This window comes from Medicago sativa, chromosome 6 (genome assembly GCF_051527215.1).
Source record: "Medicago sativa cultivar Bolivia chromosome 6, Bolivia_mono, whole genome shotgun sequence".
Classification (NCBI taxonomy): Eukaryota; Viridiplantae; Streptophyta; class Magnoliopsida; order Fabales; family Fabaceae; genus Medicago; species Medicago sativa.
In genome coordinates this window covers 84,170,741-84,419,276 of record NC_140754.1, presented here as the reverse complement: position 1 = coordinate 84,419,276, position 248,536 = coordinate 84,170,741, and the positions used below count along the sequence as shown (strand labels likewise).

The window sequence follows — 248,536 nt, the reverse complement described above, 5'->3', positions numbered from 1 at the left end:
TACAAGACTCACCTAATCTATACAATATATAAAGGAAACTACCCCTTTCAGCACACTTTTGGGTTGGAATTTTCTTTCCAAAAATACCCTTAATTTTAAATACAAGTAACACATGTAACAAATAGATAAGAATAAATTTAAATATTAAAACAAATGTAACAAACACGATATGAATATATGTATATCTGTTCTTTTTTCTTTATCATTTAAAAAATATAACAAACTAGATGAGTATATTTATACTTACTTTTCATTATCCCAATTATACCCTTAAACAGTTTTTTCTATAATAAAGATTGTTGGTCGTGTCATTAAAAAAAGCAACAAACATTTATATTTTTACTTTTAATCAAAACTAAAATTTCATTAAAAAAAATACCGTTCATAATATTCAAATGTTAACGCAATAAAAAGAGCAGTAAGACGGGCACGACGTGCCCGTCTTTTCGCTAGTTATATATAGTATGATAACATCTAAAGAGATCAACAACTACTTCAGTTGAAAACTATATAATTAATGAGAATATTAAGGATAATAAAGGAATAGTAGAAAAAATTTCCCCATGAAGAGAGAGAGAGAGAGAGAGAGAGAGAGGGAGAGAGAGAGAGAGAGAGAGAGAGAGAGGGAATTATTTTTCATGTGCAAAGAGATGTATATGTCATATACCATTAATTTTTAGAAACACTAATGGAAGCTCCAATTTCAATTTTTGTTTCAAGAAAATTTTGAGCAGTATAATTTCCATGTAAAAGTGAGAAATCATGTTTAACACTTTAATTGTGCATTCAAAACATTTGAACATAAGTCCAAATGAGCACTAAATATATACAAAAGAGTTGAGAATCTAAAATTAAGATCGTAATTGCTTGAAGATGATATGTATGAATCTATTGCCAATATGTGTTAGGATTCAAAAACCTATTATAATATTCTTTCATTATGGTTGGTTACAAAAACTCAGAAAAGTTGGTTTGTTACCAAAGTCTATCTATTAATTGAAAAAACACGAAGTCTAACCATTATATATGATTAAAAATATTAAAATTTTAAATTATGATTAAATCTATATATTAAAAAATTAAGATTATGACTAATTAATATTACGCTATATATAATTACATGTTAACTGTAGCAATTTTTAAAATAAATAATCATTGTAATTTTTCAATAAATATTTTATTGTAATTATATATGAAAATAAAAATAATTTAAGTTAATTTTCTGAAAATATATACGAAGTAGATTAATTTTCTCTCTATTCTTTGACACTTGAAAAAATAGCAACAAAGAAATGTTATTCATCCAAATTTATTCATGTTTTCTATGTATATTGAGAGTTACACATGCATATTCAAAACTCATTTTTTTAACTATTATCATTTGTTATAGCTGGTGCATTTTCCATATAAATTGTGTTCATTCATGAAATACACAATTTTATTATCATGTGTTATGCAAGATATTAAAATAATGTGTCATTAAAGATTTTTTTTTTTTTACCTCATTCAATATGTTATGGAAGATATTAAAATCATGCACAATGGAGGTACATTTTTAATATCAACTGTTATTGATGAACATGATTTTTGCGTTTTTACATCTCTGCACTACGAAAAGTTATCATCCATCATTCATAAACAACTTCTACAATAACACCATTAAAACAAATGTGAATGTTCTTAATATATGTGGTCATGTTTTAAGGTTGTCAGACTCTCGGGTCTAGTTAGACTCAAAAATGGTCTGTAAACTCGACTCGTAGACTCGCATAAGTATATGAAAACTTAAATTTGGCTTCAAAAATATTTAAGTGACACATAAATGACATATATATTTATTATAGAACACTAATTGACATAAAAATTAAAATTTCAAACTCCAAAAAAACATTTTAACAAAAAAAACACATATTAGAGAAGGTAAAGTAGCAAGGTAAGTTTGACCAAAAAAATAAAAGTAGCAAGGGTAAGTAGATAAGTCTTAGTTCCTTCCTAATTGGCCAGTACGCACACCAAATAATCATAAAATAGCTATGTAATGTCTTCAATCATCCAAAGCTCATGTGAAATCTTGTTCATCATCAACATCACCACCATTTTCATCATCATTAGTATCATGATCATCACTGTTACACCAAATCCTAGATAAAACACTTTATTCATCCGTAATCTAACTTGGATTGTTTTAACCTCCACCTAATTCAACATTTCCCCCACCATCACTTTGCACATCATTATTAATTGTAACACCCCGATTTTTAATATTATTTTACTAATATGCTTATTAAATAATATTAGCATTATTTTTAGTAGTAGTAGTGTTGTTTGTTTGACATTATTTTTTATTTTTATTTGAATTAAATCCGCTTTAACATGTTTGGGTGAGGTTGTTTAGTTAATTGGGATAGAGACATTGGATTAATAAGGGTAGCATATATAAACTAGAGCTTTAATTAATGGTAGTAGTTTAATTAAAAAAAAAGAGTGAGAGAAAATAATAGTTAGAAATAAAATAGAGTTTTTTTAGAGAGAATAAGAAATTAGAGTGCGAACGGGGGGATTAGTAAAATTGGGTAGAAAAGAGATGTAGTTAGTGAGATGAGTAGTGTTTTAATGATTTAAGTAGAGGGGAGTGTGAATAGCAAGACAATGTAGTTATAGAAATAATAGTAACAAATTCGAGAGGTGCAGATAGTAATTTGAAAAGATTAGTAACAAACATAGAGGACATATAGTAATCTAAAAAGATTGGTAACAAACTCAATTAGAGCTTATAAACAGAGAAGAGAATTAGAGAAGAAGGGTTACGGAGAAAGAGAGAAACAAACCGGCAAAAGAAAAACACTAGGGTTATGGAGAGAAGAAGCAAAGAGGAATAGCGAGAAGAACCTAGAGAGAGATTTCACCATAGAAAATCATCAATTTCGCAAAAATCGAGGTAAGGGGGTGTCTCTATTCACCAAAAGGGTGCATGATCATATTGTAGTGAAGAGTTTTGTTTTCCATTGTTTTTTTTTTTTGTTCATGATCTTTTAATGAATTAAATTTGTAATCTAGTTTATTGTTGTGATTATGGTATATTATTATCTCTGAATAGTATTAATTATCGATGCTAAAATTGCTAATTGATAATTGTTTATCGATACTAATTGAAATTATTTATCAATGTTAATTGGAATTATATTTTTTATTTAATTGATCATTGTTTATCGATGCTTATTTGTTTTCTCTAATTCGACGATGCCTTTACATTAATAGAATCATGTTCTGCATACACCCTACTTTGGATAGAAACTAATTTTCTACTTGTTAGCCTTTCATAATTATTGGTTCAGTGCCTTTGTTTCTAATTCTTTTTTTGGTTACAATGCTAATAAGAAGAAAACAAACAGGAAAAGGAAAAAAGGAAAGGGAGACTAAGGTCTCAAAAACAAAGTTCCTAGAGAGTCATTCCTTAACAAGGGACGAAGATCAACAGGAGGGTTCGGATGGAGCAGCGAGTTGTTATCGGAGCTAGCTCCTAGTTTGGTGAGAAAATCTGCACAATAATTCCCTTCACGGAGAGTGTGATTGTAACATCCCATTTTCCCAACGTAAAAATTTCATAATTAAAAATCAGAGTAATTTAACTTTAACGGAATGCTACACTTCTTAAAAATTCATAAACTGAATAAATAGCAATTTATTCTTCAAAATCATTTAACATAAGTAATTCAAAACTTCGCAGCGGAATTAGTTCATTCAACATAAAAAGTCTTTGGCACGCAGGCCTCATCTGAAAATCTCATAAGTCTTAGTTCAATATTTATTCATAAAGTTCATAAACAATACGTAAGGAATAGAAGTAAAGTCAAGTCCCATTCCGTTACGTATCAGAGCACCTAGACACACATGTGAGGAGTCCACTCACGACGCCTCTAATCTTGATTACCTGCAAGTTACCCATATGAAGAGCAACATTTTCAAGCAGAGGGGTGAGATTTCTCAAACAATAATATTAAGCATATAAATCATATAAAGTACATTCAACAACTTAAACATCTTATAATTCATTAATCATATCTAACAACTTAAACTTCCTTAACTAGTGTCATTAATCTTCTTATATTGGTCGTAAAACTATCTTAATACTAATCATAAACATCTTCATATATTATCAATTACTAATGTTAACATCATATAACATCAAATAATAGTCTCCAACAATCATCACATAGCATCAATATTAATCACAAACGTCACCACATTTCATCGAACATTATTTACAAGCATCAACACCTAATATCAAATATAATCATAAGCATCATCATGTAATTTCACATAAGTATTATTATCAAAACATAGCATTACCGAAAACAACTTCATAATCAAATTCGTAATCAACTTCATATATCAACATAATTATAACTCACGTAACATCTTATCATAAATCATTCGTCTTCATTCATCATAACACTTCATTAATAACTTATCAACTTGACATCTTAACAACTTGACAACTTGACATCTCAACATCTTAACAACTTCGACTCGACTATGCAACTTCTACTTCTCAAATCATCTTAAATCATCTTAGACATCTTCATTATGCATGTGGTACCACTAGGGCATTAAGCCCTCTTCTCTAAGGTCATAAAGGACCTGTTGGGCATTAAGCCCCCATCTCTAAGGTCATAAAGGACATGTCGGGCATTGAGCCCCCATCTCTAAGGTCATAAAGGACCTGTCGGGCATTAAGCCCCCATCTCTGACTATGCAACGACACAACTCTAATGCAACGACATAACTTTCGTACAACTTAGACAACTTCATGAACATCTATGACATCCTAACATCTTGACATCTTGACAACATAACATCTTAACAACTTGATGACTTCATAATGACTCGACGACTTAACAACTCTTATCATCTTAACGTCTTAACATCTTAACATCTTAGCATCTTGACAACATATGGATCACATAAATAATTCATGTCATATCATAATATAACAATATCAAATGATAATAAACAACATCTTAAAACATCATATTCATCAATCATAAACAACTTCATATAACATCGTATTTAAACATCAACAATAATTCACTATGTATCTTTGTAAAAACATAATAAATTATCCACAACATATTTTCATGTCAAACCAAAGCTACTGGAAAGATATCACAAATATCAACAACTTTCATGTTTACAACAAGGATCAATTCAAAACAGAAACATATGAACAAAACGCAAAAACATGAAACAGAGAATGTTGTCACCGTACAATTTCGCTAAGACCTCCCTGTAGTATTTTCATCATAACTCAAAGACCAAACATCATTTTCATGTCAAACCAAAGCCACTAGAAAGCTAACAAAATTATCTAAAACTTTTAGGGCTCGTTTGATGGTCAGAATAGGATAGAGGCAGGATATGATATAAAGCTGGATAGAGAAAGGATATGATAAGGACATGATAAACATTAATTCTATCATGTGTTTGATGCGCACATGATAACAAACATGATATCATTATAATTAAATGAAAAAATGCTCTCATAATTAATTAAATATTATAAAAATGGAATGTTATTAATTATAATAGAAAATATATGCTATCATTATTTTAAAAATGACAATATTTTAAAAATGGCAGAATATCAGGATAATAAATAAGGAATGATCTTCTAATCCCATCAGGATAATTTCTAACCCAGCCTATCCTCAGGATAGAAATTACAAAGGAAAGTCAGGATAGGATAGGAAAATGGTTTATTTTATCCTATCCCTTCGGGGCATCAAACATTAGATTTAAGCAGGATATGATTAATGTTTCATATCCTGTCTCCCTATCCTGACCATCAAACGCACCCTTATGTTTACTACTAAGACCAATTATGTACCGATCAATACCAGTTTTCATTTTAAATTCGAAAAAGTTGTGCTGAAAGTCCATAAAAATTCACTGTGACATACGTGCAGTAATTTGACCATAACTCAAGTTCTATAAATCATTTTGACGTGCGACCAACGACATTAGAAAGCTAACATCCATACCTACAACTTTCGTGTTTACACCTAAGACCAATTCCGCACCGATCAATATCAGTTTTAATATCAAAATTCGAGCAGAATGCAGATTTTCTTCAAGTTTCACCTAATCTCATGGTGTTAACCTCAAAACTGATTCTAATTATCATCCTAATGCTATCTATGGTTTGTACACAATTTCTACATCAATTCAACAAGTTTCCATCATCTAATCATCAAATCTCTCTCAAAACCCTAATTCTCAAATTCTCACAAACTCTCCCCAACTTGTTAGATGTAATCTAATGATTTAACAACTTAATATTAATGCAAGATAGTCTCACCCTCACCTTAGATTAATTCCTGAATCAGCAGCAGCGTTCTTCTTTCCTAAGGTCTTCTCCTCTTCTCTTGACTTTTCTCTTCTCTTCTCTTCTTTCTTGTTCTCCTCTTTTTCAAAAAGCGGTTTTTGGTAAACTCTTTCTAACCTAAGCTTCTCTATTTATAACTAGATTTGAGACCCGTGCGCCGCACGGGTCATATTGACTGTATAATACAATCTATATTGTATAAAGTTTATCATAAAAATAAAATAAAAAGTTGATGTTAAATAAGGTCTCCAATTTTATTTTTATTTTTAATTTACTTGATAAAAAGATCTCATTAATTTTGGTTAAATATAAAGGTCTCATATATGAAAACTTCTGTTGTCCTGAAAGTCCATTCCACGTCTGTCATTATACAATCAAACTTGTTATTATTTTAAAAAAAATAATAGACAACAAATAAATTCATTAAGTTAAGGCACAATAATGAGCCAAATGAGGTTTACATCATACCTCAAATATTTGCTCTGCGTATATTTACAACTTTGAATTACACAAAATACTTAAAGTACAACACCAATGTATCACAAACTATACATACATAATTAATAAACACTTATAGTATTCTTGTAAAAAAAAACACAATATTTATTTGTCGCTTGCACCATTGCATGATCTGCACTTTTTTCATTCCTCATTGAGTCATTCTCGTGCTACATTTATGCATAAACCAGTATACCCAACAACTAAATTATCTTCCTTCATACTTCTGTATTTATTTTAACTTCAACAGATAAGCAAAAACCTCCATACTTGTTTGCCAAATGCCTTGCAAAAACAGTCCTGAAACTCCAAAAATTAACATATCTTTCTCTCGAAATATAAACCTCCAAAGATTGCATTAGTGAACCTACACATATATGACAATCATGAGATATTATTGCATTAGTAAACCTCCAAAAATCATGAAATTCAATATACATGATGTGGATTAGTTATGCAAAAATGAAGTCTCTCAACACAAATGGGCAGAGAACAAAATCTGTAAGTTCTCATTGGTTATTACTAATCCCGGCGTAGATTGCACCAGAAAAAACATACTTTCTATCTCATGTTATTCAAACTCATTATCTAGAAGGTATTAAAAGAAAATAAGATATCATAAGTCTCCTTGAAATTCACGTCTAGTTATAAACTCACTACGAAGAAGGTAGAAAATGAAGGCATATTATACGCAAGCAGTGGTTAATTCAAAAAGAAGATAGCATAATCTATGAAACTTGAGTTCTTAAAAGGTCAAACACAAAAAAGGAGTACAGACTGGAAAAAAAAGATCAACAGTAGAAGAATCTGAGGACTGAGGACTTGCCATGCTCAGAGTAGAAGAATCTGAAGTCATCATTGTAGTAGGATGTGCGAACACTGCAAATTCAGAAACTGCAGGTGATGTTGATCAAATAAAGATCACTACATAGCCAAAGACCAAGGCTAAACTCATCATTATATGATACTACAAAATTCAATATAACTTACTCCAAATTCTTAAGTGTAAGATCAATTAGTTTTCTCTTTCTTCTATTTTTTTTCATGCTCCTTTAAGTTGTCTCTTTCAATTACATGTTTAATTACATATGCGTTCATGGTTATATATACATAACGTGAGCAACAACTTAAAAAATATTAAGTGGTCTTCAATTTGCTTAAAGGAGAGGTTATATGGAGATATCACAGTCTATATTGACTACCTTGCCAAAGACACTACATATATCTCTTGTTCCATTGTAGAGGTCAATGACATTGAAAGTTAATGTATTCTATATAACTGAAACAAACAAAGAATTAAAAATTATCCTTAAAAAGAGTTTAAAATTATGTTATTATTAATTTATGAAAGAAAATCCTCATAATCCTTTATCCTTTCTAATATTTGAGATACAACTTCCAGTGTATGAGGCTATATAATCTCAAACTCACTATTGCAATCTTATAAACTGTAAGGTTTACACAATGTATAATCTAGTAAACTGTATCGGCTCTACACCACATATAAGGTAGGAACTAAAGAAAAATTTGGCTATTGGAGGGTGCTTGGGTGTATAAAAAGAAAAATAATAATAAGAATCTTATGCATTGTGTAGTCCAAGAGTAAAAATATATAGAAGAACAATAAACAAAAATGAACTCCATGATTTCATATGAAAAACACTAAACCCAAGAATATGATTAAACCTTCTAAAATTCCCTAATTGGTTAATCCATCTTTGTTGTTAAAAAAGTGCCCTCTTAAATGCATAACCATAAATAAACAACATTTAGGCAGACCTCAAAGAACCTTAACAAATCTTCCTCAAAGACACAATGATTTATGACAGAAATACTTGAATACATACATAGATCCATACATACATACAATTAGTAAATGACATTTCCTTCATACCTAAATTTTTTTGCCGTAACTCATGTAGTATGTTACTTCAATATTCCAGGATTGTGTGAACTTGGGTAAATAGGTACATATCCGAAATGCCTACAACAAAAAATAATCAGAAAACTGCAAATTATATTGATTATATTGATTATATAGATTGATTATATTGATCTAAATTATATATATGATGTATTCAGCAACACAGAAGCTTCAAATTGATATACCAAGAATTGTGGCCAAAGCAACGTTTAGGAAAAATAACTCTTGAAAAGAACTCAATTGAAGGATTTGTGTACTATCGCTTTGATATTTCACCAGTTTGATTCATGAACCACAGAATATAAAAGAAAAAAGAATTAAAGCACAAACTTAAACATATTGGCATGGATATTTGACGTATAATAAATTGAAATTCAAACAAATATATGCTACTCATTCGATTATCATGTTCTCCACATCAGTTTTTTCTACATGAAATTGGAGACACTTCAGTAAAAAGCAAATAGAAAGAGAATGAAACTGAATATAAAATTGTTAAGACAACATCAATGACAAAATGAGGAACAGAGAGTAATAAGCTTTGGAAGAGTGATAAGCTTCCTCAACAACATAATAATTTGAAACTAAAATAAATTTTCTTCATCATATTTTTTAAAAGTCAATCAACGTCCATTCTTAGAACTTTTTACCTGCAAACTTTTATATGAACTTTAACCAGCACCAAATTAACAGTCGACCACTCCCCTAACTGTCCCCACACAAACAGCAGCAGCACCCACAGATAACAGCACATGACAGCAGCAGCTCGTGATTGTCCAAAAACAGCCTCTGCAGGTGCCAAAAAACGCAGACAGCAGCACAGGCCTGCACAAACAGCTCACAACAGCGGCACAACACGCCTCAAAACATCTCCTCGTCGAGCACCCAACCTTGTATTGTAAATTGAAGTAGAAATTTAAATACCATACAAATCAAACACAATGACAACAACAAAAATCTACCTAAATTTGATCAAAAGAAACAAATCTTTCCATTGGCTATTAAATACCAAAACAAAACCAGAGAATTAGTGAACCAAAACAGATAAGGCAACATTAGTCATTTGTGGATTCATCAATTATCTTCAGTTAAATATGGAGAAAGCAAGTTTGATATAACAAATTGCATTACTATAGTTGGATTCCTATAATGCATTACAACTCTCATCAAAAACTCATTTTAATACCAAGCTAGGTTGTGTTGTGTGCGTATATATGAAAGTTCAAGGCTTCAAACAATCATAAAAAACTGCATTTGGTTGTGGTGCACCTTCAGTCTTATCTATTTCTTTCTCAACAATCATTCTTCAGCCAAAATCAATGGCTTCCAATCAATATAACAGAACAACACTTCTTTGGAGATCTTGATCAACATATCAATTCACTTACCAATCAAATGTCCAAAAAACACAATAAGAGAAATACAAAATTTCAAGTTAAAGTATTTTCTCCAGGTTTTCAAGTAAACAAACCAAAAACATGTCTGTTTATATATTAAGAAACATAATTTCCTTCTAAAAAAATCACACAGAATCACATAGAATATTATATATGTCAATCCAAAAAGGCCCTGCGTTAAATTCAACAAACTTAAGTTCAACAAATCGAATAAAAAATAAACCATCTTCAAATCCTAACTCTGAAAAATTGGAAAGAGAATGGTTTTTTGTATTTTTTTTTCAGTTGGGCTTTTCATCAAACAGTTAGAATACATGTGAAAAATATACATGTAGCAGTCCAAGAAATCATGAATTCAAAAGGTTTATAGATACTAACATGAAAAAGTTACAGATATGGACAACATAAAGAAAAGATATGCGAGGATGTAACCTGCGGCGAAGGCGTGACGGTGAAGGCGGCGATGGTTGGCATGGGATGAGAGAGAAGTTCGGAGACAACAGAGCGGAGGCGATAGTCGATGAGGATCATGCGAGAGCTGTTGTTTTGTGCCCGATCGACGTCGTAGCTGTTGGAGAAGAATTTGCGCGGTGGTGATGAAGACGAGGAGGACGGATTTGATTGAATTGAGAAGTGTGGGGTTGAGACAGTGTTCATCGTTGCTGGTTAGTGTTAGGATGAAGATGTTCGAAGCAAATTTGTGCCGAAACGACGGTTGATGGCTATGTAGGTGATGGCGTGGCGGAAGAGAGATTCTAGGTGTGAAGAAATTTGAATAAGAAAGGTCGTGTTTAATAATTGAATTGAAAAAATCAAATTGCATAAATAATATACTCCCTCCGGTCTCAAATATAAGAAAATATTCCTTTTCTAGGTTCATTGAGTAGTTAATGTATCTGGTCTACATTGTAAAGCAGATACATTAATTATTCAATTAATCTTAAAAAGGAATCTTTTCTTATATTTGAGACCGGAGGGAGTAAATAATAGTAAGCCTAAAAAAATGGAAAGGCAGACTGAAAATGAAACTTCCAAGACAATTTGAAATTCAAATTCAACAATTAGTGGGAGGGAAATATTTGTAGGGTCAGCATTAATTGCATGAAATTAGAGGGAAAATATTAGGGTTAATGGTTGCATGACCTAATAAGCTTTTAGAGTAAGGGATATTAAAATATTCTTCCCAAATCTATTTAGGTCCAACAACTTATTCTTCTTTCTATTCTAACCTCCAATTTTACTCACACTAATAATCCTCATATTCTAATAAATAATATTTCTCTACTAAATATATAATAATACACCAAATAACAAATATATATCTATAACAATTAACAAATATATTATGCTAGTAAATGCCAACATATAACATAACAAAATATCGCTCAACAAAATATATTAACTAAATTATAAAAAGACATCTAATCTCAACAAATCATATATCCCTCATATACATCATATAAATATATAAATATAGTCTAAAACTAATTAAAATAATTAAATAAAAAGGAGGGCGTTACAGTGATGAAGTGAACAGTTAACCTGAGATAGCTTATCTTTAATGTCTTGAATGAGAACAACGTGGACGTGATACTTTGAAGAGTCGCCGTAAAGGAGATTGAGTGCAATGAGAGAGTCCGAATAACAAACCAAATCTTGAAGTCCCATGTCTTGAGCTACTGTAATTCTGTGAAGAATGGCAGTCAGTTCCGCTTCAAGGATGTCCGCTGAAGGAGGAAGGAAGCCCGAGAATCCCATCAGATAAAAGCCTGCGCTATTGCGGATTAACCCACCAAACCCTGTCCTAGCTGGGGTACCAATACAGCTGCCATCTATGTTAAGAATTGTGCAATCAAAGTTACTGTTATTCCATTTTATGTGTATGACAGCAGGAGCGGTTGTGACCGGTTTATAGAAACAGGATTTTATGTCCTCGACAACATTGTAGATGTGAGATATCAGCCTATAGAGAGGCATCTCTTCATCATTCAAACACATGATGTTACGATGCCTCCACACCCACCACAAACCAGCTGCATATAAGATTACGCGCAAGCTGTACATACCTTCCCTTAACCAGTCTTTCACACACGCAGCCGAGAAGAAAGAAAGATCTAAGAAGCCAAGCTTGTGCGAAATAATTGTGGAGAATTTGTAGTCCCGAAGGCAGTGGAAGACGGTTTCGTCAGAATCGCCGCAACGGGTGCAAGTAGGAGATGGTGTAACATTCTTGTGATGGAGCAGAGACAGAGTAGGAACTGAGTTTTGACAAGCCAACCATATTAAAAACTTGTATTTTTCTGGAATTTTCAGTTTCCAAATCCATGACCAGGAGAAGTTGTCGTCTTGTGCATCTTGAAGGGATAGCAGCCAATTATAACCACTTTTCGCAGAATAAATTCCATTTTTATTGTGGTGCCAAATGAAACCGTCATCAATTGCGGCGTTGAACCTGATGTGGCTATTGTTGATGAAGTCGGACATGGGAGGAGGAAGAGAGGTGTACAACGATTGAGTTCTCACACCATTTGCTGTTATAACTTCTTTCACGGTAAGATGAAGGTCATGGATATCTATGACTGGGACAAGAGATCCAAGGGGGCCAAATTCCGTCCAATGGCTGAACCAAAAGGAAGAAGATCCAGATCCTGCTCGCCACAAATAACCGTCAACAAGGAAATTTTTAGCTCGGACAATGGATGACCACGTTGGGGAGCTGCTGCTAGTGATGGAAGCTTGGATTAAATTTTGCCTAGCTGCATATTTGTTGGATAGCAGTTTAACCCATAGCTTGTTACTCTGCTGAAACAAATCCCAAACCAATTTTCCAAGAAGACAAGTATTAGCATCTCTAGCCGCACTAATACCTAAGCCTCCAAGATGTTTAGGCTTTGCACGAGCTCTTGTTTTGTTTGTTTCGTGAGTTGCTACAGTTCCACCACTTTCCTTGCAATTTTATTATAGTTCCTTTTGATAATTATATACCCAGGTTTGAATGGCTTAAATCTTATTCAATTCGAAATAATAATATAATAAAGGGTTATTATTATTTATTATTTAATTTTTGGTGTCATGATGAATTATTTGATGATGTGTATTGATGTGTTATTAAAGGATGTAATTGATGTGTTATTTGATGATGTGCTATATAAAGATGTGTTATCTAAAAATGTGTAGTTGTCAAGTCATATAAAGATGTGCATTGTTGAGTCATTACTTGATGTTCATGCATTCATAGTCGAGTCTATTTAATGATGTGATTTAACATACTTTGATGGTGTTGCACTCAAAGATGATGTTCTCTTTAAAATACTTTGATGGTGTTGTATTCAAAGACGGTGTTATTTTTAAAATACTTTGATGGTGTTGTATTCAAAGATGATGAGATAAAATTGGTGAGTAGGTTTGGTACCACATGCATATAAAGTCGAGTTAAGAACATTGCATACATAACTGCAAGTCTACTTGAAGATGTGTAATTAAAAGATGTGTGATTTAAAGACGTGTAATTATTTAAAGATGTGATATTCAATGATGTGCTTCTAAATGATCATGTGCGAATGATATGTATTTGCTAGATGTCTTTTTGATATTCTTAAGTGTTGTTGATGCTCACATGTTATTAGAAGATGTTGACTGATGTCCGTTGATTTTATTAAATGAAGGTATATATTTAAATGTGAATAGTATCTGATTGTGATATATACATGTCTAAATGTAATTGATGTGTTCTTTTATCTGAATCTAGACATGTGTTTATGCATTTCTTATGTTGAATATATTCTCACCCTCTAGTGGCGGGTTGGGCGCCTGCACCCTTGTGGTGTAGATTTGCACGAAGAAGATCTTAGTAGCAGTGAGTCTCGGAGGATGGCGTTGGGGCCTTCTCCTTTTTGTCTATCGCTTTTTGGGAGTTTTATTGCGTCGAAGCTCTGATCAGTAACACTAGGAACCGAGGATTCTTTTTATTTTAGACTCTATTTTAGAATTCTTTTGAATTTAGTTTTGGTGTTGAAATTGTGATGCGACATGTACTTTAAAGTTTTTGAAAACTATTCCGCTGCAATGTTTTTAATTTAAATGAAGTATTTTTGAATTGAAGAAGATTGTGACACCCTTGCATGATAGCAATTAGCATTTCACTAATATAAAGTCTATTCGAAATTTAAAACAATTAATTTAAATTTTGTCACTACAAAGTCTTATTAATTTTTTTTTCTATGTCATCTACAAATATAAAACAATTAAAATACAAATTCAACAAATTTCAAATTTAATGATGCAACAATAAAAGAAAATATGTAATAGAGAAAGATAGAAAAGTAGGCTAACGAAAGTTATATCGAGAATAAAGTACACTCAAGAAAGATACATGGGTCTTTATCTCCCACAAAAATCAATCAATAGTTCACACATACATGAAAAGTAAGAAAGAGAGAGACAAAATCTACGATGCAAAATAAAAAAATATCACTTAAGAGTTGCTTCCCAATACCAAAATTTATACTACAACCTATTAACCTCAATGCACAAAATCACATTTTTTTTTTGAAGAAGACAAAATCACATATTTATGCACACAATTATCTTGAGAAGAACAATAACACTCAATAAAAGTTGTAACTGATTAATTTATTAGTTAAGTTTTGCATTGATGAAAGGAGTGATTGAATAGTCATAATTTAAATGTTTTGACAAATGAATTATCATAGTTAAAAATTATGAGTTAAGGAATATGAAAAAACATTAGTTCAAAAATAGAGGTGAATTATCATTAGTTTAAAAATTGTCCTTGAGAGATGGTACTGGAAATTGGGTTGACGAGTCTGAGAGCTTGAAAGCTTTTGTTCGCCAGTTCTATATTGATCTTTTCACAGAAGATAAGGTTGACCGAGAACATGTTGTTGCTTGGAATACTTATCCAAATTCTCTTGAAAATCAACATGATCGTTTGAGCGCCCCTATCCAAATTTTAGAATGCAAGAAAGCTCTTTTTGAGATGGGTCCCCATAAAGCTCCTGGAGAAGATGGTTATCCTGCATTTTTTTTACAACAATGTTGGGAGACTGTGGCTAGTTCCCTTTTTGAGTATGTAAACCAGGTTTGGGTTAATCCTTCTCTTATCTCTTTTATTAATAGTACCTTGATTGTTATGATTCCTAAAATTGATAAACCTGAATTTGTTTCCCAATTTAGGCCTATTTCTCTTTGTAATGTGGTTTACAAAATTATATCTAAAGTTATTGTTAACAGGATTAAGCCTTGTTTGAATAGTATTATCTCCCCATATCAATCTAGTTTTATTCCCGGGTGTAGCATTCATCATAACATCATTGTGGCTCAAGAGATGGTCCACTCCATGGCTAGGATGAAAGGTAAGAAAATGTTTATGTCCATAAAGATTGACCTGGAGAAAGCTTATGATCAACTTAATTGGAACTTTATTGAGCAATGTTTGGAGGAGTGTAAGTTTCCGCCTAAGACTATTGAGGTTATTCACCATTGTATTTCGTCTTCATCCTACAAGATCATATGGAATGGAGAGAAGACAAATAGTTTTAACCCTTCAAGAGGAATTAGGCAAGGGGACCCTTTGTCTCCTTATTTATTTGTGATTTGTATGGAGAAACTTTCCCACATTATAGCTGACCAGGTAGAAGCAGAGTACTGGAAACCAATGCGTGCAGGCAGGTATGGTCCCCAAATTTCTCATCTTCTTTTTGCTGACGATCTTCTTCTTTTTGCAAAGGCTTCTATTGAGCAAGCTCACTGTGTTATGCACTGCCTTGATCTCTTCTGTCAAGCTTCAGGTCAAAAGATCAATAGTCAAAAAACTCAGATTTTTTTCTCTAAAAAAGTGGATAATCAGCTTCGTGATGATATCTTACTTCATACTGGTTTCTCCCATGTCAATAGTCTTGGTAGATACCTTGGGGCTAATTTGACTACTGGTAGATCCACTAGAGGGCATTTTAACCACATTGTCCAGAAAATCCAAAATAAGCTCAGTGGGTGGAAACAACAATGTTTGAGTCTTGCGGGGAGAATTACTCTCTCTAAGTCTGTTATTAGTTATATTCCGTATTATCACATGCAATACGCTAAGCTTCCCAAAACTATTTGTGATGAGATTGAGAAAATTCAACGTGGTTTCCTATGGGGGGACACAGATCAGGGTCGTAAAGTACATTTGGTGAATTGGGATGTGTGTTGCCAGCCTAAATGTGATGGTGGATTGGGGTTTAAGAGACCACATCGTATGAATGAGGCTTTCTTGATGAAGATGATATGGAATCTCATAAAAAATCCGGATGAGCTATGGTGCAGAGTTCTTATCAGCAAGTATGGTAGAAATAATGATTTTATGGTTTCCTGCAACTCACAACCTTATGATTCCCCCCTATGGAAAGCTTTGGTTGGAGTTTGGAATGATTTTCAACGCCATATTTTTTGGAAAATAGGGGATGGAAGACTTACAAATTTTTGGCTTGATAAGTGGGTCCCTAACAGGAGTGAGCTCCTCCCATCAACTTCCCAGAATTTCATTGATACTACCATTTCTGTGCGGGATGTTTTGAATGCCGAGGGGGATTGGAACCTAAATTTTTTGCATGATAATTTACCAACTAATATTGTGAATCAAGTGGTTGCTTTACCAACCCCAATTGATGCAGATGGGCCTGATGTTATGGGATGGGAAGGAACTAATACTCATCAGTTTACCATTCAAAGTGCTTATAGATTGCAACATGGAGATATTCATGCCTTGGAAGGAGATTGGAATTCTTTGTGGCAATGGAAAGGACCTCATCGTATTCAAACTTTTATTTGGCTTGCAGCTCATGAGCGCATCCTTACCAATTTTCGTAGAAGCAAGTGGGGAGTCGGCATATCTCCAATTTGTTCTAGATGTGGGACAGCAGATGAGACTACCATTCATGTGCTCCGGGATTGTGCCTATGCAACTAAGGTATGGCTCCGTCTAGTTCCATCTCATTTCATGACTGATTTCTTTACTTTTGATTGCAGGGACTGGATTTTCAACAACCTCGGCAAGCATGGCATATGTGCAACTAATAAGAACTGGAAGACAATTTTCATGACATCTTGTTGGTTCTTATGGACGTGGAGAAACAAAGCTATTTTTGAAAATGATTTTCACCTGCCAAACAACCATGTCATGATGATCCAAGACTTTACTAGACAGATAGACCTTTGTTCAACCCTTTCGCCTCATCGCAATCTTCATCGGAAAGAGACGAACTACGTGGGTTGGGATAAACCCCCTGAAGGTTGGATAAAACTCAACAGTGATGGTGCTTGCAAAGGTGGTGGAGAAAATTCAGGGTGTGGGGGCCTTTTTCGCAGCTCAGATGGAAGATGGTTAAAAGGCTACATTAAAAAGGTTGGAGTGTGTGACGCGCTTCATGCTGAATTGTGGGGCATGTACCTTGGTTTGGATATGGCTTGGCGAGAACAGATTCCACAGCTCATTGTGGAAAGCGACTCTAAAACTCTTATTGATATGGTTACTGGTAGTTGTAACTTTAGTGGAGTCATTCCCACGTTGGTGCGGCGTATTCGTAACCTTTTGGCTTTAGATTGGCATGTCCGGTTTCGTCATACTTGGAGGGAGGGTAATCGTTGTGCAGATTGGTTGGCGACCTTTAGCCTTTCTTCAGACTCTTTTGTTGTTACTCGATTGGAGTCTCCACCTAGTGAGCTCCATAGGTTTCTTTTTAATGATCTTTCTGGGACTTGTTTTCCTAGGCATGTTCAATTAGTTGTTTAGTTTTCTGCTGGGCCTTTGGCCCTCTTTTGTACCAAAAAAAAAAAAAGAGGTGATAAAATATATTTTTCATAAATAATCTATTTTGTAGGAGTGATCAAGTTGGAACAGAATATTAAGATCAACCAATGACATTTTGTAACAATTGAAGCCGAAAAAGAAAAGTGGAAGAATTTTTTTATTTATTTTTTTTTATAAAGAAGTGGAAGAAATATTATTCTCATTTTTATAAGTTACATACGTATTTGATTTTTTGTATGGACAGGCTTCTATAAAAAATATGCATGTGATTATATTTCATATTTTAATAAATTTGATCAATTACACTTTTTTGTTTTTATACTATATATTTTTATTTGTTCTATATTAGACTAATATTTATTGATCAATTTTATCCTTGAACTTTTACATGTTAAGGTATCTCATGTTTTTTAGTAGAAAAAAGACATCTAATTTTTCCGTACATTAGAGTATGCAATGCATCTTTTGGTCTTCAACTTTATAGAAGCTCATGAAAAGAAAAAAAAAAAAATTAAGCAATGGCACTGACTTTTCACTTGGAAAGATAGTGCAAGATTAATGTTAATACATGACAACTTTCTAAGGCACTAATAATAATAGAATAAGAAAGAGTGAATAGTTTTAATTCACACAACATTATTATTGGAGGATTAATGAGATATATCAAAGGGTGAAAAGTTATAAGTGAAGTGAGAAGATTTTCTAAGAATGACAATTTAGAATTAGAGAATGAGAAGCTTTTCTATAGTGCCACATCATCATAAAGATTGCATAAGAACAACTCAAATTTCCTTTATAAAGATATAATATAATATAATATACTCCCTTCGTCCTTTGCTTTTTTCACATTTCTTAAGAAAAGTTGTGAGTGTAATTATTATGTCTGTTTTGTGTGTCAATATTACCGCATTGTCCTTTGTTTGTATATGTATTAAATTTGACTTTTTAAGTTTCAAGATAAGTTAGTAGTATTAATTAGGGGCATGTTTAGGAAAATAATAATAAATGCATCTAGTAATTTGAAAAGGGGTTTAAATTTAGAGACAAAAATAAAGTCAAATGGGTGGTTACATATAGGGACGGAAGAAGTAGATAGATAGATAGATAGATAGAAGTATTGTGAAGTTTCATTAGATTTTTTTTTTTTGGTTGTGTATATTGTAGATTTTCTTGGTAGTTGAAGTTTCATTAGATGTCATGGTAAAAATATTTTAGACCGACGGTGCATGTCTATTAAAAGCTTTTTTAATTTAATACTACTATATACTAATTTTATTTACATGAAAAGCAAACGTAAGAAATTATAACACCAAACCCAATCCATAAAGAGGCCCATTATTACATTTTATCCGTTTTTTAATTTAACTATACTCAACTTACATAAATAAATAAATAAATAAAAATTTCACAATTAAAACCCTAGAACACCAAATCTCACTCCTGTAGCCGCTGTTGCGTTTCTCTTCAATCGAATCAACTTCGATTCTCACTCTATTCATCTCTCCGGTTATCTCCGCCGGATTTCCTCGCCGGCCGCCACAATCAGCTAGAAACTCCGTCCACAAGGTATTCCCTTTTTCTTCGATTTTTTTCTTAATTTTTGGATTTTTGGCATTGGAGAATTGTATCGCTGTAGAGATCCACTTCTTACCGCGATTGATGACATAAAGTATAGATTTTCACTGTGAATTTTGCAAAATTACCGTGATTTTTGTGAAATTCACCGCGAATTGAAACATGCATGATTATTTTGTGCCCTAATTTTATTTTTATGGAATCCTAAAATCTTATTTTTGGAATATTGGAAAGCCTTGTGGTTATTTGTGTGTTTGTGTGTTTATTAAGGTAATTAATTGTTATGGAACTAGACTAATTGTTTAATTATTATGTGTATGTGAAGTGATTACTTGCAAAGTGATTTTTTTTAAATTTTAATGGTTGTAATTTTTATAGCATGTTTTTGGAGTTTGACGAGGTGGTTTCAATTGAAATCTATGTTTTATTTTTTTCAATTGATTATGATATTTGACAAATGTTATTCTTCATGCAGTTGGTTATCAGGAACTCTCTTTTTTCGCCGTTTTTGTTTTCTTGATCAAGTGACGACAATGGAGGATGATTGGGGTAATTAGATTTTTCTCCGCCTTATTCTTTAATTTGGGACATGTGCCACTTTTGTTATGCAACACTTTTGTTATGTAACAGACCAGTCCAACCTATCAACCCGCTGTTACGGTTTTCTCACCCCCTCTTCACCAAGTACGCGAATACAATTTAGCGAGTTCTTCCTATCCTATATTAGGATTAGGAGCAAGGATATTTGGAGAAGAACTTGGTCATCTGGGATGTACCAAACTTTCCGAACTCTCCCTCCATACGGGAACTGTGGTACCTATACCAGATATTCAGGTTCAACTCCCACGGAAGGGAAACACTCGCTAAAATGTCCCTGCGGCAGAGGGTGCAAGAAAACCGAGAATAACATCTGGGTGGGGCTGGACTGTTGCATAAAAAGACAATGCTTATATCATAAGTGTTTATCATATATTAGGTATTGTTATTTCTATAACAAAAGATAATATAAAGTTAAGCATTTTCACAAGTTATCACGGAGTACTTGTGTAAATAAGCAGCTGAAAACATTTAATGGACATGTCATAAGCTGTTTCTATATACTCTCCCAAACAGTCTCACAAGTGCTTATGCTAGTATATAAAACCAAATAACCTGTCCCTGGATATGCAGTGTGTTCTTTTACTTTCAAACAGTTGATATGTGTTGGTCAGTTATATTCTTGTTTTACTTTACCACCTGACTCCAGATACCATATTTAATATTTTATCATGCTATTTTCACTGTCTTTATTCTAAATCCTTCCTCTTTACTGAGGATGTTTATGAATTATTATTGGATTTGTACGTGTATCACACCAATCAATAAAATAATAAAACGGTAACAGTTGCTGCTGATTGATTAAGCCTGAAAACTTATATAAAGTTATAATTTTTTTTAATTGACAGTTCACTAACATTTTGGTTCAATATGATTGTGTTTAGAATCATTGAAAATGTAATTGATTTGATTTAGAAGTATAGCAAGCAATATGAATATATCAATTTTGTAAATAAAATCAATTCCCTATTCCAATCACACTCTGTATGATTCTGACATACAAGTTGTATATAGTATATTTAATCTATAATTAAGTCTAAGCATACTACATTTCTTGTACTGTATTATTTATTGTTAATTTGAGAAATGCTTGTGTATTTGTTTCAGAGGAAGAGCAATTGGCACCCATTGATCTTAAGTTACATGAGCCACCTAAACTTAAATGGGAAGATGAAGACGTGGATGAAGATGATGTGAAGGACTCATGGGAAGAAGAAGACGAGCCCGCTCCTGTAAGGACAATCTGAAAAGATTTTCGATACTGCATTTTGTTTACATCTGTACTATTGTTTACGTTTATAGTTTTAAAATAAAAAATGGTGGACATAGCTCATTCATATTTAGTCAACGTCTTATTGTGTAATTAGCAAATTCTTTTTTTACTACCTTGATGCCAATGCAACCACAGTTGCTTTAAATCTTTTACATTATGTGCATCACAATGTGCTGAAATTGTTATAGTTCAATGGACATAATTTTTTATTTTCTTTAGACAAGATGTGGTGTGGGGATTTGTTTGAAATAAAAAATTAAAGTTTGTGCAAGTTACTTTACTCATACCTAACAATTACTAATTTAGTATAATTTAATGAGTTTCATGATGGCTTCTAATGCAATGATGCAGCATTTTGATTTAGAAAAAATGATGCAGCAATTCTTATAGTAATGTTCTTTAACTGTTTCCTTAGATACACCCTTAAAAAACTGTGTCCTTAAATACTTATTGCTTGTTTTATCGTGCTTGCATGTTATCATCAGGCACCTGCAGCACCTGCAGTAAAAACTACTGAGAAGGCTCCTAAAAAGCCTTCTGAAAAAGCTACTGAAAAGAAGGGAAAGAAAGTAGAACCAGAAAAAGAAAAGGAAGAACCACTGGATCCTCTGGCTGAAAAACTTCGCCAACAAAGGTATTGATTTGCATCTAATTCTTGTAGTCTGATCCTAATATTCCTTTTAGGATAACTTTTTATCAGTACATGTATCATTTATTATTACACACTGCACGCAACATTCTGTAGCCTTGCCATGGATGCCTGCCTGCTAAGAAAATATGATTATGAGCAATTGTTCATTATAAAAAGTCCTCCACAAACCCAAATCTTCTTCCTTGTTTGGTTGCTTTTATGCACTTCTTTTACGGAAACGTGGTTTTATTGTGGTAAAGTGGTCTGTGAATACATTGGGTGCTGTTTCAATGCAATTTCTCTTTTTTAGAGCCAGTTCTTCTTTGGCATCTACTGTGTACTTGTGCAGGCAATATAGTGCTTATTAATGTTTGCTATTACTAGCTATGTTAGTTACACGGTGAGTAGCTCTTTTTGGGTCTTAGAGGCTGTAAATCATAGGATTCAAACAGGGTACCTTTCTTTGACCAAAGTCTATTTAAGTACAGGTAAACTTAGCGTCACTGCAGTAGACCTTTGGCTTCCTTTCTATGATTAAAACGTCTAAACTTTAATGATTAGAAATTTCGATTCCTAAGTATATCTGTTCTCTATTTTTCATTGCAATAAACTTTATGTTTAAGTGATACCTTATGTAAAACTATCTTTTCCTTTTACTAAATTTGGCTGTCATAGTTTCTGAATGAGGACATCATATAAAAGGAACAGGTACCTAATTTAGACTTGAGAAAGTTCCTGATTTAATTTACTTCCTATGACAGACTAGTTGAAGAAGCAGATTATAAGGCCACTAAGGAATTGTTTGGTGGTGGTAACGATGAAAAGAACCTTGATACTTTTATACCGAAATCTGAGAGTGATTTCTTGGAGTATGCAGAGCTCATCTCACACAGGCTTCGTGCTTTTGAGGTCAAATACTTCTGTTTCTTACCCTTGCCTTTTAACTATTTGTAGAATGTGCATCCTAACTTTCTTCTTGATGAATGCAGAAAAGTTATCATTATATGGGTCTACTGAAGAATGTAATGAGAATATCGATGACTTCTCTAAAAGGAGCAGATGCCAAAGATATTGCGTCTTCTGTAACTGCCATTGCAAATGAAAAGATCAAAGCAGAGAAAGAAGCCAATGCTGGTAAAAAGAAGACAGGTAAGTTCAACTTAACATTAGAACCTTTCTATGTTGCTTTTATTATTCATGTTATCTTCTCCTCCTTTCCCATTGATTTCAATTTTTTGCCGTGTCTTTAGGTGGCAAGAAAAAGCAGCTTACTGTTGACAAACCTGATGAAGATTTTGTTGCTGCTGATCGATATGATGCTTTGGACGATTATGATTTTATGTGAATTTTTTTGGTTCAGTTCCATTCAGATTATTCAGTTAAGAGATTCAACTGTTTCTACATTGGATGTTGGGACAAGACCCTTCGGCATAAACCTGTTCAAAATTGAAGAGTTTTGCCCTGTATTTTGTCCAATAAGAGAGTGTGCATCAGTGTCTTTTCTTTTTCAGTTGTCAAATTTTGTCACCATTATACTTGGAAAGTTGGTCTTTCACTAGATGATTTATATAAGTTAAAAAGTTTGAAGATGAATGTGTATTAAACATTGAACATCGCTTTTACTTTGGGTACATTCATGTTGGACTGTAAGAATAGAATTTCCCTTTTTTGTTTTGTTGAGGATGGTTGTTTTATCCAACATTTATCACTCATTGGTTACGATCGATTAATGTGTTGTGGAAGATTAGCTAGACTTAGCAGAAGCTAGAGGATAATTTTGAAGACCAATTTTGAGGTAATTGGTATTAGGAATCTAATCCAAGTTGAAGTGTTTTGGTATGGATTTTCTTTAGCTTGAGTCTGAACATTTAACCAAATTTGAAGCAGTAATAGCTTGAAAATACACCACTTGCAGTAAATCTGATAAAATTATGTAATAACTTGGAAATAATACATCACTTGCAGTAAATGTGTGATAAAAGCTCAACTGTTGAATATAAATACGTGCTCTATGCCTTTGTCAGCACATTGGTTTTCTTTTCTAAGAGTATGCCGCAACTCCACACTCCAGTTCTTATTCATTTCCAACTTAATGTTGTATAAAACAGCAGAGAACTCATGACAATGATGAGCTCCTTTTTTTTTTTTTTTTTTTTTTTTTTGAATTTCCATCCTTTTTGATTAAACAAACGAAGGAGCCTGAACACGGCTTACAACAGAGTTACAAAAAGGAGAAGAGAACAGGTTTGGAGGGGCATTCCCCTCCTACAGACTTTGCCAAAGAGGCTAAGTTATGAGCTTCAACATTGAGCTCTCTACAGACATGAATAACCATTACAAATGGGATTTGTTCAATTAATTTCCAGCAATCAACTATAACAGGTTCTATGGAAGCAACTATGCTAACTTTGTTGACACAATTCACAACATTGAGGGCATCACTTGACAACACCAGGCTTTGAATGTGCAGCCCCACTGCCTCCTGCAGCGCCCATCTGACTCCCATCGCCTCTGCCAGACACGGTTCAACATCCACATCATCCAGCTTTCACTTGCTTAGGGTGGCATTGCCCAAACTGTCTTTCAAAATCAAACCCCAACCTGTCTGGCCATTCGGGAAGCAGCCAGCATCCACAAACATATGGTGACCTGCAGTCTGGACCGTGCTAGCATTACCCCCCCTTTGGCAGATTTGCTGGGGCCTTTGTTTAGCGTTGGCTGCGTTAAATTCCTGGACAAATTGGACAGCTGATTGCACTAAAATGACAGGTTCCGTGACAGCTCCTTTGAAGACAGCTTGATTCCTAGCATACCAAAGCTTCCAGACAATGATGAGCTCCTTAACTAAACCTTATAACTACCAGAGTCTGAATATCTGCTGTTATTTATGGGTCCATGCAAAATGACCAATAATTTGCATGAAGATTATACTATAGCCAATGTGACCATGAAACCAATGATCCAATACTCAATTCGATATTATGTAACCTACGTGTTTGATTTCAATATTTAAGAGTAGTGGTATTTTAACAAACCATTTGAGAAAACTTTTGTGAGTATGAGAGAGAAAATTGTCACAAAGTGGTTGGACACATACAGTGGCGGAGCCACGTACTGGTCAGCAGGTGCAACTGCATACCCTCAAAATTTCAAATTTATACCAATATTTCTACTTTTATTGATTTTGAGGGTAACAAACTAAAGTGCAGTATGTATTTCTTGCATACCCTCAAAGTAAGAGTGCACACAAAGTAGTGGGTGTGTTCTAGCAAATCCTTTTTTTTTTATCATTTAAAAAGTGTAACAAACTAAATGAATATATTTATACTTAATTTTTTTCATTATCTCAATTAGACCCTTAAACAACTTTTTCTATAATAAAGATTGTTGTTGGTGTCATTAAAAAAAAAGAATTTAGATTATATTTTTTTGTTATATTGTTGGTGTCATTGATTGTTATATTGTTGGTGTAATTTAAATTATATTTTTTTGTTATATTGTTGGTGTCATTGAAATAGATAATCATGATTATAGTTTGTTTTTTTGGTGGTGGCTGGGGTTTGAACCCCGGACCTTGCATATATTATGCATTGTTCCAACCAACTGAGCTTAGCTCACGAGGACCATGATTAGTTTGTTTGTTATAACTTGAAAGCAACAAACATTTATATTTTTTTTAAGGGAACAAACATTTATATTTTCAATTTTAATCAAAATTTCATAAAAAAACACCGTTCATAATTTTCAAACGTTAACGCAATAAAAAGAGCGGAAAGACGGGCACATGAGTGCCCGTCTTTTCGCTAGTATTAATAGTATACTTTGTTCACATTTTTTTTTACTGGAAATTATTTTTTTTGGGTCAAGTGACTGGAATTTATTATTTATTTTTATTTATTTTTTTGTAATATTTAATATTTATTTCTATTATTAATTTTTTTTATATTTAAAATTATATTTTAATATTTCTATCCATATAACACGTCACTAGTTTTCATATAATAATTCATGGTTAATACAAAATTACAGTCAAACTTTGTTTTTGAAAGGATGAAGTATTATTAAATTGTGATAATTATTTTCCTATTTTTTTCATTATAAAAAAGTATATATCATTAATTACGTCAAATATTTTTTTGGGTATAATGTTATTTTTATAAGTTAATAACTATTTCCATTCATTCAATTTGATACTACCAAAAAAAATTATAAACAAAGAAAAAAAGAAATATCAATAAAAAAAATGGGAAATAATTAAGTGCAAATTGTTTAGGAAGGGTACACCTAATCTTTGGGAAATACCACGTATGAAGAGCTTATCACCTTTCAAATTACAAAATTGTCTTTAAACTTATATCGTGTCAAATTTTTATTTGCTAACTACAATTACTCTTCATTTGCATTTGCTTTCATATGCACAAGGAAGTATAAAATCAACTTAAGAAAATCAAATCTATCCCATTGACCACAATGTCAGAAAATAAACACTCTCATGAAGAGTCTCTCAAAGAGAATGAGGTGACCAAGAAAGAGATAAACAACTTGCAGGAGCAACCCAAATATGAAGTTGGTAAGCGTTGTCTTATCTCAATAACGTAATTGTTGCTTCTTGTATTTTCTTATGCACTCTCATCATTTGTTTCATAAATAATTGTTTATATATATATATATATATATATATATATATATATATATATTATATTGCTTATTTGTTTGCATTAGGATCAGATCAAATGCACCCGTCTGATAATGAAGAAAGAGGTGAAGAAAAAGAATATGGGGAAGATGATGATGATGAGCAGGAAGAGGAAGCAGACGATGAAGCTGAAGAAAAAGAGAAAGCTCAAAAAGTAGAGTATGTCAATTCGATTTCTCATATATTCTCTCATATACTATATCATTTAGTATTTTATTCATCAATCATTTATCCCCCCCTTGAAAATTTTATGTGGATTTTAATTACTTCATCTAATTTTAAATATAAGCGACAAAAATACATATATTTAGTTTAAATTTGGATCAAATACATTGACATACTTAAGGTCTAATTAAGGATGTATGTGTATCTTTGTATGTTGGTTTCTCAAAGGCAGTTGAGAGTGTCACTACGGTTTTCACTTGGTCATGCTTAATTTTTTGGTTGTGCGAGGATTTTGTTTAATTAGATTATAATTACATCATAGCAAGGTCCAAGGCATCAACATGTATTTCTATGAATTATTTGCTACTCTTTCTCAATATATTCTTAGATAGGTGTTTAGTATGATTTTATCTTGGCTTAAATATCACTTGGTCCTTAACACATTTTTGAAGTTCAATTTGATATAATAAACATTAAAATCTTTAAAATCTTTCAGTTTGGTCCTTTAAGGGTTGTCGGCTAACACAAGTTATTCATTTATGCGAAAAATGACTTACTTCCTCCGGTCACATTTATAAGCAAATATTGTTTTTTCAAGTTCATTAAATAATTATGTATCCGGACTATAATATAGTTCAGATACTTCAATTATTTAATGAATCTGGGAAGGAAATAATTGTAAAATTACTAAATTTTGGTTTAATTTATTTTTCTTGCAATTATAATACAAAATCATTTATTAAATTATTGTAATCAATTTTGTTTGATACTTCATTTATGAATAATTGTTATCAATTCTAGTCTTGCAAATAGCAAAGTATGAAAAAAATTATCATGTAAAATTTGTATATATTTAGAGGCCTAAGGAAATGTCTTCAAGGCCTTTCCCGTGAACCGACCCTAATTAAACATATTTAGATATGTATACCATAGATACTCACTTCTAGCTCGGCAATATAAGTTGATGGTTACTCCCACCGTTCAGTAGCACAACCATTTACAAGTTTGAATCAAATCTATAACAACACGACAACAAACAACATTGGATATAATGAACAAGAATAGCCTTTTCGATATAAAAAACAACTAAAAAAGGAACATTACTTTGGTGAGGTCACACCATCCGACTATCATTGTCAGAAAGATTTTTGAGATTAGGACCCAACCCTTTAATTAACCATCGATTTTGATATCATTGTTGGCTAATGAGGGGAGAAATGGGGATCATCACATATGGTTAAGACCAACCATACAAGTAAGTTGGACACCATATCTTAACTCAAAACCTTAGGACATTGAGTTTATGCATATTCTCATTTATATGTTGTTCAAAATATACTTTTATATACAACTATCGTGTATTTACCTGGCGTTGCCTGGATTAGACATATAATTTAGGATGACCGAAATTCTTTATGCATGGCATTCTAAAATAAAATTCATCACAGATTGGTATAGAACGAATATCTTAATTGGTGCACACGAATAGAAATAAATAATTTATATTTTAAGTACCTATAAATCAATATATGCAGAGACAGATGAAATTGTCTGGATTCAGCAAAATTATTAACACATATATAATAAAATAAACATTTTTTAAGTACTATGACTTGCAGAAATCCATACCGTTATTAAATTAGTAAAATTACACAATTGTAATATTACTTAAATAAAAAATTGAGTAGATTACACTTCCCTCCCTTCTTAAGTTAAAATATACACTCTCCTCCCCTCTTATTTAAAACATATTAGAAAACTTTTCATTCCCTTCCCCTAAGAGAAGCTTGAATTACATTCTTCTCCCCTCTTATGTTAAAATATACACTTTACTCCTTCAATATATATATTTTATTTCTAATAATCTAGCAAATAAATAAAAATCTAACACACTTTGGAAAAAACTACTCATTATATTTTTAATTTATTTTTAATACTTATGTAGCATAAATATTCTCAACAAACTACTCATTATATTTTAAAATTTTCTAATCATCAATAGTATCAATCAATAGAGAAATTCACATATATTGTGTTTATCTTCTCCATTTTGGGTTATTGTTTTGTATATGGATTGAGTATGCTTTGTGCTGGGTCAATATCTAGTAATCTCTTTGCTGTTTCAAAAACAAAGAACCACCTCTCTAAAGTAGGCATGTTTACCTCCAATTTATTTATATTTTCAATTCACCTAATAAAAAAAGAGAGTATAGATCAAATATATACCTCATAAAGTTTTTTAAAAAAATTCTAGCATTTTTAGATTTTAGTTTAAAATGTCCAAACTTTCTACTGTTTCTGAATATGCATTTTTCCAGTTTTTGTATACTCTATCACATTTGTTATTATGCAAGTCTTCAATGTCCTTGTTAGCAATTTAAAGCAAATAGAAGTTTAAGAAAATGAAAAGTGAAAATATTTTCATAATGTAACGGATCCAACATTCTAACGTTTGTGAATTTCTCTATTGGTGCTTATTTGCAGATATGTGAGCAGAGATTTATCAAACATACATGAGGTTGAGTGCCCTATTTGCTTTGGTATGTAATTTTTAATTAATGCTAGATTTCCTTATTTGTTTCTGCAAATATGAGTAATTTTACTAAATAAAATTGTTCTAATGAGAAAATGTAACAATATATGATCAAATGAAATGGTCAAAATGTTGAACAAAACAATTTAATATTAATGTATGAGGAAACCTACGGTAATATTTAGAGTATATATATGAAATTGTGTTGTAATAATTACACATAACTTTGCATAAAGAGTAATAGATTTTTGTTATTGAATTGGTAAATTCCATTCATAAATAACTTATGTTTTAAGGCTAGCTTCATAATATATATCTTTGAGAAAGAAAGTCTTTCTTAGAAAAATGCTTTGTTTGTCAAAAAAAAAATGCATTATTTAAAATTAGAGGTACAGTAGGGTATTTAAAGGTGGAACTCGATAAACTCTAGATACACTTTTATTCACTTCCTAGTTAAATAATATATATAATTATACACATTTCTTGTTTTTATTCGTAAGATATCTCTAAATAATTCTATATTCATATAAATTTTAAATTGTTAATAATACTTCTCTGTCTTTTAATTTAAAATTTCCTTCTTCATGTGGGGCCCTGCTCTCATTTTGTGCAAATCTATCTTTAGTGTTAAGATTTTATCTTCATGTCTTATTTATAGGTACAAGTAGATAATCTAGTAGACACATTTCTAGTTGTTTCCTTAATGTTTTTAGTCCAATTTATAGATACAAGTAGATAATTTAGACACATTTCTAGTTGTTTCCTTAATTATTTTTTTAAGAAGCTAGATGTTTCCTAATAATACACACTTTTATATAGACTCCACACTTTTCTATAGTTAATTAAAGTACTTCTATATTTTTCATTATATGTGTAGGTATCATACGAAAAACAAAAACTATAATAGAATGCTTGCATCGTTTCTGCGGAGAGTGCATAGAGAAGTGCATCCGCTCTGGGTTTGTCCTTAAACTTCCACCATCTTTACTTATCAATAGTTTACATATTTTTAGTTTGAATTGTATTGATTATTTAGCTCTTATATGTTTTCTTGTAATTTATTGCAGTAAAAATGAATGTCCTATTTGCCGCACACATTGTCCTACCCAACTCTCACTGAGAGATGATCCACATTATGATGAATTGATTGCTTTGCTGTATCCAGATATTGACAAGTTTGAGGAAAAGGTAAGATATACACATTTATTTCGTTTTACATAACCAAAATATTATATCTTAATGAAAAACTAATCAATAAGGTTATGTTCGACATAGGAATTGGCTTTTCTTAAAGAAGAGTTTCCCCAGCTACCTATAGTTGAAAAACCAGAGGAAGTTGTTGATCGTGAAGAAGAAGAAGAAGAAGATTTTGTTGAAGAAGATTTTGTTGAAGAAGATTTTGTTGTTCGAACATTTGTGTTCGCTTTACCTGCTTTTCATCAAATGAATGATGAAAATGATTTTGCTGAAGAACCACTTGTTGATGATGATGATAATGTCGCTGAAGAACTTGTTGTTGAAGAGGAAGATAGTGATGATAATAGTAGCAACTCAACATAGTGCCCCAATGATATGAACCTTTAAGGAACACTCTATCCAACTTTCAAGAGATGGAAATTAGTTTTAAGAATAACTAATGAGATTTGGGTGCATGATGCCCACTTGGTTTGTTTTATTTGATTTAAATTACGACAAACTCAAGTTTATTTTTGTTGTGAGTATTTTGATTATGTATGGAGCATGGTATCCTCATTATTTATGTGTTTCCCAAACCAAGTTCCCCTTTGTTTGGTGTGTTTTTGTTGAAATAAAAGTGGATTGAATTTCATGCTTAAAGATGGATCCCAATAAAGCTTGTAAGGAAGGAAGACAAAATTAAACAATTTTTGGTTGTAAAACCTATACTAATGTTCAAGAAGTGCAGTTTGGAGACCACGATTTAAAAGATTATGCATTGATATGGTGAGATTGAATCATCAAAGAAAGAATAAGGTATGGAGAGCCATCCATTTAAACTTGGGAGAAAATAACAATAATGATGAGAAGGCATCATTATTCACATTCTTATCATCTTAGAGAACTCCACAAAAATAAAATTAAGAAATTAAAAGAAAGGGATAGGAAAGATGAATTAGATGAAAAAAAAAAAGAAAAGAATGAGGAATTGAAAGAAAAAGTGAAAAGAATGAACAATTAAGAGAAAAATAAAAGGAAAGTGAAGAAGAAGAAGAAGTTAGTAAATTTGTTAAACATGCAAATGGATAGTTACACGTAGACTTAATCTCATCTTCATAGAAACTTTTACTCTCACCATTTTCTATGTGAACGTTTTCATTCTTTGAAATCTTCTATACACAAGGATAAACTTTAATAAACTTGAAATAGAACACATATTTGTATCATTTTATTTTAAATAATATACAAAAATAACTTAAAACTTCTTCAAAAAACTTAAAACAAACACACTTCTTGCAATGATTTCAGTCGGTAACAACTTGTTCATTACTCAGTAGAAACTAAATTATGAATTAACTGCTTGTTTGTAAGATGTTATGAATTTGAACTAAAATAAATCCAACGATAAATATAAAATTTAGTACTTGTTTAACTTTTATAATTCTTGGTATAAGATGTTTTATTAATTAATATATTTTTTGTTTGAACCGATATATAACATAGAATTTAAAAGCGCATAAAACACTTAAGAATTTCTTACTAAGTTGATATCTTAGAAATTTTAAAGTCTTAAAAGTTTGTTTTGTTTTGTAATTGTTTACACCTCTGATTGTATATCAAGTGTAAGAAAACTCTTTAGTTTGTAAACTCTTAGAAGTCTCTTTCAGTTGTGATTGAGCATTTGCAAATCTCTTGCTTGTGTGCTTGATCATAGGAAGTTTCTTGATTGTGTCCTTGAGCATTTGTGATTATAGTGAAAATCTCTTGAAAGTGGAAGGGGACTGAACTACTCCTAGCTTGTATGAGCAACCAGTATAATAGACGTGTGTTTGCTTCTCTCTCTCTCTCTCTCTCTCTCTCTCTCTCTCTCTCTCTCTATGCTTGTTTTACACCATTGTTATCAGACTTTGAGTCAGACTGTGAACATCTTCAGACTTTGACCATTGCTAAAACACTTAGAAAAACTTAAAAAAAGCCAACATAATTCAACCCCTTCTTGTGTTTTTCTCACCTTAATAATCATCAAATGCGATCCAATTTCCCTTTGTCTTCTCCAAAACCCTAATCCCTAAATTGGTGTTTCCATCGAGCCATGTAGCCCACTATTATTTGGGTTGGACTCAATTTTTATATCCCATGAATAAAGTGGGCCGACCCTCTCTGGCCCATTTACATGAACTGGCCCACCGAGCCAAAGCGGACTGGGCTGTGTAACATCCCGCTTTTCGGCAATAAGAATATTACCAGTCGAACGTGCCAGAGGGTTAATGTTATGGAAAGTAAGTATGACGGGAAATGTTTATTACGTGATGTCAGCTAAATACGAGTTAAGTATCAGTGTCGGATTAAACATGTTTAAGATGAAGGGCATTTTAGTACTTTCACACAAGGGAGTATATAAGTGATTTTTGGGCAAAATCTTCATAATTTTGGGATGTTTCTCTCTCTAGGTTTTGGGAAAATTTCTCTCCTCCTTCTCTCTAGAACCCATCGCCTCTCTCCCTCTCAAATTTACAAACTCTCTCAAGGATCCTTTGGTTGGTGATGAAGCAAGCATCATGATCTTCTTCTTCTTCTTCTCCTTCAAGAAACAACTAGAAGCTTGGATTGATTGTTAAGCTAAGGATCATGGATGAAGCAAGAGTTAGGGTTTGATCTTTGGAAGCTTGGAACTTGAAGCAAATACAAGAATCTTGTTAGGTGAGTTCTTAGATAGCTTAATCACCTTTGGGTTGTGTGAAGCTCATGTAAGAGAACTTGTTATTGAAAGGTTAAACCCCTTGAGATCATTAACAAGGGAAAGGAATTTATTATTAATTGTTATTTATTTGTTTTGTAATATTATTAATTGTTATTTATTTGTTTTGCAATATTTAACATTTATATCCATATAACATGTCATCTGTTATACCCTAATTTTGGACCTAAAAATACCAGCTCCATTCATCTTTCCTGCATTTTAAGTCATTTGATATGTCTCTGATCAATTGCATCTTTCTCTGCATCTTATTTCAATATTATTTGCGAAATTCATGAAAAAAGGGTATTTTAGTCATTTCCTGTATCCAAACTCAGTTTAGTCCTTTAAAAAAGAAAAAAATTGTTGTTTGAGTCTGTTCAGTTGGTTTGAATAAGTCCTGCTCCAATTTCATGTCAAAATCCATTTCAAAAATTGCATTTGAAGTTATTTTGAGTCAGTTTAGCCCCTAGGGGCATTTTAGTCTTTTCATGTGTCAAAGCTCTGTTTAATTTCTAAAAATTGTCTCTGAGTCTTTTAATTTCATTTGTATAAACTCTTGCCTGGATTCTCTGTTAAAAACCCACTTTAAAATTGCATCTGAGTCATTTTGAGTCGTTTTAGTCCCTAGGGGCGTTTTAGTCATTTCACATGAAATTTTGGCAAAGAGAGGTTACTTTGAAGTACCTCATTTAAGTAATTGGTTCGTTTTAGTCCGTTTTATCATTTTTAATCGTTTCACTTTACGTTTTTTCCAATTTACCAATTTTATTCCAATTTTTATTTTCATTTTAGTCCCCAAACTTTTAGAAATTGCACTTTGGTCCTTTTGTGTCATTTTTTTTTCTTTTAAGGTTTTTATCTTTTAGTCCTTTAAGTCAACTCTCGTTTTAAAGTCCTTTTAGGTCAAACTTTTTTTTGAAGTCCTTTTTTGGGTCAATTGCAGTCCAGTCATCTAATTTCATCAAATTGCATATTAGTCCTTGTAATTTTTAATTTTTGCAGGAAGGTCCTTAGGCCAAGTTCAGTCCAAAACAGGTCCAAAATTCCAAGTCCAGAATCAGTTAAGGTCCAGAATATGTGGCAAACCCTTATTGGCTCACAAATACACTTGTCAAGTTATAAAAGGTCCCAATCATCACAATCCCATTCAGATTGCGCCAACACATCAAAAAAATCAGAAACAGATCATCATTTTCTCTCTCTATTCTGTTACGATCAAAAAGCCAGAAATAACAAGAACATGAAGAACACAGAAGAACATTCATAGAACCCTAACTTTCCCGGATCACAAATTGAACGAAATTGTAGAGAATTTCGTGAAGTTCTCAGAGATTCAGAACTGAATCTTCATCATCGAACTGAAAGCACTGCAATTCCAGCACGAATTCGTTACCAAATTAACAAATTCGTACGATCACAGCGAGAAGTGAGAAGAAGAGAGAATCGAAGCAAGTTCTGAACCAGTGAAGAAGAAAGGGAAGAGAATAACTGATTTATTTTCAGTTCAAGACTTACCAGAAGCTTGCGTGGATCTTTTTGTTCGAATCTCCGAATCAAAATCAGGTAAACATATAAAACCTTCTCGTTTTCCACCCTAAATCATCATCGAAGGCTTGAAATTGAAAATAAACGGTGAATCAAAGTGAAAACTTCGAACAGATTCGAAAAGTTTGAAACGAAACCCTAAAAATGTAAAATCACGAAAGTTCACCGTTTATTCTTCAAATCAGAGTTCAAATTCATCATCAGCATAGAAAATAGGTCAAGTTAGGGTTTAGTTCCAAGAAGATTAGAAATTTTTTTTGAAACCCTAGAACGTAAGATTCGAACGTAGATCTATTCGAATTTAAGCCTCGTTTCAAAAAACTAGTTCCAGAATCATAAAGAGGAGGCTCAGATGAACACAATGATGTAAAAAAGTTTCAGAAAACGTTCAGGTGTGGTGGCGCCGCCGGCGAACCACCACACCTCCGCCGTTGTGTTCATCGGAGAAGATGAAGAGAGAGATTGCAGAGCATCTCTCTCTAAAACGTTGTAGTGAGAGAAAGGGAAGAAGGAAATGAACTGGACCGGTTGTTTTGTGTTTATATAAACACATGAACCGGTCTGGTCCAGTTTGGTTCATTCCTTTTCTCAATCCACATCGTTGGATCTTTGGTTCGCCACGTGTATGATCCAGATGTCTTGCTTCCATGTGCCTGAACCACCTTATGGTGTGCTGCGTATTTGTGACCGTTTGATCTAGGGTTTGGGGATCTTGGATCAATCCAACGTGCCCGATACGTTTGGATAGTCCAGGATCCGTTTTCCCTTTGGGCCTGGGTCTTTATTTTCGTTTCCTTTGATTTGTTGCTATTTTGCATGCTGTTTCTTGCTATTTGCACCCTTACTTGTCCAAAACTCTTCATAAAAATTCCTAAAAAATCCCTATGAGTTTTTGATCTTTTTCTTGGTACTTTTGTGGTGTTGTGATGTGTTAAATCTTGATAAAAAAATATGTGTGGTATTTTCTTATTAATTGTTACTATTTTAGTTGGAATTTGTGAAGTTTTATATGTTCTCGAGCTATAAAAAACCCCTTTAAAAATTCTAGAGAAATTCATGTATGTTTCTTGTTATTTTTGTGATATTTCTATGCATTTTGTTCACTGAAAATTTTGTCAAAAAATATTAATACATTTTCTTGCATTATTTCTTGATTTTATGTGAAAAACCCTCAAAAATTGCTCAAATTCCATTCTATGCTCTTGATGACTATTTGGTGTACATGTTATATGATTCTATGAATTTTTAGCTACTGTTTGTACATAATTGTGGTGCTTGTGTGTGAGTCTTGGTTAGTTGCTTTGTTTTACAAGTTACATTTGGGCATAAATAATGCATATATGTCTAAATTCACCTTAAAAATGTCAAGCCCATCATATTGCCCTAATTCTCACTTTAAGACTTGATTCTAAACCTTTGGAAAATGTATGAGAATGTGAGGATTTTAGGCAATAGGATTCTTACATTTTGTGGGGGAATTTTAGTCATATTTTGCACTTGCTTTGGCTTTATTTTGTGTTAGTTTCCATACTTTTACCATAGTATCCCTTGCCTTATTTCCCTTTATATTATCATATGCTACTAACCATTTTCTTGTGTTTCATATTGAAGGTGAGAAAAACACAAGAAGGGGGGTTGAATTGTGTTTTAGAAAAATTCTTCGTTTCTCCTAAAAACTGAACACACTGATCAGAAGCTAAGCGAGACAGCTTCTGAAGTGATAATCAGAATCTAAATGCAGCGGAATAAAACAGAGAGAGAGAGAGAAGAAGAACGACACAAAGCAATTATACTGGTTCCTTCCACAATCCGGAAGTAGTCCAGTCCCCCTTGCACTTCCAAGGAGATTTCACTATGAGTAATATCTGATTACAAATGCTCAAGCACACAAGCAAGAGACTTCCAATGCTCAAGCACACAAGCAAGAGACTTCCTTTGCTCAAGAACACAGTCAAGAGACTTCCTGCTCAAGCACAACTGCAAGAGACTTCCTAACTAAACAAAATTACACAGAAAATTGTTTAAGGTTGAACACTTGATATACAATCAGAGGTGCTCACAATACAAATCAGATACAGACTCAATGGACTTAAGAATTTCTAAGATATGACTTTGAGACACAGAAATTCTAAGTGAATGCAGAACAATTTCAGCAGAGGTTTGGTACTTGTGAAAATCTTGTGAGTCTTTCGTTCAGCGTTCTTGCATTACCAATTCTCTAGGTCTTCACTCCTTTATATAGAGGTGTGAGAGAGACGTTGTGAAATTGCCAGCACACCAAAGAGTCGTTGTTGAAGCTTGATCTTTCACCAATAATCTTTTGCCTGATTTGGCTGTTGTCCTATGAAGAACAAATTTGAAATCCATTCCTTATCCAAAGGAACATCTATGCAGGCGAAACCGTATTCTGGAGCTGTTTTCTTGTCCTGTAGCGCGGACACAAAACAGAGTAGTGGAGAACGTGGTTGTACAATTCGTACAAAGTACAATGTCAACGCTTTCGTCCAAATTGCAAACACACGCCTTCAAACACCTTTGAAATGACCGTTGCAAACTCCACTAATCCTTTGTTTGTGTTTTCGAATCCAATAGACAGCTTTTGCATTGATAATTCTTCAATTCTTGATTCTTTGCAAATCCAGTTGATATTCAGCTTCTGGTGAAATGGCTTCTGATGAGGCAGCTTCTGATGATGCAGCTTCTGATGATATGACTTCTGCAGCTTCTGATGACGCAGCTTCTGATGATGTGGCTTCTGGACCTCTTGTCTTCAGAAGCACTATTCTTCAGGAGCAGCTTACTTCAGGAGCGCTATTTCTTCAGGAGCAGCTTGACTTCAGGAGCGCTTTTTCTCTTCAGTAGCAAGTTGCCTTCAGGAGCGTCCAAGCTTCAAATTTTTGTTGTTTCCATAGCTCTTTATTTGCTCATTCAGAACCAATGATGATGTAACTTTATAATTATGGTCCTGTACACTTGAACAAATATTAGCTAGTCCAATTTACAATTTTTAATACCTTGTTATCATCAAAACCCTTTAAGGTTCATTGTTAAACACATTTTGTTCCAACAATCTCCCCCTTTTTGATGATGACAAACAAAAGTATTTAAAATTGATCAATTGTTGTTAATCTAATTAACAAGTTAACTTTGGGGTTCTGAGGTTTGTAAGCTCAGAATCTGAGGTTTGTAAGCTCAAACTCCCCCTGAGTCTGATAGTCTTTAAGGTGAGGTTTGTAAGCTCCCCCTAAGTTCTATCCAGGTTAATTAAATTCATTTTTCGCGCAATAATATTATCAGAGCTTAAAAACAAAATTGAATCATTGAAAGAATTAACTTATAGATAAGAAGAATGGTTCAATTAATTTTACTTGAATTTTGATACTCCTTCGTTCGTTCATAGCTTATACCAATAAGGTAAAAAAAATGATAGAAGGTTTTCAAAAATTTCAAATGCCATTAATGGGGCTCAGAGCCTTTAAATACTTGTCACATATACTCCCCCTTTTGTCATTATCAAAAAAAAATAAAATAAATTTAAGCATAAAAGACAAAAAGATATGAGAAAAACTCAAACAGGAGAGAGTATAAAAGAAAGTGAACTAAATAAGTCAGAGCAAAATATATGAACATGCATATCAATTGTCAGAAGCAGCTAAACAGTCAGAATCAGTAAGCATTCAGAAGCAAGAGAAATAAGACAAGATGGTTTCAGAAGCAAGGACTAAGAAATTTTAAAACAGACAACAAACAAAGAAAAACACAAGGGTGTGCAACTAAGGGTTGGTTTGTTGTTGTTTCTTCATCTCTTCCATTTCTTCAATCTTCTTCTTCAACAGTTCTTCAAGTTGTTGTTGCCTCTGAAGAAGAGCTTGTTCCCTTTCTCTAGCTTCTTGCTGCTGCTGTGCCATCTGTTTCTTCAGAAGCTTACACAGCCTTGCTTCTCTGGTCAAGTAATCCGTTTCAAAGAAGAAAGGCTGGTTTGCCAGGAGCAGTGTAGAACTTCTTACTCTGAGACTCTGATTCAGATGCTCCATTAACTTCCTGACAGAGGCTTCCTTGCTTCTGATGCACTTAGCCCTTAAGCTTTCAATTAGCTCAGTTGCCCGGTTCTGAAGTGATGCCCAGGAGTCTTCATATGCACTTGTGAGATCAACTGTCCTTCGTTGATCCACAAGATTAAGCAATTGACTAAGGATTGTCAGAAGCTCAGAAGTAATATATCCAGATTCCAGGATGTTTGAGGGTGATTGTTCAAGGATTTCAAGATCAGAATCACTGATTTCCAAATCTTGAACAGGGTTAGGAACTGGAATGGTAAAGTGTGTTTGTGTGTTTGAAGATGAAGGCTGGTCAGAGGCAATGTGAGTGGTAGTGGTTGAGGCTTGAACATTGACTAGAGAGATGTCAACATCCATGGGAGTTGGTTGTGGGGAGTGTTCAATTTCAGTTGGTGGTTGTTGTGGTGAAGTTGATGTTTGAGTGTTGAGTTTGGGGTCAATGGTAGCTGTTGGTGATTGTGGGGGTGTTGTGGGTTTATGTGGTTCTGGTGTTTGTTGATGGGGGTTTTCTGAAACAACATTTTCAGAAGCAGCTGCTTCTGGAGTTGCTTCAGAGGCCTTTTCTGAGGTAAACTCAACATTTTCTGGAGGAATCATGTTGAGAGGTTGAATGTTAAGAGGTTGAGGGTTAAGGCGAAAGATAGTCTCAATGACTCTTTCTCTCTGCACAGCCATTTCAGCCAACTTCTCATTAATTATGTGACCAACTGGTTCATAAGTAGTTGACTGAGAGGGCTTTTTGTTGGTTTTGGTTGATGTTGGCTGGCTTTTTACTGGTTTTTGAAAGAGTTGGGCTAAGGGTATATCATCATCAGAATCATCAGAATCTGATAATGGTGAGGATGCGGAATCTGATGATATATTAATTACCTTCTCTGGTTCAGGATCAGAATCCTCTTTAACAGACTCACTGGTCATCAGCAACAGTTGCTTGGCTTCTGAAACTACAGACTCTTGTAGCTCAGCAGCAATCTCCATAGCTTTTCCAATAGCTTCTGACACACTAGTAGCAGCTTCAGTCTTCTTAGACACATGAGGGAAGTTTTTGGTTCTCCTTACTGCTTGCTTCCTTTTCTTCTTTGGTATTGCAGGTTGATCAAGAGTAATGCCAACATCCATGATCATCCTGGAATCCATGTTTTCAATAGCTTCTTCGATTGAAGGTATTGATGAACCACCAATCTTGAGCTTGTCAACAGCAACTTTCGCCTTTTTAGCAGATTGTTCCACCTCTAGATATTGCTCTGCAGTCATCTTTCTTTTTGACTTTCTGCCTCTGGCTCGTGGCAGAGCACCACCATACATTTCCTCTGGAATATCTTCCAATCTGATTCTCTGATTGGTTGCCTCAAAATGTTCCTTGATATAGTACATCTGCACTTCAATGGGATCTTTCTTGCAGATGGGTGGAAAGTCCTTCATAAGATCAGACTTAACAAGTGATTCACTCAAATCTGTATGAAGCTTGGTGACAGCAGGGATCAACTTCATATTCTTGAGGGTTTGTGCATTAATGAACTTTCCTGTTTTAGTATCAAGCAGCTCATCTGTGAAGGCTTCAGCACTGCTCAGCTTGTCCAAGACTCCTCCTTGATAGAATATTTCTGACAAGAGTCTTCCATAAGGTACCCAGGTTCTATTCTGCAGCTGACTCTGTTTCAGACACTCTATCAAGTATTTGAACATATATTTTGGCACGTTCACTTTCTCCTTCTTAATGAAGTGCTGAAGAAAGACCTTCTGTGCCAAATTGGGTTTCTCACTTCCACCACATGGGAGTAAGTCCTCATTCTGAATCTTCAGAAGCAGCTTCTTATCCATGCTTAGATCAGCATACTTTCCTGCTTGCGTTGAGTTGTACAGTGCCAAGTTTACTTTTTCCTTCCAGAGGCGTTCTTCAGCTGTATTTGAGAGATCAATTCCAGAGTATTTTCCAGAGGCCTCTCTACAGAGTACAGCTTCTATCTGCCATTCCGCAATTCTTACTGGAATACCACAAATACTTGACCTGATTTCAATGCCTGTAAATGGCTCAAGTCCCATCTCTTCTCTGGTCTTCCCTTCCAGTTCGGGATAAATCAACACCATTTGACTTTCTTCAGTTATAGACGCAGCTTTGTCATAAACCTTGGCCCTCACCCAGAAGTGTCTTACCAATGCTTCGTATGTTGGTCCATTCAACATCTTGAAGTAATGCATAAGTTCCTGCTCTTCATAGTAGCTTCTGATCCAACACTCATGGAAGGCGAGTGATTCAAAATCTACCGGATTTTCTATTTGAACTTGTAGTTCCCATTCTTCCAATTTCATGCTTCTTCCTTTGTAGTCATATTCAGGGATCATTCGTGAAGTAGATACGGAAACTTCTCGTTGCGAGCTTGATTTTGTTGATTGACGAAGATTTGAAGAAGATGAAGATTTTAGGGTTCTAAGGTTGAGAGAATGCGCTTACTTCGCAAGAGGTTTGAGAGCAAATGTGTTTGTTGTGAGTGAGTAGTGTGTGAATTGTCAAAGTGTTAAAAGTAAAACGATTGCAATTCAAAAGAGACAAACAAACATAACATTAATGACAAAATTGGGGGCGCGTGAAAAGTACTTTCAAAGCTATTAAATCATCATTGCCCTTTTAGTTATACACCAACACATACAGGCCACGTAAGAAGTTCACAGAGTAACTACCAAGTTAGTGGGCCAAAAGTTACTTTTTAAAAGGTAACTTCCAACGTTTCCACTAATTCAACTATTCAGAAGCAATAAATCCAGCTTCTGGACTTCAGATGCTGACGTCATCATCAGAAGCGAGTTCTCCTCAGAACCTCAATAAAGAGCTTCTGATGGACTACTGCTTCTGAACTAACTTCAGAACCTAAAATCCTATTCAGGAGCAAGCAAGCATTTAATCAGATACAAAGTGCATGTTCAAATTTTTCTTTATAAAATCAAATCTTTCAACAGTTAAAGGCTTAGTAAATATATCAGCCCATTGATTTTCAGTATCAATGAATTGTATATCTAAAATTCCTTTTTGAACATAATCTCTGATAAAATGGTGTTTGATTTCAATGTGCTTCGCTCTTGAATGCAAAATTGGATTTTTAGACAAACAAATAGCAGCAGTATTATCACAATAAATGGGAATACTGTTAGCAGTTATCTGATAATCTTCCAACTGATGTTTCATCCAAAGTAGTTGTGTACAACAACTTGCAGCTGAAATGTATTCTGCTTCTGCTGTAGACATAGCAATAGTTGTTTGTCTTTTGCTAGCCCAGGATATAAGATTATCACCCAGAAATTGACAATTGCCACTGGTTGACTTTCTTTCAATCCTATCACCAGCATAATCAGCATCACAGAATCCAATTAGCTTATAATCTAAGGATTTCCTATAAAGGAGTCCAAGATTGGTTGTTCCTTTCAAATACCTGAAGATTCTCTTGACAGCAGTCATATGAGATTCTCTAGGATCTGATTGGAATCTTGCACACAAGCATACACTGAATAAAATATCTGGCCTAGATGCAGTGAGGTATAACAAAGAACCAATCATACCTCTATACAGCTTCTGATCTACTTTAGTTCCTTCATCTTCTTTGCTCAGGTTGCACGTAGGATGCATTGGAGTGTTCATCACTTTACAATCTTCAAGTTTGAACTTCTTCAGAAGCTCCTTTGTGTACTTTGATTGATGAACATAGACTCCATCTTTGCATTGATTGATTTGAATGCCAAGGAAGAACTTCAGCTCTCCCATCATGCTCATTTCAAATTCATCCTGCATTAACTCAGAAAATTCCTTGCAAAGAGATGCATTAGTAGAACCAAATATTATATCATCAACATATATTTGCACAACAAGAGTATCTTTCCCAAGGGTCCTTCTGAAGAGTGTAGTGTCAACCTGTCCTCTCTTAAAATCATTTTTGATTAAGAAATTACTTAGTCTATCATACCAAGCTCTGGGAGCTTGTTTCAAGCCATATAGTGATTTCTTCAATTTAAAAACATGGTCAGGATATTTAATATCCTCAAATCCAGGAGGTTGCTTAACATACACTTCTTCTTCTATGACACCATTGAGAAATGCACTCTTGACATCCATCTGATATAATATTATGCCATGATTAACTGCATAGGAAAGAAGTAACCTGATTGCTTCCAATCTTGCAACTGGAGCAAACGTTTCAGTGTAATCAATGCCTTCTTGTTGACTATACCCTTGTGCAACAAGTCTGGCTTTGTTTCTTGTTACTTCACCTTGCTCATTCAGCTTGTTTCTGAATACCCATTTTGTTCCAATAATGTTCTTGTGCTGAGGTTTGGGTACCAGATCCCACACATCATTTCTTTGAAATTGATTCAACTCTTCTTGCATAGCTAGAATCCATCCATCATCTGAAAGTGCTTCATCAACTGTTGTAGGTTCAATCATTGAGATTAGTCCAATCATTGACTCTTCTTGTCTGAAATGTGATCTTGTTCTTCTTGGACTATCTTTGTTTCCAATGATTAGCTCTTCAGGATGTGAAGACTTGTGTTTGAATGTGTTTCTGGGAGGATCTTCTTGATGTGAGTCATCTTGTGCTTCATCAGAAGCAGCTTCATCTTGCGTTTCTGATGTGGGTTCAGCTTCTGGACTATCTTCAGATTCAGCTATCTGATCAGGTTCTGGAGTAGCTTCAGGAACCTGTATCTCTGCAAAACTTTCACCTTGCTTTGAAGTTTTATCTTCAAGCTCCTTGTCATCAAATTTAACGTGCATAGATTCTTCAACACAAAGTGTTTCTGAATTATACACTCTGTATGCCTTTGACCTTTCAGAGTAACCTAAAAAGATTCCTCTTTGGGCCTTGGCATCAAATTTCTTTAGGTAGAGCTTGTTGTTCAGAATGTAACATGTACATCCAAATTGATGAAAGTAAGAGATATTGGGTTTTCTTCCTTTAAAGAGTTCATATGCTGTTTTCTCCAAAATAGGTCTAATATAGATCCTGTTTTGAACATAGCATGCTGTATTCACTGCTTCTGCCCAAAAATGTTTTGGTAAATTGTTTTCATGAATCATGGTTCTGGCCATTTCTTGTAAAGTTCTATTCTTTCTCTCTACAACCCCATTTTGTTGTGGTGTTCTAGGAGAAGAGAATTCATGGAAAATTCCATGTTTTTCACAAAAAGCTTCAAATGGCTCATTTTCAAATTCTCCACCATGATCACTTCTGACTTTCAAAATTTTTGATTCTTTTTCAGATTGAATTTGAGTGCAGAAGCTACTGAATACATCACACGCAACATCTTTACTCTTTATGAATTTCACCCAAGTCCATCTGCTGTAATCATCAACAATGACTAATCCATATCTACTTCCATATAAGGATGCAGTACTTACTGGTCCAAATAAATCAATATGGAGTAATTCTAAAGGTCTTGAGGTTGAAACAATATCTTTTGTTTTAAAAGATGATTTCACAATTTTCCCTCTCTGACATGCACCACAGAGTGCATCTGAATAATAGTCAATGTCTGGTAGCCCTTTCACAAGTTGTAACTTACTAAGCTTAGAGATTAACCTCCAGTTAGCATGTCCCAACCTTCTGTGCCACATCCATTTCTTATCATTCACTGATAGTAGGCACATCACCTTCTGATCAGCCAGTTCAGAAAAATTGATTTTATAGACATTGTCAACTCTCTTTCCTTTGAACACAATGGATTTGTCTTCCTTGTTGATTACTGTACAGTTGGGTTTTTCAAAAAGCACATCATAACCATTATCACAAAATTGACTAATGCTCAAAATGTTATGTTCAAGACCATCTACAAACCATACATTATTAATTGAGGTAGAGGAGTTACCAATAGTTCCTGTACCTATGATCTTGCCTGACTGGTTGCCTCCAAATTTCACATTTCCTCCCTCTTTCATTGTTAGGCTGAGGAACATGGACTTGTCTCCTGTCATGTGTCTTGAGCAACCACTGTCTAGGTACCATGATCTTTGCTTTGGCACTGCTCTTAGACATACCTGCATCATTGACATTTTTAGATTTAGGTACCCATTGTTCTATGGGTCCTGGAAGGTTAGTACTTAAGGCTTTACTCTTCACTTCTTGTACCTTGTGCTGTGAGTTGGGTTGCTTCTGATTAACCATCACCTTAGGTTTTGGTACTTCAGAAGCAGTAACTGTCTTCTTCTGAAACTTAGACTTCAGAACCCCAGATTTTGGTTTCACCAGACTCTGAGGAATAGGTTCTGATCTTTTCAGGATCCTAACCTTTGAAGTTTTGGAATCAGATTTGATCATAGCCTTTGACTTAGAGTTCTTTGGCTTTGAAGTAATCTTAGCCTTAGAACTAGAAGCTTCAGGTTCTGATTGAACAACAGTTTCCAACTCAGCCCCTTCTGGTACAAAGAATGTTTTCAGACCTTCCTTGATGCATTCACAACAAGACTTTAGATTGGTTTTCTCCAGTTTCACTTCTGGAAAACCAATTCCTCTGCCATTGTTCTTGTAAATGCTATAAATCATAGAAGCCACTCTGCTTCTGTCAATGCCAGATATAATAAAATCTTCAAGAGCAATTTCATGGTTACTTAAAGGTTTTTCATTACACTTTTCTTGTAGCTTCTGACATAAGAACCTGAGCTGATCTTCATATGTTTTACACATGAAGTCAAAGCCCCTAAGTCCTTGTTCAGAAGCTTTCAGATCCAATAAAGTTGATTTTTGCTGTTGTACCAAATCAGCATATTTTTCTTTTAAATCCTTCAACTCATTGGTTCTTACTTCAAAATGTGTAAGAAGTTCTTTAAGTGACTCAACAAGTTCATCTCTGGGAATTTTGGAATATACCTCGTTTTCATCTTCTGAGTCTGAATCTGACCCAACTTCTGAAGTTGTTGTTGCTACCAACCCAACAGCTACCTTTGCATCTTCATCAGCTTCCTCTTTATCAGATCCAGATTCACTACCCAAATCATCCCAGGTTGCCATTAAACTCTGCTTAATCTGCTTCTTGAATTTGCTTGGTTTGAATGTAGACCTCTTTGACTTGTCCTTTGACTTTTCTCTTTGAAGATCAGGGCATTCAGCAATGAAGTGACCTGGCTTCTTACAGTTGAAGCATCCCTTCTGATCTTCTTTCCTTGAGCTTCTGGAGTTACCCCTTCTGGAGAGAAACTTTCTGTTCTTCTTGGCCAGATATTGAAGTCTGTTTGAGAGCATGGCCATTTCTGCAGCATCTGGTTCAGAGTCTGAACTTGACTGTTCTTCCTCTTCAGATTCAACCACTTTGAGAGCTTTTGATGACTTGCCTTTGGATGGAAGAGCTATTGATTTACTCTTCTTAGTAGACTCATGTTCATTAAGACTTAACTCATGAACTTTGAGAGAACTAACAAGATCTTCGACACTTAAAGTGTTTAAATCTTTAGCTTCCTCAATGGCAGTCACTTTTGGTCTCCATCTGGCAGGTAAGCTTCTGAGTATCTTGCTTACATGATCAGAAGCAACATAGCTCTTCTTTAGAATCTGTAGACCAGAAACTAAGGTTTGAAACCTTGAGTACATCTCCTCAATAGTTTCATCATCCTTCATTTTGAATAACTCATACTGATGTACAAGCAGGAGAGCCGTTGCTTCTTTGACCTTCTTGCTCCCTTCATAATTTGAACAGAGAGAAGCAAACATAGCTTTAGCAGTGGATTTGTCACTCATCTTCATGTATTCTGCTTTGGGTATGGCAGTGACAAGAGCTCCTCTGATAATATGATGCTTCTTGTAAAGTTTCCTCAGTTCTGGAGTATGTTTCTTTCTATCCACAGCAGCTCCTTCTTCATCAAGGACTAAATCACCAACACCATCTTCCAGAATATCCCATAATTCTTCATCTAGGCTCATGATGTAACTGTAAAAGTTGGTCTTCCACCAAGAGAACTCTTCAGCATCTCCATTGAACTTTGGAACTTTTGCAATACTGGTTTTCTTACTATCACTATAATCATGTGAGACATGTTTATAGCTAGTATCACCAGGACCAGTAGGAGTAGGAGTAGACATGTTTTTCTCAGATCTTTGACTGTTGCACGGTTAAGTGTTACACAACAGACCAAGGCTCTAGATACCAATTGAAGGTGAGAAAAACACAAGAAGGGGGGTTGAATTGTGTTTTAGAAAAATTCTTCGTTTCTCCTAAAAACTGAACACACTGATCAGAAGCTAAGCGAGACAGCATCTGAAGTGATAATCAGAATCTAAATGCAGCGGAATAAAACAGAGAGAGAGAGAAGAAGAACGACACAAAGCAATTATACTGGTTCCTTCCACAATCCGGAAGTAGTCCAGTCCCCCTTGCACTTCCAAGGAGATTTCACTATGAGTAATATCTGATTACAAATGCTCAAGCACACAAGCAAGAGACTTCCAATGCTCAAGCACACAAGCAAGAGACTTCCTTTGCTCAAGAACACAGTCAAGAGACTTCCTGCTCAAGCACAACTGCAAGAGACTTCCTAACTAAACAAAATTACACAGAAAATTGTTTAAGGTTGAACACTTGATATACAATCAGAGGTGCTCACAATACAAATCAGATACAGACTCAACGGACTTAAGAATTTCTAAGATATGACTTTGAGACACAGAAATTCTAAGTGAATGCAGAACAATTTCAGCAGAGGTTTGGTACTTGTGAAAATCTTGTGAGTCTTTCGTTCAGCGTTCTTGCATTACCAATTCTCTAGGTCTTCACTCCTTTATATAGAGGTGTGAGAGAGACGTTGTGAAATTGCCAGCACACCAAAGAGTCGTTGTTGAAGCTTGATCTTTCACCAATAATCTTTTGCCTGATTTGGCTGTTGTCCTATGAAGAACAAATTTGAAATCCATTCCTTATCCAAAGGAACATCTATGTAGGCGAAACCGTATTCTGGAGCTGTTTTCTTGTCCTGTAGCGCGGACACAAAACAGAGTAGTGGAGAACGTGGTTGTACAATTCGTACAAAGTACAATGTCAACGCTTTCGTCCAAATTGCAAACACACGCCTTCAAACACCTTTGAAATGACCGTTGCAAACTCCACTAATCCTTTGTTTGTGTTTTCGAATCCAATAGACAGCTTTTGCATTGATAATTCTTCAATTCTTGATTCTTTGCAAATCCAGTTGATATTCAGCTTCTGGTGAAATGACTTCTGATGAGGCAGCTTCTGATGATGCAGCTTCTGATGATATGACTTCTGCAGCTTCTGATGACGCAGCTTCTGATGATGTGGCTTCTGGACCTCTTGTCTTCAGAAGCACTATTCTTCAGGAGCAGCTTACTTCAGGAGCGCTATTTCTTCAGGAGCAGCTTGACTTCAGGAGCGCTTTTTCTCTTCAGTAGCAAGTTGCCTTCAGGAGCGTCCAAGCTTCAAATTTTTGTTGTTTCCATAGCTCTTTATTTGCTCATTCAGAACCAATGATGATGTAACTTTATAATTATGGTCCTGTACACTTGAACAAATATTAGCTAGTCCAATTTACAATTTTTAATACCTTGTTATCATCAAAACCCTTTAAGGTTCATTGTTAAACACATTTTGTTCCAACACATATCTCATACATTCCATAAGTATATTCCCTCATTCAACCTTAGCTCCATCTCTTGCACTTTAATTCCTATGCTAAGACTTAGAAATTTTGCAATTTCCTTTATGTCTAAATTCTTGCAAGACCATAGAATGTATCTAGGCCAATGATGTAAAGGACAATGGACTCTAATGATGTACACCGACACAAGCACCGACACATGCACACACATCACATAGATATCTTTAGATGTATGCTTAGGATATACATGTTTAGATGTATGTTTAGGATTGTATGTTTAGATGTATGCCTAGGATTTACACTTAGAAAAATCATTTTCCAAAAAAATATGAACCATATCACTCAAATCACTTTCTAAATAAACCTTGGGATCAAGATCCCATTGATTTTCCTTTCATTTTCTTAATAAGAATTTTAATGAATTTTAATCATACTTAGGCCTTTTTCCAAAATCACTAATCAAACCCCACTTTTTTCTTAAATCTCAATGCTCATGAAGCCTCTCAATCTCCATTTTTCAAAATTCCATTTTCAAACTTAAAATCAACCAACAAAAACAAAAACATTTTTGGAAGAGAACTACGGTGGATTTGATCCCTTAAAAGGGTACGTAGGCAAGGAATCAAAATTCCTTCAATTCAATTAAAATAAAAATTCAAACACTTCCTTCTCCCTCCAATTCTTCACTTAGAAAACTCTTAGGTTTAAATAAACGCTTTCAAGTAGCATTTAAAAATAAAGCGCACGCGTAGAAAATAAAGACGGTTCCTATAGGATACTATAGTCGTTATGGGTGCCTAACACCTTCCCATAGCGGAAACAACTCCCGGACCTCGATTCTCAAGGGTTTTGCTTATTTTTTCCCTTCCCAAGAAAAAATGAGATATCACCGGTTAAAAAGGTTCAAACGTAATCAATGTTTGACACCCGAAAACCAAGATAAAACATCATCAGTTTAATATTTTTTTTGGTAGTGGCCGAGGTTTGAACCTCGGACCTTTCATATTTTATGCATTGTCCCAACCAACTGAGCTACGCTCAAGAGGACAGTTTAATATAATAATTCATGGTTAATGCAAAATTACGGTCAAACTTTTTTTTTATTATATAAAATTGGAAGGATGGAGTATTAAATTGTGATAATTATTTTCCTATTTTTTTCATAATACATAGTTTGAAATTTACTAGTATTTATATATAAAAAAAATATATATCATTAATTAGGTCAAATATATTTTTTGGTATAATATTATTATTAGAAGTTAATAAATATTTCCATTCATTCAATTTGATACTACCAAAAAAAAAAATATAAACAAAAGAAGAAGAAGAAATATCAATAAATAAAATGGGAAATAATCAAGTGCAAATTGTTTAGGAAGGGTACACCTAGTCTTGGAGAAATAGCACGTATGAAGAGCTTATCACCTTTCAAATTACGAAATTGTCTTTAAACTTTTATCGTGTCAAATTTTTATTTGCTAACTACAATCACTCTTCATTTGCATTTGCTTTCATATGCACAAGGAAGTATAAAATCAACTTAAGAAAACCAAATATGAAATTGGTAAGCATTTTTTCTTCCTTCTTAATCTTATCTCAATAATATAATTGTTGCTTCTTGTATTTTCTTATGCACTCCCATCATTTGTTTCATAAATGATTGTTGTTTATTTATATATATTTATTATCTTGCTTATTTGTTTCAAGTAGAATCAGATCAAATGCATCCATCTGATAATGAAGAAGGAAATGAAGAAAAAGAAGAATGTGGTGAAGATGATGATGAAGAAGAACAGGAAGATGAAGCAGATGATGGAGCTGAAGAAAAAGAGAAAGCTGAAAAAGTAGAGTATGTCAATCCGATTTCTCATATATTCTCTCATATACTATATCATTTAGCGTTTTATTCTTCAATCATTTATTCCCCCTTGAAATTTTTATGTGGATTTTAATTACTTCATCTGATCTTAAATATAAGCAACAAAAATACATATATTTGGTTTAAATTTGGATCAAATACATTGTCATACTTAAGCAGCGGCGAAGCTCGCAGAAAATTTATGCAGGGGCCAACTATAAAGAAGAATTTTTTTTAACAAGCCAAAATGAATTATATTATGAACACGAGAGTGATTTAAATCGCACAAGGCGTGCAAAAAAGAGAACCACCCAAAGTATGTTACAAAGTCACCGGTGCCTAATCAGGGGAGCACTGCTAAAACAATAACAATGAAGAAAGATTTTTTTTTTAAAAAACAAACATATTAAATTGGGTTGCACGTAATGATGTCATTTAGAATGACGCTCATCACACTTCAACTATCATTGGGAGGACAACACTAGATGCATGGCAACAATGGCAATAGGTTCATAAACGGCATTCATCATCGGTTGTGCAACACGGGAAGAATAGAGTGCAAGGTAACAACTCAGTTTGGGAGAAACCGATCGAGACGTGGTTGAAGTGCAATGTGCACACCGCGTTCTATGACCGTAGCCGTATTACATCTTTTGCGTGTTGTGTTAGAGACTCCCTTGAGCATTTTATTCAGGCTCAAATGAAATGGCAGCGGGCAAAAAATTAAGGACTAAAATTAACAAATCTTAGGAACTTATCATATAAATCGCTATTTAGAAACGTTGGCCAAAATGCGTTTCAAGAACCCAATTTCATCCATAATTGTCTGTTTAATAATAGATTAATAATGTATTTTCAAATGTAAATAAATAAGTTATAAGTTATTTGCAAGAAACTCATTGTCCATTTAATTTGTCTATGACTATTGTCTTGATAATTTTTATTGTTGAAAAAATGTTTCTCTATTGTTGTTATTGAGACCAGAAGTATCAAAACAATACAAATAAATCTATCAATCATGTATATAGTAATTTTTTACTTTATTATTTATGTTAGTTTTTTGCAACTGAACTTGTTTGGGGTAGCTCAATGTTTATTATTTGAGGTAGCTGGATATAAATATATACCGACCAATTCAAGAATATATATTTTTTTGGGGTAGCCAAGGCTACCCCTCCCATATGAAGGGCTACGCCCCTGTACTTAAGATCTAATTAAGGATGTATGTGTATCTTTGTATGTTGGTTTCTCCGAGGCAGCTGGGAGTGTCACTATGGTTTTCACTTATGTGGTCTCATGCTTAATTTTTTTGGTTGTGCGTGGTTTTTGCTTAATTAGATTATAATTACATCATGGCAAGGTCCAAGGCATGAACATGTATTTCCATGAATTATTTGCAACTCTTTCTCGATATATTCTTAGATAGTTGTTTAGTATGATTTTATCTTGGCTTAAATATCACTTGGTCCTTAACACATTTTTAAAGTTCAATTTGATATAATAACATTAAAATCTTTAAAATGAGTAAGTCTGGTCCTTTAAGGGTTGTCTATTAACACAAGTTAGTCATTTCTGTAAAAAAAAAAATGACTTACTCCCTCCGGTCACATTTACAAGCAAATATTGTTTTTTCAAGTTCATTGAATAATTGATGTATTTGAACTATAATATGGTTCAGATACTTCAATTATTTAATAAATCTGAAAGAGGAATAATTGTTTATAAATGTGACTAGAGAGAGTAGTATATTAGTAAAATTACTAAATTTTGGTTTAATTTTTTTCTTGCAATTATAATACAAAATCTTTTATTAAATTAATGTAATCAATTTTGTTTGACACTTCATTTGTGAATAATTGTTATCAACTCTAGTCTTGCAAATAACAATGTATGAACTTTTTTTATCAAGTAAAATTTGTATATATTTAGAGGCCTAAGGCAATGTCTTCAAGGTGTCTTACCCATGAACCGAACCTAATTAAACATATTCAGATATATATACCATAGATACTCACTTCTAGCTCGGCAATTTAAGGTCTTGGTGACTCCCACCGTGGAGTAGCACAACCATTTACAAGTTTGAATCAAATCTTATAACAACACGACAACAAACAACATTGATAGAATGAACAAGAATAACCTTTTCAATATAAAACAAAATAAAAAAAGGAACATTACTTTGGTGAGGTCACACCATCCGACCATCATTGTCAGAAACACTTTTGAGATTAGGACCTAACCCCTTAATTAACCATCGATTTTGATATCATTGTTGGATCATGAGGGGAGCATTGGGGATCATCACATAGGGTCAAGACCAACCATACAAGTAAGTTGGATACCACATCTTAACTCAAAACATTAGGACGTTGAGTTTATGCATATTCTCATTTATATGTTGTTCAAAATTTACTTTTCAATACAACTATAGTGTATTTATTCGGCGTTGTTCGGGTTAGACATATAATTTAGGTTGACCAAAATTCTTCATGCATGACATTCCCAAATAAAATTCATCACGGATCGGTACAGAACAAATATCTTAATGGATGCACACGAACAGAAAAAGAAAAAAAAACCATATTTAAGTACCTATAAATCAATATATGCAGAGACGGATGAAATTGATTGGTTTCGGCAAAAATATTAATACATATATAATAAAATAACCATTTTTTAAGTACTCGAACTTGTAGAAATCCATACCTGTTATTAAATTAGTAAAATTATACAATTGTCGTCTTAAATAAAAAATTTCTTGTAGTGAAGTAAAATATAACTGGATTTCCTAATTAATGATTTTTGTTTGGTTAGTAATTTGTTGAAAGTTGGTTGTATAATAATTTTGTCTTATCAAAATCGATAGGATAAGTCTAAGAGGTGTGAGCCCAGTGGTAAAAGTTTGACTTTGTAACTTCAAGGGACATTGTCCAAATTTCATATGGAACACTTGCAAAATGATTATTAATGTCGCAATTAATAGTAATAAATTTAAGTAATAAATTATACATAAATTCAATTATTTTTATAATAATGTTTTTTGTATATAAAGTATGATTTTTTACGCCACATGTCGGTTCCACATTTATTCACAATATTTTTAATAATTTTATAAAACTAATATTTTATTTGGAGTAAATAACTCAACAAAATTCGTATTATTACTTTGATCTTATCAACTAAATATTTTATTTCAATTTTTAATTTATTTTTAATACTTATGTAGCATAAACATCTCAACAAACTACTCATTATATTTTAAATATTTCTACTCATCAATAGTATCAACCAATAGTCTATCTTTTATTCGTCATTTATGAAAGTTAATGAACAGAGAAAAAACTCGATTTTGTCTCATCTAATCATTTGACACCTCAAAATATTTTTACCATTTTTTATCTTTTGTAATAAAAAATATTACGTAAAAAAGAGAGAAAATAACTGTCAAAAGATTGAATTGTTTTTTCATTAAAAAAAGATTGAATTGTTTTTATAACAAAAAAATTTCTTTTATATAATTGTCAAAAGATTCTTTTTTTTAAATGTAAAAAAAAAATCTATAAATTCTTGAATATCATGTACTTTTTTGTTTAATACAATTATATATGTCGATGTGTCAAATGATTAGATGAGACAAAATCGAGTTTTTGTTGGTCAATAACTTTCATAAATGATGAATAAAAGATAGACTATTGATTGATACTATTGATGATTAGAAAATTTTAAAGATTAATGAGTAATTTGTTGAGATATTTATGCTACATAAGTTTTAAAAATAAATAAAAAATTGAAATAAAATAAATATTTAGTTGATAAGATCAAAGTAATATATGAAATTTGTTGAGATATTTACTCCAAATAAAATACTAGTTTTAGAAAATAAAAAAATAAAAAATATTGAAAATAAATGTGGAAGCGACATGTGACGTAAAAAATCTTACTTTACACACACACACCCGCACACACACACAGTATTGATTGATATGGAACTTCTAACTCACACTTGGCACAAATACATGTCACAGACTCACACACTTATATATTGTGTGTGTAGGCGGCACACATTATGATTCAGGAAATCCTTTTAAATTACAATTTTTACCACCCCCATTTTCACTCTAGAATGACTTTATTATATTTTCAAATATATATTAAAATGGTCGCAATATGTTTCAACTTTCAAGAGTTACTTCGATCTTAGTGTCTACACTATAACTCTACGAATACCTCTGAAGAGTGTAGCTCTTTTCTAAATTAAGAGGTCTTTTTGTTATCTTGTGTTTATCGATCTTCTCCATTTTGGGTTATTGTTTCATATATGGATTAAGTATGCTTTGTACTGGGTTAATATCTAGTAATCTCTTTGTTGTTTCAAAAACAAAGAACCACCTTTCTAAATAAAAAAAGAGAGTATAGATCAAATATATACTTCATAACTTTTTTTTAAAAATTCTAGCATTTTTAGATTTTAGTTTAAAATGTCCAAACAATATTTCTACTGTTTCTAAAAATGTATTTTTCCAGTTTTTGTATTCTCTCTATCACAATTGTTATTATGCAAGTCTTCAATGTCCTTGTTAGCAATTTAAAACGAATAGCAGTTTAAGAAAATGAAAAGTGGAAATATTTTCATAATGTAATGAATCCAACATTTTAACATTTGTGAATTCCTCTATTGGTTCTTATTTGCAGGTATGTGAGCATAGATTTGTCTAACTTACATGAGATTGAGTGCCCTATTTGCTTTGGTATGTAATTTACTCCCTCCGTCCCTTAATGTAACCCCCCTTTGCATTTTTCACATTTCTTAAGAAAAGTTGTCAGTGTAATTAATGTGTCTGTTTTGTGTATTAATATTACCAAATTGTCCTTTGTTTGTATGTGTATTTTATTTCACTATTCATATTTCAAGACAAGTTAGTAGTATTAATTAGGGGTATGTTTAGGAAAAAAAGTAATAAATGCATCTAGTAATTTGAAAAGGGGGTTACATTTAGGGACAAAAATAAAATCAAATGGGTGGTTACATTAAGGGACGGAGGGGGTATAAGGGAAATGTTAACTTGTGCCCTCAAGGCACAAGTTAATGAGTCAAATGTAGAAATTTTTTATTGGAATTCGTGTATTACATTTAATTTGTTGACTTTTAATTAGTTGAATGCACAAATATTAATGGAATATTTCTATTTTAAGGTTGCTTAATATGTGCCCTTAGGGCACAAGTTAACATGACCCAATTTATAATTAAGGCTAGATTTCCTTATTTATTACTACAAATATGGGTAATTTTACTAAAAAAAATTGTTCTAATATTAGTTTATGAGGAAATCTACGGTAATACTTAGATTATATATATGAAATTGTGTTGTAATAATTGCACATAACTTTGCATAAAGAGTAATACATTTTTTATTTATGGTATTGGTAAATTCTATTTATAAATAACGTATGTTGTAAGTCTAGCTTCATAATATTTATCTTTGTTTAAAATTAGAGATACAATAGGGTACTGAAAGGTGGAACTTGATAAACTCTAGATACACTTTTATTAACTTCCTATTTAATAATAGATATAATAATAAACAAATAGATATAATAATAAACATTTCTAGTTTTTATTCTTAAGATATCTCTAAATAATTCTATACTAATATATAAATTTTGAATTGTTAATAATATCTCTCTCTCTCTCTCTCTCTCTCTCTCTCTCTCTCAATTTAAAATTTCCTTCTTCATGTGGGGTCCTGCTCTCATTTTGTTCAAATCTATCTTTAGCGTTAAGATTTTATCTTCATGTCCTATTTATTGGTACAAATAGATAATCTAGACACATTTCTAGTTGTTTCCTTAATTATTTTTTTAAGAAGCAAGATGTTTCCTAATTAATACACACTTTTATATACACTCCACACTTTTCTATAGTTAATTAAAGTACTTCTATATTTTTCATTATTTGTGTAGGTATCATACGAAAAACAAAAACTATAAGAGAATGTCTGCATCGTTTCTGCGGAGATTGAATAGAGAAGTGCATTCGCTCTGGGTTTGTCCTTAAACTTCCACTATCTTTATTTATCAATATTACACACACACACACATATATATATATTTGGCTTTCGCACCAGTTTCCGACCCACCAAAAGTGGGCGACTAATTCGGCTCGTGTGTATAGACATGCGCACTGGCCAAGCGTTGTTCCCGCTGGGGAATCGAACCCGGTATTCCCCGGGTACGTCCTTGCAAGGAGATCCTTGCCCCTGGAGCCAAAGCAACTTGGTTATATTTCACTTATTTTTAGTTTGAATTGTATTGATTTCTTTAGTTGTTATATGTTTTCTTGTAATTTATTGCAGTAAAAATGAATGTCCTATTTGCCGCACACATTGTCCTACCCAACTCTCACTGAGAGATGATCCAAATTATGATGAATTGATTGCTTTGCTGTATCCAGATATTGACAAGTTTGAGGAAAAGGTAAGATATACACATTTATTTCATTTTACATAACCAAAATATTATATCTTAATGAAAAACTAATCAATAAGGTTATGTTCGACATAGGAATTGGCTTTGCTTAAAGAAGAGTTTCCCCAGCTACCTATAGTTGAAAAACCAGAGGAAGTTGTTGATCGTGAAGAAGAAGAAGAAGATTTTGTAGAAGAAGATTTTGTTGAAGAAGATTTTGTTGTTCGAACATTTGTGTTTGCTTTACCTGCTTTTCATCATATGAATGATGAAAATGATTTTGCTGAAGAACCACTTGTTGATGATGATGATAATGTCGCTGAAGAACTTGTTGTTGAAGAGGAAGATAGTGATGATAATAGTAGCAACTCAACATAGTGCCCCAATGATATGAACCTTTAAGGAACACTCTATCCAACTTTCAAGAGATGGAAATTAGTTTTAAGAATAACTAATGAGATTTGGGTGCATGATGCCCATTTGGTTTGTTTTATTTGATTTAAATTATGACAAACTCTTAAGTTTATTTTTGTTGTGAGTATTTTGATTATGTATGGAGCATGGGATCCTCATTATTTATGTGTTTCCCAAACCAAGTTCCCCTTTGTTTGGTGTGTTTTTGTTGAAATAAAAGTGGATTGAATTTCATGCTTAAAGATGGATCCCAATAAAGCTTGTAAGGAAGGAAGACAAAATTAAACAATTTTTGGTTGTAAAACCTATACTAATGTTCAAGAAGTGCAGTTTGGAGACCACGATTTAAAAGATTATGCATTGATATGGTGAGATTGAATCATCAAAGAAAGAATAAGGTATGGAGAGTCATCCATTGAAACTTGAAGGAAGATGTAAATAATGATGAGAAGACATTATTCACATTCTTATCATCTTAGATAACTCCACAAAAATAAAATTAAGAAATTAAAAGAAAGGGATAGGAAAGATGAATTAGATGAAAAAAAAAAAAAGAAAAGAATGAGGAATTGAGAGAAAAAGTGAAAAGAATGAACAATTAAGAGAAAAATAAAAGGAAAGTGAAGAAGAAGAAGAAGTTAGTAAATTTGTTAAACATAAAATTAAGAAATTAAAAGAAAGGGATAGGAAAGATGAATTAGATGAAAAAAAAAAAAGAAAAGAATGAGGAATTGAGAGAAAAAGTGAAAAGAATGAACAATTAAGAGAAAAATAAAAGGAAAGTGAAGAAGAAGAAGAAGTTAGTAAATTTGTTAAACATGCAAATGGATAGTTACACGTAGACTTAATCTCATCTTCATAGAAACTTTTACTCTCACCATTTTCTATGTGAACGTTTTCATTCTTTGAAATCTTCTATACACAAGGATAAACTTTAATAAACTTGAAATAGAACACATATTTGTATCATTTTATTTTAAATAATATACAAAAATAACTTAAAACTTCTTCAAAAAACTTAAAACTTCTTCAAAAAACTTAAAACAAACACACTTCTTGCAATGATTTCAGTCCGTAACAACTTGTTCATTACTCAGTAGAAACTAAATTATGAATTAACTGCTTGTTTGTAAGATGTTATGAATTTGAACTAAAATAAATCCAACGATAAATATAAAATTTAGTACTTGTTTAACTTTTATAATTCTTGGTATAAGATGTTTTATTAATTAATATATTTTTTGTTTGAACCGATATATAACATAGAATTTAAAAGCGCATAAAACACTTAAGAATTTCTTACTAAGTTGATATCTTAGAAATTTTAAAGTCTTAAAAGTTTGTTTTGTTTTGTAATTGTTTACACCTCTGATTGTATATCAAGTGTAAGAAAACTCTTTAATTTGTAAACTCTTAGAAGTCTCTTTCAGTTGTGATTGAGCATTTGCAAATCTCTTGCTTGTGTGCTTGATCATAGGAAGTTTCTTGATTGTGTCCTTGAGCATTTGTGATTATAGTGAAAATCTCTTGAAAGTGGAAGGGGACTGAACTACTCCTAGCTTGTATGAGCAACCAGTATAATAGACGTGTGTCTGCTTCTCTCTCTCTCTCTCTCTCTCTCTCTCTCTCTCTCTCTCTCTCTCTCTCTCTCTCTCTCTCTCTATGCTTGTTTTACACCATTGTTATCAGACTTTGAGTCAGACTGTGAACATCTTCAGACTTTGACCATTGCTAAAACACTTAGAAAAACTTAAAAAAAGCCAACATAATTCAACCCCTTCTTGTGTTTTTCTCACCTTAATAATCATCAAATGCGATCCAATTTCCCTTTGTCTTCTCCAAAACCCTAATCCCTAAATTTGTGTTTCCATCGAGCCATGTAGCCCACTATTATTTGGGTTGGACTCAATTTTTATATCCCATGAATAAAGTGGGCCGACCCTCTCTGGCCCATTTATATGAACTGGCCCACCGAGCCAAAGCGGACTGGGCTGTGTAACATCCCGCTTTTCGGCAATAAGAATATTACCAGTCGAACGTGCCAGAGGGTTAATGTTATGGAAAGTAAGTATGACGGGAAATGTTTATTACGTGATGTCAGCTAAATACGAGTTAAGTATCAGTGTCGGATTAAACATGTTTAAGATGAAGGGCATTTTAGTACTTTCACACAAGGGAGTATATAAGTGATTTTTGGACAAAATCTTCATAATTTTGGGATGTTTCTCTCTCTAGGTTTTGGGAAAATTTCTCTCCTCCTTCTCTCTAGAACCCATCGCCTCTCTCCCTCTCAAATTCACAAACTCTCTCAAGGATCCTTTGGTTGGTGATGAAGCAAGCATCATGATCTTCTTCTTCTTCTTCTCCTTCAAGAAACAACTAGAAGCTTGGATTGATTGTTAAGCTAAGGATCATGGATGAAGCAAGAGTTAGGGTTTGATCTTTGGAAGCTTGGAACTTGAAGCAAATACAAGAATCTTGTTAGGTGAGTTCTTAGATAGCTTAATCACCTTTGGGTTGTGTGAAGCTCATGTAAGAGAACTTGTTATTGAAAGGTTAAACCCCTCGAGATCATTAACAAGGGAAAGGAATTTATTATTAATTGTTATTTATTTGTTTTGTAATATTATTAATTGTTATTTATTTGTTTTGCAATATTTAACATTTATATCCATATAACATGTCATCTGTTATACCCTAATTTTGGACCTAAAAATACCAGCTCCATTCATCTTTCCTGCATTTTAAGTCATTTGATATGTCTCTGATCAATTGCATCTTTCTCTGCATCTTATTTCAATATTATTTGCGAAATTCATGAAAAAAGGGTATTTTAGTCATTTCCTGTATCCAAACTCAGTTTAGTCCTTTAAAAAAGAAAAAAATTGTTGTTTGAGTCTGTTCAGTTGGTTTGAATAAGTCCTACTCCAATTTCATGTCAAAATCCATTTCAAAAATTGCATTTGAAGTTATTTTGAGTCAGTTTAGCCCCTAGGGGCATTTTAGTCTTTTCATGTGTCAAAGCTCTGTTTAATTTCTAAAAATTGTCTCTGAGTCTTTTAATTTCATTTGTATAAACTCTTGCCTGGATTCTCTGTTAAAAACCCACTTTAAAATTGCATCTGAGTCATTTTGAGTCGTTTTAGTCCCTAGGGGCGTTTTAGTCATTTCACATGAAATTTTGGCAAAGAGAGGTTACTTTGAAGTACCTCATTTAAGTAATTGGTTCGTTTTAGTCCGTTTTGTCATTTTTAATCGTTTCACTTTACGTTTTTTCCAATTTACCAATTTTATTCCAATATTTATTTTCATTTTAGTCCCCAAACTTTTAGAAATTGCACTTTGGTCCTTTTGAGTCATTTTTTTTTTCTTTTAAGGTTTTTATCTTTTAGTCCTTTAAGTCAACTCTCGTTTTAAAGTCCTTTTAGGTCAAACTTTTTTTTGAAGTCCTTTTTTGGGTCAATTGCAGTCCAGTCATCTAATTTCATCAAATTGCAGATTAGTCCTTGTAATTTTTAATTTTTGCAGGAAGGTTCTTAGGCCAAGTTCAGTCCAAAACAGGTCCAAAATTCCAAGTCCAGAATCAGTTAAGGTCCAGAATACGTGGCAAACCCTTATTGGCTCACAAATACACTTGTCAAGCTATAAAAGGTCCCAATCATCACAATCCCATTCAGATTGCGCCAACACATCAAAAAAATCAGAAACAGATCATCATTTTCTCTCTCTATTCTGTTACGATCAAAAAGCCAGAAATAACAAGAACATGAAGAACACAGAAGAACATTCATAGAACCCTAACTTTCCCGGATCACAAATTGAACGAAATTGTAGAGAATTTCGTGAAGTTCTCAGAGATTCAGAACTGAATCTTCATCATCGAACTGAAATCACTGCAATTCCAGCACGAATTCGTTACGAAATTAACAAATTCGTACGATCACAGCGAGAAGTGAGAAGAAGAGAGAATCGAAGCAAGTTCTGAACCAGTGAAGAAGAAAGGGAAGAGAATAACTGATTTATTTTCAGTTCAAGACTTACCAGAAGCTTGCGTGGATCTTTTTGTTCGAATCTCCGAATCAAAATCAGGTAAACATATAAAACCTTCTCGTTTTCCACCCTAAATCATCATCGAAGGCTTGAAATTGAAAATAAACGGTGAATCAAAGTGAAAACTTCGAAAAGATTCGAAAAGTTTGAAACGAAACCCTAAAAATGTAAAATCACGAAAGTTCACCGTTTATTCTTCAAATCAGAGTTCAAATTCGTCATCAGCATAGAAAATAGGTCAAGTTAGGGTTTAGTTCCAAGAAGATTAGAAATTTTTTTTGAAACCCTAGAACGTAAGATTCGAACGTAGATCTATTCGAATTTAAGCCTCGTTTCAAAAAACTAGTTCCAGAATCATAAAGAGGAGGTTCAGATGAACACAATGATGTAAAAAAGTTTCAGAAAACGTTCAGGTGTGGTGGCGCCGCCGGCGAACCACCACACCTCCGCCGTTGTGTTCATCGGAGAAGATGAAGAGAGAGATTGCAGAGCATCTCTCTCTAAAACGTTGTAGTGAGAGAAAGGGAAGAAGGAAATGAACTGGACCGGTTGTTTTGTGTTTATATAAACACATGAACCGGTCTGGTTCAGTTTGGTTCATTCCTTTTCTCAATCCACATCGTTGGATCTTTGGTTCGCCACGTGTATGATCCAGATGTCTTGCTTCCATGTGCCTGAACCACCTTATGGTGTGCTGCGTATTTGTGACCGTTTGATCTAGGGTTTGGGGATCTTGGATCAATCCAACGTGCCCGATACGTTTGGATAGTCCAGGATCCGTTTTCCCTTTGGGCCTGGGTCTTTATTTTCGTTTCCTTTGATTTGTTGCTATTTTGCATGCTGTTTCTTGCTATTTGCACCCTTACTTGTCCAAAACTCTTCATAAAAATTCCTAAAAAATCCCTATGAGTTTTTGATCTTTTTCTTGGTACTTTTGTGGTGCTGTGATGTGTTAAATCTTGATAAAAAAATATGTGTGGTATTTTCTTATTAATTGTTACTATTTTAGTTGGAATTTGTGAAGTTTTATATGTTCTCGAGCTATAAAAAACCCCTTTAAAAATTCTAGAGAAATTCATGTATGTTTCTTGTTATTTTTGTGATATTTCTATGCATTTTGTTCACTGAAAATTTTGTCAAAAAATATTAATACATTTTCTTGCATTATTTCTTGATTTTATGTGAAAAACCCTCAAAAATTGCTCAAATTCCATTCTATGCTTTTGATGACTATTTGGTGTACATGTTATATGATTCTATGAATTTTTAGCTACTGTTTGTACATAATTGTGTTGCTTGTGTGTGAGTCTTGGTTAGTTAATTGCTTTGTTTTACAAGTTACATTTGGGCATAAATAATGCATATATGTCTAAATTCACCTTAAAAATGTCAAGCCCATCATATTGCCCTAATTCTCACTTTAAGACTTGATTCTAAACCTTTGGAAAATGTATGAGAATGTGAGGATTTTAGGCAATAGGATTCTTACATTTTGTGGGGGAATTTCAGTCATATTTTGCACTTGCTTTGGCTTTATTTTGTGTTAGTTTCCATACTTTTACCATAGTATCCCTTGCCTTATTTCCCTTTATATTATCATATGCTACTAACCATTTTCTTGTGTTTCATATCTCATACATTCCATAAGTATATTCCCTCATTCAACCTTAGCTCCATCTCTTGCACTTTAATTCCTATGCTAAGACTTAGAAATTTTGCAATTTCCTTTATGTCTAAATTCTTGCAAGACCATAGAATGTATCTAGGCCAATGATGTAAAGGACAATGGACTCTAATGATGTACACCGACACAAGCACCGACACATGCACACACATCACATAGATATCTTTAGATGTATGCTTAGGATATACATGTTTAGATGTATGTTTAGGATTGTATGTTTAGATGTATGCCTAGGATTTACACTTAGAAAAATCATTTTCCAAAAAAATATGAACAATATCACTCAAATCACTTTCTAAATAAACCTTGGGATCAAGATCCCATTGATTTTCCTTTCATTTTCTTAATAAGAATTTTAATGAATTTTAATCATACTTAGGCCTTTTTCCAAAATCACTAATCAAACCCCACTTTTTTCTTAAATCTCAATGCTCATGAAGCCTCTCAATCTCCATTTTTCAAAATTCCATTTTCAAACTTAAAATCAACCAACAAAAACAAAAACATTTTTGGAAGAGAACTGCGGTGGATTTGATCCCTTAAAAGGGTACGTAGGCAAGGAATCAAAATTCCTTCAATTCAATTAAAATAAAAATTCAAACACTTCCTTCCCCCTCCAATTCTTCACTTAGAAAACTCTTAGGTTTAAATAAACGCTTTCAAGTAGCATTTAAAAATAAAGCGCGCGCGTAGAAAATAAAGACGGTTCCTATAGGATACTATAGTCGTTATGGGTGCCTAACACCTTCCCATAGCGGAAACAACTCCCGGACCTCGATTCTCAAGGGTTTTGCTTATTTTTTCCCTTCCCAAGAAAAAATGAGATATCACCGGTTAAAAAGGTTCAAACGTAATCAATGTTTGACACCCGAAAACCAAGATAAAACATCATCAGTTTAATATTTTTTTTGGTAGTGGCCTTGGTAGTGGCCGAGGTTTGAACCTCGGACCTTTCATATTTTATGCATTGTCCCAACCAACTGAGCTACGCTCAGGAGGACAGTTTAATATAATAATTCATGGTTAATGCAAAATTACGGTCAAACTTTTTTTTTTATTATATAAAATTGGAAGGATGGAGTATTAAATTGTGATAATTATTTTCCTATTTTTTTCATAATACATAGTTTGAAATTTACTAGTATTTATATATAAAAAATATATATATCATTAATTAGGTCAAATATATTTTTTGGTATAATATTATTATTAGAAGTTAATAAATATTTCCATTCATTCAATTTGATACTACCAAAAAAAAATATAAACAAAAGAAGAAGAAGAAATATCAATAAATAAAATGGGAAATAATCAAGTGCAAATTGTTTAGGAAGGGTACACCTAGTCTTGGAGAAATAGCACGTATGAAGAGCTTATCACCTTTCAAATTACGAAATTGTCTTTAAACTTTTATCGTGTCAAATTTTTATTTGCTAACTACAATCACTCTTCATTTGCATTTGCTTTCATATGCACAAGGAAGTATAAAATCAACTTAAGAAAACCAAATCTACCCTGTTGAACACAATGTCAGAAAATAAGCGCTCTGAGGAGACCAGGAAAGAGATAAACAACTTGCAAGAGCAACCCAAATATGAAATTGGTAAGCATTTTTTCTTCCTTCTTAATCTTATCTCAATAATATAATTGTTGCTTCTTGTATTTTCTTATGCACTCCCATCATTTGTTTCATAAATGATTGTTGTTTATTTATATATATTTATTATCTTGCATATTTGTTTCAAGTAGAATCAGATCAAATGCATCCATCTGATAATGAAGAAGGAAATGAAGAAAAAGAAGAATATGGTGAAGATGATGATGAAGAAGAACAGGAAGATGAAGCAGATGATGGAGCTGAAGAAAAAGAGAAAGCTGAAAAAGTAGAGTATGTCAATCCGATTTCTCATATATTCTCTCATATACTATATCATTTAGTATTTTATTCATCAATCATTTATTCCCCCCTTGAAAATTTTATGTGGATTTTAATTACTTCATCTAATTTTAAATATAAGCAACAAAAATACATATATTTAGTTTAAATTTGGATCAAATACATTGACATACTTAAGATCTAATTAAGGATGTATGTGTATCTTTGTATGTTGGTTTCTCAGAGGCAGTTGAGAGTGTCACTACGGTTTTCACTTGATCATGCTTAATTTTTTGGTTGTGCGTGGATTTTGTTTAATTAGATTATAATTACATCATAGCAAGGTCCAAGGCATCAACATGCATTTCTATGAATTATTTGCTACTCTTTCTCAATATATTCTTAGATAGGTGTTTAGTATGATTTTATCTTGACTTAAATATCACTTGGTCCTTAACACATTTTTGAAGTTCAATTTGATATAATAACATTAAAATCTTTAAAATGAGTCAGTTTGGTCCTTTAAGGGTTGTCTGTTAACACAAGTTATTCATTTATGCGAAAAATGACTTACTTCCTCCGGTCACATTTATAAGCAAATATTGTTTTTTTTCAAGTTCATTAAATAATTACGTATCTGGACTATAATATAGTTCAGATGCTTCAATTATTTAATGAATCTGGGAAGGGAATAATTGTAAAATTACTAAATTTTGGTTTAATTTTTTTTTCTTGCAATTATAATACAAAATCATTTATTAAATTAATGTAATCAATTTTGTTTGATACTTCATTTATGAATAATTGTTATCAATTCTAGTCTTGCAAATAGCAAAGTATGAAAAAAAATTATCAAGTAAAATTTGTATATATTTAGAGGCCTAAGGAAATGTCTTCAAGGCCTTTCCCGTGAACCGACCCTAATTAAACATATTTAGATACTCACTTCTAGCTCGGCAATATAAGCTGATGGTTACTCCCACCGTTCAGTAGCACAACCATTTACAAGTTTGAATCAAATCTATAACAACACGACAACAAACAACATTGGATATAATGAACAAGAATAACCTTTTCGATATAAAAAACAACTAAAAAAGGAACATTACTTTGGTGAGGTCACACCATCCGACTATCATTGTCAGAAAGATTTTTGAGATCAGGACCCAACCCTTTAATTAACCATCGATTTTGATATCATTGTTGGTTCATGAGGGGAGAATTGGGGATCATCACATAGGGTTAAGACCAACCATACAAGTAAGTTGGACACCATATCTTAACTCAAAACATTAGGACATTGAGTTTATGCATATTCTCATTTATATGTTGTTCAAAATATACTTTTATATACAACTATCGTGTATTTACCTGGCGTTGCCTGGATTAGACATATAATTTAGGATGCCCAAAATTCTTTATGCACGGCATTCTAAAATAAAATTCATCACAGATTGGTATAGAATGAATATCTTAATTGGTGCACACGAATATAAATAAATAAATCATATTTTAAGCACCTATAAATCAATATATGCAGAGACAGATGAAATTGTCTGGATTCAGCAAAATTATTAACACATATATAATAAAATAATCATTTTTTAAGTACTATGACTTGCAGAAATCCATACCGTTATTAAATTAGTAAAATTATACAATTGTAATATTACTTAAATAAAAAATTGAGTAGATTACACTTCCCTCCCTTCTTAAGTTAAAATATACACTCTCCTCCCCTCTTATTTAAAACATATTAGAAAACTTTTCATTCCCTTCCCCTAAGAGAAGCTTGAATTACATTCTTCTTCCCTCTTATGTTAAAATCTACACTTTACTCCTGCAATATATTTTTTTTATTTCTAATAATCTAGCAAATAAATAAAAATCTAACACACTTTGGAAAAAACTACTCATTATATTTTTAATTTATTTTTAATACTTATGTAGCATAAATATCTCAACAAACTACTCATTATATTTTAAAATTTTCTAATCATCAATAGTACCAATCAATGGAGAAATTCACATATATTGTGTTTATCTTCTCCATTTTGGGTTATTCTTTTGTATATGGATTGAGTATGCTTTGTGCTGGGTCAATATCTAGTAATCTCTTTGTTGTTTCAAAAACAAAGAACCACCTCTCTAAAGTAGGCATGTTTACCTCCAATTTATTTATATTTTCAATTCACCTAATAAAAAAAGAGAGTATAGATCAAATATATACCTCATAAAGTTTTTTAAAAAATTCTAGCATTTTTAGATTTTAGTTTAAAATGTCCAAACAATATTTCTACTGTTTCTGAATATGCATTTTTCCAGTTTTTGTATACTCTCTATCACATTTGTTATTATGCAAGTCTTCAATGTCCTTGTTAGCAATTTAAAACAAATAGAAGTTTAAGAAAATGAAAAGTGAAAATATTTTCATAATGTAACGGATCCAACATTCTAACGTTTGTGAATTTCTCTATTGGTGCTTATTTGCAGATATGTGAGCAGAGATTTATCAAACATACATGAGGTTGAGTGCCCTATTTGCTTTGGTATGTAATTTATAATTAATGCTAGATTTCCTTATTTATTACTGCAAATATGAGTAATTTTACTAAAAAAAATTGTTCTAATGAGAAAATGTAACAATATATGATCAAATGAAATGGTCAAAATGTTGAACAAAACAATTTAATATTAATGTATGAGGAAACCTACGGTAATATTTAGATTATATATATGAAATTGTGTTGTAATAATTACACATAACTTTGCATAAAGAGTAATAGATTTTTGTTATTGAATTGGTAAATTCCATTCATAAATAACTTATGTTTTAAGGCTAGCTTCATAATATATATCTTTGAGAAAGAAAGTCTTTCTTAGAAAAATGCTTTGTTTGTCAAAAAAAAAAATGCTTTATTTAAAATTAGAGGTACAGTAGGGTACTTAAAGGTGGAACTCGATAAACTCTAGATACACTTTTATTCACGTCCTAGTTAAATAATAGATATAATTATACACATTTCTTGTTTTTATTCGTAAGATATCTCTAAATAATTCTATATTCATATAAATTTTAAATTGTTAATAATACTTCTCTCTCTTTTAATTTAAAATTTCCTTCTTCACGTGGGGTCCTGCTCTCATTTTGTGCAAATCTATCTTTAGTGTTAAGATTTTATCTTCATGTCCTATTTATAGGTACAAGTAGATAATCTAGTAGACACATTTCTAGTTGTTTCCTTAATTATTTTTTTAAGAAGCTAGATGTTTCCTAATAATACACACTTTTACATACACTCCACACTTTTCTATAGTTAATTAAAGTACTTCTATATTTTTCAATAGATTTATCTAAATAATTTGAAACTCGTCTAAATTTCAAATTACTTATAACAATTCACAACTTCTTTGAATTAATGGGATTTATGGATGAAAATCACAACATAAAATAGCTTTTTATATAGTTTCCGTCTGCAACATATATGATATATATGTATAAATGTTCTTATGCACATGAAATTTTTATTGCATTGACAACTAAAGGTGATGGTTGATTTCATTATATGTGTAGGTATCATACGAAAAACAAAAACTATAATAGAATGCTTGCATCGTTTCTGCGGAGAGTGCATAGAGAAGTGCATCCGCTCTGGGTTTGTCCTTAAACTTCCACCATCTTTACTTATCAATAGTTTACATATTTTTAGTTTGAATTGTATTGATTTCTTTGGCTGTTATATGTTTTCTTGTAATTTATTGCAGTAAAAATGAATGTCCTATTTGCCGCACACATTGTCCTACCCAACTCTCACTGAGAGATGATCCAAATTATGATGAATTGATTGCTTTGTTGTATCCAGATATTGACAAGTTTGAGGAAAAGGTAAGATATACACATTTATTTCATTTTACATAACCAAAATATTATATCTTAATGAAAAACTAATCAATAAGGTTATGTTCGACATAGGAATTGGATTTGCTTAAAGAAGAGTTTCCCCAGCTACCTATAGTTGAAAAACCAGAGGAAGTTATTGATCGCGAAGAAGAAGAAGATTTTGTAGAAGAAGATTTTGTTGAAGAAGATTTTGTTGTTCGAACATTTGTGTTTGCTTTACCTGCTTTTCATCATATGAATGATGAAAATGATTTTGCTGAAGAACCACTTGTTGATGATGATGATAATGTCGCTGAAGAACTTGTTGTTGAAGAGGAAGATAGTGATGATAATAGTAGCAACTCAACATAGTGCCCCAATGATATGAACCTTTAAGGAACACTCTATCCAACTTTCAAGAGATGGAAATTAGTTTTAAGAATAACTAATGAGATTTGGGTGCATGATGCCCACTTGGTTTGTTTTATTTGATTTAAATTATGACAAACTCTTAAGTTTATTTTTGTTGTGAGTATTTTGATTATGTATGGAGCATGGGATCCTCATTATTTATGTGTTTCCCAAACCAAGTTCCCCTTTGTTTGGAGTGTTTTTGTTGAAATAAAAGTGGATTGAATTTCATGCTTAAAGATGGATCCCAATAAAGCTTGTAAGGATGGAAGACAAAATTAAACAATTTTTGGTTGTAAAACCTATACTATTGTTAAAGAAGTGCAGGTATCAGACCACGATTTAAAAGATTATGCATTGATATGGTGGGATTGAATCATCAAAGAAAGAATAAGGTATGGAGAGCCATCCATTGAAACTTGGGAGAAAATAACAATAATGATGAGAAGGCATTATTCACATTCTTATCATCTTAGAGAACTCCACAAAAATAAAATTAAGAAATTAACAGAAAGGGATAGGAAAGATGAATTAGATGAAAAAGAAAGAAAAGAATGAGGAATTGAGAGAAAAAGTGAAAAGAATGAACAATTAAGAGAAAAATAAAAGTAAAGTCAAGAAGAAGAAGTTAGTAAATTTGTTAAACATGCACATGGATAGTTACACGTAGACTTAATCTCATCTTCATAGAAACTTTTACTCTCACCTTTTTCTATGTGAACGTTTTTCTTTCTCTGAAATCTTCTATACACAAGGATAAACTTTAATAAAGAGTAATACCTCAAATTCGTCCTTGAATTTTCAAAAATCAACCAAATTCGTCCCCAAATTTTGCGAAATATCTATTTAGTCCCTAAATTTTACAGACGTCCATCAAAATGGTCCCTCTGTCCAAAAGCTCTGTTAGTGGTGATGATGTGTCCTCTTGCATGTTGTGTTGTCATGTACACGTGTCAACAAGGCAGTCACGTGTACAAGGACTAATTTGATGGAAATGGTAAAATTCCAGTTTTAACTTTTTCAGTGTCATTTTTTCAGTGTTTCCAATTATACCTCTCTATAACTGAGACCGAAATAGGGATCGATTTGAGACTTATTGTCATAATATAAGGACTAATTTGATGGATATTGTTATAATTTAAAGGCTGATGTGATTGATTTTAGGGTATTCAGATAGTGGGTACATGAGATATGGCATGAGATGACCAGTGATTTCAAATGACATGCATAAACAAACACCACTAAGGGGTCCTGTTCCACAAAATCCAACTGCTCCTGGAGTTATTAGAGTTCCAAATCCAAATTACAGGTCATCCGCTTCTACTCAACCCCAATACATGGAGTTTATCCCAACCCCAGGATTTCCAAAGCAGTGATGCTTGTTTAAATTATGCTTTTGGACTAGTTTAAATATGCTTTTTGGACTTGTTTAATTTATGCTTTTTGGATATGTAATGACTTAAGAACATCAAATGACTTGATGGCTATGTAATGTTCTTTTTTTGGCTATGTAATGACTTAAGAACATCAAATGTATGACTTATGATGGTATGCAAATGTCTGTCTTTTTAGAATCAAAGTGTCTGTCTTTTACTTTTTACTTTGTTCAGCAAATGTATGCACCAAGGATCACAGTGATATATGTTGTGAAAATTCAATGACTTATTTGATGGTATTTTCACTAATTTGAGAGATGGATAGACACACAATAGAAGGACCAATTTGATGGAAAGATTTTGACAGAAGGGTTGAATTCATTCATTGACAACCTCTTTTCATTACAACATTACACAGACTTGGCACAATACAATAACATTTTAAACAACTCAATCAAACATATTACTCCTATCAATATCTTAATCAACCTAAGCTCACTTCCTACACAATCAACTTTATCCATCAACCTTGCCCTTTAAACCTCTTCTATGCCACTATCTTTTGGCTTCTCTATCAACCTTGCATTTCTTCCATGACCAGCACCATTGTTTTTAAAATAGCCTAGTTCTTCAGCTTCATCAACCCACACAAAAAATTTACAATTTTCATCATCATCCTATACAATCAAAAAACAAAATCAGTACAATTTAAACAAACCATTCACACATCACATAACCTTTGTTAAACAAACCTTTGGCAGAGGGCAGACATAGAAAAGCCTTCCTAGGATATTGACAGTGTTGGCTTTTCTTACCGCACATATTCTAGGACACCAACATTGAAGCACTCTCACATCGCCATTGTACATAGAGCTTGAAGATGAAGACCAACTGTTGTAGCTGTTTTTGCCCATACACCCACCACCCACCATTTCTGAACACCAAATCTTCAACAATAACCACTGATTTTTGGATTTCGAATTGAATCAAAAAAATTAGGGTTTTAAGTTTTTTGAATTGGGGAAGAACTTTGTCATCAATTCATGGAAGAAATTTTGGGAATTTTGAACTCTAGGTGACAAATTATAACATTAGGGTTCCAAATTTATATATTTGGGGAAGAAAGAGCCGCTCATGAGAAAGAGACGTTGGGGGAAAAAGATACGTCGGGAATTTTGCAATTTTTTGAAAATCAATCAATTTGGTCGTTGCTAATTTCACTATTTTCAGCCAAATTAATCCCTGCTTGCGTGACATTTGACGTGGTAAGCCTTGTAAGCAGTTAACGGTACACGTCACCTCCGTTAACAAGCCAACTTAACGGATGGACTGATTTGATTGACATTTTGAAAATTCAGGGACTAAATAGATATTTCGTAAAATTTGGGCACGAATTTGGCTGATTTTTGAAAATTCAAGGACGAAGTTGAGGTATTACTCCTTTAATAAACTAGAAATAGAACACATATTTGTATCATTTTATTTTAAATAATATAAAAAAAAAACTTAAAACAAACACACTCTTCTTAAAAAAAAAAAACTTAAAACAAACACACTTCTTGCAATGATTTCAGTCGGTAACAACTTGTTCATTATTCAGTAGAAATTAAATTATGAATTAACTGATTGTTTGTAAGATGTTATGAATTTGAACAAATATAAATCCAACTAAAAATATAAAATTTAGTACTTGTTTAACTTTTATAATTCTTGGTATAAGATGTTTTATTAATTAATTTAGTACTTGTTTAACTTTTATTAATTCTTGATATAAACATAACTTTACAAAAATAGAGCTTCATTCCCAATCTTTATACTAGCTGAACCTGGAATCTATAAAACCGTTAAAAAAATCCAAAAAGAATGGCTTCGCCCGGGTTCGAACCGGAGACCTTCAGTGTGTTAGACTGACGTGATAACCAACTACACCACGAAACCTTGCTGTCTGTTTGTCCACGTTTTTAAAACACATCTATGATAAAAAACTGTTGATAGGAATGTTAATTTTTTTTGACAGTTTTGAAGGAATGTTTAAAACTCTGTGATAAAACTTTACTGTATATATATTCTGTTTAACTTTAGGAATTTGTCTAAGCAATTATCGATTTTAAAAAAGAAGAATGTTACTCATTATACATTCCTCTTTAATTGTTAGATTTTTTTTTAAAGAAAAGTTTGATTTTATTATTAGTTTTTGACAAGTAATTAACATGTCATTTTCAAATTTTAAAGTTATATTAACTATTTCATTTTGTCCAAGAGAACAAACGTCTGAACAAAAGCAATGAAAAGTATATTTAAAATTTGTTAATTCCTAAAATCTATTTATTCATTAGTACAAAAATATATGTATAATCAAGAGGTGTATAAGCAAATACAATCATATATGGGTTGCTGGTTGGTTTGCACCTCAGATTTTTAAATGATAGAAAATTGCTCTTCTCTCGTACAAAATGGCCAAAATATCTCCGCGTGAGTTAACTCACGCTTGATAAGTTGGAATATAACCTACATGAGTTAACTCACGCTAGGATATAACCTACATGAGTTAACTCACGCTAGGTTATAACATGCGTGAGTTAGCTAATGTGGGTAGCGAAAGTGACTTTTGTCACGTTGGGTTTAACACCTGCATTCACGCGAGGGTATTTTAGTCAGTTTGTATGGGAGTTAGTGTTTTTTGTTCAGCTTTTTATTTTGAAAGGAAATCTTATCCGGCTAGGCAAAGGTTATATGAATTATGAATGTTCATCATATCGGAAAATTCTTAGATAGTCATAAATATATCGGAAAATTCTTAGATAGTCATAAATACAAATTCAAATCATTTAGACACAGACAACCATACACATTAACCAATGTTTTCAATTATAATAACAATAAATTGATTTTTTTTATCTTTTTATTTATTTCCATTTGTATGTGTGCCTAAACCAATTATATTTGTGGTTGTAACCATATAAAAATTGCTCCATCATATCATATCATATGTGTGCCTAAACCAATTATATTTGTGGTTGTAATCATATAAAAATTGCTCCATCATATCATATCATATATATAATATATTTTTTGCGGTCATCCAAAATCACAGTTGTGTAGGAGTGAGTGAGAGTGTGAGCTGAACCACACTCCTATAGAGAGTAATTTTGGAGCTCATTTTTTTTTTAGCTAAAATGAGTGTTAATTATGGTGTGATTTTATGCGTTTCATGATGTGATTTTATGCGTTTCATGAAGCTCCATTACTATACACATCTCTTCTTCACAAGTAAACTTGGTCACGGTCCCAAATCAAAATGATTTAGACACATGATAAAAAAATAATTAAAGAGTAAACCATCAAATTAGTCTCCTTCTTTGTACCAAATTTTTAAATTGGTCACTGACTCTATTAATAACTTAAAATGGTCTATGTCTTTGTCAAATATTTCTCAAATTGGTCTCTGACTCTCTTAATTGTTTTGTATTTTGGGTGTTAATGGATCAATATCTTTTGAATATTATTTAGTGGTTAAAGACATAATGCATTTTGGATCTTATTTGTTACGTTAATGGCTTAAAATACAAAACAACTAATAGGGTCGGGTACCAATCTAAGAAACGTTTGACAAAGACAGAGACCATTTTGAGTTATTAATAGAGTCATGGATCAATTTGAGAATTTGATACAAAGGCAGGTACCAATTTAGTGATTTACTCAATCAATAATAAATGATATATATATTATTGAAATACTTAATTTATATGTATTTGTCTATCTTTACACCCAAATCATGTATAGTCGTGATTGTGCCTAAACAAATGTTGATAATCTTCTACATCCGTTCCTAAAGCATCTTGAAAAATATTTCTGGTCCATTTTTACTTTTCCAAACATTTTGAAATTATTTAAATTTAACTTCATGATTAACTATATAATTATTAGGAAACTTAGTCAATTATTATAAGCAAAATAGTTCATAAATTTTAACTTTACAATGATTAAACTGAAAATTTAGTCAATTATAATTAACTAGAAATGTTTGGAAAAATTTTATTTAGTAAAGTAAATTGTCATTTGAAACTCTCTAAATTTAACTCAGACAAAATAGTTCATAAATTTCTATTATTTTGACAATTCTCCAAATTAATTGTCCAAACAAAGGAATTTATCTTGAAGTTTTAAATTCCCCATACCTTAAAAGGGTGTGGTTATGGTGCATAAGAAGATCCTTATGCACCGTGCATAATTGTTTTCTACACCCAACATAATTGTTTTCTACACCTCAAGTGAAAGCTTAATTCTAATAAGTAGAGGTGTCAATAGAGCCCCAAATTTCAAAGCCCACTTAAAAAAGCTCCCACCAAGCCCACTAAATTAAAGCCCCATATTATAATTTTTTTCTTAACAATTTATTTATGCAAAATAGTTTATTCGAAATAGTTTATATGCAAAACAACTTATTAGAATGATTTTTTAAAAACCGCTTATTCAAAACAACTTATTTATGCAAAACAGCTTATTCCGATCTCATTTTAAAAAGCAACTTATTCAAAACAGCTTATTTATGCAAAACAGCTTATTTGAAACAACTTATTAGGATCACTTTTTTTAAAACCGCTTATTCAAAAAAACTTATTTATGCAAAACAACTTATTTGTGCAAAACAGCTTGTTTATACAAAACAACTTATTCCGATTTCATTTTAAAAAACAACTTATACAAAACAACTTATTTATGCAAAACAACATATTTATGCAAAACAACTTATTCAAAACAGCTTATTTATGCAAAACAGCTTATTCGAAACAACTTATTTATACAAAACAGCTTATTTGTGCAAAACAGCTTATTTATACAAAACAGCTTATTCCGATTTCATTTTAAAAAACAACTTATTTATGCAAAACAACATATTTATGCAAAACAACTTATTCAAAACAACTTATTTATGCAAAACAGCTTATTCGAAACAACTTATTTACACAAAATAGCTTATTAGTGCAAAACAGCTTATTCAAAACAACTTATTTATACAAAACAACTTATTTGTGCGAAACAGCTTATTCAAAACAGCTTATTTATACAAAACAACTTATTCCGATTTCATTTTAAAAAACAACTTATTCAAAACAACTTATTTATGCAAAACAACATATTTATGCAAAACAACTTATTCAAAACAACTTATTTATGCAAAACAGCTTATTCGAAACAACTTATTTATACAAAATAGCTTATTTGTGCAAAACAACTTATTCAAAACAACTTATTTATACAAAACAACTTATTTATACAAAACAGCTTATTCCGATTTCATTTTAAAAAACAACTTATTCAAAACAACTTATATATGCAAAACAACATATTTATGCAAAACAACTTATTCAAAACAGCTTATTTATGCAAAACAGCTTATTCAAAACAACTTATTTATACAAACTTGCTTATTTGTGCAAAACAGCTTATTCAAAACAACTTATTTATACAAAACAGCTTATTTGTGCAAAACAACTTATTCAAAACAGCTTATTTATACAAAACAACTTATTCCGATTTCATTTTAAAAAATAACTTATTCAAAACAACTTATTTATGCAAAACAACATATTTATGCAAAAACAACTTATTCAAAACAGCTTATTTATGCAAAACAGCTTATTCTAAACAACTTATTTATACAAAATAGCTTATTTGTGCAAAACAGCTTAATCAAAACAACTTATTTATACAAAACAGCTTATTTGTGCAAAACAACTTATTTATACAAAACAGCTTATTCCGATTTCATTTTAAAAAACAACTTATTCAAAACAACTTATATATGTAAAACAACATATTTACGCAAAACAACTTATTCAAAACAGCTTATTTATGCAAAACAGCTTATTCGAAACAACTTATTTATACAAAATAGCTTATTTGTGCAAAACAGCTTATTCAAAACAACTTATTTATACAAAACAACTTATTTGTGCAAAACAGCTTATTTATACAAAACAGCTTATTCCGATTTCATTTTAAAAAAACAACTTATTCAAAACAACTTATATATGCAAAACAACATATTTATGCAAAACAACTTATTCAAAACAGCTTATTTATGCAAAACAGCTTATTCGAAACAACTTATTTATACAAAATAGCTTATTTGTGCAAAACAGCTTATTCAAAACAACTTATTTATACAAAACAGCTTATTTGTGCAAAACAGCTTATTCAAAACAGCTTATTTATACAAAACAGCTTATTCGAAACAACTTATTTGTATAAAATAGCTTATTTGTGCAAAACAGCTTATTCAAAACAACTTATTTATACAAAACAACTTGTTTGTGCAAAACAGCTATTTTGCACAAAATAAGCTGTTTTGAATAAGCTTTTTATGAGTTAGAGAGAGAAATGAGTATGGATTATGAGTTTCTTTACTGGAACGTTGTTTAACATGTTATACACTGAAATTATTACTGAAACCATAATTATGGTTTAATGGTTTTGATAATCATGTATGTGAAACCAAGATAAATGTGTAATGATTTTTAATGAAATTATTATTGTTAGATGGTTTTGAATAATGATTAAGATGTTATACACTGAAATTATTACTGAAACCATAATTATGGTTTAATGGTTTTGATAGTCTTCTATGAGAAACCAAAATAATTGTCTAATGGTTTTGCTATGGCTATGGTTTCTGTGAGTTGGTTTCAAAACCATTTTGCTGTGGAAATGGTTTCCGTGAGTTGTACTCCAAAACCATTTTGCAGTGAAAATGGTTTCCGTGAGTTAGACTCCAAAACCATTTTGCAGTGAAAATGGTTTCCGTGAGTAATGCTAACACCAGATCCGAACCGGATTGATCATAAACAACACAATTCGTCACAACATTCTCAATAATTCATCAAATCCGAATTCCAGCTTATACCAACAGATTTCACATCGAATCATTTCCCAATTCCAGTGAAAATGGTTTTGTAATAAAAAATTTGTGATAAACATTTAAATCATTATTAAGTAACCACTTAATAGTACACACTTATAACCTAATGTGAATTAATCAATAAGTAACCACTTTTTTGTAAAGCCTCGTCATCTCTCTTTTATTTCTTACGTTGTAAAACGAATTTCTGACTTTGTCTAAATATAATCGAGCTTTAATGGTTTTAATAGACTTGTATGTGAAAGAAAAATAATTGTCAAATGCTAAATAAAATAAAAGAATAGTGAAAATTATTATTGACAAATGATTTTAAATAAAAACTATTACTGAAACCATAAGTGTGGTTTAATGGTTTTGATAGTGTTCTACACGAAACCAAACTAATTGTTTAATGGTTTTGCTATGGGTATGGTTTCTGTGAGTTGTACTCAAAACCATTTTGCTGTGGAAATGGTTTATGTGAGTTGTACTCCAAAACCATTAGATGTACTTAATGGTTTTCTTTGATCCAACATGGTGCATATCACAATCAAAAATAAAAAACAAATGGAATTTTCTTACCATAACAGAACATTTTCAAAACCATCAGTTTCAGGCACCAACTTTGAATTCTTAGCAACAGAATCACAATTCTCAGAAAAATTCCCAATTTGATTTCGACAATTTCTCAAACCAAGTCCATCATCAATTTTCCCAAATTCAAATCAATCCCTAATCCCTCCAACTCATTACTCCCAATTCTCCTCCTCTTCAACGTCGTCCTTTCACAATCAACGTCGTCCTTTTTCTTCCAAATGTAAAGGAACTTGAAAATCTCCAGCAAACTTCATCACCAAACCAATCAAACCCATCATCTATATGTAACCAAAATTGAAAATCATAGCAAGATTCGAATTCAAACACAAAATCATCGGTAGTAACAGTTGACAAATTCCTGAAAGGATGGGACCTGAGAATTGAACCAAAACAAGTGAATGAAATAAAAGTGAAGAAAATATGAATTTCAATCAAAACAGAACACAGTAACATACCTTTGATTTTCTCAATGCGTCTCTTGATTTCTTGTGAACAAGCTTCACAATACATGTGAACTTTCAGAATCACTATCATAACCTTAGGCTGCACCATATAATAAAATAAAAATGATAAAAATGATCCATCACAGATTCAGATAAATTTAAAAAGAAAAAAAAATAATTAATTAACCTCTTCAGCTTTCTTTTCTTCCTCTGGCTTAGGTTTCTCTTTCTCTTCAATTTTTTTCTCTTGTTCTGAAGGTGGTTTTGGGATCGGAGAAAGAAGCTCAACTTGTCTATGACTCTTCCTCTGAACTCTTTCAAGAACCTTCAATGGATCCGCTTTTTCTCCTTTAACAACAACCTTGTGAGATTTGCAATCAGTAACCACATCTTCATAATTATAAATCTACACGATTTCACGCATAGCGTTCCGCAATTCAAAATTGAAATCTCTACAAATTCACAATCACGCAAACTTGTCACGAATTACAATACACACATACCTCAGAAGAATAGGGACGATCTGCAATTCCGTTTGGGATCGGCGACCTAGGAATCGAATAAGTTGTTTGTGCAAAAAAGCTTATTTTGTGCAAAATAGCTTATTTTGTGCAAAATAGCTGTTTTGCACAAATAAGCTGTTTTGTATAAATAAGTTGTTTTGAATAAGCTGTTTTGCACAAATAAGCTATTTTGTATAAATAAGTTGTTTCGAATAAGCAGTTTTGTATAAATAAGCTGTTTTGAATAAGCTGTTTTGCACAAATACGCTGTTTTGTATAAATAAGTTGTTTCGAATAAGCTGTTTTGCATAAATAAACTGTTTTGAATAAGTTGTTTTGCATAAATATGTTGTTTTGCATAAATAAGTTGTTTTGAATAAGTTGTTTTTAAAATGAAATTGGAATAAGCTGTTTTGTATAAATAAGCTGTTTTGAATAAGCTGTTTTGCACAAATAAGCTGTTTTGTATAAATAAGTTGTTTCGAATAAGCTGTTTTGCATAAATAAGCTGTTTTGAATAAGTTGTTTTTGAATAAATATGTTGTTTTGCATAAATAAGTTGTTTTGAATAAGTTGTTTTTTAAAATGAAATCGGAATAAATTGTTTTGTATAAATAAGCTGTTTTGAATAAGCTGTTTTGTATAAATAAGTTGTTTTGAATAAGTTGTTTTTCACAAATAAGCTATTTTGTATAAATAAGTTGTTTCGAATAAGCTGTTTTGCATAAATAAGCTGTTTTGAATAAGTTGTTTTGCATAAATATGTTGTTTTGCATAAATAAGTTGTTTTGAATAAGTTGTTTTTTAAAATGAAATCGGAATAAGCTGTTTTGTATAAATAAGCTGTTTTGAATAAGCTGTTTTGAACAAATAAGCTGTTTTGCATAAATAAGCTGTTTTGAATAAGCGGTTTTAAAAAAAGTGATCCTAATAAGTTGTTTCGAATAAGCTGTTTTGCATAAATAAGCTATTTTGAATAAGTTGGTTTTTAAAATTAATCGGAATAAGCTGTTTTGTATAAATAAGTTGTTTTGAATAAGCTGTTTTGCACAAATAAGCTGTTTTGTATAAATAAGTTGTTTTGAATAAGCTGTTTAGCACAAATAAGCTCTTTTGTATAAATAAGTTGTTTCAAATAAGCTGTTTTGCATAAATAAGCTGTTTTGAATAAGTTGTTTTGCATAAATATGTTGTTTTGCATAAATAAGTTGTTTTGAATAAGTTGTTTTTTAAAATGAAATCGGAATAAGTTGTTTTGTATAAATAAGCTGTTTTGAATAAGCTGTTTTGCACAAATAAGCTATTTTGTATAAATAAGTTGTTTTGAATAAGTTGTTTTGCACAAATAAGCTATTTTGTATAAATAAGTTGTTTCGAATAAGCTGTTTTGCATAAATAAGCTGTTTTGAATAAGTTGTTTTGCATAAATATGTTGTTTTGCATAAATAAGTTGTTTTGAATAAGTTGTTTTTTAAAATGAAATCGGAATAAGCTGTTTTGTATAAATAAGCTGTTTTGAATAAGCTGTTTTGAACAAATAAGCTGTTTTGCATAAATAAGCTGTTTTGAATAAGCGGTTTTAAAAAAAGTGATCCTAATAAGTTGTTTCGAATAAGCTGTTTTGCATAAATAAGCTGTTTTGAATAAGTTGTTTTGCATAAATATGTTGTTTTGCATAAAGAAGTTGTTTTGAATAAGTTGTTTTTTAAAATGAAATCGGAATAAGCTGTTTTGTATAAATAAGTTGTTTTGAATAAGCTGTTTTGAACAAATAAGCTGTTTTGCATAAATAAGCGGTTTTAAAAAAAGTGATCCTAATAAGTTGTTTCGAATAAGCTGTTTTGCATAAATAAGCTATTTTGAATAAGTTGGTTTTTAAAATTAATCGGAATAAGCTGTTTTGCATAAATAAGTTGTTTTGAATAAGCGGTTTTTTAAAAATCATTCTAATAAGTTGTTTTGCATAAATAAACTATTTCGAATAAGCTATTTTGCATAAATAAATTGTTAAGAAAAAAATTATAATATGGGGCTTTATTAGGCCCACAAATAAATAGATTTTATAGTGGACCCAAATAATTCTTTTCACTTGGGGTGTAGAAAACAATTATGTTGGGTGTAGAAAGCAATTATGCATGGTGCATAAGGATCTCCTTATGCATAATAACTTTTGCCACCTTAAAACATTCCTCATCCAGACAAACCACCGCTCAAAATATTTTTTCATCCAAACACACTCTTACGATATTGAGCTAAAATATGATGTCAATATTTTTTATGTGCTTGCACTTGACATAATGTGATATTCCCTCACTTAGACTCCACTCATAATCCAACATCCATCATATCAAATTTTCCTGTAATCATTTGCCTATGTTGGAACTTAGAATCAAATCAGCTGCTGTCACATGACCGGGTGATTGAGTGAGGAGAGAAAAGCTGAAAATTAAAAATGAAGAGATTATGAAAAATAATCTCTTCCTACTGTAAAATAATCAAACATGACAACTAATGTGGATCAAAATCGTATTCTTTTCCTTTGTTTTCTGTTATTAAATTTGGAACATTCAACTGTTTAAAATTTTAACTCAAATAAGTTGAGCTATCTAACCTCTTTAGTTTTCTATGCTTTAATTTTTTGTTTTTCCTAAATAAAACACTTATTTTAATATGGTGAAAATATGTTTAAGTGGTTTGAACATGTAGAGAAAAGATATGTAGTAAAAACAATGAATCAAACGAATGATAAATCATATTACCAAAGAAAGATGAAAACCTAAAAAAAACTATTAGAAAAGAATTAAAAATTAATGAGTTTTTTTTTTGAAGGAAAAAAAATTAATGAGATAAAATTAACGAGTTGAATCCAAATAAAATTTATGATATAATATTATGACATAGTTTGATTCATTTAAGTGACCAATTTAGTGAGATAAAATTTGACCTTTGAAACTCTTGTTTTGTTTTATCTCTTGTAAACAAAAAAGAAACGTCAAGGCTTGTCAATAAAGATGACTTACAAGGACTTACGATTTAGTCTACGACCGATCAGATAAAACTTTTTTTTTTTAATAGAAAAGTTTAAATTTTATAAAAACCTATTTAACTAAAAATGTCAGACCCCAAACTATATTTTTTAGCTATGAAGCACGGTTTTCTCAAAAAAAAAAAAAAAAACTATGAAGCACGGACATTCTTTGGATTAGGCGCATCCTGGTGTCAAGCACATGTCGTGTCTGACACCGACATGACACCAACACCTATAATTACACTGGATTATGTGTTTTTCTAAATTATTAGCAGTGCCGCTGAGTCGGTGTCCGTATCTATTTCCGTCCCTCCTTGCCGGTTGCCAACTTGCCATGACATCATTTGCGTTTGTCGTTGTTATTATGGTTTTGCTTTGTATAGTCAACTAAAGATAAAGACAGATTTTAGAATAAATTCTTTGTTACGTGGAACAATGAATGGAACTTCCGCTTTTGTCTCCTTCTCTGTCGCCAACCACACTTCCACCTCTCAATTATTCATTCCTTCCTCTCACCAACCTAAACATAAACCCCACAATCCACAAAAACTCTCTCCCTCTTCTCACCTTCCTTTCTCTCTCTTTCTCTCTTTGTTTGCTTTTCCTTCGTTGTGCATGATACTTACCTTGTGTCTTACGTAACCAGCGAAGGTTTTGCAAACATGAATGGAAAAGCTTCTGTTTCTAAAGAGCTTCATGCTAAACATACCAAGGTTGGTGTCTTTTGTCTCCTTCAACCCTTTTTAATATTTTTTATTTTTATTTATTAATTTCTATTTGGGTTTTTGGATCATTTAATTTGTTTTATGTTTTTGACTTTTGAGTTGATTATGGTTTTAGCTTCTAAATTCATGAAAATATATGGATACAAAATGTCGTTTTTAATTTTTGGTGGAAAACGAAAATTAGTTAAAAGCTTGTAAATATTTATGGAAAATTGTTGATAAAAATATATTTAGAATGTTGTTTTGGATGTGTCTCAAGACTATTGAGATATGATTAGGAATGATTACATTAGAGAGAGAGGAAGAATTGTGGGGGTATAAGCAGCACCTATTAAAGAAAAGATGGCGGAAGCTTGGGTTTGGTGATTTTGGTATATAGAGAGAGAAGAGTTGTAGATTTTTTAAGAGGAAATTAGATGAAAGGTAGTCAAATTGTTAGAGACGGATGAAGACCTAGACAAATTATAAGGGTATGGTTGGATGGAAGGATTGAGAGGGGATGATTTAGTTTTCATTTTTAAATTACAAATATTATAAAATGTTTTTCTAAATCAATCAAGTGTGATTGAGCTATTATATGATCATTAATTATGATGTTCTTTTATTTTTTATTTTAAAACATCAAATCAATCAAATATATATAAATCTGTAGATTTAGTTCTTCTACGTCCTCCCCTACTAAACCCTCAAAATCCCGCTCCCAAACACACTTTAAGAGAAATTATTAAGAAAAGCTTATAGATTAATGAGTTGGATAGACATATGGAAATGACTCAATTATTGTTGTTGTGTTGAAAAAACATGATACAACCCAATTTGAGTATGAATCACACTCCAGAGTTTAGAGAGAGAAACTAAAGATAAAAGAAAGGAAATTGATTATATTTTTCATTGATTCCAATCATGAAGCATGCAATGCTTATATAAGCTTGTGGATACTCATTATAAGATAATTATAACGGCTACACAATAACGCTTCTGAGTAACTAACTAATATAATACGCCTAAAAAATCCATTCTAAAAATTAGCTGAGTCATTGTTCCTTTATGAGTCACCCCATAACTTTTTCTTTGGGCTTGTAAGTTCTTTGGGTCTTCTTAAGATTGTATCAAAATACTCCCTCAATTCCTTTTTAGTTCTCAATCATTAAGAAAATACTCCCTCAATTATAACTAATCCCATTGTAGTTATAATTGTTGCTGTAGGATAGTATGATTGTTTAATTCATGCAGTTGACCTTAACATTTGGAAGAGAAAAAAAAAGGCTTAAATTTTTTGGTTATGGTGCTGCTTGGTGTTTTTGTTTTGTTTTATTTTTAAATATTTTTTTGTGACTGTATGCAGATCTTAGAGGGACTTCTTAAGCTACCTGACAACAGGGAATGTGCAGACTGTTGGACCAAGTATATACTTTTCACAACCCATTATTTTATTCTATGTTAATAAGAATACACATTTATGTTTTTTTTTTTTTTTCCATTAAGCTTTCATTTTTTTTATATAAACATTTTCGTGTACTTCTGTTACTTATATCCACAAGGAGATCAGTTGTGCAACTTATATGTGCCGAGAACTGTGGTTAATAGACTTTAGTTAAGTTTGAATCCATTGGGACTTGGGAGCACCTAAGATCGATCCTTGGCCAGAGCAATTATTGACCAGATTTTACTTACCTCTTCGTAAATACCGGATTACTAGGGTCTATTTCCCTTAAGAACCAGATGGTTAAGACCAAAACAATTGCGCCCAATACTCAAAGTTAGAGTGATTCACTCACTTCTAGGTTTTTCTTTCCTTTTTGGGGATGCTTCAACATTGATAATTTAGTTAGGATTAGGAGTGAGGAGATATAGTATACTTGAAAGTTTTTGTTTTGTGAAGGAAAGCAAGACAGTGTGACATTTAATATTTCAACCACATGTATATGCATCATTGTTAATTTTAGCAGTGTGAAGTTCGAAATTTGATCTTGCAATTTCTTCTATAGAAATTGATTAAGATTCTTCATGGTTTACGGAATTTTAATATTTCAGGGCACCACGATGGGCCAGTGTTAACTTAGGAATTTTCATTTGCATGCAATGTTCCGGGATTCATCGGAGTCTTGGAGTGCATATATCAAAGGTTTATATACATGTTTTTCTTCCTTCTTTCTCTGATTGGAAATTGATAATGGCTGAACATTCTGATTTTGCAATTAGGTGAGGTCCACAACTTTGGATACATGGTTGCCAGAACAAGTTTCTTTCATGCAATGTAAGAAACTATGCAAGCAATTTCTTACTTTCTTTGTGAACTGTATTATTGAGCAAATTATAAGATACAATGAATGACTCTTTCTTTCTCTCTTATAGGACATTACATAATATCCATTTATTTGATTAATGAAACTAATTACTCATGGAAGATATCAGTTTTGTCAAATAGCATATATAGCACCATAACGTAGCGTAGTGAAATTTTAACTGATTGCTATTTTATGCAATTGACAACACTAGAAGATATGATAACTGTTACAAAATATTGTTTGGTTCTTGCCAGTGAAACTTATATGGTATGTTTTATGCAGACATGGGTAATGCGAAGTCAAATAATTATTGGGAGGCTAAACTGCCACCAGATTTTGACAGAAATGGATATGGAATCGAGAAGTTTATCCGTGCCAAGTAAATTGTTAAATATAATGGATTCTTACACATAACTATATGGTTCAAAATTGAGGGTGTGGGGTATGGTTACACTGTGAACCTTGATATTATGTTAAAATGCAGCCGCAATTGTGGTTGTGATGCCGTTGCAGAGGCCTCTAAATAAAACCTTTATCTTGTGGCAGCAATTGCGGTTGCAGACTAAGATTTAAGACTATGCTTGAAACATCGAGATAAATTTTCGTTTACTTTTCCATTTTATACTATTGCTAACTTGCTTAAGTTCCTTCAGGTATGTAGAGAAAAAGTGGGCTTTGCAAGGTGAACTACGATCAGCTTCAAAGTCAGCTGATATGATGTTTGAGTTCAAAGATTTACCAGCTGATGGGGTCAAGAGTGGTATTAACAGAAACAGAAGATTATCTCTTGAGGAAAGCATTCTAGTGAATCATATGGCACAAGTTCGGCCTCCAATAGCAAGATCTCATGAGGTATTCATGTTTTATACGATGTTCAATCCTTCATAGTCAGATCAGTGTTCTCAAATAGTAGATATAGCATAGCGAAATTTTAACAAACCACTATTGTTTAGTGAGATGCGATTTAGTAAAAAGTGTTGACAAATAGCGACCCAGCAGAGCAGAATTTAAGCAAACCGCTATTCTCTGCGATTCATAATTGACAACACTAGGTCAGATGCATGTTCAATGCATCTTATTTAGTAAACCAGTCACTTGCACAATTGTTTGCTCATTCAAAGTTTTGGTTACCTTCCAATATTTACATCTCAAAAACCAAAATACCAATTAAGGTTTATCTATTGAACTCAGGCTCCCTCAGGTTTACAAGTGAAGATTAAACCACCAATAAAGAGGCCATCAGCATCAGTTGATTTTGATAATCCCGTTGGAAATAGCAACAGTACCGTCGATCTTTTTAGTATGCTTTCCATTGATGCCGATAAAACGAATATCTCAACTACACCTCCTAGCTGGACAACATTTGACTGTAAGATTACATTACCTGTATCACATCTGCTGAATCTTTCTTCTATTTTATTTCATTCTTTTGGTTCATGATATGCACGTGCAAATTATTAAATCAACATTAATGTTTACAGGACAAGGCATGTGAATTGTTTATAGATTTGTTGAGCTAGATTTTTGGATAGATGTCACAGGATTACGGTTGCAGACTTTCTTGCAATGTTGCACGAACATCGAACTGCATTGATCTGGTGTGTTCTTCTCATTGAAATTTATTGATGCTGATGTTTTTCTTTATCTCCATATTTTGATGACCGTCGTATTATTCACATTATTCATTGTGGTCTGTGGTCTTAAAATTACTGAAGTTGGTCAAATATGTTGATGAGTGTCGCACATTGGATGATACATGGTCAGAATATGTATTTATAAGTGGGCGGCATCATACAAGCCGATTTTTTAGTATGAAGATAGGTCTAACCTAAATTTTAAAATGATATTTGAGTCTATCTCGAGCCATTTGGCTCACGCTCTAGATATGACCTGAAAATGCGTGCTTCCTATTTTCAGTGCAGAGGACCTTTAATACATTGTTGGAAACATATTTTTTTGGAAAGGAATTGATAATGGTTATGTTTTCACAGGTTTATGGACTAATTTTTCAATCAACGCAGACTTCAACAGCAGGATGTAAATTAGGCTCTTATCTGCACCCCCTTTGGAGTTGATATATCACATAGCTTGAGCTAGTCATTACAATGATTTGATTTTCATTGTAACACCTACTATCTCTTTATTTCTGCAATAGCCACTGATTCAGATGGAAAAAGGGATCAAGGAAATCACACTTATTTTTTTATTTTATTTTCTTCTGTCGCATTGTCCCTTCCGAGAATTTGTGATTCAAGAGGTTGTGCATGAAATATTTCCAGCTTAAGCTTCTTGTTCTTTATCTTGTGTGCCTTTTTTCTTTAATCATTATTTTTTTGGTAGATAGATGAAATGACAAATAACCATTGTAACTCACACACACACAAGTGGAGGGGCCAGGGTTTGAACCCTGATCACGACGACCGACCTAGCAATTTCAGCATTTTTGCAAGTTGAATTCGGACTTGTGAACTTGTCAAATGGTGGGACCCCTTCCCTGACCCTGCGTATGTAGATGCTTTGTGCACCGGGGTGCCCTTAATCTAAATAGACATAAATTTTCTTCATTGAATTTTGGTTAGTTTAACATTGGATGATATATTTTGGTAAAAAAAAGCCTTGATTGATATGTTAATAAGTTTCATCTTAGTTACCTGCAAATTTATATCTTGCACAACCGTTTGGTTTAATGATATAATCATTTAGCAAGTGTAATTGGTAAATTGGACCTAACTTCAATTTCAAGTATACTACTGTATACGAATTGCAATCAACAATTTTGACTAGATGAACTTTATATGATCAGGAAGCAAGACTTGTTAGAACTGGAATTAGGGTTAGTTTGATTCAATCTATTGAGATATATAGAGAGAGAGAACAGAGAGAATTTGAAATGCTTCTAAGCTATTTTTCATTGATTGTTGAATTGTTATGATACAATAGGAGGTGAAGATTATTTATAAGCTTCACAATTTGTAACTACCTCTAGATCATGTTCCATATGCTTAGTTCTGGAATGGAGCACATGCTTTTGAGCTAGTGCAATAGCATTCCTGTTATTACAGAACACAGTAGGAGTACTATAGGGAACTTTGAGCTCTGTGAGAAGAGATTGAAGCCATAGCAGTTCAGTTGTAGCCAATGCCATGCTTCTATACTCTACTTCTGTGCTACTTCTTGACATAACAAGCTGCATCTTGTCCCACCAAGACACCAAATTAGGACCAAGGTAAACACATGCACATGAGATTGACTTAAGGTCTTCAGAGTCAGAAACCCAGTCAGCATCACAATATGTTTCAACCACATAAACTAGCATGTAAAGAACAGTTGATGCCTTGGAGTAGATGAAAAGTGAAGGATCACATATTCTTGCTGAGAAACCAAATTTAATTAGTGTAGAGTTAGTTTTCCAAACCAAGCACGTGGGCCTTGCTTAAGGCCATAAATAGCTTTGTTTAGCTTACAAACCAAGGACTTGTCAGATGAAACGAAGCATCGAGGTTGAACCATATAGACCTCTTCTTCAAGAAGTCCATTAAAAAACGCATTGTTAACATCTAGTTGAAGAAGTGGCCAGAAATGATTAAGTGCCAAACTGAGTATGGTTCTGACAGTTACAAGTTTAATGACAGGAGAGAAAGTTTCTGAGTAGTCAGCTCCAAACTGTTGGTGGAAGCATTTGGAAACCAGTCTTGCCTTGAACTTGTTTACTGTCCCATCAGGATTTTCTTTAATCCTAAAGACTCACTTACATCCAATAGGTTACCTGTGCCGGGGGGGGGGGGGTGAGGTAAGGACCAGGTGCCATTATTAATGAGAACATCAAATTCTGGGGGGGGGGGGGGGGGGAGGTAAGGACCAGGTGCCATTATTAATGAGAACATCAAATTCTGATTTCATAGCTGTTAACCATACAGGATCAGACATAGCCTGTTTGAAGGAAAAATCAGACGAAGTTATAGAGGAATCCAAAATCTCTCCCTCTGCATCTTCTACACGCCGTTTTCAATTTTTTTTTTTAATCAAAACATAGAGACCACAATAACATAAAGTAGAACTACCAGATCAATAGTAAGAAAGTTATCACTTATCAGAAAAGGTAAAGCATATGCACGCTTCTTAAAGAGGAGAGGACTATTTTGATGTTTCGATAGCCATATTTCTCTAACATATATCTATGGCTTTATAACTTCAGATAGCCATATTTCTCTAACATATATCTATGGCTTTATAACTTCAGATGGAATGCTTTCTTTGTAAATGACCAAACACCCTGCAAATATATTTCACTTTAAAGTTACACTGAACTAACTCATCTTGTGTCGGTAAGTAAAAGCTATATATCATATGTGATTTCTCCAAACATACAGAATAAAGCTACCCTTAAGCCGCCATAATGCATATAACTACTACAGCTTCCATGCTGGCCACAAATCGCCACCAACAGACCCAATTGAAACACTCTATCTTACTGCTAACAAGCCACTATTCGACTAAACAACACAAGCACGTGTTACAAAATGATACAGTTTTAACAGAACAGTGATGAGAAATTGAACTCAAAAGTACCTAAGTCACGAAGTACATATATCTGATCTGTTTTCTCGCATTCTTCAAAATCCTACATCTAAGATCAAAAAGCTACACTCCAGCCGCATCACCCTTCCAATTCTAAAAAAGAATGACCAACATCACCGCAATATACCAGCTCAAACCCCGCCCTTTTTCGACAACAAGTAATGGCCTTGCAAAACACCATAACTTCACAATATGTAAAATAAGGCTACATGTCTTGCACATGGAAATTTGTATTATCAAGAAGTAAGAAAGTAAGTAACTAAGTAATACAGTTGGCTTGAATGAAGTTTGAGTTTTTGCGCTTTTCAGCCAAGCCATTTGTTAGTAACATGAATTACTAAAATCTAATTAGTTAAACAAATTAGCGCAGAAATTCAGCTATAAGGTTATACAACGTTTAAATTTTTTGCTGAACGTACAGTCCTTATAGCAGTCATATAGTTATCCCATGCACAAGCACTAAATGAAGCCTTTCTGGTTGTATGAATTCCAAAAATCAGAATGGATTTCAGAATAAACTACTGGTCATGAGCGAAATTACTGAAACTGATATGAATCTTTTCAATAAAGGGGAGATGAAGGAGATTAGTTGATTTGATCTAACCCATCATGCATGAACCAGACCAGTTTATTATCTAGACTTGGAATACCAAAGAAAAAGTAAACAAGAACATGGTGGCATGAATCATGCTGTCAGAATGTAGTGAAAGTTCAAATAGAGATCGATTAGATCAAGTTTTTCATATAGAAGTTATTTCTACATAAAACTAGAGGGCATCCAGTAAAGCTAATCGATATAGAAACAAAATTAGGTTGCAAATCAAAAGGGAGTAAACATTCAAAATAAAGTTGATTTCTTTTAGAACGCAAAATATATCAATAGGTTCAATACAAGCACAATGTATTAAAGCAAAGAACAAGGATACAAAGATTAAAAGAAACTCGATACACAAAGCATCCCACACAGAGAAGCCACAACAAACCAGCAACTCCAACCCCTACTACATAATACTATCACTACTAATCAATAGAAACTAGATCCTAAGACAATAAACACATACTGTTGAATGCATAGGACTGCAATATGGTATGCATAAAAATCAGATTCTATAACATTCCCACCGGCACAAAGTTCATGCAAAGCAGTACCAACCAACGACACCGATCAAAGTGCCCACATTGCAGCCAGACTAGTAACCACAATCATATATCTCTTGGTGAAAAGAAGAACAACAATTAATTATTTATTCCTCCAAATGGAAGAATGTTTTCCTTGTAAATTATAATCGAACAAAAATAAGGATTGTTTGCTTTATAACCAACCTCCTCAATCAGTTGTGTGCTTAAATCAAGCCAAACTAGTTCTTTATCTTTTCTGGTGAAGAATATTTCTCCTTTCGTCCCCACTCCGATAGGACGCTCGACGCAAGACAACGGTCCAACAATGAAGAGTTTGGTCCATGATTCCTTCACACCGAATTCGCCCAAAATTGATATGTGAAAATTAGTCGTCTCTTTATGATATGAGACCAATGCAATGGACCCATTTAACACCGCCAAGTTTAACCACATTGCTAAATCACCAAACCAATCCTCTACTTCCGAGGGTAACGGTGTTGTGAAGAACACCTCATTGCTAAAGTAAAATGATACCAAAAATGATCCATCAGGGCTATCTTCTTCGTCTTCACACAACCAATGACACATTCCATCCAAGTAGACTTGGGTGCCTTCACTAAATTCCAAAGAATACGGCATGTCAACATCAAGTTCTCTCCACAAGTTACTTCTTAGGCTATATATCTCCCATAAGGGCTCCAAATATTCCTGTGCAAACCGTACATTACGAATGACCTTATAGTCATTTGTAACACGGTCATAACCAAATCCATAAAGTTGATAAAAAATATCATCAAAATCAAAATCCATATCCTCATCATTATCTAAGATAAACTCAACTAGACCGGGAGCCAGACTGGGAGGAAGGAGCGTGCTTGTTTGTGTAGCTGGGTTCCACAATACAATTTTTTCACCATCAGAAGAATAATCATAGAAACAAAGTGTGCCATCAATACCACCGAAACCAAAAATACGAAAATGGCCTCCAGATAAATCAAACGAATCTAATTTGACCTTATTCTCAAACCTCTCACCGGGAAAAGAATATAAAACTTTTTTATCATTTTCTATAACACTTAGGAGGAGAGATGCTTCGTCGTAATAAGAACAACGATGAGAGTTAGTTATGAAATCATTGCGGAACATGTTCATGAAATAAGTATTTTCAGGTAAGAGAGACCATGATTTGCAAACAGATTCAAATCGCTTCAAAGATTTAAGAGGAAGTTTTGATAGAATGGAGAAGTGAATATCATCAGGTATATGTGTACTAACCATTTCATTCTTCGTTGAAGCCAAAAAATAACATAAGAGAGTAGAAGGGATCGAAATGGATGGAACAAAGTTTTTTTTTTGGGGAATTAGTCACTTTAGTCCCTGAATCGGAAGGGATTCGTCACTTTAGTCCCTGAATGCAGATAAATTGCAAAATAGTCCTTGAATGTAGACTTTGTTAGTCAATTTAGTCCCTGAATGCAAACTTCGTTAGTCAATTTAATCCCTGAATGTAGACTCCGTTATTCACTTTAGTCCCTGAAATTGACTATGCAGGGACTGTTTTGCAATTTCTCTTCATTCAGGGACTAAAGTGACGAATCCTCTCCCATTCAGGGACTAAAGTGACTAATTCCCTTTTTTTTTTTTTTTTAAGGAATGGAACAAAGATTGTATCCGTTTGTTTGCATACTAGTACTAGTTGAGTACAATGCAATGTACGGGGCAACATTATCTTGGTTAATTATATTGATTAATACTGATATGTGAACTGATTTTTTTTTTTTTTAAATCAATATGAGAACTAATGTTAAATACTAATAATACAATTAACATTAATTTAAATTGAATATTACTTATTAGAATGTCATGGTAAACCCCTCAAACAAAAATAAAATAAAATGAATGTCATAGTAAAAACATAGTAACCATGAACATACTTGTAAGATTGCCAAAATTTTACTTAATTTTTTTTTATAGTATAATAAATAACTGCGTTAATAAAAACATATTACTCTTCTCCTCCCTCTCCAACAAGTGAGCCCTAGTTTTCTCTCTCTCTAGGTTTTCTCTTCCAGTTTCTTCATTGAGGGGTGGTTTTGGGTCAATTTTTGACCCGAAATCACCCCCTCTTCATCTTTTCCTCTCTATTTCAATCTAAATAAGTGATTTCCACATAGATCTAGGTTTTTTCTTTGTGATTTCATCTTCTAAGTGTGGTGGTTTGTTGTTCGTCGTCTTGTGCGGCACTGTTTCATTTTCCGTCTTCTTGCGGTGTTCATTTGATTCATCTTGAAAGATCGATTATTCAATCAAAGATTTGGGCGTCAACGTTGCAGATCTGGAGTCCATGGATATTCCGGTCACTTTAATTTTATCATATATTTTTGTAGGCATTATGCCGTTATATGCTATTAACTTGGATGCTGTGAGTTTGTTCGCAGATTCATCCTTTACGTTTTTAGCGGTGTTGAATGATGTAATCTCTCGATTTGAATGAATGAATATCATTTTATTTTTGTCAAAAAAAAAAAATAACTGCGTTAATACAAATATTAAAAAAATAATGAATACCGAAAGCATGGTTCTAGTAAGCCCCTTGTATATTTGGGGAGTGGATTGATAAATTATCTTAAGAGATATTATTTATTTTGTGTACCTTTTTTTTGACTCATTATGTTTTTTGGTAGATAGACGAAATGATTAATAACCATTGAACCTCACACACGTAGGTGGAGGGGCCAGGGTTTGAACCATGATCACAACGTCCGACCTAGCAATTTTGGCATTTTTGTCTGTTAAACTCAAACTTGTGAGATTGTCAAATGGTGGAACTCCTTCCCAGACCCTGCGTATGCGGGAGCTTAGTGCACCCGGCTGCCCTTAATCTAAATAGACATAAATTTTCTTCATTGAATTTTGGTTAGTTCAACATTGGTTGATATATTTTTGTAAAAAAAGACATTGATTGATATGTTAAGAAGTTTCATCTTAGTTACTTGCAAATATATATCTTGCACAACCGTTTGGTTTAATGATATAATCATTTAGCAAGTGTAATTGGTGCATTGGACCTAACTTCAATTTCAAGTATACTGTATACGAATTGCAATCAACAATTTTGACTAGATGAACTTTATATGATCAGGAAACAAGACTCGTTAGAATTGGGATTAAGGTTAATTTGATTCATTCTATTGATATAGAGAGAGAACAGAGAGAATGTGAAATGCTTCTAAGCTATTTTTCATTGATTGTTGAATTGTTATGATACAATAGGAGGTGAAGATTATTTATAAGCTTCACAATCTGTAACTACCTCTAGATCATGTTCCATATGCTTAGTTCTGGAATGGAGCACATGCTTTTGAGCTAGTGCAATAGGGTACTCATGTTATCACAAAACACAGTAGGAGTACTATAGGGTACTTTGAGCTCTGTGAGAAGAGATTGAAGCCATAGTAGAAGTTCATTTGTAGCAAGTGCCATACTTCTGTGCTACTTCTCGACGTAACATGCTGCTTCTTGGCCCACCAAGACACCAAATTAGGACCAAGGTAAACACATGCACATGAGGTCGACCTACGATCTTCTGAGTCAGAAACCCAGTTGAAGCCTTGGAGTAGATGAAAAATGAAGGATCACATCTACTTGTTGAGAAACCAAATTTAATCAGTGTAGAGTAGTTTTCGAGCCAAGCACGTGGGGCTTGCTTAGGGCCATAAATAGCTTTATTTAGCTTACGCACCAAGGACTTGTCAAATGAAACGAAGCCGGGAGGTTGAACCATAGAGACCTCTTCTTCGAGAAGTCCATTCAAAAACGCATTGTTAACATCTAGTTGAAGAAGGGGTCAGGAATGAGTAAGTGCCAAAGTGAGTATGGTTCTGACAGTTACAAGTTTAATGACAGGAGAGAAAGTTTCGGAGCAGTCAGCTCCAAACTGTTAGTGGAAGCCTTTGGCAACTCGTCTTGCCTTGAACATGTTTACTGTCCTATCAGGTTTTCATTAATAGGTTACCTGTGAGGTGGGAGAGGTACTAAGGACCAGGTGCCATTATTAATGACAGCATCAAATTCTGATTTCATAGCTGTTATGTTAACCATGCAGGATCAGACATAGCCTGTTTGTCAGTCTTTGGTTCAGCATGTGCTAAGATTGGAGTAGGATGCAGCCTAGGAAAAACACATTAACAATTACAACGTATTACGACCATATAAAAGCACAAGATAGGCAAAACCATACCAAGTACCAGGTTGTTCCAAGCTATGATTACCCAATACTCCAATCATGAATACTATTGATTGACGACTTCTAGTGTTGGCCATCAGCAGTTGCGTACCAGTCTAGAATATTTGCATCAAATCAAATAAAGAAAATAGCCTTTGATATATTTATTGATTGATATATTAACTTCAATAAATCCAAGGCCAAAACTAACCAAATAGATTTTTTTTCAACTCTTTTCTCCAACTCTTTCTATCGTCTATCACTTGTTTCTCTCATCATTCGATCAATTTCAATTTCGTATTGAGTGTACACACAAATTCTCCTATTGTCATACCACATGCCCCTGCAAAACCTTCAACTAACATGGCTGTGCTAACTGTTTTAACAGCTCCTACACCCATCATTAATGAAACAACAGAAATGAACCCACGGAGAAAATGAAGTAAACAGAGTTGAAGCTTAATAAGAAACATTATTGTCAATTTTTTTTTTAATCAAAATATAGAGACCACAATAACATAAAGTACATTTACCAGATCAATAGTAAGAAAGTTATCACTTGTCAGAAAAGGTAAAGCTATTTCTCTAAAGAGGAGAGGACTATTTTGAAGTTTCAATAGCCATATTTCTCTAACATATATCTATGGCTTTATAACTTCAGATGGAATGCTTTCATTGTAAATGACCAAACACCCTGCAAAGATAAGATTTCAGTTTAAAGTTACACCAAACTAATTCATTTTGTGTTGGTAAGTAAAAGCTATGTATCAAATGTGATCTCTCCAAACATACAGAATAAAGCTACCCTTAAGCCGCCATAATGCATATAACTACTACAGCTTCCATGCTGGACACAAATCGCCACCAACAGACCGAATTGAAACACTCTATCTTACTGCTAACAAGCTGCTATTCGACTAAACAACACAAGCACATGCTACAAAATGATACAGTTGTAACAGAACAATGATGAGAAATTGCAGTCAAAAGTTCCTAAATTGTCACAGAGTACATACATCTGATCTTTTTTCTAGCATTCTTCAAAATCCAATACATCTAAGCTCTCCCAAAGTATAAAAAAGCTATACTCCATCCGCATCACCCTTCCAATTCCGAAACAAAATGACCAACATCACTGCAATATACAAACACAAACACCGCCCTTTTCCGACAACAACTAATGGCCTTGCAAAATACCATAACTTCACAATATGTAAAATAAGGCTACATGTCTTGCACATGGAAGTTTGTATTTCAAGAACTGAGAAAGTAAATAACTAAGTAATTATATGTGTATTATGGAGATACATACATTATCATATTTCATCCAAGCTACAGTTGGCTTGCATGAAGTTTGAGATTTTGTGATTTTCAGCCAAGCCATTTGTTAGTAACATGAATTACGAAAATCTAATTAGTTACACAAATTAGCACAGAAATTCAATTACAAGGTTATATAACATTGAATTTTTTTTTGCTGAAAATACAGTCCATATAGCAGTGATATAGTTATGCCATGAACAAGCACTAAATGAAGCCTTTCTGGTTGTATGAATTCCAAAAATCAGAATGGATTTTAGAATAAACTACTGGTCATGAGCAAATTTATTGAAACTGATATGAATCTTAACAATAAAGGGGAGATGAAGGAGATTAGTTGATTTGAACTAACACATCATGCATGAATCAGACCAGTTTATTACCTAGATTTGGAATACCAAAGAAAAAATAAACAAGAATATGGTGGCAAAGCTAAACGATCATTCTTTGCATTGATAGAAACAAAATTAGGTTGCAAATAAAAAGAGCGTAAACATTCAAGATAAAGTTGATTTCTTTCAGAAAGCAAAATACATCAATAAGTTCAATACAAACACAATGTGTCCAAGTAAAGAACAAGGATACAAAGATTACAAGAAACTCGATACAGAAAGCATCCCACACAGAGAACCAGCAACTACAAAATACTATCACTACTAATCACTAGAAACAAGATCCTACGACAGTAAAGACATACTGCTGAATGCATAGGACTGCAATATGGTATGCATAAAAATCAGATTCTATAACATTCCCACCGGCATAAAGTTCCTGCAAAGCAGCACCAACTGAAGACACAGATCAAAGTGCCCACAATGCAGCCAGACTAGTAACTACAATCATATATCTCTTTCAGAATGTTTTCCGTGTAAACTATTATCGAACAATTAGGATTGTTTGCTTTATAACCAACCTCCTCAATCATTTGGGTACTCAAATCAAGCCAAACTAGTTCTTCATCTTTTCTGATGAAGAATATTTCTCCTTTCGTCCCCACTCCGATAGGACGCTCAACGCAAGACAACGGTCCAACAATGAAGAGTTTGGTCCATGATTCCTTCACACCGAATTCCCCCAAAATTGATAAGTGAAAATTAGTTGTCTCTTTATGATATGAGACTAATGCAATGGATCCATTTAATACCGCCAAGTTTAACCAAATTGCTAAATCATCAGACCAATGCTCTAGTTCTGACGGTAAGGGTGTTGTGAAGAACGCCTCGTTGCTAAAGTAAAATGATACCAAACATGATCCCTCATTGCTATCTTCTTCACACAACCAATGACACACTCCATCCATGTAGACTTGGGTGCCGTCAATACAGTCCAAAGAATACGGCATGTCAACATGAAGTTCTCTCCACTTGTTACTTCTTAGGCTATATATCTCCCATAAGGGCTCCAAATACTCCCGTGCGAACCGTACATTACGAATGACCTTATAGTCCTTTGTAACACGGTCATAACCAAATCCATGAAGATTATAAAAAATACCATCAAAATCCATATCCTCATCATCATGATCTAAGATAGACTCAACTAGACTGATAGCCAAACTGGGAGGAGGGAGAATGGTTGTTTGGGTAGTTGGGTTCCACAATCCAATATTTCCTTGATTATCATTAGAAAAATCATAGAGACAAAGTGTGCCGTTAATACTACCAAAACCAAAAATACAGAAATGCTCTTCAGATGAATTAAACCAATCTAATTTGAACTTATTCTTAAACCTCTCACCATGAAGATAATATAAAACTTTTTTATTATCTTCAAGAACGCTTAGGAGGGGAGATGCTTCGTTGTAATAAGAACAACAACGACGGGGGTTAGTTACGAGATCATTGCGAAACATATTCATGAAATGAGTATTTTCAAACAAGAGAGACCATGATTTGCGAACACATTCAAAACGCTTTAAAGATTTAAAAGGAAGTTTCGATAGAATGGAGAAGTGAATATCATCAGGTATATAGCTGTTACTAACCATTTCATTCTTCATTGAAGCCAATGCAGGGCTTGCTTAAGGCCATAAATAGCTTTGTTTAGCTTACACACCAAGGACTTGTCAGATGAAACGAAGCCTGGAGGTTGAACCATATAGACATCTTCTTCGAGAAGTCCATTCAAAAACGCATTGTTAACATCTAGTTGAAGAAGGGGCCAGGAATGTGTAAGTTCCAAAGCGAGTATAGTTCTGACAGTGACAGGTTTAATGAGAGGAGAAAAAGTTTTTATGTAGTCAGCTCCAAACTGTTGGTGGAAGCCTTTGGCAACCAGTCTTGCCTTGAACTTGTTTACTGTGACTCACTTACATCAGGTTTTCATTAATCCAAAAGACACACTTACATCTAATAGGTTACCTGTGAGGTGGGAGAGGTACTAAGGACCAGGTGCCATTATTGATGAGAGCATCAAATTCTGATTTCATAGCTGTTAACCATGCAGGATCAGACATAGCCTGTTTGATAGTCTTTGGCTCAGCATGTGCTAAGAGTAGAGTAGGATGAAACTTGGGACAAACAAATGAGAGGGAAGCAGTGAAAGAGAGTCTCTGCAACCATAGCATCTCAAAGAGTGTCGTTCGGTAGTATATAATTAGTTTTTCAAAGTCCAATTTAATGTTAAAGTCAAAAAAATCAATGGAATATCATAATTTTCAACTCACACATAGGATGGCATGCAATTCCTCGAAGTAACAGGATCGAAGTTATCGAGGAATCCAAAATCTCTCCCCCTGCATCTTCCACACGCTGTTTTCAATTTTTATTAATCAAAGCATGACCACAATAACATAAAGTACAACTACAAGATCAATAGTAAGAAAGTTATCACTTATCAGAAAAGGTAAAGCATATGCACACTTCTTAAAAGAAGAAAGGACTATGTTGAAGTTTCAATAGCCATATTTCTCTAATATCAGATGGAATGCTTTCTTTGTAAATGACCAAACACCCTGCAAATATATTTCACTTTAAAGTTACACCGAACTAACTCATCTTGTGTTGGTAAGTAAAAGCTATATATCAAATGTGATTTTTCCAAACATACATAATAAAGCTACCCTTGAGCCGCCATAATGCATATAACTACTACAGCTTCCATGCTGGCCACAAATCGCCACCAAAAGACCCAATTGAAACACTCTATCTTACTGCTAATAAGCCGCTATTCGACTAAACAACGCAAGCACATGCTACAAAATGATACAGTTGTAACAGAACAAGGGTATATAACGTTGCAAAAATTTGCTGAAAATACAGTCCATATAGCAGTGATATAGTTATGCCATGAACAAGCACTAAACGAAGCCTTTCTGGTTGTATGAATTCCAAAAATCAGAATGGATTTCAGAATAAGCTACTGGTCATGAGCGAAATTACGGAAACTGATATGAATCTTTACAATAAAGGGGAGATGAAGGAGATTAGTTGATTTGAACTAACCCATCGTGCATAAACCAGACCAGTTTGTTATCTAGATTTGGAATACCAAAGAAAAAAATAAACAAGAACATGGTGGCATGAATATTGCTCGCAGAATGTAGTGAAAGTTCAAATAAAGATCTGTTAGATCAAGTTTTTCATATAGAAGTTATTTCTACATAAAACTAGAGGGCTCCGGCAAAGCAAAACGATTATTCTTTGCATTGATATAGAAACAAAATTATGTTGCAAATAAAAAGAGCGTAAACATTCAAAATAAAGTCGATTTCTTTTAGAAGGCAAAATATATCAATTAGTTCAATACAGCACATTGCGTCCAAGTAAAGAACAAGGATACAAAGATTACAAGAAACTCGATACACAAAGCATCCCACACAGAGAAGCCACAACAAACTAGTAACTCCAACCCCTACTACAAAATACTATCACTACTTATCACTAGAAACTAGATCCTAAGACAATAAACACATACTGCTGAATGCATAGGACTGCAAATATGGTATGCATAAAAATCAGATTCTATAACATTCCCACCGGCACAAAGTTCCTGCAAAGCAGTACCAACCAACGACACAGATCAAAGTGCCCACAATGCTGCCAGACTAGTAACCACAATCATACATCTCTTAGTGAAAAGAACAACAATTAATTATTTATTCCTCCAAATGGAAAAAGGTTTTCCTTGTAATTTATTATCAAATGATAAGGACCGTTTGCTTTATAACCAAGCTCCTCGATCATTTTGGTACTTAAATCAAGCCAAACTAGTTCTTCATCATTTCTGATGAAGAATATTTTTCCTTTCATTCCCACTCCAATAGGACGCTGAACACAAGACAACGGTCCAACAGTGAAGAGTTTGGTCCATGATTCCTTCACACCGAATTCGCCCAAAATTGATATGTGAAAACTAGGCGTCTCTTCATGATATGAGACCAATGCAATGGACCCATTTAACACCGCCAAGTTTAACCACAATGCTTCATCACCAAACCAATTCTCTACTTCTGAGGGTAAGGGTGTTGTGAAGAACACCTCATTGCTAAAGTAAAATGATACCAAACATGATCCAGAAGGACTATCTTCTTCACACAACCAATGACACACTCCATCCATGTAGACTTTGGTGCCGTCAATACATTCCAAAGAATACGGCATCTCAACATCAAGTTCTCTCCACGTGTTACTTCTCAGGCTATATATCTCCCATAAGGGCTCAATATAGAAGAGTGCAAATCGTACGTTACGAATGACCCTATAGTCATTTATAACACGGTCATAACCAAATCCATGAAGTTGATAAAAAATATCATATGAATCAATATCTTCATCATAATCATCTACGATAGACTCAACTAGACTGGGAGCCAGACTGGGAGGAAGGAGCGTGTTTGTTTGGGTAGTTGGGTTCCACAATACAATTTTTCCGCTAGAAAAATAATGGAGACAAAGGCTCTGTTTGGTAAGACCATGAAAAGAGCTTATAGCTTATAGCGGATAGCTTATAAGCTCGTCTGACAAAATAAGCTCTGTTTGGTAACATTTTTTACAACGAGCTTATAGCTTATTTCACGAATTTCCACGAGCTTATAAGCTATTTTTCAGAAGCTATTCCAAGTAGCGTTTGAGCTTATAGCTTATAGCTTATCATCTTTTATTCCATTTTTACCCTTATTAGTTTAACTAAATTTCATTTTTTGCCCTTTAACATTCATTATATTATAAATTAAAATACATATGGTTTAAACATGCATATATGAATGATTCTTTTTTTAATGAAAGATATTTTTTTTTCCAGTTACGTTTACCCTTATGTTTTTACAATTGTTATGTTTTTTTTGGTAACTATTTCAATATTTACTATCGCTATATTGTTACGGCATAGCATTATTTTTACGCTTTACTTTTTTTTTTTTTTGGTACAAACTACTTTTTATTTTAAAGAAGGTACAAACTACTGTTACATTTAAAATATGTAATTTTGTTTTTGAAGCGATGTAATTTTATTTATTGTTAATATATTTTTAACACTTTATATGTAATTTTTCTAGACAAATGAAAATAAATATAAATTAATATTTAGGGATTAAAAATTAATTTAATAATAATATTAAATTAATAAATTTAAATTATTAAATTTTAAGTACTTAGTTGATATAAACTTTATTATGAATTAAAATTGTCCTTTTATGTCATTTTACATTTATCAGCTAGTTGAACGCTAATTTTACCAAACACTTCAAATAGCTTATCAGCTATAAGCTATCAGCTATCAGCTATAAGCTATCAGCTATAAGTCATCAGCTATAAGTCATCAGCTATAAGCTATCAGCTAGCTTATCAGTCATCCGCTATTTTTACCAAACAGAGCCAAAGTGTGCCATTAATACTACCAAAACCAAAAATAAGAAAACTGAAACGTTCTTCAGATGAATTAAACCGATCTAATTTGACCTTATTCTCGAATTTCTCACCGGAAAGAGAATATAAAGCTTCTTTATTATTTTCAAAAACACTTAGGAGGAGAGATGATTCGTCGTAATAAGAACAACAACGACGAGAGTTAGTTATGAAATCATTGCGGAACATGTTCATGAAATGAGTATTTTCAGATAAGAGAGACCATGATTTGCAAACAGATTCAAATCGCTTTAAAGATTTAAGAGGCAGTTTTGATAGAATAGAGAAGTGAATATCATCTGGTATATAGTTGTTACTAACCATTTCATTCTTCGTTGAAGCCAATGTTGTAGCCTTCTCCATCTTCTTGTTGAATTGAGCCATAATCTCAAGATAAGAGGGTTTTTTTTTTTTTTTTTACAAGCTCAAGATAAGAGGTTAATGGTTCTGGTCCTGGTGTGTGATGCTGATCGTTGGATGGGAGGTTATCTGCGGCTGTGGATTACTCTTTCCTGGATCCGTGCGCTTTTAAATCTACCAATAGAAAAAACAAAAAATTCACCTTATAGTTTTTATTCCATCTTTACCCTTGATTCTTACGAGGCTTCACTATTCACCCTATAAGTTTACAAAAGTATCGATTTTAGCTTCTTTTAAAAAAAAAGGAAATGTTAACGAGTGCCCTCGAGACACTCTTTAAGCCCTTTCAAAGGAAACTTTTTTTGAAAACTTATGTAATTAATACATTGGAAATTGGAATATTTAACTTTTGTATGGAATAATTTCTTCTTTTGGTATGCTTAAAGAGTGTCCGGGGGTACTCGTTAACAAGACCCTAAAAAAATAGCAAAAGCCCCCCCTCATGTTTAACCCATTTTGCAAAACATCAATTTTGACCTAGTCAATCCTATGTGTCACGCCATGTGTGATTTTTTGGAAACCTCATTTGGTAGCTGCTAAGAGGATCCTTAGACACATTAAAGGAACTGTGGAATATGGTTTTCTATTTCCTAATGGAAGCAGAAGTGAAGTGAATGAGCTCATTGGATACTCAGATAGTAACTGGTGTGGAAACTTGACTGATAAAAGTAGCATTTCATATTATGTCTTCAAGTTCAATGATGTTGTTATATCTTGGTGTACCAAGAAGCAACCTGTACCTATTGCACTCTCATCCTATGAAGTTGAGTATATTGCAGGAATATTTGCTACATGTCAAGCTTTGTGGTTGGATTCAGTGATGAAAGAACTCAAGTGTGAAGTTATGAAACCTATGACACTGAGAATCGATAACAAATCTGCCATATGCCTTGGCAAGAATCCAACCTCTCATGGTGGAAACAAGCACATTGAGACTAGATTCTACTTCATTAGAGAACAAGTGACTAATGGAATGGTTGAGCTGTAGTATTTACCTACATAACTGCAACTTGTAGATGGTTTTACTAAAGCTTTGAAACTTGACAAATTTGAGTTTCTGAGGAAGAAACTTGGTGTTTTCATTATTCTGCAGTTATGAATTAAGGGGAAGTATTATGATTTAATCCATAACTGCCATTTAGCAAGTTAGTTAAAAAATTTGTTACAAAACTTGTTAGTTAGTGAGATAGCTTGTGCTACAAGCAAGCATCATATTTGCCTATAAAAGGCTTTGTAATGTGTACATTCACTTCTTAATGAGATTTACATTGCAAGCATACTATTTCTATTCTATTCTATCTCAGTTTTACAGTTTGTTTGCTATTTTCTCATCTTGCTTAAAACAACTTATCTGAATAAGCACTTTTGCTGCGCAAATAGATCATAATTTGATCTAACATAACAATGACCTGACAAAGCATAAAAAACAATTACTTGTAAAAGAAAATTTTGGTGATGATTATGAAAAGAAATTAAACAAAGAAATAAAGAAGCATGTAATTGAAAAGAAAAACATCGAAAACAATTACCTAACAAAGACAAGAGATACAGCGACATTCAACAAAGAAGGACGTGAGCGTGTTTTGTAAAGAACTAAGTATCACTGCCGAAAAAATCTAATATCCCAAGGATAAAAATGTATTTTTAGTTTACACAATCCGTTAGACAAAAATTTGTCCCCAACTAACGCAGTGGACAAAAAAACAGATTGTTGTCATATCCTTGATTAATTATTGTGTGTTGTTCTTTCTCGTTTTTATAAATCAAACGCACTACAACTATTTTTGTCTCGTACAATCGCTCATTTTTTAATAAATAGTGATTTTAATTTTTAATTTTCCATTGTAGGACATTAGAACCTATTTTTATTACATAGTAATTCCGTTAAAAACGATTTTGAAAATTATTAGCGCGCGCATGAACCTCACTATAACTGCGCCACAGACAAGTTTACTCTCCGTAACAGAAAACGAAACTAAAATTCTCATCACTCTGTATAAAGGCGCGAAAACCCTTCTCTCTCTTTCCGATCACTCTCACCACCGTAACTAACTTCTCTCTCCACCGTAACTTCTCTCTCTCTCTCTCTCTCTCTCTCTCTCTCTCTATCTCTCTCACTCTTCTTCTTCGTCTTCTCTTTCATTGCTCTGAGATTTCACATTCTGAATTTTCAGGTACATAACCACATTCTCTGTTCTGAATTCATAACAAACTCTTCAACCGCGCAAAGATCATATAGGTTCGCTTCAACTTCTTGATTAGATTCTTCAAATTCCGATTCTGTTTTCGGTTTATTCAAATTCACCTTCACATTTCTATATAATTTGCATTTGCACGCTAAAATTTTCACAAAAACTGAAAAACTTCTTCAATTTCATTTGATTCTGTTACGGTGTTAATTTCATTCGATTAGATGAAGCATTTGAATCGAAACTATAGTTGATTCTGAGTTTTTGATTTTTTTTTTGGTTTGAGTTGTAGGAAAATGAGGCCAATGTGGGCAGTGAAAGCTATTTTCGTGATCGTCTTAGCTTCGATTTTCTTCCGTTGCGTTTGTGGTGCTAACCACACCGTTGGTGGTGCTTCCGGCTGGGATCTTGAATCCAATATGCAGGATTGGGCTTCCACTGAGAGCTTCAATGTCGGTGACGATCTTGGTACGTTTCTTCATGTCTTGATTTCAACAGAATCATTTTCGTGAAAACACAAAAAACGGTTACGATCTTATATTATTAATCTTTGAATTTTCTGAAACTTTGTATATTTTTTGGTAAAGATTTTCTAAAACTTAATAAATTTAGCAAGTGCTTGCAATCTAAGTAATGATTAGAGTATTAATTAGGTTAAGGTACTTTAGGTAATGATTAGTTGAATTTATCTGAAACTTTATTAACTGATGATAGAGTATTTAAAGGTTAGGGTGTTTTAGGTTTATTTCCTAATTATTGTTAAAAAAAAGGTTTATTTCCTAATTAATTGAATTTTTATTTTGATAATATGAGAATTCATTCATAACAATCATGCTTTGTGTTTATTTTCATTTTCCTTCTGTGTATATTTTGTGATTGAATTTGAATCCTATGCATTATGCAACACTGAGTATGGTGTAGTAGCTCTACAAACAGCACTATTAACTGCATGTTTGTTTGGTGTCGCCGTGGCTTTGTCGAAATCACAATGAGTTAACGTGATTTTGCAAAAGCTACAAAGTGATTTCGACAAATTCATCTTGATACAAACATACACTAGGTTAGAGTTCAATTTTTTGTCTAATTTGGATGGATTCCTTGCAATAAGGAGATTACACACATTAGTGACCGTCAAAATTTCAATCCAACTGTTCAAAAGAATGAAAATTCAATTTTCATTGTATAATTCCAAATACGGAATTTGAATTTGGACGGTTCAATCTAAACCAAACGGTCACTGGTTTTCAAATGTGTGAATGCGGGACTCATGAATGCAAGGAAGTCGGTCCATCTATTATTCTCTTATGCTATAAAACATGATGTGATAATGGTGGAAAAAACAGAAAAAATTTAAAAAATAAGAGGCAGGAACAAAGTAAATTAGTAAAGTGTATTTTTCGAGAATTGAAATTAAAATTTGTAATAACGAACGGTTCATTGGATATGTGATGATTGGCAGTGTTTACTTACACACCGTTATACGACGTGATCGAGGTAAACCAACAAGGCTACAACACATGTACAATAGCAAATGCCATTTCCACACACAACACTGGAGAAACAGTGATCCACCTCACTGAATCAGGAACACGCTACTTCGTTTGTGGCAGAATGGGCCATTGTCAACAAGGCCTCAAACTTGAAGTCAAAGTTCAAGCTCAGTCCAACAACACTGGAACTTCTCCTCCACCTAGTTCTCCACCACGCCCTCATTCTCCTCCTAGTCCACCAAATGGTGACTCTCCTCCTAGTCCACCACACAGTGATTCTCCTCCTAGTCCTCCACATGCACATGCTGGAGAGCCTTGTCCTTGTTCTTGTGCAGATGAGGGTCATTTGGGTGTGCCATTGATTACACTCGTAATCATCTTAGCTTTCGCTTGGCCTTATTTTGTTTGCTTTTCAGCTAGCTCACACTAGACAGTTTATTTCACTGATGTGTGTGTTTCTTGTTTTTGGTCATTCATAATGACATATTGTTCAGTACATATAGATTGTGATTTGGTTGTGACTTTAGTCAATTGTTCCAAAGTGGGTGATGATCTTGTGTTGCTAATGTGAGATTCTTTGCGACTGTGAATTTGTTTGTTAGCAAAGGAACTTGTTTAGTTCAAGTAAACTCTGTATACTCAATGTGAGAATTTGATTGTAGATTCTATGTTTTAGTTTTTGAAGAAGTGTTTATTTGAGGCATCCATTCTTATTAAATAATTGAATCAAATTACAAATGATGTTATAATTTTAATTAGCCAAAAATTCCATGCTAGTCAGAGTGGCATGTACTTGAAATGGTTTCATCAGAGCATTTGGATAATGTGATTATAGACGCTTATCTCTTTCAGCATTAGTAGTCGTATATTCAATCAATCTGGTCTAAAAATCGCATCAATGTACTCATATATGGAGTGTTTTGCAGTCAATTGTGATCCTACTCGATTTGAGAGATGAGTGTTTGCACCTGTGCTAGAAATAAAGGTATGTTAACTTTCTACATGGGCACAAGGAATAATGAAACTTTCTGCTGTATCCGTTAGAGCTCAGAATATAGAAATCTATATCAGGCAATTTTGAATGCTGCGTCTTGTAGCCATTGCTAGTTTGCTTCAACTTGTTCCTATTCTATAACTTCAGATCCACACAGCATACTTGTGCCATAACAACGTGTCCAAGCATTTTGTGAGTTGTTTCCATTAGTGTTTAATAAGAAAAGAGACATGTCATTTATAATGGCAAACATGATTGAGTCTTATTCTTAGGTCATCTAGCTAGCACATTCTTCTTAATCAATATTTAGACATTATTATCACCACCATAAACAACATGTATGTAGACAACTGGTGTCAATTAAAGCTCCAACTTGTTTCTTGACCCCCCTGACCCTTGTCTTTGGATTCATTATTTATTTTTTATGTATGGGCCACTAGGAATCAGAGTTACATTTGTTTGCTTTATGTGACAACTTCTCATTCTTAGTTCGATATGAGATGTATAGTATGGGTATTTGGAGGTGCCTATGGTTATGCTAGTAATCTATTTTTTTTTTCTTTCTCATTTTACTCATCGTTGGGAAAGTGGCTCTATGGGAAGTGAGGAATGAGTGTATCTTTTCTACTTTGGTGCTTCATGGAAGACATAGGCACATGGTCATTTTCTTAGTAGCAGAGACAAAAGTAGCAAGATTAGGTAAAAATAGAAATGGAAGGCCAATATTCAAAATAGAATTGTAGAACTAAACTTTTCTAATTGAAATTAAAGGTATATTGCAGGCATGAGATGGAGGAGGGTCCATGTATGTGGCTTCATATAAATGAAAAACTTTAACTAGCTGGTTCCACAAAGGTTCCAGCCCTGCCAACATATTTTTGTAGTGAAGTTTTTTTAAATTTAATTATGATATGTTTTTTGATTACTTTTTAAATTAAAAGTGTATTTTCAGGCATTTTGGGGAGGCTTTTTTAATGGCTGACCAACTTTTTAAGTCAGAGTAATAAAAAAAATCAAGTGCTTGTAAAATAAGTGTGACTTTTGTTCAAACAAGATTGAATTGAGAAACAACACAGGTTGGTTGTCACTAGCAAGTTTGTTTTTTTGAGGGGTCACTAGCCAGTTTATAACACAATTTTATAAATATTAATATTTTGAATTTTTGTATACGAAATAATTTTGAACTTAATTTGTATGCACTAATCATGTAAAATAATTTTTTATGTGTTTCAAATCAAATTTTACCATTTATATATTTTGTAAGTATTTCACACTGTTTGAACACATACAAATCAAATTCTAACTTTTGCAACAATTTTGCACACTATTAGTTTATACTAACATTACACACATTTAAAGGGTTATAAGATTTGTTTGATGGTTAGGGTGAGAGTTAAGAAGTGAATGATAAGAAGTACAACGTTTCAATTTCCACTCTCAATGAAATACTACAAATATTAACATTTTCAGTTTCTAAAAAGAACCTTAGGTCAATCTAAGGTGAAGTGTTTTGGACCGTCTGCAAGGTCCTACTTCTTTATAAGGTAATGGACCACTCAAAGTTTGTTTATGACACAAGGAGAAACATGGGGGCTCTTCTGTTTCAATTTCAAGTGGCATGTAAAAGGGAAAAATCACTTTCCGACCTTATAGGTTATCATAATTAAAATGAAGGCTTGAAGATACAGCAACTCCTACTCCTAGCTACATATCTATAATGATATGACACATAAAATCTATTTTTTTTTTTGAAGAAAGACACATAAAATCTATTTGTGTGCGTGTTTACTAAGTTTATTACACTAACATTAATTTTGATCCCTAAACTAATTCCACCTTTGGTGATATTGACAATATAACCAATGTAATTAAGCCAACATCAATATGTTAATTCAACTATTCAAGGTCGCATGCAATGCAACCATGCACAGTTGATTAGACAATTTACTACTATTAGCGTTGCTTTCAATTCATCCTTGTTTGTTCACTTCATCCAATTTTTCCATTTACTATAAGAAAATGAAAGCCTTAGAAAAGACTTTTATTGCACACGACCGAGTCAATTATTTGATCTAGAATTTTTAAATTTAAGAATTATTTTTTAATTTTATTAATTTCATGGATCAAATAAAGGATTTGAATCTTTGAAGTTTGGAACAGAGTAGTAGTTAGTAAAGTCATAAAATAAGTGGTTGATATTTCAATAATTCATCATTTGTTAGGCATGTTGATATAATATTATTATTACAAGTTGACTTATAAAAAGGAAAAACTACTACTCCCTCTACTCCGTTTTACGAGAGACAAATTGGTCAATAAAAATTAATATATTTAGCCTATAATCCTATATTAATAATTAAATACATCTATTTTGTTGATTCATTTATCTCTTTTAAAAAGGATCTGAGAGAGCGACATAATTATGATTATTTTACGACGGTCTCGGAGAGATTTAAACTATGTCAATATCAAACTCTTCAATTGACTCTCTAATGTAAGAATCTGAAGTGAGTAACTTTAAAGAGTGGAATCTCAAATTTCAGTGTACTTTGTGCACACCAAGTTCTGTATTCACTTTTCTAGACTTAGTTTTAATTGGGGTGAAACTTCTTCAACTTTCCAACAAAAAAGGACTTACTCTATTACTTTGCAATTAAGAAAAGTGAATAAAAATGTGCCACTATTCAACAAGCAATTTATGTTTGCAGAAAATGCACATTCAACTTCAAATTATCCTCATATATATAGTGCTGTCTCTTAGATAACTACATGATCAATACAAACATTATGTAATTCTAACTTATAACAAATAGTAGATATTTTTATAGCTACTAGAACATATAATAACTTGATAAAAGAAAGAGCATAGCTTATTAGGCAAATACTAACTTATTAATTATCATTATGTTACTTGAAACTTGACATGGGAAAAAAAGTCCACCGTGTCTCTTGAAACTTGTCCTTGCTTCTTCACACAGTCTCAGTTACAAAAATATGTACACAACAAATCCTGCAAAAGAGGGAAAAAAAAAAGAATATCAACAGTTAGAGGAAACGACAAATATAATGTATTTATTGTTAGATGCATACATTTTTTCTACACTTTAATCAAGTGTTTGGTAGTTGGAACAGATTAATCAAAAGCTAGATTCATTTAATTTGCAAACTACTATTGATGTTTTGCCAGGTGTTAAAAGCCTAAAGTTTCATGAATTTAAAGATGCTATTGGTATTGGCATGTACCATGGAATTACACTAACACTTTTGTAGTCTTAGTGTTGTTATATAAAAAATATCACATTTGTGTTAACAAAGAAGGTAGAAAGAATCATTTCTTAGGTCATACCTTAGTTAAAAAGTTCAACAAACATTTTATTATGTTTAATTTATACATAAAAAGATTCCATATGAAAGAAAGTGCTGTATTTAACTACTATAACTAATTACTAATAATTACTAATTCAATATACTAGTATACTATATGAATAGTTGTCATTCAATACATGACAAAAATTATCTACTTCAAAGTTTAAGTGGTTGGGAAAAGGTTAGTCAATAATCATTGGTGAATGGATTTATAACAACAAATGTGTTATATGTGATAATAGAGATAATATAAATGTGGACAGTAAAATTCTGCACAAATTCATGGAATTGGAAATTTGATATCCAAACAATCATATGAAATTTAGAATGCAATCACGCAGTCGCGTGACATGGACTATCTGATAAATCAAGATCAAAATCACATAATCCTCGATATGAAAATTAAGATTGAACGATTAAGATTTTCAATTAATCAAAAAGTAGGAATATGGTCCCAAACCGTCCTATCTCAACTTGATAGTTCAACACAGTTATGTACATGTTTGGAATCACAGTGAGTTGGACAAAGTTACGATGGTATTCTGTAATTCACTGTCAATCCAAACATGTATTTGTAACATAAAATACAAACTTATGAATATGTTCAAATCACGTACCTCCAAGTGGTTAATATCCTTGCAGTGAATCATTTTTTTCTACTAAATTGTGACTGTGACTGGTGTGAAAAAGAGAGATTAACATTAACCAGATCATCATCAAGCACCACTGTTAACCAATTTCATAAATCTCTGATAAGATTCAAGCCTCTGCAACTTCATCTGATTATTGAACTTCTTGATAAAAGCTTCAGCTCTTTTATTCAATTCCTCAGGACTCATTGACTTTTCTCTCTTCAATGAAGCTCTATCATTGAAAGTTTCAGATTTTTTCAGTTCCCTTTGAGCCCAAGCAACAGGATCATCATCACCACTACCAAATCCACAACCAACATTGTTACGAAATGGCTCCGCTTTCACAATCCTTGCAGTCCAAGTATCACTTTTCTTCAGATGTGGCTTCTTTGTTTTCTCTTGTCCTTCCATTATAGCTTTCCATGTTGCTTCCAAACTGTCATCATCACCTTTATCACCGGAATCCGGGGAGTTATAATCGTTGCAGCGTTTTTCCGGTATTGGATCAGTGATGAACTTGTTGCAAAACAATTCAAAGTCTTTAACTTTATCATCATCAGAATCTGTCAAGTAATAGTCCTTGCTGCATTTTTCCGGTATCGGATCAGTGATGAATTTGTTGCAGAACAATTCAGAGTCTTCAACATCAACAACCCTTTTCTCTTCTTGTTCTTGTTCTTCAACTTCTTCAACATCTTTTTCTTCTTGATGTGGTTCATTGGTTTGATTTTCAAGCTCAATTGGATTTGTGGTAGTTTCTAAAATGGTGGTTGTTTGCTTGAGATCAGAAAAGGTTATGTTGCTATTGCTTTTGTGGGAGAAGTTTGAAGAAGCTACAATGGTGATGATGATGAAGTTAACAATGATGTAAAGAAAAGGAAGTGTGAACCATGTTCTTATTGAGAACCAAAGTTGAGGTAGAGTTGAGAGAACAAGATCAAATGTGTATGGAATTATTGCAACTTTGAACAAAATAAGAGTTGAGATAATTCCTATAGACATAAGCACAAGTTTTGCAACCCCTAGAGATTGATCCATTCTGTTTGATTTTAGAGAAGATGGGTTTTGAAAAAGATCCATTTTTTCTAAGGAGAAAATACAATTGATACTAGAAATAGGAGTGAGGGTAATATGGTAACAAATTAAGGTTTTTAGTGGAGGGATTTGTTATTTATCAACCAAGCATCATGTTTTGAGAAGAATGAGAAAAGAGAAAGAGAGAGGGTTTAGGAAATTGTTGTTGCATATGTTAGAGCATGAGCTGAAGAAAGTTTAGGTTGAGTCGCAGATTAGGTCACTTATTTTAAGATGTTTGGAGTTTGAGCCTGAGTATGAAATTAGGATGTTTGGTTTTTATAGGAGAGAGAACAAGAAACTTGTGAAGATAGGAAGGTTTCATGGTGAATTTAGTTAGTTAGGACTTAGGATCATTGAATAAAGAAGGGAGAGAAAACAAGCGAAAGAAATAAGGTTTTTTTTTAAGGTAGAGAGAGCTTTCAAGTACTAATGTTTTCAGGTGCTGTGGTTAGAATGAGATAGAGCCAACAAAAATTCCATAAATATTGGGAAGGGTGGGTGGTTTATGGAGTATAGAGAGGACCACATGAGTCTAGAAGACTGCCTCAGGTGGGGATTTGAATGAAGAACTGACCATTTCTTACACATAGTAGAAGTACTGTTTGGTTTTTTGATGAATGAATTAATAACCACCGATTGAAATTACTTTGTCCTTTTTGTGTTTTGCCATTTCCTCTAACCTCTAAATGACACCTCACTTGTGAACTACCACTTTATATAAAATAAACATTTTAATCATTGGAAGGTATCATCACCATTTTTCTCCAAAATGTATAGCTCGACCTCGTTTTAAAAGAACTAAACCACTTGATCCCGTATTTAAAGAAGGGAATTTGAAGACGAAAAGAGCATAAATAGGAAGAGAGGACATGATAGACCGGAGGAGAATCAAACGGCCACCCAAAGATAAATTACGGCTTTGTCAATCTGACAATTTAGATTGAATTCGATATAAAACCGATTTCCAAAACGACAGACGTCTAGGATTTCCACCAATAGACAACCCCAAGTACACAAAATGAATCTTACCAATTTTACAATTCAACATTGAAGTCGCCTCATTCAACCAAGAGTCGTTGACACTAACACCAACCAATATACTCTTATGGAAGTTAACTTTTAAACCCGACATAGCTTCAAACAAAATCAACACCACATGTAAAGCTCTAATATTCGCCCAGCTTTTGGTCCCAAATAACGTGTCATCCGCAAATTGTAAATAAGAAATAACCATAGAGTCGCTAGTACCAACTCGATACCCTGTAAACACATTGGACTCCACTAAGGACTTCATCATCACATGCAAACCTTCAGCCGCAAATAAGAAAAGAAAGGGAGATAGGGGGATCACCTTATCTCAACCCCCTTTCTAATGGAAACTCATCCGTGGTACTACCATTAACCAACATTAAAGTTGTAGTCGTACTAATACATTCTTTACTCCATTTTATCCAAAGAGTCGTGAAATTTATTTTCCGCATAACATCATTCAGGTACCCCCCCCCAACAGGGACGGATGTGTTCAAGGCTAGGTGTGGCTATTGCCACACCAGCCTTGCCCAAACCCTTTTTTTAAAAATATTCAAGCTTAAATTTTATATTATGTCTTCAATTTAGAGATGTATTTACATATGGTGCATTGATTTAGTTTTCAAGTGTATGTTTTCCTAACTCATAGTTATAAGTTCAAGTCTTGGATAATGTTTTTGTCACTAAAATATGAAGAATATTTATTTATTTTTTTAACATAATTTACTTTGCTAAAATAATTAGCCACACTGATAATTTCATCCCAGATCCGCCCCTGCCCCCCAATCCACTGAATCATAAGTCTTCTCAAAGTCAACTTTAAACATCAATCCCTCCACTAGAGTCCCCTCAACAACAATATAAAAGAATTGATTGCAGCGACTCCTACTAGCCATAATACCATAAAAAAACTTTGAATTTGCATCACCTTCTTGAAGCCAAAGTAATCTTCATTGCTGCAAACAAATACTGGTATTAATTCTAGACAAAGATTGTAATTCCCCCGTCAACCCACAAAACTCCTCAATATCACCATCAGATAACACTTTAATTCTCCTTTAAGATCAAGTGACGTTATGCGCTCTTTAAGAGAAGAAATCCATTCGAGAAGACTTAACAATCTTTTTCTTTTTTGACCCCTTAACAAAAGATTTAAGAGCCCTTGTTAGTATGACCCTAAAATTTAGCTTCAAAATTTTCTAATTAAATTCTTCCATGTGATTTTATTCAAACATAAATCATTTTATATTTTACCCACCTTTAAATAATTGGCTAAATTATACCGGGGGTCCTTTAAGTTTCAGGTTTGTAACAGATTGATCCTTTAATTATTTTGGTCACACATAAGTTTGAGGTTTGTAACATATTGGTCATTTAATTTATTTTGGTCAACACACAAATCTTTTAAGTTTGTGGGTGTTTTCAATCTAGTCCTTTTGGTAACCAAACATTACAAAAACGATGATATGACAAAAAGACTAAATCGAAAATGTTTACAATCTTAAAGGATTTATGTGTGATCAAAATAACTTAAAGACCAATCTGTTACAAACCTCAAATTTAAAGGAATCATGTGTGACCAAAATAACTTAAAGAAACAATTTATTACAAACCTCAAACTTAAAAGACCCTAGTATAATTTAGCCCCAATAATTTATGGACTCCTATCCATACATGCTAAAATTCAAATTATTCACAACGAATTCTTTTTTGAAGGAATCAATGAATTCTAAGACCCACTCTAGGTTGCAATTACTAAAGGGAATGTTTTTGTCTTTACAGCTCTAAAGAGAATGTTAAAAAGTTAAAATTTTAATATAATAATATTTTATTCAATAAAGGAAGCAGGTGATCTGAATACCACCATGAGAGAGATGTGCTCCAGAATTGTTTAAGATTTTCCAGGACTCCATAAATTTTGCACCCTAATTTTCAATCTATGCCTAAATTGAAAGAGGATATAGATAGATCCACCAAGAATTTTTTACTAAATAAATGTATTTGGTATATCTTCTGAAAGTCAAACAAAGCTTTTTCTTGCCAAAATTCTTAAATCTGGTTAAGAATTGAAATCATAGAATTAGTCAATTAACTATTTTGATTAGTTCAGTTGTGACTTGTGAGCATGGTTTAACCTTTTTTAAGTAATCTGAATAAAAGTAGATGTTGCGCGACGGTGACCACAATTTGCGGAGGTGATAATAGCAACTTTTGGCACCACTATACTTTTGGCACCACAAGTATATATTCTATATACTAAATACTATATACATAAATCAATGTGTCACTTTATGGTTAGATATTATGGATTTTTTTTCTTGCAGTGGATAATGTTATCTTAAGCTAACTCTTTTTACTTAGTACAAAAAGTGTAACTCCATTGATACAATTATGCATGTAATTTAAGAGTAGTAAGTTAGGAATATTACAAAAGTGATATTTATAGATTTTGATATCCATTGTTGTTTCTTAAAGTATGACCCTAGTTTTTATTTTTCTCTAATTTAATCAACCACTACATAACAAAGGAAACATTGTATTTGATTTGTTAGGGCGTAGGTTCGAACTTATAATTCCAATTGTTATTGTACACAACTAAAACGTCCCATATTGTTTTGGAATCAAGGTCAATAATAGTTTATATAAAAGTCAAACTCCACAATGCAATAAAACCTTTTATAAAGGACAAAATTGTGAAAGGTTTACGACTAAAAGAGATAATATCTCAAAATATAATGTTGCGTACTTTGAAGTTGGGAAGGAACACCTGCTTATTTCAGAGCACTTGATGTTCTTAAGTTTTGCTGAAACCCTAAAAGCTTTTTGATATTGGGCAATCCTATTTTGTGCTGGTGTGAGGTGGGGAATGATATATTCTTATCTTTTGCAAGTATAAATAGACAACCCAGAGTCACATATATGCATAAAATTTGTGAGGTGGGGAATGATATATTCTTATCTTTTGCAAGTATAAATAGACAACCCAGAGTCACATATATGCATAAAATTTATGTTTTCACAAAAACACATAAACCCCAAAACAACTGTTGCAAGGTTATTTGCTCTTCCTTTCCCATTCAGCTGTGGTTAATTTTATGGGGAAAATATATTTTATTTACGTAAACATATATTCAAATTTTTTTAATTAGTATGTTTTGTTAGTGTACAATTATTGTACACATATATTCAATGATGTGTTGTCACGCCAATTAATGAATATGACAATTCATGTATTTTCATATTTATTAATTGGCGTGACAACACATCATTGGATACATATGCAACATAATTATACACTAAAAAAATATACTAATTAAATTCATATTCAAAATATTTGATGAGAGCTGGTTAAACAATATTTTCATGTGTCGATATTTAGATTTTTAAGGAAAAAAATCTTTAAAATTGTTACAAAATTCTGATAGATCACTTGGTTAAGTAAAACCTCGAATTTGAATCTTGTAAAAATGTGATTGAGAAATAAGACTTCTTTCAAAAAGTTCAATCAAATACTTTGTAGTCATAATAATATGGACAGGAAAAAAGTTCCACACACGTGTAATATGTACATTAGGCACCCCTTTGGTCAAAAAATTTGGGCAAGAAATTTGACAAGCATATAAAATTCACTATAGATACTCCCTCAAAAAAAAAAAAAATCACTATAGATACATGGAGGTGTACGGTAGTATCTTGTTGCTTATCTATCAAAAAAGTATTTTGTTGGTACTTGGTGTCATGGGGTCACTCACTTGTCTTACCCTAGGGAACCAATCACCAACTGAACCATCCCTATGGTTCAGTTTGCTTCAATTTGCTGTACCTACAAAACCCTTTCATTATTTTTCTTTCCTTTGCATCAAACATTTGAATTTGATAATCATAATCACAATACCGCTTTTTATCTACGGAAAATGTTAACGAGTATCTTAAAGACACTCTTTTAAAGACTTTAAATAATAAGTTTTTTTATTAAAATTTATGCATTCAATGCATCAAAAATTGAAATACTTAACATTTTCAATGAATAGCTTCTTAATAGAAAATCCTTAAAAGGTGTCATTAGGGCACTCGTTATTAAACAACACCACATTTGAAGTTGTCAAATTTGAGCTACAACCTTCAAAGTGCTCTCTAAAGATGACATCAGATCAATTAGTCTGTCTTTTGCTTTGGTCTCTGCATTACTTTCTTTTCCTTGTAAAAAATGTGGGGGGGGGGGGGGGGGGGGGGGGGGGGGGGGTAAAAAGATGAAGAAACAGAGAAAAAAACAGTAAAAAATTACATTAAGGAGTGATATGAGAATCAACAAACGAACGCAAAACAACCTTTTTTTTTCCTTACTTAAAAAAACATATATTTTTCTAAAATTCTATAAAAATAAATCTCTAAATTATTGATTGTTAAAATTAATTTTTTATGATATGTAACGAAAGGCCCTTAATTTGGTGGCTAGCTTTGTATATCATCAACATTATATTTATCTAAGTTATGAGTTCATATGTGATGGTCATTAATCAATTAATGACAAGAATAAAGAATGCATATACTCTACTTGACAAAAAACAAGAAAAGAAAGAATAGATATGAATTTCCTGCAACTTTTTTTCTAACCCACCTTAATTAGGACCAAGGACCTCTAATAGGCGCCTCAAGGTATCTCCACGACTTAAGCTTTTAGGATGCATTATGAAACTAATCATCGAGTCAACAACATGGCATCTGTATATTTTTTTTTCAATGGCAGGACTACCTTCCTAATTAGCAACCTTAGAAATCGAACCAGAGTTCTTTTCATGAGTGAAAATCATGTTATCAACTCTTGCAAGATTTTGGTTGATGTTTCTGCACTCTATCATAAATTTTTTATTGTAATTGTAAAGCTAATAATAATGTACAAAGTTCAAATCTAATAATAATGTAAATTAATAATATACAGAGTTCAAATCCTATTGTATAATAACCATTAGAGCCGTTCAACTTAATAAAAAAATTTCTTCTTCTCAAACTTTATTTAAAAACATAGTTATATGTAGATGTCTGTATTCCTCAAAAAAATGTAGATGTCTACATAGCTCAATATATGATAATAACATTTTCCTCTTTGTAAAAAAAAAAAAAAAAGAACGTTTTGCTCTTCCTAACAAATTAACCATTAACATTTACTTATAAAAAAAATAGAATCGTTTTTATTTGTTTTACTTGTACCAAAGATTTTGAAACTAAATTATGTATGTTGGAAAATTATTTATCTGTTTTTGGGTGATCCATTCTACATATAGTTAATAGTGAGAAATTAAATTCTCTTACTTGTCTGAAACTAAAAAACAAAGAAAATGTATACAATTTGTCAAAAAAAGAAAATGCATACAAGGCTACTAATGAGACCTATTGATGGGACTAAGAAAATTGTTAAATATATAGATAGATGTCTACCAATCATGGCATATTTACACAAATTCAAGGACTGAATTAAAGAACACCACGTAATAATTTAAACATTTTCAAGATTTTGAAGCTCATTAATGTACAGTGTCCTTAGTTGATGAGACTGGTTGATAATTGATACTCCCTCCGTTCCTTTTTAAGTGTCACTTTTGGAGAAAATTTTTGTTCCTATTTAACTGTCACTTTCAAAGTTCAATGCAACAATAAATGTTGTTTTACCAACATTACCCTTAGTTATTTATTGTGGAGAGAGAAATATATGAAATAAGATATTAAATGACTAAGGCTATTATAGTAAAAGTATAGATTATTGTATAAGAAAAAGTAACATTTATTGAGTGTCTTGGTTTGTGTAAAATGTTAAAAAGTGACACTTAAAAAGGAACGGAGGTAGTAAGTACCTAAACCTAATGCATTATTTGGTAGAATTGCATATAAAAGCAAAATGGTGAACTGAACTAATGAAGACAACTTGCACGTTTTTGTTTGTTTTAAAAAGCCATATCCTTTATTATTTTGATTGTATACTTAGCCAATTATAGTGTTAATATAAAATATCTTCAATCATTGGTGAAAAAGAATCGAACTATTCAAAAGCACCATTTTGCCCACTTTGCGAGGTTCTATTTTATGTTAGACAAAATGGATTAATTAAATAGAATGTTGAGACTATATTTTACTATGCTATATGCTTCCAAGCAGGTCTAGGAATTTATAGGGCTGCATATAAAAAGCAAAGATGAAATAGGTGTCTATAAACAAACAATTTTTAGTAAAATACGTACTTTAAAAATAGGTAAATCATTGAGAAAAAATATACTACCTCCGTCCCGGTTTAATTGACCTACTTTGGTTTTTCACACATATTAAGAAAAATGTATAAATAAAGGGGAAAGTAGAATATATTGTATTGGGAATGATAAAAGTAGTATTATTTAGTGTTATATTGTATTGGAAATAATGAAAGTTGTATTGAAAATTGAAATGAGTCAGTTATTTTGGGACACTTTTTTTTAGGAAATGAGTCAGTTATTCCGGGACGGAGGGAGTAGTAAATAATTGGGCACCTATAACTATTATAAACAAAATCTTAAATAATTTTTAGGATGTGGAAGTGACTCATATAATAATGATTGATGTTTGAAAACCATTTGATACTCTAACAATGACCAAGTTTCATAAGTAAAAGCTCGTAGTAATATTCGACCTCAAGACTACAATGATGGCACCATTTGTGTTGATTTAGCAAAAAACAAAGAAAACAAATACTTTAATCTCAGAACTCAAATTATATAAGTTTTTTCTTGTTTTTATTGAACCAACATTGATCACATAGCTTTTTCAGTAGTAAGGATCTTGAACTTTTAATTATAATCGACGACTTCCATCATCTTCAATATTTTGAGCGATTTTCAAGCATCAATTTACAATATATCATATTTTATACTTCTCATGCCTGAAATTGACATTCTATATTGTACATTATTAGGAGTACATTTTAATACAAGGGCCACACAGGCAAACCTAGAAATTTACCATATATGATTAATTTATTTTTATTAGTTACTCTAGTTATAGTTTGTGTTTATATTTAAGAATATTTTGTTGGTTGAATTGATCCTTTCTAAGGAAGATGGTATGAGGGCTGATTGTTGCAGTTGAGAAGGAGGAATCCGCCGTGAGTCCGTTCTCGTTGGTTTGCCGTAAATATTTCTCCATTAGAGAAGGGTGGTGTACCTGCACGTTCTTGCTCAGATTGATGTTGTCCACGATCTTTTCTCAAAAGCAATAAGCTAGTCCAATGAAACCCAATATGCTAATTATACAAAGCATTTTTGCAACTAATACATCATGAAGGTGGTGGTAGGAAGTTAATTGGTAGAAGTTTTCTATAGATCAGTTGAAAATAAATTTTGCATCGTTTATTGGTTGATTGAAAAGTAATGTATGTAATTCCATATATTTTCTTTACATCAAAGTATATTTTTCAATGTCAAACAAGCATTCTTAACCAATCCGTGATGAATACAATGATTAAGATTTTAAATTGCAATTGTCTATTTGGTTGTGTTTATTTGTTGATGACATTAACTTGAATGCATTAAAAATCAAACAATGCGGCTGATGCTGCACTCCAAAAATCTTTGAATAAATTGTTGCAATTAAAATCATGCCAAAATTTAAAACAATGACAAATTCTATACCAAATTCTTGAATTTCATGATTCAAGCATATTAAGTACTATGTTCATTTTGAGTTAATTGTTCCCAAACGACAAGTTATTGCATAGTATTTCTTATACGTTTTCTCCACTTTATGAATTTTAAGTTTGGATTTTCAAAAGCTAATCCTAATTGAGTAAATGGTCAAAGCAACATTAATTTTCAAAGCTAACATAAAATAAAGGCTGCAGAGTCACTCAAATTCAGTGCATTCCTAACACTTGCACAATTATAACTAATTTGTATTGAATGAAATTAAAATGACAATTTTTGCTTATAATAGTGACTAGATGATGTATCTAATATTGTCAACTACTTCATCTGATCTCAATTAGAAACAAAAAATCAATTTTTAGATTTATTGAATAACTAATGTAATTAACTAATTTGTAATATAGATCAGAAGTGGAACTTTGCTTATAATTGAGACCGAAGGAAGCAGTAGTATACTTTAGGATAGGTCTATTGACCACATTTTAAAAGGGACTATTTGACCTCAGCAGAGTCGGTATGTGCAAGTGCAACAAGACTCTTTGCAGTGGCCTCAAACTTAGAGGACTCAAAATTTGAAAAAAAAAAACCTTGTAGCAACGAATAAAATTTGTGATTAAATTTTATTTTTCCGTAGGTAAAAGTGTGAAAGAAAACATTGTAGGTAAAAGTATGGAATACAACATTTTATTTAATAAGATTTTTTTTGACACAATTAATAAGGTAAAAGTAGTACGATAAGATATTTAAAATGTTTTTTTTTCAGAAGTTATTTTCTTTTATTTAATATATATCCTTCAAAAAAGAAGATATATATATATATATATATATATATATATATATATATTTATATTTATCAACTAACCATTAAAACACCATGCAATATACTTGCCATTTGTCACAATCAATTTCCAATACAAACATTTTTTTTAAAGGAGGAATTTCCAATACAATCATGAAGACCTAAACAGCAAAAGTCAATAAAATTTGATAGAAATTAAAATTCATATACAAAAATATAGTATGTCATAAAAAATACAAATGTGTCCCGTGAGCATTACTTAATTGATAGGAACATTACAATATGTAGTGGTCAGAGCTCGAGTCTGAAATTTTCCACTTATTCATCTAAAAGGGTGAAATTCTGGTCAATAGACTACTTGACAAAAAACAATACAAATGTAATCGAAAAAATTAAGTAAAAAACAAATCAAGTGATTGAATTGAAATGATTAATGAGTTTTAGTTAAGAACAAATTATTCTAGAGAAACAGAAGGAAAACAATCATTGATCATATTTTACATATCTTTTAATTAAACTATGAATTCTCAAAGCTAACTTCTCTTGAATATTGGAAGTAAGTAGTTAAGACAAAAAATATGTTAATCACAATTAGAATACTAAGATATGTTTAGCAGTAGCCTTTTGAGAGTACTCTTGGCATAGGGTTCTACTAATCATTAATCACAATTAGAATACTAAGATAAGATACTCTACATATAAGTTACAATATTGTTTTACAATTCCCTCAAAAAAAAAATATTGTTTTACAATAGATAAGATAACACAGGGTCAACTCGTTGAAGATTTCATAGGCATGCTTAACTTTTTGGAGTCTTGCCTTTTACTTCTCATTCCATTCTTGATTTATAAATTTAGTTAATTTTATCTCCTAAAATGATGAAAAAGGAGCCATAATTCATTCCAATGATTGGACTCGCTGTAAATAAGTCAATTCAAAACTCCAATGAATGCACTATCTTCCTTGATGTTCATGTAATGGTCTAGATACAAATTATACTATATATACACATAAAATAACATGTGAGAAAGTGGACACTACCTAGAGGGGGGTAAAGTATTTTGAAAATGACTAGGTTAAGATAATTGGAGAAAACTTGTGCTATGATCATGTACATAAAATGGGTAGGCATGCCTCCCAATGGCCCATCTTAATAGATTCACCTCTTGTTTGTCTCAAGAGAGCCTCTTAAATTTTCAAAATATTTAATTTTTCATTTTGAGAGCCTCTTGACATTTCAAATGAGTTAAATATTTCTTTTAGTTTCTACAAAATACATTTAACATTTTTACCCAAAAAATAAATATATTAAATCTTTATTTATTTATTTTTTTCATTAAGTTGACTCTTCAATTATTCTAGGTTTTTAAAATTGATTTCGTAAAAATACATCAAATTTTTATTTATTTTTTTTTCATCAAATTTTAAAGGTTGTTGATTGGACAAACAAAAATGCTCAACATTTTTCAAATGACGGGGTATAATTTAAACGATTTTTAAAAGTAACGATGTTTTTAAAGAAAAAATAGTATTAAAATGAAAAAGAATAAAAACACAAAATTATGGAGAACAAAAATTAAAATCCTTGTAAAAATTCAAGTGTATATAAAGTTATGTTTTTTTTTTTGAAGGAATAAAGTTATGTTTTTATTGAACATCATGTGATACTTCATAACTTTAGATTCAATCAATGTAATTTTAGAATCACTCTTTGTTTTTTCTTTCAAAATTGGGGCCATCATCTCAAGGTGTGATAAGAAGAAAGTGCTCAAATTCATCAAATGTATTTTTTATGTTTTCATCACTTCAGGGCTTGATCAAAATTCATGGATCATTGTTAACATTATATCAATATAGCATGAATAAATGAAGAAAGTTTATCATTTGCGCACAAATACAGTGATTAAGTTTTCGACTCATCAAAATTCTCCCTTTAATAAGCTTGCAAGGAAGTCGAACAAAAATACCCAAGAACGCTCAAATAAGATGATTCAAGTTTATTCTAACATAACCCAGATATTGAGTTTGAATCCAACATTGGTATGCAACAATTAAAACTTGTAAAAAGTATTTACCGCCCATTAGAATCTACAAGACTCGAAAATTGGCTTTCGCAACTGCGCATGAAGATACCTAGTTTACACTAAAAACACAAAGCCGAAGAAAGATAAATTGAAATATGCAGAACGCCGCTTGGTGGATACCCACCAGTATAATGTCCTTAGTGGTAACAACTCCATTGCCATAACCTAGCAAGACTTGTGTCCTCTTCCGTAGGCTTCAAAGGTACTATTAAATTACATTACTACCAAATTCCATTGCTTACAGCTAAGCCTTCAAAAAGACATGATTTTGGCTATTACTCCATCCGTTTCAAAATGAGTGTTGCTTTATCCAAAAAAAATTGTTTCAAAATGAGTGTCGCTTTCAGTTTACAATGCAATAATAACTTTTTCTTTTCAATTGTATCCTCCAATTAATACTCTGCACACTACTTCCAAAGTATTACTTTTAAAACTAACCAATAGTTAATAAGGATAATTTGGTAAAATAACCATTCTCTTTCTCTTAATCATTGCATTTCTTAATATGTGTGTAAACACCTAAAACGACACTCATTTTGAAACGGAGGGAGTATTAATTAGGAAATATCATGATAGCACTTTTCCATTTTTTTTATTTATCTATTACCTTGGCACTTGGATTTGTTTAAGCAATTATTTCAATTCAAACATGTAAGTTTTATTTTATGTGTTTAGAAGCTTTATATAGTCTAAATTGTGTTGGACACTGCAGCAATTCAAGCTGAAAAGAAAAATAACATGGGTGAACGAAATTAATCAAGTGAGTTACTTCCATTAACACACTTGAATTTGAGGAGTCAAATGAATTTTTTCTGATCAAAAGGAGAGTGGCAAAGATTGATCTCTAGAGCTCATGTATACAACTCCTTAAGTGTCTCAAGCCTACCACTAGGTTATTCCTTTGGGGCATGTGGTCTTTTTTTTTTTTTTTGTGTGTGGTGGTCGAGTTTCGAACCCCCGACCTTGCATTTATTATGCATTGTCCTATCAACTGAGCTAAGCTCACGAGGACGGAGACACTTGATATCTGAAAGTAACTAAATTTAAATATATTTTTATAATTAAAAGTGATCAATAGCAAATTAGTTATTTTAAATTGATCAATCTAGACCAACATTAAGTGGATTTGAACTTGTATATCTTAAATAAGTAGACTTGTGTCCTCTTCCGTAGGCTTCAAAAGTACTAATAAATTACATTACTACCAAACTCCATTGCCTACAGCTAAGCCTTCAAAAAATGCATGATTTTGGCTATTATTAATTAGGAAATATCATGATAGCACTTTTCCATTTTTTTATTTATCTATTACTTTGGCACTTGGATTTGTTTAAGCAATTATTTCAATTCAAACATGTAACTTTATTATTTCCATTTTCGGAAATTGACATCGGAAAAAACCGAACTTGAGATTTTGAAAGAAATACATTCCAAGATCTCATGACAACGCCACCATACCAATCTAAGTGGGTTTAAATTTCTACACTTAATGTTAAATGTTAAGTAAGAACTTGAGTGAAATACAAGATAAATTAAGATGTAAAATATTTAAAATATATATATATATATATATATATATATATATATATATATATATATATAGGATCCGTTGACACCAGGTGTAAGTCATACGACTTACACCAAATCTCAACCGTTGAAATTAATAAATCTTATGGTCACGATGAAAAATTGGATATTGGCACACGATATAATATTTCCCCTTCCTGGACTTGTTTGTCTCAAGCGTATCTCTATACTCATCGGAAATCTCAATCACAACCTTTAGTCGATCGGAAATCTCCATCACTTCATGGACTTGATCGTGAATCTTTTCTAATGAACATAAAGTATTTCCTCAACACCAACCACAACCTTTAGTTTTGCATTAAGTAATCATATATAGCACAAAACCATTCATGTTATGAAAAGAAACGCTAGAAGGGTAATATAAAAGATTAATTGAGAAATAATTTTTGAAATTATTTGATTGATAAAATTGATTCAAATCTCATAATTGTTCATCTATTTGATGTCCAATGGGGAGATTTATTGAAGACAATGAATAATTAGGTATTGAGGCAATGAAGATATGGAGCCAATCAAGTGAGATTGTTGGCAATGAAATGGATCTCAAGCAGCAGTGCATCGCTCTTGTTCCTCAACCATTGGAGAAGAAACAGAATTACAACTTTCACAGTTGGAGAAGAAATTAGGCTGAGGAAGGGTAAGGAGTTTATGGTGTGCCAATATCTAATTTTTTTATCATAACCGTAGGATTTATTAATTTCAATGGTTGAGATTTGGTGTAAGTCGTATGACTTACACCTGGTGTCAATGGATCCTGTCTCATATATATATATATATATATATATATATATATATATATATATATATATATATATATATAGAACCTAGAGGAACTTGAACTCAACTCTAAATTGGTGGGACTAAAATTAGGGTGTGACTTGTCTTGTGATTGGTATTTGGTACTGAAATTTAAAGGTTTGAAAGTTTTCAACAAGTGCTATTTCAAACGCACCAACATGAGACACACTATTATGGCCTAGAATAGAGCCATATTGTGAAAACTAAATTCACAAAACATTAACATAGCCCTGTCGTTATTAATCAGATTAAGGCCACATGACAAAAGCCAATTTTTTCGGAATCTAAAGGAAAACTTATCCACTAAACTACACACATACAATCAATAAATAGATATTCAAAGTGGGTATGCCAACCACACTCTTATATACATAAATCACAACCAAATAATTTGTATTATCAAATATATTAGCATAATATATATTGGCAGTTATGGAAGAGCCCAAAGTGATTAATCATGGACCCTTCCAATTTCACCAAATTGTTTTGATATAGCTTTTGAGTTAACGGTTGGTACACCTGTACTTGAATTGCTGCTTCTTGAAGGTGACGCTAGAAATGTCATTTTCCTCTATCGGTTTCGGGCTTCAACATATACACATATATATTTTTGGTGTACTTTCTCTATATCTTCATGAAAGTTTCCCTCTTTTTGGAAAAAAATAATGAAAGTTTCCCTACTTTATTCGAAAAGAATATGTTTGTTAGAGATACGGGGAAAAGAATCAATAAACATTATTTGTTATGCTTGTAAAATAATTAATTTAGAACCTAATTAGAAATGATTTGTCCGCCTGAGCTTTGCTCAGTTGGTAAGGACAATGCATAATATATGCAAGGTTCGAGGTTCGAATCCCAACCACCACAAAAAAATAATAATTAGAAATCATTTAAAATTTCATATGACTTAATTATAAATTATTCAATTGTTGGAAAAATTTAAAGCCCACATTAAAAAAAGGGCTCTGAAAACAGTTTTATAAAGAGTGACAATATTCACCCGAACTCAAAGGGAGTTGACCTAGAAGCCCCTCTAGACACTATCCATGAGGTTGAACTCTTGGGAAATAGATGTGTTAGTCTAGGGGGTATGGTAGTTGTTCTAAAAGCGTTCCTCAAATCTGTATCGATTTCTACCCCTCCTTTATGAATATTTTGATAAAGGTTTGTAAACAAGTGGTCCGACTTTAAAGGTATTTTATATGAGGTGGTACTAGGAGCATGAAGAAGATTGCGTGGGTTAAGCGGAAGAAAATGTGTAAACCAAAATGCAATGAAGGCCATCGAGTATGAGACCTACGACTGGTGAATCTTGCACTCCTCAGTAAATTGAGGTGGCAACTCCTCCATAGAGGAGCATGTAGTTGGAGAGAAATCCTCAAGGCTAGATACAATTCTCTTTCCCCAATCTCGTCACCTTGGGGGTATTCCACGAGATCTCTAGGCGGCGACGTTTGGGCGGAAAGAGGTGTCTGTGCTGGATGGTTTAGGAGACGTAGTAGCTAATTGGTTTTCGTTAGGGGTTGAAAGGAGAACTGGTAATGGTATATCAACTTCTTTTTAGCATGATATGTGGGTAGGGGGTCACTTTTACATACTAGGTTTCATAGGTTGTTTCAAGTGTATGATAAGCAATTTGGGAGTATGAGGGAGTTGTGTTATTGGGAGGGTGGTATGTGAAGGTGATGTTTGACCTGAAGGATACCGCTATTCATTTGGGAGTTGGGTCCTTAGGACGAGCTTCTCAATTTGCTTCCTTAGGCCGGGCCTCCAAATAGGGTGAATTCTTGGTGGTGGAGGCACGACCCGAAGAGGATGTTCTCGGTTAAGTTTACCTATGGGGTACTGGCTAAGAGTGTTGAGGTTGAGGAAGCATTGTCAGCTGAGGTGGTTGAATCATTGGCAAAGCTAGAGTTGTGTGGTGTCCTCATTGGGTTTCAAAGGTTTCGCTCCTGGTCCTTGGATGACCATCCGGTGGGGTCCCTCTCTCTGGTCTTTCAGGGAAGGGTCATCTCTGGTTAGATGGCTAGACTATGAAGGTGAGAAAAACACAAGAAGGGAAGGTTGAATTGTGTTAGCGTTTTTTTTAGACTAAGTTCAAAGTCCAGAGTCTTATAGAGTTCAGATTCTGAAGCAATGTTCAGAGTCTAATGCAGTGGATAAAGTAGAGAGAGAGAGAAGAGAGAGAGAGAGAGAGAGAGAGAGAGAGAGAGAGAGAGAGAGAGAGAGAGAGAGAGAGAGTGAAGAGAGACACAAAGCAATTATTCTGGTTCCTTCCATAATCCGAAAGTAGTCCAGTCTCCCTTGCATCTCCAAGGAGATTTCAATACCCAATTCTGATTACAAATGCTCAAGCACACAAGAGACTTCAAATACTCAAGCACATAAGCAAGAGATTTCCTATGCTCAAGCACAAAAACAAGAGACTTCTAAACAAACAAATTACAAAGAAATAAGTTTGGGTTGAACACTTGATACACAATTAGTGGTGTTCACAATACAAATCAAATTGGACTCTTAAGACTTTAGAATTTTTAAGATATGAAAGTTGTTAAGAAATTTTAAGTAAATGATGCACAACAATTTCAGCCGAGTTTTGGCACAGTTATATTGTTGTAGAGTCTCTACTGAACTTCAAGTCTTCATTCTTTTATATAGAGATATGAAAAAGACTTTGAGAGTTGTCAGCGCATCAAATAGTCGTTGTAGACGCTTGATCAATCACCAATGATTTGTTGATTAATTTGGTTAATGTCCTAGGAGAAAATAATTTGAAATCCATTCCTTGTTTGGAGAATTAACCAGCAGGGACACAATTGTAGCAGTTCTATGCGCATACAAGAGTGGAGTAGTGGAGTAGTGGTTGTACAATTGTACTATTTGTCCTTTCTATGTGCTCCTTCAGTGGATAAACATTCAATGCCTTCTAATTCCTCTGATATAGTCGTTGCTCCAGGCTTTTAATCCTTTTGCAAACTTGTGTCTTCAAATAACCAAAATAATCGACTTCAGGTTCTTCACTTCAGACTCTGATGAACTTCAGACTGTGGGTGATTTCAGACTTTGACTGTCAGCTACTGATGGTCTTCAGACTCTGACTTGCAACATGACTTCGTTTGAAAAATCTTTTGCTCTCAATTGTTCTTCCAGAACTAATACTTTGATCAAAGACTTATAAAAATTTAGTCTATGATCCTGCACACTTGAACAAATATTAGCATATCCAATTGAACTTTTAATGCCTTGTTATCATCAAAATTTAAAGTGGAAATGTTAAACACATTTTGTTCCAACAAACTAGGGTTTTGAGGAGTTCGTGTTGTGGCGTTGTGTTTTGGTTTTCGTGTTGTGGTGTTGTGTTTTGATGTTCGTGTTATGGTATTGCCCCATGAGGTTTTTTAGTTCTAGATGCTTTTGTTTTTTCTTTTTGTCGTTTATGTGTCTCGTTAGCTATATGTTTGGGTGCACCCTTGGCATTTGGTGTGTTTTTTTGGGTATGGTGTTGATCCAACTATTGTCTTGCAAACCACTCTTCTAGATAGAAGAGAAAGAGAAAGATAGAAGAAAACTTAGTCCTAAGACCTAAGTCATTACTCTAGAGAGTACAAAAAAAAGAGAGGGGAGACTTCATCATTTTCCTGCATGCCCCTTAGTGACCATCATCTCTCTATTTATGCACAATTTAAGGTTTGTTAATTTTAGAACCACCACATGTCAACTTGCCTCAACCAATAATATTATGCCAAGTGTACTTCCTCACATGTCATATTGAATCATAACAGCATGGTGTGAATCAAATCTAAAACACATATGAGTTCTAAATACAATCTTCATTGTTTAAATGTTTTAGTATTTTCCCCAACAACCGTTTTTCTAACAAAGGACTTGTTTAAAATTCTCTAGTATTCAAGAACTAATAATTAAACTTAGAAAATCACATACATGCATCCTATGGTGTGAGAGTTTGATGGGTTTCTTTTCTGTATATCTTACGTATTTATAATCTAAATTCAAACTTCCTCTACATTACATATAGATGTTGTAATGCGTCACTATCAAAATTCAACTTATTCATATCTAACCTATTTTGTCATGAACGTATCATGCATAAATTACTCATTATTACTAATTATTCATACAGAAGGGCATTCGTACAGAAGACACTTCTCCATAACCAACGAGATTAGGAGCATCTTTAGTGATGGTAAATTAACCACTTCAATTTAATGGAAAAAGGTGTAACGGATTGTTCCGGCAAGCACCTAAAAAATGGGGAAACATCTCCAACGTATAACTTAATGGGACAGATAAAAACAAACAAATGGAATGGTAGGAAAAAGTTTAGAGTTACTCATGTTATTCTAATGGATTGGATGGGATGGCCTCAAACATCCCCATCACTATTTTAAATGAGACAGATATAAGGGTATAGAATATATATAAAAGTGATTTTTTTTCATCCAACAAATCATCTAGTTGAACATGATATTGTCGGTTTGGATGTCAATAGTTGATTATTTTATTTGGTGTTTGATGTATGCTATAACATCCATGCCATGTTCCAATCTCATTCATTAAGAACTTGAATATATAATTATATTTGATGATTATCATTTTATGCAAGAAATTGCAAAGAACTTGCAAGAGTACCATCATTATCTCTTTGTCCTGCAAGCTCTATACAATGGATCTTATAGCTAATTAATTTGCATATATTGATATTACATTCAAATTTGACCAAATCCCTTGACCATTCCCTTACATGTTGAATGAACTTCTATTGGGTAAGTTAGATCACTTGATTATATGGCTAAGGCCCTCGGATGAATAGTTGAGATATCAACTCAATAATGACATTTGATCAATATGGGCTTGATTGCAACCATGTTTTTTTTTTGTTTTTTTTTTTGTTTTGGAATATTTAACTTCTACATCAAATTAATATCATCAATTATCTGTGACTCATTTATATAGATGAGAATACATACTCGTATCTTATCTTTGAGCATATAATTGTTTTTAAGAAGACAAAATGAATTATATTAATCAATGTCCACATCGGCATAAGGCGTATTAGGTTAGGACTTAAGCGAGTTTACAAAACAAATTACACATAAAAATCAAAAGAGAAGTGATATTTGTACAACCAATTTTGTACAACTCTTGTGACATCTATTTTTCTCCTCTTTTTATTGGACAAAAACAATTGAGAGAGAAAGAAGAAGATAGAGAATAAAACCACATGTGAGTATAAGAGAAATATTTGTTTCAAAAGTTGTCAAAAAGTAGATATACATACGTCAATTCTCAAACCAAAAACACCGCAAGCTATGAATCAACACACTCATTAGGTACGTAACAAGAGTAATACAGTGTGTCATTAATCCATTAATGATGAATATTGAAAGTTAAGTTTGGATTTTTTATTGTTTTTTTACTTTTAATCACCAAATAGAAAATAGGCAAAATTACACTTTTAGTCCCTTAACTTTATTTTAGGTAACAGTTTAGTCTTTTACCTTTTTTTCATTTCAATTTTGTCCTTTTGATCCATTTACATATGAATTTTTAAGCTTAAAATTCATGATTTTATTTTCTTATGGTCTTTCAGTCTTCAAATCTATGATCCTTGTCTATGTTTGCATAACAAATTCCTATCCTCTTGCCTTTTTTTTATGAAGCAAATATTTTCTACCCTAATTTCCATGTAAACTTGGTTATCTTACTTACTAAAGCTTATCCCCTAAGCTATCATTAACCCTAATTTTTCCCCCTAATTATTCCCAACGTGGCATTTGTGTTCTCCATGCATATTCAAATTTTCTCTCTTTCCCATGACCATATTTTCTCTCATTCTTAACAGCTCCCACAATCTCTTCTCTTATCAATTGTTAACGCCCCCCTCTCTCTCTCTCTCTCTCTCTCTCTCTCTCTCTCTCTCTCTCTCTCTCTCTCCCTCTCATCGGTATGCATCGCAAATTTGATACGGCAACACAACGGGACGAAGCTGAAGCGAAGGAGATCGAGTGATGGTTGGTCGGATTTTTTTAAATGTTGAATCTGATGAAGCGAAGAGATTTGTGTAAGGTGATTGTTCAACCGAGAAGAGAAATCAGAGGGATTTTAGAAAATTCATCGGACGGTGATTATCATGATCTAGATTGTTATTCTTCAGAATACTCATCTGTTGGATTTGATGACCTAATTCCCTTTCTCCTGGTTATCGATCTATCAAAGTCTTTTTTAGTAATCATTGTAATTGTTTTCTTTTTATTTTTTAAAAAAAATATTGGTTTGGTTACGTTTCATTTGAATTAATCTCACGTTTTGATTATGACATCTCTGATTAGGTGATTTCGATGAACAGTACCCCACAAGGATTTGACCGCCGCCGGCACCTGCGGTTGCTCCCTTCCACACCTCCAGTAGAGTTTCGATTTCGCCTTCTGTCTCACCTTTGGTGTTCTGTTCGGTTCTGTTTCACTATCAGTATCTTTGTCATGAACGAACGGTTGCGTTTCTGGTATCGATCTTGGGGAGTTCTTCTCCTCTCTTAGTAAATTTCACGACATTTGTTTATTGTTGTGTTTTTGAGTTTTGATTTTCGGAATGGTTGGGAATTGATGATGAATGTTTGGTGCCATCAAGAATGGTGCAATTGATTATTGGTTAAGAACTGTGAGTTTAGAAATTTGTTTCTGTGATATTTACAAAATAAATAAAGATAGTTTACCAGAATATGTAATTAGATGGAGCGGAAGCGAATGGGGAGTGATAGTTTACCAGAATATGTAATCAGATGGAGCGGAATCGAATGAGGAGTGATAGTTTACCAGAATTCTTGAATGTGTGATCAGATGGAGCGAAGTCGGTGGCGGAAGGTGACAATTCCTCACAAATAATCTTAAATTGGTTTCAGTTTTAGTCTTATTTTCACATTATTTTCTTAAATAATCTTAAATTGGTTTCAGATTTTTGTCTGGTTTTGCTATATCAGTTATATAATTGAATCTGATACGACCGCAAGGGATTGCAGATTTGCTGGAGCAGGTAGGGAGGATTTTGATGGTGGTTGAGGTTCTTTCGTGTAATCACATAAGGATTCTTCCAGTCATTGAGTTAGAAAAGTTGGTTAACAAGTTGTGGATCAAGTATTGTATTACGTTGAGTACAATACTGAAGAAGTAAGTATAAACTCATCATGTCCAATTGCCTTATACAATAATTCTTCAAATGTTGTAATTTTTGTGTTGTGTATGAGTTTTATCAGAGTGTGGTTGTTTGCATCATAAATAAACATGAATTTATATTGTTTAAGTGATGAGATGATCATCTTGAAGTGTTTGTTCTTGAATCCTTTTTATTTAAAATTGGTTCTATTAAGTTTCGAATGTCATTGTTGTTATTAGTTTCTGTTGTTGTACATATATAGAACCAAGTATATAACAAAGTATGCAATTCTAGGTTACTTTTTTTAAATTTTTGTACCATATGAAATAAAGTGTGCTAATTAAATGTTTGGTGACTTGAATCTTTTTGCTATTATTATATGTCATTGGTAAATTGTTTTGGTGACTTACATCATTTAAATTCTTAATAGTATGCTATACGATGTTTTTCATATTTGTTGATATTTTTGATTTTTTTTAAGGGTGTTGTCATGTTGGCTAAATGCTTGGCTAACCATGCTGTCATATTTTTTTAACTAATGGTTGGCAAACACTACATGATTTTAATGGGATACCTATGTTTTTATTTTTGGCATCAGTCAATTTGGCATTATTATCAAGGACATGGTTGGCAAGAACAAAACTTATTGGATATTTGATACTCCAATGAAGTTCCTGGTAAACGAGCATAGTGACCGGATCTTGATGCTCTCCATCAATCTTTTTTTCTTAAAGACGATTCTTCTAATGTATTGTCTTCCACCTCTATATTTTCTATTCTCATTGCAATCGTAAATGTCATATGATAATGTTTCATAAATCAAACAATTGGGTTTGAATGGTTAATGAATTCCATTAGGGTAGAGCATCGGACGGGTTCGGGCCCGAAAACGTCGCACTAGATGAAACCGATGGCACCAAATAAAGAACCAACTTCGACCGTTCTTGGGATCGGTTTTAGCGGTTTCGGCTTTGTCGGTTCGTCGGTTTGCACGGGTGGGTTTAATCGGTTATGGGTTTCAAAAGAAAAAAAAATACAGTCAAATATAGATGAAGAAGAGGAGATTGGCGAGCAAGAAAGTATGAGCAGTACAGTTTAATGGAACATCTGCTTATGAGATGGAGAATGGAGAGCAACTGACAGTTTAATCGAGCAAGACAATGTGATCTGGGGTTTCCGTTTTTGAGAGAGGGAGACATGAGAACGTTGCAGAGAAAGAAGAAGTTTTGATTTTGAGAAAGGGAGAGTGGAGAGAGGCGCAGCAGTCAACCACAGATAAAGAAGAAGCTCTGATAGAGAGAAGCAGTAATGTTATGGATTATTAGGGTTTTGGCTAATTGGATTCACATAATCATTGGGCTTGGGTTACTTTATTTTTATCTGGACTGGGCTTGTATGTGTACTTTTGTTGTAGATTTAGTAAACTAACGGTCGGGTGCGGGTAGCACGGTTTGGATTTTGGTAAAACCGATTCCGACCGTATGAAACCACATAAACCCAAATTTTCCTCATTTTTAAACCGACATCCGTGTTAACCCGCCCCGTGATACCCACGGTTGGCTCGGATAGTTCGGGTCTTGGGCGGGTTCGGTTGACTTGCTCAGTCCTAAATTCCATAAATAATGAATTGTTCAAGAGAACTTGAATTTGATTTTAGGAGGACAATTTTTGGTCAAACTTTTCTTACTTTTCGACCGAACTCCAGATTACCATATCTCCTTTTTTCTTCGAACCAGATGGTTAATACAAAAAATATGATATAGTTTCATATGTCAATAACATATTATATTCCTTCATCATTAAAAGAAATCTATTCTCATTAAAAAAAACTAAATACCGATTGTTCAAAATATACTACAGTTTGTAATTTTAAAAGACCCGTGCGACGCACGGGTCGGCGTTCTAGTTGTGGTAATGACTATTCTTTTTGTCTAAAAATACGGATAGTTATTTTCCTTTAAAAGAATCCAAATAGGTGCCATCAAACCTGTTGTGACTTCGTTGTGAAAAACACACCAATAATAAACTTGATGCTGGAGCAAATTAATACCAAGTAATCAAATCAAGCGGGTGACAAAAAAATAATTCAAACAAAAATAAAAAGCAAGAGATAAAGGAAGAAGGAGAACACAAGAATCTGTTTACCCAGTTCGGTCTAATGATGACCTACTCTGGGGGAGAGAGCAGCTCTCCGTTCCACTATAATGATATGAGTTTCTTTACAAAGAGATATCAGAAGGTTACAAGAACTAGTCTTCAAACCTAATTCTACCCAAAGTCCCAATCTCTTCCCGTGACCAAGAGACTCAATCCTAACTGTGTTTTGTTCAAGGTGAATCAAAACAATCCCAACCCTAGTGTTCGTTGCCAAGATAAATTCTCTATAAACCCTAGTTTTATGTTGGCTTCTAAACCCTGTTTTCTACACAATGTTTTGTTTTCTGCACACTCTCACATCTGATACAAGGCTTATATTTATAGTGGAAAGCAACCCTTAAAATTTGGAACAAATCTACACTAAAAATATGTTTCCTTTTCCGTCTTCAGCGTCCCATCGTGCCACGTTACGATTCCACCGTGGCACGATTTTTCCAGTGACTTGCTTCAGGAACTTATTCAACAATCGTGGCACGTTGCTTCTGAATCGTGGCACTATTTTTCCAGAACCTGATTTTAAGTTAACTCTCACAAAACCAAATGAAGCGAGGACGAGATTTTTCGTTGGCAATCATTTTAGTAACAACCGCCACATGAGCAAATAAACCTTCAAGGGTGCCACTTTATGCGAAACAGTGTCAAAAAATTTGGACCTATCAAACTACAACGCAGAAGAAAGCATTTGATAAGGGCCTATGACTGAAGACCCACTCCTCAATGTGGAATTTAGGACATAACTTACCCAACCCTCCACCTGAATGGATTGCCAATCCTTACTCACAAACTGTTTGTAACCTGGAAGACCAGCCCAACATTTTAGCATATAGAACGGTCTTAGACCCCAATTCTCCTCATCAATAGACAACATCAAAAGATAATGAACTGACAACCCTCTTGACCGGGCCATTTGGATACAAGTCGGCCAAATCAAACCCCATTATTCAGACAAAAGAAATCTATCAAGGCGACTCATAGTCTGACCATCCCCTCGATACCAAGTATAACATCCACCACACAACGAAAGATCAATCAAAGCATTATCCTCGATAAATCAATTGAAAGGTTCATCATCAAAGAATTTAATTGTCAAACTGGAACTTAATCTTTCCCCTTCAAACCGAGTGGCATTAAAATCCCCACAAACACAAAAACTTGCTCCAAAATGATTCCCAAACCACACAGAAAGCCTCTCCCATAACAACTGTTTATTCACATTATCACAGGGAGCGTAGACATTAGCTAAATATAGAACTCTTGGTTGCTTCTGATAATCCTATCCATGAATAATAACAACATGTTCCATACTGAATGTCGACCACACTTCCACCTCTGAACTATCCCACACAGTCAATAATCCACCTGAGCTCCCCAAATGGATGAACACAGAAACGCGTCAACAACATGCATCTTATTTTCAATGTGATTTAACTATTTTTTAATTAATAATTTAAATATTATTTTTTGAAAGAATAATTTATAATGTACTATAAAAGCGATAAAATAGTTTAAATGAAAGGTAAAAATGAAATAATGAAAAGAAAAACCAAAACTATGTATAAACAGAATAAAGATTGCCAAATATCGAGAATCTTTGGTGGCTAATTTCTTTCTATATATTTGTTAAACCGCGTTAACTCTTCCATCATTAATTGTATGCACTTATATGTTGCTTTCTACAATTTTATGTGACATATAAGACCATTTATTTTGCATATACATGACTATGCATTATTTTGAGAACAAAACAAGCATTTTTACGATACATTCCTTCCATGCTTCGTTATATACACAGCATTCATGTTTCGATAACAAAAAAGATTGTATCTATTGATACACAACATGTTTTGTCAAAAACTTGTTTTTTAGGAATTTTGCGGATGTGTGTTCCATGTATCAACAACACACACATGTTGTGTTTTGACACAACATTCATGTATGGATATAAATTTGTGTGTTTTTTTCTTTTTGACAATTTTTTTGTTAAAACAGAATCTCTTATGTTTTTCCATTATTTTCCTTTTCTTTTACTCATTACGAAAAATCACTTAAAAAAGGGCCTGTGGATTTTGAGATTCAAATGTAGAAAGAAATATTCAATTTAGGATTTGTGTTATGTAAATTGATTTCAGTGGTTTGTGGTTATGTGGTTGTTGGATTAGGTCTATGTCCTCTCAGCTTGTTTGTACTTCATTTTAATTTATTTAAATTTGCTTTGCTTAAAAAAATGACCATTAAAGGACGATGAAAATTTCGTAACGATAATATGATAACAACAAAAGAATTGTGAATATTTTAAAAAAAAAACTGTGAATTCTTAAATAAAAAAATACATTTCTCGATTTCTTGTTGTTTTATAAAGAATTATATATTTTTAAAATTGAGTTCCTTCTTATGATACTTACGATAATGTATACACCGGTTTTATTCGTTCCACATTATTGAAGTGTTTGCAACTAACTATATGATAGATAATCATTTATAATTTTGGGTTAATTATGTTTCTAGTCCCTATAAAATAGCGACCTTGTAAGTTTAGTCCTAACTTAATTTTAATAGCATTTTTAGTCCCTATAAAAAAAATTTACTTATAATTTTAGTCCCTGCTAAAACAAAGTTTGATTAATTATCCTTAAACTCTTAAATTTTTGAACGATTTTTTTGAGACAAGATTAGAACACTATGAAAGGTTCGTTTACTAAAATTTAAAATTTTCAGACATGAAATGAATTAAATATGAATTTTTTAAAACGACAAAAGTTAAAGATAAAAAGTAATAAAATCTGGATGTAGAAATCAAATTTTGCGATAATTTTTTGCGGAGGAACTTTTAGTAATGTTCTAAACATGTCTGCAAAAAATTGTTCAAAAATTGAAGAGTTTAAGCATAAATTAAACAAATTTGAATTGAGTAGGGACTAATACTCAGGGCAAAAAAACAAAATTAGGGACTAAAAATGCTATTAAAATTAAGTAAGGACTAAACTTACAAGGTCACTATTTTATAGGGACTAGAAACATAATTAACCCTATAATTTTTGGGGTGATCGATAGTCTACATATTAAATATTGAGAAATTAAAATCTCCAACTTGTCTTAAACTATAAAAACAAAGAAAAATGTATACAAAGCTATTAATTACGAGATCTATTGATGCGACGCAGAAAAAATCTCCAACTTAAACTCCAAAAACAAAGAAAAATGCATACAAGGCTATTAATTACGGTGGAGTGGGTCGTAGCCTACCTGAGCTCAACCACTGGATGTCTTTCAATCATGGCATAATTTTATTGACGGTAAATAAGCTTCATTAAAATGCAAAAATAACAAGAGTAGAATTAAAATGGCTATGAGTTGGGACATGCCCCATAGACAAAGGGTCATGTTGAACGTTGAATCTAAAAATAAAAGTTTTGTATTAGAAAATGATATTTGTAGACTTTTAAATAATTGATTATACAAATTTTGATACATTGTTACTATGTTTTCTAACCAACTTAAGTTGGTGTGGTGATATTGACTTAGAACCTGAGACGGTAATATTTGTTTCTTTAATAGGTGTTTAAAATTTTCCTTGGACAAACTCACACGGTGAAACATCACATAATATAAATATGTTTTAGAGTTTTAGAACATTTGCTACATATTTTTAAAAAATTAAGTACCATATGGGTTGGATCTAGTGTTAAGCTTAGTGCGGCTATAGTCACACCATATTGTTTTTCAAATTTTATGTTATCCCTAAAAAAATAGTACTCTATCAGATACCAAATTTTCGGTCACTAAATTAGTTAGAGACCGATGTAGCAACTGATTTAGTGACTGGGTTTAGATCAGAGACCAAATATGTCGGATTATAAAACCAAACCAGCTCCTAATTCGGTCTCTATTCATTTTTCTTTCAAAAATAAATAAATAAAAAACAACTAATTTTACAAATGAATATACAAATAAACATCAAACATAACAATACCAGAACAATGCTTTCTTAACAAAAAGAAATCACGAAATGCTAATACTATACTATTCAACTAGACCAACACTTTCACCAAAAGCCTACACCCAATGCATTAATATAACAATGCTGTTATTTCGTTCATTCACTCCTTCGATAATTATACTTAAGAGTAGAACGTATATGTGGCAAGTATCAAACATAAAAACACAAGAGTTTTCTAAAAAAAAATATTGATACAAAGTAAGGATTTGTTTTCCTCTTAAAAAACTTGCTTTTTGTTAAACATTGTCATGCTTTTTTAATGACACTAATCCTTGTCCTGCATCTTACGTTGTGTTTTATGCTTGAGTCCGACATCATTATCTACGACTTTTAATGTGAGTAAAATTTAGCTACACCTAAAACAATAACGGATACGCCCCGAACGGTAAGTGATTTCTTAATAAATGTTCTTAGATACTAATTAACATAAAAAAATAATTTTGTATTGGAAAATGAATATTTCAAATTTTTTGAACATTAATTATACACAATCCAAAACATAATTACTACTCCCTCCAGTCTTATTTACAAGATAAAGTTGACTTTTTAGATACATTGAATAATGTATGTATCTAGTCAAGAATCTAAACCAAATACATAAATTATTTAATGTGTCTAAAAAGTAAATTGTTTCTTGTAAATAGGACCGGAGGGAGTATATATAATTCATTAATAAATGTCCTTAAGACACATTTTAGTAGTATTTTTTAAGTAAACACTAGTATGGACACCAGTGCCAAACACGGGCTATAATTTCGTCATACTTAAGGGAGATGATATTGTGATGTATCAAATGTCATTTAAAACTTAACATTGGATAAAAAGAGTGCACAATGAACAACAAATAAGTGACAAAATACATACTTAAGTCTTAGAATTTCAAATAAAATGTGATATTTCTCTCACTTGTGTGGTTGGTCTTTCTCAAATGTGTCAATCCACCCCAGTGTTGGCTCCTCATAAGGCCCAACAACTGTATGATGTCCCGGCTTAATATTGTGGGAGAGAAGGAGTGGTTCTTGGTGATGAATCACGAATACGAAGACTCTGACACTTAATGAAGAGATGTTAATGTGTCAAGTGAGTTAAAATTACAGTGTAAGAAAGAGTAGATGTTGAACAACCCAACGTAGTCTCCCATGAAAATCCAAACATTAGACACAATTAAAAATCCAATTTTATTTGTCTAACTTTTTCTAAATTAATCATAAAAAAATATCCAACTCCTTCAATAAACTCATAAAATTACCGGCAACTCACTCAATCTCTCAATTTAAAGTTTCCTTTTTATTAGACATATATATTTCTCGATCTCAAGTTTCTTTTTCATCTTCTTTATTTTTTCTAGTTTTCATTTTATTTTCTCATGAAAGAAAAGAACATAAACCCCCTATATTAAATTAGAATCAAATCGCTACTTTGACCATGTTGTACCTTCGTTTGACCTTATTTGACTATGTCACATAATCACAGACACGGAGACTCGCACACTTGAGGGAGAGATGTTAATGTATCAAATTTGAGTTAAATTTCTACAATGGATGGAACAATAGATGTTGAATAACTTATAAGTAAGATGATCATATACATAAACCTAAAGAATTTAAATGAAAATGTGGTGTCAATCTGAAATTTGACCAAATATGTGTTATGTTGAGTCAACACAATACATGCTTATTTGACATTTTAAATTGATGTTGAATTTGTTTAATGAGATTAATATTTTGGTATCATAGTTACTTAACAATATCCAACTCTTTCAACAAACCCATAAAATTACCAATAACTCGTTATTTTCCCTTATCATTTCTTTTATATATTTAAATTCCTTTTTCATCTTATATCCTTTTCTAATTTACTTTCTCTTTTCTCATAAAAGAAAGGAGCAAAAACACCCTTCTATGAAATCGCCACCAACCCACATTTTTTTACCATTTGTACCTACGACACCTTATTCAGCTATTCAACCAGATCATAGACATAGAGAGTCTCACATTTAAGGGAGAGGTGTTAATGTGTCATGTATTTAAAGTTCTATATTATTTGCAATAGTAGATATTGAGCAACATATAAGTTAAGTTTTTAGAGGAAGATGTGGTGTTAGTCTCATTTGCGGGGTTTCTCTTAGCTATATACAATGATCCAACCAATTGTAGACTCCCTCAGAACTCGGAACTTTATGATTGTAGGTTTGTTAGTTTTTGGATTCCATTTGCTTAATTTTTTTGGTCAAATAAGTAAATGGTCCCCCTAAATATACAAACATTTGATTTTAGTTCCCCTAAAAGATTCTTTAGGTTTTTAGTCCCTCCAAATTTTTTTCATCCATAAAATTAGTCCCTACTTTTCAGTCAACTCATGTCTAACCTTTATATTTTTTAATAAAATTTTCCAGAAATGGGTAGAATATTATGACAAATATAGGTACATAAACCTCCGTATTTTTTTTTTATTTATAATTTTTGTCTCTCTTCTCATGAAAGAAAGGTACATAAATCTTCCTTCATGAAACCACTACGTACTAACCCACCTTTTTTACAGATGTTGTGCCTCTGTTTGACCTTATTAAAGAGTTTGAACAACATATAAGTGAGACGCCTCATTTACCTAATGTCTTATGATTTTGTGTGAGGGCGTGGCGTCAATCTCACTTGTATTGTACATTGCGATAAATTCTTTGTTAATTTTTACATGTCATTTATTTAATTTATATATCTTAAGCTTTTGTTATGCCTTTATCTTATCTTATTTGGTTACGTTACCAGATCACAGATGCAGAGAGTCTCACATTTAAGGAGAGATATGTTAATATGTCATATGTCATATGTGAGTTAAAGTTTCACATTAGATGCATGAGTAGACGATAAGAAGCGTATAAGTGAGACGATCCTTATACCTAATATATATCTTAAAGATTTGAATACAAATGTGGTGTCAATATCACTTGTGTGGTTGCTCTTAGTCTAATGCGATTATCAAACTTAGTATAGACTCCACTAAAAGTCCCAACATTGTGGTGAACTCTTTTGTTCATTTTTGGATGTCATATGCTAAATTCTTTTATCTTAAATTTTAGTTCTTGTACGTATGTCATTAACTTTGGTGCATTTTTTTTCTTGAACCCTTGTTATTTAAAATTCCTTCACTTTTGTTCTTTGGTGGGATCTGACAATAGAAAAATGTAAATGTATTATGTTAACAAAATAGATGCTTATTAGACATTTGAAGCGAAGATGTGATATCAATCTCACATATATGGTTACTCTTAGTCAAATATGATGATTCATCCTAGTGTAGATTCCCCCGAAGTTCCAACATTATGATGAATTATTTTGTTTGTGTTTGGATGTCATTTTTATCCTAAAATTTAGTTTTGAGATGTCATTTGGTTTCATACTATTTTTTTTATTAAACCTTTATTATTAAAAATTCCTTCACATTTGCTCTTTGGTGGAGTTTTTTTAATTAAGTCTAATTTCTTGGTAATATAATTATCCAAAAATCGTCAACTCTTTTAACAAACTCATTAGATTTCCAAGAAATCACTTTATTCCTGATACTCTCACAATCAAACCATACACCTTATATTTTTCCTTATCATTTTTCTCATGTTCAAATTATTTTTAAATCCTTTTCTTTTTTCTAACTTCCTTTTGCTCTTCTCATGAATTTTTTATGGTGTTTGTTTTATTCAATAAAAACATCAAATGTTATACCTCAATAGTCATTATCATGCAATGATCATTAAAGAATTATCCAGTATACCTTTTTCTTTATTAAATTAGTCATAAATATATAAAAATTACCTTAAAAGGCATATACGTGCTATGAAAAAACATGCCTTGCTCTTTTTTTCAAGTCAAATTTTATAGAAAATCAGTAAAAAATCACTGGGTCTCATTTAGTTCTCCTTCAAAATGTTGTTGTTGTTGTTGTTATATGATTTTTTTTCCATATTTATACTCTTGTATATTTTTTTTTTGAGGGAATTTATACTCTTGTATATTGTTGTGGGTGTATTTGGTCTTATTGATGAATACAGTTCATTTGATTAATTACTGACAAATAAGAAATGTAAAAGGGAGATAATTCAAAATGCAATATTATTGTCAAATGAAATTCAACATGACAATAAAAACAATTTAGTCAAGGAAAATAACTGAAATTAATGGAAAAAAATTTCTTGAAGGGGGGATTAATGGAAAAGATCTCCTTACCTCTTTTACTTGATTACATTTATTCTTGAAATAACCGTTATTTTTGAAATCATCGTCCTTTAGAAAATTTTGATTACACACGAAGAAAGAACATGTGAATCTAGAAATCTATCTAACACTAAATGAACGTACTTGTCAGAAGTGAAATGAAGTTTCTTTATTTTTTTTTAACTGGAGTTTTGCTTTCATTTTTTCTTTGAAATTTAAATCTTTCAGCATAAAGTGATAATTAGCATTTTATTTCGACTATGAGTGTAACTTGCAATGTTTCAAACTCCTATCTATCCTCGTGAGCTTAACTCAGTTGATAAGGATAATGCATAATATATGCAAAGTCCGGGGTTCAAACCTCGGCCACCACAGAAAAAAAACTCCTATCTCACAAATACAACATCCTTAAAAAAAAATCTTGCCAACATGAAGTCCTTCAATATAATCTTACCGTATTCAAGACTATATATGATCTTATTCTTCTGCATATAAGATTTGTCATTAGTCATTCACTCCAAAAGTCATGACTTTATATTTTGATGTCATTGACGCTTTAGAATACGTATAGTTATTTATTTATTATTTTTTTTTATTTTTTCTCCACAAAATTAAAAAAAAAATATAGCCATATAGCCTATGACACTTATGGTGACACTGAATTACATCATTTTCTCAGATTATTATCCATATTGGTGTCTGTGTTGTGTTTGCGTTTGGCTTCATAGAATATATAGCTATATCATGAGAATTGTGAGTTAATGTTTACATCCTTGAATTATTCAATTATGTCTTGTTGTGATCTATTATGAAGTGTGTTGAGGAAAAGGCCCTAAGATCACGTGAGATGGAATTGCTAACTGCTAAGTTATATGGTATATTGGCTATCATGAAAACAAAGTGAACAAATAACAAAGTAGTTAGCAAATTTTTTTTTTTAAAACCGAATAAGATAGCATCTAAACACAAAAGTGAAGACAACAAAGAGAGAGATACAACTAAGTACACATGGTTTAATTGATAAACCAACAATAGTTAAACAAACCTATAGTAGAATAATATGCTAGTTTATAGTTACCACAAATCAACCATACACGAAAAATAGAAAAAATAAGCAAAACCAAAAAATCAATTATTGACTATCACACAAAAAACAGGTTGAAGAAATATAAAACTGGTAGAAGATAGATCACTATTCTATTTCTATGACAAACGTTTAGATTGGAAGCTATATTTATAGTAACTTAAGATTAATAGAGACACGTTAGAAAAGAATTCAGTAATTATAAATGATTATGGTCTTGTTAAAAAACCACATCTCTATTATATATATTTGCCTTAATTTTTTTGAAAAGTACACTTGACACTCTTCTATGTTAAACTTCATTTAATGTATTACACACCTAAGCATCACTAATACACATGTGCACCTCATCATCTAATTGTAGCTTGATTATTGGCTATTGATAAATTATTGTTACATATTAACACATGTTTGACCTTGCCTTTTATTACAATTGATACCAATATGAATACCAATACAAAAGTGGCATCCTATAAGAATATGCTCTCTATTGAACCTACAACCATTTCATTCTGTATGTGTATATCCACTGATCAAACAATCACTCTTTAATGTCAATAAATGTCTTATAATTGCGTGTGAAAAAAGTTTTAATTTAAGATCTACATCAACAATTGTATTGCTCAATTTTTCTCTATAAATATTAGTTCAACTTTCACCATTTCATATTCATTCAAAGAATTCAGAATTCTTTCCAAACATCGTAACGAAAGTTGTATTTGATCGTGGTTCGGGTAAAATGGTGTTTTCATTTATACTATTTTCTGTTAGTTTTCTCTCATTGTATTGTTTTTATTTGATAGTATTATCTATCATTTTTTTTAATTCACTTATAAATTCTAGACTTCTTTATCAAAATTCAGGGATTATGGATCTAATATGTAACGTGGAGGCTAGACCTAGAAATTAGACATCTAAATTTTGAACTTACACCTTTCAAGCGATCATTTGATATCAGGATCAACACGTAGTAGCAGTACAATTTCGTCCAAGAATTTTTGAAGAATATTAATATTGAGAAGGATTGATAAGGATCTATGTAACATGGAGATTTTTTTTCTCTTTCTATGAAACATGGATATAAACACGTACTAATGTTCTTTTTAGTATTTACTGGCATTATCATCAAATTGTTTGTTGATAATTTTGTTTTTGGCTGACATATATAATTTAGTTTTTTTTTGAAGGAATAATTTAGTTGTTTCTCCTTAAAAAAATAATTTGGTCGTTTCAAATTATAATTTTGCTACGTTAATGTTGTTGGTTTTTTTTTTGAAGGAATGTTGTTGGTTGGTTTTTATTGTCTTTGTTTATATTTTCATATTTTTTAATTATATTTTAAAACAAAGCAATTTGATTAGATGCACCAATAAAACAAAGTGATTTGATATATCAATAAAAAAATTGTTGGTATATACAAGATAACTCATTCACTATATACGAAATTACGAATCTATATTATTATAAAGATAAAAAAATAGTACACATGACATTTTAATTTGCTTACAAGATTTAATTGCTCTTAATTCTTCATTTGTAAATTTCCTACAATAAACACGTTACTTCTTTTTTGTAAATATTACTTACTCATATTAATTTAATAATTTTTATGAACATTCAAAGTTATTATTACTTACTCATATTAATTTAGTAATTTTTATGAATATTCATAATCAAATCAAGAATGAGAAGATTTTCACGTGCCAAAGCAATTGTCCTTTTTTATGGTGAAAATTTTATACTAATTTTTTGTCAATAATTTTTATACATGCTAACAATTCAATTAATAATCTTAAACAAAATAAAAAAAAATATCTACTTCGAATCTCTATAATAAACAAAAGGCATGCACAGCAAAAATAAATCAAAATAGGCGAATAATTATTGATTTAAATTGAACTGGAAAAAAACTTATTATGATTTTATTATACAGTTTCAACTCTATTTTATTACTCAATTATAACTTAATCGTTGTATTTTCTTCATGATTTTTTTAATCTATGAAAATAACATCCTAAGTAAATACAAAATCATTTTTACGTATTAATTTTCCTAGGAAAAATTTAATAAAATAATTTTCCAAAAATTTGTTTTAATTTTTGGAAAAGTAAATCAAAGTAGAAAGATTTTCCAATCAAACTTATTAGGCCATATTTTGTTAAAAAATGGAACAAGCAAGAATTTTGGTTAAGAAGTGTCCATTTAATCATACATTATCACTGCAAGAATTTTGTTTTGAATGAAAATTATATGCATTGATTTTAGTTGATTACATAATATGCATCGTCAAAGATAATTCATAACATTTACCTTCAATTTCTTAATGGTGATCATCATTTACCTTCAATTCCTTTTTCCTCTAAAAAATAATTTGTTCAATTCCTTCAACATGATAAATGGATGATTTGCGTTTTTAATCATATGTTTAATGTTCAATAATCTGCTAGCCTTTTTCCCTATATATATTTGATCATCTTACATCATTTTCCCTTGCTTATTCATTTCATACGATCTTATTACCTTTAAAAAATTGCAATGGTACCATACACATGTTCCATTTCTGTTGTTTCTAAATATGAATCAACCATTAACGTTAGAAAAAAATTAATCAAACAACGTGTTTTGCTTCTCTTGCTTAAAACAGAAATTTTATAACATCAAATAAAATGTATAATTAAATTAAATGAAGGATTAAATGACAATGAAAATTCATGAATGAGTTTGAATGAAAAATAAACGTTAAAATAAAGATTATAAAATAAAGCTTAATTCTCTCGGGAAAAAAAAGCTTAATGAAATTTTTTATTTAAATAAAACTTATAAAAAAAATCCAAATAAGAACAATTACATTGGACAAATCCTTTTGCTTAGTAATATTTGTTTTTTGGTACATTTTACTTAGTATTTTAATCTCAACAAGAGTGCACTAAAGATCCTATGCAAATCTTCTTTCATTTTTAATTTCACTAAGTTAATAAATAAAACGACGTTAACCCTTTACCGCGGATTAAGGATCCTTTTCCTTAAAAGAAATACCCATTTCATTACCAAAAAAAATTGTTAAGAAAAAACTATTTATGAGTTGATTATTGTTTGTATAATATTATCAAGTTTACTCCGCGAAATTTTATTTTTTACCAAAAATGGTAACAATCACATTTGGATTGAATCCATGTGAGACGCACCAAAATATAAAGTTTTTTTTAATTGTTTTTCTTTAAAAAAAATTGGTATATGCAAATTTCACCATTGTAAACAAATAAAAAATAGCTTCATTTTTTATCAATGAAAAACTAATTGAATTTTTTATCACTTATTAATCATGTTTCAAAGGCAACCATCAAATTATCATCGTTGTTTGATTTCTCAACCAATCAAATGGAGTCATGTACTCTTTACCTTAACTTTCTACCAATTAGAGTAACTAAGTCATCATTGGTTTCAAACATACACATATTTGTTAACAAGTAAGTCAAATACACACACACACACACACACACACACACACACACACAACAAATATAACTTTCTAACATGCAAAATCTTAAATGTTTTTCTGCTCATCTTTCAACTAGCATGGTGACGTGACATTTTTTTTTCTTGGGCTTTCATTTTCATTTTTTTTGGTTTCTCAAATATGAAACGTATCATTGATGTCATTACAAGAACCATTGAATTGCTTCTAAAATGAAAGGACCATTGAGTACGAGTATATGATATAACATAATGAGTATGTGTAACATTCCAATTTGAGTATTAAAAATTTAAAACTTTTTCAACTCAAATGGAGTTTTAATTTAAGAATTCAACATAAAACTTCATATAAATGACTTTGAATAACTTTATTTAGAAGAAAGATTTACAAAATATTTACACATAAAAGACACCTTTAAAAATACAACGAATAATGAGACCCTAAACTAGACTCTACTGTGATCCGGCCTCTGATGATACTTTGAAAATTACTTATACCTGAAAAATAGATATGAACATGGGGTGAGAGTATGAGTATATGTCATTGCAAGGACCTTTTAATTGCTTCTAAAATTGAATTAATTCAAATTATTTCTGGTCAATTTGTTTTGATATCAATTGTCTAATTGAATGTATTTATTGGTTTTCTCTGATTGTGTTTTTCAGACAATGTTAGAGGTTCTTGGTACAAACTCGAATGAAGAAGAAAAAATTAATTTTGTTTTGAGAAAGAAAGAAAAATTAATATAACAACTAATTATTAAAATTTGCCATTAAAAAGCCTTTGTTTAATAGGATATATTTTTTCTTAATTAAATACATTAAATATATAACTTTTAACCTATGATGATCAATAAAATCTTATGTCTTTCATTTTAAATAGTATTCTAGACATTTATTAAATTAAAAATAGAAAATAATTGATATTTTAAGGATCTTTTCAAACAAGTTTTCTTAAGATAAAAATTTATGGAGAAAAAAAAAACTAGGAGACCTAAACCTAATCTGATAAAAATTTAGGGACATAAATCGAATCCAAGAAAAGAGCTAACATGAACTAAGTTGTATAATCACATTAGGTTAAGAACAACCACATTAATTAACACTGCATCTTCGTCAAAATCCTTAAGACATTAGATATATGGATCATCTCATTTATATGTTTCTCCTCATCTATTGATGCATTCAATATGAAACTTTAACTCACATATGACACATTAGCACCACTTAGTATGATTTAATGGATGAAGGTTTATGCTCATTTCTTTCATGAGAAAAGAGAAATTAAATTAGGGAAATGAAAGATGATAAAAAAAAAATTGAACATGAGAGAAATGATAATGAATATCTCCGTAATCAATACATCATAGACAAGAGAAACCCCACAAATGAGATTGACACCACATCTTCATTCAAAATCTTAAGACATTAGGGATATTGGACATCTCATTTATATGTTTCTCAATATTTACTCTTGCATCAAATGTAAAAGGTTAACTCACACATGTCACATTAACTTATTCTCTCTAGAGGGGCGTTTTTACCCATTTCTTTCATGAGAAGAGCGTAAGTAAAATAGAAAAAGAAAGAAGATGAAAACGAAATTTAAACATGAGAGAAATGGTAAGGGAAAATAACAAGTATTTGATAATTTAGAGTTTGTTGATGAAGTTATAAATTATTGGGTAATTTTTCTACCTAATATTAGAATCATTAAAAAAATGTCACATAAATTTAAAATGTCTAATAAATGTGTATTTTGTCAACTCATCATAACACATCTACATTTTTCCTTTTTCAGATCCTCCAAAGACCAAAAGTGAAGGAATTTTAAATATTGCTTTCACCAAAAAATAATTCCATCAAAGTGAATGACATCAAAAGTTTAAAATGTAAGATAATAAAATTAACACAAATGACACCTAAAAATTAACAAAAACAAATCATTGTAATGTTGGGACTTCATATGAAGCTTACATTGAATTATATTCAACATCAGAATAAAAGAAATCACACAAATGAGATTGACACCATATTTTTATCCAAAATCTTTAGATACATGTATATTGGCACCACATGTGTAACACCCATACTAGACGTATCTAGAAAGTCTAGCACGTGCGTTGAATTTAGTACTGAATACATTAAAATATACAACATAAAAGCTTTGAATGAATTTTATATACAACAAAACATGTTCGTACATTATCAATACATCATATCTTAACTATTTTAAAATAAATACATCCTTGAGATCCATATTCTTCATGCTTTAGGTACGAACGAGCTCCTGCTGAAATATCCATCCGGCTACTACCTTGACGTCCAACCTGATATCTGAAACAAATAAGGATTTGGATGAGACATAATGTCTCAGTGAGTTCCCCTAAAACCTAGGCTATAGGTAACCTCAGGGGAAACCTACAGTCACCACGTGTCTACAATACAACCTCACGGTTGATTATACGTGTGTGGTCATGCTTCCTAGACGGTAGTGCATGCTAGACCCGTCATAGGCTTATCTCACTTGTTATAGGCTTCACTTCCTATACGTGTCATGGCGGCCGAGGGGAAATCTAGGACCGCATTGCCAAGGATACACTCTACGTATCGAGGCCTAAACATAACATATCATGACACTAATCTAAACCGGACGATTAGGGGAAACCTAAAATCGTCATCGGTACATCATTCTTTACTTGTTCTATTCCATGCCTTGTACTTGCCATATAGCATCTAGTGCTCTTGTTCTTAAACATAATCGTGCATGGATTCATTCTTGCATCTAATCATAAACGTAACATGCATGGACGTACATAAGTTCATTCATTATTATGTTAGCGTTGAACAAACAATCATTATCTTGGTTCATTTTACGGAGAGTCCCGGGTGGAGCAACCCCGAGAACAATCCCATCATGACCGATGTACGTACATCGGACTCCCTCGGTGTCGTGCGGGTCCCTTACGGCTTGAATCGTTCCCCTTGAGTCGAGAACCTCTTGTATCCATACCTTCATGGATAACAAGAGACACGAACACCGACATGCGGTTATAATCTTAGTCTTGCGTTTTCGGTTACATGCGGGTCCCTTACGGCTTGAATCGTTCTCATGATGAGAACCCCTTGAATCCATACCTTCATGGATTGCAAGAGACATGCCACCTACTTATTCATGTCATGGACTTATCATTCATTTAGGTTAAACCTAATCATACATACATGTTTACCTCGGAACCTTGATCGATCCGATTAGTGGTAAAGTCTTACTTATTTATGCTTGTACTTGATCATGGTGGAGAGATTAACTAATCAATCCATAACTTACTCATGCTTGCTATATCTTACTTAATCATGTGCGAAGATAACATACTTCGCATATTATCATTCTAGAAATTCTTGCTAACTAGCTAGTTCTCGACGACTATGCCGAGGCTCTAGTTTTTCCCTTGCTTATTTAATATCTTGCTACCCGATTCAAGACATGATTCTCTCGTATGCCATGCCTTACTAATATGCTTAATACTTGCTTCTTTATTATAGAAATCTTGCTTACAATGATCATCATTTAGGACCTTGGTTTGAGGGGTTTACTTTTATAAAAAGACTGCACAAAAGATCCGGAACGGAAAACACCGAATCTGCCAGAACGAGCAAGCAGTACCAGAAGGTACCACTTACTCGCCACTGCGAGTTCCCTTACTCGCCATTGCGAGTTACATGACTCGCCACTGCCAGTTGGTTGCGAGCAAACCTCCAGATCTGCCATTTTGCTCGCCATGGCGAGTAATAGCTCGCTGTGGCGAGTTATGACAATCCAGAACTTGTAAAAATGGTATTTTAAGCCCAAAAACCTCAAACCAAGTGTCTCTAAGCATATTGGTACATATTTGATCATTGAATACTTGTAAAACATTCATTTGGCAAGTATGATTATATTTAGTATGCATGGCAAGAAAAGGGGCAACTAACATATACTTGAAAACCCTAGAAGAATTCATGCTATTCATATTAATCTATCAAGGCATAATCATGATCCCAAAGAGTGGGAAAACTATCTATGGAACTCACCTAAAACAAGTTCTTGAAGCATCACAAAGTTCCTTGCCCAATCAAGCCAAAACCCTAGCTTGAACACATGCTTCGTTGACTTAGACCAATCCATCTTATTGCTCTTTCTTGCAATCCAAGAACCATGATTCTTGATCTTGAAGAAAACCTAGCTTAAAACCTCTTCCATCATACCATGAGCCAAACCCTAACTCTTGACTTCAAGACAAAACCAACTTCAAGGTTGTTTCTTGCTTAACCTTCCATTCCATGTAGTAATACCCACAAGAGTTCCAAAACAACAACATAAACCTTAGCTTCTTGTTGCAATCCAAAACCCTAGGTTTTTGATTCACTTCTTGAGAGGAGATGTAGAGGAAATCAAACATAACTTAAACTTCCCTTAGCTTGAAAGATCATGAGGAACATAGCTTAGAGGCTTGCCAAGTATAGAAGAAGTTTTGGAAACTTGATGAAAGGTGGGAGAGGAAGAAGTGGCGTGAGAGAAGAGAGAAGGGAGAGAGAATTGTTTCCCAACAATTGAAGAGAGAGAAGTGGATAAGGGAAATGAGATATTTTTGGGTAAAACCAATTAAATATCCTTTCCACGAGAATTTACCATGTTGCCCTTGCCTTAAGCGTATTCAATACGACACTGAAACTTCATCCGTATAAAGCTGACATGTTATAAAATATTTCCATTAACTTACTTTTCCTTGAATATAATTCCTCTGACACGATCACGGGTAATATACCGATACTGACAGGCGGGATATTACAACATGAGTCACCAAAATCTTTAACTCATATCAAACACATTCACATCTTTCTCTCTCTCTCTCCCCAATGTGCGACTCTGTGTCCTTAATTATGTGACATACTACATAGTCAAATAAGGTCAAATTGAGGCACAACATGGTCAAAAAGGTGGATTGATGTAATTTAATGGATTGGGGTTTATGTTCCTATCTTTCATGAGAATAGAGATAAAAAAAATTAGAAAAAGAAAGAAGATCATGAAAAATAAATTTGAGATTAAAGAGATATGATAGTGGTAAAAAAAAATAATAAGAATTGTGTGTTTTGTCCATGAGGTTATAACAAATAGAGTGATTTTATTCCTTCAAAAAAAAAATAGAGTGATTTTATAGTAATATTATCGGTCTATTGAAGGAGTTTGAGATATTTGGGTAAACAATTTACCAAAAAATTAAACTCAATTAAAAATACGCCAAAACATTTAAAAATGTTCAATAAACATGTATTTTGTCAACTCAACATAACACATCAACGTTTTTCTATTGTGAAATCCCAACGAAGACCAAAACTGAAGGAAGTTAAAATAATAGAGATTGATATTATAAAATATTGCATGAAAGCGAACAACATCAAAAAACTTCAATTTAATATAAAAATTATACAAACAACATTGAAAAAACTAACAAAATAATTCATCAAAATGTTTAGAGTTTCATGGCCACCTACAATGAGGTAGATTATCACAAAGCACACAACTGAGATTGACACCACATCATCGCCCAAAACCTTAAAATATTATGTTTATTGGTCATCTCACTTATATGTTTTTAAAGATCTACTTGCATATATTGTGGAATTTTAAGTCACAATTGGCACTTTAACATATCTCCCATAAGTGTGAGACTCTTGCACATGAGGTCTGGTGCCATAGCCAAATAAGGTCAACCAGAGGCACAACATGGTAAAAAATATGGGTTGATAGTATTTTGATGGATGTAGGTTTATGATCATCTTTCATAAAAAAAGAGAAAGGAAATTAGAAAAAGAAAGAATATAAAAAATCTATTTAAAGATAATAGAAATGATAAAGGAAAAAAGTAGTGTGTTTTATTCATTGAAGTGTTAGGAATATAGCGGGCTACTGGTAATTTTATGAGATAGTTGAAGATTTATTAGTAATTATTTCACCCAAAAAGATAATCAATTAAAAAAATATTAGGGTTAATTAAGTTTTTAGTCCCTATAAATATTCACAGTTTTGTTTTTAGTCCCTACAAAATAAAATCACACTTTTTAGACCCTGTGACATTTTCCTTAAGCATTTTAGGGACTAAAAATGCTAATGGAAAATTTTTATAGGGAATAAAAATGCTGTTGGAAAATTTTATAGGGACTAAAAATGTTGATGGAAAATTTTATAGAGACTAAAAAGTGTGATTTTATTTTGTAGGGACTAAAAACAAAATTCTGAATATTTATAGGGACCATTTACTTAATTAACCCAAAATATTATATCATTTTAAAATGTCTGATAAGCATGTGATTTTTTTTTTTAGGGAGATAAGTATGTGATTTGGTAACTTAACATAACACGTCTACATTTTTCTATTACTAGATCCCACCAAAGACCAAAAGTGAAGGTATTTAAAATAGTAGAGATTGAATATTTTTTTTCCTTTCATGAGAGTGAACATCTAAAAACTTATATTTAATATTATAAAATTAAACTAATGACATCCAAAAACTAAAAAAAAAAAAAATTCATCATAGTGTTTGGAGTTTTGAGCGAGCTTATAATGGATTGATCATCACATTTGACTAAGAGAAATCCCAAAAATGAGATTGACACCACATCTTCACACAAAACCTGAAAGACATTATGTATATTGGTCATCTCACATTCATGTTTCTCAATATATACTTTTGCTTTCAAGGTAGAAGTTTAACTCACACATGACACATAAACATATCTCTATTATGTGTGAGATAGTCCGTATTTCTGATCTGGTGAGAGAGCCAAATAAGATCAGAGGCATAACATGTTAAAAAATATGGGTTGGTAGTGGTTTTATAGAGAAATGTTTTTGTTCCTTTCTTTCATGAGAAAGGAGAAAGTATATTAGAAAAATAAAGAAGACGAAAAAGAAATTTGAACATGAGAGAAATGAAAAGAGAAACAAGTAAGGAGTGATTGTTTTTATCTAAGATAATAAAGTATATAATGAGTTATTGTTAGTATTATACATTTATTGAAGGAGATAAGAATTAATCTGTAATTATCTTACCAAAATATTAGACTCATTAAAAAAATGCCACAACAATTTAAAATTTCTAATAAACATGTATGTATTTTTTATCTCAACAAAACACATCTACATTTTACTATTGTCAGATCTTACCAAAGATCAAAAGTGAATGAATCAGATATAACAGAGGTTGAATAATTTTTTGACATTTAAGATAAAAAATTAAACAAAACGACATTTAAAAACTAACAAATAAAAATATCACAACGTTGGAACTTCTGTGAGAGTCAAAATTGAGTTGTATAATCACATTAGGTTAAGAGCAATCACACTAGTGAGCTTAACATCACACCTTCATCCAATGTCTCAAGGCATTACAACATGGATCATATTATTTATATGTTGGTCACATCTACTCTTGCATACAATGTAAAATTTTAACTTACACTTAACACATTAACATCTCTCCATTAAGTGTCAGACTCTCCGTATTCGTGATCCACCACCTAGAACACTCCCGCTCCCCTACAACGTTGAACCATGATATCATACCACAGTTGGACTTTCTGGAGGAGCCAACAATAATGTGGTTCAACTCATCGGAGAAAGGGCAACCACACGGTGAAAATGAGACTATAGTTTCATCCAAAAATTTAAGGCTTAAGTATGAGTTTTTCACTCTTTTGATGTTCAACCTGCACTCTTTCATCTAATGTTGAACTTTAACTAGCTTTTGCTACATCGCAATATTATCTCTTAAGTTTGACAGAATTCTAGCCCGTGCTTGGCATGGGTTTCCATGCTAGTATGTTTTATATTTTCACGTAATTTTTTTTCTTTCAAAGGAGATATCCTCTTTAAGGGTATGTTTGGGTTATGTATCTGAAAAAAATCTATTTTGAATAAATTGATTTTGTAAAATTGGTTTTGAATAAAATTAAGTTAAATGTAAAGTGGTTTATAATTGTATAAACGTACTACACACATAGAGTTATGATCCATTGACACCAAAACATCACACCCTAATTTCATTAAAGTGGCCTCAAATGTTGGGTAGATTATAATGATTGCTTAGTAAAGGTAATACAAAACTACTCATTAGTCACGTGGGTTGGCAAAATAAGTATAAATATACTCATATAATTTGTTACACTTTTTAAATGATAAAGGAAAAAAAAACATACATGTGTATATATTCATATTATGTTTGTTACATTTGTTTTAATATTTAAATTTGTTCTTATCTATTTATTACGTGTGTTATTTGTATTGAAAGTTAAAAAAGGTTAGACTAGACACCTAACGGGCTGAAATATATTTTTTTAATAGAATGCCAAAATCGTAATTAATGTAAAGTTATGGGGTTTAAGAAAAAGAAAAAAAGGTATTTTGCCTATTATACAAGCTCACGCTCCACCTCTTCGTTCGTCCGTCTTCCACAACACACAACACTTGCTTCTCCTCCTTCTCGCTGCACCGTTTTCAAGAACACATGGCCTCCGTGCGACAGATATTTAAGGTTATTCATTCTTTCATTTTCTTAGATCTCAGTTTTTTCGTTGTGGTGTTAGGGTTTGTACGGTTAGTTTCAAAACGTATTTAATCACGTTTGATTCAGTTTTTGTTATGATTTTTTTATTTTCTAATCGTTCTTAACGTTCTATCTACGAAATCAATTGTTTATTGTTGAAATATTTCGTTCTGTTTCGATCCGTTATCTATCCTATTTCTCCTTTAATTAGTTGAGACATTTTCTCTTAACCCTAATTTGTTTATTGTTGAAATATTTTGTTCTGTTTCAGTCTCTTATTTATCTAAATTAGTGTAAGCTCTATTGACAATTTCAAATATGATTTGTATGTTCAGGATTCTCTAGAAAATCTTATATTAGTTGGAATGTTTGTATGTGGAATTACGGTGGATATCCACGTGAATATGATGCGCACTTTCGAACCAATTATTGTTTGTGTTGTGATTTTAATAAAACATATTTGTTATATTAGTTGAAATATGAAGAAGATAATTCCATAAATAATTTTAAGAATCCTTGCTTTGTTAATCTGACAACCATCCAAGAATTTCTATTATCAATACCAATTATCGTAGGTTGGATTAGTATCAATTATTTTATATTGGATTACAGATTCAGAGGGTGTCATCCACCTACCCGGGCATGTTTTCCACACGCTTTCTGTCAAGCAAGACACCCAACAGAAAATGGACAGAAAAAGCCGAGCAAAGCAAAACAGGTTAGTATCGCAAACCTCCCTATTATATATAGTTTACTTTTCATAATAATTTTTAGTTCTTCAATTTTTGAATTAATTTCTTTTTAATTGTTTACAGGGAGTATTGAAACGAAGCCTATGTCCGATACTGAAGATCGAATACGGAGAATTTGCACAGAACTACTTATCAGCACTATAGTATTCACGGGCGGCGTGTTTATTATTGATAGGGTTCACTCTTAAGTTCAAGTTACAGAACTGGCGAGGTGTATTTATATAAAGAGAATGTGTGTTGCTAGCAGCATTTCTCATGTATAAATTCACGCGTTACATGTATGTTGTGGCTTTACATTTATGCTGTGGTAATTTTCTGCAATCAATGTGTACCTTGATTTTATTCCATAATCTTTCATTTCAAATTCTGAAGGATGGAAAGTGGGTCGTGCTTATATATGTGGTCATCCTATCTATCAAATAGTTGAATATTATCATAATTTACCTATCTTTGCAACTCAAAGATTGTTACTTTCGTCCTAGATTCAAAAGCTTTGTGATACAACTAAGAAGTGTTGTAAGATTTTACCGGAAGAGCTCCATCCTGCCGTGTCTTCCCCAACCAAAGTGTCTACCAATAAGTTATTTTATTTAAAAGATAGAGTTGTCGTTTGGTCTAGAAATTTGGATGGAAGAGGAATAAAAACAAGCCGACAAAAATCTTTTCTTTTTTTGACAAAAGACGCAGAAAATTGAGTTATAAAATGTAAAAACTATGCAGACCAAATAATTTTCAATGTTTTTAAGTTTTTTAGGCAGTTTGTTTAGTTAAAACTATACTCCCTCCGTTTCAAAATACATGTCCATTTTAGAGAAATTACACGTACCAAGGAATCAAATAAATGTTGTCATTTTTGATGCAATTCTTTGTGTTTTTTCTATAATACTCTTACTCATCTATTATTTCATTCTATTATTTCTCTCTCTATAATAAATATCTAAGGGTATTATTGATAAAGCAATAATTAATGTTGCATTGAAACTTGAAAGGGACAAGTAAAGAGAAACAAAATTATTCTCCAAAATGGACAAGTATTGTGAAACGGAGGGAGTATTAACTAGTGAAAAGACGTGGTACTAAGGTGTCCATTTTTTTGTTCATTTTATTGCGTCAATGTTTGAAAATTATTAACCATATTTATATTTATCCAAATGAAAGCCTTTTCAATTCTTGATTCATGAAAAGTGCATATATTTTGTTCATGATGCCAGGAAATCATCATAATAATTAGAATTAATAGCAGTTTTGGCCCCCTAACTAATAGGAAGTTGTGATTTTGACCCCTAATAAAATAAAATACAACCCAGCCTCCTAAGTATTGCCCATCCCTAGGTCAATTTTGACCAAGTCAATGCACACGTGAACGCCATGTGTGTAATTTTTTAAATAAAAAATAAAAATATATATATATATATATATATAAAATAAAATAATTACACACGTGGCGTCCACGTCTGCATTGACTTGGTCAAAATTGGTTTGGGGGCCAAAACTGCAAAAGAAGCAATACTTAGGGGGCTGAATTGTATTTTATTTTGTTAGGGGCTATAATCGCAACTTCCTGTTACTTCCAAAACTGATATTAAGCATAATAATTAAGATGAAACTAATTGGAACCAATTATGTGCAAATTACGATTACATATTAGTCAAAATTATAAAAGCGGGATGTACTGTCATAGAGTTACTAAAAAGGGATTAACACCAATATTCACGTCACACAAAATGAACCAAAGAAACATCATCCCTAAGTCAAGATAGTTTTGGATTAGAGTTAAGGCGATTTGTCAAAGTGGCGGATGTTGAACAATGAAGATCTATTTGGGAACAACTTGAACGTGCATGTTTTTAGGTGGCTGTTCAAGATCAAAGATTAGTTTGCCACCTACCTCTAACACACGTTCTCGGCAAAAGTTGAACCATTGGCCATCCAAGTACTTTTCATGACTTGCTCTCTCCGCGGTAATCAAACGACACTTATACCTCCTTTGAGTTTGGTCATCAATAAGTGTCATCGTTTTCAGCTTTCCCTTTAGAACCGTCCTTGATGTCTCATTGGGGAAATGCTAAGTCGGAAATGAATTGTAATATTAATTAGATATCATGTATAAAATGATGACAATATAACTTAGTTTAAGGTGAAGATAATATATCATGACTTGCAGCTTGTCTTCCTAGTCATCCGTTCAACCACATTCTTTTTAATACCTTGTTATCATCAAAACTCTTTAAGGTTCATTGTTAAACACATTTTGTTCCAACAGATACATCGCCGCCTGGATGCAGTAAAAAATAAGCAAGGGTCTCAACATCTTTGTGAATGAGTGTGAGTAAATAAGTTAGTTCACGAGAGTATGACCCATTTTAGAACATGGAATAAAAGCACCCTTGAAAATATATGGAAATAGTTGACTCTATGACTAGGAGGAAGGTTAATTTTATGTGCCAACAAGAAACTAAGTGGGTGGGAGAAAAGGCGAAAGAATTAGATAGTTCAAGATTTAAGCATTGATACACTGAAAAAGTTGGATTAAGAAATGGTGTAGGCATTATTGTCAATAAATAAGGGAAAAAGGATATTATGGATGTAAAGAGGATAGGAAATTGGATTGTAGCCCACAAATTTGTAGTTGAATTAGACATCTTTAATTATTATTTTTTTGAAAGGAAATAAGACAACTTTAATGTTATTAATGTTTACGCATCTTAGGTATGGTTGAAAGAATGTCCTAAAGTAAAATTTTGAAAGGATTTGAAAGGCTTAATTCAAGATATACCACAAGAAGAAAATATTTTTCTAGGAGGGGGTCTAAATGGGCATGTAAGGAGTGTTTGATAAGTTTTGAAGGTGTGAATTAGGGTATAGCCTCGGGGAGATAAATGCACAGGGTAAATTTATCCCAGATTTTTTGTTGTCTTCTAATCTTACTTTAGGAAAACAAAAGGGAGTCTTATTACATACAAGAGTGAGATGTCATGTTTTCAGAGAGATGTATTTCTTATTAGTAATTATGACAATAAGATTTGATGAACTTAAGGTTTTACCTGGAGAGAGTTTGACTATCCAACATATAGTATTGGTTATAGATGGAAGGGTTAAGAGAAGAGAGAAGAGGAGATGCCACAGATGGGATACAAGGATTAAATGGTGGCATTTAAAGGATGAAAAACAAAGTGTTTTCCAACAAAAGATTTTAAAGGAAGGTTGCGTCAAGCTACATAGAAGAGAAAATGATAAGTGGAACAAGATGACATGAGATTAGAAAAGTAGCAAAAAAGACACTAGAAAAACTAATAGGTTTTGGACCTAACTAGGAGTAAAGAATCATGGTGGCACTAGCATTTTTAAATTAAAATGAGAATCAAGACGGTATGTTTTAAAGTGTGGTATAGATGTACACGTACAAATATTTTGGAAAATTATAAGAGAGCTAAGAAAGGGGCAAAGAAGACATTAAACGCAACAAGAGCACAAGCTTTTGTGGGTTATACCAATAAGGTAGTTGAGCTTGAAAATAAATCTATTGAAGTGCAAAAAAGTTGTGGAGAAATTTCATCCTCAAACCTGAACCCGTCCCCAACCTAAACATTTTCCCAAACCCGAACCTACTACTAGAAATTCATATCCACCATTTTTTATTAATCTAATCCATTTGAGGTAGGAAAACACACAACACCATATTTTCTATCAAACGAACCTCTTCACAAAGTAATTAGTCAATTTTAAATTGGGGTAATGTTTACAGTGATTAAAAGTTCAAAAATATCTCAAAAGTAGAGATAATATTTAGAGATTTGCATGTTACATATTAATATATTTCTACATTCGGTATAGGTTCGAAATAGGTATCTATATCTTTAAATACTTGCCAATCATACTAGGAACACAGGCTACCATAGATCTTATAAAAAAATCCATTTTCAAAAGATGAATTTGACAATAGTAAATATAATTTTTTTTAAATGTCAATGTAATATATTCTTGGGGCAATTATCATCATGTTGGAGAGATTGAAACAATTGCCCTTTTTTTAATGACAAATGTTAGTAATTAGTTGTTAAATTAATATTACTCATTCGTTTGAGTTTGACCTAGTACCTCCAACTCCTTATTCCTTAACTCAAATCATTTGAATTACTCAACCCCCAAAACAATTTATTCGTTAGGATAAAAATACCAATTTAAAATAAAATATAGCTGTAAACTATATATATACTTTATATTTGTAAAAGAAAATATTCCCTCAAAAAAAATTGTAAAAGAAAAGATCTTGATACAACTATATAATATTATATTGTTTTACAAAAACTATTAATATTAAGTTATATTTTTTGTCAAAAAAAACTATATAATTTATTTAAAGTTACTTTAAATTTATATTGATTTATATATCAAATAACTTAAATACTCACATACTTTGTGTAAATTAATTTTCAATTTTAAATAATATTTTATTAAACATTAACGTTAATTCCTTGAGTAAAAAAATATAAAAAAGTATGTTAATTTCCCGTGCTTAGCACGAGTATTCCGATTTGAATGATAACCTTGGTAACCCGTTATTTTTCCATGAATGGGGAATACTCCACCAACGCTTGATTCAGTTGAGCATGTTAATGAATATATGATGTCACTGATTCCAGGTGAAGAGAAAGAGTATTTAAACTCTGATTTTGTTTGTCGATCGGGTGAAAATTCTGATGTCCAAAGCGAGTGGTTAACAACGGAATTTCTTAATGGTATTACGAGCTCTGGAGAGAAACATCGATCAGGCCAATGGATTGTGTAATGGTGCGAGGCTGACAGTTACACTTCAAGGAAAGAGCACGATAGTTGCTACCGTAATTACAGGAAAAGGGACGGTACTAGGGTATTCATCCCAGGATGAATCTTATTCCGAGTGATCCAGGACTACCCTTTGAATTCAGGCGCATGCAATTTCCATTGACGCTTTGTTTTGCAATGACAATAAATAAAAGTCAGGGTCAATCATTATCTCGGGTGGGAGTTTATCTTCCTAAATTCGAGTTCACGCATGGACCACTCAATGCCGCTGTCTCTCGAGTTACTTCTAGAAAAGGTTTGAAGCTGCTCATCTTGGATGAAGATAATAATGTTTGCATGGAGACCACAAATGTTGTGTATCGTGAAGTTTTTCAAAAAGTATGATCATTTGTTATGTTTTAGAATTGTTGTTGCTATAATTTAGAAAACTAAAGTTGCGTATTGTTTGGAAGTCGTTTTTTTTAATTTCTTTGTAAGGGGTACTGGTCGTTACAGGCCATGCAATTTCTATATAAGTAGATCCTCTTGCGATTGACTTTTAATTGATGCACTTTTCAGGTATAATAATACATGGAACTTTTTTTTATATCGTTGTTACCCTAAAATACAATATTTACATTAGACCATTGGTTTTGTAAAAAATAAAAACAAATAACAATCGGCGTTTCTGTAGCCCAAACTATATTTATACACACCCGTAAAAAATTTAACGTTTGCATTCACAGACTAGGTGTATACATCTGACACTAGGCATGGCAATGGGGCGGAGTGGGGGAAGGGTTTTACCTTCCCCGTCCCCATACCCGATTCTCATATACTTTCCTGTTATCCTACCCATACCCAACAGGGATGAGAAATTGAATCTCATCCCCATCCCCGACGAGTTCGGGTATCCCCGCCCCATCCTTGTCCCCGCATTGAATAATTTTTTCAAATAAAAAAGAGAAGTTTTTTTGCATCCCCAAGAGAAATGTTGTAATACATTATCGAACAACATGCTCACATTAACATTTGTTAGATGAAATGATTTAGTTGATCCTTTAAATATCAATTGTAGTTTCTATTAACATGACAATCATCAAACAAAATAACATGACATATCAACATAAAGTAATTTTTTACATTTGGTATGGGTTTGGGTTTGGGGTGGGTACCTATATACACATTACCCGTCCCATACCCGTGTTTTGAAATCGGGAAAAACCCATACCCATATTCAAACCCAGTAAAAACGGGAAAGACCCGTCAAATTGGGTTTGGTTCGGGCGAGTAACCGCGGGTATGGGTTTTCTTGCCATGCCTATCTGACACTGACTATTATATAAAAAAATACAAATTTTGTAGTTTTTATGATTAATAAAATACATTATGTCAACAAATAATAATATACAGTACGTCGGCATATATTTGCAAAAATATTATATATGTTAAGTTTAACAGTGAGTACATCTTATTTTCAAAAAAATAAAAAAAGAGTACATCTTATACTACAAATAATTAGTATAAATATAAATCAAAATACTTTAATCGTTATGTGCAATGTTTAGATATTTCAAAATATATACAAAATTAACAAAATAAAGATGATATTTTTTTACATATCAAATTTAAATTATAACCACACTTATAACTTTAAGATAACATAATATAAAATCTATACATTTGATTAAAAAAGTTTTTTATTTCCCGTGCTTGGCACGGGTCCCTATACTAGTATGGCTAAAAAATCACATAAGCAATTGCGCATGATTTGTGGATCGTAGAATAGAAAAAGTGAGGGAATCTGCTAAAATTAAAGGCTAATTAGTTACTTTTCCTGATCGCTTACATGAATTGAAAAGCAATGCATTTTTTAGGAAAAGTAATGCATTTATTAGCAATTAAAAGTAAGAAGAAAATTTGGTTAATTTGCACCTTGTAAGTTAATGATTTTTTGGCTAATTTTCACTATTAAGCAATTAGAATAAATGACAAATTTTAATATGTATCATGCATGTGATTCAATATGTGTTGAAGCCTATTAAAAAAATATATGTGCTAATATGAATGAGTGATTGCGCAATAACCAATAAGCAAGCTTTATTTAGATGATGAGGAGTGTGCGTGTGTTAGTGATGTTTTGTGTTAACCCATAGTAATCCGGGTTTTTTCATTCAACATGTCCTTAGAGAACTTATTAACTATTTGAACTCGATTATTTGGTTTGTGTATTAGTCATATTGAGGTGTATTAACAATGTTAATTTAACATATTAATCATGTTTACCAATGAATAGTATCAAGTGTACTTTATGTTTTATGCTTTAAAGGTAATGCTTAATATCGTGATAGTAGTTTCACGAACCACTTGCAATATATAGCAGTGCCGTTCTACAAAATTTAGATATTAATTTTATTTTATGCGCTATTAAAGCAATTCTACTTTTTTTGTTGATAACGAACCATTTAAAAAAAAAATTGGGGAACTATATTAAAACAATCCACTAAGGCAGTTTATTTAAGTTCTACTCCCTCCGTCCTAGATTAACTGAGCCAAAAGCTCATTTCACACGTATTAAGAAAAATGTATAAATGAAGGAGAGAGAAAAATAGTTTTAAGTGTTTTTGTTAAGTATTGTTGCATTCTCCACTATCATAAATGCAAAGTGGAATATATTGAATTGGGAGTGATGAAAGTGGTATTAATTAGAGTTATAAAGGGGGATAAAGTAATTAATATTGTATTGGAAAGTGAAATGGCTCAGTTATTTTAGGACACTTTTTTTTTGCAATTGGCTCAGTTATTATGGGACAGAGGGAGTAATAGGTTAGAGAGAATCCAAATATTTATGGAGCTTGCTAGAGAGAATATGCGTATATAAGATGCTATCTTATATTAACACTTGAATTTGGATATGAGAAAGGAAAAAAAAATCCCAATCTTTAAATCATTAACTGATTTTGGTTAACCAATTAGAAGAGATAGTAAGAAGATTATCCTAAAAGTTGTCACAAAATTGATTGCGCAAATATCACTACTCTTTTTATTATTACCACTTTTGATGTAAGATTTTTACATGTCTAAAAACTATATACACGTGAGTATAATATAGGATCGTTTCCACAGGGAGTTGCTTTAATCATAAGCATTTTCACAATATTTCACATTAAGGATTTGGGTATAAAATGTTTGTTTGTAAAACTATTTTCCTATTCGACAATAAAATAAAACGAGAAGAGATAGAACTATTTCGCTTGCGGTTAGAGATATCAACCAAGCATAACAACAACATCTCTCGATCGATTAACAGATTCTAGCTTTATAACCAATATTATCACAATCATTTCTACAAATATCCTTGGTGTCCAAAGCGATATCGTTATTTCTAAAGTATCATTTAAACATTCGTGTCCAAATATTTAAAAGATAATAAAGTCGATCAGATAACCTAATCGATCGTGTCCAACCGATTAAATGTCTGAAAGCATTAAGTTCTTGATTAAAAGCGATTATCAAAGATTAACAAATGTGTCAAGGGTGATAATTTAAGATAGATTGTTATTCTAGTTCAAGATTCAAGAGTTCGTGTACAAATCATCTTGAATCTCTTTGAAAGCATTAAAAGCAAGAATAACAACAATATTGAATCATTAAGCTAGAACCATATATTAAAAGATCAAAAGATTACATAATAGCTTGTTTGATTACCTCAATACTACAAGAGTAGATGATAGTTACACATGTCTATGTAAACTATGCAAAAGATGAAGGAAAGATGAAGATTTCATGCCAAGATCCTTGATGTCTCAATGAATCTAGGGTTGAATCTACTCCTAAACCACTTGTTTTGTGTTTCTCTCTTAGAAATAGCTCTAACCTCTCTCTTAGATGTAGCAAAATATCTTAATAAAACAGTGAATGCCTAAAAGAGAGGTAAAAATGCTATTTAAATGGGCTGAGTTTTTACACTTACGCTAATAGCGAAATATACGCTATTAGCGAAGTACGTCGGCTTAAGTGGTGGCCAATGGAATTGTGCCACGTTGGTCCTTGTGCCCTGCTTCGCCCAAATTACGCTAATAGCGTAGTTCTCTGGAGCATTTACGCTAATAGCGTAGATGTCGCTAATAGCGACTTTCTTGACAACTTCTTCTTGGCTTCGCTCCAGATACGCTATTAGTGTATCTGTCTGGAGTAATTACGCTATTAGCGCAATATTCGCTAATAGCGAATTCTTCAAGTTTGCTCCAGAATCTCGGCCCAGGTACGCTATTAGCGTATCTCTCTGGAGAATTTTCGCTATCAGCGTAGATCACGCTAATAGCGTATTTCCTTGCACTTTGACAATTCTTGCTCCTTGCTTGTATTTTCCTGCACAAAAAGGGTACAATAAGGCTCAAAAGCATAAATGACATATTTGCATAATATTGAAGTTTTTCATGGATAATCTTGCAAAACAAGTCACTAAAATGCCTAAACTAACACATGAAATATATCACTTTTGAGCACTTATCACCACTCCAAAGTTAAAATCCACTTCGAGTTAGATCTCGACTCAACTGAGTGATGCATTTCTTCTTGTCTACCGGTTTGTTTCCCTTTCAAGTATAAATAGGAAAAATAAAGAATAAATCAAATCTAAGCACCAAAATAAAATATAAAAGAGAAAAATATTTAAAAGTAAAATAGAAACATAAGAAATAAAAAAAAAAACAAAAAGAAATGTTAAACAAAGAACATATGAATGTATCAAGAGATAGAAAAATTAGCGAATATTAAGGTATTAAAATAAATAGAAGGGGGCTGAAAGCGGTTATATTTGAACGTAGTAATAGCAATCTTTCATATACATTTCAATTGATACATGATGCATTTCTTCTTTTCTCTTGATTGACTTCCACATGTCTAAGATAAAAATCCGATCGAAAACAAAAAACGTATAAGCACTGGAAAAAAAAAGAAAAATACGAAAAAGAAAATGGCAAGATAAGAAATCACAACAAAAAGCAAATTAAGAATAAGAAATAAAAATTAACAATACATAGAATGAGTATTGAGGGATAAAAGAAAAGAGAATAAGGTTGAAAATAGTGATTTCGAATGTGGCGGTTCTTGAATGTAGCAATGCTTCCTTTATATACTAATCGTGAGTAGAATGATACTTTGCATAAACTGTGAGATTGATTTCTTTGAAATCAAGGGTAATATTGATTCTACACTAATAGCATTGAAGACATTGATTATTTTTCTATAATAATTTAGCATAAAACATGGGATTGTGGCGATATATGAGGATGAAAGTTGAAGAATGAATATTTGAAATTTTTCTATAATAATTTAGCATAGAACATGGAACTGTGAGAGTGAAATTTTTCAATAATAATGTTTCGAAATTAGAGTCGAAAAAGAAAAAAAAATATTTATTGTTCTTGTTCTTATCTTTATATAATTTAGTTTACGGTGATAAGACAATATGGTTCAATTTAAATGTACATAATACATATAATTATTTCATTTTAAATAAATGGAATGAATGTAATATACACAAAACGTAATTAAGGCAACTTTCTTGATCAAATGTACAATGCATTGAACATTTTTATTAGAGGAGCAATAAATGTTTGAGAGAAACTTGAGACACCACGTGTACTTTTGCCCAAAGATGTATGCTTTTGTATTATAATATAATATAAAGATTCTAGACTTTGAATCTCATTAATGTATACTCCCTCCGGTCTCAAATATAAGAAAAGATTCATTTTTTAGGTTCATTGAATAATTAATGTATCTGCTTTACAATGTAGACCACATACATTAACTACTCAATGAATCTAAAAAAGGAATATTAGTATAGTGTAATGTTTGATAATTGAGTTTTTTGATGAGACTGTTTTGTTGTTTTTTGACAATATTGATGAGACTGGTACATAAAACTAATGAATATTACATATAATTGCATTGAAAGCCAAATAGTGAAGTGAAGACGACTTGCACGCTTTTGTTTGTTTGGAAAAAAGTCATCCTTGATTATTTTGATTGTTTACTTTTTCTTATTTTAAGAATATTTTGATTGTATACTTTATCAATTCATAGAGTTGAAATAAAATATATCTTCAATCATTGGTGAAAAGGAATTGAACCACCCTCACTAAAAAATAAATAATGGTGAAAAGGAATTGAACCACCCTCACTAAAAAATAAATAATATTTGTTCAACTATTTTATAATAATTTTCATATAATTCTTTTATATTTTCATCGTGTATTTACTCTCAATCTATTTATATTGTTTTTACCAATAAAAAGATAGAAGAATAAGGTTTTTCCCAATGACGGAGGTAGAAAAAATATTTTGGATGTGTCAAAAAAATTAAGTCTAATATATAAACAAAAAATATATGTTGTATAAACACTAAGAACAAGGCTGTTGATCAAAATATTAAACTACATACATTAAAAATTTAAAATAAATCATTATGCAATTTAACTGACTTGAAATCAACAATAACTAACTCAGAACTAATGTTTGCACTAATTTTCCTTTCAATATAAACAATCATGCTCTCATTTAGAAACTCATTTTCCATTTTATTTCTCAACCTTGTCTTGATAATCTTCATTGCTGAAAAAGATATCTTCGTTATGGCAGTAGAAACTAGAATCATGATAATGCTAAATTTATCCCAACCATCTTCTCTCATTTGTTGAATAAGAGTTTTTGTGTTGTGAACCAGAAATATAACATTAACTACATCATGAGAATATAGTTGCAAGGCTTGACAAAACACATCTATTATCCCTATGATTTCTTTCATCAAATAAAAGAGCAATATAAAATCAAATGACTTCAAGTAATTGTAAGCACTATCAACATTTTCACTTATAGAATAATTTGTTGCTTCTTTTGCAAAAAAAAAAAAAAAAAATTCTTCAAAAAAACAACAAGTTGCTTCATACATATTTTTCAAGCTAGAAATAGAATTAGAATTGAAATATGATCCCCATAGATATATGTTGGTCGTTTAAAAAACAACAAGTTGAGTGACAGCTTTCCGCAAGTGCACGGTTCGAGTAGTACAATTATCGATCCACAAAGAGTTAAATTAATTATCAATCTAATTTTTAATTTGATTAGTTGAATAGTAATAATTTGGCCAAGATAAATGATTTTGTAGATTAAATTTTAGATATTAAAAATCGTCATGGGATTTAGGTTTTCATCATAATGTTATTCTTTGGCATTCTTTATCTATTTGGCTAAGGTGTTCTTTGATATTTCATGTTTCCTCTCAGAATACATGATTGTATCTAAAAAAAAGGTTATTCTCATGGGTGGTTATCATTTAAACCTTTTGAGTGAAATCTTATTGTACCAAGACTCACAAAACTATTCTCATGTTTTGTTTATCTTGTCTAATCTCATTTGGTCCAATAACTTTACCTCTCGCTACTTTGTTTGATATTTGTGATATGATTAAATAAAAATATCAAATTGATAACACTTGGTCATACTCTTGTTTTTAGTCATTTTAATTCCTTTTCGAGCAAGATAGAGAGTTTTTTTTATTTTTTTTTTTAAGAATTACATGTTAGAATGAGCTGAAAGTTGTCAGAAGTGTTAAAAGGTCATATGGTTATGAAATGGGCAAGTTTTGCACAATTTGGAGAAGACTTTGGAAGCTTCAGCTAATGCTAGAATGAGCTGAAAGTTGTCAGAAATGTTAAGAGGTCATATGGCTATGAAATGGGCAAGTTTTGCACAATTTGGAGAAGACTTTGGAAATTTTAGCTACTGGAAAAATCGTGCCACGATGGACCTGTTTCATGGCACGTCTGAAGGAGCATCAAGATATGGAGTTTGTTATTTGTTACGGTATCGTGGCATGTTGAGAATCAATCATAGCACGTTAACCTGTAACATGGCACGTTTGAGGCTATTACAGAAATTTCTCTATAAAATCCAAATGCGAATTCAAAATAAGGGTTCGATTTTTAGGAGACTTTAGAGCATAAAAGGCAACTAGAGACCTAGAAACACACAGTGAACCTCACACCAACTCATAATTGATTATGATTTATGTATGTCTCATTATTCCTTTATTATTGATTGTCTTAATTATGAGTAGCTAAGTTTTCTGTTGATTAAGTCATGAGATGACTCTATTGTAAGCTATAATCTTGTAATTTGTTATGAACTCTCTTTGATATCAATGTAATCCTAGTATTATTAAGTTTTATTTATGCTTAATGCCTTTTATATGATTATGATTGACTACTAATTCCCTAGCTTCTTAATTACATGAATTGATCTTAGAATTTAATTGACTGCTAGCCATAGATGTTAAATCTGACCTAATAATCCTATTTGACTCAATATATTAAGCTAGATATAGAAAATTGTGGAGTTATGATACAAGAATTAACAAACTAGTAATACTTCCAACGGTTATGAATCAACTTAAGATATTAAGGGGTTATAATTTAGGAAAGGGTTTTGACTCAAGAGATTGATCAAAACTATTATGTTAATTCATCGTAAAACTAGGTAAACATTGAGAGAGAAGAGGTGCAAATTATTTTACAGTGAACAATAGAGGATTCAAAGGCTTGATTATCTGTTAACCCTAATTTTCAAACCAAGTTTAATCACACTTCTTCTTACTTCTATGCAATTAAACCAATTGCTTATGGCAACCCCTAATTTTAATACATCTTTTACTTTAATGAAATTGCTAAGTAGAAATTAACAACAATCCTCGTGGATACGGATTTATTATTACTTTGATAGTTTCGGTACACTTGCCAAATATCTATCACAAGCTTCATATCTCGGTTCTTCATTTGATATTTGTTATAAAATTTAATAAGGATGAGATTAGATTAGCAAATGGATTCTTATAAAATAGAGTTTTTATTTGGGTTGATTAGGATTCAATCATTAGATTATTTCAACAATCTCGAGACTAGAATAGTCCGCTCACACATGATCATAGTAGACAAGGAATTAAAATATAAAGACATGAAAGTAAAAGATGTAAATATAAATATTGGTAAATGTAATGAGCAAAAAAGTAAAGAACAAGAATGTAAAGAACCATAAAGAACAAAGAACTTAGAACAATGCAAAATTAAGCTTTAAACTTTAGAGTAAGTTTACAATTATATATTCAAGCTCTCCATTTGCCTCTTAATTAGGTATACTTATAGTCTAGAATCATAGAGAATATATATTAAAAACGAGTTAAAAGCCAAAAACCAAATGATAATAAGAGTTTGTAATAACTATTTTTGTCTTTTCACAGGATGCAACTGTTGAAATCATGATGCGTTTAAAAGGTGCACAATTTTGCTTTAAGACGCACGACCGTGCTTGAAGTTTCGGCCATTTTCCTCTTTCTTTTGGTTCAAAGCAATCATGCTTCATTTTTTACTTCTGAAAATTCATCCTTTTCATTAACATTTGATCCTGAAAATAAAAACTGACACTTTGTAGTACAATTTCTCTAAAGTAAAACTAAAATCCCACAATTTTTATTTAATTCAAAGACTAAAAACACTATACATTTGGACTTATCAAAATCCCCCATGCTTGAATCTTTGCTTGTCCTAAAACAAAAAGAAATCAAAACCAACAACACAAATTAGCATAAGCATTTTTTTTTCTCATAACTTCAAAATTTATTTTTCAAAGATTTTCTTCTCATGGTACACTTATCACACTCCTCTATGCTTATGCTTGAATCTTTAATTGTCCTAAAGTTTTTAAATTTCATTTTTCTAGAATAATGAGAATTTACAAATGAAGGAGAAGTGTACAACAACGATGTTGGATGGTGGAATAGGAGGTTTTGTAAAGACAATGTCCACAACACACAATCTGAGAGACTTCACCGACGAGTACACATAATTTTATTTATGATGAAACTAGCGGAAAGACGGGTACTCACTTATCCGCTTTTTTAATAGCGCAAACACATGCAAATTATAAAAGGTATTAATTTTAGTTTTGATTAAAATTATAACTATAGATATATGTAAATTTCAAATTGTAACAAACCCAACAAACTATGTTTATATTTTTCAATGACTTTTTGAAGGAAAATTCTTATATTTTTTGATAACATATCAACAATATAACATTAAGATAAAAAAACTTTTTAAGATATATTTGAAATAAATAAATATGTTAGTCCGAAAATATCCGAGTATAGAAACAAACCGTGAAAACTTTCAAACAGTCAATACCGTGATTTCAAAATCCAATTTTATTGGCAAAATACTTTAGGCTAGCTGTTCGTGAATTTCTCTCGCACTATATAGCACCGATCTTTCATAATTCTCTCGCACTATATAGCACTGATCTTTCATAATTATTCAAAATTATGCCCTCTTTATTTGCAAACTAGCAAAACAAAATTCTTTTTAAAAAAATGTAACACTACAAAGTTAATGAATTACTTCATATAAGTGCTATTATTTAACTCACAAAGAAGTTGAAGAAAGATAAGATAAATTGAGAAGAAAGGCAGAACGCCGCTTGGTGGAGACCCACCAATATATAATGCATATGCATTGATCTATTGTCTTAACCTAGCAAGCCCCCCGTAAAGAATGTAGCCTTGGTGTCCCCATCCGTAGGTTTCAAAAGTACTACTACATTATTACCACCAAATTCCATTACTTACAGCTAAACCTGCAAAAAGGCATGATTTTGGCTATTATTAATTAGGAAATATCATGATCACACTTTCCTCCATTTGTTTATTTATAGACTAATTGGCATTTTGATTTATTAAAGCATTATTTTACTTATCAGATAGTTTTTGTTTATAAATATATGTATATATAATAAGCATTAAGAGTCAAATACCCTTAACAAATCCTTAAAAAAATACCCTTAACAAAAGAATTTAGCTCACGTGATTAGTGATTAATGAATTTCAGTGAATAAAAAATGGTTTGAAGTGTCCGGAGTTTAAATCTTTGCGGGAACAATTTTTGACAATAGTTTACATGCAATTCTCAGGTTAAAATCTAGTTTGATAAAAAAAAAAAATAATTTGAGAATCCTAATAATTTAATTTTTTTAAATTGGAGTAAAAATGCTTAACTACGCATTAGTTCTTATAAAGTGATCAATTTAGTTTAAAAAATTATCAGTCACATTTGCTACTTAATGGGTCTTTTATAAACCCTAGCCCCCTAACAAAGAAAACTATAGAATCAGGATCATGCATCTTTTTTTTTTTTTTAAAGGGATCATGCATGCCATATATGCAACTGTTAAGTTGACCCTTAAAATAGCATAGTCTTTTATTGAAGAAAAAGAAGATCTTTGGTTTTCCCGTACATATAGGCCTCCTGCTTGAGGTGATCTATATAATAGACTTAAAGCCATATGTTTCAGAGCCTGGTGAAGAAACAAAACCACTTGATATTTTATTGTAGGGGCTTCTAGGATGACAAAATGGTATATAGTCTATTGCCGACAATAAGAGACAAAATGAATATTAATGCTTGGAAACTCAAATTTATCCATTTTATATAGTTTCTTCTCAATTAACATTAACTAGGTCATTTTCTTCACGGTAAGTATACGGAGACCCTAAACTTCTATTTAAAGGTGAAAACATGACGCTATTGAAATTTTGAGCGATTTTCAAGCATCGATCCATGGTAGAGCAGATACAATGGTGGGTTCGTGGACATAAATGGTGGGTGGTCCGATAGCGGAAGGTGGCCCAATGGATCTTGGAGAGACTCTGATACCATCTTAGAAATCGTGGTGATGATTTCCCCACTTATAAACACATTGTCAGGTCATCACCTATCCGATTTGGGACTCTTAACAAACTGTTTCCTCAACTAGAAATTAGCTTAGACAATGATATCTTGTGCTGCAACTGCAAGCAACTGTGGTCTATGGGTTTCTTCTTCCTTATCAAGTAGCAAGCTTGATTCTATCTCATCTATGTTATTTTTCAATACTTTTGATGGAGTCGGAGACTAATTCCTTAAAATCAAGATTAGGTCAAGAGAGTTGTAGATCTAAAATGAATGTTAAGGTAAGATAAGTAAGGCTATAAAACACACAAGAACCTTAAACTTCGTCTTAAAGGTGATAATGTTGGTTGTTCTAGAAGTTTTGAGTGATTTTCAATTATTTATGTAAACCACGTCTGAGAATTCCTCGCCCTAATACTTGCTTCATTATATTATTACACACTATAGATCGTTTACCCGTCCTACCGCACATATCATAAACAATGGAGAAGCTGGTGTATTGCAATTCGATCCATTATATAGAAAACAAAACAATTCAACATAAAAAAATGTTTTAGCACATATGATAGTTGTTCAATCAATTATGATTGTTGTCTCCAATCAATTATATTCGCAAATTTTTTTGTTTATCGCGACCTATTATTGGGTGAGCCCAAAATATCCTTTTATGAAATTAGGGACTAATTCCTCAAAATTAAGATTGGTTAACAAAGTTATATAATTAATGTAAATGTTAAGTAAGAACTTAAGTAAAATACATACAAGATTAATTAAAATATATATAAAATATGAAAAGAACAAGAACAATATACTTAGAACCAAGAGGGACATGAACTCAAAACCCTTCAATGGTGGGTCTAAAGAAAGGGGGTTAATTGTCTTGTGATTGATACTGAAATGGAAATGTTTGAATTTTTCAACAAATTTTATTCCAAACGCACCAACATGAGACACGTTACTATGGCCTATAATAGCCCTATTGTGAAAACTAATTTAATTCACAAAACATTAACATAGCCCTGTCGTTGTTAATTGGCAAAATACTTTAGGCTAGCAGTTTGTGAATTTCTCTTGCACTATATAACACTGATCTTTCATAATTATTCAAAATTATGCCCTCTTTATTTGCAGACTAGCATGACGTTTTATACGGTGGAATAGGAAGTTTTGTAACGACGATGACCACAGTCTACCGTGAACTGTCTCTGTGTGTGTGTGTGTGTGTGTGGGGGGGGGGGGGGGGGGGGGGGGGGGGGTGGTGCACATAGTAAAAAACGTGCACTCGCATGTTCGCTCTTTTAATTGCGCTAATGCATGATGTGGAAAGAAATGTGTGGGGGGGGGGGGGGGGGGGCTGCACATAGTTTTATTTATAATGAAACTAGTGAAAAGACGTGCACTCACGTGTTCGTTCTTTTAACTGCGCTAATGCATGATGTGGAAAGAAATGGATGGGGGGGGGGGGGGGGCTGCACTTAGTTCTATTTATAATGAAACTAGTGAAAAGACATGCACTCACGTGTTCGTTCTTTTAATTGCGCTAATACATGATGTGGAAAGAAATGCACTCACATGTCCGATTTTATTGGCCAAATACTTAAGGTTAGTTGTTTGTGAATTTATCTCACACTATATAGCACCGATCTTTCAAAATTATGCCCTCTTTATTGCAGACTAGCATGAATAAGGTAAAACAAAATTCTCTTTAATTTTTTTTTTAACACTGCTAGGTTAAGTTGAAAAATATCAGAATCACTTCATATAAGTGCTATTATTTAACTCACAAAGTAGTTGAAGAAAGATACTCCCTCCATTTCAAAATATAAGCAAAATTCATTTTTTAGATTCATTCATTTAATGATGTATGTGGTCCATATTATGAATCACATACATCGTTAAATGAATCAACTTAAAATGTGAATTTTGCTTATAATTTGAAACATAGGGAGTAAGAAAAATTGAGAAGAAAGGCTGAACGCCGCTTGGTGGAGACCCACCAATATATAATGCATGCATTGATCTCTTGTCTTAACCTAGCAAGCCCCCATAAAGAATGTAACCTAGGTGTCCCCATCCGTAGGTTTCAAAAGTACAACTTTCATCATTCCCAATACAATATAACTCTAATTAATACTACTTTCATCATTCTCAATACAATATATTCCATTTTCCCCTTTATTTATACATTTTTCTTAATCTGTGTGAAAAACCAAACTGGCTCAGATAAAACGGGACGGAGGTAGTATATTATTACTACCAAATTCCATTACTTACAGCTAAGCCTGCAAAAAGGTATGATTTTGGCTATTATTTAATTAGAAATATCATCATGACACTTTTCCATTTGTTTATTTATATACTAATTGTAACTTTGATTTGTTTAAGCATTATTTCACTCATGACATATGTTTTGTTTTATAAATATATGTATATAATAAGCATTATTTTATGTGTTTAGTGGTGTAATATATATATAATTTTGCTTGTGCAAAAAAAAAATGGAGGGCTATATATGGTCTAAAATTGTGTAGGAAAATATATGCACCAATTCAAGTAGAAAAAGAAAAATTACACGGGAGAATGAAATTGATCAAGTGAGTTGTACCATTAACAAATGGTTTGAAGTATCCGGTGTTTAAATCTTAGCGGGAACAATTCTTGACAATGGTTTACATACTTCTAGGTCAAAATTTAGTTTGACAAAAAAAGGAAAAATAATTTGAGGATCCTAATAATTTTACTTTTTACAAAAAGAGTAAGGATGATCTTTTTTTTTGAACAAAAGGAGTCAGCATTAGTTCTTATAAATTGATTAATTTAGTTTAAAAAATTATCAGCATATTTGCCTCTTAATTAATGGGTCTTTTTATATGCCCTAACAAAGTAAACTACAGAATCAGGATCAAGCATGCTATATATATGCAACTGTTAAGTTGACCCTTAAAATAGCATAGTCTTTTATTGAAGAAAAAGATCTTTGGTTTTTCCGTACATATAGGCCTTCTGTTTGAGGTGATCTATGATAGACTTAAATATAATCCATATGTTTCAGAGCCTGGTGAAGAAACAAAACCATTTGATATTTTATTGTAGGGGCTTATAGCTAAGGTGAGAAAATGGTATATATTCTATTGCCGACAATAGACAGATAATTGATATTTAAATATCGTTCGAAACTTGAATAATGATCGTACTGTTGCTATTCCTAGGTAAAAAAGTATAGTACTATACCCCTTCTCACAACTATGATAGTGTCACAATCGGTATTAGTTCGACAAAAAATGAAGATTAATTCTTGGAAACTAAACTTTATCCATTTTATATAGTTTCTTCTCAATTAACATTAGCTAGGTCATTTTCTTCAAGGTAGGTATATGGAGACCCTAAACTTTCAGGGCCAGACATGGTCTTCCGAATATTCGTTTCACTTAGTTTGTTTTTTGTTTAGTTTTCGTTTTTGAAGGTTTTGGCCTAATTCCCCATTTTGTATAGTTTTTCCTTTTTTTAATAAAATTTTAGAGCAAGTGGTAGAGGACTGGAGCTGCTATGGGGTGTCAACCTTTATGAGATGTTTAGTTGCTTCATGATGCCTTCCTTGCTCTCTTGATTCATAAAGAAAAACCATAAACTTTCTATTTAAAGGTGATAACATGACGTTAGTGAAATTTTGAGTGATTTTCAAGCATCGATCCATTGTAGACTAGAAACTATCCATTTTAAATAGTTTCTTCTCAATGACGACCACTAATTAGGTCAATTGCTTTAATTTTGTTGTATAATACACATATACACATCAATCACGATTGCAGCCTCCAATCAATTATGTTTGCAATTTTTTGTCATACGACCTATTCTTAGGTAAACCCAAGATATCCATTTTGTTGAGAGAATCAAAGACAGATGGAAAACAAGAGAAAGAAAATGATAGCAAATATTGCAAGTTGAAACATAATTTTCTGATTGAATATGAAAGTTGTTTACAAGTATTTATATTTTTAGAGTGAGGGATTATGCTAAGCTATTAGGTGTTTATACTTACAAAATTATAACTAACTTTCTTAGAACAAGGGAGGTACACTAAGAATGTGTGGAATTCGCGTGGGACAATTTTCCACGCAAAGTGCAAAAAAACTCACGCGAAGTGTATTTTGCGGTGGAATTTGGCCGCAGCAAATACCAATATGTCATTGCGTGGGATTAAATCTGCTGCAAAAATAATTATGAGTTCGATAAATTGGCTTTTTCGTGGGACTCTTGGTTCGTCGCAAACACCAATTTTCCGCTGCAAATGGTTTTTTGTTTTTAAACAAAATTTGCGTGGGCTTATTCTGCCGCAAATGCATATATTTCCGAAACAAATTTGCGTGGGAATCAAATCCGCCGCAAATGAATGCTGCTAAAACCATGAATTCTTGTAGTGGTAGTTATGACAGTTTTCTCAAGTAGGGTAGAACAAGGGAGGTTGTTATGACAGTTTTCTCAACTAGGAATTAGTTTAGACAATGATATCTTGTGCTGCAAGCAACTATGGTCTATGGTTTTCTTCTTCCTTATCAAGTAGCAAGCTTGATTATATCTTATCTATGTTATTCTTCAATACTTTTGATGTAGTTGGAGACTAATTCCTTAAACTCAAGATAAGGTCAAGAGATTTGTAGTTCTAAAGTGAATGTTAAGGTAAGATCTGAGTAAAATACATACAAGACAAGTTACGATATAAAATATACAAGAACCTTAAACTTCTACTTAAAGATGATAATGTTGGTTGTCGCATAAGTTTTGAGTGATTTTCAATTATCGCTTTACTATAAACCACATCTGAGACTTCCTCGCCCTAATAATAGTCTTCATATATATATATATATATATATATATATATATATATATATATATATATGTATGTATGTATGTATCACTACAAGAAAGCTTGTGTATTCCGACCAAAAATTTCCAAGAAACAATGGTTTCTCGCTAAAATTAAGGATTTCCGAGAAACTTTTTCCTCGGTATGTACAAGTCAGAATCTCTGCTCCTCCCTCCTGCAAAGTCAGTGTGGTGCGCTTTTCCAAGTTAAATACCGAGGAAAATGTTCCTCGGAAAACATGTTGTCATTATTAAATTCTTTTCAAAGCGTGTATGACCCTTGTAATGTATTAAACAAGGATTTTATATAGCATATTGCATAGTTTACAATATTGAAACTTAGAAAGAAAAAGAAAGAAAAAAAACTGAACGTGTGCTCCACCTTCTCTCTCAACTGCGACACCATGCTCTCTCTCACTCATACCTCACAAAACCTCCATTTTTGAGCAATTGAAATTTTGCATGTATCTTTTTCTTCTTAAATCCTTCAATAGAAGCTAAAAAGAATCAAGGTGAGTTAACATTTTCCATTTTCGTTTTTGATTTTTTGCTGAACCCACAAAACCCTTTTTCCCCAAAATTCCATTTTTCCCTTTTAATTGAATTCCATTTTTCTCTATTTGTTTTCATGGTAACAAGAATTGCATGTTTTGTTTGTGTTTTTGTTCTTTAGGGGAGGTTCGATCTGTGTTGTTTTGCTGGCCGAATTTTGTCCTGCTGATATTGTATTTTTAAGCGTTTACTGTAACAGGAGGGGTTTTTGTAGTTTTGTTAGGTGCTGTTATGTTGGGGGCGTGAGGATGCTTTATTCTCCTGTGTAATTTTGAGCTCATCCCACTATCTTTGTGGAAGCTCTTTTCATATATATAATATGCTGTAAAAAAAACATAATCTCCATTGTTCATTATGTATTGCCGTTAACACTTCTTCCATTTTGTTCATTATCTATGTTGTTGTTACAAACTTCTTTGATTTAGTTCCAATTATGTTCAATTTTGTGCATTATCTATGTTGTATTGTATTCAATCATGTTTAAAAAATTTTAGTGTTTAATCATGTTTTTATTTTTATGTATTGTGGAATTGATGCAAAATTTGTGAAAAACTGAACAATAAGTTCCTGCAAGTGTGAAAGTAGTGAAAATTTAGTTTTTTTTTTTTTTGGTGTGAAAAATTAGTAAAATTAAGTTGATTGAGTGTTGAGTTATTTGAAATTATGTTGTTTGAAATTTGAAAATAAAATTAGCGCTTTTTTGAAATTTGAAAATAATATTGGTGGTCTTTTAAAAAATTGAAATTCAAAAGTTTTGGCAACCAAAAAAATAAGTTAATTTTTTTTTAAATTAAATATTCCGAGGACAAAGTTCCTCGGAAATGCTAGTCACTTCAGTGACCGCTTTTCAAATGCGTCAGTCTGGGATGCAGCTGTCAAATCATTATTCCGAGGACATTTTTCCTCGGAAACAAAAGTTCCTCGGAAATTTCCTCGGTAATAGGATTGCAACCAACTATTTTTCCAGGACATGCGTTCCTCGGAAAAAATTGGTATTCCAAGGAGATATTGATGATTTCCAAGGAGTTTTGTGCCTCGGAATTCCAGAGCTTTCTTGTAGTATGTATGTATGTATGTATGTATGTATGTATGTATGTATGTATGTATGTATGTATGTATGCATGCATGTATGTAAGGATGTATGCATGTATGTATGCATGCATGCATGCATGCATCAATCATGATTGTTGTCTCCAATCAATTATGTTCGCAATTTTTTTTTATCACGACCTATTATTGTGTGAGCCCAAAATATCCTTATATGAAATTAGGGACTAATTCCTCAAAATTAAGATTGGTTAACAAAGTTATATAATTAATGTAAAAGTTAAGTAAGAACTTAAGTAAAATACATACAAGATTAATTAAAATATATATAAAATATAAAAAGAACAAGAACAATATACTTAGAACCAAGAGGGACATGAACTCAAAACCCTTCAATGGTGGGTCTAAAGAAAGGGGGTTAATTGTCTTGTGATTGATACTGAAATGGAAATGTTTGAATTTTTTCAACAAATTTTATTCCAAACGCACCAACATGAGACACATTACTATGGCCTATAATTGCCCTATTGTGAAAACTAATTAATTCACAAAACATTAACATAGCCCTGTCGTTATTAATTGGATTAAGGCCACATGACAAAAGCCAAGTTTTACGGAATCTAAAAGAAAAATTATCCACTAACTACACACATGCAAATCAATAAATAGATACTCAAAGTGGGTAGGTATATACACACGAGTGGACCAAAGGCAACCACAGACTCATACATTTCATATCACAGCCAAATATTTCTATCATCAACAAATATATTAGCATAATATATGTTTACAATTATGGAAGAACCCATAATGATTAATCATGGAGCTAATGTTTGGTAGAAATGTTTAATAAGAATAACAAATAAACTTTTTGAAAATTCATGACATAATTGCAAATTATTTAAAAGTTTAGTGACTTAATGAAAACTTGAGGGAACAATTATAAATTACTGATTACTAATAAGTTCAGAGATCTATGCTATAATTATTTTTCTTTCTTATTGCAGAAACTATTTCAAAATTTTCAAGTAGTTTATGTACTAGTAATTTTAAGATTTAATTCATTTGCACTGCAGGCGTAAAACTATTTCACAATATCAATTAGTTTGAATTATCACATCACTGGAAACAAAGGGATGGCAAAATGTGTGAGGTCTGTCGGTTTGGCCCGTTTAACCTGTCTTTCTTAGTGGGGTGGGATGAGATTTTAAACCCGTCACTAATAGGGTGTCCGCTTCACCTAACCCGCTAAAAGGTTGGGCGGTGACGGGGCGGGGCAGGTTGACTTATTGGGTTGATTTGTTAAAAAAGAAACTCTATTTTTCACTTCTTTTTATTAATAACTCACAATCAATTTTTCAATTTTCTCCTACGTATATTGGGGAAAAAATTCAATTAATTTTATCACTTTTGTTTCATGATTTTAGCCTCATTTTTTAACAGTTAGTCAATTAATAACTCATGAAGTTTTTATTTTGAATGTCTTATTGATTTATTATAGATTTTTAGATGATGAAATTTATATGTTTGAAAGATTATTTTCATATTTTTAGTGGAATCATCAGTTATATATTTGAATTTCCTTAACTTGGCTTTAAATTTTTATCTTTTTATATTTTTACATTGCTTATGTGAAGTTTTTAATTAATATCATTTAAAAAAAAAACATTGACGGGTCAACTTGCCAATTTGCCGGTCCGTCATAAAACGGGGTGAGATTTTCAACCCTACACCTCTAGTTGGCTCGCCCTGCTCCGCCTCTTTTTGGACGAGTTATTGATGGGACAGGTTGACCCTTTTTGCCATCCCAAAGTAGAAACCCTTGATTTTTATTTTAATTATTTATAATATCTCATACATTATTGGTTGTGATAGGTTGAAGTGTAGACACATGCATGCATCCTATGGTGTGAGAGTTTTATAGGTTTCTTTTCTGTATATCATACATGTTTCTAATCTAAATTCAAACGTTCTCTACATTGCATATAGATGTTGTAATGCATGATTATCAAAATTCAACATATATCACATCTACTCAATTCTAAAAATAAAGACTGAGACATTTTTTATCGAAGCAATCAAAAACCAAGGTTCGTGTCGACTCTTATATGTTGTTTAGTTTAATGCATGCATAAAAGTGCAACGGCTAACTTTGGGAAGCACCTAAAAAATGGGAAAACATTTCCAAATTATAGCTGATTAATGGGACAAATAAAAACAAACAAAAGAAATGGTAGGAAAAAGTTTATAGTTATTCATATTATTTTAAGGGTAGTGTTAACTTGTGCCCTTAGGGCACATGTTAAGAAACTTAAAAAAAGAATTTTTTTTTAAAATTTTGTGCATTTAAATGATTAAAAAGTTAAATATTAAATGCAACGCACACATTCCAATAAGTTTTTTCTATATTTGCATCATTAACTTGTGTCTTGAGGGCACAAGTTAACATTTCCGTTATTTTAATTGGATGGCCTCAAACATCTCCATCACTATTTTACATGAGACAGATGGAAGGGTATATAATATATGTAAAAGTGATTTCTTTCCTTCCAACAAATCGTCTAATTTGCACATGATACTGTCGGTTTTGATATCAATAGTTTATTGTTTCTATTTGGTGTTTGATGTATGATTTAACATCTATGCCATTTACAATCACATTCATTATGAACTAATAGAGTTGAATACTTATATTTTGATTATTATCATTTTGTGCAAGAAATTAAAGAACTTGCATGAGTACTAGTACTGTCCTTTTCCTCCAAGCTCTATTTAATTTGCATATTGATATTGCATTCAGATTTGACCAGATACTTTGATCATTTAATTATAAGGCTAAGGGACCTCGATGAATAGTTGAGTTGAGGAATGCTAGCAACACTCTCTTTTGAGCACTCTCTCTAGCACTCACTCTTTTATTGGGTGAAATCAATGTATGACCCACCACTTTATGTGGGTTCAATTTCCAAAGTGTAGGTCTCACATTGATTTCACCCAATAAAAGAGTGAGTGCTAGAGAGAGTGCTCAAAAGAGAGTGTTGCTAGCATTTCTCTAGTTGAGTTATATCAACTCAATAATGATATTTGATAAATATGTTTTGATTGCAACCATGCCTTGGTGTACTTACAAACAAACGGGTCAAAACATCATAGTTTTTTTCTTTCTTTTGGAATAGTTTAACACTACATTATATTAATATCATTACTTTTTTTGGCCAAATACCTCCATGGGTCCTTTAAGTTTCACGTTTGTAACAGATACGTCCTTCCTTTAAATTTCAAAGGTTACATATAGGTCCTTTAAGTTTCTAAGGTTTAAGATAGGTCCTTAACGGACGTTGATAGAAAGGACCTATCTGAAACAAACTCAAAACTTAAAGGACCTATCTGAAACCTTAGAAACTTAAAGGACCTATCTGTAACCTTTGAAACTTAAAGGACCTATCTGTTACAAACATGAAACTTAAAGGACCTAGGGAGGTATTTGGCCTACTTTTTTTTTAGAAGTTAAAATGAAATATATTAACTGAAACTCTCGATCTTCCAAGCACAAGGAGATCAGGAGAAAGACGAAATTGTTACATCAAATGTCCAAAAAGGGGGAATGGAAAAAAGAGCCCAAAAAACGACAAAGCTTACTACAAAACAATTTCCAAGTACAAAAGAGGATTAAGCCACCACATACGATAGTTAAAAAAATATAATGTGATTCGCTTTCGGCCACCAAAAAAATTGAAGCCTAACTTTTTTGAGAAGATATTGAATAGTATCCCTCTTTTGCTGCAAAATCCGAGCATTTCTTTTGCGTCAGATTACCCAGACACATGAAAACCAAATCAGATGAAGAACTGAGCAGATATATTTTGGGAACCCATCTAATGATCCGAATTTCAGAAAATGGCATGTTACGCGCGCCTTGTGAACCATAGAAATGCCTAACCATGTAGAAATAGCAAACCAACTTTTTCCAAAAAATTCACAAGATAGGAAAAGATGATCGAAGTTCTCCTTGTTACCACAACCACTCACACAGAGCTTCACATTAGGCTGAAGAACCCTCCTCTTAATTAAATTATCTATCGTTGGGATACAGTTACGAAGTAGACACCAAGCGGAAAGGTTGACCTTTAGGGGAACAAACTTATGCTATATTATGTTAAAGTTTTGATCCACTGGTAGCATAGGTAGTTGTAAGCATTAGTGACATTGTATTTTTTTTTTTTTTTTTGCATACAATTGCCAAAGCTACCTCTCTCAATTACATTAGCATGTAAAACAATAAGATTTAAAAGCTCGTAAAGCTCTCTCACCTATTCTTCCTCTCATGGCAATAACCTGCACCACTTCCAAGCCTCACCACCCTCCCCGAACTAAAGAAGGCATATCAACCACGGTTGTCATCTTAATGTTAGCCAAGATCAAAGAGATGACTAAACCTACACTTTAAAACCTCTTCATCTAACCAAGGGTTCCACCAAAACAAACATCGCCATATCTCAACTCGATCGTTACATAAGTTGTCATCAAACCATCAACCAACACCCACACCATCAATGCATCTAATACTACAAAAAGTATTCGCCTCCTCCCTGTAACGCGCTGCTAAAACTCAAAACCATAAACTCCCACACTCCTCCTTTAACCTCTAACACCATTTACCAAGTAATACCAAATTAAATTCTCTTATCCTCCTAACCCCCAACCCACCATTACCCTTTCTTGAACAAATAGTATCCAAATTTATTGAAGAAATTTTCATAATTCAAGGTATATTGATAATATTAATGAATGGTGTATTTGGGAAAAAAAAAGTAATGAATCCATCTAGAAATTTGTAGATAGTCTTATATTTATGGACACAACTTTTTTGTAGAGTAGTTTTATAAAAAGGGACGGAGTATTTTTTGAGAACCCGCCTAATGATCCGAATTTCAGAAAATGATACTTATGGAGCCTTGAAGAAGGAAATAAAATAAATCGGGAGAGAGCACGATACAAACTTAAAAAGAACCAATCAGCCGCCCAAAGAAAGGTTTCTACTATACCACCTTGACATTTTAATTCGAACAAGCTAGGGACATAAAAAGTTCAACTTATGAGAATCACCACCAATAGGTAGCCCCAGATAAAGAAAAGGTAAACAACCCGTTTTTCAATTTAGAACCAAAGCAACCTCAATTAACCAAGAATTAACCACAAATACATAAAAAAATACTATTGTGGAAGTTAACTTTGAGATCCGACGACACCTCGAAAAGGATAAGCAAAGCTTTTGAAACTTTGATGCATTATGTGAGTTCTCTATTTATAGAGAAAATTCCCAACTAATATGTGAGAAACTTTAGGAACAAGTAATTCAAATATTAATAGATTGCATGTCAAAATATTTCAGATTGTGCACCATGATATTTCAGATTGCGTTACAAAATATTTTAGCAAAACTTAGGGACTAAGAAAACACTTTCTAATTAATTACTTAATTTAACATTTCCAAATAATAAATAAAATATATAAATATATATTTTTCTTTAGTGCTTACTTCGTTCACTTAATTATGTACCCTCTCTTAGAGGTACATCCCTGATATATAAACACTACTAATGTGTGTGTTACATCCGATGCAGGACTTCCACTTTTTTCAATTCACACAGCAGTAGTTATACGGTAGATCTTCCACACAACGTGTGAATTTGTATTTAGTCTTTTAACTAAAATTCCACACATGTTCCATCACTTCTGGTGCTAGATTTTTGTTGTGGTTTAATTGGCATAGCACTGCGGTGACGTTGGTGACATTTTTCATATCTCTCTTAATCGATCATTCTCTCTCATCAAAATAACTTATTTTAATCATTCATTCATCATTCTCTCTCATCTAAAATGCACTAATGTCACCAAAAACTAATGTCACTTAAGTGAAACCCGTTTAGTTGTTCATGTTTTGTACTATCGGGCTTCACCCCGTATTTCCCTCACACACACATAAATATCTTGCCAACGTGCTTAGTGAATGCAATGAGAATAAAATATCAAGATTTGATATCCAAGCATTTATATGAAGTTTAGAATGTTTCCTAAAAAATAGGTCAAATGCATCTAAAGGTCCTTTAAGTTTTTCGTTTTTCCCAAAGCGGTCCTTTAAGTTTCAAAAGTCTCAAACAAGTCCTTTTAGTTTTTGAATCGTTTCAAACAAGTCCTATTGTAGATAGCATAGTTGGTAATTGCTTCCTTGAACTCATCTTTGGTACCAAATCTGGCTCCTAACACCCACTTAAAATTAGTCATCTTTTTAGGTATGGCAAATGGTGGATCAAAATGCTCTTTGTTGCTATCATCTGAATCATCATCATCATCCTTTAAAATGACTTGTTTGAAACGATTCAAAAACTAAAAGGACTTGTTTGGGACTTTTGAAACTTAAAGGACTTGTTTGGGACTTTTGAAACTTAAAGGATCACTTTGGGAAAAACGAAAAACTTAAATGACCTTTAGATGCATTTGACCTAAAAAATAAAAAATGAAGTTTAGAATGTAATCTTTGCAGTTACGCAGGGGACTATCGAACTATAACGGTCCACGTTCTGGCTGATAAATCGAGTTTCAAATCACATGATCCTCGACCTAAACTATTGAATTAAGATTAGATGATTCAAGTTTTCAATTCATATTTTAAATCCAATTAATTACAAATAAAGTAGGAACATTGTTCCTTTCTCAACATGATATTCCTATACAACTACGTATATTTCTTAAATCAAGGTAAATTTGACAAAATCACTACAAAACCGTAATTTTGTTATAACTAAAAAACTCATCCATGTTCTTACACTCTAGTTGTTGGCCGTGAACACATTTTATGCATGTATCTGGGTTCGAACACATTCTAGCTTTTGACAAATTACAGAAATATATATATATATATATATATATATATATATATATATATATATATATATATATATATATATATATATATATATATATACGGTAATTATGTCAAATTCACTGTCAACTGTAATATGTTCAAATCTTGTACCTCCAAGTGGTTAATATCCTTGCAGAGAATCAATTTTCTTTTACTGCTAAATTCTGAATGACTGTTGTGAAAAAGAGAGAGATTAACAGTAACCATCATCATCAAACCCTTTTATTCAATTTCATAAAACGATGATAAGATTCCATCCTCTGCAACTTCATCTGATTATTAAACTTCTTAATAAAAGCTTCAGCTCTTTTATTCAATTCTTCAGGACTCATTGATTTTTCTCTCTTCAATGAAGCTCTATCATTGAAAGTTTCAGACTTTTTCAACTCCCTTTCAGCCCAAGCAACAGGATCATCATCACCACCACAAAAACCACCATTGTTACGAAATGGTTCTGCTTTCACAATCCTTGCAGTCCAAGTGCCACTTTTCTTCAGATGTGGCTTCTTTGTTTTCTCTTGTCCTTCCATTATTGCTTTCCATGTTGCTTCTAAACTGTCATCATCACCTTTATCACTTGAATCCGGCAAGTTATAATCGTTGAAGCATTTTTCCGGTGATGGATCAGCGATGAATTTGTTGCAAAACAATCCGAAGTCTTTAACTTTGTCATTAGTATCTGGCAAGTAAAAGTCCTTGCTGCATTTTTCTGGTATCGTATTAGTGATGAATTTGTTGTAGAACAATTCAGAGTCTTTATTAATTTCAACCGCCCTTTTCTCTTCTTGTTCTTCTTCACCTTCTTCAACATCTTTTTCTTCTTGATGTGTTTCATTGTTTTGGTTTTCTAGCTCAATTGGGTTGGTGGTAGTTTCTAAAATGCTTGTTGTTGTGTGTTTTGGATCAGAAAAGCTTGAAGAAGCTACAATGGTAATGATGATGAAGTTAACAATGATGTAAAGAAAAGGAAGTGTAAACCATGTTCTTATTGAGAACCAAAGTTGAGGAAGAGTTGAAAGAACAAGATCAAATGTGTATGGAATTATTGCAACTTTGAACAAAATAAGAGTTGAGATGATTCCTATAGACATGAGCACAAGTTTTGCAACCCCTAGAGATTGATCCATTCTGTTTGATTTTAGAGAAGATGGGTTTTGAAAAAGATCCATTTTTTCTTGGGAGAAAATACAATTGATACTAGAAATAGGAGTGAGGGTAATATGGTAACAAATTAAGGTTTTTGGTGGAGGGAAGTGTTATTTATCAACCAAGCAACATGTTTTGAGAAGAATGAAAAAGGAGAAAGAGAGAGGGTTTAGGAAATTGTTGTTGCATATGTTAGAACATGATGAGCTGAAGAGCTGAAGTTTAGGTTGAGTCGCAGATTAGGTCGCTTATTTTAAGATGTTTGGAGTTTGAGTCTGAGTAAGAAATTAGGATGTTTGGTTTTTATAGGAGAGAGAACAAGAAACTTTTGAAGATAGGAAGGTTTCATGGTGAATTTAGTTAGTTAGGACTTAGGAATTAGGATCATTGAATAAAGAAGGGAGAGAAAACAAGTGAAAGAAATAATATTTTTTTTAAGGTAGAGAGAGCTTTGATAGAGCCAAACCGCAAGTGCACGGTCTATCGAAGTAATAGTAGTAAGAGAGTATCGTTCCGCTAGGGAGTTATGAATTTAATTAACTTTTAATAATGATTAGATGGAAGTTTGGAAGAGTAAAAAGTTTGGATTTTTAATTAAAAGAAATAACAATAATAAAATAAAAGAGTCTTGGGATTATTGGTTCGTCATAATAACTAATCCTTCACTAACCGAGACTTGAACTTCTAATTTCATGGTTTACACCTTAATTTCTAAAGACCGATTTCCCTTTAGCCCCTCACCTTTCCGGTAAAAGTCCGGTGAGAGTTTACCCCTAGTAACCAAGCCTATTTCGCTGACTTGATTACTAGAAGAAGCTTATAAGGATTGAAACTACACATGTCTCAATAATTGCAAAGACTATTTCGCTGCCTTTGCAATTATTGTCAAGATTCACTTGTTCAAATATCAAAGCTCCGCTTTCGCTTTATGAATTGATATTTGGGATGATGGATTAACAATTATCAAACCCTCCACTTTCGCTTCTACAGTTTGATAATGATTAATTCATGTTAAAACGGTGAATCTAAATTAGAAATTACGGTTACATGAAATTAGGGTCAAAACTTGGTTCGATTAGGATTATGTCATTAGACTTATCCAATAATCCCAAGAAGAGTCTACTCACTCATGTTCATCGTAGACATAGAGAAGAAGGAGAAGAAGAAGAATATAAAAGTAAATAAAATAAAGTGAACTTTTATTCCAAGAACAAAAGATGAATGTTTATGATGGAGTGCTACTCTATTTATAGCTTTACAATTGACTTAAAATCTAAGCAACTATAAGGGCTCATCAGTAAAACTACAACAGAGTAACTTGGGCCCGAAGAAAAAGCAGCAAAAGAGATTCTGGGAGGTGGCACGGCCGTGCCACATGTTGGCACGGGCCGTGCCAAGCTTCTGACTTTGTGGAGACATATTTTTGTCTCGTATCTTCGTATTTTCGCACTGTATTTGCTCCATTCCTCTTTCTTTTACTCCAAGACACCTTCCACCATATATTCGTTCCTAAAATATAAAAATAGGAAATTGAAGTAAACTAGCTCAAAAAGGAAATAATATTTAAATAAAATAAATTCAAATCTAAATAAAACGAAACTAAATAATGCATAAAAGTAGACTAAATTATGACTCATCAAGCTTTCAAGTACACCAATGCTTTCAGGTGCTGGTTAGAATGAGATAGAGCCAGCAAAAATTCCATAATTATTGGGAAGGGTGGGTGGTTTATGGAGTATAGAGAGGACCACATGAGTCTAGAAGACTGCCTCAGGTGGGGATTTGAATGAGGAACTAACCATTTCTTACACATAGTATAAGTACTGTTGGTGTTTTTTGATGAATGAATTAATAACCACCGATTGAAATTACATTGTCCTTTGTGTGTTTTGCCTCTTCCTCTAACCTCTAAATGACACCTCACTTGTGAACTACCACTTCTTGAAATAAAATAAACATTTTAATCATTGGAAATTAAGATCAACATTTTCCTCCAAAATGTATAGCTCGTTTTAAAAGAACTAAACCACTTAATCCTGTCTTCAAACAAGGGGCTTTGAAGAAGGAAATAGCATAAACTGGAATAGAGGATATGACAAACTTGAGGAGAATTAAACGGTTACCTAAAGATAAATTACGGCTCCGTCACCTAGACACTTTAGACTGAATTCGATTTAAAACCGGTTGCCAAAACAACATACGTCTAGGATTCCCACCAATAGACAACCTCAAGTACATAAAAGGAATCTTAGCAATTTTACAACTCAACACTGAAGCTGCCTTATTCAACCAAGAGTCATTGACATTAACACCAACCAGTATACTCTTATGGAAGTTAATTTTTAAACCCGACATAGCTTCAAACAAAATCAACACAACATGTAAAGCTCTAATATTCGCCCAACTTTTGGTCCTAAATAACAACGTTTCATCCGCAAATTGTAAATGAGAAATAACCATGGAGTCGCTAGTACCAACTCAATACCCTGTAAACACATTGGACTCCACCAGGAACTTCATCATTACATGCAAAACTTCAGCCGCTAATAAGAAAAGAAAGGGAGATAGGGTGATCACCTTATCTCAACCCCCTTTTCGAATGGAAACTCATCTGTGGGACTACCATTAACCAACATTGAAGTCGTACTAATGCATTCTTTACTCCATTTTCTCCAAAGAGTCAACAAATTCATTTTTCGCATAACACTGAATCATAAGCCTTCTCAAAGTGAACTTTAAACATCAATAACTCCTTTTTACCTTACGGGTCTCATCCACATCCTCGTTCGCTATGAGTGTGTATCTCAAATTACAAACCCTTCGACCGACCTCAACCTGTTAGCAAGCACTTTCACCAATATCTTATATAAGTTACCAACAAGAGAAATGAGCCTAAAGTCATTCAGCCGTTGATCACTATCTATCTTGGGAATCAAAACAATGAAAGTACAATTGATTCCTTTTGATAACCGACCATTATAGTGAAGTTCTGTTATAAACCACATAATATCGTACTCCCTCCGTCCCAAAATATAAGCAAAAATTGGTCAACAAAAGTTAATGTATTTGGTACAAATTTTTAACCCAATACACTAACTTTTGTTGACCAATTTTTGCTTATATTTTGGGACGGAGGGTTTCTTTAATTTCTGGCCAAAACTCCTAATTAATGAAACCAAAGTTAATACCATCCAGATCGAGACTCTTAAAACTATCACAATCCCATACAGCTGCTTTCGCCTCCTCCAAACTGAAAGGCTTTACCAACTAGCTCCCATCCAACAACGTCAAAGTGCGGAACTGAAGGTCATCAACATTAGGTTTGACTACATTACTAGTTGTAAAATGAGTCGCAAAATGAGGAAGAACAACACCACAGACACTAGCCACTCCCTCCAAATGAGTCCCCTTAACAACAGTAGAAAAGAATTGATTGTGGCGCCTCCTACTAGCCATAATACCATGAAAAACTTTGAGTTTGAATCGCCTTCTTGAAGCCAAAGTAATTTTCATTGCTGCCAACAAATACTAGTATTAATTCTAGACAAAGACTGTAATTCCCCCGTCAACCCACAAAGCTCCTCAATATCACCATCAGATAACACTTCAATTCTCCTTTAAGATCATGCGACGCTATGTGTACTTTAAGAGAAGAAATCCATCCGAAAAGACTTAACAATCGTTTTCTTTTTTTAATCCTTAACAAAAGATTTAAGAGCACTTGTTAGTATGACCCTAAAATTGAGTTTCAAAATTTTCTAATTAAATTCTTTCATGTGATTTTATTCAAACATAAATCATTTTATATTCGACCCACATTTAAATAATTTGTGGACTCCTATTCTTACATGCTAAAATTCAAATCATTCACAATGAATTCTTTTTTGAAGGAATCAATGAATTCTAAGACCCACTCTAGGTTCCAATTACTAAAGGGAATGCTTTTCTCTTTACAGCTCTAAAGAGAATGTTAAAAGTGAAAATTTTAATATAATAATATTTTATTCAATAAAGGAACCAGGTGATCTGAATACCACCATGAGAGAGATGTGCTCCAGAATTGTTTAAGATTTTCCAGGACTCCATAAATTTTGCACCCTTATTTTCAATCTATGACTAAATTGAAAGATGATATAGATAGATCCACCAAGATTTTTTACTAAATAAATGTATTTGGTATATCTTCTGAAAGTCAAACAAAGCTTTTTCTTGCCAAAATTCTTAAATCTGGTTATGAATTGAAATCATAGAATTAGTTAATTAACTATTGATTAGTTCAGTTGTGACTTGTGAGCATGGTTTAACCTTTTTTAAGTAATCTGAATAAAAGTAGATGTTGCGCGACGGTGACCACAATTTTCGGAGGTGATAATAGCAACTTTTGGCACCACTATACTTTTGGCACCACAAGTATATATTCTATATACTATATACATAAATCAATGTGTCATTTTATGGTTAGATATTATGGATTTTTCTTGCAGTGGATAATGCTATCTTAAGCTAACTCTTTTTACTTGGTACAAAAAGTGTAACTCCATTGATACAATTATGTAGGTAATTTAAGGGATGTATGTTAGGAATAAAGGTGATTTTATAGCTTTTGATATCCATTGTTGTTTCTTAAAGTATGACCCAAGATTTTATTTTGAACTAATTCGATCAACCACTAGTTAATAAAGGAAACATTGTAAAATCCGTAGAGATATTTGATGTGTTAAGGCACGGGTTTGGACCCGTATCCAACTATTATGGTATACAACTAAAACGTCCCATGTTGTTTGGGAATCAAGGTCAATAGTAGTTTATATAAAACTCACACTCCTTAATGCAACAAGACCTTTTATAAAAAAAAAAAAAAAACTTGTGAAAGGGTTATGGCTCAAAGTAGACAATGCCTCAAGATATAATGTGCGTACTTTGAAGTTGGAAAGGAACACTTGCTTACTTCAAAGCACTCGATGTTCTTAAGTTTTGCTGAAACCTCAAAAGATTCTTGATATTGAGCAATCCTAGCTATTTTGTGATGGTGTATAAATGAGGTGATATCCATTCTTTGCAGATATCTTTTGCAAATATAAATAGGCAGAGTCCTAGATATAAATAAAATTTATGTCTCCACAAAAACACATAAACCCTAAAACAACTTTTGCAAGGTTATTTGCTCTTCCTCTCCCATTCAACTACGGTTAATTTTATGGGGAAAATATATTTTTCTTAAAGATATCTTTTTTTTTTTTATAGAAATATTCAAAGAGTTTAATTAATATGTCTTGTGAGTATACAATTATTTTACACATGTATGTAATGATGTGTTGTCACGTCAATTAATGAATATAACAACTCATGTGTTTTTATATTCGTCAATTGACATGACAACACATTATTGGATACATGTGTAACATAATCAAACACTATCAAAGATACTAATTAAATTCATATTCAAAATATTTGATGAGAGCTTGTTAAACAATATTTTCATGTTTTTGTCATTAGTTAGATTTTTTTGGAAAAAAACCATTAAAGTTGTTATAAAATTCTGATCCATCACTTGGTTAAGTAAAACCTCTAATTTAAATCTTGTAAAAATGTGAGTGACAAAGAAGACTTATTTCAAAATGTTCAATCAAATACTTTGTAGTCATAATAATGACAGGAAAAAAAATTACCACACGTGTAATATGTACATTAGATATCCATTTGTAGATAAATGATTACTTGGACACAAGTATTTGAACACTAAATTTAGACACACATACACAATTGAAAAAAGGTAGAAAGAGAAAATAATTAAATAATATTTATTTTTTAAATATTGAAATAAAATGTATTTTTATGTGTGTGCGCCTAATAATGTGCCTAAAAGCTTGTGACATGTTAGACTTTCTCTCCATTTGCAATATGTTACTTGTAGAATTTGGTCAATAAAATTGGGCAAGAAATTTGACAAGCATATATAGGTTTAAATATGAAAATAGTCCCTGCAAATATCTGACATTTTGGTTTTAGTCCCTGTAAAAATATTTTTTTGGTTTTAGTCCCTGCAAATATAAAAAATTTGGTTTTGGTCCTTGATATTTTGTTTTAGTCCTTGTAAAATTGATTCATATTGGATTTGGTCCTTGTAATATGTAGAATATTTGATATTAGTCCCTCAAAATGAGGACTAAAATGAATATTATAGGGACCAATTTCAATATGAAATGATTTTACAAGGATTAAAACAAAATACCAAGGACCAAAACCAAATATTCTATATTTGCAGGGACTAAAACCAAAAAAATATTTTTATAGGGACTAAAACCAAAACGCCATATATTTGCAAGGACCATTTCCATATTTAAGCCAGCATATATAATTGACTATAGATACATGGATTTGTACGGTAGTATCTTGTTGCTACTATCTATCAAAAAAGTATTTTGTTGGTACATGGTGTCATGGGGTCAATTGTCTTACCCTAGGGAACCAATCACCAACTAAACCATCCCTATGGTTAAATCTGCTGTACCTACAAAACCCCTTCATTATTTTTCTTTCCTTTGTACTCCCTCCGTCCTGCAATAGATGGTCAACTGTGTCATGTATTATAGGACGGAGGGAGTATCAAAGAGCTGAATATGATAATCATAACCACAATACCACTTTTTATTTATTGCATATGCTAACAAGTATTCTGAAAGCACACTTTTAAGGACTTTATATGCATTTAATGCATCAAAAATTGAAGTATTGAATATTTTCAATGAATATACGTTTTTTTAATTGAAAATCCTTAAAGAGTATTCTTAAAACACTCGTTAGCAAAGCTCTTTATTTATTTATTTATTTATTGAACAACACCACATTTGAAGTTGTCAAATTTGAGCTACAGCCTTCACCTTAAGAGTGGATATAATGATAAAAAACAACAATATAGCAACATCATACCTTGCACATTCTTTGATTTGTTAACCTTCAAAGTGCTCTCTAAAAATGACCTCAGATCAATTAGTGTTTCTTTTGCTTTGGTCTCTGCATTATTAGTTGAGTCACTTTCTTTTCCTGTATTTTTGTATAAGTTAAAAGTAGATTATAAAAAAATGGTGGACAAAGAACGAACAAAAAATGGGGGGAAAAGAAAAGATGAAGAAACATAGAAAAAACTGTAAAAAATTACATTATGGAGTGATATGAGAATCAACAATTTTTTCTTTTTTAAAAAAAGTGATTTTCATTCTACTATACGAACACAAAACAACGTATATTTTTTTCTTTCTAAAATTCTATAAAAATAAATCTCTAAATTATTGATTGTCAAAATTAATTTTTTATAATATGTAACAAAAGGCCCTTAATTTGGTAATTAATCAATGAGCATTGCTATTCATCCAGACAAAATTCATTTCGAGTGGTTCACGAAAAACTTATAGCCAATTAAATTGCTTTCTATGGGAGGTCATGGCTATAGTTCGACAAGTATAGATATTATGTAAATTGCAAAGTATCGTTCGTAAAAACTTCTTGACATTTTTTTTTCTAACCCACGTTAATTAGGATCAATGACCTCTAATAGGCGCCTCAAGGTATCTCTATGACTTAAACTCTTAGGATATGCTATGAAACTAATCATCGAATCAACAACATGACATCTAACTTTTTTTTAATAAAGGCTAAGCTACCTTCCAAATGAGTGACTTTAGAAATCGAACCAGAGTTCTTTTCATGAGGGAAAATCATGTTATCAACTCTTGCAAGATTTTGGTTGATTTTTATGTACTGTACATCATAAAAAATATGATGCCATAGACACTATTGTAAAATAACTATCAGTGGCATTCAACTTAATAAAAAATTTCCTCTTCTCAAACAATATATAGATGTCTACATAGCTCAATATATGATATATAACATTTTCTCCTCTTCATAACAAATTAACTATTCACATTTACCTATAAAAAAAATAGAATCGTTTTTATTTGTTCTACATGTACTAAAGATTTTGCAACTAAATTATGTATGTTGGAAAATTATTTATATTTTTTTGGGTAATCCATTCTAAATATAGTTAATAGTGAGAAATTAAATTCTCTTAATTGTCTGAAACTAAAAAACAAAGAAAATGTATACAATTTGTCAAAAAAGAAAATGCATACAACGCTACTAATGAGACCTATTGATGGGACTAAGAAAATTGTTAAATATAGATGTCTGCCAATCATGGCATATTTAGACAAATTCAAGGACTGAATTAAAGAACACCACGTAATATAAACATTTTCATGATTTTTAAGTTCATTAATCTACAGTGTCATTGTTTGATGAGACTTTTTGATAATTGATAAGTACCTAAACCTAATGCATTATTTGGTAGAATTGCATATAAAAGCAAAATGGTGAAGTGAACTAGTGAAGACAACATGCACGTTTTTGTTTGTTTGTTTGGAAAAGCCATCCTTGATAAATTTGATTGTATACTTAGCATTAGCAATTCATAGAGTTAATATAAAATATCTTCAATCATTGGTGAAGAAGAATCGAACTATTCAAAAGCACCATTTGTGTCCACTTTGTGAGGTTCTATTTTATAGGGCTGCATAGAAAAAGCAAAGATTAAATAGGTGTCTATAAACAAACAATTTTTAGCAAAATGCGTAATTTAAAAATAGGTAAATCATTGAGAAAAATATAGTAAATAACTGGGCACCTATAACTAGTATAAACAAAATCTTAAATAATTTTTAGGATGTGGAAGTGACTCATATAATAATGATCGATGTTTGAAAACCATTTGATACTCTAACAATGATCAAGTTTCATAAGTAGAAGCTCGTTGTAATATTCGACCTCAAGACTGCAATGGTGGCTCAATTTGTGTTGATTTAAAAAACAAAGAAAACAGATACTTTAATCTTAGAACTCAAATTATATAAGTTTTCTCTTGTTTTTGTTGAACCAACATTGATCACAAAGCTTTTTCGATAGTAAGGATCTTGAACTTTTAATTATAATGGACGACTTCCATCATCTTCAATGTTTTGAGCAATTTTCAAGCATCAATTTACTATATATCATATTTGATACTTCTCAAACCTGAAATTGACATTCTATATTGTACATTATTAAGAGTACATTTTAATACAAAGGCCACATAGGTAAACCTAGAAATTTACCATATATGATTAATTTATTTTTATTAGTTACTCTAGTTATAGTTTGCGTTTATATTTAAGAATATCTAGAATTGATCCTTTCTAAGGAAGATGGTGTGAGGGTTGATTGTTGCAGTTGAGAAGGAGGAATCCGCCGTGAGTCCGTTCTTGTTGGTTTGCCGTAAATATTTTTCCATTAGAGAAGGGTGGTGTACCTGCACGTTCTTGCTCAGATTGATGTTGTCCACGATCTTTTCTCAAAAGCAATAAGCTAGTCGAATGAAACCCAAGATGCTAATTATACAAAGCATTTTTGCAACTAATATACATCATGAAGGTGGTGGTAGGAAGTTAATTGGTAGAAGTTTTCTATAGATCAGTTGAAAATAAATTTTGCATCGTTTATTGGTTGATTGAAAAGTAATGTATGTAATTCCATATATTTTCTTTAAATCAAAGTATATTTTTCAATGTCAAACAAGTGTTCTTAACCAATCCGTGATGAATACAATGATTAAGATTTTAAATTGCAATTGTCTATTTGGTTGTGTTTATTTGTTGATGACATTAACTTGAATGCATTAAAAATCAAACAATGCGGCTGATGCTGCACTCCAAAAATCTTTGAATAAATTGTTGCAATTAAAATCATGCCAAAATTTAAAACAATGACAAATTCTATACCAAATTCTTGAATTTCATGATTCAAGCATATTACTATGTTCATTTTGAGTTTAAGTGTTCCCAAACGACAAGTTATTGCATAGTATTTCTTATACGTTTTCTCCACTTTATGAATTTTAAGTTTAAATTTTCGAAAGCTAATCCTAATTGAGTAAATGGTCAAAGCAACATTTTCAAAGCTAACATAATATAGAGGCTGCAGAGTTACTCAAATTCAGTGCATTCCTAACACTTGCACAATTATAACTAATTTGTATTGAATGAAATTAAAATGACAATTTTTGCTTATAATAGTGACTAGATGATGTATCTAATATTGTCAACTACTTCATCTGATCTCAATTAGAAACAAAAAATCAATTTTTAAATTTATTGAATAACTAATGTAATTAACTAATTTGTAATATAGATCAGAAGTGGAACTTTGCTTATAATTGAGACCGAAGGAAGCAGTAGTATACTTTAGGATAGATCTATTGACCACATTTTAAAAGGGACTTTTTGACCTCAGCAGAGTCGGTATGTGCAAGTGCAACAAGACTCTTTGCAGTGGCCTCAAACTTAGAGGTCTCAAAATTTGAAAGAAAAAAAAAAAACCTTGTAGCTACGAATAAAATTTGTGATTAAATTTTATTTTTGCGTAGGTAAAAGTGTGAAAGAAAACATTGTAGGTAAAAGTATGGAATACAACATTTTATTTAATAAGATTTTTTTTGACACAATTAATAAGGTAAAAGTAGTACGATAAGATATTTAAAATGGTTTTTTTTTTCAGAAGTTATTTTCTTTTATTTAATATATATCCTTCAAAAAAGAAGATATATATATATATATATATATGGGTTATGATAGAAGACACCTTTTATGAAGGTGTCTTTTATCAAGTTACTCTATGAGCATTTGTTAAAAGACACCAACTACTTTTTATGAAGGTGTCTTTTATCAAAGTTACAACTAAAAAGTGAAAATCACACCTTGAGGTGTGACTTGATAAAAGACACCACCAAAGGGTGGCTTGTAACATAACCCTATATATATATGTTGGAACAAAATGTGTTTAACAATGAACCTCAAAGAGTTTTGATGATAGCAAGGTATTAAAAATTGTAAATTGGACTAGCTAATATTTGTTCAAGTGTACAGGACCACAGTTAAAAAGTTACATCATTAATTGGTTCTGAATGAGCAAATAAAGAGCAAAAGAAAATGAAGCTTAGACGATTCTGAAGGCAATACGCTCCTGAAAGTGGAAAGCGCTCCTGAAGTCAAGCTGCTCCTGAAGATAGTAAAAGTGCTCCTGAAGAATAGTGCTCCTGAAGACAAGAGGTCCAGAAGCCACATTATCAGAAGCTGCATCATCAGAAGCTGAAGAAGCTACACCATCAGAAGCTACAGAAGCTGCATCATCAGAAGCTGCCTCATCAGAAGTCATTTCACCAGAAGCTGAAGATCAACTGGATTTGCAAAAGATTCAAAGATTGAAGAATCTACACTGCAAAAGCTGTCTATTGGATTCGAAAACATAGCAGAAAATTAGTGGAACATTGCAACGGTCATTTCAAAGGTGTTTGAAGACATGTGCTTGCAATTTGGACGAAAGCGTTGACATTGTACTATTGTACGAACTGTACAACCACCTTCTTCACTACTCTGTTTTGTGTCCACGCTACAAGACAAGAAAACAGCTCCAGAATACGGCTTCGCCTGCATAGATGTTCCTTTGGATAAGGAATGGATTTCAAATTGGTTCTTCATAGGACAACAACCAAATCAGGCAAAAGATCATTGGTGAAAGATCAAGCTTCAAACAACGACTCTTTGGTGTGCTGGCAATTTCACAACGTCTCTTTCACACCTCTATATAAAGGAGTGAAGACTTAGAGTTTTGGTAATGCAAGAACGCTAAACGAAAGACTCTCATACAAGTGCCAAACCTCTGCTGAAATTATTCTGCATTCACTTAGAATTTCTGTGTCTCAAAGTCATATCTTAGAAATTCTTAAGTCCATTGAGTCTGTATCTGATTTGTATTGTGAGCACCTCTGATTGTATATCAAGTGTTCAACCTTAAACAATTTTCTGTGTAATTTTGTTTAGTTAGGAAGTCTCTTGCAGTTGTGCTTGAGCAGGAAGTCTCTTGATTGTGTTCTTGAGCAAAGGAAGTCTCTTGCTTGTGTGCTTGAGCATTTATAATCAGATATTACTCATAGTGAAATCTCCTTGGAAGTGCAAGGGGGACTGGACTACTTCCGGATTGTGGAAGGAACCAGTATAATTGCTTTGTGTCGTTCTTCTTCTCTCTCTCTGTTTTATTCCGCTGCATTTAGATTCTGATTATCACTTCAGACGCTGTCTCAATTAGCTTCTGACCAGTGTGTTCAGTTTTTAGGAGAAACGAAGAATTTTCCAAAACACAATTCAACCCCCCTTCTTGTGTTTTTCTCACCTTCAATATATATATATATATATATATATATATATATATATATATATATATATATATATATATATATATATATATATCAACTAACCATTAAAACACCATGCAATATACTTGCCATTTGTCACAATCAATTTCCAATACAAACATTTTTTTTAAAGGAGGAATTTCCAATACAATCATGAAGACCTAAACAGCAAAAGTCAATAAAATTTGATAGAAATTAAAATTCATATACAAAAATATAGTATTTCATAAAAAATACAAATGTGTCCCGTGAGCATTACTTAATTGATAGGAACATTAGAATATGTAGTGGTCGGAGCTCGAGTCTGAAATTTTCCACTTATTCATCTTAAAGGGTGAAATTCTGGTCAATAGACTACTTGACAAAAAACAATACAAATGTAATCGAAAAAATTAAGTAAAAAACAAATCAAGTGATTGAATTGAAATGATTAATGAGTTTTAGTTAAGAACAAATTATTCTAGAGAAACAGAAGGAAAACAATCATTGATCATATTTTACATATCGTTTAATTAAACTATGAATTCTCAAAGCTTACTTCTCTTGAATATTGGAAGTAAGTAGTTAAGACAAAAAATATGTTAATCACAATTAGAATACTAAGATATGTTAAGCAGTAGCCTTTTGAGAGTACTCTTGGCAGTTCTACTAATCATTAATCACTATTAGAATACTAAGATAAGATACTCTACATATAAGTTACAATATTGTTTTACAATAGATAAGATAACACAGGGTCAACTCGTTGAATATTTCATAGGCATGCTTAACTTTTTGGAGTCTTGCCTTTTACTTCTCATTCCATTCTTGATTTATAAATTTAGTTAATTTTATCTCCTAAAATGATGAAAAAGGAGCCATAATTCATTCCAATGATTGGACTCGCTGTAAATAAGTCAATTCAAAACTCCAATGAATGCACTATCTTCCTTGATGTTCATGTAATGGTCTAGATACAAATTATACTATATACACATAAAATAACATGTGAGAAAGTGGACACTACCTAGAGGGGGGTAAAGTATTTTGAAAATGACTAGGTTAAGATAATTGGAGAAAAGCTTGTGCTATGATCATGCACATAAAATGGGTAGGCATGCCTCCCAATGGCCCATCTTAATAGATTCACCTCTTGTTTGTCTCAAGAGAGCCTCTTAAAATTTCAAAATATTTAATTTTTCATTTTGAAAGCCTCTTGAAATTTCAAATGAGTTAAATATTTCTTTTAGTTTCTACAAAATACATTTAACATTTTTACCCAAAAAAATAAATACATTAAATCTTTATTTATTTATTTATTTATTTATTTATTTCATTAAGTTGACTCTTCAATTATTCTAGGTTTTTAAAATTGATTTCGTAAAAATGCATCAAATTTTTATTTATTTATTTATTTTCATCAAATTTTAAAGCTTGTTGATTGGACAAACAAAAATGATCAACATTTTTCAAATGATGGGGTATAATTTAAACGATTTTTAAAAGTAACGATGTTTTTAAAGAAAAAATAGTATTAAAATGAAAAAGAATAAAAACACAAAATTATGGAGAATAAAAATTAAAATCCTTGTAAAAATTCAACTGTATATAAAGTTATGTTTTTATTGAACATCATGTGATACTTCATAACTTTAGATTCAATCAATGTAATTTTAGAATCACTCTTTGTTTTTTCTTTCAAAATTGGGGCCATCATCTCAAGGTGTGATAAGAAGAAAGTGCTCAAATTCATCGAATGTATTTTTTATGTTTTCATCACTTCAGGGCTTGATCAAAATTCATGGATCATTGTTAACATTATATCAATATAGCATGAATAAATGAAGAAAGTTTATCATTTGCGCACAAATACAGTGATTAAGTTATCGACTCATCAAAATTCTCCCTTTAATAAGCTTGCAAGGAAGTCGAACAAAAATACCTAAGAACGCTCAAATAAGATGATACAAGTTTATTCTAACATAACCCAGATATTGAGTTTGAATCCAACATTGGTATGCAACAATTAAAACTTGTAAAAAGTATTTACCACCCATTAGAGACCACAAGACTCGAAAATTGGCTTTCGCAACTGCGCATGAAGATACCTAATTTACACTAAAAACACAAAGCCGAAGAAAGATAAATTGAAATATGCAGAACGCCGCTTGGTGGATACCCACCAATATAATGTCCTTAGTGGTAACAACTCCATTGCCATAACCTAGCAAGACTTGTGTCCTCTTCCGTAGGCTTCAAAAGTACTAATAAATTACATTACTACCAAACTCCATTGCTTACAGCTAAGCCTTCAAAAAATGCATGATTTTGGCTATTATTAATTAGGAAATATCATGATAGCACTTTTCCATTTTTATTTATCTATTACTTTGGCACTTGGATTTGTTTAAGCAATTATTTCAATTCAAACATGTAAGCTTTATTATTTCCATTTTCGGAAATTGACATCGGGAAAAACCGAACTTGAGATTTTGAAAGAAATACACTCCAAGATCTCAAGACAACGCCACCATACCAATCTAAGTGGGTTTAAATTTGTACACTTAATGTTAAATGTTAAGTAAGAACTTGAGTGAAATACAAGATAAATTAAGATGTAAAATATTTAATATATATATATATATATATATATATATATATATATATATATATATATATATATATATATATATATATATATATATATATAGGGATTTGCTAGAACACACACTAGTTTTTATGTGGGAGTGTTTTAGCAAGCTACACCTTAAGGTGTATTTAACCATTTTTTAGTTATAACTTGCTAAAACACACCTTCTAAAAAATAAGTCGGTGTATCCTAGCAAATGCCTATAGGAGTTGCTAACATACACCCACTTATTTTTTAGAAGGTGTGTTTTAGCAACATTCACCTTAAGGTGTATTTAACAACTTTTTAGTTATATTTTTGCTAAAACACACCTTAATAAAATCTAGTGGGTGTATCCTAACAAACACACCTTAGTTATATATATATATATATATATATATATATATATATATATATATATATATATATTTAGAACCTAGAGGAACTTGAACTCAACTCTAAATTGGTGGGACTAAAATTAGGGTGTGACTTGTCTTGTGATTGGTATTTGGTACTGAAATTTAAAGGTTTGAAAGTTTTCAACAAGTGCTATTTCAAACGCACCAACATGAGACACACTATTATGGCCTAGAATAGAGTCATATTGTGAAAACTAAATTCACAAAACATTAACATAGCCCTGTCGTTATTAATTAGATTAAGGCCACATGACAAAAGCCAATTTTTTCGGAATCTAAAGGAAAACTTATCCACTAAACTACACACATACAATCAATAAATAGATATTCAAAGTGGGTATGCCAACCACACTCTTATACACATAAATCACAACCAAATAATTTGTATTATCAAATATATTAGCATAATATATATTGGCAGTTATGGAAGAGCCCAGAGTGATTAATCATGGACCCTTCCAATTTCACCAAATTGTTTTGATATAGCTTTTGAGTTAACGGTTGGTACACCTGTACTTGAATTGCTGCTTCTTGAAGGTGACGCTAGAAATGTCATTTTCCTCTATCGGTTTCGGGCTTCAACATATACACATATATATTTTTGGTGTACTTTCTCTATATCTTCATGAAAGTTTCCCTCTTTTTGGAAAAAAATAATGAAAGTTTCCCTGCTTTATTCGAAAAGAATATGTTTGTTAGAAATACGGGGAAAAGAATCAATAAACATTATTTGTTATGCTTGTAAAATAATTAATTTAGAACCTAATTAGAAATCATTTGTCCGCCTGAGCTTTGCTCAGTTGGTAAGGACAATGCATAATATATGCAAGGTTCGAGGTTCGAATCCCAACCACCACAAAAAAATAATAATTAGAAATCATTTAAAATTTCATATGACTTAATTATAAATTATTCAATTGTTGGAAAAATTTAAAGCCCACATTAAAAAAAGGGCACTGAAAACAGTTTTATAAAGAGTGACAATATTCACCCAAACTCAAAGGGAGTTGACCTAGAAGCCCCTCTAGACACTATCCATGAGGTTGAACTCTTGGGAAATAGATGTGTTAGTCTAGGGGGTATGGTAGTTGTTCTAAAAGCGTTCCTCAAATCTGTATCGATTTCTACCCCTCCTTTATGAATATTTTGATAAAGGTTTGTAAACAAGTGGTCCGACTTTAAAGGTATTTTATATGGGGTGGTACTAGGAGCATGAAGAAGATTGCGTGGGTTAAGCGGAAGAAAATGTGTAAACCAAAATGCAATGAAGGCAATCGAGTATGAGACCTACGACTGGTGAATCTTGCACTCCTCAGTAAATTGAGGTGGCAACTCCTCCATAGAGGAGCATGTAGTTGGAGAGAAATCCTCAAGGCTAGATACAATTCTCTTTCCCCAATCTCGTCACCTTGGGGGTATTCCACGAGATCTCTAGGCGGCGACGTTTGGGCGGAAAGAGGTGTCTGTGCTGGATGGTTTAGGAGACGTCGTAGCTAATTGGTTTTCGTTAGGGGTTGAAAGGAGAACTGGTAATGGTATATCAACTTCTTTTTAGCATGATATGTGGGTAGGGCGTCACTTTTACATACTAGGTTTCATAGGTTGTTTCAAGTGTATGATAAGCAATTTGGGAGTATAGGGGAGTTGTGTTATTGGGAGGGTGGTAGGTGAAGGTGATGTTTGACCTGAAGGATACCGCTATTCATTTGGGAGTTGGGTCCTTAGGACGAGCTTCTCAATTTGCTTCCTTAGGCCGGGCCTCCAAATAGGGTGAATGCTTGGTGGTGGAGGCACGACCCGAAGAGGATGTTCTCGGTTAAGTTTACCTATGGGGTACTGGCTAAGAGTGTTGAGGTTGAGGAAGCATTGTCAGCTGAGGTGGTTGAATCATTGGAAAAGCTAGAGTTGTGTGGTGTCCTCATTGGGTTTCAAAGGTTTCGCTCCTGGTCCTTGGATGACCATCCGGTGGGGTCCCTCTCTCTGGTCTTTCAGGGAAGGGTCATCTCTGGTTAGATGGCTAGACTATGAAGGTGAGAAAAACACAAGAAGGGAAGGTTGAATTGTGTTAGCTTTTTTTTTTTAGACTAAGTTCAAAGTCCAGAGTCTTATAGAGTTCAGATTCTGAAGCAATGTTCAGAGTCTAATGCAGCGGATAAAGTAGAGAGAGAGAAGAGAGAGAGAGAGAGAGAGAGAGAGAGAGAGAGAGAGAGAGAGAGAGAGAGTGAAGAGAGACACAAAGCAATTATCCTGGTTCCTTCCATAATCCGGAAGTAGTCCAGCCTCCCTTGCATCTCCAAGGAGATTTCAATACCCAATTCTAATTACAAATGCTCAAGCACACAAGAGACTTCAAATACTCAAGCACATAAGCAAGAGATTTCCTATGCTCAAGCACAAAAACAAGATACTTCTAAACAAACAAATTACAAAGAAATAAGTTTGGTTTGAACACTTGATACACAATTAGTGGTGTTCACAATACAAATCAAATTGGACTCTTAAGACTTTAGAATTTTTAAGATATGAAAGTTGTTAAGAAATTTTAAGTAAATGATGCACAACAATTTCAGCCGAGTTTTGGCACAGTTATATTGTTGTAGAGTCTCTACTGAACTTCAAGTCTTCATTCTTTTATATAGAGATATGAAAGAGACTTTGAGAGTTGTCAGCGCATCAAATAGTCGTTGTAGACGCTTGATCAATCACCAATGATTTGTTGATTGATTTGGTTAATGTCCTAGGAGAAAATAATTTGAAATCCATTCCTTGTTTGGAGAATTAACCAGCAGGGACACAATTGTAGCAGTTCTATGCGCATACAAGAGTGGAGTAGTGGAGTAGTGGTTGTACAATTGTACTATTTGTCCTTTCTATGTGCTCCTTCAGTGGATAAACATTCAATGCCTTCTAATTCCTCTGATATAGTCGTTGCTCCATGCTTTTAATCCTTTTGCAAACTTGTGTCTTCAAATAACCAAAATAATCGACTTCAAGTTCTTCACTTCAGACTCTGATGAACTTCAGACTGTGGGTGATTTCAGACTTTGACTGTCAGCTACTGATGGTCTTCAGACTCTGACTTGCAACATAACTTCGTTTGAAAAATCTTTTGCTCTCAATTGTTCTTCCAGAACTAATACTTTGATCAAAGACTTATAAAAATTTAGTCTATGATCCTGCACACTTGAACAAATATTAGCATATCCAATTGAACTTTTAATACCTTGTTATCATCAAAATTTAAAGTGGCAATGTTAAACACATTTTGTTCCAACAAACTAGGGTTTTGAGGAGTTCGTGTTGTGGCGTTGTGTTTTGGTTTTCGTGTTGTGGTGTTGTGTTTTGATTTTCGTGTTATGGTATTGCCCCATGAGGTTTTTTAGTTCTAGATGCTTTTGTTTTTTCTTTTTGTCGTTTATGTGTCTCGTTAGCTATATGTTTGGGTGCGCCCTTGGCATTTGGTGTGTTTTTTTGGGTATGGTGTTGATCCAACTATTGTCTTGCAAACCACTCTTCTAGATAGAAGAGAAAGATAAAGATAGAAGAAAACTTAGTCCTAAGACCTAAGTCATTACTCTAGAGAGTACAAAAAAAAAGAGAGGGGAGACTTCATCATTTTCCTGCATGCCCCTTAGTGACCATCATCTCTCTATTTATGCACAATTTAAGGTTTGTTAATTTTAGAACCACCACATGTCAACTTGCCTCAACCAATAATATTATGCCAAGTGTACTTCCTCACATGTCATATTGAATCATAACAGCATGGTGTGAATCAAATCTAAAACACATATGAGTTCTAAATACAATCTTCACTGTTCAAATGTTTTAGTATTTTCCCCAACTACCGTTTTTCTAACAAAGGACTTGTTTAAAATTCTCTAGTATTCAGGAACTAATAATTAAACTTAGAAAATCACATACATGCATCCTATGGTGTGAGAGTTTGATGGGTTTCTTTTCTGTATATCTTACGTATTTATAATCTAAATTCAAACTTCCTCTACATTACATATAGATGTTGTAATGCGTCACTATCAAAATTCAACTTATTCATATCTAACCTATTTTGTCATGAACGTATCATGCATCAATTACTCATTATTACTAATTATTCATACAGAAGGGCATTCGTACAGAAGACACTTCTCCATAGCCAACGAGATTAGGAGCATCTTTAGTGATGGTAAATTAACCACTTCAATTTAATGGAAAAAGGTGTAACGGATTGTTCCGGCAAGCACCTAAAAAATGGGGAAACATCTCCAACGTATAACTTAATGGGACAGATAAAAACAAACAAATGGAATGGTAGGAAAAAGTTTAGAGTTACTCATGTTATTCTAATGGATTGGATGGGATGGCCTCAAACATCCCCATCACTATTTTAAATGAGACAGATATAAGGGTATAGAATATATATAAAAGTGATTTTTTTTCATCCAACAAATCATCTAGTTGAACATGATATTGTCGGTTTGGATGTCAATAGTTGATTATTTTATTTGGTGTTTGATGTATGCTATAACATCCATGCCATGTTCCAATCTCATTCATTAAGAACTTGAATACATAATTATATTTGATTATTATCATTTTATGCAAGAAACCTCAAAGAACTTGCAAGAGTTCTATCATTATCTCTTTGTCCTACAAGTTCTATACAATGGATCTTATTGCTAATTAATTTGCATATATTGATAATACATTCAAATTTGACAACATCTCTTGACCATTCCATTACATGTTGAATGACCTTATATTGGGTAAGTTAGATCACTTAAATTTTTTTGGAGAGAAAGTTAGATCACTTAATTATATGGTTAAGGGACCCGGATGAATAGTGAGATATCAACTCAATAATGACATTTGATTAATATGGGCTTGAATGCAACCATGTTTTTTTTTTTGGTTTGTTTTGGAATATTTAACATTTACATCAAATTAATATCATCAATTATCTTTGTGACTCATTTATATAGATGAGAATACATACTCGTATCTTATCCTTGAGCATATAATTATTTTTTAAGAAGACAAAATGAATTATATTAATCAATGTCCCCAAACTATGAATCAACACACTCACTAGTTAGGTAGCACGAGTAACACATAGTGTGATTAATCCACCAATGATGATTTTTTTTTGAAGGAACCAATGATGAAAATTGAAAGTTAGGTTTGGATTTTTTTTTTATTTTATTTTAACCACCAAAAAGAAAACAATTTCACCTTATCAATCAACTGTTGTAATGACTGTTCTTTTTGCCGAAAAATGGAAATATTCAATTTCCTTCCAAAGAATCCAAATAGGCTCCATCCAAACCAAATGTCGCGAGGACGAGATTTTTTTAGAAACGCCCGCTAAGCTTGTAAATTGAGTAAAGTGATCACAAGTATGTAACCTATCCGCTTAAGAATATGAATACAATGTCGAATTTGAGCCCAAATATTGCCATAAACTGTGTAACCCACGAACATATGATCGAACTTTCTTCATTACCACACCCACTCAAACATAGACTTGAAGTAGCCAAAATAATTCCACATTAAATCGACTTATCTTTCATTGGCAATCATTTTAGTAACAACCGCCACACGAGCAAATAAACATCTAAGGGTTCCACCTTATGCCAAATCGTGTAAAAAAAAAATCGATCTGTCAAACTGCAACGCAGAAGAGAGTAAGTGATATGTGCCTATGACTGAATACCTTTTACCTGGACCGTGACTCCAATCCCACCTGTACTATACACCATCATGTAAGAAAATATTAGACAACAAGAGACTGCACTCCCCCATATGCTTCTCCTCCTACGCCAACAACCTATGACACCACTTCGAGCCATCCTCCCCGACTCTCAAACCTAATGAACACATACCAACAACTATCACTGGTGTTTCTAAGATAAGTCAAATAATTGTCTAAACTTGTCACGAAACACCCCACCCCACCCCCCCCCCCCCCCCCCCCCCCCCCCCCCCCCCGCTAACGACTCATATGAACATAATAATGTCTTGGTCTCATTACCCACCACCATCACCAGCCTCTCATCAAACCAACTTCCCACCCCCAATCCTACACCTCTACTTGCTCTTGTTATCCCTCCTTCCTTCACCCTGACATCCTCCTCACCATAACAAGCTACTAAAACCTTATACCAAAATCTCGAGTACTTCACTTGCAACCTCCAACACCACTTCCATAAAAACGACATACGAACTCTCTAATCCTCTGAAATCCAAAACCCCCTTTCTCTTTATCTAGACAAATAATATCTCATTTCATCCAAGGGATTTTTCTAACATCCTCACCCCACCCCAATAAAACATTTAAAAATAGATTCAATAAAGGAGATGATACCTGAGGAATTTTTGAAAAAGAAAAGATAGTAGATCGAGATTGAAGACAAGACATATTTAAGAAGAACCAAACGACCACTTAATGACAAGTTTATGATCTTCCATCCATAAAGCCTCTTTTTAATACAATCAACCATTAGCTGCCATAAGGAAAGCCGGTGCGGATCACCGCCTATCACAAGATCAAGATATACAAAAGGAGTGTGCCTATACTAACACCCTCTTTTTTGTTCTATTACCATATCTCTCCCTCAAAATCAATATCCTCAAGAAAACTTCATAATTTTGTATTTAACAGAATAATGGAAAACCATAATGGCCATCACGCTATAAGAGACTATGGTCCCCAATACATTGTACACAACAAACTCTCTCTTCTCCTCATCTGAAGAGAACTAGAGGCATAGATGTACTGGTTAAGGAAGAACCAAATCATCCATCGCTAACCCTTTGTTATGTTTCAAATTAGATCACCTCCTCTCTCTGTTTCAGATCATTGTTGTTGAGAGGATTGTTATCAAAGATTCATCCAGATATTCCTAATACCTAATTAGTAATAACTTAATAAATCAAACATGTCATAGATTCGATCATATTCATGGTCAATATTTGCTTCCACTAATGATTCATAATTAAATTGTATCGAACATGTTCAATTTTTAATTTGTTTTTATTTTGACCTAATTCCAACAAAACACATATAAGACCATTTATTTTACATATACATGATGACTATGCATTATTTTTAGAACAAACAAGCATTTTTACGATACATTCCTTCCATGTCTCGTTATATATACAATATTCATGCTTCGATAACCAAAAAGATTTTATGGATACAAAACATGTTTTGTCAAAAACTTTTTTTTTAGGAATTATACGGATGTGCGTTCCATGCAGCAACAAGAGTACACACACATGTTGTGTTTCTATATATGATCTGTCTTTTTCTAAACTGTGTTTTGATACACAACATTCATGTATTGATACAAAATTTGTGTGCTTCGATACACACGTTTTTTTTGACAATTTTTTTGTTAGAGCAGAATCTGTTATGTTTTTGAATTATTTCCTTTTTTTTACTCAGTACGAAAAATCACTTATAAAAGGATACATTCTTAAAAAATAAAACACAACACGGGTTTCTCTCTCTCAATCTCTATGCAATCATTCTCTAATATAATGATTAGATACAATGATGTTGAGATTCAAATGTAGAAAGAAACATTCAATTTAGGATTTGTGTTATGTAAATTGATTTGAGTGGTTTGTGAGGTTATGAGAAAACCTTTGGGGGGTTTTCACCTTGATCAAAGTTGGGATATTTTGGTATAAGTATCTTGCGATTCGAGTTCTTGCTTTGGTGAAACCCTTAGGGTGTGTTTGGATTGAAGGTTATGAGAGGAAGGGATGGGAGAACTCACTTTTATTTTTTAAATTATAAATAATGTAAAAAGATTTTTTTATAAATAAATTAAGTGTTTTTGAAGTATTATATGATCATTTATAATGTTGTTAATTCAATTTTCTAAAAATTATTTTTATAATATATGCAATTTAAAAAAGAAAAGTAAGACATCCTCTCATTTTCCCTTCTAAACCCTCAATCCAAACACACCCTTAAGAAATTTAAGAAATTGAGCTTTTCGAAAGGGAAGTTCTTGCAAGTGAGTAGCAAAGAAGAATTTTTTGACGATCTTGGAGGTCCATGATTATTATATAATCTCAACGTCTCAAATTATAAGTTATTTTAGTCATTTCACACACATTAAGAAATGTAATTATTGTACGAAAAAGAGATATTATGAGTTGTTTTACAAAATTATCCTTAATAAATAGTATGAGAAAAATAAATTAAAGAATTGAAAGAAAATAGTGTAGTAAATAGTTAAAGGTATAATAAGAAAACTAACATCAATGTTTCATTGGTATTGTAAAATGATTATAATTTGTGACCATTTTTTTTCTTCTGACTTATAATTTAAGATGGAGAGATTATGTAATTATATTTGACTGAAGTGTATCTACACTAATTATAATTAACTTTTTGTTATTCATTGAATTCTCAAGTTTACCTTCCTCCTTTCATCGAATTCTCCATAGAGATTAATATGATAAGTGATAACAACAAAAGAATTGTGAATTCTTAAATAAATAAAAAATACATTTGTCGATTTCTTAATAAGAATTATATATTTTTAAAATTGAGTTTGACGCAGTCGGAAGTGTAGGTTATCAAGCGCTAAACCTAGATCGAAAAGGAACAAGTTTGCAAGCGACAAACATGTGAAAATATGGTTTCGAAATCCACCAGAAATTGAGAAAACTTCTCTAAAATATTATTGAATGAATAAAAGTCTTTTTTTCTTAGGCTATAGATGTTAAGCTTAAATAGGGAAATAACAAACTCTAATGGACCGAAAATAACAAACTGAAAACAAAACAAACAAATCACTAAAATTGGGCTAAAATAAAAATACTATAAAATTACTAAGGAAACCCTCCTACATCAGTCTCCTATACCCCTGAAGAACTCGACTCTGAGTTCTTATTTTGATAAAGAGCTTCTCAAGCATGTTAACTCCTCCAATGAACAAGAGAACATCCACCCGGATCCCATTGGTTGAACTGTGAGGGTCCCTTTTTGTAGACAAAGCAACCACTTAGCAAGGCACCAACAATTGCTTCAGTAAATGGATGGATTAACTTTCTCTCAATGCATGACACCCAGTAAATTAATGTGTTCAAATCAATGTCATCCGAAAGAGATTGAAAATTTATGATCGCAAATTCATCATTTGTTATATGGTACAAGTTTTGTCAAAAGCCATGACCTTAATTTTTATGAGAGTTTCAAGAGAATGACCCCCTGCTAATGTCTTCTCATCAACTTCACAGTCATCATCTATAACAACTCCATCAATACATATAATCTCTCCTGATTTAATTGCTAAAATTGTGTTTACTTTCACCTCATCCTTTTGATAGCCATGTTCTGCTTTCTCTTCGATTTGCACATGGGCGTTAGTTGTTTCCTTGTGTTCTTTATCTTCATCAAGTTTAGCCTTTAATGATTTATGATCCTTTTCAATAGATTTAGCTGAATTGGTCCATTCTCGTAAAATATCTAGCTTCTTCTAGTGATTTGACATTATCTCGTAAAAATCAGTTTTGTTAGCCTTTAAAGAACTTGAATCCTCAATAATTCGATTGTTTCCATCATGAACCCTAATTGGTTCACCCCTCTGTTCTGATTGTTTCTGTTGTTGTAGTTGCAGTTGTTGTTGTGGTTGTCAACCTTAGTTGTCAACGCCGTTGTTGTTTTTGTCAACGCCGCCATCTGATCTGACAGAGCTTTGGTGGCCGCAATTAAACCGTCAAATTCTGCACTTGTAACCGATTGATTTCCATGACTGATCACGTTAGGAAAAGAACAGGAGAAACCTGCTCTGATACCAATTGACACAGTCGAAAGCATAAGTTAGCAAGCGCTAGACCTAGATCGAAAAAGAACAAGTTTGCAAGCGACAAACTTGTGAAAATAGGGTTCCAGAATCCAACAGAAATTGAGAAAACTTATCTAAAATATTATTGAATTAATAAAAGTGTTTTTTCTTAGGCTATAGATGTTAAGCTTAAATAAGGAAATAAGAAACCCTAATGGATCGAAAATAACAAATTGAAAACAAAATAAACAAATCACTTAATTTGTGATAAAATAAAAATACTATAAAATTACTAAGAAAACTCTCCTACATCAAAGTTCCTTGTTACGATACATACAATAATATTTTTGAAGTGTTTGCAACTAACTATATGATGGATAATCATTCATAATTTTTGGGATGATCGATAGTCTACATATTAAATACTGAGAAAGAGCTAAGAACCTATTAGAAGGTTGGAGGAATGCTAATCGCAAGCAAAGTCCGACAAGTTAGAATCTCACACCCAACTTGGTTCATGGTGATATAGACATCATATGGAGGAAACCTAGGAGTGGCAGATTTAAGTGTAATGTCGATGCTTCTTTTTCAAATGCCAGTAATAAGGTAGGAGTGGGCATGTGCATTCGAGATTCAGTAGGAAGCCATGTCCGTTCGAAAACCTTGTGGTTTTCTCCATTGTGCTCTGTCGATATTGGGGAAGCCTTGGGTCTATATCATGCAATTTGGTGGATACATGAACTTCAATTTGATAATGTTGATTTCGAGGTTGATTCGAAAAGAGTAGCTGATTATTTCAACAAAGGGCGAGGAGATGTCACCGAATTTGGGTCCATTATGGATAGTTGTATCCAATTCTAAAGTTCCTATTTAACAAACTCTCATGTCGAGTTTATTAGGAGGCAAGCAAATGAGGTTGCACATGAATTAGCTAAGGCAACCACATCTAGTATTAACTTCCATATCTTTGATGAAATTCCAACATGTATCACTGATTTAATTTTTAATGAAATGATATAAGCTATTTTCCCTAAAAAAAAATATTAATAAAATAATTTTGTATAATTTTTTTGAACATTAATTATACACAATCCAAGACATAATTTTTTAAACATTTCTAGACTTTGAATCTCAGTAATGTATAGTGTAATGTTTGATAATTGAGTTTTTTGATGAGACTGTTTTGTTGTCTTTTGACAATATTGATGAGACTGGTTGATAAGAACTTAAAACTAATGAATATTACATATAATTGCATTGAAAGCCAAATAGTGAAGTGAAGACGACTTGCACGCTTTTGTTTGTTTGAAAAAAGCCATCCTTGATTATTTTGATTGTTTACTTTTTCTTTTTTTAAGAATATTTTTATTGTATACTTATGAATTCGTAGAGTTGAAATAAAATATCTTCAATCATTGGTAAAAAGGAATTGAACCACCCTCACTCAAAAATAAATAATATTTTTACAACTATTTTATGATAATTTTCATATAACTCTCTCATATTTTCATCGTGTTTTTACTCTCAATCTATTTATATTGTTTTTACCAATAAAAAGAGAGAAGAAGAAGAAGAAGATTGTTCCCAATGGCGGAGGTAGAAAAAAATATTTTGGATGTGTCAGAAAAATTAAGTCTGATATATAAACAAAAAAAAATCATTACGCGATTTAACTGACTTGAAATCAACAATAACTAACTCAGAACTAATGCTTGCACTAATTTTCCTTACAATATAAACAATCATGCTCTCATTTAGAAACTCACTTTCCATTTTGTTTCTCAACCTTGTCTTGATAATCTTCATTGCTGAAAAATATATCTTCGTCGTGGCAGTAGAAACTAGAAGAGTCGTGATAATGCTAAATTTATCACAACCATCTTCTGTCAACTGCTGAATAAAAGTTTTTGTGTTGTGAACCAGAAATATAGCATTAACTACATCATGAGAATGTAGTTGCAAGGCTTGACAAAACACATCTATTATCCCCATGATTTCTTTCCTCAAATGCAATGACAATATAAAATCAAATGACTTCAAGTAATTGTAAGCACTATCAACATTTTCGCTTATAGAATAATTTGTTGTTTCCTTTGCAATTTTTTTACTTCAAAAAACAACAAGTTGCTTCATACATATTTTTCAAGCTAGAAATAGAATTGAAATATGATCCCCATCGATATATGTTGCTCGTTTGAAAAACAACTAGTTGAGTGATGTTTTATCTTGGTTTTTGGGTGTCAAACATTGATTACGTTTGAACCTTTTAAACCGGTGATATCTTATTTTTTCTTGGGAAGGGAAAAAGTAAGCAAAACCCTTGAGAATCGAGGTCCGGGAGTTGTTTTCGCTACGGGAAGGTGTTAGGCACCCATAACGACTATAGTATCCTATAGGAACCGTCTTTAATTTCTACGCGCGCGCTTTATTTTTAAATGCTATTTTGAAAGATGATATTAGGCCTAAGAGTATTCTAAATGAAGAATTGGAGGGAGAAGAATGTTTTTGGATTTTTATTTTATTTGAATTGAAGGAATTTTGTTCCTTGCCTACGTACCCGTTTAAGGGATCAAATCCACCGTAGTTCTCTTCCAAAAATGTTTTTGTTTTTGTTGGTTGATTTTAAGTTTGAATATTGGAATTTTGAAGAAGGGTTAATACATTTTTACCCCCCTGTAATATAGGCGAGTTCCGGTTTTCCCCCCTGTAAAAAAGATTCTTTCGATTCCAACCCTGAAATATGAAGATTCCGTCGAAAACACCCCTGGTCAAATCTGGCACACGCCAGGTGCTGATGTGGCGCGCCACGTCACCTTTTTTTGATGACGTGGCCCGCTGACTGTATAATTATTTTTATTTTTTATTTTTTTAATAGGGACACGTGGCATTTCCTATTTTTTAATAAAAAAAATATTTTTTTAATAAAAAAAAATATTTTTTTAATAATTAAAAAATATTTTTTTTTAAGTTTTTTAAAAATTTTTTTTTTTAAAAAAATAAAAAAAACGAAAAAAATTCTTAACAAATAAAAAAAATGAAAAAAAATTCTGGAAAAAAATAAAAAAATACCGAAATTTTTTTAAAAAAATTGGAAAAAGTAATAAAAATGAAAACAAAAATCTGGAAAATTTTAAAAATAAAAAGTAAAATTTGGAAAAATTAAAAAAATGAAAACATTATGGAAAAAATTAATAAATTTTGAAAAATTCATATTTCCAGATTTTTTCAATACCGGAAAAATGAAAAAAAAAATCATATTTTTTTTCGGAAAGTACTTGTCATTCAACCTTATAACATGATTTATATACCGGTGTCAATCAATATACATTGTATCCTGTTATTCGGACATGGTTTTTATAAATATGAATAATCTTCAAATTTTTGAAAATGACCAATCTTGAAATTTTTGAAAAAAGATTAATCATATTTACAAAAACTAAATTTTGTTAAAAAAAAAGATAAAAAAATATGAATTTTCGAAAAAAATATTTAAATAGTAGAAGTTCAAATAGTAAAACAAATATAAATTATGTTTGACTCAAATACCATTGAAACTAGTAGACACTAACATAAAAAATGTTTTGAGCAGTTTGTATGTTTTTCGAAAAAAATATGAATTATGTTTGACTCAAATACCATATTTTTTTTTATCTTTTTTTTTCGAAAATTTAGTTTTTGTAAATATGATTAATCTTTTTTCAAAAATTTCAAGATTGGTCATTTTCAAAAATTTGAAGATTATTCATATTTATAAAAACCATGTCCGAATAACAGGATACAATGTATATTGATTGACACCGGTATATAAATCATGTTATACGGTTGAATGACAAGTACTTTCCGAAAAAAAATATGATTTTTTTTCATTTTTCCGGTATTGAAAAAATCTGGAAATATGAATTTTTCAAAATTTATTAATTTTTTCCATAATGTTATCATTTTTTTAATTTTTCCAGATTTTACTTTTTATTTTTAAAATTTTCCAGATTTTTGTTTTCATTTTTATTAATTTTTCCAATTTTTTTAAAAAAATTTCGGTATTTTTTTATTTTTTTCCAGAATTTTTTTTCATTTTTTTATTTGTTAAGAATTTTTTTCGTTTTTTTATTTTTTTAAATAACAAACTTAAAAAAAAATATTTTTTTAATTATTAAAAAAATATTTTTTTTATTAAAAAAAAATATTTTTTTTTATTAAAAAATATTTTTTTTATTAAAAAATAGGAAATGCCACGTGTCCCTATTAAAAAAATAAAAAATAAAAATAATTATACAGTCAGCGTGCCACGTCATCAAAAAAGGTGACGTGGCGCGCCACATCAGCACCTGGCGTGTGCCAGATTTGACCAGGGGTGTTTTCGACGGAATCTTCATATTTCAGGGTTGGAATCGAAAGAATCTTTTTTACAGGGGGGAAAACCGGAACTCGCCTATATTACAGGGGGGTAAAAATGTATTAACCCTTTGAAGAATGGAGATTGAGAGGCCTCAAGGGCATTGAGATTTAAGAAAAAGTGGGGTTTGATTAGTGATTTGCAAAAGAAAGCCAAAGTATGATTAAGATTCATTGAAATTTGATTAAGAAAATAAAAGGAAAATTACAATGGGATTTTGATCCCAAGGTTTATTAGAAAAAAGATTTGAGTGATATTGTTCATATTTTTTGGAAAATGATTTTTCTAAGTGTAAATCCTAGACATTCATCTAAACATACAATCCTAAACATACATCTAAACATGCATATTCTAGCTATATACCTAAAGTGGTGTGTGTGCATGTGTCGGTGCTTGTGTCGGTGTACATTATTAGAGTCCATTGTCCTTATTACATCATTAGCCTAGATACACTCTATGGTCTTGCAAGAAACTTAAATTGTATGAAAGTAAAGTACAAGAATTCCTAAATGTTACATTCTAAGTCTTGGTAAAAATTTAAAGTGTAAGAAGTAAGATGGAGAGGGAGATGAAGTGTGGAATGCTTATGAATGAATGAAACATGAAATGAGATAGTTAGTGGCATAAGGCATAATAGGAATTGGAGATTATAGGCAAGAACAATGCTAAAACTTGTCAAAAGTTAATGAAATTCCTAACCTAAAAGTAACTATATTCACCTAAAGTCTTACCATAACATCAAGACAAGTACATGATTTATAACCCCCACATCATGACAATTTCTTAAAGGTTTTATCACAATTAATGATATGAGAGTTATAAGAACACATCCAAGTCAAAACCCATGGTACATCTAGACATATTTAACACTTAAATTTCACAAAACTTGCAACACAAGTAATTGACAAGTCACATTCACAAACAGTAAGCAAAGGACCCAAATTAGAGTCAAACATATCATAAGATTGCACATCACATGTTACTATCAATTTGGCAAAAAAAAACATAGCAAGAAACTCACAAGAAATTGACCAAAAAGAGACTAATAGATCACAAGTGGCATTGTATATTGTTTTTAATTTTTTTTAATATGTAAGACTGTTATACCCTAATTTTGGACCTAAAAATACTTATTCAATTCTTCTTTTCTTGCATTATAAGTCATTTGAACTGTCTCTGATCAATTGCATCTTTCTCTGCATTTTATTTCAATATTGTTTGCAAAATTCATGAAAAGGGTATTTTAGTCATTTCCTGCATTTAACTCATTTTTATCCTTGAAAATTGTTTGAGTCTTTTAAATTGGTTTGTATAAGTCCTTGTTTCAATCTCATGTCAAAATTCATTTCAAAAAATATCAGTTAAGTCATTTTTTAGTCAGTTTAGCCCCTAGGGGCATTTTAGTCATTTCCTATGTTAAAATCTCTTTCAGTCTTTCAAAAATTTGTTTGAGTCCTTTCCAATAGTTTGAATAAGTCCCTGTTTCATTCTATGTCAAAACCCTTTCCAAAAGTTGCATTTGAAGTCATTTTAAGCCAGTTTTGCCCCTAGGGGCATTTTAGTCTTTTCAAGTGTCAAGGCTTTGTTCAAATCTTAAAAAATTGTCTCTGAGTCTGTCAAATTGGTTTAAATGAACTGTTGTTTCATTTCTCTGTTAAAAATCCATTTTTTAATTTGCATCTGAGTCATTTTCAGTCGTTTTAGCCCTAGGGGCATTTTGGTCATTTCACACGAAATTTTGGCAGAGAGAGGTTACTTTAAAGTACCTCATTTAGGCCATTGGTTCGTTTTAGTTTGTTTTGTCAATTTTAATCGTTTCACTTTACGTTTATTTCAAATTTACCTTTTTTATTCAATTCTTATTAATTTTTGCATTTTGGTCCTTTGTGTTTTTTTCTTTTCATTTTTGTCCTTATTTTTTGTTATTTTGCAATTTAGTCCTCTTTTGTCCAAGTCACTTATTCTGTACACGTGTCAGAGTCCCAGTGGTCCACAGAAGTTTGTTACAAAGATATGCCACATGTCAAAATTTCATTGGTCCAGATATTCCATGTGTCAGCTATAAATAAGCCCAGTCATCACAGTCAAAGTCAGATACCATTCATCCATTGACACATCACCAAAAACACCATTCACAATTCTCTCTCTTCTTCTCCAAGATCAAAACCGTAACCGTTTTGATCAATTCTCCAGAAAAAACTCAAGAACACAAACCCTAACCGCATCAAATTCATCAAAAATCCACAAATTCATCACTGATTCTTGCTAGATTCATCAACAATTACACAAATTCAGCATGAATATTACAAGAACATAATCAAAACCATTCAATTCGACAAGTTTCTTTCAAATTTTTTCGTATCAAGTTCTCAGTGGTTTTTCTGCGAAAAACCTCATCATCGAACGTTTTCTCCTTCTTCTTGCAATTCAAGCCCTTAGGCGATCACAAGACGAAGGTCTGAGAAGAAAAGAAGAAGATCGAAGCAAGATTTGAACCGGCGAAGAAGGAGAAGAGAGTTTCACCGATTTATTTTCGGTTCAACGCTTACCAGAAAGATCAGAAGCTCATTCAAGGATCTTTTGTTCGAATCTCCAAACAAATCCAGGTAAATTCATGTAAACCTTCTCGTTTAGTTCGTAAATCATCATCGAAGGTTCTAAGCGAAAGATTATACGGTGAATTGAAGTGGAAATTCGAAAACATTTGAAAAAGATTGAAGACCGAACCCTAAAAACGAAAATCATGAATATTCACCGTTTATTCTTCGAATTAGAGCATAGATTCATCATCAGCATGAAGAATAAGTCAGGATAGGGTTTAACTTCGAAGAAATTAGAAGAAAATTTTGAAACCCTAGGTTGTAGATTCAAGCATAGATCTGTTCAAATCCAGGCCAGTTCTCAGAAAATCAGTTTCGAAATCGTAAAGAGGAGACTCAGACGAACACAACGATATGAAATTTTTTTAGAAAAAGTTCAGGTACGGTGGCGCCACCGGCGAACCACCGTACCTCCGCCGTTGTGTTCATCGGAGAAGATGATCGGAGAAGAAGAGAGTTGCAGAGCTTCTCTCACTAGGAGAGATGTTAGAGAGAGAATTAAAGGGGAGAAATGAAGTGAACCGGTGTCTTTCTTCTTTTATAAGCACTTTGAACCGTTTGGTTCACTCAGACCAGGCCGGTTCATTTGGTTCATCTCTTTCCTTTCAAATCTGGACCACTCGTTTTGATTGATGATGATGTGTACGGCCATGATGGCATTCTCCTGTGCGTCTATGTGTTTGTTACGGTGTGCTGCGTGTTTACGAGCGTTGGATCTAGGGTTTGGGGATCCTGGATCAATCCAACGTCCCTGGTACGTTTGGATAGTCCAGGATCCATATTCCCTTGGGCCTGGGCTTGATTTCTGCGCAGATTGTTCTCCTGCTTGTTTTTTTGCTATTTCATACATTGTTCTTGCTTCTTGCACCTCTTTCAACTCAAAATCTTTTATGAAAACATCTAAAAATTTCTTGAGTGTTTTTAATGTGTTTCTTGATATTTTATGAGTGTTTTACATGTTAAAATTGATAAAAAAAAAATATGTGTGACGTGTCTTGTGGATAGTTTGTTTTCTTATTCAATTCTTGCAAGTTTTTACTATGTTTTGGTATGATTTCTTTGTCCAATTGAGGCATATGCTTATTGTGTGATCTTGTGATGTGTTGGTAACTAATTTGCACCTTTGCATTTACTGGTTGTGAATAGAAATTGTCAATTTCTTGTCTTGCAAGTAATGAGGGGTTTTCTTGTGAAAATAAAGTATAAAATGTGCTTGAAGTGTGCTATGAGGCTTGGCATGGCATTGCTTCATATTTCTTGTGTTAGGACTGAATTGAAATACTTTGTGGAGTGTCAAAATAGGAGGGTTATAGGTCATGTGTTTGCCTAGTTATTGTGATGAACTTTTAGGTATATTTAGATACTTGTTTTGTTAAGTTTTTGTGTCATTTTGTTAAGTGCTATCTTGCTTGCTTATGGTTACTATCCTATTATGCCTCATCTTCACTAACACTTTCATTTCATGTTTCATTCATTCATAAGCATTCCACACTTCATCTTCCTCTCCATCTTATTTCTTGCACTTTAAGTTTCAATTCCATGCAAGTTTAGAATGTAAATACTTAGGAGTTCTTGTACTTTACTTCTTATGCAATTTTAATTTCTTGGCAAAGAGGCCATAGAATGTATCTAGGGTATGATGTAAAGGACAATGGACTCTAATGATGTACACCGACACAAGCACTGACACATGCACACACATCACTTTAGATATAGCTAGAATATGCATGTTTAGATGTATGTTTAGGATTGTATGTTTAGATGTATGTTTAGGCTTTTATACTTAGAAAAATCATTTTCCAAAAAATATGAACAAACTTCACTCAAATCATTTTCAAAATAAACCTTGGGATCAAAATCCCATTGTATTTTCCTTTTCTTTTTCTTAATCAAAATTCAATGAAAAATAATCATACTTAGACCATATTTTGCAAATGACTAATTCAACCCCACTTTTTACAATCTCATGCCTTTGAGGCCTCTTTCTATTCTTCAAATTCCATTTTCAAACTTAAAATCAACCAACAAAAACAAAAACATTTTTTGAAAGAGAACTACGGTGGATTTGATCCCTTAAACGGGTACGTAGGCAAGGAACAAAATTCCTTCAATTCAACTAAAATAAAAATCCAAAAACATTCTTCTCCCTCCAATTCTTCACTTAGAAACTCCTAGGTTTAATAAATACTTTCAAAATAGCATTTAAAAATAAAGCGCGCGCGTAGAAATTAAAGACGGTTCCTATAGGATACTATAGTCGTTATGGGTGCCTAACACCTTCCCGTAGCGAAAACAACTCCCGGACCTCGATTCTCAAGGGTTTTGCTTACTTTTTCCCTTCCCAAGAAAAAATAAGATATCACCGGTTTAAAAGGTTCAAACGTAATCAATGTTTGACACCCGAAAACCAAGATAAAACAGCTGGCGACTTCACTGGGGAGTTCGAGAGTTACGCCTAGTCTTTATTTTCACCCTTGCGCTTTGTTTTTACTTGTTGCTTTTACTTGCTTTCTTATGTGAATAAATGTTTAATTTCTTGCAAACGTGTGGGGTGAGAATATCAAAAGTCCTGCATCCGGGCTGAGTGAACTTAGGATTTAGGAGGGATATAATCGACAATTCATTCCGGGGGTTGCCTCGTGTTTTGGGTTATGCGATCAATCCCACATAGTTGAGGCATTTTGGGGGTGATGTTGTCGGCGCGTGTTGTCGCGTTTAGGCACTTTACTTCTAATTGTTCTATGACGCTATGAACCGTAGATAACCAAACCCATCCATGGCCATTTTTCTAGGATGTAGTGCGGAGGCTAAACCGAGTGTTGTCTCGAGTTTTAGTCGTCACGCGATACTACACTCAAGTTAGACCTTCCACGGATAATTATGGAGCGAGTGTTGTCTCGTGACACCGTGATATACGTCGGAGAGGTTGCAACTTGGGAACCTTTTTAGAACCCGGTTACTATTATCCTAAAGCCCTAGTTTCACCGGACGCCGTGTCCACCCATGACTCCTCGACTTTGAACTTCAACCCACCATGTTTTCTCCGAACTTGAACATAATCATGCATTCATGCATACATGCATAAACCTTTTGTCATGCATTGTTATCGAAGGGCTTAGACAAGTTGAATTTGTAAACATTGTAGGAATGAAGATGACTAAGTCCTACAAGTTCAAGGAAGTAGATTTGGCTAGTTTGAGAGATTTGGCACTCAAGATTAAGGATCCGACTGGTTTCCGACATCGTTACGGGGCTTTACTTCCTATTCTTCATACTAATGTGGATGAGAAGCTTGTACACACTCTAGTGCAATTCTATGATCGGGGGTATCGGTGCTTTACTTTCCCAGACTTTCTGTTGATGCCTACTCTAGAGGCTTATTCTCACTTGATGGATCTATCTATTGCTAAGGGGGTACCTTTCTCGGGACCTGAAAATCCTCCTACTCCATTGGTTATTGCTAAAGATCTCTATCTCAAGACCACCGATGTCTCCAAGAATCTCGTCACTAAGGCTCGCATCCGAGGGTTCACTTCAGAGTATCTTCTTGGGAAAGCTCACCTCAATACCACTTGTCAGGACACTCTCGAGGCTATTCTTGCACTTCTCATCTATGGGCTTATTCTCTTCCCGAATCTTGATGACTTCGTGGACATGAATGCTATTATGATTTTCCACTCCAAGAATCCGGTCCCTACTTTGCTAGCTGACACATATCATGCCATTCACGATCGTTCTGGCAAGGGCCGTGGATACATTCTTTGTTGTGTGCCTCTCCTCTATAGGTGGTTTATTTCGCACCTTCCGAAGTCCTTCCACGACAATCCGGAGAATTGGTCTATTTCACAGAGGATTATGGCTCTCACTCCTAATGAAGTGGTTTGGCTCACTCCCGCTTCTAGAGTCAAGGAAATCATCTTTGGTGGTGGAAAGTTCTTAATGTACCTCTTCTTGGTACCCGGGGTGGAATCAACTATAACCCGGAGCTTGCTTTACGACAATTTGGTTTCCCGATGAAAGATAAGCCCATCAATCTTGCTACGGCTCCTTACTTCTTTAACTACTCTAATGCTCCCACCGGCATAAGAGAGGATTTCATGGAAGCTTGGTCTAAGCTTCGAAAGAAAGAGGTGAAGCACATGGGTGTAAGGTCTGGTGTTGCTCATGAGGCCTATACACAGTGGGTGATAAACCAAGCTGAGGAGATTGGTATGCCTTACCCCTCTATGAGATATGTATCTGCATCTGCTCCTACCATGCCTTTGCCTCTACTCCCACCTACCCAGGAGATATATCGGGAGCATCTAGCTATGGAGAGTCGGGAGAAGCATCAGTGGAGAGCTAGATACTATGAGGCTGAGAACTTGATCATGACTTTGGATGGAAAAGATGAGCAGCAGACTCATGAGGTCTTGACACTGAAGAAAGAGTTAGCTAAGGCTAAGAGAGAGATTGAAGAAAAAGATAGGTTGCTTATTAGGGACTCCAAGAGGGCTAGGAGTGCCCATGACTTCTATGCACGATACTGCGGTTATGAGTCTGAGTCTGAGGACGACGCTTCCACTTCCTATGCTTGAGGACTTCCATTTCCTGTTGTTATTTCCATTTGTTTATGTTGAAATCGTCTTGTAAAACTATATGTTGGTTGTTGTTTCCCGTTTATGTTAATTGTTGTTTAGTAATGTTTACAAGTTTCTAGTTTGTCTAAAACTCTTCGATAACACAAAAAAGAGTCTTTTTTGCATATGCATTAACACATTTTCATGCATCATATGCATTCATTGGTCACAAAAAAAACTTCTCTCGTGCTCATTGCCTCCTGGTTTTGTCCGGCGCAGTCTGAAAAGTGGCTCGTACTCGCAAAGTCTACCAACCAGATAGAGTTCATCAAACAAGATTTCACAAGAGAAGGATGATGACTAACTTTGAAGAAGAAAATGCTCAGCTCCGTGCCGAATTGGCTGCTATGAAAGAAGACTTGGCTAAGGCTCATGACGCTATGTCCACTATGATGGCTGCACAGGAACAACCAGCCACTTCTATTCCAGTTACTGCTGAGGTGATTCCCTCTATCCCACTGTCTACTGTGGCTACTGATGCCCGGTTTGTTATGCCCAACGGCCGTCCTTATGGACTCCCACCTTTCTATTCTCCTAATACTGCTGCTGGTGTCTCTGGTTTTGCTGGTCAAGGACAGATTCCTGTGTCCACTGCTTTGCCTCAGGTGACTACTGTTGTTACCGACCCTATTGTACACACTGTGCAACAGGTGATTGATGTTGACACTCCGCGTGGACAAGATCCCGCAATGGAAGCTATGAAGAGACAGTTGAGGGATTTGGCTGGAGAACTCCGTGAGGTCAAGGCTAGCCGGGGAAGCAATGGTACTCCTGCTAAAGCTCGTGATCTATGCTTGGTATCCCGATTTGAGGTTCCTAAGAAATTCAAAGAGCCAGAATTTGACAAATACAATGGAACTTCTTGTCCACACAACCATGTTATCCGATATGTCCGAAAGATGGCTAACTACGCAGACAATGATGCGCTGATGATCCACTGCTTCCAGAGTAGTTTGACAGATGATGCAGCAGATTGGTACACTAGTCTCAGCAAAGACAACATCCATACTTTTGAGGAACTCGCTGCTGCTTTTGAAGGTCAATATGAGTTCAACACCCGTCTGAGGCCAAACAGGGACTCACTTAAAGCCCTATCTCAGAAATCAGATGAAACCTTCCGAGAATATGCTCAGAGGTGGAGAGGGGCAGCTGCCCGTGTTTCCCCTCGACTTGATGAGGAAGAGTTAACACAGACATTCCTGAAGACTCTGAAGAAGGAATATAAGGAAAGAATGATAGTCTCTGCTCCAAACAACTTCTCTGATATGGTTACAATGGGAACTCGTCTAGAGGAGGCTGTCCGAGATGGTATTATTGTCCTTGAGAAGGGTGAATCTTCAACCAGTGCACCAAAGAAGTATGGTAATGGTCATCATAAGAGGAAAGAATCTGATGTAGGGATGGTGTCTGGTAACCCATCTGCAGCTGCTACACAATTACCTTTACCCTATCACTACATGCAGTACTCTCAACATCCTTTCTTCCCACCATTCTACCAGCAATATCCTCTGCCACCGGGTCAACCACCAGTGCCTGTTAATGCCATTGCTCAACAAGTACAACAACAGCCTCCTGCTCAACAGCAACGGCAGCAACAACAGGGTCCCCGACCCAAGCCTTCTTTTCCACCAATACCAATGCGGTATGGTGAGCTACTCCCAACTCTACTGGCCAAGGGGCACTGCGTCACTAGACCAGGCAAACCTCCGCCTAATCCATTGCCTCCCAGGTTCCGACAGGACCTAACATGTGAATTCCATCAGGGTGCTCAAGGCCATGATGTTGAAGGTTGCTTTGCTCTGAAATATATTGTGAAAGACCTGATAGAAAAAGGACGGTTGACTTTTGAGAATAGTGTTCCGCATGTCCTTGACAACCCGCTTCCAAACCATGCTGCGGTTAACATGATTGAGGCTTTTGAAGGAGTCCCCGTTCCTCAAGAGGATCCCATGTTGGATGTCCGCAATGTTGTTACTCCCTTGGTACCGTTACATGTCAAGCTCTGCCAGTGTTCTTTGTTCAATCATGATCATGCTTCCTGTTTAGGATGTCTTCAGAATCCTATGGGCTGTTGTGTGGTGCAGGGTGATATCCAGAGCCTGATGGATGACAAACACTTGATTGCCAGTGATGTATGTGTGATTGTGCCAGTATTCCATGACTCTCCTGTTGAAAGTGCGTCTCAGACGAGAAATGTTGAGCCTTTGGTGATCAGGTTACCTGGTCCGGTATCTTATACCTCTACCAAAGAAATTCCATACAAATACAATGCAACCATGATTGAGAACGGAGTGGAGGTGCCTCTGGTATCCCCAGCTACAGTTGACAATGTTGCCGGTGAAATTACAACTCTGAGAAGTGGAAAAGTCCGTCCACCCTTGTTTCAAAAGAAGGTGGTGACACCTATTGCCACAATAACTCCACCAGTTGTTCCTCCTGTTGACAAGAACACTGGCCCAGTAGGCCAATCTATTGAAGAGTCCAATCTGGACGAAATCCTGAGGCTTATCAAGAAAAGTGACTATAAGATTGTTGACCAGCTGCTACAAACCCCATCAAAGATATTCATCTTGTCTCTGCTCATGAGCTCAGAGGCTCACAGGAAGGTGTTGATGAAGATACTGGAGCAGGCCTTTGTTGATCATGAAGTCTCTGTGGAGCAATTCAATGGAATAGTGGGTAATATTACCGCTTGCAATAGCTTGGGGTTTGGTGACGATGAACTCCCCGAAGCAGGGAAACACAATAACTTGGCTCTACATATCTCGGTGCACTGCAAGTCTGATATGATATCCAACGTGTTGGTGGACACTGGATCATCGTTGAATGTAATGCCTGAGTCCACACTAAGGCAATTAAGTCATCATGGAATCTCCCTGAGGGGTAGCAGCTATCTGGTTAAGGCTTTCGATGGATCCCGCAAAGATGTTCTTGGGGAAGTAGACTTGCCAATTACCATTGGTCCTGAGACGTTTCAGATTACTTTCCAAGTCATGGACATCAATGCTTCTTACAGTTGTCTCCTCGGAAGACCGTGGATTCACGACGCTGGGGCATTAACTTCTACTTTGCATCAGAAACTCAAGTTCATGAGGAACGGTAAGATTGTCACTGTGCATGGTGAAGAAGCATATCTGGTTAGCCAAGTGTCATCTTTCTCTTGTGTTGAAGAAGGGTCCGCTGAAGGGACGTCATTTCAAGGCTTGACTGTTGAGGGTGCAGAACCCCGGAGGGCTGGTACTAGCATGGCTTCATTGAAAGATGCCCAGAAGGCTGTCCAAGCAGGGCAGGCTGCTGGCTGGGGCAAGGTGATTCAGATTTTGGAAAACAAGCGTAAAGAGGGCCTTGGATTCTCCCCAACTTCTGGTGTTTCAAAGGGAACTTTCTACAGTGCTGGGTTCATCAATGCTATTGCTGAAGATACTGCGGAGAGTAGTCACGTGCCTACATTTGTTGTACCAGGAGGCACTGTGAGAAATTGGGAGGCCTTTGATGTTCCTTTAGTCATGCATGCTTCCATGTAATGTGTCTTGTTGCTCATGTTTTTCTTTGTTTTCAAAATAACAATCCTTTCGCTCTGCCCAAGGCGAAAGTGATATCATTGTAAGGGCGTGTTTGTTTCGGCATTGCCGTTATCAATAAAAGTTGTCGTCTTTCTCACGACTCTTTGTTTTTTTTTACTTTTTAGTGCCTTTTTCTTGGAAATAATGGTAATGCCAGAAAAAACCAAAACATTTGTTGTTTTCTTATTAATTTAAAAAATCTGCATAAAAAAAAAAACTTTTTTCTAAAATCATCCCAATCATATTATGCAGATTGAACCATAATAAACCCGTTGAACACAGTGACCCTATGGTTCCTCCAAATTTTGAATTCCCTGTATATGAAGCTGAAGATGAGGATGATGATAATGAAGGGATACCGTATGAGATCACTCGACTGCTTGAGCAAGAAAGAAGAGCCATTCAGCCTCACCAGGAAGAGATTGAACTCATCAACCTGGGTACTGAAGAGAACAAGCGAGAGATCAAGATTGGTGCTGCACTTGAGCCAGAAGTGAAAAAGAAGATCACTCAGCTTCTCCATGATTATCCAGATGTCTTTGCATGGTCCTATGAAGATATGCCGGGTCTAGATCCCAAAATTGTGGAACACCGAATACCGACAAGACCTGAATGTCCTCCTGTCAAACAGAAATTGAGAAGGTCTCGTCCAGACATGGCTCTTAAGATCAAGGCTGAGGTGCAGAAGCAAATTGATGCGGGTTTCCTCATGACAGCTGAATATCCTGAGTGGATTGCCAACATCGTACCAGTGCCAAAGAAAGATGGGAAAGTTCGAATGTGTGTTGATTACAGAGATTTGAATAAAGCCAGTCCAAAAGACAACTTCCCATTGCCTCATATTGATGTGCTTGTTGACAATACTGCTCAATCCAAAGTGTTCTCCTTCATGGATGGTTTCTCTGGTTATAATCAGATACGGATGTCACCTGAAGATAGAGAAAAGACGTCCTTCATCACTCCGTGGGGAACGTTCTGTTATAAAGTGATGTCGTTTGGCTTGATAAATGCTGGTGCTACCTATCAAAGGGGTATGACCACTCTGTTTCATGATATGATTCACAAAGAGATTGAAGTATATGTTGATGATATGATTGTGAAGTCAAGCGATGAAGAGCAGCATGTTGTGTATTTGAAAAAGATGTTCGAAAGATTGAGAAAGTACAAGCTGCGGTTGAATCCTAACAAGTGCACATTTGGTGTAAGATCTGGAAAATTGCTAGGCTTCATTGTCAGCCAGAGAGGCATTGAAGTTGATCCTGACAAAGTCCGAGCCATCAGAGAGATGCCGGCCCCTCAAACTGAAAAACAAGTCAGAGGTTTCCTCGGACGTCTGAATTATATTTCAAGATTCATATCTCATATGACTACTACCTGTGGTCCAATTTTCAAATTGCTCAGAAAGAATCAGCCTGTTGTATGGAATGATGAATGTCAAGAAGCTTTTGATAGCATTAAAGAATACCTGTTGGAGCCACCTATCCTTGTCCCACCAGTGGAAGGAAGGCCTTTGATTATGTATCTATCAGTGTTAGATGATTCAGTAGGTTGTGTTCTCGGTCAACAAGATGAGACTGGTAAGAAAGAGCATGCTATCTACTATCTGAGCAAGAAGTTCACCGACTGTGAGACTCGGTATACAATGCTTGAAAAGACTTGCTGTGTTTTAGCCTGGGCTGCCAAACGCCTGCGTCATTATATGGTGAATCATACAACTTGGTTGATATCCCGAATGGATCCAATCAAGTACATCTTTGAGAAACCTGCTGTTACTGGAAAGATTGCACGTTGGCAAATGTTGTTGTCTGAATATGATATTGTGTACAGAGCTCAGAAAGCAATCAAAGGAAGTGTCCTTGCTGAGCATCTTGCTTGTCAACCTCTTGATGATTACCAGCCAATTAAGTTTGATTTCCCTGATGAAGAGATTATGTATTTGAAAGCAAAAGACTGCGAAGAACCACTGATCAATGAAGGGCCAGATCCCAATAGCAAATGGGGATTGGTGTTTGATGGTGCTGTTAATGCTTATGGTAAAGGAATTGGAGCCATCATTGTAACTCCACAGGGGCATCACATTCCTTTCACTGCTCGAATAACTTTTGAATGCACAAACAATATAGCTGAATATGAAGCATGCATCTTGGGCATTGAAGAAGCCCTTGACCTGAGGATTAAGCACCTTGACATCTATGGAGATTCTGCACTTGTTATTAATCAGATAAACGGTGAATGGGAGACTCATCATGACAAGCTGATCCCATACCGTGACTATGCAAGACGTCTGTTGACGTACTTTACCAAGGTTGAGCTGCACCACATCCCTCGGGATGAAAATCAGATGGCTGACGCTCTTGCTACTTTGTCTTCCATGTTTCGTGTCAATCACTGGAATGATGTGCCTGTAATCAAAGTGCAGCATCTTGATAGACCCGCTCATGTGTTTACTATTGAAAATATGCCAGATCAAGCTGATAAAGATGTGGATGATAGAAAGTCTTGGTATTACAACATCAAACAATTCTTGCAGAATCGTGAATATCCACCTGGTGCTTCCAACAGGGATAAAAAGACCTTGAGACGATGGGCTAGCGGATTCCTTCTGGACGGAGAAATCCTATACAAGAGGAACTATGACATGGTCTTGTTGAGATGTGTTGACAAACAAGAAGCTGAGAAATTGATGCATGATGTACATGATGGTACTTTTGGGACTCACTCTTCGGGTCACACCATGTCAAGAAAATTGTTAAGAGCCGGCTATTACTGGATAACCATGGAACGTGACTGCCACAAACATGCTAAAAGATGCCACAAGTGTCAAATTTATGCTGATAAGATCCATGTGCCTCCACATGCTCTCAATGTTATATCTTCCCCATGGCCTTTCTCTATGTGGGGCATTGACATGATCGGAAGAATTGAGCCAAAAGCTTCCAATGGACATCGTTTCATCCTAGTGGCAATTGACTATTTCACCAAGTGGGTTGAAGCTGCTTGGTGTTCCCAACAAGATCATCACTGACAATGGTTCCAATCTGAACAATAGCATGATGCAAGCTTTATGTGAAGAATTCAAAATTGAACATCACAACTCTTCTCCTTATAGACCTCAGATGAATGGTGCAGTTGAGGCCGCTAACAAGAACATCAAGAAGATTGTTCAGAAGATGGTCACTACTTACAAAAACTGGCATGAAATGCTGCCATTTGCCTTGCATGGTTACCGTACTACAGTGCGCAGTTCAACCGGGGCAACCCCTTTCTCTTTGGTATATGGTATGGAAGCAGTTCTCCCTCTGGAAGTGGAGATTCCATCTCTTCGAGTAATCATTGAAGCAAAGTTAACTGAGGCTGAATGGTGTCAAAGTCGGTATGATCAATTGAATCTGATTGAAGAGAAATGGATGGATTCCATGACTCATGGACAGTTGTATCAAGTGCGAATGAAGAATAATTTTGACAAGAAAGTCCGACCTCGAGAATTCAAGGAAGGCGAACTTGTATTGAAAAGAAGGATAAGTCAGCAACCCGACCCAAGGGGCAAGTGGACACCTAACTATGAAGGTCCTTATGTTGTCAAGAAGGCCTTCTCTGGTGGTGCTTTGATTCTTACACACATGGATGGTGTTGAGCTTCCAAATCCTGTTAATGCCGATATAGTCAAGAAATACTTTGTCTAGAAAGAAAAGAACAGCGTGGTAGGTCGAAAACCCGAAAGGGCGGCCTAGGCAAAAATGCGCTCCCCGGTGGATCGAAAACCCGAAAGGGCGATCCAGGCAAAAGTTAGGGGCAAAAAAAAATGAATATGAAAAAGCTCGCTGAGATTGTACACAACTCAGGCAAGAATGAGCGCCTCGATGAGCCGAAAACCCGAAAGGGCGGTTCATGCAAAAATGAGGTTGATAAAAGACAAGTAACTATATCTGGCAAATCACCATCACCCTTTGAGGCATCTGCAACTGTCAATGATCGTCTTCATCAGAGGCTTCTGTACTTGTGAATTCAAAGTTTCTATGAAATGTAGCGGTCATCGTGTTCAATGTATCACCAACCAATGAAATTACCATTTTCCAAGCTTTGTAAATCCGTGAAGTCATGCCTTTGGCTGACTCTCACTCTTTTACATCAATTTGAGCCTGCGCTATTGTTTGAAACTCTACTTTTCTTTCTACTTTCAATGCTATATACAAAATACTTTCTTTCTATTTGATGATGTCAATATCTGAAACAAACATTTCTGAAAATTGAAACATCTTTTTCTTGTCTATTTTGAAAGCAAACATGAGCAATAAGGTACATTTCAATGAAACATGCATGAATAAATGAATGTCAATGTCTATTTCAATACATGTTACAAGCAGGTTACTCCCCAGGATGATCTGTGGTCAATGGCAAGAATGAAAAAACAGAATGAAAATGAAAAATGAAAAATGAAAATGAAAAGCTCGCTAAGTTGAAAACCCGAAAGGGCGGCTTAGGCAAAAATGAGCACCCCGCTGATTGACAACCTATGAAGGCAATTCAGGCAAAAATGGGGCAATGAAAAGAATCTTTACTCCCCGGTGAATCGAAAACCCGAAAGGGCGGTTCAGGCAAAAGTGGGGTTTGAAAATGAAAAATAAAAGAATGGAATATTGAAAAAGCATTGACCACAGATGCGAACATCCAATGTTTACCCAGCACTGACACGCCTAGCAACGGCGACCTGTATCCAAGAACCTTCCAAGTGTCCCTCCTTTACAAGTTTTATTTCCCTCAGCCATGGTTTTGATACGTCTCTCAACGACGATCTCTCCAAAGAGGTTTTCCCCCTGTGAATATGTTGCAGCACGAGCCACTACGTGCCCAATCTTCCAATATTTTGTCTGCCTTTGTGAAACTTCTCTGTCAAGTTACAAACCAATCATGCATTTCAAGCATTCATACATGCATAACCATGCATTTTTATGTGCTCATACATTCAATAATCTTGTTATACCATACATACATGCTGCATTTCCAATTTCAACTTTCAATTCAACTCAACTTCCAATTTCAATTCAATCCAAATTTCAACTGTCAAACTCAATTTCAATTTCAATTTCAATTCCAACTGTCAAATTCAACTCAATTTCAACTGTCAAATTCGATGCAATCTCAACTTTCCAATCTCAATTTCAAATCATGTCAATTGTCAAATTCGAAGCAATCTCAATTTAAATTCAATTCAATGTCAAATTCGAAGCAATCTCAATTTCAACTTCAAACTGTCAAATTCGAAGCAATTTCCAATCTCAATTTCCATTCAATTCAAATTCGAAGCAATGTCAATTCCAATTCTCAATTCAATTTCAATCCAATATCAATGTCAATGTCAATATCCAATCTCAATGTCAATGTCAATGTCAATTTTCAATTCAATTCCAATCCAATTTCAATGTCAATTGCAACTCTCCAATCCAATGCCTATGTCTATGTCTCTGCTCAATCTCAATTCTCAATCTCTCTTTCAATGTCAACTTTCAATTCAAATCAATGTCAATCCACTCTCAATTTACTCTTGGGCCAACAAAAATGGTCATGTCTATTTTCAAATCAAGTCAATGACAATTTACCCTCAATTGGTATCTTGTTAAACCAGACTTTCAATTTGTATCTTGTTACTGGTCAAGTGCCAGGTTCGATCCAAAAAGAACCACTTGTACCTGCTTACGTACCTATACTTCCGGACAAACGACAAGTTTGATCTGAAGAACAGTTTGTACCCAGCTTATGCTTTGTTATCGGTCAAACGGCAAGTTCGATCTAAAAGAACAGTTTGCACCTACCCACATGACGTGGTGATAATCCAACAAGCAAGTTCGATCCAAAGAACAGCTTGTATCAACCCTTTTTGTCTATGTCTCCAGCCAAACGGCCAGTTCAATCCAAAGAACAGTTTGTGTCTGCCTATCTGTTTGTATCTTCAACCAAGTGTCAAGTTCGATCCAAAGAACAGCTTGTATCTCCCTATATGTCTATGTTTCCGGTCAAGCGCCAAGTTCGATCCCAAGAATAGCTTGAACCTATCTCTTGTTTTGTATTCCTCGGTCAAGTGGCTAGTTCGACCCAAAGAACAACTTGTACCCTATTTCCTATCCCTGGTTTGTCTACCCTGTCAGTGTCTATCTGAATCCCCAGTGACATGACAGGTTCCATAGACTCCAGTTGATTGTCTTGCATTCATAATCAAAGTATTGCATGACATTCATATTTTTGAAACCCTGAAAGCGTATTTTTATGTCCAAAAGCAGTGCAAATGTTAATATTTAAGTATCTTCGTCCCGTCAAATCCAGGACTTCGTCTCTTGACTCTCCGGACAAAGAAACTTAAATAGGGGCAGCTGTTATGCCCTAATTTTGGACCTAAAAATACTTATTCAATTCTTCTTTTCTTGCATTATAAGTCATTTGAACTGTCTCTGATCAATTGCATCTTTCTCTGCATTTTATTTCAATATTGTTTGCAAAATTCATGAAAAGGGTATTTTAGTCATTTCCTGCATTTAACTCATTTTTATCCTTGAAAATTGTTTGAGTCTTTTAAATTGGTTTGTATAAGTCCTTGTTTCAATCTCATGTCAAAATTCATTTCAAAAAATATCAGTTAAGTCATTTTTTTGTCAGTTTAGCCCCTAGGGGCATTTTAGTCATTTCCTATGTTAAAATCTCTTTCAGTCTTTTAAAAATTTGTTTGAGTCCTTTCCAATAGTTTGAATAAGTCCCTGTTTCATTCTATGTCAAAACCCTTTCCAAAAGTTGCATTTGAAGTCATTTTAAGCCAGTTTTGCCCCTAGGGGCATTTTAGTCTTTTCAAGTGTCAAGGCTTTGTTCAAATCTTAAAAAATTGTCTCTGAGTCTGTCAAATTGGTTTAAATGAACTGTTGTTTCATTTCTCTGTTAAAAATCCATTTTTTAATTTGCATCTGAGTCATTTTCAGTCGTTTTAGCCCTAGGGGCATTTTGGTCATTTCACACGAAATTTTGGCAGAGAGAGGTTACTTTAAAGTACCTCATTTAGGCCATTGGTTCGTTTTAGTTTGTTTTGTCAATTTTAATCGTTTCACTTTACGTTTATTTCAAATTTACCTTTTTTATTCAATTCTTATTAATTTTTGCATTTTGGTCCTTTGTGTTTTTTTCTTTTCATTTTTGTCCTTATTTTTTGTTATTTTGCAATTTAGTCCTCTTTTGTCCAAGTCACTTATTCTGTACACGTGTCAGAGTCCCAGTGGTCCACAGAAGTTTGTTACAAAGATATGCCACATGTCAAAATTTCATTGGTCCAGATATTCCATGTGTCAGCTATAAATAAGCCCAGTCATCACAGTCAAAGTCAGATACCATTCATCCATTGACACATCACCAAAAACACCATTCACAATTCTCTCTCTTCTTCTCCAAGATCAAAACCGTAACCGTTTTGATCAATTCTCCAGAAAAAACTCAAGAACACAAACCCTAACCGCATCAAATTCATCACAAATCCACAAATTCATCACTGATTCTTGCTAGATTCATCAACAATTACACAAATTCAGCATGAATATTACAAGAACATAATCAAAACCATTCAATTCGACAAGTTTCTTTCAAAATTTTTCGTATCAAGTTCTCAGTGGTTTTTCTGCGAAAAACCTCATCATCGAACGTTTTCTCCTTCTTCTTGCAATTCAAGCCCTTAGGCGATCACAAGACGAAGGTCTGAGAAGAAAAGAAGAAAATCGAAGCAAGATTTGAACCGGCGAAGAAGGAGAAGAGAGTTTCACCGATTTATTTTCGGTTCAACGCTTACCAGAAAGATCAGAAGCTCATTCAAGGATCTTTTGTTCGAATCTCCAAACAAATCCAGGTAAATTCATGTAAACCTTCTCGTTTAGTTCGTAAATCATCATCGAAGGTTCTAAGCGAAAGATTAAACGGTGAATTGAAGTGGAAATTCGAAAACATTTGAAAAAGATTGAAGACCGAACCCTAAAAACGAAAATCATGAATATTCACCGTTTATTCTTCGAATTAGAGCATAGATTCATCATCAGCATGAAGAATAAGTCAGGATAGGGTTTAACTTCGAAGAAATTAGAAGAAAATTTTGAAACCCTAGGTTGTAGATTCAAGCATAGATCTGTTCAAATCCAGGCCAGTTCTCAGAAAATCAGTTTCGAAATCGTAAAGAGGAGACTCAGACGAACACAACGATATGAATTTTTTTTAGAAAAAGTTCAGGTACGGTGGCGCCACCGGCGAACCACCGTACCTCCGCCGTTGTGTTCATCGGAGAAGATGATCGGAGAAGAAGAGAGTTGCAGAGCTTCTCTCACTAGGAGAGATGTTAGAGAGAGAATTAAAGGGGAGAAATGAAGTGAACCGGTGTCTTTCTTCTTTTATAAGCACTTTGAACCGTTTGGTTCACTCAGACCAGGCCGGTTCATTTGGTTCATCTCTTTCCTTTCAAATCTGGACCACTCGTTTTGATTGATGATGATGTGTACGGCCATGATGGCATTTTCCTGTGCGTCTATGTGTTTGTTACGGTGTGCTGCGTGTTTACGAGCGTTGGATCTAGGGTTTGGGGATCCTGGATCAATCCAACGTCCCTGGTACGTTTGGATAGTCCAGGATCCATATTCCCTTGGGCCTGGGCTTGATTTCTGCGCAGATTGTTCTCCTGCTTGTTTTTTTGCTATTTCATACATTGTTCTTGCTTCTTGCACCTCTTTCAACTCAAAATCTTTTATGAAAACATCTAAAAATTTCTTGAGTGTTTTTAATGTGTTTCTTGATATTTTATGAGTGTTTTACATGTTAAAATTGATAAAAAAAAAAAATATGTGTGACGTGTCTTGTGGATAGTTTGTTTTCTTATTCAATTCTTGCAAGTTTTTACTATGTTTTGGTATGATTTCTTTGTCCAATTGAGGCATATGCTTATTGTGTGATCTTGTGATGTGTTGGTAACTAATTTGCACCTTTGCATTTACTGATTGTGAATAGAAATTGTCAATTTCTTGTCTTGCAAGTAATGAGGGGTTTTCTTGTGAAAATAAAGTATAAAATGTGCTTGAAGTGTGCTATGAGGCTTGGCATGGCATTGCTTCATATTTCTTGTGTTAGGACTGAATTGAAATACTTTGTGGAGTGTCAAAATAGGAGGGTTATAGGTCATGTGTTTGCCTAGTTATTGTGATGAACTTTTAGGTATATTTAGATACTTGTTTTGTTAAGTTTTTGTGTCATTTTGTTAAGTGCTATCTTGCTTGCTTATGGTTACTATCCTATTATGCCTCATCTTCACTAACACTTTCATTTCATGTTTCATTCATTCATAAGCATTCCACACTTCATCTTCCTCTCCATCTTATTTCTTGCACTTTAAGTTTCAATTCCATGCAAGTTTAGAATGGAAATACTTAGGAGTTCTTGTACTTTACTTCTTATGCAATTTTAATTTCTTGGCAAAGAGGCCATAGAATGTATCTAGGGTATGATGTAAAGGACAATGGACTCTAATGATGTACACCGACACAAGCACTGACACATGCACACACATCACTTTAGATATAGCTAGAATATGCATGTTTAGATGTATGTTTAGGATTGTATGTTTAGATGTATGTTTAGGCTTTTATACTTAGAAAAATCATTTTCCAAAAAATATGAACAAACTTCACTCAAATCATTTTCAAAATAAACCTTGGGATCAAAATCCCATTGTATTTTCCTTTTCTTTTTCTTAATCAAAATTCAATGAAAAATAATCATACTTAGACCATATTTTGCAAATGACTAATTCAACCCCACTTTTTACAATCTCATGCCTTTGAGGCCTCTTTCTATTCTTCAAATTCCATTTTCAAACTTAAAATCAACCAACAAAAACAAAAACATTTTTTGAAAGAGAACTACGGTGGATTTGATCCCTTAAACGGGTACGTAGGCAAGGAACAAAATTCCTTCAATTCAACTAAAATAAAAATCCAAAAACATTCTTCTCCCTCCAATTCTTCACTTAGAAACTCCTAGGTTTAATAAATACTTTCAAAATAGCATTTAAAAATAAAGCGCGCGCGTAGAAATTAAAGACGGTTCCTATAGGATACTATAGTCGTTATGGGTGCCTAACACCTTCCCGTAGCGAAAACAACTCCCGGACCTCGATTCTCAAGGGTTTTGCTTACTTTTTCCCTTCCCAAGAAAAAATAAGATATCACCGGTTTAAAAGGTTCAAACGTAATCAATGTTTGACACCCGAAAACCAAGATAAAACAAAGACAATCACAAAAATATCAAGAGGCACATTAAAAACATATAGAAATTTTCCTAGAATTTTATCAAAACATTTTTAAGCCTGCAGTGGTGTAAATAACAAACTATAGTGTCAAAATAGCAAGGAATAAGGGCAAAACGAAGACTGTAAGAAGATTAGGCCCAGGCCCAAGGGGAAAACGGATTATGGATCATCCAAGTGCCTCAGAGGCGTTGGATTGATCCAGATCAGTTTTAACCTAGATCCAACAGTCAAGAACGTACAGCATAACATAAGACACATCAGGCACCCACGAAGATTAAATCTACACCGTACACTTCTTCGAAAAGCAGATCAAACGGCCACAAACACGCAGCACACCATAAGATCAATCAGGCACATGGAAACAAAGCATCAGGATCATCCACGTCGAGAACTATGGATCTAACGAAGGAGATTGAGGAGTGGAATGAACCGAATTGAACCAGACCGGTTCACGTGCCTATATAAGCACAATGAAACCGGTCCAGTTCACTTCTCCCTTCCCTTTCTCTCACTAGAAAGCTTCTAGAGAGAGATGCTCTGCAATCTCTCTTCATCTTCTCCGATGAACACAACGGCGGAGGTGTGGTGGCTCGCCGGTGGCGCCACCACACCTGAACCTTTTTCAAAACTTTTTTGCATGATTGTGTTCGTCTGAATCTCCTCTTTATGATTCTCAAACTCGTTTTTCAAAATAAGGTATGGATTTGAACAGATCTACATTTGCACCTACGTTTTAGGGTTTCAAAAATTTTCTTTAATCTTTTCGAAATCAAACCCTAACTCGTCCTACTCTACATGCTGATGACGAATCTATACTTTGATTCGAAAGATAAACGGTGAATCTTCTTGATTTTTTTTTGAATTTAGGGTTTCGTTTCGACTCTTTCGAATCTTTTCGAATTTCCACTTCAATTCACCGTTTATCTTCCGTTTAGAACCTTCGATGATGATTACGAACTAAAACGAGAAGGATTTGTGTGCTTACTTGAGTTTGATTTGGAGATTCGAACGAGATTCTTCAGAAACCTTGAATCCTGGATGTATTCTTGATGCTTCTGGTAGTTCTGCAAAGAAACTGAAAATAAATCAGTTCTTGACCCTCTTCTTCTTCACTGATCGAACTCAACCTTCGATTTCTTCGTCTTCTCCACTGTGATCGTGTGGATTTGCTGCTTTGGTGGCAAATTCACACTGGAATTGCAGTGTTTCAAGTTCGATGATGAAGATTCAGTGATGAATCTCTGAGAACTTCATTGAATTCACTTCAATTCTTCATTCTGGTGAAGCTAGGGTTCATCAATGTTCTTCGTGTTCTTGTTATTTCTGGCTTTTTGATCCTAACTGAATAGAGAGAGAAAGAGGAATTCTGTTTCTGTGTGTTTGATGTGTTGGCAAATTGTGAATGGTACCGTCCCTGTGCATTGATGACTTGGTCCCTTATATAGGCTGCCAGGTGGCCTTGGTGGCCAATGGTAGCTTGCCACCTGTCTGGACTTGACCCTTGCTGAGTTTGGGACTTGGGGGTCTTTCTGCAATTGTTGAAAACTTCATGGACCATTCTGTAAATTCGAAAAAAGGACTGGACTGCAAGTAAAAAGGACCAAAAAAAAAACTGGACACAAAAAAGGACTTAGATGTAATTGACCAGGAAAGCAAAAGTTTGACCTAACAAGGAAAAAGGACTAAAGTGCAATTTTAAAAGTTTAAAGGACTGAAATGCAATTTTTAACAGTTTTAGGGACTAAAATAAAAATAAAATAAAATAAAATTGGAATAAAATTGGTAACTTGGAAAAAACGTAAAGTGAAACGATTAAAATTGACAAAACGGACTAAAATGAACCAATGACTTAAATGAGGTACTTTAAAGTAACCTCTCTCTGTCAAAATTTCGTGTGAAATGACCAAAATGCCCCTGGGGCTAAAACGACTAAAAAATGACTCAGATGCAATTTTAAAATGGATTTTTAACAAGGAATTGAAGCAAAGACTCATACAAGCAAAATTAAAAGACTCAGAGACAATTTTAAGAGTTTAAACAGAGTTTGGACATATGAAAAGACTAAAATGCCCCTAGGGGCAAAACTGACTCAAAATGACTTCAAATGCAATTTTTAAAATGGATTCTGACATAGAAGTGAAATGAAGACTTATTCACACTATTTAAAAGACTCAAACAAATTTTTAAAGATTGAAAGAAATTTTGACATAGGAAATGACTAAAATGCCCCTTTTATGTGAATTTTGCAAATAATACTGAAATAAAATGCAGAGAAAGATGTAACTGATCAAAGACATATCAAATGACTTGAAATGCAAGAAAAGGAGAATTGAGTTAGTATTTTTAGGTCCAAAATTAGGGTATAACAAGTGATAGCTATCCGCAAGTGCACGATTCTATCGAGTAGTAAAATTATCGATCCACAGAGAGTTATATTAATTATCAATCTAATTTTTAGTTTGATTAGTTGAAAAGTAATAATTTGGCCAAGAGAAATGATTGTTTAGATTAAATTTTAGATATTAAAAAGCGTCATGGGATTTAGGTTTTCATCTTAATGTTATTCCTTGGCATTCCCTATCTATTTTGCTAAGGTGTTCTTTGGTATTTCATGTTTCCTCTCATAATACATGACTATATATCAACAATAATCAAGCTTATTCTCATGGTTGGCTATCATTGAAACCCTTTGAGTGCAATCTTATTGTCCCAAGACTCACAAAACTATTCTCATATTTTGTTTATCTTGTCTAATCTCATTTGATCCAATATCAAACTTCACCTCTTGCTCCTTTGTTTGATATTTGAGATATGATTAAATAAAAATATAAAATTGATGACACTTGGTCATACTCTTGTTTTTAGTCATTTTTATTCCTTTTTAAGAAAGACAGAGAGTCTTTTTTTTTTTAAATTTTTTTTTTATGAATTACATGTTAGAATGAGTTGAATGTTGTCAGAAGTGTTAAAAGGTCATATATAAAATGAGCAAGTTTTGCACAATTTGAAGAAGACTTTGGAAACTTCAGCTAATGCTAGAATCAAATGAAAATTTGTCAGAAGTGTTAAAAGGTCATATGGCTATGAAATGGCAAGTTTTGCACAATTTGGAGAAGACTTTGGAAGCTTCAGCTATACTAGAAAAATCCTGCCATGATGGACCTGTATCATGACACATCTGAAGGAGCATCAGTATCTGGAGTTTGTTATTTGTTATAGTATTGTGGCACGTAATCGATCGTGGCACGTTAACCTGTAACGTGGCACGTTGGAGGCTATTACATAAATTTCTCTATAAAATCCAGATACGAATTCAAAATAAGGGTTCAATTTTTAGGAGACTTCAGAGCATAGAAGGAAGCTAGAGACCTAGAAACATACAGTGAACCTCACACCAACTCATAGTTGTTCATGATTTATGCATGTCTCATTATTCCTTTCTTATTAATTGTCTTAGTTATGAGTAGCTAAGCTTTATGTTGATTAAGTCATGAGATGACTCTATAGTTAGCTGTAATCATGTAATTTGTTATGAACTCTCTTTGACATCAATGGAATCCTAGTATTATTCAGTTTTATTTATGCTTAATGCCTTTTATATGATTATGTATGACTACTAACACTAGCTTCTTAATTATATGAATTTATCTTAGAATTTCATCGACTACTAGTCATAGATGTTAAATCTGACCTGATAATCATGTTTGACTCAACATATTAAGCTAGATATAAAAAATTGTTGAGTTATGATACAAGAATTAACGAACTAGTAATACTTCCATTATTTATGAATCAACTTAATATATTAAGGGTTATAATTTAGGAAAGGGTTTTGACTCAAGAGATTGATCAAAACTATTATGTTAATTCATCGTAAAACTAGGTAAACATTGAGAGAGAAGAGAATCAAATTATTTTACAATGAGCAATAGAAGATTCGAAGGCTTGATCATCTGTTAACCCTAATTTTCAAACCAAGTTTATCACACTTTTTCTTACTTTTATGCAATTAAACCAACTGCTTAGGGCAACCCCCAATTTTAAGACATCCTTTACATAATGAAACTGCTAAGTAGAAATTAACAATAATCCTCATGGATACGGATTTATTATTACTTTGATAGTTTTGATACACTCGCCAAATATCTATCACAAGCTTCATATCTCGGTTCTTCGTTTGATATTTGTTATAAAATTTAATAACGATGAGATTAGATTAGCAAATGGATTCTTATAAAATAGAGTCTTTACTTGGGTTGATTAGGATTCAGTCATTAGATTATTTCAACAATCTCGAGACTAGAAGAGTCCACTAACACATGATCATAGTAGACAATGGATTAAAATATAAAGATATGAAAGTAAAAGACGTAAATGTAAATATTGGGAAATGTAATGAGCAGAAAAGTAAAGAACAAGAATGTAAAGAACCATAAAGAACAAAGAACTTAGAACAATGAAAAATTAAGCTTTCAACTTTAGAGTAAGTTTACAATTATTCAAGCTTTCCAGTTGCCTCTTAATTAGGTATACTTATAGTCTATAATCATAGAGAATATATATTAAAAACGAGTTAAAAAGCAAAAACCAAATGATTCTAGAGTTTGTAACAATTATTTTTGTTCTTCATAGGATGCACGGTAATGCATGTAATTTGACTGTTGAAATCATGATGCATTTGAAAGGTGCACAATTTTGCTTTAAGACGCACGACCATGCTTGACGGTCGTGCTTAAGAGGCGCACAATCATGCTTGATTTTTTGAGTTCTGAAAATTCTTCATTTTAATATTTGATCCTGAAAATAAAAACTAACACTTTGTAGTAAAATTTCTCTAAAGTAAAACTAAAATCCCACAAATCAATAGTATATATATAAAGTAAGGTTTTTTATGCCACATGTCACTTCCACATTCATTCTCAATATTTTTATTATTTTTTCTATTTCATTTAACATAAATATCTCAACAAACTTTTGATCTTATGCACTCGGTATTTTTTATCTCAACAAACTACACATCAATCAATCAATCAATAGTATATATATAAAGTAAGGTTTTTTATGCCACATGTCACTTCCACATTCATTCTCAATATTTTTATTATTTTTTCTATTTTATTTAACATAAATATCTCAACAAACTTTTGATCTTATGCACTCAGTATTTTTTATCTCAACAAACTACACATCAATCAATCAATAGTATATATATAAAGTAAGGTTTTTTATGCCACATGTCACTTCCACATTCATTCTCAATATTTTTATTATTTTTTCTATTTCATTTAACATAAATATCTCAACAAACTTTTGATCTTATGCACTCGGTATTTTTTATCTCAACAAACTACACATCAATCAATCAATCAATAGTATATATATAAAGTAAGGTTTTTTATGCCACATGTCACTTCCACATTCATTCTCAATATTTTTATTATTTTTTCTATTTTATTTAACATAAATATCTCAACAAACTTTTGATCTTATGCACTCAGTATTTTTTATCTCAACAAACTACACATCAATCAATCAATAGTATATATATAAAGTAAGGTTTTTTATGCCACATGTCACTTCCACATTCATTCTCAATATTTTTATGATTTTATTTGACAGGTTTTTAGCATTTTTTACTTAGTTTTTTTTTTGTTTTTAAAAGGAAAACTCAAAACTGTTGAAAGGTGAGAGAGTCTGATGACTGATTATACATATGAATTGTCCGGATTATAAAATCCGAAATAGTAAACATGAATCCGAATTTTAAAATCCGGAATGCACAAGGGCATTTTTAGAAATTTTACAGGGCGCGGGAGAAGGCAATAAGGTGAGAAAGTAATAGTCGATGTTTAAAGGACCCAAAACTATTACCACTTGGACTAATTCATTATTGATTTTGTTACACTTTTTATTCTTACATTGGACATTCATCTCATCATTTATATTTATTTTTAATTTTTTTTGAAATATTTATATTTATTTTTATGATATTATTATAATTGTAAATTTAAATAAATTCAATCTAATATACTGACATGTGTATTCGTGCACACAAACTTATAAAACTTATTTAATATCTAACCCGGGCAACGCCGGGTCTCTAAACTAGTTTTATTTAATTCAAAGACTAAAAACACTATAAATTAGGACTTATCAAAATACCCGATGCTTGAATCTTTGCTTGTCCTAAAGCAAAAAGAAATCAAAACAAACAACACAAATTAGTATGAGCATTTTTTTCTCATAACTTCAAAATTTATTTGAAAAATGCTCTTCTCCCAACAAAAAATGCTCCCTCCCAACTGAAATAGCATTTTTTTCTCATAACTTCAAAATTTATTTGAAAAATGCTCTTCTCCCAACAAAAAATGCTCCCTCCCAACTGAAATGACCAAATTACCTCTGCGTGACTTAACTAACATTGGGTACTTCCGGCGTGAGTTAACTCATGCACCTTTGGCCTGTGGCGTGAGTTAACTCACGCACCTTTGGACGGTAGCGTGAGTTAACTAACGCACCTTTCTGCACCACATTTGTCACGTTTTTTGGACAGTTTGGAGTGGTCAGATGGTTTAGCACGTTTTTTAAACGTTTTTTTACTCACCATAATAGTTAAATACTCTTCCAACCTTCGCCATTTCTCACATTCTCTCCCCCTTACTCTATCCTCCCCTTCCTTATACACCAACAATGTTTTTCCATCCTTGGCCTTTCATAGAAAGAGGTCTCTTTGAAAATTCCAGGGATTGTATGAACGGTCAATGGAGATGGCAACACACTGCAAAGAAGTGCGGTTTGTTTGGGTGCAAGGTTGACATTGAAGGTCTTTTTTCGAATTAGACAAGAAACATACCTTACCCCAGTCCCTTTCTCCCCCACCATCTATTTCTCCTTACCCTTCCCTTTCTCCCCCATCACCTTGCACCACTAGAGGTTTAGTTTTACCCCAAGAGGGTTTTGCTTTACCCCAGTCCCCCCCCCCCCCCCCCAACACACCACCACAGATTACGCTTTACCACTCCACCTCTATATTCTTCTGAAGCAGATTTAGTTTTACCCCAATCCCATTCCTTAGACAATAAACACACCTTATTGTAAATGTATCGATTATATTAATAAAATGAAATTTTATGTGTATCAGTTTTGTCCCTTTATTTTTGTTTATTTTATGATTTTAGCATCTAAATAATATAATGTCCTCGAAGACTAATTAAACCAAGCGTGAATTCGAATAAAATTGTGTATTGAGTAAATTCGAATAAAGTGGCGCAAAGTACACAAAATCAATTAAAAAAATACACAATTTTATTTAGTTTTAATTTCATCTCCAATACAGTAAATTCTACCTAAATATATGTGGTATCACCCTGATGTTCAAAGAAACCTCTTAGAGGTGCATTCCCTTCTGTGACACTCATCACATACGAATGAATTCGATGTGATAACCTGTAAAGTTGATTTGCTAAATAAATGTTGTGTTCTCTTCATTCTTTGACTTTTCAAAGAATCTGCAAATCTCTACCCTAAGTATATGACACTTCAATACCAACATTTTCAGCAAACTAACAAGAATTAAACTTAAATTGCAACAAAATAAAGACACTACATAGTAATGAAAAACCTAATCATTATCTTCTGGTTCTGGCGGAATCAAACTGTTGATAATATCTTCAGGTGATCTCAGCAATGTAACAAACATATCGATCCACGGGAACATGCTGTGCTGACAAAAAATCGAGAACATGCTCCTCACATCGTCGTCGTTCGTTAACTCCGACAGACTAAACGTTATTCTCCCCTCGTCGAACGTTGGACGTTCATACTAAACATATTCCACCCTCCTTGTGTCTTCAGAGTCGAGTCCTTTGTTGATTTCATTCAGTTGATCCTTGAGACCTTTTAACGTGATATTAATGTACCGAACCTTGAACATTTGAGGATTTCCGCCGTTGAAGCGTATGCAAACTTTGAACAAATCGGCCATTGTTTCAAATCTACACCATCAAAATTAAATAATCAATGAAAAACTCATTCAAACATTTCATCAAACACTTGGAGTGCAAATTATACATAAACCCTAAAACTCATAACTACAACATAAACATGCAAACATCTAAACAATTAAGCAATATAAGTCATTTACATGTAACATTGTATCATTTCTTGCCAAAAAAAAAAAGGAAAATTTAAACAAACCCTAAAACTAAAAAAATTATAATCTAAGAGGAAAAATCTAACATATAAACATAAAAAGGTTAATGGTGTTTGATTATGAAAACTTAATTGTTATTGGAGTGTTGTTTGATTTGAAATTAAATGAATTTTGAATTTGAGTGATTTGAGAGAGATTTTGGAGATTTTAGATGTTAAATGAGGAAATGAGAAAATGAGGTTCTGTCTTAGCTTGAAAACGACACACAGCGTGAGTTAACTCACACAGCGTTAGTTAAGTCACACATGATTAACACTTGCGTGAGTAAACTCACGCTAGGGGCATTTTCGGAAGTTTGATGGAAATGAGCAAAACTTGTTGGGTGAAGAGCATTTTTATCACACTCCCCTATGCTTATGCTTGAATCTTTACTTGTCCTAAAAATTTTAATTTTAATTTTTCTAGAATAATGAGAATTTACAAATGAAGGAGAAGTGTATAACATCGGTGTTGGATGGTGGAATAGGAGGTTTTGTAAAGAGTTGGATGGTGGAATAGGAGGTTTTGTAAAGACGATGTCCACAGTGCACAGTCTGAGAGACTTCGTCGATGGGTACACATTATTTTATTTATGATGAAACTAGCGGAAAGACGGCACTCACGTATCAGCTTTTTTAATAGCGCAAACGCATGCAAATTATAAAAGGTATTTTATATGAAATTTTAGTTTTGATTAAAATTATAACTACATATATATGTAAATTTCAAATTGTAACAAACCTAACCAACTATGTATATATTTTTCAATGACAACAATAATTTAAAAAATATAATTTAAATTTTTATATTTTTTAAAAACATCAACAATATAACATTAATATAAGAAAATTGTTTAAGATATAATTGCAATAAATAAATATATCAGTCCAAAAATATCCGAGTATAGAAACAAACCGTGAAAACTTTC

At 32.8% G+C, this 248,536-nt stretch overlaps 10 protein-coding genes, 4 long non-coding RNA genes, 1 other non-coding gene and 2 pseudogenes across 21 annotated transcripts; 9 read left to right on the top strand and 8 right to left on the bottom strand.

The window, feature by feature from the left end:
- Window positions 1–6,786: 6,786 nt before the first annotated feature.
- LOC146917540 (uncharacterized) lies at window positions 6,787–11,037 on the bottom strand. The gene is made up of 5 exons (XR_015015677.1): window positions 10,637–11,037; window positions 9,458–9,697; window positions 8,778–8,867; window positions 7,710–7,777; window positions 6,787–7,250 (listed from the first exon to the last, which is right to left on the bottom strand). It is a non-coding gene; the product is annotated as an uncharacterized LOC146917540 (long non-coding RNA).
- Window positions 11,038–19,423: 8,386 nt separating this feature from the next.
- LOC146917539 (uncharacterized) lies at window positions 19,424–23,770 on the top strand. Its single transcript, XM_085719362.1, has 7 exons — window positions 19,424–19,580; window positions 20,065–20,138; window positions 21,294–21,418; window positions 21,945–22,093; window positions 22,852–22,999; window positions 23,080–23,239; window positions 23,341–23,770. Exons 2-7 carry the CDS (start codon window positions 20,123–20,125, stop codon window positions 23,433–23,435), a joined length of 693 nt encoding a protein of 230 aa, XP_085575488.1. The 5' UTR covers window positions 19,424–19,580; window positions 20,065–20,122; the 3' UTR covers window positions 23,436–23,770.
- Window positions 23,771–26,522: 2,752 nt separating this feature from the next.
- On the top strand, window positions 26,523–31,165 carry LOC146917538 (uncharacterized). Its single transcript, XM_085719361.1, has 6 exons — window positions 26,523–26,660; window positions 26,813–26,945; window positions 29,436–29,491; window positions 30,362–30,443; window positions 30,552–30,672; window positions 30,760–31,165. Exons 1-6 carry the CDS (start codon window positions 26,561–26,563, stop codon window positions 31,042–31,044), a joined length of 777 nt encoding a protein of 258 aa, XP_085575487.1. The 5' UTR covers window positions 26,523–26,560; the 3' UTR covers window positions 31,045–31,165.
- A 1,668-nt stretch (window positions 31,166–32,833) lies between these two features.
- On the top strand, window positions 32,834–57,587 carry LOC146917537 (uncharacterized; annotated as a pseudogene). Its single transcript, XR_015016670.1, has 6 exons — window positions 32,834–32,939; window positions 50,303–50,441; window positions 55,143–55,198; window positions 56,412–56,493; window positions 56,804–56,924; window positions 57,012–57,587. The product of XR_015016670.1 is annotated as an uncharacterized LOC146917537 (transcript).
- Window positions 57,588–67,390: 9,803 nt separating this feature from the next.
- LOC146917536 (uncharacterized) lies at window positions 67,391–69,339 on the top strand (annotated as a pseudogene). Its single transcript, XR_015014181.1, has 4 exons — window positions 67,391–67,488; window positions 68,514–68,595; window positions 68,705–68,825; window positions 68,913–69,339. The product of XR_015014181.1 is annotated as an uncharacterized LOC146917536 (transcript).
- A 3,131-nt stretch (window positions 69,340–72,470) lies between these two features.
- On the bottom strand, window positions 72,471–72,544 carry TRNAV-AAC (transfer RNA valine (anticodon AAC)). The gene has a single exon. It is a non-coding gene; the product is annotated as a tRNA-Val (tRNA).
- Window positions 72,545–78,340: 5,796 nt separating this feature from the next.
- LOC146917534 (uncharacterized) lies at window positions 78,341–79,064 on the bottom strand. Its single transcript, XR_015015676.1, has 3 exons — window positions 78,735–79,064; window positions 78,560–78,647; window positions 78,341–78,477 (listed from the first exon to the last, which is right to left on the bottom strand). It is a non-coding gene; the product is annotated as an uncharacterized LOC146917534 (long non-coding RNA).
- Window positions 79,065–82,398: 3,334 nt separating this feature from the next.
- AGD15 (ARF-GAP domain 15) lies at window positions 82,399–87,390 on the top strand. Its single transcript, XM_085719350.1, has 9 exons — window positions 82,399–82,791; window positions 84,149–84,207; window positions 84,838–84,928; window positions 85,006–85,060; window positions 85,374–85,470; window positions 85,745–85,943; window positions 86,283–86,460; window positions 86,573–86,689; window positions 87,083–87,390. Coding segments are annotated over exons 1-8 (732 nt in total). The 5' UTR covers window positions 82,399–82,740; the 3' UTR covers window positions 86,575–86,689; window positions 87,083–87,390.
- Window positions 87,391–90,500: 3,110 nt separating this feature from the next.
- On the bottom strand, window positions 90,501–92,106 carry LOC146917532 (F-box/kelch-repeat protein At3g06240-like). Its single transcript, XM_085719349.1, has one exon. The coding sequence runs from the start codon at window positions 92,064–92,066 to the stop codon at window positions 90,906–90,908; it is 1,161 nt and encodes a 386-aa protein (XP_085575475.1). The 5' UTR covers window positions 92,067–92,106; the 3' UTR covers window positions 90,501–90,905.
- Window positions 92,107–96,823: 4,717 nt separating this feature from the next.
- Window positions 96,824–102,557, bottom strand: LOC146917531 (F-box/kelch-repeat protein At3g23880-like). 4 transcript variants are annotated; one of them, XM_085719345.1, is made up of 3 exons: window positions 102,498–102,557; window positions 98,999–99,083; window positions 96,824–98,884 (listed from the first exon to the last, which is right to left on the bottom strand). In XM_085719345.1, the coding sequence occupies exon 3, from the start codon at window positions 98,330–98,332 to the stop codon at window positions 97,160–97,162; it is 1,173 nt and encodes a 390-aa protein (XP_085575471.1). In that variant the 5' UTR covers window positions 98,333–98,884; window positions 98,999–99,083; window positions 102,498–102,557; the 3' UTR covers window positions 96,824–97,159. The 4 variants fall into 4 exon arrangements, with proteins under 4 accessions (XP_085575471.1, XP_085575473.1, XP_085575472.1 ...); XM_085719347.1 differs by lacking the exon at window positions 102,498–102,557 and adding an exon at window positions 99,195–99,213; XM_085719346.1 differs by lacking the exon at window positions 102,498–102,557 and adding an exon at window positions 99,195–99,281 and having other exon boundaries at window positions 96,824–99,083.
- Window positions 100,026–102,560, bottom strand: LOC146917530 (F-box/kelch-repeat protein At3g23880-like). The gene is made up of 2 exons (XM_085719348.1): window positions 102,148–102,560; window positions 100,026–101,229 (listed from the first exon to the last, which is right to left on the bottom strand). Exons 1-2 carry the CDS (start codon window positions 102,558–102,560, stop codon window positions 100,422–100,424), a joined length of 1,221 nt encoding a protein of 406 aa, XP_085575474.1. The 3' UTR covers window positions 100,026–100,421.
- Window positions 102,561–102,617: 57 nt separating this feature from the next.
- Window positions 102,618–103,584, top strand: LOC146917529 (secreted RxLR effector protein 161-like). The gene is made up of 2 exons (XM_085721890.1): window positions 102,618–102,660; window positions 103,130–103,584. Exons 1-2 carry the CDS (start codon window positions 102,618–102,620, stop codon window positions 103,582–103,584), a joined length of 498 nt encoding a protein of 165 aa, XP_085578016.1.
- Window positions 103,585–104,513: 929 nt separating this feature from the next.
- LOC146917528 (chemocyanin-like) lies at window positions 104,514–106,904 on the top strand. Its single transcript, XM_085717273.1, has 4 exons — window positions 104,514–104,662; window positions 104,771–104,835; window positions 105,078–105,253; window positions 106,245–106,904. The coding sequence occupies exons 3-4, from the start codon at window positions 105,082–105,084 to the stop codon at window positions 106,703–106,705; spliced, it is 633 nt and encodes a 210-aa protein (XP_085573399.1). The 5' UTR covers window positions 104,514–104,662; window positions 104,771–104,835; window positions 105,078–105,081; the 3' UTR covers window positions 106,706–106,904.
- A 3,060-nt stretch (window positions 106,905–109,964) lies between these two features.
- LOC146917527 (uncharacterized) lies at window positions 109,965–112,794 on the bottom strand. The gene is made up of 2 exons (XM_085719343.1): window positions 111,253–112,794; window positions 109,965–110,279 (listed from the first exon to the last, which is right to left on the bottom strand). The coding sequence occupies exon 1, from the start codon at window positions 112,345–112,347 to the stop codon at window positions 111,352–111,354; it is 996 nt and encodes a 331-aa protein (XP_085575469.1). The 5' UTR covers window positions 112,348–112,794; the 3' UTR covers window positions 109,965–110,279; window positions 111,253–111,351.
- A 20,132-nt stretch (window positions 112,795–132,926) lies between these two features.
- On the top strand, window positions 132,927–134,140 carry LOC146917526 (uncharacterized). Of its 2 annotated transcripts, none has more exons than XR_015014180.1 (3): window positions 132,927–133,187; window positions 133,343–133,490; window positions 134,075–134,140. It is a non-coding gene; the product is annotated as an uncharacterized LOC146917526 (long non-coding RNA). The 2 variants fall into 2 exon arrangements; XR_015014179.1 differs by having other exon boundaries at window positions 133,304–133,490.
- Window positions 134,141–156,864: 22,724 nt separating this feature from the next.
- On the top strand, window positions 156,865–158,178 carry LOC146917525 (uncharacterized). Its single transcript, XR_015015672.1, has 3 exons — window positions 156,865–156,967; window positions 157,592–157,697; window positions 157,795–158,178. It is a non-coding gene; the product is annotated as an uncharacterized LOC146917525 (long non-coding RNA).
- Window positions 158,179–187,369: 29,191 nt separating this feature from the next.
- Window positions 187,370–189,258, bottom strand: LOC146917524 (uncharacterized). Its single transcript, XM_085719341.1, has one exon. It carries the CDS (start codon window positions 188,832–188,834, stop codon window positions 187,878–187,880), a length of 957 nt encoding a protein of 318 aa, XP_085575467.1. The 5' UTR covers window positions 188,835–189,258; the 3' UTR covers window positions 187,370–187,877.
- Window positions 189,259–248,536: the final 59,278 nt, after the last annotated feature.

Excerpts from the sequence above, each read along its gene's own strand:
- LOC146917539 (XM_085719362.1), top strand. Across the intron at positions 21,419-21,944 it reads AAGAAGACGAGCCCGCTCCT|GCACCTGCAGCACCTGCAGT; the intron begins GTAAGGACAATC and ends TGTTATCATCAG. Across the intron at positions 23,240-23,340 it reads TGCTGGTAAAAAGAAGACAG|GTGGCAAGAAAAAGCAGCTT; the intron begins GTAAGTTCAACT and ends CCGTGTCTTTAG.
- LOC146917538 (XM_085719361.1), top strand. The coding sequence starts at position 26,561 with ATGTCAGAAAATAAACACTCTCATGAAGAGTCTCTCAAAGAGAATGAG. Across the intron at positions 26,946-29,435 it reads GAGAAAGCTCAAAAAGTAGA|ATATGTGAGCAGAGATTTAT; the intron begins GTATGTCAATTC and ends GCTTATTTGCAG. Across the intron at positions 30,444-30,551 it reads GAGAAGTGCATCCGCTCTGG|TAAAAATGAATGTCCTATTT; the intron begins GTTTGTCCTTAA and ends AATTTATTGCAG.
- AGD15 (XM_085719350.1), top strand. The coding sequence starts at position 82,741 with ATGAATGGAAAAGCTTCTGTTTCTAAAGAGCTTCATGCTAAACATACC. Across the intron at positions 84,929-85,005 it reads TTGGAGTGCATATATCAAAG|GTGAGGTCCACAACTTTGGA; the intron begins GTTTATATACAT and ends TTTTGCAATTAG. Across the intron at positions 85,944-86,282 it reads CAATAGCAAGATCTCATGAG|GCTCCCTCAGGTTTACAAGT; the intron begins GTATTCATGTTT and ends TATTGAACTCAG.
- LOC146917532 (XM_085719349.1), bottom strand. The coding sequence starts at position 92,066 with ATGGTTAGTACACATATACCTGATGATATTCACTTCTCCATTCTATCA.
- LOC146917531 (XM_085719345.1), bottom strand. The coding sequence starts at position 98,332 with ATGAAGAATGAAATGGTTAGTAACAGCTATATACCTGATGATATTCAC.
- LOC146917530 (XM_085719348.1), bottom strand. The coding sequence starts at position 102,560 with ATGGCTCAATTCAACAAGAAGATGGAGAAGGCTACAACATTGGCTTCA. Across the intron at positions 101,230-102,147 it reads AGTATTAATGGCACACTTTG|CCTTTGTCTCCATTATTTTT; the intron begins GCTCTGTTTGGT and ends TACCAAACAGAG.
- LOC146917529 (XM_085721890.1), top strand. The coding sequence starts at position 102,618 with ATGGTTCTGGTCCTGGTGTGTGATGCTGATCGTTGGATGGGAG. Across the intron at positions 102,661-103,129 it reads TGCTGATCGTTGGATGGGAG|CTGCTAAGAGGATCCTTAGA; the intron begins GTTATCTGCGGC and ends CTCATTTGGTAG.
- LOC146917528 (XM_085717273.1), top strand. The coding sequence starts at position 105,082 with ATGAGGCCAATGTGGGCAGTGAAAGCTATTTTCGTGATCGTCTTAGCT. Across the intron at positions 105,254-106,244 it reads CAATGTCGGTGACGATCTTG|TGTTTACTTACACACCGTTA; the intron begins GTACGTTTCTTC and ends GATGATTGGCAG.
- LOC146917527 (XM_085719343.1), bottom strand. The coding sequence starts at position 112,347 with ATGGATCTTTTTCAAAACCCATCTTCTCTAAAATCAAACAGAATGGAT.
- LOC146917524 (XM_085719341.1), bottom strand. The coding sequence starts at position 188,834 with ATGGATCTTTTTCAAAACCCATCTTCTCTAAAATCAAACAGAATGGAT.